At 35.6% G+C, this 288,358-nt stretch overlaps 1 protein-coding gene across 4 annotated transcripts; it reads left to right on the forward strand.

Annotated features, from left to right (window-relative positions):
• The first annotated feature begins 1,025 nt into the window (after nucleotides 1-1,025).
• On the forward strand, nucleotides 1,026-163,044 carry LOC122833988 (cadherin-22-like). Of its 4 annotated transcripts, XM_044122019.1 has the most exons (16): nucleotides 23,160-23,215; nucleotides 23,313-23,384; nucleotides 24,093-24,222; nucleotides 40,596-40,713; nucleotides 78,466-79,559; nucleotides 94,458-94,752; nucleotides 106,492-106,611; nucleotides 112,432-112,599; nucleotides 114,421-114,602; nucleotides 116,241-116,497; nucleotides 121,046-121,182; nucleotides 129,270-129,391; nucleotides 149,665-149,782; nucleotides 153,383-153,532; nucleotides 153,866-153,967; nucleotides 161,094-163,044. In XM_044122019.1, the coding sequence occupies exons 5-16, from the start codon at nucleotides 79,329-79,331 to the stop codon at nucleotides 161,621-161,623; spliced, it is 2,412 nt and encodes an 803-aa protein (XP_043977954.1). In that variant the 5' UTR covers nucleotides 23,160-23,215; nucleotides 23,313-23,384; nucleotides 24,093-24,222; nucleotides 40,596-40,713; nucleotides 78,466-79,328; the 3' UTR covers nucleotides 161,624-163,044. The 4 variants fall into 4 exon arrangements, with proteins under 4 accessions (XP_043977955.1, XP_043977957.1, XP_043977954.1 ...); XM_044122020.1 differs by lacking the exons at nucleotides 23,160-23,215; nucleotides 23,313-23,384; nucleotides 24,093-24,222 and adding an exon at nucleotides 1,026-1,270; XM_044122021.1 differs by lacking the exons at nucleotides 23,160-23,215; nucleotides 23,313-23,384; nucleotides 24,093-24,222 and adding an exon at nucleotides 25,691-25,781.
• Nucleotides 163,045-288,358: the final 125,314 nt, after the last annotated feature.

Raw genomic sequence — 288,358 nt, forward strand, 5'->3', positions numbered from 1 at the left:
ACATGGGATTAAGATAAAAACATTTTTTTACTCCTAAAAAAACCCTTTTTTTCCCTTTAAATCTCTGTTCTTCTATTTTCACCTCCCTGTGTTCAGCTTATGGTGACTAGCTTTTAAATCCTTGTTGGTACATCAGCTTCCTAACCTTCCTAACCTCACTGACTGAGCTTCAGAGACTCTGTGTCATGGTGTGTAATTTGTAGTTGGACTCCCCTTCCTCTGTCTTAGCTTTTCTCACTCTGGTTCTTTCCAGTCCGTTGTCACCGACAGCATTTTTCATGTACATAAACACACTCACCCATAGAAACACAATCACATTCCTTGATTAAATAGGTAAACCACCTCATCAAAGCATCCACACTTGTAAGAACACATCCCCCCCCTCCCCCCCCTCACTATAAATTTCAAGCAGAGCCATTTGTTGTACTTAAGTATTTGAGGTCATAGAAATGCTACAATGTTTTATTATTGTAACTGGAAAGCATGCTCCTTTTGTTGCTTTCAACAACATACTTGAAAGAGGTCAGACAGTCAAGATCTTTACTGTTCTTTGAACTTTTTACAGTGGATGTAAGTCATTCTGGGGATAGAAGAGATGTCTTTGAATAAGAAGTGGAAACTGCAACGTTTTTTTAAATGCAGCCAGTGTTTGGACTTTGTTTTTGCCATATGAATGGACAAGAATACCAATAATTCTGATCTCTCTGTGCCCTTATGAAAGACACACAATGCAAAACTTCATAACATTTTAGCAAATTATAGACATTGTCCAGAAATCTTGTTTTTTGTTGTTGTGGTTTTAGAAGAAAAAAAAACCCTTTTTAAAAAAATATAGATGAAAGAAGACGTGATTTATCAAACAGTTACATGATGGACTAAACAAAATGCACTTTCCTTGTTATTTACCTTATATTTTATGGTTCTGATGATTCCCCTCTTCACCCCACCTCTTTGCCTTTCTTCTCTCTCGTCCATCTCATTTGTTGCTTCCTTCCACCACCACCAGGGGCTTTCCACGCCGCGTCGTGCCGACAGCAGGTCTTTTTTCCCCAGTTCTTTCACCCTGCGCTTCTAGGAGCGGAGACTCCAGATGAGCTGCACGGTGGCAGACAGGGCGCACAGAACTGCCTGTCCCTCTTATTCCCATCTCCCGTGGAGTCGCATAGGTTGGATGCCTGAGAGGAGGGAGAAGTTAAATACCGATCACTTCTGTCCCGCTGCAGAGCGTCAAGTCAAAAAGCGTTTGTTTCTCCTCCACAACGCATCAAAGGTAAGAGTTTTAGGATGCTGAAATTAAATGATAAAGTTCGCAGCGTGTTGGCATGCTCTTATAACCCACATATGGACTTGCACCGTGCTTTTCGGTGCTGATTTGTTGCATTTCTGCAGCAAAAAATAAAAAAAAGAAAGAAAGAAAGAAAGAAAAAAGAAAAAAACGTAATATTTCGAAAATAGAAAAGGGTTGCATTAATTTTCTCGGTTTTTGTGTGCTGATAGTTGAACCTGTGCGGTAGGATGAAATCCTTGGCTTCATATCGAGTCCTTAACATATTTTCTTTTCATGGCTGAAGAGCTACACCCGCTAACTTGTTGCCACTTGTAACTCATTTAACGTTTGGTTAGTTCTGTAATGAGCGCTGCGCATAATTTAAGCGATAAATGACCTCTTGTACTAAAGCGGGAAATGCTTTCCGATGACTTATCCTTGTTATTCCATGACTGTTCATGTGTTCCTCCGTAAATACGAAAGGCATATTTTATGATAAAATTTTTGCAACTAGTTCCAGAAGCAAATCTCCGTGTTCATCGCAAATTTCAGGCTCAACTACTTTAGAATAGAAAGGAAGGAAGAAAGAAAAAAACTACCTCGTCAGTTGCATTTGGAATTCTCAGCTGTTTGTACCTGTGCAGGACGGAACTACACAAAAACAGTATTTTATTTATTTTATCTATTTATTTATTTTCCGAGGGAAATTGTAGTGAGATGAAGAGACGCGCCTTCTGCTCGGTAAAGCTGCTTTCTAAAGACTGCAGCCACTTGATGCGCCAACAGGATGCGTTTGGGGAAGTTGGATGTGTGCCACTGTGCTCTGAGGCCATGCAGTTAAATAGATCCTGACATAAAAGCAGACAGTGTAATCGTAAGATAGTGTGATGGACTTGGGTTAAAACATAATGAAAGTCTTGTAATGATTCGCTTTTATGGATATAAGCATTTTTGTTTATTTATCACAAAACAGGGACTACATGTTGTTGCCTGTTTTTTAAAATTCACATTACCATTACCATTTACTCAAATGGAACACACAGCTATTCATAAATCAAATTACTATGAGGAGCAGCTTCTTTCTTGTTTCTGAAATCACTAAAAATGTACATTTCTTTCAGGAATTTTTAAAAACATTTTACAATTATGGATTGCAGCTTTTTCTGTTTAAGTGATTGTGCATATGCATTCTTTAAATGTGTTGTAGACTGCTTTCTCTTGAAATTGGACAACGGAATAACTCCTTTTCATCTCAGGTTGATATTTGGTCTGAGGAAAAATAGAATATCTTTGTGCATTTCTGAAGAAATTGTAATCTGTATACCACCGTTGCATGTTTCTTTGGTTTCAATGAATTTGCCAATGTGGGATTACAATACACTTGGAGCTTGGATATTGCTCAGTAACATTAGCTGAGGGTATTATATTAGTTCTTAACTTTATTCTCCTTAAGAGTGTTCTCTTGTAACTGACTGTAACTCTGTGTATTCATAGACTGTCGGGGTTTGACTTGTCGGTGTTCACGAGATCTTGCGCATATTTGTTAACCACTTATCTTGAGCTAATTGGTGTGTGGAAGAAGTGATAAAAATGTGTGATACCGCAGCAGCCCATCAAAGGACTGCAGGAGCCCATCAATGCTGTATTCTCCAAATACACACATCTTTCCAGGAATTCATCAAGTAGAAAAAAAATCTAGGTGAGGACTGTGAACTTTATTGAATCTGGGTAACAAAATAAATATCCCGAGTGTACATTGTGAAATAAAATAAACTTATTTTTGAAATACTTTAAAGGAACACAAAATCTTAAGTGTTTTTCACATTCTCTGAAGCAATGGTTCTTAATTGAAATGTTATAATATTTATTTATATGTACAAACTATGGGTGTGCCAATTTACTTTTTTTCCACTTCTGATACCAATACTGATCACTGTATTGGTATCAGCTGATACAGAAAAAATAGTGCTGAATTGACGTAAAATATTTATTTTTTTCTAAAACAAACATAAATGTACTGAACAACAAATTTATTTGATAACTCTGCACCAGTACGGCACACTTAAATCCACTAATACCTTTATCAGCTTAGTCAAACATGTAAAAACAACACTTTGTTCAGTCAGTTCAATTTGGAGTATAACAATCAATGCAAAAAATAATTATAAAGAAGCAAAAACAATAGGGTAACTGCCTTGGTCAAATATACAAAAAAAAAAAAAACTGCAACAAATTCTGGACCATTTGCAATTTTATCAAATGGTCCAGAAAGTGCACTTAGGAATGTTAAATGTAAAATAAATATTAGGACAAAGGAAGGGAAATTAATATTACAAAATACAGAAACAAAACCATCACTTCTGCACCATGAAATCTAAAAATGATACACAATTTCTATCAATTGTATTTATCTGTTGTATTTATTCTTGATTGAATCATTTTAAATTATATAAAAATAAAAATTGCTGTTGACATGTGTGCAGAGTGTTATAAGCAAGCTAAGTCATATTAAAAAACACCTTACAAAAGGTGCTTTCTTTACCTCGTCTTTTAATGTCTTTAACATGTACATTACAAGGTCGATGTAGCAGTAATCCTGATGGAAGTCCGGGCTGATTGTGATCTCACTGAGACTCTAGTTCTACCATCCACGGCAGTATCGGTACTGATACATATATTAAAATCAGATTGGTGCATCTCTAGTACAAACTATTACTGTCTGTGTAAAATGAACTTATTTTCAAATTAGAATAATAAAATGCACTGCAACTAATTACGTTAAATGTTGTTGGAGCTCACATTATTGTTTTAGTCAAACTATATCAAATTTCAGTTTATTAACCCAATTTATAACATTAATCAAGACTGCTTTGTCTGTCATTCACAAAAAAGAAAAAGTGCAAAGATTTTACTGGGATGTTCATTTTTTAGATTAAATGCAGTGGCATTTGAAATATAACTGAGCATTAGTTACTTGTCAGCTTCATAAGCATATTCTTTTTTCAAAAAGACATATTACCTTTTTGTGCAAAAGAATTGCACCAAAATTGCTTATATTTCAACTTAGCAGAAGAGATGAGAAGTACAACATTTTGTTCTCATAAAATTATCCATCCATCCATCCATTTTCTGTTCATCCTTGTCTCTACTGGGGTTAGGAGAGTTGCTGGTGCCTATCTCCAGCTACGTTCCAGGCGAGAGGCGGGCTACACCCTGGACAGGTCGCCAGTCTGTTGCAGGGCTACACAGAGACATACAGGACACACAACCATTCACACACACCTAGGGAGAATTTAGAGAGACCAATTAACCTGACAGTCATGTTTTTGGACTGTGGGAGGAAGCCGGAGAACCCGGAGAGAACCCACGCATGCACAGGGAGAACATGCAAACTCCATGCAGAAAGACCCCGGGCCGGGAATTGAACCCAGGACCTTCTTGCTGCAAGGCAACAGCTCTAACAGCTGCGCCACTGTGCAGCCATGCTTTAAAATCATAACATTCAAAATTTGTTGTGATAATGAGGAGTCCGTTGATCAGGTTTCTTGTGGCCCACCTCACAGACACATTTTCCTGCTACACAATTTAGGGTGACTTCTCTGTTTCTATGTCTGTGAGAAAATGTTTAGTCTGCAAAAAAAAAAAAAAAAAAAAAAGTGAGTGGAGCATGTCAATGTAACATCCGCTTGATGACTCAAGGTTTTCAAGCGAACATTGCAATATTTTAGGATAATAACCGAATCAAATGACCTGTCAGTGGACTGCTTGTTAGATCAGCATAACCTTTAAGCCATTAGCTGATTCAGAAATTCACCAACCAAATTCCCTTACAAAAGGTGCTTTCTTGACCCCGTCTTTTAATGTATTTAATGTATGTATCTGCTTTGCATCCCGCCTTCCTCATTTATTCATGTGGTGGACTAACTAGCATGTACATTACAAGGGCCATGTAGCAGTAACCCAGATGGCAGTCCAGGCTGATTGTGATTTATGTACCTAAAGCAAACGCATTACTTTGGGATTTTGGAGTTGCTGCCAAATCCAGGCAAGCATTTTTTTTTCTTCACATGTTTTAATCTTCACATCTCATAAATGCAAAACATAAAAGTTTACATGCATAAAAAAGCTTGGGAGAGCACTGCAAAAAGCATATTTCTCCCTTTTTGTTGTTTTTATCCTGTCTGCCTATACGTCTTTGCTTGCCCTCTCTTCGTCATACACATATACACATTCACGCACAGCCTCCATGAGAAATCGTTTAGATGAAACAGTGCACCGTTGTGAGACATTGATTACCGTTTACCAAGCTGGCGCATAAATGTAGTGTTAAAGGAGAGATGACTTGGACGGATCCCGGAGCAGAGAAGAAAAGAGAGAAGAAATGACACAAGCTGGAAAGAGAAAGAGGGTTGATAGATTACAAAGATAGGGCAGTAAAGATGAAATGTGAGAAGGGCAGACCTGAGGATTTTTATGGCTAACCGCGAGGGGAGTGATTAGGCCAACTAATTGATCTGGATTTGTGGTGAGGCCACTAGTTCATTCTCATGCTTATCATACCCTTCCTATCTCTTCCTCTCTGTCTCAGAGACGCACATAAATACACATTTTCATTGTCACACACCTCACACTTGCTGTCATGTCGGCGGTCAGAAACGATCGGCCCCTATAGTCACATTATTACCACCTAAGGGGAGAAACTGCATCAACTGTATTAGTACTGGAGCTTTATGATAGAATCACCAGGTGGGAGGAGACAGAGATCAAGGTGGTGGACAGGCTCCATGGTTGATTTTTCAGCACTGTTTGTGCTTATTTCAAGGTGAAGGTTTCAGGCAATTCTTTGATGAAATAATTTGCCAGTATCTATGTTCAAAAACATGCATTCTTTTTAAATTAAACAACATTTTTAGACATTGTTATAACAGTTCCCTTTGAAGAAATGGGCTAGTCAGATATGAAGTAGCATAACATTGTAAAGTAAAAGGAAGATAAAGCACAGATGGACTTTTTTTACTGATAGAATTTTGGAATGTGTGGTGTATTTTTGTATTCATCCCTTGAAATCAATACTTTGTAGAATCACCTTTTGCTGCCGTTATTGATGCAGGCCTATTGTTGTATGTCTACCACACATTTAGATATTGAAAAGTCTACTTATTCTTTGTAAAGTAGCTGAAATTCTCCTAGAGTGGATGTAAAGTGTCTGTGAACATAATCTTCTAAGTCTTGCCATAGATTCTCCATTGGATTTATGTTTGGACTTTTACTTGGCAATTCTCAAACAAGACACAAACCCATGATTGTGGTTTGATCTAAGCTATTCTTTTGTAATTCTGGTGGTTTGTTTTGCAAGAAGGACATCAACTATACCACATATGTCAGAGTCAAGGCCCGCGGGCCACATCCGGCCCGCGAGAAGATCTTCTACGGCCCCTGGGATGATCTTGATTCATTATTAGAACCGGCCCGCAGACCGCAGCAAGCCGGCACCCCGTCTGAAAAAATGCGAGATGCACCCCGTTCGATCCTCAGCACTTGCCCCGTTCGATCCTCTAGCACCCCCCATTCAATCCTCACAACGCACCCCCCCGTTCGATCCTCACAACGCACCCCCCTTTGACACCCCTGAACTATACTGACTGAACCTCCAGCCCAATACCCAGTCTTTGCCTCTAATAAGTTTTTTTCCTTCATTGCCATGTATGTTCACTTATTTTCAGTGCACTTCAGCCAGTTTCTCTTTTCCTCCAAAACAAAAACAACATACATACATACATATATATACATATATACACAAACATACAAACATACATATGTATGTATGTATGTGGTCAGAGCACAAAAATGAGAGAGAGAATAAACCATAAATAAAAAATACACTGGTATTCCAAGTCTTCACTAAATATAGTCTACAGAATAGGTTGTTTTGTCAAATAAGTGTTTGCTCTGAAGGCTTTAAATATGCAATTATTTTAAATTTGATTTTTTGTTGTAGTAAACTTGCACTTCAAATATTTATTGTCCAATTCACATTTTTGGGAAACTGAGGGCCACTTTGCCACCAATAAACTCCCCTTTGTTGGTATAGATATGGCTTATCAATTCAATGCCTTCATTATTTTTTTATTTGGAAACAGTGTAAAAGTCTTGTTGTCAGAAAGGCCAAGCAGCTCTTAGAATTTTACACCCGACAAGTCCTGTAGTGTAGCAAAATCCCCAATCCAGAAAAAGTAGGAAGAAATAAGCAACAAGAGGAGAGAAGGAACACTAACAACATACAGACAGCTGCTGAGTCCATCTGTCCATTTGATGAAGTAAAATCTGTTGATATGGGAACATTCTCTAAAGCCATTTGAAGCCAATGGAGCACAATTGAGCTTAGAATTCAGACAAAAAAGAACAAAACAACATAAAACATCCTTTCAAGTATGCATGCATTCTAAATAAAATTGTTGTTTTTGGAGGGAAGATAAAATACTATGATGCAGGCATATAGATGTGTATTCTCATGGAAATTACTTCACTTTCTTATTATTGCATAATAGTAAAAGTAAATGACCTCTGTCTTGTATATTCCCATGGGAATTATGAAAGCAAAACCTTTTTGTCCTTCGAAACCAGAAGTCCTGTAAGTGGTAAAGCTTAAAAAAAATCAAAAATAAAAACATTCTACAACAAAATAACCTGTCAGCAAGTGGAATGAACACCTTACCCTTAATGTACAGAATATTTCCAATAATTGTTGAAAGATATTTAATAACTTGTTCTTTGAGGGTGGTTTTAAGATGCGTGTTCTCCTGTAGACATCAGTTTTATCTCTTATGATGGAATCCTTATGTACACAATCTACATTCATTCTTCCTCTGCCAGCCTATGTTTGTACCTCCTGCACTGGAGTGCGAAGAACAACTGCTTTGCAAACAGGCAGTTTTTCACCTGGATGTCACGGTTCACAAAGACTCTTCCTCTGAGTCTGGCATAACCCCACTGGCAGAGTTGATGCGGTGGTGTATTTCTGCATCAATGTCGGATTTAGAGGGATGAAGGCTGCCAAGGTAGGGAGTCATCCATGTTTTGAGGTTGATATATTTGATATGAATTAAGAGACACTAATGCAGTGACTCACTACACATATATGCTTTCATGCGCACATGCATGATCACACAGGCACATATATATATATAGCTGAGATTAAACTGAACAAAGGATTAGAAAAGATGTGGAATATAGTAAATTTTTGAAACGTTTTGTTTGCAGTTCTCAGATTTATTCATGCAACCAGTGTGAATGCAGGCAGCCAAGATCATTTTAATAAGTAAACAGTAAACTCTCACTACTAGTTCAGTTTCTTATTTGCTCAGCAAGTGGCTGTAATATCAGTACATATGAGTTTTATTCAGTTTGACAGGGAATGTCATATTTTTTTAAGCTTGTGCCTCATCTCCTATTATGTGCAAGCAGTTTAAAGCAACCTTTTTTTAGACTATAGATACTCATGGGTGAGTGTCTTTGAAATTAGATTTATGATGGGTTGTCAGTTTTAAAGACTTAGAGTGATTCAGTTACAGCCCTAATTGAAAGCATTCTATAGTTCAGATGGCCTGCTAACTAGACCATTAAAAGTTTAATCACAACTGCTTATTTGATAAGTTTATTTGGTTCAGTGACTTTAAAGAGGGATTCTTTTCAGAAAGAGACATACAACATTTTTGCAGTTGAAACTGTATCACGGTTGTATGAAGAAGGAAAAACGGGTATTTGCATGTAATTGGAATTCATGCAACACTAAAGGTGAGACATTGCTGCTTTGTTGTTAAAATTGTTGTTAATTTGCTTTTTGGACTGATTAGACAGAGCAGACTGTCCACTGATATGAATATTAATAGTAATGTCTGTCTGTGTCCATCAAACAGTGAACAGGCAACTCATCAAATACATTTTTTTCCTTCTGCTGCAGCAGCCTGCAGTCTGTGCTTAGATGAGCTCCGGCACACTCTGACCCTCAATAGAAGTAGTAATGCATCAGATGAATGAGAAAAATACCAATTTATGATTGTGTTGCTCTTCAATATTACCTCTAAAACAAGATCATTCAAGAGTTGATTAGCAGCAGTTGGTCATAGCCTTGCCATTTCCTTCCTACACAATTGTTCTAGATTCTAATCTCCCTTCAGGGATACGTTTTGGCTTTCTCCCATTGAACTGGATTTCTCCAGTTTAATTTCAATCAGGGTAATCTTAGAACAGAAGATGTTGTGAATGATAATATTTGTTGTTTTTTTGCGCTGTTATAGAAGTGCAAAGCGACCTGTAGTTTGGCATTGGCAGAAGAGGAAGTGAACAAAGCCACTTCTGTCAGCTTTATTGAATTATGCTGAGTCATCTCATTCATTGTCTCAAAAAAATTGCCTCCATCCCTCTTCTACCAATTTCCCTGCACTACAGACAGATTTGACTACTTAATCAGTAACAAGAAATATTGAAAGACAATGCTCCTTTTTGAGCTCTAGTTTGTTTGCTAGTCTCATCAACATGGTGCCAAGTGTCTTCTAGCATTTTAATTTTGCAAATGCAAGTTCAAAATGTTGTCAAAAGCTACCAAAATAAAAACTCATCCAGGCTACAAAGATGTCACTGTAGCTGAATTGAGACTGGTCTGTATGACTATGCACCTCAAATCTATTCTGCAACATCAGTCCTGCCATTGTTCTCTTACAGAAGGCATCCCACTGTGGGTGAGTCACATGTTTGTTGCTCATCCTGCCATTTAGAGCATGAATAGTGTAGCTGTTAAAGATGTTTTAGGATGTTTAGCACTGATGCACTGTCATATAAATATGTGCTTCCATGACAATTATTTGCGACCACTGGCCTAAAATAAAGTTAAATAGTTCACCTGAGATTCAAAGGTCATAAAAAAAAAGATTACACTAAATCTTGCTGTAATATAATCTATGATAGTTGTGTCATATCCAAATTGAAAGAGAGCAAGAGGTGTGTGGTAAGTGAGAGCTTTAAGAAATGTGTCTGCAGACTGCATGGATATGATTTCCTCCAGGCAAAGTAATAATACTTATTACAGTCCTTTTAGGGACTCCTTCAGAGTGGAACCAAGTTGTTTTCCAAGTATGACTCTTTGGGCACCTTGCAGCTGAGAAATGGAAACTGAATCTTTAAATAATTGTGTCTTACATGATATTCAACCAATGGAGCTGTAAACAATTTCTCTCAGCTTTCTGGGAAAATTATACCATTTTAAAATATATGTTGCAGAGATTACTGTTCGGTCTCTTTGAAGAGTGGTAGAAGATTGAACGTTTTAGGTATAAGTGCATGATTTGGTTTTAGAAAATATTTTCTGATGCTGTTTTCTTGTACCACCATTCACAGCCTTTCATAAACAGACTCCAAAAAAAGATACACTTCTTAAGTTTTTATGTGTTTGCTAAATTATGTATTAGGAACACAGTCTTGGGAGAATATCTACGCTTTTGCTAATAGTATTAGCATTTAAAGCATGTTTACACTTTTGATTTAACAAAATATGCACAAACATGCACCAGCAAGCACACAGATAAACATGTAGAATTCACAAGCACAGGATAGTATATTTACAGTATATTTCTTCTTCATGAAGCATTTTTGAATTTGAATTGGAGGGTAGGGAGTTCACTTTTTGAAATAAAACACTTATTGGTCTTAAAGGTATTTTCCTGCAGAAATCTGTGCAGGAAACGGATTAGTTCATATAGCTCCTTAAAGGATCCTTTGTGTCCCTCAGGGTCAGTGAGCATTGGAGATCTGGGATGATTATCATCAAGAATTCATCAGTTAAGTTGTCAGCAGAGAGCTTAAGTCCTCCAGCTACACATCAAAGACAGATAGCCAATAATACAAAGTTATGACTCATTTTCTTCATTTTGAATGGAAAAAGCCAAAGAACTGCAATAAGTCCTAATGTAATACAATTCAATAATAGCCTTGCACAGTGAAAAAAGCTATATTATTAAGAATTGAAAGGACTTTCACCTATGGGTTTCTTGGAATTGGACAATCTGCAGCTTATGTAGAATGTACATTTACTTTTGTACTCAGTAGCTTACTCTGTAATTTTGCTGTGCATATTGAAATTGTATTTTAAAATGAATAAAAATAATGACAAGTTTGCTGAAAAGTCACATTAAATTTAACTTAAAGGAGATTGACAGATTTTTTAGCAGATTTTTCATCCAGGTGACCGTTAACTTTGCAGAACTTTACTATCTTGAGATAATATTTTGTTTCTTACCATTGGAACTATTTTTCTGTGATTTTCTGTTATAAAATAACCGTGAGTGTTCTGTTCCCCGTTCTCTCCTCTGCCTCTCCCTTTATTTTTTGACGAGCTTGCTACCATTCTCCTGAGCTCTCAATCTTTCTCAATCTTATCTTTGACGTTTCTCATGATCATTTCCTAATTCTCCCTCTCTTCCTTGAATCTGTATCTGTAATTCACAGTGTCTGAGCTGAGATTTTGGAGATGAAGCTTTTCAACTAGATGAAATATAGTGTGTAGCTGTAGTTATTTTTTGTGTAGAATTTGTCTGTTCTTCATGTGAGTATGTTGTTTCCTGAAGGTATAGATTCATATTTTGCTGTAATCTTGCTGCCTAACTCGTGCTAACCTAAACTGGAAGTTTTTAAAAGTCTGATTGATTAAGGATTTTCTCCTAATCAATCAGTTTTGCTGTCTATCTTTTCCAAAATCCCAGTCTTGTGGACTTGAACCACCATTTGTTGGTGTAATGACCACTGAGCTGCTACTTTGAGTCATAACAATGAAGTACAGATTTAAGATGGATTTTGCTGTTCATTTTTGAGCTTTTTCAGCTAGACCAGAGTCAGAAAAAAAATTTACATTGACAAAACAATATTAGCATTTCTATTTCTTCCAAAATCCAAGAGATGCCAGAATCACAACCACCACTTGTAAAATAAATAAATAAACCATTTAAAATTATTTCAATGGTGTCAAGGACACTTCCACAGTAAGAAGGAAAAACAAAACAAGAAATATTGGCAGAAAAAAAAAGTTAAATGTGCAGTTTGAACGAAAAGCACAATCAAATCTCAACAAGCTGATTAAGTATCAAGCCAGAGATTACAGGACAGGAGTTACTGCCAAGAAGAAGTAAACTTGAGACAATGCAAGCAATTTATAATGATACACTGCCAATACTCTATTTTATTAAACTATATTCATACAACTCAAGGATATCAAAAAATGTCAACACTATCATTTAAGTAAAAGTATCTCCTTACTTTTTTTCTCACATTCAAGGATTCAAACATGCAATCATTCTAATGAATTAAAAGAGAAGTTCAGAGTCAGGATTCTACACATTAATCACTCTTTAAAGTTCAGAACCATAATTAATTTTCTGATTTTTTTCATTAACAACACAATGATACTGATATGTGAAGGACTCACATTTTTTGACAACCTTTCTGATAAACTATGAGTATTTCAAGGTTATAAAAAAAGTATATTTTGAAGATTCCATCTGCATTGATGCTTCTGAGGGAGTTGCCAGATGAGTTAAATGAGGTTAAAAGTCACCTCTGTGTGCTACACAACTCATGCAGATTATTTTGTGAATACAGAAATCAGGCCACCATGCTGACAGAATGTTGACCCATGTTTCTAAAACCACCAGTCATCATGGCTGTATCAGCTGAATGAGGTATATTTGATGGTAGAGTTTGGGGTTTCCACACATTGTTTGCACATTTGTGAATTTGCCATCCTTGCATTATCTCTCACAGACAAATTTATGGTATGAAGATGTCATAGCTGTTTTTAATGTTGCACAGCTGCATCCACACATATCAGTAAGCTGGAACACACACAGGGATTTGTACTGATAATACACATCTTTGCAAAGATTAAACTACTATGCGTGCATGCATCAGTGTGTGTTGTGTGTGCATGTAGCCGTGCATGCTAGACTAACTACACTTCTGGGCCTCTGTCTCCTTTTTCTTTTCGGCAGCATAATGGGCTTTGTAAGATAATACCCAAGAGACAACAATACTTCTGAGCTAGAGGATTGGGAAGCCGTCCCAGTTCACAGCATTCATTGGTTTGGCTAAAAGCTTGAGCTGTGATTGGAAAATCAGGGAAACCTGAATTTACCGACAATGATATTAAGTGTTGTCATGGTTCTTTTTACCTGATCATATCCTTGCTTTTCAGTCTCTTTGTTTGTAGTTTTATAAGCTATTTTTTGTATCATTGTTATTTGCTGCTAACAATGAGAAGGCTAACAATGCGAGTCATAACTAATTCTTGTAAAAGTTTTTTTTTTTTTATTACTACAGAAAAAGAGGGGCTTTGGCAGGTGTCAGTTGTGCTTTAGTTAAGCCTATAGTGTTTTCTCTGCCTTCCATTGGGTATTGTCTTAGTTTGTCATAGGTGTTTTATAAAATTGAGATTTAATAATTTTAACAAAGTGGAATCACTGAAGATTAATTTACATTACCAGATCAAGACAAAAAAATGTTTAACTGAGATGCAGACTGGCTACCGTAATATAAGACAAATATTTTCTGGATGCTTCTCAGGAGAATCCAGAATCTCAAATGGGAAGGAACTAGATAGAAGGACAAATCACTAAAATAAAAATTAATGAGAAAAAGATGTAACAAATATTTTTAACAAAATTATGCCATGTGGTATTTAAATTCAAGAATATAAGATGCACAATACGGACACACTACACACAGTAAAGTAAAGGGTACACAGGTACAATAATAATAAAAAAAGATATTTAATGTAAATACATATTCTAGAAAGTATGTTTAAATCTCTACAAACAGTTTTGGATATGGTTCAAAGAGTGAACAGCAACTCTGCTTTTTACAATATTGTTATATAAAGGATCTAAGTTTAAAGGTGTACATGTATTTTCTTAAAGATATTTTTTGTTTGAATAAAAGCCATGCAATTGTTTGTAGTCATTTGGTGAATATCTACCTGTAATCTGATAATATAAATTTTAAGACAAGCTCTTTGACCTTCTTTTTTTATACTGCTTCTGCATGATTGTATTATTTACTTTTTTGAGGTCTTTCGTTCTGGTTAAATTTATCATAATCTTACTAATATTGCTGTTTGATATTGATCAAATTTTAATTTATAACAAAATAGCTACAATTCTGTTTGATATTGATCAAATTTTAATTTATAACAAAATAGCTACATTAACAGCCAGATAAATTAATGAAATAACTAAAAAACTCACATTAAACACTTAAAGGTAGAGGTATTATAGGGGCATAAATTATGGCTTTGGCAGTGAAGTGTATCAGCTCTCTTGGTAATTGCTTTGGTGTGGGAGATGTGTTGTGGAAGAGATTGAAATAGATAGCATAATTCACTTTGTGAGGGATGCACTGTTTATTAGAGATCTATCAAGTGAGATGGGGGTATTGCACTGTAACTCCACAGTACCTGGGCTTATTTATTGCCATGGCTTGATGCCTCTAGAAGGTCTGTAATGGAACTGATAAACAGAACAATTATGCTTGAAGCTGTTTTAGCTTGTATTGATAGAACATTTGCCACTAAACCATAAAATGTCTTACCCCCATTTTAAATGATAGGTTGTAGTTCATGGTGTCCCACTTCCTTTGACAGTTGGCTTATGCAGCCAATTAGGATTGTACAGAAGAAAAACAAAGATAAGATCTCAAACCTTTAGCTGCCCAGTCAGCATTTTTTTCTTTTTCATTTATTGCATTTTAATTTTCAAATTTAATTAGTTAGCCTTTATTTTTTCTCCCATAGAAAGACCAGCTTTCTTTCCCATTGATGGCAGCAGTGACAAACACTGCCACATCACAGTTTGCTTTGGATTTCAGTAAATCCTGTCAAGTTTACAAAGTCTGTCAGTCAGAAAAGCCATCATTTTGCCTCAGAAGTCACAGGACTGATTTTTCCCTCCTTTGTAGCTGAAGCATATCATGGGTTTTATACTGTCATTCAATAGCAACTCAGGGATGGTAAACAAACAACAGAACTGGCAGCTGACATTTTCAATTTATCTGACCTAACTTTTAACTTCCAAAGTAGGTTTGAAACAAAAACTTTTACAGTAGCTCTAAAGTATTTAGAAGAAAGAAATCTGTTTCTTTATTGTTTCAGTATTTTCTGAGCTAATTAATGCATTTTTTAATTATGTCCATTATTTAACCAGGTAAAACTCATTTGTGATTCAGATCTCATTTTCAAGAAGAACCTGGGCAGAAATCTGCAAAATGTCAGAGCAATGTTTGATACTAATAAGATTCCTAAAAAAAAAAATAAACATTTTCACTCCTAATTCCCCCTCTGTTGCCCTTATATACTTGTAGTATGCAAAAGTAGTTTATCTGTTATCTGTCTGGAACTTCTTATCACGTTTGTGTACTGTACCGGCTTTAATATGGTAATACAAACAAAGCAAAAGTACAATGTTTTATTGTAGGCCTTTATAGTTACAACATGAAGCCTCCCTGTTAAATCAACCCAATTTTAAATTCTGTAGGCCACCTTCTCATACTTATAACAACTTAAAACTAGATATGGTACTTCATATGTGCTGAAGCTCAAGACTAATGTTGAGAAACATAATTTTTGCCTATTATCAAATCAAATTTTATTTGTATAGCATATTTCAGCAGCAAAGCACATCAAAGTGGGGGGTCCTTGCTTTTGCATCCATAAAAGGTTTACCGGTTACACTCCTACTGTGTTATATGGAACGAAATACCTATTGGTATTTTTATTCCCTCTCACGCTCACAATCACGCAGTTTAAAACGATGTAAACAGCCTTTCAACGGGCTGCCGGCACGAGGCTCCTACCTTCTCCTCCACTGCGACATCATTTTTAAAAATGTAATTTAACAGAGCCATATGAGCTTTTGTCCTCCTACCTGCAAACTCACGGGAATTATTTGACAAGGCTGGCTTTATATTTAGTCTCAGAAATGAATTCCTGACACTGTATCTGCATTTGTTTGTGTGTGCCACATCTAGACTATCTAGACTAAAAACATTTATCTTAATTTCTGAATACAGGTACAGTATTTTTTTCCACAGCAGAGTTAGAAATGGTTTGGGCACAGTTGTACTTGTTAAGTGAATCCTTCCATCCATCCTTACACCCTTGTCCCTAGTGGGGTCGGGAGGTGCTGGTGCCTATCTCCAACTAACGTTCTGGGCAAGAAACGGGGTACACCCTGGACAGGTCGCTAGCCTGTCGAAGGGCAACACAGAGACAGACAGGACAAGCAACCAAGCACACAGACACTTAAACCTAGGGAGAATTTAGAGAGACCAATTAACCTAACAGTCATGTTTTTAGAATGTGGGAGGAAGCCGGAGAACCCGGAGAGAACCCACACCCCGGGCAGAAAGACCCCGGGCAGGGAATCGAACCCAGGACCTTCGTGCTGCAAGGCAACAGCTCTACCAACTGCCTCACTGTGCAGCCTGCCTGTTAAGTGAATATGATGCTAAAACAAAACAAACAAAAAAATACTCGCCTTTAAAGAAAGAGATACAATTTATTTTTAAAATACAAATTGGTTCTTTTAAGATGCTTTTCCATCCATCCATCCATCCATCCATTTGGGTTTGGGCAGCAGCCCAAAGTAGGGAGAGCCAGAGATCCACCCCCAAATGGAGGTGCCTTGATGCCATGGGGGATTCAAGGATTCCTCAAACATGCATGAATGAGTCAAAGGGGATGAGCTCAAAAAAGCGGATTTTTCATAATGCCCCATTTTAATGTTTCTAAAGATGTATTTTTTTTTTTCAATCTGGAGCAGTCAAAGAAGAAAATGGAGCTTTGGAAGCTGAAATACCTAGGCCCAATGCAGCTTGACATGATATTGGCTGGTGTTTCCAAAGCAGCAAATACAGGAGTGTCATGTATTTTCCAAGTGCCGGTTGACCGTGTCCCCTACATACAAGATAAAGAAAATCTAGTGACATTAGCTTCTTCAGTGGTGCCAAGATAGCTTCTACTTCTAAGGTGCATATTATTTGGTGTTTGAACTAATAAAATAGGTAGTTATAAATAATAAGTTTTCAGAGGGAATCTCAGTATTTACAGATTTTAGCTGTTCAAAGCTAGCTGTGTTGCCAAGCCACCATGAATACTGGGAATCAACTGGTGACAGAGGGAAATTTATCCACTGGAAGTAACATATTGATTGGTCAGAACCTCTTAACAGCACTCCATTATTTCATTCAGATGCTTCTCATAACATTACTGTGGATAATACATGTACAGGCATTTGGCATCTATTCTAATGTGTTAGACTAACAGCATGAACGGTAAAGAAATAACCGTTCAGGCCGTTGAACAGCAACAGCATGTGTTGAAGAGATGTCTCCACTCCTATACCTTAAAGTCAGTGACGTGCGGTCAGGGGAGGCAGGTGAGGCAGATAATTTATATTGCTATTTTCACCCTGTGATTTGTACTACAAAGTATTTATTTTTTGTTTAACCAGCTTAACCAGTTTTGATTATTTTTTTCTTCAAAATCACTGAATTTTTGCATTTTCCCATTCAAATGCTCGGAAATGAAGCTAGTGAGGCAGCAGCAAGCTGAGCCTCAGGTGGGATTGCGCAACCTCTTGCTAACTGCGGTGGCTGCCATTCAATGAGAGCAATCCTCTGTGGCAACCATTCAACTGTGCAAATATATTGGTGGAACTCAGCACCACCCTCAAAGACAAAACTCCTCCTCTTAGCTTTGTGTTCTCCTGTTACTTCCCCACTACTGCCCCACTCAATACTTTCAAGTAGTAGTAATTGGCAAACACCTGGTGGAACATCTGCTGAGCTATTTCTCAGTGCAATGCTGGTAAAAACATTGCTAAAGGCTTAATAGAGGAGCAATGTTGTGATGATTTCATGATGATGGAGTGTCGGAAAGAGCAGGATTTTCTTTAAGGGACTCAGTCCCAATTTCAGACCATTTTCTAAGTGAAATGTATTTTAAATATGCAGCATTTTATAACAACTGAAAGTAACATTGTTACTCAATTGTGCTGTAAAATAGCACTACATTGTATTACGTTTCCCAAGAACAAACTACCCCTTTCAGAACATAGTCCAATTTCTATTTGTTTAATTGTAAATTTTTTACCTTTGACATTAGATTATTGATGTAAACATATTTGTTATCAAGATTCATAAAGAAGAGTCATTTATTGTCCCCCACCCGGAACATGTTTTTCTGCTCCTTGTGTCTTGTCGCTAGTACTTTTATGATTCATTGCTTGTTAATGGAATATTGACTATTCCAGTCACAGCTGCAGAGAGGGAAGGGGGCAGCTGGAAGTCCCAGGGAGACCCAGACCCGTGGTAGATCCATTATTCATGGTTCACCATGGGCTTGTAGTGAACACTGACATCCGACCCACCTAAATCAAACAGGGCCAGTGAGTTTAATGCCCCCTGGGAAATGTCAGGTTCAGGTAAAGGTGGGGGTGACTGACTTTTGTAAGGCGGGTAGAGTAGAGTAGTGTTGGCGATGGTTAGATCAAAAGGGGTGGGGATGGTTTTTGTTCTGTTCGACTGGCTTATTTTCTTCAATTATTTTTCTTCTGTTTTTGTTTTGATAAGAGATCAAGTCAAGCCCAAAATGCATGCTAGGTGCTTCTTACTAAATGGTGTCAAAGTCTAACAGCTTTCACTGTGGATGTTAAGTGTTCAGATAAAAACAGCAAAGCCATATTAGTGCCTTGTCTCTGTCAGGGCTATGTAGATGTGTAACAGTAACAAGGTTCCTTTCAGCCCATCAGACAGAAAGTGACAGTGAACTGAAACCCAGTGCTATACCAAACAAGAGCCTAATTGCCTTGACAACAATAGCAAACAAGTAAGTTAAAATCACAGTAACTATTTGGAAACCTTCGTTGCTGTCATGTTTCTAAAGTGTTTTGGATGAATAATTTACTATTCTCAAATGGCATAGGAAGTTATACATAAAGCAAGCAGTGTATTGTCAGGAGCATTTCTTTTTTTTTAAATGAATTACAGAGAGAAAAGTAAATATTAAACATCTTCCCAAAAATCTGTCTGTAATGGACTGATTGGCATGAAATTCATATCAAGTAATCAAAACAAGTAGGTCAGTTAAGTTTTATGTAATAAAGGCACACACAGTAAGCATGTAAAATATAAATGAAGGTGTTGAAAGACAACAAAATTCCTGACATTTGTTGATATTTAGTAAGCAGTTCTGTAACATTTTAGTCAAATAATATATGTTGATTTGATTGGCCTATGAAATAGTTTATCATTACCACAAGAAGCATTTCATGATTAGTGAAAGAAATGTATTGTCTAAAGACCTATGCAACCTTATCATTGGAAAACATATTGATGAAACTGGATAGACTTTATGTTCCAGTGAAAACCGTAGAGGCCATAATCTGGACGTGGATGAACATAATTTTATCATAAACAAGCCACAGGCAGAAGCTAAATTCAAAGACAAAGCTTACTATTTCAAAACCTCTGAAACTGATACTTCTATTACGTCTTGGTTTCTTCATAACTTCAGCCAGCATATTTAGCAAAAGTTGAAAATTAATATTTTTTTCAAAAATTGAGGATTTTATTCTTTTTCTTTATTTGTCCACTGGTGACATTTTCCTACTTTTGGAGTGGCATGTCACATATGTTTAGCTCACTTTGGCTGTTGCCAAGTGCTAGTATGAATTTCACCTGAAGAAAAATGACCACCTCATTGAGTATTTTCTCTACAGTATGTCTTATACTATTGAACTTAACAATTCTTACCTGTAAATACTTTCTCAATGTAATTTTTTCCCCATAATAAGCAGAACCTCAGTTCAACAGGCCGTTACTGCCTTATTTCTGCATGCCACCTCTTTCTTGACTTAATTGTAGGAGATCAGTGGAATTTGAAGTCGTTGGACAACAACATAAGTAGTGTAATAGTTATTCTTTGTTAAGATATGGAAACTATTCAAGAGGCTGTTTTATTTTGCATGTACATTATGTGTTCCTCATTTCCAATAGACAGAGGTCCTAAGGTCCTTTATAATTACCCAAAGAGATGTTGAGTTCTTGGGATGCATGTTTATCTACTTTGCTCGATGCATCCCATGGGCAGCTGCTTTCCTGTTCCTCAAAAAAATCCTTAGTAATGCGGCACATTTTCTTTGATCCTTCAAGCAGTTAAAATCTGGGTGAAATTTTCAAAACTATTTATTTAGATAACAATGAAGTCGTTTACATATAAACAAATCCTGCAGTCAGTGTAAGCATTTCAGGGCAAATACATCTACTGCAGAAATCCTGTGTATGCATTACTCTGCAGATCTATCAGTTTGCAATTATGCTTTATACTTACAAATGTACAGTTGTAATACATTGATACTGCTTCTTTCCTTTCTTTCCTTTCTTTACCTTTCCCTTCTCTTTTTCCTTTCTTCTCCCTTACCTTTTCTTTCTTTAGTTGCCTCTTTTTTATTTATTGCCATGCTTCAGATTGATGGATTTGACAAACCAATGAGCAAGAAAGGACATTAATAGCTACTCAAAGCAGAAAGCTATAATGGAAACCCTAGTTGTTAGAAAATTACGTATCTGTAAAACCCCAAGGTGCTATGCAGGGAAAACAGTATTCTTCAACGTAGTCTCTTGGCTAAGCCTAAAAAAAAAAAAAAGTGGCAGAGATTTGCTCTTCAACTGCCAAGACCAGGCAGGCTGTGGTTTGGTTGGTGGATGTTTCTGTTTACTGGATGCAAGGCTAAAGACCTTTGACTCTAAAATGGCTTGTCTATGAATGCTTAATCACCATTTGACACAATTATCCAGCTTACAGTGTAAGGTTGACAATGTAGCTGTACTGCCTTCCTGAACCAAACTATCAATCAAATATTTAACAAATTAATTTGGATTTACTTGGACCTCAGTGTGAAAGTGCCTTTGGTTACTTTTTCTACAATTTCTAGTCCTGTTAATATTCCTAGAATTTAAGAAACAAGTTTGCCAATTCTAATTTCCAGTAACTTTAATAGGTTTGATTACCTCACATATTCTCTTGACAAATAAACACAACATGCTGCAACATTTACCAGTCCACATGCATAGGATTTATTTGACAACTTTATAAACTTGAACATGTTTTTCTCTGGTGATTTAAAGAAGCATTGACACTGATGACCTTGCTCTGAATTTTCTTTTTTCCTGCTTTTATAGAGAAATCATTAGTAAAATGATTAAAAAAGTAAATATTTCAAATGCACGACCTATTCAGGAGAATTTGCTAATTAAATTTCAGTTTTCTGGAAATCAAAACAATGCTTAGATTCTCTGCTTTCTTTCACTTTCAGACAAGGTGTTGAAATGTCCTTTCTATTAAGACTAATCTTGTTCTGTCTAAAGACAATTATACATAAACCCTAAGAATATATTTTTAACACTGTGACATTATACTACACTGTAATTGAACACAAGTGCAGTTCTCCTGTTTGTTAAACATAATGTTGATAAATGAAGCATGTATTTAATATTTTTTTGTCATTTCTCTGGGACACAATGACAAAGAAATTCTCATGCAGTCATAGTTTCTTTTGATTTTTAGAGGTTAATATAATACTAAGGAAAGACAGAATGCCAACTCAGTCATGCAGACTTCACCAATACCTGGCACTCTTCTTTTAATGGTTGCTGATCCACTCTCTTGTTTCTCCTTCTTTTCTATCTCCTCCTAAACCTCTATGTCAATCTTTTCCTCCTTTTTTCATTCCTTCTATCTTTTACAACACCACAGCTGACACCGTCCTTGTTTGCTATTTAACAGCAACAATAATAAACTTTATAGCACTTTCACAAAGAATTCAGTGTTGTAACAGCAGTACTATATATATATATTGTGTATATTCTGATATTTTTTCTTTACTTTGAACACAGACCTTCTTCAAAAATGTTCCTTTGCAATAAGGACATGTGTACCTGGTCAGCCAGTATAGAGTGATTTTAATTAATTAAGCAGATTAATCATTAGTTTAGTGTAACTTTGCTCATAGGCTGCCGAGAATTTTCTGTGTGCCCTGAACATATCCAAAAACACAAACATGACACTATATAAAAACATTATATTAAAATGAGCTGTTTTCAAGAGGTATAGTTTATCTGGTAAACAAACTTCATTGAAGTGCTTTGTCTCATTTATTAAATATAACACTATCTAATAAACTACAAAGAAAACTTGCAGTCAATGCTCCTCCAAAGCGCAAAAAAGAGACGGTGATAAAGTGGCCTATGTGATGTTTGTACTTTAATCTGATTGAAATTATATTTCATGACGTTAAATGGCTGTTCATGCTTGAAAAGCTCTTTAGTTACCTTGGATAAAAAAACAAGTCCACAAAGAGGACTATCGGTGATGTAAAAATAACAATTGCCTCATTGGAAATGCTTGCTAGCAGTTTTTGATGCCAACGATGCGACCACTAGTTATTTGATTTAAGTTACAATATTTTCCTATATATGGACAGTTTGGTCTGAATAACTTTTTCCCTGAAAAAAGAAATAACTTAAAAACTGCCTGTGCTATTTGCTATTAACCCAGATTATCTTGTCTACCATGGCATTTAACATACTTTTCTAAGAATTTACTCTGCTTGTGTAGTGTTGAGGTACAGCTCAACAGGCAGAGCAACAATTATTAATTGTCATGAGTTGAGTTTTTCCTTCCTTCAGTGTTGCTTAATGCCCACCACCTGGGTGTAATTGCCATGGCTGTTTTTTTTGTTTTGTGATTGTGTTTTCTGTTTCTCCGGTGTATTTAAGTTCACCTGTTGTTCCCACTGGTCGTGGGATCATTGTTGTTTGCAGCTGGATTCGCAGTTAGTTGTCATTGGAAAGGTACCAGCATGGCAATAAAGTGATCATTTTCAAACTTTAAGCTGAACTCCTGGATTTACCTGTGTTCACCATGATGCGTCACAACATTTTCTTTCAGTCTCTCCATTAGTCCTCTTCCAATTAGAGGATTTTGGGTTTCACACTCTACCTGGCAGCCAGTCTTCAAACCGTATGTTTCTGTTATTTTTCAAATTTTTTTATGAGTAAGTGGCTTTTTGGAACATAGATAAAGCTATAAAAATGCAATGTCTACCTGTATATTATTTATTTAGTCCTTTATCTCACTGTCTTACTGGTGTGCTGACAGTCTGATTCTAATGGTGACAGACATTGCACCTACACGGTGCAAGCTCTTATCCACCACTAATCCAATGCAATTTTTCAGTCTACTTTCTATCTTGAAATCCATCAAATCTCAAGGTTCCTAATCCTCTCCTCTAAAATGAACTACACACATGGTTGCATTTAATAGTAAAAATTCTGTCTGTTCAGCTGGACAAAAAATAAAAAACATCCATGCAGGTAGCTAACTCTGTTATCATTTGGACAAAAAAGAAAAAAGAAACAAACAAAAAAAACATCCTCATCCTTAAACTCTATCTTGCAGACTACCATTGTAGATTCAGCCAGGCTGAAATCTTCATATGATAGAAAGTTACTGTAGGCAAATTTTATCCTCTGCATGTTTAGTCTGTGCAATGAAAACTATCACTGTTGCAAAATTATTTATGGGAATATTTCTTCCACAGTGAAAAGTTTTTGAATACATGTATGTAAATAATTCATGAAGAATAATTTAGTAAGCTTTGAACTTCTAGAGTCATTGCTAACTGCAGAAATATTTACTACCAAATCAAACATGTCTTATCTTTTGCAGATGTGGCTGTGAGATTTTTTTTTAGGAGGATAAGAAGATACACCACACTGGCAGGAGTACACAGACTGTGAAGGGAATGATTCTTATGTCATGTAAATTTAATTGGAATTCTGGGAGAAGGTGATATCAGGTAACTGCCAAGCGATGTTATTTTTAATTGACTGGAAGAAATCAAAGTTGACCTAAAATCTTTAGTGGGACGCAGTCAAGCACAACCCACTCATCCAAAACATATTGTGGCTTTATGTGTTGGACTTTACTCTATATTCTTCTTTTTCTTTTTTTAATAATATATGAATATTATTGAAGTAATTTATTTCAGTAACTCAATTTAATGAAAGAAGCATATTTCTTATTTTTTGATAATTAGACACAATGAAGTTTAGAAGCCTTTATTTCTGATAATTATGATGACTTTCTGCTCACAGCTAATAAAAACACATTAATATAAAACTTTTACATCAAACTAATCAATATAGAAATGTGAGCTTAATGAGAAGCATATTTATTACATACTTTAAGGTTATGCTTTTCAAAAGATAGTTTAAATCTGACATCATTAGAATGAATCTTCTAATTTATTGGATATCACTGTATAACTTTGGCAGTAAAAAAGTGGAACACTTAAATTCCAATGTTTTACAATTTTACTGTGGTGCCAACCAGAAGGCAAAACTCTTAACAGTTTGTGTGCTGGATGCTAAGGGTTTGCAGCAAGATTAGCTGTCCTTTCCCTGATTATAAACCTGTACAAGTATGATGTGATTGTTCATTTCACCCTGATCATGTCATGATTTGTGGTTGAATGAAGAGAACACAGTGATGGATGAGCACAGAACAGACTGAATGATGACAGAGTAGACAATAACCAGCAGCTCCAATTGCATGTTGTACTTGTTAAGTTGTAGGAGGAAATACAGTCCTTGCTGTTCTTTATTCTGAACAGTGTCTTTGTTTAAGATCCAGGTTGTAATAAAGTGTGGTTCTTCGAAACTGGGAGTGATCCACAGAAGGCTCTGTGTTGTTCAGGATGGTGACGGGAAGGAGTGTGGAATAGTTCCTTTGATCCGTCTTACGTATTTTAAATAAATAAGTAAGTTTACTTTTACTTGACCATATCAAAAAGCAGTCACATTAAGTGTTCTGTATAAGACCATTATTTAAACAAATCCTTTGCCTTTTTAGATTTGTGTACTTTGGGAGATGTGTTACAATGTCATTGAAACTATTTAGGATTGATGATGATGATAAATTGATATATTCATAATAATCTACAAATGTCTGATTTTACATCACGCTATTTATTTTCTCTAAATTCTTGTTTTTCTTGTACTTGTTAGTTTTGCGTTGGTGCTTGTATTGTATTGTTTTTTATTAGCTTGCAGTTAGTGTTGCTTTAGCGGGGGTCTCAAACTCCAGTCCTCGAGGGCCGCAGTCCTGCAACTTTTAGATGTGCCTCTGCTGCACCACACCTGAATAGAATAATTAAGGCTCTGGAGAACTGGTCTACACAAGGTGGAGGTAATTAAGCCATTTCATTCCAGTGTTTTGTACCTGTGGCACATCTAAAAACTGCAGGACTGCGGCCCTTGAGGACTGAATTTTGAGACCCCTGCAAGTTTAATGTATCAAATTTTGGTCACATTTGGTTTAGTATTTCTGTAGGAAATATTTTGATGACTTATTTTGGTGAGTAATATTTGTCACTTTTTTCATTTCATATTCATATAAATTTACTTTATGTTTTTCTGCATCAGTGTGTAAGCCGATGTAATATTTATGCATTGTATAAGCTTTATTTAAGTTTTAGTCTGATCTAATCTAAACTACACATTTTGCATATTATTGAATATTTAAAGGTTTGCTCTTTTAAATGATATGTGCAGACAAAATACATCAGTTATAAAACACTCATTGTCAAATATACAATGTACACTTTTGAATTAACATTTCATGCATTTTACTGTTTTATACATTAGTTATAAATATATTTATGTTCTCAAATATACTTGCACAGATGTTCAATTTATTTATGTGAATGGGTGTGTGTATCTGTGCAAAAATAAAACGTGAAAGAAAAGCATTCAAAGCTAAGAACTTAAATCTTGACTGGAATGGCTTTGGGCATTTAGCAGAGTTGAGAAAATTACTTTTCTGTTTGTATGAAAATAACAAATATCCCAACATGTGTACACAAATCCTATGACAAAGACTTACCAATATCTTTACCCACACACACTAACATATTAACCTGGGCAAACATACACACCCACGCCCACACACGCACACACACGCGTGCGTACACCCTTCCACATGTAAACACAAATCCTGGCACTGATTTGACAGGTGAGAATAGCTTACAGCTAGGTTAAAGGGGGAGCACACTACAAATGCAGGTCACCTCTCATGGGACAGAGACATTTCTTAGCAGTGTGCTAGAGAAACAAAAAACAGAAATACACAGAGTAATTTAATAATTGAGTTCCTCTCAATAATCCTTTGGTTGCCTGATTGTTTTCTTCTTCTTTTCATCTCCATTTACATTACAGATGCAGCTTCTTTATTTAATCCTGCCTGAATATATGTCAGCAAGTACCAGATAAGTTGCCCTTCTTTTTTGACAGGTTTTAACAATATTCTTTTTTTTTTGTATACATCTTGAACTATATAACCAAAGACTTCACTGTATTTTATTGGATTTGTATTTGATTGACCAACAGAAAATAGCTTGCAATTGTTTTGTGTAAGAACAATTGTTTGTGGATTAAAAAATATTTACTTCTAGAAATTAAAATTTGTGTCATGCAGTAGTATTTGACTCCACAGTGTCAACACTTTAAGTTTACTTCTACAGTTGAAATATTTTGGGGTATATTTTAACCACTTTTGCAAATCTAGAGACATGTTGTTGCCATCTTTCTTTACAACATGGCTGAAGCTGAGTTAGATTACAGTTTTCAAAACTTGAAATATAAATTAAGTTTTACAAAGTGGGGGAGCCATTCTAGCAATTGAATTTGTCTTAATCTACCTCATTCTTCTCCGTGTACTCTGCATGTATATTGACCATTGTCTTACTAAAAGTGAACATTAAATTGAGTTTCAAGTCTTTTGCCACCTCTTATACTGTAGATTTTCTTATTATTGCTGTGAGCAACTTCCCTCTCTATCCTGTCAAACAAAATCTCCACATCATGATGCTGTGGTACATCTGCAGTGTTAAGTTCTTGTTGCCACACATATTTGCTTTGTCCCTGAGGGTAAACTACAAAACAGGACTTGACTTTCTTTCCACAATGTGGAAGTCCGAATTCTGAGATTAAAGTCGGAATTCTGAGATTAAATCCAAATTCTGAGATTAAAGTCGGAATTCTGAGATTAAATCCAAATTTTGAGATTAAAGTCGGAATTCTGAGATTAAATCCAAATTCTGAGATTAAAGTCGGAATTCTGAGTTTAAAGTCAGAATTCTGAGATTAAAGTCGGAATTCTGAGATTAAATCCAAATTCTGAGATTAAAGTCGGAATTCTGAGTTTAAAGTCTGAATTCTGACTTTCTGACTTTAATCTCAGAATTTTGAGGTTAAAGTCAGAATTCAGACTTTAAAGTCAGATTTATGTATTTATTTACTTTTTCGGTGGCCCTAATCCTCTTCTGTACTCTTAAGAGAAAAAAATTGAAAAAATAAAATTAAAAAATAAGGTGCTATAGGTGCCTGAATGCTTCAGTTTAGGCCAGGGGTGGGCAATCCTGGTCCTCGAGGGCCGGTCTCCTGCAACTTTTAGATGTATCTCTACTTCAACACATCTGAATCAAATAATGAGGTCATTAGCAGGACTCTGGTGAACCTGACTGCATTTGGAAGGTGATTCAGCTATTGGATTCAGGTGTGTTGGACCAGGGAGACATCTAAGAGTTGCAGGACACCGGCCCTCGAGGACCAGGATTGCCCATCCCTGGTTTAGGCCTATGTCTTGTTATTTTGTCTTGGTATGTCTGCTTTTGTGCTCTTTTCTTTGTATTTACTCAATATATCTTGAATAAAAAGATTTATTCAAGGCTTAGAATATTGTTTTTCCATCTAATATTTTGTTAAACATCAAAAGACAAAGAAAAATATGTACACTTAGTATAAATAATATACAATATATACCGTTTTATTGCTTGGAAGACTACTGATGGCAATGGCTGATTTGGATCATTTTTAGGAGTTTTCAGACTATACGCTTTAGATCATTTTTTTTTGTACGATAAAATCCAAACTATGACATCAAATTTTATGAAATAGTCTGAATTTTTGGATCTGGCATGACAAAATAGAAAAAAAAAAGTTTTGTTTGGATTTTAGGGTGTTGTGTAGTTTGATTTGATTGTAGTTTCATTATTATTTTGTGTTCCTTAGTTTAGTTAGAATAATCTTCCTGTTTCTCTTCAGTTCGGTGCTTACTGATTCTAGCTCTGTATGTTTATTTCTTGTCTAGTTACTTTAGTTTTAATATGTTTTGTTTGGTTTGCTGCTAGATTCATTTTCTTGTTTTGCCCCCTGTGCCACATTTTCTCTTCGTTTCCCCTCTCCTCAGTTTGACTTCTGCTTTCTTCCCTCACACCTGCTATCAGTTAGCTAACCAGCCCAGGTTCATTGTTTTTGCATTAAACTTGAGCACCTCTTTCTCAGCCTCTCCTCACTGCGTACCTTCCCCTTCTTTGTCTGTTTTTCCTTGTTGGCTCTTTTTGCTGTGGATTACTTTTTGTTTCTACCCTGGCTCACTGTGATTCTTCTAAGTTTTGTTAATCATTTTATATATTAAACATTCATCATCAACTCTCTGCTTCTGCTGCTCTTGCATTTTGGTCCTACTTTAAAACCACACCTTATGACATTTTTAAGCAAAATCAAGTCCCAAACAATCTTAGCTCCATCCTTTTCATCCAAATTCATATTTATGCCAAGATTTATTTTTTTCCTTTAAGACTCCAGCTGTTTAAGATGAGACCTCTTGAGAGTCAAAATACTATGTGTTTGCTGTCAATTAAAGGTCACCATATCAAAATCAGTTCCCTTGTCTTTTTTTAAGACAAGCATACCTGATTTTGTGGTTGGAAAAAAAGATTTCTATATCTGTACTTATGACTCTGAGAAGTTAAAAGCCAAGTGGATGATGTGTGATGTATTTAAGGACATTCCTTCCTGTTACTCAAATTCAATGGAGGTGAAGTCTAACTAGAAAGACAGACTTTTAGAGTGTGTCCAAGTTAGAAATGTTCACAACGTGTTGTTAATGCTCCTGTTTATTTGCCAAATTGATGTTAGAAATTGTTCTGGTAATATAATAGAATTGTTAAAAAATATCATTATGTTGAAGGTCTAAAACATTATACAATCATCAAAGTGTAATTATTTATTTTAAGTCATCCATTTACAGTATTCCTACCACAGAAGCATTACAAAAACATTTACCACTGCTCCATTAAAAGAAAAATGCAAAATTTAAAAACAAATCTGTAGATTTGGGCATTTTTACTGTAAAAGGTTTCACTTTCAATCTCAAACTCTTTTCTCTGTGAACTTGCCATTAACAAGCTTAAGCTTCACTAAAACTAAAGATTAAAACTGAAATTATTTATGAGGATAGTAAGGTCATGCAGTTAAATAGGCTCCTGGTTTCCCAAAAACTTTATCATTAATGCACTTTCCACACACCCATTTGTGGATATGTCTAAGATTTTTGGTTATCTTTCAACTATAACTCAAGACTTGGCACCAAAGCAGATGAATTTGCTTCTGCCAGCATCTTGGCAAATCACAGGATTAGGAAGAAGAAAAAATAAAGCAGTAAAATGTTTTCTAAACATATGGTCCAGCTGCTTTTCATCTTTTCTAATCATTTTGAGGAATTAAAGCAACATTTCAAAGATAAAGTATGGCAAAACAGCCAATTAATTAAAGTTCCACATCTGGGATCACTATTATCCATGGAAACATGGTGATTGTATTTACATCCATATCAGACTGATGTCAGGCTGATTTACTACAGGGCTGAGGGAAAACCAGAAAACCCAGGAAAAAAAACAAAAAACAGAAGTGCTTAGACATGTAAAGCCCAGTGCTCTAATGTGAAAAGGAGAAACTGTTAACGACTGAATTATTTTGACATTCTCTTTAGCTGTTATAGTGTAAGACTTGTCATTTCACTCTTGTTCTCTTTTGTGACAGGATATTGTATCAAACCTTAGAAAAAACTATGTGATAAGTAAAGACATGAATGACATTTATCTGATTTAATAAATAGTTTCTCCTAAAATCCATTTCATCCTGACAAATACTCCTTCTCATAAATATATTTCCACTTTCTTTAGGCTTCAAGAACAAAAACAGCCTCATTTAAAATGATGTAAGTGGGTTCAGCTGAATTTGGGCGCTGGTTTAAGTGTGCTACTTTGTTTCACTACATTTGGTTTCGTTTTCTTTTTCAGTTGTCAGTATAGTACTATTTTGTACAGAGCTGGCATAATATGTCAGGTGGATTTAGGGACTGAAGGTAGGGCTAATGGCACAGGCTAACAAGTGACATTCTCTCATTAAGTGGGAAGAATTGCTTGAGTGGCCAGTCAGGTGGAGGACATTAAACAAGGTCAGAGCCTCAGGCTGCCATGAAAAAAATAAGTGAAAAAGGAAGACAGGCAAAAGGACAAGATATTTGCTGTGCTTAGAGAAAGCTCTTCTCTCCTTTGACTGGCAGAACATCATAGGAGAAGAGTTTGAAGTTTGGACTTTGGTCCCCACTGTGTTTGAACATGAAACTATTTCGGTCCTTGGCAGTGTGTGTGTGTGTGTGTGTGTACTTATAGAGGACCACTTTCACAGTATTTACTAACAAAGGGAGGAAATTTGAGGAAAGTGAGAACCTTTTTTTGCAGGTCTTTTGTTCTCTAATAGTTAGCTTTAGAAGTATGGTGTGAATTAGGTTTTGGTTAAAGTTAGGGTTAGGAATAAACTAGTAATAGTTAGGCTCAGTAACAATGTCTCTATTAGGCATAAATTCAGTTCCTAAAATGAATGGAAGTCATTACAAATTCCTCAGTCTGTATAGAAGTACAAGGATGTGTGTGTGTGGGCATGTGTGTTCAGTATGGTTTGTGTTGTATCTATTGAAACTGACTTTGCTGACCATCACCATGGGGCAAAGTGAATAGTCTCTTTTCTGGAGGGCTATGAGAGTTGCTAACAGAAAGGGAAATCAATAATGTCAATAGGATGAGCATTAGGAAGGCCAAGTGGCTTTAACAGCCCCATTGTCATTCTACTGTTTTTGAAAAGCCGTTTGTGGGCTGTTCTTTCTGCAGTCTTCAATTTTCAGACAGTTGAGGAAGACAGACAGTCATGTAGACAGGGAGACAAAGATGGAAGGGGAGAGACAAAGAAAGGAACCTTTGCAGATAAACAAACTGGAAGGCCATTCTGACATATCATCAGTTTGACCGCCTTTCACAGAGGGTTGAAAGATGTTGCTTTTTCCAGCCCATCAACCTCTTAACTGAACTCTAGTTGTTTACTTATCAGCTTTAAACACTGCACACATTTCTCTTCATCAAGGAGGCTGGTCTTTCTAAGCCTTCATGTGCTATTAACTTCAATTATTCCACATTCATTGCACCATTTAAAATGCTTTTTCATTTAAGCAAATTCAGATTAACCACATCTCACTGAGGTTCAAGTAGAACTCTAATGAGCATTGCTCCTGCAGTGGCAGAGGAGGTAATAGTGCACAGATTTCAAAAAGTTTATTGCCACATTTCTTGCAAGCTAAAGTTACAGTATTTTAAGTCTGATTGCTTGAACATGCCTAAATATCTAGATAATCTTCTGTCTATCTGGACTTTACATTGGTCTGCAATCATATATAAAATGGGGATGCCTTTACCTAATGGCTTTAGGTTACTATAGAGGATGCTGGGCAAATCTCAGTAAGCGGGAGCTAGATCTACAAGACATATTACAATAAAAACAGAAATGTAAAATCACTCAAACTTTTGAATATGGCTTACATAATCTAAGTCAGGTTTTTTTTAAATCTTTGGAAATAAATACAAAATTGATATTAGAATACACTATGTTTTTCACAAGTGTTTCTGTTCTCAAATAAACTTATCACACAAATGTGCCATTTTAATTGATTCCAAAACAGAGATAATCCTACTTGGCTGTTGCATCTGTACTGACCAGATGCTTCTCATTCAGTGATATAAGTCTGTCTTTCTGCACCGAAGCCCTGTTCTGCCCTGTTCTTTATAGCCCTGAGTGCGTAACTATTTAACTTCCTTGATTGAATTCAGAAATCCCAATTCCCTATAATACAAATATGCGTTCTTACCATTAGATAAATATAAGGGTATTTACTGGCTCTAGAAAAAATGGATTCATTGTCACTAGTAATATTTCTTAGCAAATGTACAGTAACTGTTTTAAAGGTCATCTTCACAATGGTGACTTTGTTCATCTCCTTATACACTATTTGTGTATTCATTGGAGGCAAGACAATTATGCTTGAATAGAACATTTTCTCATCACCAGGCCTTGTCAGAGAGTTTACATGAATACAGTAATGTGGCGAGGTGACCTTAGTTAATATGCAAGGATCTGTGAATATGCAAACGGGTTTTTGTTAAATTGTTGTTGCTTAGTTTTGATTTGGAATAAGTAGGTTTTATTTGTAGATGGAATTTTAGTCTTTGTGTTAAAGGTTTGCCTTTAATATAGATATTAAGTCATTGGTTTGCCCTCCATTACTCTAACTAGATCGCTGGGCTCAATGACATTTGCCAAGAGGCAACGTGGCTCACTTTTTTGGTTGTGAGAGATGTCGCTGCAAATAGCAATTATTAGGTCTTTGCATTGTTGATAAATATGGTTATCTTCTGGGTTAATTAGTGGGTTTAAAAACAGCCTGATGTATTTTTTTAGAAGGCTTATGATCTGTGACGGATGCTGAGCTTCCAGACATATTTTATGCTCTATGTTTTACACCATGGTGAATGTCAGGTTTCCTGTACCGAATGTAACAAAGAAATCCTCAAAATCAAACGGCCCCCTCCATGTTTCACCATTGGTAGAGTTTTCTTTTCTGTAAAAGTTTTATTTTTCTTCTGGTAAACAAAGACCTGATGAAACATTTAGGGCTTCTCAGCAGGCATTTTTGGCAAATTTCAGTTTAGCGTTTTTATAATTTTCTGTCTACAGTGGAGTCCTCTTGGGCAGTGTTTCCCAACCCTGGTCCTCAAGGCACACTGTCCTACATGTTTTAGAGGTTTCCCTGTTTTAATGTGCCTGATTCAACTGATTGAAGTTCAACAAACGCCTGTTAATCAGTCATCAATTGAAATCAGCTGCACTGAAGCAAGGAAATACCTAAAACATGCAGGGCAGTGTGCCTTGACGACCAGGGTTGGGAAACACTGCTCTTGGGTATTCAATCTGGCGTTGCATTTCCAGATAACTCCAATTGAGTAATTATGTCTTTCCACACAAATTTCAGTGCACACTGACATTAGCAGTTAAGAGTTAAAATCTCTGTTGTGGCCCTAAAATGTTGAGTTTGTCTGTTGAATTGTGTTCTGTTCAGTTGTAACCTAACCCAAATTCCATAGCTTAACTTGTTAGCATAGATTTTCCTTGCAAATAAACGGCTGTCCTTTAAGTCACCTGCTTAAGTCAGATTTCCTTTCTGAGTGTGAGCAAGTAGAGCAGAAAACAGAGGACAAGTTTTGAGACTTAGTCTATGGATATATTTGAATTTGGATGTATGGATACAAACATTACTCATTAGAAAACAGTTTGCACATGCTTTGTTTTACAACATTTGCACAAATACATGCGATCACACACAAATCCACACACATTGAGTCATAACTTGATGTGTTTATAGCCATGGGGAAGTCCTTTATGCACATAACTAGATTATCTCTCAGTGAGCTCTGATCAGCTTAATTTGGATTCAACCTACTTAGCCTTCCTTCATCTGCCTGACTGTCTGTCTTCAAGTTTATCTATCAATTTTTGAGCTAGGATTGCAAAACGATTACTTATATATATGTGCATGTCACAAATAAAATCGCTTGTTTTTGATAAGGATTACATTTAAAAATACCTAAATTTCACTGTGTTTTTTCTGTTTTCAGTAACCTAGACCATGTCAAGCACAGCAGTTATTCTATTTTGTAAAAAACAAATAAATCACATAAACTCTCATTGGTTTCTCAAAGAAATGCACTTTCTGCATAGATGGTGTAATTGTTGAAACTATATGTGATTAGCTCATTTTGTCCTTGTTTTGGTAGAATATCAATGTCAAAATAACTAATTCTCTCAATTATTTGCTTAATTGTACAATCATTTGGGACCCCTCAGAAATTCTCCCTATACAGTACCATCCAAAAGTATCCATATCCTTTGAACTTAAATGAATTTCATAGCAAATTTATGAATTGTGTCAACATAAAATAGTGCATATGAAGGGAAAACGATAGATTGGTTTTCTAAACATTTTACAAGTAAAATTCTGAAAAGTATAGCACACATTGACATTCAGCCCTGTTCATGTTAATACCCCTAAATAAAATCCAGCTTTATAAATTGCCTTCAAATGTCACCCAATTACTGAACTGAGTTCACTCAATTTGAGGATAATTGTTACAAAATACTAGTGAACAATCAATATAATCAAAATGAAGCACCAGCCATACCAGACAGCTCAAATTCATAATGATGTTTGAAGTAGGTATTAACAAATTGGTGCAAAGCATCTATTTCATTTAAAATAAATGTCACTTCACACTAAATAAATAAATAGTGTGCCAACATACCAACCTCACTGCCTAAACATTGATTTTATTGTCTTGTTTAAACAAGACAATTGCAGTAGCAAGAAACATCCAAACGAAAGAAAAATGTTTCAGAATAGAAGCTTGTTGGGCGTGCTGTGGTGGTGTAGGGGATAGCGCAACCCACATTTGGAGGCCTTGAGTCCTCGATGCAACCGTCGCGAGTTCAATTCCCGGACCCGACCGGCATTTGCCGCATGTCTTTCCCCCTCTCCTTCCCCCTTTCCTGTCAGCCTACTGTCATATAAGGGACACTAGAGCCCACAAAAGACCCCCTGGAGGGGAGAAAAAAAAAAGAATAGAAGCTTGAAGGTTAGACACAAAAGAAAAAGTATCTCATAATGTTCAAGTTGAGCACTAAACCCTTTCATGCACCTCACATTGAATCTGTGACCTGTCAAAGCGAATGACACAAACAGAAGCACATTTAAATTTGCAGTATACTCTTGTTTTCACTAGTGCAGGAATTAGTCATCCCTTGTGCTCATGAATTTGTGATCAGGCTCTATGTACTTATTGTCGTGACATGCAATGTGATTAAAATTGAATTCATTTTGCATTTTGCAATTTACTGTCATGTGTGTAGCTACATCAGGTACATGTTCTATATTTGCTCATTTACAGAAATTTGCTAATCACTAATCATTGGGACCAAAATAAATTTGTATAACCAAAAAAATTTAATCTAGCTTTGATTCATACAGAGTTTTAACCCTCATTTATTGAGGAACAATTGATTAGTGGACGGCAATATTGACATTTTCAATTTTACCCAATCGCTAACGTTCGGCTGTAACAGATGTAATGCTCCATCTTGACATTATGAAGCTTACCGGAAATTGTCTCTGCTGTATACAACCCACTGTGAAGAGAGAAATGCTGAGCTGAATGAGATGGCCATTAATATGCAATGGAAAGGCTAATTTTCATCTGTAGTAACTTTTTTACTTTATTTAGAGGGCAATGTATCTGGAATCTGAGTGGTGATTGAATGGTAAGCCCTCAGTCCTAGAATTTAGCCTTTGGTCCTGGATGTAAGGTTTTATAACATGTAATTTTTCCCCTTTTTGGTGATGAGCTTCAAGTCTAGTTCATTACTGAGGTTGAGTGAAATAAAAGATGAGGGCAAAGAATCAAGAATGGCAAAGACACAAAACCAAAGGGAAAAATGGATAAAGAGACACAAAAATAGCAAAGGAAAGGTAGGGACAAAGAGCCTATCAGAAAGCATGAAATCCTTAGCAAAAGAATTGGGATAGAAATAATGAGGAACTGAAGGAAAGTGGGGATAAGTGAGGAATGGAAGAGAAGGAGGGTACAGCAAAGACAGAAGTGAGTAGGGTTGAAGAGACACTGGGCCTGGGGGATTGCTGCGCGTTTATCCTCCTCTGCAGAAGGCTTCAGAAGCACTACCTCAAGAAAAGACTTAAAAGCAGGGTGGCGGCTGCTCAGTGCTGATCTGTTAATACCCACAGATACATGGGACTTCGCCATAACACTCTGGGGGTGGGGTGGAGTGGCACGGTGTGTAGGCGTGAGTATGTGTGTATTTTGCCTCATGTGTTCCAGGATTGTATCATATTTCTGCAGAAGATATTTCATCCTTACTCCTAGCTTGGCCCATCTCACCCGGAGACATGAACTAACTGAAGCGATTAAAAGATTAGATTGGACTATCATGTGGTTGTGTGTCAACGTTGCCACCTTAAGCTGCTGCTGCTATAAGGGTGGAGCTGGGATGTTGGACCAGTTAGACTACCCTGTTTTAAGATCCTGTATAAATAGACTTTTGCCTCTTGAGAATCAGTGTAAAACACCCTCAGAGTCTCAATGTGCAGCAAAAATATACACACTGGGAGGTGGAAAAGCTGCATGGGATTTGAGATGGATGTTGCAGAGAGGACCCTGTCATGTGATCTCAGAGGTTGTACATTATTAATTCAATAAATGTAATCTAGAGTATTTTTGTATTGTGGGACACAGAATTTAACCCTCCTGTTATATGTTGGGTCAAATTGACCAGTTTTAAAGTTAATTATTTTTTTTTTGAACACTTGGGAGTATTTTTTTTTGCATGAAACTTTTTTCTATTTGTCTTAATAGGTGCACTCACATCATTGCACAAATATTGATTGAAATTGTTAGTATTGGAGTTAATAGTCATATACACAAATGTTTTGGAGGAATTTTTTGGTTTCTGACACCATTGCAGGATTAAACACTCCCCGGGTCAAATTGACCCACGATCATTATTGCGGTACCTCAGAAACAAACGTAACCGAAAGGTTAAAAGATGTTCTATTGACAGCAAAATAAGAAAAGTTTGATTTCAGAAATTCCTGGAAGACAACCAGATTTTCTATAATCATGCAGCACCCCATACAATGTACTTTGTGGAATGTAGTCGCAGGCTTCCTCCAGGTCCACAAAGTACATGTAGACTGGAGAAGCGTACTCATGTGAGCCCTTTAGGAATTCTGTGAAAAAAGACAAACTGATCCCATTTTCCACGGCCAGGACAAAAACCATATTGCTCCTCCCGATTCCAAGATTTTATTGTCAGAGTCTCTCTTTCTGATTCTCAATAGATCGTCACACACATTCTCCTGTCCTGCTTCTTCTTGTTTTGTTTTTATTCTAAGTTGGGACTACCATTTTAGGCACAATGTCCAGATTCTTCAGCATTTCAGGCCACATATTATCCACACCTGGTGTCCTGTCTTTTCTCAGGCCTCTGCCACAGTGATTGAATCACCTTCTCCTGGGTCTTCAGTATGTACCTCCTCCAAGGAGTACATCGTGATTGAATTGACAATAGTACTAGGAAAGCTTGCCTTTCTTTGTCTACATAAGCTTTGTCAGAGTGGTTTCAGATGGTGACGCCTGTGGGTAGGAAAGATATCCTGTAGGGTTCTGTATTACAGTGACTCTGATGAAGCCTCAGTCTGAAGAAAGTCTGTTGTATTATAGTCACATAAAGCAGGTGGTCAGGGTTTTCTATTATGTTCTTCATTTTAGGACGCATTCTTTTGTGAACAATCAACCCTGAAGGGTTCCAGAGCATTGCATAGAACAAAGGTATTCTTTTTTACTTGCTTGTGTATTTTTTTTAAGTCACTGGCTGCTAAGATGATCACCAGCAAAGCCGATCTATAACAAATGTCATGAACATATCAACATCTATGCAGTATAAGTGTTCCAACTCTGAGATGCTACATATATCACACATGATGGCCCAATAGCACAACAATTCAAAAATAACATTGGATATTTTAGGAGATGCTATGAAAGCATTCTGTCTAAACTGATTAAGATATTCTCCCTCCAAATGCTATACTGTTGGACTGAGAGCATCTCAACTTACTTTCTAATTAATTAGGCTAAATATTACTTGATCAATCATAGTCTAATAAACCTAAGTGAACATCTGGCTTTAAAAAGGAAATAAAGAAAGACGTATGGGGATATATGGGAGTAAAAGCTATTTACCCGATCCTGACACAGTGTTGCACTGTATTTTGCACCTTCATCCTGATACACACAGACTTTACAGAATGGGAAAAGAACAAAAGTATTATACATACTTGAAAGTCAAAACAGGACTTAATTTTCCACAAAAATGCACTCAATTTCCTTGTGGCCAGGTGCACACATACCACATTTTGAAACACCAACATTCTAAAATAGCAAAAACCTTTGTTTTTTTGGTTGTTTTTACTTTGTATGTTTGTATTTTGGATGATTTCAGGGTTGGAATAACAAAGAAGTATTTTGTATGTCTTATTTTTTTTTAGGAATTAAATAATACAGAACCTACAAAACAACATAAAATAAAATAAGATGATGGTAAAAACGAACAATAATCAGTAAACAAAATGCCACACAAATAGACATAAACCAAGGAATTGAGTTAATAGATTGATTTATTGAGGTAACCACACAAAATAAATGCTCTCTAAATTTGCAGTATGTACCTTTTTTTTAAAGAATATGCTTTTTTTTTTTACATAAACTATGACTATGTCATGACAGTATAATATGAGACAGATAATCAATGAAGAGATCGCGCTCCTCCACACAGATTATCTGCCTCACACCCTAAAATGTCACAACAGTCACACTTCCAACAGATATGTAAAAAAAAGAAATCAAAGTTACATACTGTAACTTTCAGACCTTCTTCCTACTTTATATTGGATTAAATAGAGTAAACAACCCATGAAATGCAAAAATGTGTTTATAATATCACAACAGCTAAAAATAGGGGGGAAAAATTGAGCAAGATGACAAAACAGGTTTAAAAATTAAAGAATTTCAGACCCTGCAAAGAAGCTGCACTATTCCTCCAAAACCTTCTCAAAACATCAGAGCCCAGAGCTGCTCAGCAGAGATCTCCAAAATATTATATTTTTTTGTTTTTGCAGTAATTTTATTTACTCTTTTACTTAAGCTCTCATAATTCTAGACATTTGTTTACTGACAAATTTGTTTTACAACTAGAAACATTGGGGAGAGAACAGGGGTGTCAAGCAACCTTAGTGCTAAAATTGTCTTTACTGTTGATATTTGACCTGTTTTTTAGGCAACAAATGATCCTGCTCTATATAATAACACGTACACCCTTTTTTGGATACAATGCAATTTCCAGTGATTTTAAAAAGGGCCTTTTCTTCTCTTGTGACATGACAGTAGATAATACATAGCCTACTTTAAAAGAGGCAGAAAACTATTTCATTTGATCATGGACATTTACAAATGGTGATGAAAAATGGCATGCACTTATGAAATGTTTTAATAATCACTAATGTAATCAAGATGATCTTTTATGTCCAACAACTTGTTTAAAATTACATCTTGGGCACTTGTCCCTTATAAGGAATCTGCATCTGTCAGCTATACAAACATACCCTGTTAAAATGACCTCTATTCCATCTAGTCGGGAGATAAATCATGTTCGACTAAATTAAAAGACCCAAATCCCTGAGTTTCATCTTGCTTACAGAGTTTCTGGCCTATAATCTAGACTCACTTACAACGCAGCTGTGTAACCGTGGAGTCTTTTTAAATATCATCATTAGGACAAAATTTTTGTGATTAGACTTAAGTTAGATAGTAATTAACAGTCAAACAGCAACAATGCATTCTCAAGGGATCACTTGTGTAAGGGGCTGGGAGAATGGGGATGGCAGTGGTTGTATGTGTAGGGGGGGAGAATGAGTGGGAGGGGGGTAATTAAATGACTCCACCTCTACCTCATTCGTATCCATTCTGAAGCATCCCCCTCTCAACCCTGTATTGCAGATGAGGAAAGCAGTTAATGATTGTGTTTGTTTAAACCACTTTACAGCCAGCCCTATAACTCACTCTTATTTTCTCCAGATAGAGCTAAGGTGTCTTTTTTTCCCACCAATTTTATTATCCCTTTTCATCCCACCATTTTTCTACACATTCCATTAGCAGATTGCCTCACCCCTTCCCTCCTCCACCCGCTCACCTGCTCCTTAACTCTCCCATTAAAATCTAACTGGGGAATTTATTCACTTTAACTGAGAAAAAACAAAACAAAACAAAAAAAAAAACGACAAAGAAGTTCACCCCAGGGTATGTTTTATTTATCTTTTTAGAAGTTGAAGAAGAGTGTTGGAGCAGGAGTAATACTGAATGACAATGTACAGACAAGCTGAAGGACCTGAGAGTCATCATTCACGCAGAGTGGCAGCAAGGTCATCTGGCTGAGGAATGGTGAGTCTGTTATTTGCATACACCATGGTCCATGGAGTACTTAAGGGAAAAAGGGTGACATTACTAATTTGACCAGCAGACTATTTCATTTAAATTTAGCTATTTATTTTTATACATGCCTTAATCTCTCAAAAGCAGAGTAGCATCATTTTGTTGTTGCTTTGATCAGTTGGCATTACAGCTTTAAAACTTTTTTTTGCGTAGTATATAGAAACAGATGACAAGCCATTATTGCTCTTCTAGACTCATAGATCTAGGCCTGGTAGAAATAAACAAAAAAATCCTCTTCATAGAGATTAGCGTAATTTCCAGACTACAAGCTGTTTCTATTTTTACGTACTTTAACCACTGCTTTGCGGCTAATATTTGGCTTTTTACCAATGGATTTCAAAAGGGTTGAACGAACAAACTGTTACCGCACAAAATCAGCACAATGTACCTGACCCACACAAATGCAAGCCACTTGTGCATGATGCACATGACACGCAGAATCATCAACATTGCACTGTTCACCTGACAGTCAGTTCCTGACCAGACAAATATACAGTGTGAGAATAATTTGTTTGGTGCACATAAACAGCATTTCCTAACCCACACAAGGCTATGTGCACAATGTAAAGCATTCACACACACATACACACACGACTCCATAGCGTATTTATTACGAATTACATTAAATAGTAAAAAAGGAGAAACAAAGCCTACCTATTTGAAGAGAACTCTTCTCCTGCCAGCTCCTGGGTTCATGTCCTGTGACATCCAGAGGAGAAGGAGGTGAAGAAACATCTGCTTCATCTCTACCCTTTTTGGTTTCGATGGGATTGAACTGTTTAAAAGACCACAGTTTTTATTTTGGTTCACTGTGCAATTCTCGTTAATAGTAAAAAGAGAAAAAATGAGTCAAGTAAATATAACACATTTAAAAAATAAAATAAAATTCAAGGAAAACATTTCAGGGACCCATAATGTGGACACCTGCAACTTATAAGCAAGCTTGATAAACATATGTATGTTTTCTTCTTTTCCAAGTTAGTGGGTGCTGCTTAAATTCAGCTATGTCCAATAGTCCAGAAATTACAACAAAGTTTCACTCTATGCGTTCTAGGCAGGTCTTAAAAGCCTTTAATTTTTAAATCAAATTATGAAATGGTTACATTGCTTTCAGGTCTCATTTGTGTGACAGCTTTCTATCCTGGGTAATCTGTTCTTAATTGGCATGAGAAAATAAACAAGTTTGTTGGTGCGACACATGGGATGAACATTTTTGTTTGTGTGTGTGTGAGCAAGAGCAAAACAGAAATAGAGGAGGAGGAGAGAGAAAGAGTATGTGTAATTTTATTTGTCATGCATGTATCCATTCCCCTGGATTACCCCACTTTTGAAAACCCCTGAGTCAGTAAGCTCACTGGCTCCACAAACTCCTCTTAATATGTCTGGTCCTGTGTCAGGCCTTTAACTATCAGAGTTAATATCTAACTGAAGGATCCAATCTCAAGATTATGCATGTTTGATTTTGTTTACACCATCTGCTCTCGTATGTAATTGAATGTACTGCATGGCATAATCTGATAGATCCGGTGGGGGACGTGCTAATATTTTCCAGCTGCTTGTATTTTTGCATGTATGTATCTAGAAGAATCCGAAGGACTTGTCGATGTCCATCCATCAGAAATAAATCTCAGCCTTGTGGAGAATTCTACTCACTTAGCTAAAATTGAAAACACCAAATAATGTTTTACAATGGAAGACTTGGAAAAATATTACAGGAAAAAAAGGCCAGGGAGTCTGTAGCTAACAATTAAAAACCAAGCACAGGACCATGAATAAAAGTACCTCATTTAAAATTCATAGCTCTGGGTACAAGAGATGCATCAAAGAAATAGAAAAAGCACGTTTCATTGCAAATATGGCGCCCAGAGTAAAAATACCTGGCTCAAGATAAAGCCATTTTAGCATCCTAAACCATGCTTTATTATTTACCAGTACCATTAAAAATACTTAAAAATACCGGAGTAGTTGTTCAGGAATGGCAAACAACTTTCTTCTGAACTAAACATATAAAGTATATAACTTTATGTAAATATATATGACCTTTGTACAAGCATATCAAATTTAAGTCTAGAGTTGAGACATATTTTAAAAGTAACATAACACTGCAAACAAATCTACTGAACTCAACCATATTAATTTAGTTTTATAATGTATATTAGCCTACGTGTCTTTAAAGATGCTGCTTTGTTTACATGCGTTACTCATATTTATGTACTATTTATACAAAGACTGTTCAAGTACCTAGTTATTGTTTTTGTATTTTGGACAGAACAAAATAATTTTGATCTCAAAAATTCTAATACATCTTTTTTTTTTTTAGGAATTTTGTGTTTACACAATGTTCTGTTGTGAATTAGGAAGAAAAAAAAAGGTAAATAAGTAGACCTCAAAACTATAAGCCAACGGATACAAAGTTGTTTAAAAATAAATTATTGTGCTTTTCCTACACCCAGACAGGAGCGACAGTTCAAAGAGTTGGAGTTGGGTAAAAGTATGTCACTGGTACCAAGCCAGGATGAGGTATTACTTGCTTTTAATCCTTCAGCACTGATCAAAACCAGACTTACTGAGCACACTGAGAGTACCTCATGTACACACAAGCTTTGATCACTAGAACTTTCTACACTTACACTGACCTGATATAGTTTCCAGGCCACATGACAGACAACTGTACTTTACTACTGTCTAGTGAAGGGGAATAATTTGATGTCCCTCTGTTTTCATTCTTTGTATAACATATCTGTGTGGTCAAACTGCAGCACCAGCTTTAGCATTGTTTATAATGCATCAATAAATAAGCTTGAAATTGAGAAATACTGCTGTTTTATTGTAGTTGCAGGGTTTTTTGTATTAAACTACCTAGCAGAATATGGTGATGTATCTGTTTAATTTATTTCTATATCCATTATAAATGTGTATCAGTAAGTAAACATTAAAATTTAATCTTTAGGAATAGTTTGCTTTAGACTAGAAAATCTCTGAGGCATGACAAGTCGAGATCCGGATTAACTACTTAAAATTAAAATATTAATAATAAGCCAAAATGCATGTGCTGCAGGATTGGAGAATCTCTTATAGGCTTTTAGAAGTCTGTTTCCCAGTTTAGTTCAGGTAATGTATTTTGTGCCTCCTTTTAAAGTATACTATTATTTAGCATGTGAATATGGTCTTGCCTTTATTAGCTTTTTCCAATTCCACTCTGTGTGAGGCTTGTCTGTATAACTATGTTAGACTTCCGGAATTTATTTGCTCATGCTTGTGTGCTCACACGCCTCCATATGTCTCATAATCCAAAAGACTGGCACACACCATAGCATTGGGAGCTGGGGAATTCAAAGCCATTCTGCCACATTCATCAGTTTAAAGAAACAGACAGAGCAAACTTATGTGATGGTGTTTTGTATATTACTAAAAAATAAAGACAGATTTACATTGAATGAGGAATCCATTGTGGAGTTGTTTCAAAGGGGCATTTTTACACCAGCTTATGAGCAAGAAAGAAAATGGGGGGATGCCCATTGCTTAGAGAATGCCAGATGTTACTCAAGGGAATCCATCTGTAGCAAGACTGACCATGGATAGAAGGATTCTGAATTGGCTCTGGAAAATTTCGTTGGAATATTACAGGCAGCTCTCATAAAACACCTCATGTGTTTTTGAGATGTTTACCAATTTAATTCACCCTTTGTTTGTATTTAATTTTTGCCTCTGTTACAAAGAAAGATTCTAAAGCAAACAAAGTACACAGTCTAGTCTATGCAGAAATACATAGATAAGAAACATCACAAATAGAGATGTTTTAAATCCATTCATCCAATAAAACTGTTTAAGGAAAATTACATTTAATGTGTGCCCTTAATTAAGGCTACATGGTCAGTCTCTTTGCTTGGACAATCTTACAGCAGGGTTCAAAGTGAGTTAAAAAAAAAATAAAAAATGTTACATCAGTAAAACCTGAAACTACTGAGATGCATTTTAAAATGTCCACTGGTTTCTGGTTGCAGTAGTGCAAAATAAAGCTACCTAATGTCATACTGTCAATCTAAGATTGTGGTTGAGATGGCTGATAAAAACACAATAAAAACATTGCCAAGTGTGAGACTGCTGTGTGTTTAAACCCTGTTATCTATCTCCAGAGATGCTGTGATTTGGTGACAGATGGGAGAGGTGAGAGGCAATAGCATAGCATACACTGATCATTAAATTGGGAAAAAATATGTGTTTGGGTGTATATTTGTTCTGTGTATCCTCCAGATTGAAGCAATGTTTGGTCCAATCATTTGGTGTTTTAGCTCTGACAGGTGGCTGGCAGTAAGGTGGGCTTTAACAAAACCGACTTCTCTTGTTGCTTATTGATCTTTATTTTCTAAGAAATAACAGGTAGACATTTTGGTTTTTAGGGTACTGGTGGTTGTTATATAGAGGATTGTTTGGGGGAACTGTACATGATAAGTTTGTGAATATAATATGCCAATAGACCTGAAATTAATACCACCAATAGTTATCATCATTAAAAGCAGAAAGGTTTGACAATGGCCAGGCAGAAATGCCTATACAACAGGGTCAAAGTATCTTCACACCTACATTCCACGTGAAATGGTCATAGGCACCTACCTATGCTGACCATAGGTCAGACTTATAGCAAAATGTAATACAAGCCAGTGTCACATTTTGGCACAGGTTTGTAAGCTACTTTCCTATGCTGGAAATGATTGATTCAAGGAGAGATTTTGCTTGTTATTGAGCAGTTTAGATAGTGTGGTCACATTTGCACACTAGAAGGAACTCACTGGACTGTACAGGAGGAGGAATGACTCTGATTTGACTAAGGCAGTTGTCACCGATCTGGCGTTATATTTACTTTTTTACAAGCTTACAATGATAAGACGTCTGTGTAATACAGTTAAGGGAAATTTGAGTCATAGCAACTTCACACAAGCACTTTAGCCCTCCAGAAGTCATAGCATGACACTCAGAAGGAGCACAGCAGATGCTCCCAAAACCACAAAACAAAATAAATAAATACTTGCAATCATGCATGCGGGGTCAGTGCGACCCCACTGGACCCTGCACAGGGTATAAAGCTTATGGGGTTTGATTGACCCCGTCTCTTAAGACTGCAGGAGGGTTAAGTGATCTCCTGCTCACATCACAGTCATGACACTCCTTCAGGGATTTAGTGGAGTCTCAATGGATCAGGGCTGTTTTACCAACAAAAAGGAAAGCTAACAAAAAATTAACCAGGTGATCATAATTTTATGCATAGTAACTGTATTTTGCTACTTACATTAAAAACATCTTTAAAAAAAAATTCTACCTCAAAGAAAGGATATGTTGAATAAAATGTTTCATGAACTGAACAAAATGTCCCACTGGTACTATACAGTTAATAAATGATTGTATGGGATGAATAGGATGACAATGAGCTCAGCCATGATTATTCCATTTACAGTTCCCATTAGTACTTAGATTTTATTTCAAAGGATTTTCATGTATTTTGAGCTTTCATCACCTCTTTGACTTACTTTGCTACCATGTACAAGCCACAGACATAAAACCTGAATGTGAATTCTTTTAAGCACAGTCACCTCCTCAGATGTGACAGTGAACTGAGCTAAGGGATCTTTGAGAAGGCAAAGGGACTTTTAATGAACAGGCCCATTATTGATCTGTGGACAAAACAGTCGTTAATTATGTGCGGGTGGGCATTTAATTGAGGGAGTGAAAGGAGGTCTCAGCTTGCTAAGGTAATGCATGGGCAAGAATGAGGAGATTTTGATTGAGTCCTGTGCCAGAAGGGTAAAGTATGGGACACAAATAATCACTGAGCCAATGCCTCTGAATCTTTCTCCAGGCCTCTGGCTCTTGTCTTTTTTTTTTCTCTTTTTTTTACTACTTCTTTTTGTATTTGAATAAGTGGCACTTGTCTTATTTCACATTAGTTTGGTCCTAAAAAAGGATAAAGTCCCCTTATCAACTAATTTTCCTGTTCTTTTCTCAATTGCGCATCACAGTTTTTCAAATTCTTGAATTTTTTCCTCCTGTATGCAATTCTAAGGAGAACATTTGGGAAGAAATCAGAGTATAAAAGGCTTTCATATCAATTGTATGTGTGCTGTGACTGTATTTCTATATGTCATATTTACTTTATGTTTGCAACTTAAATCACCTAATTAAGCAGCAGTTTTCATTAACTGGCTAATTTTTATGCTTGGTATATTCAAGCACAGTTCTTCTACATCTCTGCTATCTTAGGAAGCCTCTAAAGTAGAAGCTTGTTTGATAAAAATTAATTATTCTGTCCTCTTATCAGAACCTAGACCACTGCCCAGGAGACTTAAAAAACATGAAAAGAAGAAATGTTTTGAACTCTTGTTTAACCCAGCCTGAAAGATTTAAACATATTTTATTGATCCTTAGTGGAACATTTGTTAGCAATAAGATAATATATGCAACTGATTAGGTTCGGTGGGACACATTGCACACTTGTAATGCTATGAATTTAGTTGTTCACACTACAGAAATTGAAATACATGAAAAGTGGAATTTAACTCAATGTCTACATGGTCTAATCCTTGCAGCGGATAAATTGTTTCATAAGCATGAGTATTTAAGCTCAGCACAAATTAGATTCTCATTAACGGAGGCTTATTTTATCTCTACCCCTCCCAAAAAATCATGCCAGGTGTCTGCAAGTCTTTGAGCTGGCAGCAATTACCATGCCCATGAAGTAGCTTGTATAACAACTGTTACGTGGTGTAAGAATGTGCAAAGCTGATGCTCACGTTCCAAAGATGCTGTTAAAAAATTCTTTCAAAAAGCATTTATGTAAGGGGGTAATTTTCTGCACAAGGGACATACATTAATGATGCAAGGTATTAATATTGCATTGCTATATTTCACTTTCAGCAGAAAAAAAATTGCATGTTGTCAACATAGGTTTAAAGCTTATCTATATCAGTTCGGCAGCAATAACGTAAATTTTTTTATGAGAAAGATTTTATATACATTGGTTATTTTCATCATAATGTCTGCTGACACAATCTTTTACATTATTATGAAATATTGGCTATACTCTTATGAGTGATTTTTTTTTTCTGTATTTTGAATTTTTGTGCTTAATCTTGTTTATAAAAACTCATTCAATAAATTAGAATGTTATTGAAAAGCATATTAATTGTATAGATTAATTACATACAAATTGATGTTTGAAAGCCTTTATTTTTGTTAAATATAATAATTTTTGACTTACAGTTGATGAAAACATGACATTTAAGATTAGAGTATTACATAAGCATGAATTAGCCTTATGCAAAAATGTGTGTGTGTATATATATATATATATATATATATATATATATATATGTGTATATATATATACACAGAAATGTAGACTTAGTGAAAGGTATGCTCACTACCATCTTAAAAGTTGTCAATTTCAACTTTTAATCTAAGAAGTCTCTTCTTATCACATATTCTAATTTAATGAATACCCTTAAGTCTTTACTGTTTCAAAATGTATTTCAGTTCCTAGGGGTAATTATGGAATGCTTGAAGAAATAGAGGCAGTGATCCTATATGATGAAATGCAAAGCAACTCGTTAAGTATGGGCTATCAAATAATGAGTTTAGCATATGAAAAGTTAAATCCATCTTTAAGCTTTTGCAAAATTGTATGACTTCATTAATGTCCCAATTCAAATATTTACCTTGCGACAGTGTGTGACCGAAGAAAATTTCTTTGCTATTGTTTCGGTGACAAGCCCCAGCACCCTACTGTTAGTTGGAGGGCTATTAAGGCAGCAGGTTATCATTATATGGCCAGCAGCTGTGACTATTTTTTTCCCTTAAACTCGCTCTGGCCCTTGGGTTGGAGTCTGTGAGTGAGCAAGAAAAAGAATAAAGTACACAGGCATTAGTTTGAGGCCTTACAGTGTATGTGTGTGGGTTTGTTTTTCATGTATCAGCTTTTGTGGCAAGTGTGTCCTTATGTAAACCTGCATGTGTTGGCGTGCGTGCACGTGTGTGTGTATTGTGTGTGATCCACATTGCTCTTTTCTCCCAGAGTCCATAACATCCCATTGCTATGTGATAAATGTTTGCTACTGCAGTGCACGTGTGGTCCTAAAATGAAACGACCAGCTGGCCCCCCGCGGGAGCTGTTCATTCTGTGGTTAGACACATCATTACGGGTATGGATCTATTGATGGTTTCCCTTTGTCCTTTATTCTGTTTTGACTACTTAATTAGCCTTATTTTTACAGAAATTTAACATTAAAATAATTGTATTTTATAAATTCACATAATTTACAAATTTGAATCAAAGATAATGTGCAATATTTTCTCCAACATTTTGTTTCTGTTACAAAATACAGTGAAAGCTCGATTCAGCATACAGTGAACCCTCGTTTTTCGGGGGGGGGGTTACATTTCAAAGAGAACCTGTGATAGGCAAAATCCATGAAGTAGTTACCTTTATTTTTTACAATTATTGTAAAGCATAATTAAATACTCTACATTGAAACCAAAGAACAAAACCTGTTTTCAGGATCAAACTTTTTTTTTAACAAATAGAACTCTTTCTTACAAATAACTACAGTAAAATAATAATAATCATCAATACAAAGTATACTAGGACAAATTGTGACTCGCATATTTCACTGTGACGCTCTGTAGTGTCTTTTTCTTCTGAAGCCTGTGGTGCAGGTGTGTTTTTTCAAGAGAAGAACATACTTATCGGTAGTTGTTGCTCTTTTTTCTTCTGGGCAGAAATATTTGCCAAAATTTGCCAAGCTGTATTACGTATATTTAAATACCATAACGTTATTGGCACGTTACGGTTTATAGAGAAGAAGCGCGAAGACCAACGCCCACATAATATTGCTCCCCATAACAACAAATGGCATAAATACTCAAAAATTACATTATCTGTTATCTGTTTTATTTTTATTCATGTGTAGTATTTAGAGGAATGAATCACCTGAGAATTACAGCAGTTGTTGTTCCTTTTAGTCTTACAGTGTTTGGAAGCCTTTTTATTTGCCCTTACAGCTATCAAATTTGTTGTGAAAATGTACTTATGGGTTGAGCAGTAAAGTTAAATATGTAGTTTGTGCCAATGCTGATCTTTTGGGTAAGACAGTGTCATGATGTTAGGTGACATCTCTGCAATCTCAAAGCAGAGAGAGATCAATGAAATTTTGCAACCAGTGGTGATTCCATTTCCCAACTCTGTCCTCCAAGATGACAGAATTACTCTTTGCCCCCAAAGAGTAACCACCTCCAGAACTTAATTGTGGAGAGAAATGATGTGCCTGTAGTCTCTATCCCAATCTCATTGACATGCTGTTTATGCAAAAATGTCAAAGACGACCACATTACCTAGTCTTGCATCAAATTCTGGTTAAAGAATAGTATGACATCCTGCAGCAATGTGTGATCAAGCTAATGACCAGCTTGAGGAGGGGATGCCGAGTTATGTTTATCTATGGTTCTCCCACACACTATTGAAGCCCGGGGATTGTTTAATGAATAAACTGATAAGTTGCCAATATGTTTTATTTCTTCAAACATCAATCATCCAATCCAAACAAGAGTCAAAAGCACTACAAGCTATTTAACTGTGGCAGAAAGGATTTGGCTCAACATTTATACTCAGGTTTGCTGCTCAACTGGCACAAGCATTTTTCTTACAAATGGGGAACCATTTAAAAGGAAGTAAACACTGTTAAAATAAATGAAAAATATTGTGAACAAGAACAAAAATGATTAACCAAACACAAATGACCTTATTCTTTATGTAAGGTTTAATCTAAATTAAGTACAAAAATAACAATTGTGACAGTGATAAAACAAGTAAAAATGACATGTTATGATAGTATTTTATTTTTCTGGCTATTTTATGTTATGAAAATTAAACCAAATATGTAAATACAGTAGTAGATGTATTTTTAGACATGAAATATCTATGTTGATTCTGTTAAATCTCTTATGTTGATCATTTGTATTATTTGTCTCCACAGTTTATTGTCAGTTGTGCTACCTGTTTAGATCCTTTGTAAATACAATTTGTTCAGTACATAATATTCAAAATGTATGCAAAGAAGCTCTGACAAAAAATGAAATGTATTCCTGGTTACCTAGTTAATGTTTTACAGTTTTCCATTGATAATCAAATTACCTTACCAAGTGTGGAGATCTAACCTCCAAGCTACAAATGAGGACAACTACTGGCCACATTAGTTGGGTATTAATTATCTTTCCTGATAATCAACAATAATTGATCAAATTAATTGCATGTCCCATTAAACTGTGCAACATGGAGATTCGGTCAGGTGTGTTGTAAGTGTTTTCAAAAGCAGCCAAGCACTCTCAGGTTTTGATAGGAAAGTCGACCTGTACACTCAACAAACACCTGAACACTTTCAGGGCCTGTCTTCATATTAAGATTGTTAATTTGAGCTGATTAGCCTGCCTATTATTCTCAAGATTGCAGATAGTAATTTAGGACTGAGACAAAATTTTTAGCAAGGCATGAACAGAAATTACAAGGTGTGTGTGAACAATGATTGCAAAGAATGAAAAGGTTGTTGCATCTGAAATAGAAAATGTGAGATTCAAAAGGCAAACTTGAATGAAATCCACCAGCAAATAATTGCAATATGAAACGTATAGGAGAAAGAAAATTCACTTTCGATAATAAAATAACTTTATACAAATAATTTTGAACTTGAAAAATAACTCGGTATATGGGCATATTTGTACAAAGTTAAATCTAACTGGATTTGGAAATACAGACAGAACAAAAATATCAATTTAATTACAAGACACAGCTTTTTTAGGTTTTACATCATGTTATTGTAGTTTGAGAGAGAGAGTGCAAACAAATAAATCTTGGCAGCCACCTTCATTTATCTGCATCATTATCTGATACATTTATCGACCATCAAAAAAATTTAAAGAAATGTATGATGAGGATATATGAGGCCATCATGATTTGTAGAAACAACAACAAATAAGGTAGAACAAAAGTTTCATGAGATGTAACTGCCAAAGTTTCTTCTTTGTGTCTAATACTGTCTCAGGAATGTGTTTTCTCTGAAGCAAAAACACCCAAATTGCAACATGTTATTTTGGCATGGCTGCATGATGAACTTAGTGTACACTGATTGATGGTGCCCTCGTCTCCAATGCCTTAGTTAATTCTCTAATAAAGTTGATTGCTACATTCAGATGTGCCGGTTAGGTTAGAGAGGAAAACCATCAGCAGTGCAGTGATGAGGTCCTGTGACAGTGAAAACTGTCACTTTAGCTGCTTGGTTGCTTCACCTCTTGTCTATCTCTATTCCTCTTTGCCTCTCAACCATTTTCTCTACCACCTTCCATCTCTCAGCCGCTTCACATTACACTTTAGGAATTAAATTAGAGCTTTCAAAATCTTCAGACATGCTTATTACCCGCCTGGCATTGTTGTAATGTTACTGACCTTGACCTGTTAAGGATTAATCCTAGCAGACAGGGCTGAGCGGGCTCCCCGGATGATTCTAATGCAGAGCACAGACGCAGGTTGTGTTTACCAATCTGAGATAGACAAAGAGAACAAACACGTACCACCTCCTCACTCTGTGAGAGCAGTACAGACTCGGCTTACTGTGTCACGTCAGACAGCAGGAGACAAAATCTGTGACACCATGTGTGAATGTGTGTTACGAAAGCAAAAGTTCTAACTCTGTGTTTAAATAGCTAGCAAATCATGCATTTTTTTCCCAAGGTAGACATGAAAGGGTAAAGAGTCACCTGCTCTACAAAGGCAGGATGTCTGTGTGGGCCACTTTAACAGAGAGATAGTGCTTTATTGCAGCTAAGCAGGTCATATTTGTCATGTTTAAAGATAACTTTCTAGTTCAATTATACTTAGAAATTCAATAGGGAAGGAAGTTCTGGAAAATACACAATCAAGGAAAAATTGCATTTTCTCAGCTGTCCATCAACTTTTTGATTTCTGCAAAGTCCTTCTTACACCTTTATCCCATTGGGGTCAGAAGGGGTCCTAGTGATTATCTCCACCTGAATCACATAATTCAAATTTAAAAACACTTTGAGCCCAAAGCAAAATTAAATAATTAATAATGATGGCCCCCGTTTGTGGAACAGTCTGCCAGAGAATCTGTTGGCCGCAGAAAATGTTGTCTTTAAACGCAGGCTCAAGTCCGTCTTTTTAATTGTATTTCCTAATTTGGGTCATGTCTGTGTAGTTTGTGCATTTTCTATACAGTTGTATGTTTTTCCATGTGAGGTGGGTTGTTTGTTTTATTGATCTATACAGCACTCCGAACTGCTTTTAGTATGAAGGGTGCTTTATAAATAAAATTAATTGCCTGAACTATTAAATATTAGGTCTTTATCAATAAAACCTCTGTGCATTAGGAGTCGTTGAACCAGATAAAAGTTGCTGGACAGATATACAAAGTAAAATTAATTATTGCAATCTAAAGCAGCTATGGTATTATTTTAATTAATCTTTCCAGTGTTTGTACAGTGTGTTCACTTATACCCAAATGAAAGAAAAAGGACAATAAAAAATCAACACCTGTCTTTTTTGTTGACAAACTGGAAGATGTTTCAGTTTTGATCTCTTGGCTCAAATGGCCTTGGGGTCCAATTACTTGTGCCTTCAGAGCAATAATAGAGTTGGAATCAGGGTGGTTTTTAGGTTCATTTAATACTGTTCATTCAGCATTGCTAATTAAAATTTTTGAAACTATTATCCACAGTTAGAAATGATGCACAGAAGTGCACATGGTGCCATTTGTCATGGAGACATCATGGTGTACTTTTTGCATCATGTAGCAAAAAATGCACCAAGGGAGAGTGTTTGGGAGAAAAGGTGAAGTCAACTCAATGTGGATTATGTCCTACATTTAAAATGTAGGACATAATCCATAATCACCTTTTTTATTGTCAAAAAAGGTGAAGTGTCAAGAAAATTATGGACAGTAGATGACCGCCATGGTGTCTTCAGTCAGAGTTTTCTTCAAATCCACTTTAAAACAGACTGATACAGAAGATTCTTCCTGCTCACAGTCATCACCACCTACAGCAACTCTTTGAAGGACCTTGAATAAATATGCCTTTAATTTCCCTTTGGGGTCAATAATGTATTTTTGAATTAAATTGAATGACACACAGTTTAAAGAAGGATTTGATCATTTAATATCTGATCAAGAACAAGAATAGTATGGCCAAACTGACCAGGGCATTCAGTTTGACTTACTGGCTGAGAAAGCCAGCCAAGAGACCCATAATATATCTGGAGGAGCTTTAAAGATTTACAACTCAGGTAGGAAAATTTGTAAATATGGCAACTATCAGTTATGTGTTTCAAAAATTATTATTGCAAGAATACCTCAAGAAATTCCCTTTAGTCGGATAACACCAACCTGACCCGACAGATCACCCTGAAGACATTGTTTTTATTGGTAAACATAATGGTGACAACATCATGATGTTCTTCAGACTAGGACAAGAGTTCACACTCGTACTGATTTAGAACAAAGCATATTCTACTGCGAATCTGTGGCAAACCTTGTAAACGTTTGTTTCCAGGTGTTTTCCACACATTCTAACAAAACCTCGTATTTTCTGAAAAGAAGAACATGCAAATATTTCACTCTATTGATCAGAAAATCTAATAGAGATTGTGTCAATGACCTGCAAGTGTAACTGCACCAGAAGGTGCTTCTACCATGTATTCATTTAAGGGCCTTAATACAAATAGCATTTTTTTAGTTTTTTTACACTTTTCACAAGTAAAAACACAAAAAGTGCCTCTAAAAGACAGAGCCTGCATTATTTTCTTGCATTTCACAATAATATATTGGTCTATCATGTAAAATACTTATGATATAGGGTAGGTGTGCTTAATTATGTGTTTGCATAACTCCAGATGGATTAGCTAAAGAGAACAGGCAAATGGAAGTTCTTCATTTCACATAACTTTCTGAAAGGCATTGGCAAATAAAGTCAAATCCTAAAAAAATAATTGATTTCTGGATCTAGATTTCACTGATGTCACTGGCATAAATAGTTGGATATTTAGGGAGTTGAGTGGCTTTGAGTAGGATTACTGCTAGAGAAACTGGCAAAAAATAGTTAAAATTTTTGTTGAAATTTTGTTGAAATTATGTTGAACATCTACCACAAAGCACAACCACTTCTCTTTTCCACAGGGAAACCCCTAACCCTGCTAGAATGTGTGGAAAAAAAGAGTATTTTGTTTTCTTCATAATCACACAATGAAATCAAGTTGCAGTCAAATCTTAGACACAATGTAAAGTGACTATGATATTAGAGACAAACATAATTATGTTTGAGAGTTAATTTTTTTATGAGAGACTTGCTGTAGATTGAAAAATGTAATGGTTTTTAAATTAAGCAGTAGTAGAATGATAAGGTGGTTACTTATCAATATCAGGCATTAACTAAACAGCTGAAATTATGTTTTGATTGCCAGCTGATTAAACACATTTGGTTAATGCATTTTATGGCATTTTAGCAGTTCCTATTATTTTGATTTTGTGTACATTTGCAACTAAATGATATGATTTTCTCAGCAGGGGCTTCATTACTGAGACTAAGATAATTCTGTAAGCATTTCACTAATACTACCATGGCTCAGCTCTGTATTGCCTCATGCTGATAAATGTTTATTTTCACATCCACTTGTACTACTTGTGTTATATTACAATATTTCTTAAAATGTTTTGCATGTTTAAGGTTTTATTCCGTTCAATGCCTTGGTTTATTCTGGCTCCAATTAGTGCAGCATGTTCTGTGTGTTTCCAGTATTCATTTTCTTATCTTTACCACAGACATATAGAAAAGAAAAAAAAAAAAGGAATTATCTCATTTTCCAGTCATTTCCCCAGAAGCAAGTAAAAACAGCCTTCAACCATATTTGGACAATGATTTAGCCTCTATTAGCCCTAAAAGCCTTTTAATCTTTGTATCTTTCATATGTTTTTTTTTTTTTTACTTTGTTCTTTTATTCTTTTTATAACTGCAGCAATTAATCCACCCTGACTTTCCCTTACTTTCTCTCTGGTATTTTTTGCCTAGGTTTCTGTGTTCTGGCGTCTTTATGCCCTTGTCCTTGTGCCGGCTCCTCTTTTCTCCCTCAGCAGTGTTTTGTGATTGGCAGCCGAAGCCTGACTGCGGTAGAGTTAATAGAGAATAGAGAGGAATACCTAGAGGATTTACAGCTGAGTGGAGACGCACAAATAAGATAATGACTTGGGAATAACAATTTTACTGCACAGTTTGGAAACGCAGTGCAGAGTGAGGAAGAAAGAGAGCAAGAAAGAGAGAGAGATGCTTAGTTGAAAAATCAAAAGGAGCATACAAAAAAGTCTCAGACAGACAAGAAGACTTGGAGACAATGAGGCAGACATAAGTGAACTGATTCCAAGCATGAATCAATCTAAATATGATAACTTTTTCAGAATGCATTTCCATTACAGATAATGGTTTTGTATTTTTAGACAAACAGCTGATTAATTAAAATAACCATTTTCATTTTATTGAATTTGTTTTGATGAGTTGATTACTGACATTTTTGTTCATTGTTGAGACATGACAAAGTTTTTCAATATCAACACTTTCTGTAGTCTGAGTGTTTTGGGTGGGCTGCCTTTGCATTTGTTTTGCATTTAGCCTTGTTGTGATGTTTATATTCCTCATCCAAACAAAGAATAAGTCTCAATATAAGACATTTTTATCCCACAGTGAAAGAGGCGCCTGGTAAGGGGAGATAACCCAGCAAAATTTATAATGCCCTAGTGTTCCTTTAACTTTGCCAAGCAGGAGTGGGTCACCCATCAAAACCATAATTTGTAGTCATTTTGTTGTTGGTTGAGTTATAGTGGCTGGCAGCATTTAGAAGGCCTTCTCAAGGGACGGTAATCTCAGAAAGAAGACAAGAGCTCTTGATGATATGATTTCCTTCTCTTGCTTCACTGCTCTGTCCCTCCATCATCTCTTTGACATCACTCAACGCTCAACAAAGTAGCTAATGAAGCAGAGGAAGAGAGAATATTTGCCTGATAATTAAGAAAAATGAAAAGAAGTGGGGTTTGAAAGCTGACACGGATGCACTCTGTAATTGTCTTCTCCTTGATGTGGTATTGAGGCATAGTCTATACTTTTTCTGTGTTCTCTTAATAAGTGTTTGCAAACATGAATTCTTAATCTAGCTTTTAGTTTCATTCCATCAATGCATTTGCCATTGCTTCATTGTGTGCTTCATTTTGGGGTTTTTCCAGCTTAAAACAGGGGTGTCAAACTCCAGTCCTCAAGGGCTGATGTCCTGCAGTTTTTAGATGCGCCACAGGTACTAAACACTGGAATGAAATGGCTTAATTATCTCCTCCTTGTGTAGATCAGTTCTCCAGAGCCTTGGTAATCATCTAATTATTCTGTTCAGATGTGGTGCAGCAGAGGCACATCTAGAAGTTTCAGGACAGTGGCCCTCCAGGACTGGAGTTTGACACCTGTGGTGTAAAATATAATGTACAGTTACTACAGCAGATAAAACATCCATCCATCCATTTTCTGTACACCCTTGTCCCTAATGGTGTTGGGAGGGCTGCTGGTGCCTATCTCCAGCGATTATTTCAGGCGAGATACACCTTGGACAGGTCGCCAGTCCGTCGCAGGGCAACACAGAGACAGACATGACAAACAACCATGCACACACTCAGGGAAAACCCAGAGTACCTACACATGCACAGGGATAACATGCAAAAAGACTCTGGGTTGGAAATTGAACACTGGACCTTCTTGCTGCAAGGCAACAGTTCTACCAAATGTGCCACTGTGTAGCTCGAGCAGATGAAATAGATGAAAGTATAATTAGTTTCCCTCCCTCTATTAAGTAAGAGTAAACTTTTCCTTTGCATAATGTCAAATTCATTGATATATAGACAATGAATTTGTTGTTACTAAGCCACATTTACTCAAATACTGTGAATTAATGAGAACTTTACAAAGCCATGACATTAACATCTGAATGTTCTCAATTTGTTTAAATGCAAAGTGATACTTGCGTACTTACTTATTTTGAACAAAAAAAGCAATTATTTTTTTTTTAAATAAATCTCTTTTTCTGGCATTTAGCAAATAGCAATAGCAATATTATAATTCCAACTAAAGTAAAACAGGCAACTGTAAACCTACCATTTAAGCTGTCTGCTGTAAACATTGACAATTTGCTGCATTCAAGTAATTTTCTAAATCAGTCTAAAGCCATCCCTAGGCCACTGAGTTCAAACAGTTCAGGTAAAATTATCATCTTCAAAATGTCAACAACATCCCCAGTAAAGGCTTATTTTTAGTCCTCTGGTTATTGTGGCTACATAATGTAGAGAATCCTCCACTCTATGCTAAGGGGTGTGCTCAATTGCCTTTACACAGTATTGGGAATTTCACTGTCATCTGTAACGCTGCTGGAGGTTTTGCAAAACTGTTTGGGAATTTGTTATTACTAAGTTGGCCCCAGGAACTACATTTTCACACAATTCTCTTACAATGCTGGGTGCCCATTAGCTACAGCTTCATTTCATGCCTCAGACACATAAACTCATATAAAAGTAAGTGTACTGTAAACAGGAAAAGCAGTGCAATAGGTCAACTGGGCCCTGGAGGTTTTTTAACTGTTGGCATTTATGTTGTGTCTACATATAGAAACTCAAATAAAATTCCACTAAAGGTAAGGGAATTTCAATACAGTTTTATTATGTTTTGTGGATTTACATTTCTAAAATATTAACGATTTTTATGAAAACAATGGCTTGTGTAATTTATACACATTAGCACATAAAAACAAGCACAGAGTAGTGGGGTTGGGAGTATATTGTTAGAGGATTCTGTGGATATTAAATTTCAACATACATAAACGCAAAGTCTCCTCACATTGTGTATTCTTCTGATAAATGTTTGTAAACAATGTTAATGCACCACCAACATTCATCTGGACATTCATCTTGCCCTTTTAGCTTGTGTTAATGTAGGTCTATTCACTTATTGTGATCAATACTAATCTTGTTCCAGTGTTGATTCTGTGTAGATTCCTCGCACTGTTTGATGTATTTTATAAAGGTCACCAATTTCCACCTAAGATAACGTTATTTTGTTTAATTAGCATATTGTTTTTAGAGTTGTGTGTTTACAACAATAACTGGATGGGATAGTCCAGAATAAACAATCTTGTTTGCAGTTGGTTAATCAAAGCAATGAACCATTTTGCAGCAGATTAATATAATCAGCAGGGAATTATTATTTGGCATTGTAATCCTCATTCTGACAAGGTCTTTGTTTGGATGACTAATTCTTCAGCAAGTGTCAAATTTGACCTTTAGTTTGCACATTAATTACCCAAACATTCACATCCCAATTTAGCCATTATTTTTGCTGATTTCTGAGGATTTTAGAGTGCAAATTCCATTGCACTCTAAGACCGCACTTTGTTATTTATAAATATCCTATTAATTTAAAGTGCAATAGTCCTTTGTTCTCTAACAATAAATCATTTTAGCTCTTAATGTTGTTGTAAAGTTGTCTATTTTTATTTTCCACATTTTTTGTTCAGTCTTAGACTTTTGATTTAAAAAAAATAAATTCTGAGACCAATCCATTTTTGATATGCTGTGACAAATAGTATTTGCATTCATGGCCATAATCTAAGAATCTAATTCTGTTGAATTTAAACCTCACACTTTCACTAAAGCCACAACTGTCCCCTTTGTATATCACCTCTGGTCCCATGCCGGGATTTTGATTTACTTCTGATGGACATTGTTCTTTTTATGACAGTAATAATAACATCAGTGCCATCTAAATGGTTGTGATCATAATGCTGAGAGCTCACAGAGAGTTGATGGTCGTGTGGCATCCTCATCAGGGAGTGTGTGAGCTGATTTCAAAGGTGTGATTTACCTCACAGTGGAGTGTGGGACAATGCAGCTTATGTGAGCAGCTGTCATTTTTCCACTCAACTCCACCTACTGGATTGTATATAGTTTAGTATTAATAGTGCTTCCTTTAGGAAGGAAAACAAAAACCATTTGTTGTTCAGAAATGTTTTTCCCTTCCCATTTTTTAAACAACCATGTTTTTTTTTTTATCTGTTGTCTATTCTGTGTTACCATTTGTGCCATTTGGGACATGTACTTTAATGCCAGTTTGAATTAGACAAAGAAGGAAAGTTGAACGCAACTGTTCTTGATAACATCTTGATTAATATTGATCAATTCGCCAGCAAATGCGATTACTTTACCCAGCTGCAAATTGAAACCTAACACTCATCCACTCTTCTCCTCTCTCCTTGGGATGCATCCTGCAGCATTGTGCCAATTTTAATGCAAAAGCTGGCCTTTTCTGCCACCAGATGAACACAATGAATAGATTGATTAGGCAATATTGTAATGGGGATAGGATAATGAGCCTGCCAATCATGTTATCTTCAGAAAGAAAAATATGTCCAGGCAATGAAATTGGTGTTTTGGGATGAGTCAAATAATATCACCATAGCACATATTCTAAATGGAAGGACATATCTTTTAAACAATACTTTTAAGATGTCTCTGTAGGTTTACAAAATACCAACAGTGAGTAACATTTAATAGGATGCATTTTTATCTAATGATTAGAAAAGACCTTAACAAAGGATTTTAAACTCAATCTGTATGGCTCTTGCTTATCATCTTAAGTTTACCCAACTAGTTAGAAAGGTGTGTGATGAAAACCAATAAATCTCTGTCATTGAACTAAATTGAAATAAATGAAATTGTTTGAAAATTAATTTGGAATAATTAAAAAGGAGGACAAATATTTTGACACAATTTCTGGACTGGAATTGCAACACATTATTCCATTTAGTTTGTTAATATTTGATCGGCAGATTTAAGAATAACATTTGTAAAGATCACAAAGCCATACTCCTACCCATTCTTGAAAAGTACTTAACATCTTATGTTCTATTGCTGTTTGTTACTATGGTTAAGATTATTTGAAAAATAGAAATAGGTATATTGAAAATATAAATATGTTCTACTATTTATACTATTTACAGTCATTGCTTACTATTGCTTACTATTGCTTACTATACTAAGCAATGACATTTAAGAAGATGCTTTTCCTTGTTCATTAACATTTTCAGAAATTTTTAACAGAGATTCTGAATATTTTAAGAGTTAATTAGCAAACAAATAATAAATAATCTACATATATTTCAAAAATCAGTTTTAGTGTGCAATTCCAACTTCAGGTTCTATGATTTAGATTAACTATATATAGAAACGAGCAATTAGCAATTGTGAGGTAGAAAAGTATGTTCAACATTAAATTATTTTAAATTAACCTTCCATGTTACTACATTACAGTAACATGAAAAATGTAGCAATTTTTTTTCCAAAGTCTCTAAACCTAAACCTAAAACACATACAAAATAAACTCTCCCTGGCATTCCATCTCTATTGCTGCTGGGCTTTGAGAGAAAATTCTCTTGTATCTGGCACTAGAGCAATTTGTTTTATTTGTGTTTCGGCCCAATAAAGTGTCAACTCTTGTTCTCACAAACTCATAAGACATTTTCAGCAGAAATAAAAGGAGGCAATGTAAAGATCTTTGCCAGAAGAGTATAGTTATGACTGTGATCTATGATTTTGTTCAATAACTTTTGCTCTTTTTGTCTTTTGGGACAACATGGAAGTCTCTACCTCTGTGTCACAAAACTTGTCCCTATATATTTCTTTTGAGGGCAGTTACAAACTGGTAGCATGCAGCCAAAAATATCTAGTGGACTTCAGAAAAGCTATTACAACATCTAGGACACTCTAAAAGCTGGCTTTCCCAGATAATGGTTCTAGCATCGGTTTGCCTGTGTGTGTCCACGTATGCTGCAGAGAGACATCGAAACACTATGGCTTTCAGTCTGTGTGTGTAACTTTGAAGAAATGAATGTTCAGCCAGCTATTGATTTTGGAAAAGGCTCTCACTGAGATGATGAGGAGGTGTGTCCTGTGAAGTGGCTATTATGTGAAATCAGTTGCTGTCGGCTGATTTCTGCACACTCTATATTCATTGCTTCCAGCTCTCTGAAATAGCCGAGGCTGCATCTTCTTAACATGGACTCAACTTAATTCAGGTTTAATGAACACCCAATTGACTGAGGATGGCTTGCAGGTGGAGCTTGAACTATGATTTTTCAAAAGATATTCTTTAATAGTATATTTTTTTCCCAGTAATTTTCAAGATTTCAAATACAATAAGTATAAGGTGGTTGAAGAAGTTTTTTTTTGTTTGTTTGTTTTTTATGGTCTATACTTGATGATAAACAGTAATGATGTTCTTGTTATTATTTATTATCTAGTTTCATAGATTCTTCTCTAATCTATTCTAGTCTATTCTATATAATTTAATAAATAGATAATTGAGATGAATGCTTGGGGCTATCTACAGCAGTTATCCTCTTACACCCTAAGCGAGCCGAGGTCACATGGCAGCTGGACCCACCGGTGGGTCCGTCGGGTTCTAGAGGTTAATAGATGTATGTCATCAGACTTTCTATGGTAATTATCATCTTTTCTTCTCATGATACTACCAAATGGAAGAATGCAAATATCAAGAAATTTGGGACTCAAAATTTACCCTTGTCGTTTTATTTTGCGTAAATCCTAAAAATTTATACATTATTACCAGTGTTTAAAAAGTTTTATTTATTTATTTTTTGGTCTTTGAGATATAACATTCCCAGAAATCCCAGACTGTCCAAGTCTATCCTGTAGCATGTTTTTGGTTAACAGTTGATTAAAAGTACTTAGTTGTATCAGATCATATTGTCTTGTGCACATCCTTTTTGTTTTAAATGTGTAAGTATGCTTGTGCAAATTATGAAAAGTGGTTTAGTTAAACTGTGATAAGTGGTGAACAAGGTTCATGAACTCCACTGAAAAGAAGTTCTCAGTGACATTGTCCTAGGTAAATGAAGGTTAAATTAGAAAATAATATTTAAATTTTTTTTTTTGTCTATTGCCTGATATTGTTTTAGAAAAATAGGAATGCCATGTTTGGTTAATTGGTACATTTTAACTGTCTACATAGTCCATCAATGCTTCCTTATTCATTTCTAACAGTTTATTTTTAACTGCTTGGTAACAGACACTGAAAAAAAAAATGGAGACACATTGACATATGATCACAACTATGAGTCATTTAGAATGCCTAAGTTAACTAAAATGTATATGTTTCAGAGTTAAAGCCAGAGTAAACAGAGATAACCATAACCATTTATGGGGAACATGCAAATGTCAACCATAGGGGCCTAACTAGGGTAGAATCCAGACTCTCGTGCCAACAACTGCTCTAATGTGTAGCTGTAAGGAACAAAGTTTAAGGAACTACTTTACCCATGTAACTTCGGTCAACATTGACCTTTGAAAGCCAACTGATGAGGATTCAAACAGCCTGTGTTCCGGCTGTTGACATTTGACATGAAATTCCTTCTAATTCTTGAGCAGCTACATAATAATTACTGCAGTTATACAACCTGTCCTCAGGCTTGGAGGTTTGACCTTTCTGCAAATAACATGTTCATCTCCCTTAATGCAAAAGCAGGCATGTCATTTCCTATTGTGCCTCCAAACACAGCAACTAAGATGTCATCTTGCATCAACTTGCATATACTTGCACTACTCTGAGGGCATGTGCTGTGTGACAGATTAGTTTTGTTGGTTTTTAATCTCTAAAGAGGTTATCTTAACTGGCAACATCAGAGAGAATAACAGGGCTAATCAATATAGCTTGCTAGCAGTTCTTAGATGTTTATGTTTGGTTCCAACTTTTGCTTTGTACCTCCCGGAGTTTTGAAAGAGATTGATTCAAAAAACTCTTTGCACAACAACTTTAATAACACAAACACATAAACACTCTTCCATTAGAGTTGTGAAGGGTAAGAAGAAACACAGATTCAGGTTCGATCCCCTCTGACCACAGTCTGGCCTAATGGGAATCGTATGGTTGAGTGCACCACACAGCACACAGAATGTATGGCCACCTAGTGAGAGTTTTCCACCCACAAAAATGAAACATGCTGGGAAGAAAACTGTGGCTATGTTGCTGTTCAACACACAGCGAAAGTATTCAGCTCTGGATTTTCTTCACTCTTCACAAAGCCCAACTGTTAAGAATTACTTTTAATAATCTTTTTTTCTGTAATATATAGTGACTATTTTAAATTAAAAACCTAAATTCTGGTGCAAATTATTGGATTTGTGTTTTGCTGGAGTTTAATATAAAAGGAAAAGAGGTTGTGCAACGTTAAATAGAGAAAGTCCCTGAAATTGTAGTTTGAGTGCATTATGTTCAGCAACAGTCCAAAAATTACAATTTAATGTTGTTTAGATTATTTCTAAAACATGTTGAAACATATGGTAGTATGCATATTATTATCACATCGCTTTCTAAAATCTAGTGCAACCAAGTACTTTGACAAACAACATAATATTCAGATTTTTAGTTCTACAATAATGTTGAAACATGGATAGTTTTCTTTCCCTCTACAGGTATGAGCTATACTTGATGGGTTTGGCACTTAAAATAAGAACACATGTTGAAGTTTATAACATTACCATGAAAGAAAATATGCAAGAACTCAAGAGATATGATAACTGGATATTATTTCTCTACTGTTCTGCAGTATCTTAGCTTTTTTGGATTGGTATTGTGATAAATATGCCATAATATGCTACCCCTTAATGACTATTCTTCTGAAGATGCTTTAGTATTTGAGGTTGCATGTAACATAATTGTAAACAAAGCTGCTGGGGCCTGATCAAATTGAGGTCCAAAGTAGATAAAATACCAACACATATTTAGAGAAATATACAGAATATGAAAAGAGTAAATGATAAGCAAAGCGTAACGCAAGATGATGATATTATGATATAACTCTAGGGAAATAGTAGTTTTTTATTAAAAGCAAACAAGCAAAATGCCAGGTAAAAACACAATAAAACAAAAGGGTTTTGTTTCTTCTTATTTGTCAAAACATAATTTCCATGGCACAGCATAATTAGGTGTCTTGTTTTTCTTTCCTCAATATTTTTTGTTCAGAAGCATAAATTAATGATTTATGTAATCTACATCAACCTCACTTCCAGCCTCTGGCCTTGGAGTGCAATCATGCACTGCTGCTGCATGATGCATCCAGCCTCCTTTCATTAAAAAAGGATGCAAACAGCCCCGACACATTTCTTCTGATGGACTCAAATCTAGTTGGTACTGTGGCAGTCCATCTGACCCGCTTGGCTTTGTATTAGCATTAGACGGAAGCCGCTCTGAAAGGCACGAGTGGTCTCTTGTTATCTTCAGAGGGTCCCACATATTCAGCCTGGAGCTAAGGGCAGAGGCAGAGCAGTGCCTTGACAGACAGCACCGCTCCTCCACCATTCTCTGCCCATGACCACTGACAGCTGTCAGCTACCTCGGCCGTCACCTGTTTTCAGCTGACATAGGCATGCACATCTGTGTAAGTAAAAAAAGAAAAGAAAAAAAAAACACACATAAAGTCACAGAGGAGCAAGTCAGTTCAGGCTCTTAGCCTAGTCAATCCCTGGTTTTATGTGGTTCACTCTTATGCTTCCTCTCTCACTAGTTTTTCTCCCTCTCCAAAGGCCGGGGATACTGAGTGTCAGCCACCCGTGAGATGAGCGATTTAGTAATTGTGCACTTGGCAGTCCAGGCATTTGGGTCTCTGCAGTACTAGTGGAGATCGTGTCATATATGGGCTGAGAAACAAGTCAGCAGGGAGAGAAGGGAGAATAAAACGATAGACAAGATAAGCCAAAGAAAGGGAAGTCTGAAAAATAAATCTATGGAAATGATTGGAGACAGAGATTACTTAAAAAAAGAGTGTGGGTGCAGCCCCATCTTGGTATGGAGGTGGAAGCTTTTCAGTTTTGAAGACTAACAGCAGTATTGGTTTTAGATGGTGGGGGATCAGGGGTGAAGAGAAGGAGAATAGAAAAAAAGAAATGAAGGAAGAGATGGGGGTGGAAAAGCAGCAATTAGTGTAATTAGAAAACAAGCTTTAGCAAGCCACTGACAATACGTCACCTCTCATTACAAACCCTAAGCAAACAGAGCACTCTAATTCAAGGCAGCACCCATTCTCCAGACAGTTCCTCGTGTCAATGCAGATTTTGTTCTCTAAAGTCATGCTTGGCTACATACCATCAACTTGCCAATACAACACACAGTTTAAGATTCAAAATAAAGATTCCAGTTGTGAATAGAGAGAAAAAAGAGAGATAGTGAGACCTGAACAGGAGCAAAATCTAGGTAGCACGCCACTGATGGAGAATATAATGTCTGGAGGACGAGAAGAGCCTAGTTCAAATCCTTGGTAAACTAAAAAGGGTCTGATTAATTCACAAGAGGTAAATGAGTTGGATGTTTGCATAGTGGAGGTTTGACTAGAGAAAATAATGTTTGGACAAGTATAACATGACTGCTGCGTTATTCTCTTCAGCGATGGGAGGATGACATTTGAAGACTATGAGTTTTGGCTTATATAAAATATGTATTTTCTGTATAAAACACTACATCAGTATAATGCATATTATGAGTTTAGGCTTAGAAAATACCTGTTTTCTTGATAAGTTACAGTATGTCACTACAAAACTGAAAGGTTTCTAACATCAATAATTAATATTCTAGTGAATCTTATTGAAGATGGCTGTGTGCAGTAAATAATTTTTAAATGCTTGCTTGACCTTCATGTCTCATTTACGTCGTTGAATGTTTACACTGTTTCTAGAGTTGTTTTCATGGCAACCTAACTGCTTTTGTGCTGAAGGTCTTTTTTTTTGGGACTTCATCACTGCAACATCAGCAATTTATAGAAACTGACATGTTTTCTCTTGCACAGCTTGTATGTTTATTAGTCTTTTCAGATGAGTGTTACATGACAGGGGTACAATGAGCAATATGATTATAACAAATCATACTGCAAATGACAAAAATCGGCCATTTAATAAGCATGGTTGAGGAGCTGGACTCTGGTGTTGGGTTCACATGACTAAGCAGACTCTTTGGACTCCTTGTGGGCCCAGCTTTGATGGCAGCTTTCATCCATCCGATGGCAGATTCTGGCAGGAAAGATAGAATCATGTATGGCTCGCGATCTACAGTCCAAGTGTGTTACAGTGTCTGTGTAATGCGTTTGTGTATGTATATGTATGTTGCAGAGGACGATTTTAAGCAAATGCAATATCACTCATTGTACAAATCAATCTGAGGCACAGATAGACTGCTACGAATGAGTGGGCTCAGGGGAGCCATGTGTTAACCACCAGTTATTAAATGCCAAATCTAAACTTCTCTTCTCACATAGCAAAATTTTTTATTAATATTTATTCAACTTTTCTTTATATTTGTCTCCATAGCATCTGAACAGATATTCTGTTGTTAGATAACAAAGCTGTTATGTTCCCTAATGACAGGTTCAGCCTGGGTTGTCACTTATTCTTTTGTGGGGGTGGAAAGAAATTTACTTGAATTTGAGCGTAGTATCAGCAGTACATGTTGTGAAGCTGAAAGTAATGACTGTGCTTTAAATACAGTGGCAATGAACTAAAGAAGGCAACAGTACATCCATGACATGCAAAAAATTAGTTTTCTATACAATTACAAACAAAAAGAAAGAATTGTGTAAAAGTTAAACAAACACACATGAGTATTGCAGAAAAAATTGGGAAATGTTTATTAAAAAAGAGCTGAGCACACAATGAGTAAAAATAAAGGGTAGTTAGTCAACAAAAAAGGTGACATTCAGATCTAATTTTGTAAACATGCGGAAGAAAAATGGGTCTGTAAATAAATTGACTTGCAAAAAGCTGACACATTTAGAAGAGGCACCAGATGAAATGAAAGGTGACATCATTGGTAGTGACATAGTTATTCTTATTTTTCATGATTATACAGCAATCACTCAGAAAAGTGAAGTGGTAGTCCTTGCAGTCACTCACTTCACACACTGTGACAGTCACAAAACTAGCTCCATATAGTATTAATCTCTTATATGTATACCACTAATATAAGAGCAGAAATTGCTGTGTTTTGAGTCTGACTGTAAATGGGCATCATGAAAAGGTATAAAGCTGTGTTATATCATGTCATATATGAGTTTGTGTTCTAGATCATTGCGGACAGTTATGCATATGCATATATGCTGAGAAGAGAGGCTCATTCTTGTTTATGTTGTGCCGAGCGACACTGGGTATAATGTTAGCAGCATGATGTGTGGAGTTGTAAGATATGTCTTCAGGTCATCTGAAACAGTTACCTTGAACATTTTTTTTTTTTTTTTTTTTTATAGAGTAAGTCGGCTTATGTTTGGAATGTCAGTTTCTAGTTTGAGTAGATAATTCTAAATACTAAGGTAAGCGAGATTGTCCATTACTTTACCCAGTTCAGGATATGTTGATTAATTCAGAAGGTGGAACACATTTTCTGTGCATTTGTAGGGATTTGGCCTTGTTAGAAAATGTATTTCCAAGAGTTTACATATGTCCATGCATTCATGTTTTGTATTCCTCTTAGAATTCTAGGAAGAAAAGAATGCCATTCATACAAGAAGCTCTTTAAGCTGCCTACAATCCAAACTAAGATCTGTGAAAAATTCAGACTATAAATTGTAGCAAGATTTCTGCATAAAAAAGAAAAAAATCATCAAGACCCTCCTTCTGGCTCTGATTGGTTGTTGACAGCATTAAGACCCTGCTCCTGGCTCTGATTGGTTGTTTCTAGCCCAACTGGGTATTTCTACAGATGACTGTAGGACCACAGGGAGGAGGCAGATGATTTGATTTTTTCACAGATTATTTGTCTTACACTATACTATCAGGACACAGTGACAGTTTTAGCAAATATGTAGAAAACATATTGTTTATAAAAGTTACATATGGCAACTTTAACAATTAGAACTGCACCCATGGTCTATAACAAATCATTCGCTGTGAAATGGATGCCATTAGTGGCACATAATTCAGACATGTTGAGTTTCTATGTTGTGTGAATGCTGCTGATGGTTTATGGTGAACATAGGTCACTAGGATGGACTGTTCTTTGTTCTAGAGACCAAATAATTTGTTCTAGATTTTATATCTGTAAAATGGTTCCTTCTAAATTGATGCCTTCATGTCATTCTTGAACAGCAAATGATTCTCCATTTCACATCCCTCATGAAAACTAAACTTGCAAGGGTCTACCTTGCCTCTTGCCCAAAGACTGCTAGAAATAGACACCAGTCCCTCGATGATCCCGCAAGCATAAGCAAGTATAGACGATGGATGAATGGCCAAATATGCTAGGAAAATATTCAAGCTGTCATAAGATATTTTCACATGACTGTACGAATATACAGCATATCTTCTTGCATTGCATGAAATTTGTGTTTACCATTTTGAAAAATTAAAAGCATAATAGATGTATCCGGGAAACATAAATTTAACAAAGCATGGCTAAATGTAAAGGAATCAAAACGTAATCACTTTTCTCACCCAGGTTATTTCTTTGGCCAAATTTAGAATTTTAATGCCAAAATCAATCCGCATTGTAAAAGTGTGAAGTTCCCTTAAGTAAGACTCACAAATTACACACAAAGTATGGCCATTATGTTCACCTGCTAATACTAGATATTAGCAGGTGAACATAATGGGACAAGAATATATAGATACATATCTTTAGCACTCAAGAGCCAACAAAATTGAAGTCAATTGTTTGATTCTAAACAGCTTCATTTAAATGGCTCAAAAGACATCCTTTTTAAAGTTACTACATTTTCTGGGACTCTAGCACTTAACATCATGTTATTTCTGATTTTTTTTCTTATAGGCATAAAGTCTTTGAAAGTACAGTTCAAACAGTAAATCCTGCACTTCTTTGCATCGGAAGAAAGACATGGTTTGTTACAGTCACATGGATTCTTTTGTCTAAAGAAAAACGCACGCTACAGAGATTTCTGGCCCTCTTCCTGATCTTTTCTTTCAGTACATTTAGCAATCTGATGAGCAGTATTTAGCTCCCTGCTTTGCAAGCTTCTGTCACAGCCACAAAGTCTCTGTTTTGCAGTTACTGGCACTGCCTAAAATGAAACAAGTTTGATCTGATGTCGTTACAAGTCACTGGGAAACAGTACATATCACTACTAAGACTTATTTTTTACACTGAGTTGAAAGGTGTATACTAAAAATACAAACAACATAGAAGTCAGCTGTTTTTTTGCTAAGTGATCCACAGAGCTCATACACGTACTTCACACAACTCTCTGAACTTGCATCTTATCTATGTGGTCGGAGAAAGCATGGCAAACAGGACAGAGGGTTAATGGCAGAGCAGTGAAGCAAAGATGCCAAGTTTATTCGAGTGAAGAAAAAATGAAAGAAGACTGGAGACAAAATCAAATAATTCACTGCTCAGTTAGTTGTTTTGTCAGTCGTGTTCTTAATCATCTCAGTAGGTGCACTTTCTTGTTAGCCACTGTTGTAGACGCATGTAACTAAAAGCAACAAGCTAGCAATGTTTTTTTTGTGTGTGTGTGGTGGTGCGCGTGTGTGTGTGTTAGTAAGATTTGGCCATATTTAGTTTGTTTCCTGTTGTTCATTAGAGTTTTATTATTAAGTTAATTGCTTCTGATTAATTTTCTTATTAATTACTGTTCATTTGTTAATTCTCTTAAGTTTGTTTTAGGATTTTTTCCTTTTTTGTTTGTAGATACTTTTGTGTCTTGTCCAGCTGCATGAGTATGATTTGTGTTTCTTGGTCACCAATCTCAGTTTCCCTGTTTATTCTCTTCTAAAATGTGCTAAGCAATCCCATGACTAGACTCACCAGGTTCCCATTTCATCAATCAAATCTCCTTTATATTAAAGTTCCTGGATTTCTACTGTTTCCTGCTAATTTCTTCGGTTATGTAGACCGTACCTCATGCTCTGGTCTTATCATGTTTTTGTAAGTTTTTTTTTGTTGTTGTTTTTTTTGGATTTAATTGCTTCACTGCAGTGCGGTTTCCGTTCTCCTGCTTACGCTTTGGCCTGGCCCCTTCACTCATCAAGGCAGGAATGTTTTTAGACAAAACTCACATAATCACATTACACTACACACAGACACACACACCCCCACACACACACGCACACACACACGCCCACACACAAAAACTTTTTCGTTTTTTCAGTCTGAAGCCATTTCCACATGGGCTGCACAGTGGCGCAGTTGGTAGAGCTGTTGCCTTGCAGCAAGAAGGTCCTGGGTTCGATTCCCGGCCGGGGATCTTTCTGCATGGAGTTTGCATGTTCTCCCTGTGCATGCGTGGGTTCTCTCCGGGTTCTCCGGCTTCCTCCCACAGTCCAAAAACATGACTGTCAGGTTAATTGGTTTCTCTAAATTCTCCCTAGGTGTGAGTGTGTGTTTGCATGGTTGTTTGTCTTGTATGTCTTTGTGTTGCCCTGCAACAGACTGGCGACCTGTCCAGGGTGTACCCCGCCTCTCGCCCGGGACGCAGCTGGAGATAGGCACCAGCAACCCTCCCGACCCCATTTAGGGAAGAAGGGTGTAAAGAAAATGGATGGATGAAGCCATTTCCACATGCATTCTTGCTTTGCAGAAAATTTCCAGTGTGCCGCTTGTACTCTTTTTTTTTCTGCAGCAGTTGTCAACAATACAACCTCACGACAGTGTTGCATCCACCCTTTTGGCCCTGGTTGCTACCTTTTTATCCTTTCCATGAATTGCAGCACATATTCATGTCTTGTGTAAAACAATAGATACAAAGTAGCTTGTTCAAGTTATGCCATCAGCAATATGGCCTGTTTATTGGTTCTTTTTGTAATTGCTGGCTATTTATACAAGCTTAAATTTGGGTGCAAAATTCAAGTTCTGCTTTGCTGAAAATCAAAATTAATTTATAATCCCCAAGGGAGAATTTTTTTTGCAGTCAGCAAAAAGAACAAATGCAAAGAAACAAATACCTGTTTATCTACCTTCACCTTCAATAAAAACGTTCAAGATACAAACACATTACACAACATGATTGCGTGTCTGTGACTGTGTGCATGTGTGAACGCATTTATGAGAGAGTGTGTCAGAGACAGAGAGGGCTGTCTGCTGGTCATTGGCTCTATGCCTATCAGTTTGCAGTGATCAGTCTTGCTTGGCTGTCGTCTGTCCGCTGCCAGCTGTCAAAGGGCTTGCTCAGGGCATGCCCACTGATGAGAGGCTGCAGCCATGCTCTAGGATCCATCCAGCACTCTAATAGGTCATGAATGGCTGCACAGGGCTTGCCAATAGCCTTGGACTGGAGAATGACTCGAAGAGGGGCAGGAAAGAGATAGAGGAAAGAGACAAATTTAGTAAAATAAATACATAATCTAGAATTTTTGTAAAAACAAAATAAACATTTACCTTGCATCTATCTAACTCGTATTTACATGTGAGAATGTATTTTTATACAACTTCCCAAAGTACTTTGAAGAACTGCATCTTTCACATTTTGGTTCTACAAGAGATTTGCAAACAGGTGAAGAGAGATAGTTTTTTGTAAATGGATCTTAGCAAAACTCAATAGTGAGGTCTCTGAACCAAAAATCAAGTCTTGCTTAAGATTCTTAGTTGGATTTAGGTATGGGTCCTAATTAGGCTATTGCAAGATATTGTAGCTCTGGCTGTCTGTTAGGTTTTATTTTCTTGCTAATGATGACTTCAACAGACATTCTTCCAGGACTTTCACAACATTTGTAGAAATGTAAAATCTATGGACACTTTTGCAAGGTACTTTACCCAAACCTATGGATGCTTAAGTTCATGGATCATTAAATAGGTAGGTAGTTAAAGGAGTGCAAGCTTTGTTTTTATCCACTAAATTTTTATAATTTATAATCTATAACTTTAGCTAAAAGGTAAGGTGATTAATTTCATAGAAATTAATAAATTCAAAGTGACACAATTATGTAATCTACTGTAAGGGAACAGCAGAGGTTTATATAAGTAATATTGAGGTAGTTATATTCTCCTAATGCTGTATGTTCCTGGAGGCACTGAGGAATAAACAGTATGCTTTTATTTCTTTGAAGTTATCACTCCATATTTCTACCAGAGTTAATTGGAAACTTAAAAAAAAGCACTTTGGATCAGTATGTCAAGCTTGGAAGTTTAGATGAGTTTTCTTTATTACTTTTTTCAGCGAGTGTCATTCATTATGCCAGGAGGGAGTCATTTCTTTTTATCTGACTAAATGCATATGGATTCTAAGCCTTTATTTGAACTTATGTACATCAGTTGACTCCAATGACGCATCTAGCTGAAATTGCATTTTTTTTAAAGCTGTCTATTCTGACTTGCCATTAATTGCTAAGACATGGGTGCAGAATTTTTCAAATTTTTGTTTAGTATTATTTTTCAACACTTCTCCAAAATAGAACCTTGCTAAAGATCCTCAATATACCACACAAGTTTAGACAGCAAAAAAAAAAAAAAAATGTTGTCATAAATTTTCATTTAAAGTTTATTATATTTGCACATGTTATTTCAGTATAATTTCCCAAATAATTAAACATTTCGCCAAATGACAATAGATTCTTCCTGATGTGCACTTTTCATTTTATTGGGTTTTACTTTGTTTCTGTACATTCAAACTGTATTCCACAATGTTGTTGCTGAGGGTTAGTGGTCAGGAAACATGCTCCTCGTTAACTACCCATTGTTTCTGAGAACATGATGGAGGAGCAGGACACTGGTGGAATAATTTTCTAACCCGAGGGTTTTTCACTTCTTTTGCTGGAGGCAATACAGCAGGTAGATGCCCTGTGATCGAATGTCCCCTGTTCAACAAACACCCACAGTGTTGACTGAAAGCATTTGTGAGTCATGAAACTTCCAAATGTGAGAGCTTACTTTTTTCTTACCATCACAGCCAATGTTGCTGAGCTCAATTCAGTGGAGAATGATAATAATTTATCTTGTCTACAAGAACACCACAAGGATTTGGGTTGATGATATGCCTGAAAAACTTAATATGATATAAGCACTTCATATCAGTCAATGTTGATCTTCGACAATACTGATTGTTAGTAATAAAATATCTGAAATGCTGCCAAGCTAATGGCATGTCTATTCCTGTTATAACCACAGTTTTCACTTTTTTATTATTTTAAGGAGTTATGAGGCACAGTGGCAAAACCTGAATCTCCTGCTGCACAAGTCAATCAGCAGTTTATTGCTAGGTAACCAAAGAGCAAGTTAGTTGATGCCACCAACCTTGCTTAGCTGGCCAAGCAGTTGAAGAGTTAAAGTCTTTCCTTATTCTACATCTCCAGAACAAGAATACTGTGCAGTTCTGGATTGGATTGCAGTAAATATTCTATATGTTAAATATTGAATAATAAACTTTCAAATTGGAAGAGAAGCTTGATGATGAGCATATCTTTAACAATAGCCAAATTCCTCCTCTTAATGGAAGTCACATATGATGGTGACAAGACCCTGTTATTTTCTCAGGGGTCTCTGACCATTGCACAGTTGTTGTGACACAGTTCAAAAAGAAGTATTTATTTTGTGTTTTCAGTTTTATTATTCAGATTTTTACATAATCTAAACACAACTGCAGGGTAATGAACTAAATGTAGATATGCCATTGAGACTTTAATATTTAAATAGTAAAAGTTATAAAAGTAATTTTAGTTCACAAGATTTTTTGTTGAACCTTACCGTAATTTCTACAAAACGAAAATTGGATCAAAATCCACCTACATGTTAGCATATTTTGAACAGCTGTTGGTGAATGACAAATGGAAGTGAGGTGAGTAATCTTTTAGCATAAGATTAAACTCAAAAAGCGTGTGTTGAATATTAAAGGAGAATCTAAGAGCTTTTCAAATCAATTTCTGTTCAATGTCCATTTCCCCTTTAAATCTTGCATTAGAAGCTTTTTTCCCCAAAGATCATGGGTGCATAAGCAAAGGAGGGAAAATCTTTGGGATTATGGTTGTCCTGCATCAGATTATCAGGAAATCCTCCATAGGGTGAAGCTTTCCACCCTGTTGTACTTTGTCTTAATCTCTAAGTTATAATCTTAAAATCCTTAACACAAAATTTTTAAACAAGGCCTGTTTACATGTGAAATATCCTGGGCTTGCGATGTATTAGATCATACAATCCAGTGTTTCTACAGGGCTGATAAATTCACAAAATTTATTTTATAAAAATACCTAAATGGCTATTGTGACAAGAGCCTGTTATTTTAAGGAGTTCAGTATAGAATTCAGAAAGATGGTTTACTTTCTATGGCCCTATCAGAATCTGTTGAAATATCAGTTGTAATCCACTTACTTTTATTTTACCTGCAAAATGCAGCAAAAAATCTTTGTCTAATCCTTTTGTTAATTTTAAAATTTTTACTGAAACAACAATTCTGTCACTGTAATTTAAATTCTTGTTGTAGGATGCAAGCATTACACACAACTCTAAGAGTAACAACTGTGCTGCAGTGAAGAGTTAAGACGTCTGAGCTGCTTAGGTTTCTTCTGAATTGTTTGCTCTGGAGACTGGACAGCCTTAGAGCAGTTAGTTTCCAATACCACGGACATTGCCTTGACCAACAGTCTGAGGAGGAATTATTTCCGGAAGCTCCAAGCTTACTAGCAGGGCAGAGGGAGAGTGAGATTAGAAGTGCCTACAGAAATACAATAGGTTAAACCACCTGCAGGCCCAAGGAGCCTTTCTTCAGTCTCTGTTGCAATATTCCTTTCTTTGGATTGTAAGACCTCAGACATTTTAAATGTTATTGTTTCTTCTCCTTTTTTGTCATTAGACTTTTGTCTTTGAACCTTTCAGAGACTATTAATCACAGTATCACACAACAGAACAGTCTGTTTCATTTTCTTGTTTCTCATGAAACTCTTCTTTTTTTGCTTCTTTTTGTTCTTGTTATTACTTTCTCCTTTAGATGCCTATCTTTTGAATCATATCTATAATGGGTCAACTTTACATTTATGTCTATAGTCTGTACATGTTTAACATCAACAAAGTATATCACACCCCTTTGTTCCCTGCTGTGTTTATCTGAACTATTAGGGAGATGTTGCCTCAATGGATGGAATTCATTGATTAATACTTTTATCCAATTAGTGTTCTCTCTTCCATTTAATCATCTGGCTGAGGTCAAAGCTGCAGTCAGATTAAAGACAGACAGACGCTTTTGGTTCTGTGTGTGATGAAAGCTGACCTCTTGGTTTGTCTTTGCAATTCTCCCAGCAGGGCTCTCCTGCTCAACCCTTAAATTTAGAATTACCATTGAATATATCATTCAACAAAACACTGCTTACCCTAGAAAATCATAAGCTCACCACGACTTGTTAGGTTTGGAGGTTTAGGAACATTGAAGTAAGAGAAAAACAGAAAAAATAAGTTATATGTTTTTATGATTCTGATTATACATAAAAAAAAGTTTAAGTGAACCAAAATTAAGGTGCATAGCAATAATTTAAAATATAACAGTGACCCAACTAAAAAAGTAAAACTCATAATTTATATAAATCTGTTACACATTAATTATGTATAGTAAATTGTTATTTTTATTAATTTGAATGATTATAACTTAAAGCTAAAACAAAGCAAAAACTTATTTTGTTTTGACTGTATTTTTTTTGTTGTTTGTTTTGAAATACAAATGTGCCCACACTAAAATTATGGGGAAGACATGACTGTTGTGTTGTTGACAATCGGGACTAACTACACAAGAAGGACTGGTCACGCAAGCTATGAAGGAAAGCTTAGTGGTGGGAAAACAATGGGGTAGAAATATCTACACAAGCAACAGGAATAAATTCAGCCTTGAAGGTTTTGTAAATCAATCCCATTCACGTGTTATGGGGAATGATTTACAAAAAGAAAAGTCATCATGTAACCTGCTGAGGTGAAATGTTGCGGCTTTGTCGGATTCGTCATCTGATCCATGACTTGGGATGCACAGGAGGAGGTTGTCAGAACACCATTAAGGCAGCAAAGGGAAATTTTTGGAAGTGGCTGAGGAGGAAGGATAGGAATTGGGGGGTAAATAAGACCTATGGCATCAGCAGGGGATGCCATTACACTGCCACCATAAAATGTACTGGGGTTAATCAATCAATCAGTCAATCAATCAAATTTTTTGTATTGCACATTTCGGCAACGCAGCAGTTCAAAGTGCTTTTCATCGTAAAAACAGAAGCCAAGAATTAAAGGTCCGTAACATTAAGGACTGTTCGTCCCCAGCTGATGACCCCTTTATGCCCTTAGAGCAGTTCAGGAGAGCACACATGCAATTGGCACTGGTGCAGTTACATCAGGCAGCAATGCTCAGCTGGTAGGCCACAAACCTTTATTTTATAAGTTTGGGAGATTTACAAATCACAAACTGCCACTGCACTCAGTGTGGCAAGACATCTAAGACATAATATACTACACTACATTATTTTTGTTAAGCCAGTTTGAACCAAAGAAAATATAAGTTATTGATATGGGTAAAGTAGAAATGAAAAGTATTCTCGTCAGATAATTTTTTTTTTAATTCAATTTGAAAATCAAGATCTCAGGGCCTGGAGGAAGAGTGTAGAGAAAGCTAAACCCAAATTAACAAGTTTACGTAAACTCTAATTTAATTTTCTAAAATGTCTTGGCACATGCACAAACTGCCAATAATTTCTGCAACTGGTTTTTAGACTATGATTTTACTGTACATGATTGATCAGCACACCTGCCTGACCTGAACACCACAGAAACCAAATAAGGCATTGCTAAGAGGAATATGAATGACACCAGCAACCTGGGTTTTCTTCACACATCAGCAGTGCCACAGGCTGCTAATATTCATGTTGGTTTTTCTGTAAAAAATTATGCCTAAATAGGCATAAAAATAAATGTCTAAATCGGGGACTGTCAACTCCAGGCCTCAAGTGCTGGTGTCCTGCATGTTTTAGATGTGTCTGTGCTTCAACACACCTGGGTCAAATAATCAGGTCACTAGCAGGACTCTGGAGAACTGAGGAGGTAATTTAACCATCTGATTGAGGTGTGTTGAACCAGGGACACATCTAAAACCTGCAGGGTTCTATCCCTCAATGCTTGGATTTGTGGAACCCTGGTCTAGATTGTCCAGAATCTTAGCAGTCAGAGTGCTGTATGAGCACTTCACACTTACAAGATGTGAAAGGCAGTTTTTACCAAGAAGTTAACTGTAGAATGCTTATTGTTTGTTTCATGATTGGTGACTGTATGATGTTTTTTATGATGTAAAGCCCTTTGAAGTGGCTTGTTGTGGAAATGTGCTATATAAAAAAACTTGACTTGATTTGCCAAGAAAAGGAGGCAGTGATACTTACTGGTCAGTGTCCATAATATGATTGAAGATTGATTGATGTAGTATTTTATTTTTAATACACAAATGTCAATAAATAAAATTTACGCAATATGTATACTCTTTAAACTGCATTTTGACAATATATTGAACAAGTTTCCTTCACATTTGTCAAATGTATAAATTTTTCCGTATGCCTAAATTCAATCTAGGTGGTAGCAAATGATCCAGTTCAACAGCTTTTTGTCTTTTCTGTCTTACAGATTCCTTACCTGGCTTTGGATTACTGATAGAGCTGTCATAATGGACAAAATAATTACACAGGACCTTTAAAGGATGAGCTCTTCAAACCAGTGGATTGCTCTGAAGGTCAAAGCCATCCAAGATCAAATGTAATCACCAACAGTAAAATCAGCTGGCCTTTTCATAGTTCAAGACTTCTGCTTCTGCCAGCAAAAAACAGTTAGACTGAACTGTAAAAAAGATTTCATTTTCAGAATAAATTTCATCTGGGAACTTTCCCAGGACTCTAAACTACCAGTGTGGTACTGAATCCACTCATGGTGCCGACTGGATGTGAAATGGCTACAAGTGCTGTCGGAGGCAGGAGAGTGAAGAATGGATGGAAAGCGTCAATGTTGTTCTTCAGCAACATGCTTTTCAATGCGCCTACAACCTTTTTCTCCCATAATTTTGCAACTGATTAGTGAACAAGTCTTGTCAAATCTGTTGTTTGTGTCACCATCAAATCCTTTAAAGGTATTCCTTAATCCATTTCTTTCACTGCTACAGATTCCACTTTAAAGAAATACAAGAATCTCAGTGAGAGGGCAGGGGAGGTAGTCTGAAGAATCAAATTGACTGGCCATGTGACGATACAAACATGCTCTCACCGGGTGGTACAAACCCAATATGCTCCACGACCTGCCTTGCATTCAGCAGATAACTTCAGATTGATTTGTGATCCCATGGATTAACTTTCAAGTTCTTTCAACGAGACCTTTTGATTTTGCCCTGGTGAACTGTTTTTTTGTATATAACTACGAGTGAAAAATCTTTTGTGTCTGCAACTTTGATTTTACATGTAGACACTGGCCAATTTCTTTTTTTTCTTTTTCGCAACAACATGGTTCCCCTTTGGACAGCAGGACCGTGGCCACTATTGGCAGCTCTGGGTCTTTTGAGCAGCTGTTGTTTTAAGTGGTCTGAGGCCTCAAGGACTAGTGGCACAAACTCAGGAGGGAGTGAACAACAAGAAGAACCCTCATCTCTTGAAAGAGTAAAGAGAGGATGGGTGTGGAACCAGTTTTTCGTGGTGGAGGAGTACACGGGCACAGAGCCACTATATGTAGGAAAGGTAAGACATTTATTTCCCTTGACATAAATGTCTCAGGAAATTAATATGCCAGGCTTAGGGTTAGTTATGCTGAATAAGTGTGTCTTAGGACCTACTTAACATTAATTTAAAAATAGGAATATTTCTGCATGTTCATGTTGTCTGGGTGAGTAAACTATTAGCAAGAGGTTTTCTCAAGTCACAAAATCATACATTTGTATGTATAAATTTGTTTATACAATTCAAAATACAAAGTATTATTATTTAATACAATTTGAAATACACCTCTGAAGAAGTTCAGCATTTTTATAAGACAAAACAAGATATTTTTGAATAAATCAGACTGGATACAAATATTTTTTGTTGTTTTTGTTTGTTTTTCCAAAGTAAGAGCAGTATATGAATTCCTGACCTTTTTGACAAATCCCAATAACGTTCCCTGTATTATTTATAAAAAACGATTAAATCTCTTTCAGGAACTGTAGTTTTTCATGATATTAAATCCAAAATTAATCATACTACTTTTTACATATAAAGACTCTGGCCAGAACCTTGTATTTGTGTGTGTCTGGTACATCCATTATTATAATGCACAAACCAGTTTTGCAGAGATGGATGACAAAGCTGTTTCTTTGTAATCAAGGGTTGATCTTTTGCTTCACAAAATGATGGGATGCTGGAAAAGACTATTGTTGTGTGAATGTTGTGCAAGAAATAGTTGGCCTATCTTCAAAACTATTTGGTGATATTGGTCAGTTATCACCAATAAAGTATATTCATTAATTCATATTCTTACCTAAAATGCCACCTTAATGCAAAACGTGTTACGGCAAGCACAGACATCACAGATACCAATATCAGTGTCCACGATCCACATTTCTAAACAAGTTACATGAATGATCAGGGGTTCATAAAACTCTTTAAAGCTGAATGGATATAATAGCACTTTTCACCAGTCTGATGGTTGACTACCTTAAATAACATAAAATAAATAATAAATATCTTAGGATGCTGTCCACCCATGCCCAACCCCGGCTACATGGAAGACGATGTAATGGAATATATATATATATGTTTTTTTTGGTAATAAACCAATCTTTTTAGAAGAAACAGTTACGATTGTAGGATAAGAGGCACAACTTCTAATGTCAAAGTCTGTGATATTACGGTTTCAAACCAGCTTATTGACAAAAAAGTAAACATTTCTCTGCACAGAACTGAACTACTGAACTGCTGTTTTACAAATAAACAGAGTTAAATCTCTTGTTTAAAAGTAAAAATTTGGACTTTCAAAGTATGTCTCCCTCTAGTATATAGTATAAGACAGTGCTGCCATGCTACCAACACTGAATTGCCTGCTTTTGCTGCTTACACTAGGGGAACATGATATATTTGGTTTTAAAATCAACTTCATTTCAGAGTTAATGTCTGAGAAAGATGCTGATTGTTGAATCTAAGATGCACTTGAATTCAACAGTACTAACAACATTTAATTAAACTTGAGAAAGGCAACTCTTGTGGACATAAAATCACAAATGTAGACTGTTCATTCTAAATAATTAATTCAGCTTCCAGCAGTGAACCTGAAAGCTAAACTTATACTCTCAGGATTATGCACTCTGTATGATGCAATTAATTCTGATGAGCCTGCAATCTAGATACAAGGAAATAAATTCACCAACTAGAAAGCTTTTGCAAATGTATCTTTCCACCAGTCTCTTGTAAAAGTTTGAAAACTGTTAGATCAAAACTGAGGCAATTGTTATCACTGGGCTTTAGCAAAAAGCTTTTACTAACCATGGTGTCAGTTTGATTCTCCAAGTTCTTGCTTATCTAACATCTAAAGTGCACCATTGCTCTATGGTGTGCAATCCCAGTAAATAGGAATAGTTATTTGACAACAACTTCCCCTTCAAGTGTTTTGATAAATCACATTGTTTTAGGTTCACTAATGGTGAAGAGGACATGCTTCCCCCTACACAGTTTGCTCATTCATCACAAAGCTCACCCTGTTCAAGAAGTTTAAATTCAACTAGAAAAAAATAACTGACCTACTTGTTGTGAAATTAAGGCATTGTTCAAATTTTGATCACATTTTTTTTTTTTTATCTACAAAATTTTTGTCCTCTGATAAAAAGTTTAGCTCTTGTTTAACTCTTCATACTTCACATGAAAAGCTTTGCAAAGATAACCTGCTTGAGCAGTCTGTTATGAAACTGCATCTTAATCTGTTTTTTTACATTCTTCAAAGAACATTTCGCAGAGTTTCAAGATTTGTAACTACTCCATAGCTATTTGAAGTCAGGCGTTCCCAAAGTAAATGGTAACAAGACATAACAGGGCTCTAGACTTGTTGCACTAGCACACCTATACTGTATTTTACTACTTAGGTGCATCAGCAAAAAATATTATTGTTTATAAAGACAACATTGATTTGTAAGTGATTAATTAACAGTCTGGTAAACATAATGTTCATTTGAAGTGGAATTTTACAAGATGTAAAATTCTGAAAAAAAAGGATTAACTCCTTCAGTGAGCTGAAGATGTAACCTAAAAACAAATTAATATAAATTTATTAAATGGATAAATTAACAAAAACTAAAACTTTTGAACTAAACTGTGGCATGATGAACAAATTAAACCACTTTTTCAAATGACTTGAAAATTAGGTTTTAAAAAAGTGTATAACTATTAGGGTTTCCTATATAAAATACAATAAGTACCTTTATCTTAAAAATAATTCTGGTGCTTCAAGAAGCTGAATTCCTATTACGTTTTAATAAGTAAAACAAGCTTTACATTTTTAAAACACATTTTTTATAATCTGCCACTTTTCAGTCAGCAGACGATAGCAATGTTTTTTGAAACTTCTACATGTGTTCTATTCCTCTAAGCTTGTATTTTTTATTTTTTTAATTCTTATAGTTTTATAAGTCCATTCACAATTGTGCTGAGAGCTCAAAAAAACAAAAAACAACAAAAAAAAAAAACGCTCTGGGTCTCCCTTTCCTGAAGGTACTTCTTAACAAATTAGTCTTAGACAGTTATGACAATTCCAGGAATATGATTTTCCTGAGCAAAATGTCAAATGTATTTGTGATCACTAAATGGTACATTTGGAATGCAAGTAAAATCATTGATTAAATTATTTTCAATCAGTTTAGTTTGATGTCTACTGTACATTTGGGAATATTTGCCTTCTTTTTGCCTTCTCCCCATTCACATCCAATTTATCTGCTGCTTCTCAAATGAATCTCATGAGCTGATGAGACTGGACAGTGTGTGCGATTCAATTGCTTTATACAGGACGTGATGTGAAAAGAAGAAACATTAGGGCAGACAGAATGAGACTCAGCGATGAGTCACACACACATCAATCATGTGATCCCCTTGTTCCTAATGATTTAGACATGGCAGTTGACCAGCTAATATTACATCTGCATATATTGATCTCTCCATTCTTACAAATGAATGGGGATGTTCGCTGCAGCATGCAGGGCACGGTGTTACAAAATAATTATCCTTTGGTCATTACTTGTCTGCTGTTGTGATCTCTGATGCGTTCCTGCTGGCTGGACCAACAACATGGCCAACAGGCAGCACTGACAGAACAGAAGTGAGTGATACATAAGCAGAAGAATGTAGGAAGAGGAAAGACTGTGGATGTGAGACAGAAAGGCTCGAGCCTCGTGCACATACTTGTGATTCACTACAGACTTGTGTGCCAAGGAAGGCAACGATGCAAAACTGCTAGGGGCATCTTACGGGACTGTCACAGCAGGAGAATAGAGCTGATTTTATTAGTAAGATTATTATCGCACTTCATGTTACTGGAGCAGTGGCCACTGCCTTCACTGTTAATGGTCTGTATGAGTGTTAAGGTGATGGTCTGTAAATCACGCTCATTCATAGACATACACACTCTCACTGGCTCTCAGATTTTTTAAACACTATTCTAAATATTTAATAATGTTAAGCAGTGTGTTTTTAAGCAGGATAACAGCCGTAAGTGTTCCTTTTTGCATTTTCTTTAACCACACAATGTTTCCTTATCAAATTGTGCAGCCAAAATCTATTTTAGCCAGTAGTTGATGCAGTAGAAAAGACAATAGATTTTACATGGTAATATTACCCTAGGAGGAAAAAAAGACACCCACAATGACTTGCACTTTTAAAGCCTTAAAGATGCAAAAATAACTTGTTGAACTATACCAAAATACTTCCATAAATAGTTTGTTTCAGTTTGTGAATTTTAGTCTTGTAACATTTGTCATTTAAGTTGTTTGCCATTTTGGGTAATTTTGTATCTATTCTTAGGTCTTTTTGGAATTTCTGTACACCATTAGACAAATATAATAAACATAATTCAGAGGACCACTTGTGTTCAGGGTAGGAATGCCCAAATCAGAATTTTCTGACCCCTCTACCAAGCCAAGTCACTTTGTGTGGGCATTTGCATATACTTAGCACTAGTCTGAATCTTAAATAAAGTTGATAATACTGAACAATTCTAATGGTAAGATACATCTTTCAGATTTCTATATGTTTCCCTTATCGCCATCGATAAATGTTTCAGATAAACAAGCAAATTTTATGAGGTTGAGATTACCCAAGTAAATACAAAATAAAATGTTTTTGTTAATTGATTGTTTTATTATAATAATGGAAAAAAGTAAAACTAACTTCATCTTAAAAAAAAGTGCCTCTCTTGTTTGATAGTAGCTGCAAATCATTCATCACATTACCAATACCATATCGACTTTAAACGAAATGCTATTTTTCTGGGATGCTGTTATTTTTACCCATGGTGTAGCAAGATGCACAACTTCCCCTTTTGTTGTCATTTCACAGGTTTTGTTGTTGTAGCATTACAATATTTACACAAATTTTGATAAGTCTTCTCATTGTTTAGTCATGATGATCGTTTAGCTAAAGCCATGGAAGCTTGCAAAACTTTAGATTATGTTCTTTGTTCTTTTTAGTTCCCCTGGATGAGTCATTTGTGTGCTCTTGGAGTAATTTTGGAAAGACCGGATGCCCCTAAGAAGACTCAGCCCTGTTATATGTTTTCTCCTTTCATGTATAATGGCACATTATACATCTAAGGCTTTGTAGAAGTTCCGAAGCCTTAGAAATGACTTTGGAATTTGCTGTTTCTTAGATCCTGGCATGATGTGTTGATTTTTCAGATTTTTGGGACTACTTCATGTTGCTCCTACATATTCCATTTAAACAATTGCTTGTTTATATAGGAAGGCTGTAATAAGGCATTGATCTATATTAATATACTGATCAAATAATTGATAATCCAATTTCATTGATGCAAAATTTAAATATCAATGCATATTGTGAAGTTTAACCTACATCTTTATGTAATTTTGACTTTTATTTTTTTTGAGTGCTCCATGCCTGTAAGAGCTTAAAAAGAAAATGGTCAAATAAGATTTTAGTAGTTTCTTGTGAGTTGATATAAATTCAAGTGATTGTGTTAGAGAGTTATATGTTGTTACATTTTGTTGTTTGTGAATTACATTGAAGTAAAATCATTAAGTATCATACTTTGTGATGTTGGCAAACATTGTATGATCATCCAAACAAATCAATGTTGTGATAAAGTAGGTGGTTTACACCTCTGCATAGGTCCAACCAAACCCAGATCTGGATGTTACTAGGGAAATGGTCCCAGTAGTTTACAATGCTAAGTTAAAAACGTTTCTCTATGGTTCTGACAACATGTCACCTAAAACAGATGCTATCTGACTGTTCAGATATAGACACAATGTTCAAAGAGCCAATGTTTTGCAGCTCCTCACTGCTTTTACACTGATTGGTTTTAGTCACCAGCATGTTTGCTCTCTGTTTTAATATAATCTGTTGAAGATGGGTTCATAGCATATTTTAACACAGTTCCAGTTCCTGTTTGAAATTTCCACTTATAGGATTTAAATTGTGTAGCTCTTTGGTAAACTTCGGTTGATTTTGCATTTGCTAAAAAAAAAATTATTTGACATTGTCAGTTAATCAAGTGTGGACAAAATAAATGGAAAAAGTTGTTTCTCTGCTTCATAAATTTAACTCTTATCAGTGAACTTCATAAAATTTTAAAACAGCTGGATTATTACTCTTCCCTCACAGAGGGTTGTCTGGGGAAACTGAACATAGTACAAAGAGCAGGTAATGTGACACAGACAGACCAGAGGATGCAGTAACAATTATCCGCTTGATGTGAAAATGTGGGTAAAAAATGTCTAGATTGTAAGAAGAAAATCCAAATTAATTTGGTCAACAAAATAATCTGCATAGTAAAAACATAGCTTTGCCTGCTATGCACAAAAAATATGTTGTGATTGCCAAAGTTTAGCCTTGCAAAATGCAAAATCAGCATGGCTCGAATGACTCTTGCTTGACAAGAGTCGAGCAAAAGTCCTGTAACCTGTATTCCTGTACAGGTTACAGGAGTTAGGTCACATCAAAGACCCAAATGACAATTCTTTAAAAAATTGTAATACAGTATTTTGGATCAGACTGAGGAATCCTAATGCAATTTATGAAAGAATCAATAGTGCAGTATGATTGAAACTATGATAAACAGTTGATCAGGTATGAGTTTTTAATAAAAAAATAACTAAGTGGTTGTTACAATACAATTTTCATGTATGTAAGAGGTTGAATAAAACTATTACATATATTTGTTTGCAGATAGAAGTGCTAAAGACCATAGATAGTCTTAAATAGTTGACCCATTCCACTTCTCTTGTGGCTTTTTCTTCTATTTAGATAAAAGCTGTGAAAGATTAAACTATTCTTTGCCTGTATCTGTGCAAGATGGGCAGTATAAGGTAGACCCCTATTTTCTTTTATGTTCCTGCAACAAAAAGCAGCATAGTTCAAGCTTTTTGTGCACAGTTTCAAAAGGCCTTTATATCCTTCCAGCACTCTGATGTTGATGCATGTATCTGGCATGGATTTCCTTATTTTGTCTAAGCAGGAACAGAGTAAGGCAGCCTCTGCAATCAATGTTCAAGTTTCCTTTGTGTTCCATTGTCAATATCTGAGCCAGCTGAAACAGGTGGAATCATATCTTATACGGACTGAAAATTCTACTTATTTCTGAATATAATAATAATAATAATAATAATAATAATAATAATAATAATATATGGGGTATCACTTTTATGGGTACAGTCCTATTTTTGTTGTATAAAATGAAAGAGTGTTTTAAATTTCTCACAGCCACATGTAATAAAAATAAAGAGTATGTGACAAGAAAAAAGACTCTTAAGTGTTCCACATTTAATTGGTATTGTACAATGTTTTATAATAATTATTATTTTAAAAAAAATCAATCAGAAGCTCATTTCTTAGCATTCAAGGTCATTTTCCAAAGAATTTTAAAACAACAAAAATGCCTAAGTCACCTAAGTAGACTCAGGTGTAAAGTAGACTCAGGTGTATCAGGATCGCTTTGGAAACTAATTATGTCATAAAAAGACAGAATTGAGTCCATTTTCAACTATTTATAACTGCTATTATGTCAGATCTTCTGTTTGAGCTTTTTACATCATGCTATAATTCAAGAATACCAAGTCTCTCTTCCGTCAAACTATATTTCTACAAATTCCACCATATAAAATACAATTATGTTTGTGTTTAGACACCTTTGTTAGAATAGATTTAAAAATATAGTGATACAATAAATAATTTAAATCATTCTCTCCTTACTGTCCTCTGAATTATTAACATACATCTTTTATTAGTTGATGAAGCACAGAGAGGAGTAATAATAAATTTAAAAAATCTATTTTCACCTGTTTAGCAGGTTAGCCCAGTGGAGTTAGATATGGTAGCCACATCGGTCAAGTCAGTTGGTGTACCTGGGGCTTTCTGAGGCTTGCTAGACGTTTGCTTGGATTTGAAGTGGAGTTTTTTGCTGGTGATACATTTTCTTCCCACGCAGACATACAGTGGACACTAATGTTTTTGTCACTGAGTCACACAAATTTCAGTACTTCCAAGCATTAAGCGCTGCGTAGTCCTGCTGCATTCTCCCACACTCCATGTTATCTGCTGTTGATCTACACTCCTGTCTGTTACCACTGAAGTTGCACGCCCATATTGAGTGATTGCTATGAGATGCTCACAAGGTAACAGCAATTTAATAATTTTTTTGCAATAATAAACCCTTTCTTCAAAATTAATTAGATTAAAGTAAGGCATTACTTCTTTGTGCACATCGCTGAAAATACATATGATCATCTAATGTCAGTTCAGGTGGGAGGCCCTCATATTGGGAAATTTTAATATAATATGACTCAAGTTTCTCATGTGAGGTTGGGCTGTGGTGGCGTAGGGGAGGGCGCAACTCACGTTTGGAGGCCTTGAGTCCTTGATGTGGCCATCACGGGTTCGATTCCCGGACCCGTCGACATTTACCGCATGTCTCCCCCCCTTTCCTGTCAGCCTACTTTCAAATAAGGGACACTAGAGCCCACAAAAGACCTGTTATTGCCAAACTATGTGTCACAACCTGAACTGGAAATACATCATCTTGAATATTTCATCACATTTACATTACTGCAATACAGTATCCACATGTTTTCTTCATAAGGCCTCTAACAAAATCCTCATTGTTTTCACAAGTGACTCCAATCTTGTTGTAACTCAGCTTTTGGTTTATTTCAAATGGCACTTCAAAATTTATTTTTTCATTTTTTTACTGATTTGGGGAGCTCTTCACTGTAGATGATAGTTTATTTCAGAGAATTTGTGCACCTATTTGTCCCTAGCAGATCCCTGAGGTCATGTGATCAGGGCTTGCCGATGATGCTCCATTACAAGTTGAAAACAGAAGAACAAAAAATCCTTTCTTGTGACCCCAGACTCTGAAACTCTCATTTTCTGTGAATGAGATCACAGTGAACTTTGGAGATTATTTTAAAGTAAGAAAAAACAAATTTTTATAACAGCTTCTTAATTTTTCTTGTTTTTATGCATTGCTGTCTTTTCGGCTTCAATTAATTTATTGTAAAGCACTTCTTTATCTTGAATGGTACTACGGAAGTAAAGCTTTGCTTGCTTATGTACCCACTTGACATTTATTTTTAAATCAGATTGTGGACTGAATCAACTTTGAGCTTAAGTCCATCAGAGTAACACAGAGACACAAGGAACACCCAAACACACTCATCCCTAAGGAAAATTTAGAGAGAGACTAATAAACCTAAATGCACCTGAAAACAACCTCAAAAAGGGATAACCTGAGAAACAACTGAGGAATATTTTATTGATTTGAAACAAAAAACATTACCTGTTTGCTTCACTCATTTCAAACACAGTGTTGCTTTGTCATGTTACTGGTTTCCATCTCTAACCTACTTTTTATATCCAATATGATTTTCAGTTACCCTGATCTTCCCAGCAATTCATTTATATTTTTTCAACTGTCTTCATTTTCTTTCCTTCCCACTGCTGTGTCAGTCATTTATTTTCTACTCTCATCTTGAGCTTAATCTCTGTCTCATGTTGTATGTACTTTTCCTTTTCATAGCTGTCTCCTACTAGGCCCATATCTGATACAGTCACCTTGTTACCACTTTAAAGCTGTTAAGATCAGAGAGCTTGACAAGCTGCGGTGAAATGTGGCAGGCCTGCTAGTGATTACACAGACTTAAATATAAGACAGCCAATTTGCTCCCAATTTGAAACCCTCAATAAACTAAAGATTCAGTGCATTCCCTTTGCAAATGTAAAACCCTGCTCCACAAATGCATTGCTAGTCTACTTTACTCGTTTTGGCAGTAGAATTTTATTGTAATCTAATGTTTTTGACCTAACAAATAAACATCAACTTCTGCAAAAAAAAAATAAAAAATGCTGAGACTGGAAATCCTCAGCATTTCCAGTCTCAGTTTTTATGACCCAAAAGCGATTGTGTTAGGCTATCAACAACCTTGGTCTCCCCTGAGGGGCTTAGAGCCTTTCACACGATTGCTTGGTTGGTTACACATGATTTAATTTATTTTAACACTGCCAATAAATTTAAATGGGGATCATAATTTTTTGACCCCCTCAAAAAATGTTTATTGTATGAGTATAAAGAATCGAATGATATTTATAAGTTGAAGTTACATGATTGTTTTAGAGAGCAAAAACTGACAGCAAAAAGGGCTTCCAGGACAACATTTGTTGGGGCAAAGCTGACACTGAACTTACACTACTCTTTGAATAGCAGGTTCAGTAGTGCATGTTAAATGTTGATCAGTGTGTTTAGATACTAGTGCAACTTTTTTCTTTGCATAATAAGGTCTGGAGTAATAAAAAGTGAACCCCAGCTGTGAGGCAGCCTTCTTATTCTGCTCAGTTTTTTTTGACACACTTATTTTCATACTGTTACTTCAGAGGATTTCCACTGGGAGGTTACATGTATTATCTATCAAAAAACCCAAAAAAAAAAACAACCTTCAAAACATTTTAGTGACAGGTCAAAAAAAAAAACTTTGTATAAAAGTCTGTATAGATTCCTCCTGATATCTGCAGCCCTTTATCTCTTTTTAAAAGTGTGTTGGTTATTTTTTATTCAGCTCTAATTAAAAAAGGTTGGAAAGGCACCTCATCAAACATTATGCCAGAAACAAGTTTATCATTTCCTACTGCTCAGAAGCTTATATGTCCCCAAATAACTCTACAGCTGGACTCCAAGATGTTTGTTGTTTATGTTGTAAATTGTGAGCTAAGGCCCACTGCAGTGATTTGGTGCAATGGACAATGCTCCTACATACACAATCCTTCAGTTATGCAAACTGATATTGTTGTTAGGTGGCTATGAAGAGGATACCTGTAATTTTCTGAAGTGTTTCAGATGACAGCAGGGGATGTAATGTTAAACATTTTGGAGAAACAAAATGACATAATCATTACAATGGTACCTATTGGCTTCAAATGACTGTGTTCACTGAATCCTAAAAGTTATTGCAAGTTTAACACCAATGACAATGGGTCTTATAAAGAGCTCACCATCTGCTCATTTATTTGTGGCAACTCCAGTATCTCCAAGCATATGCTTTAAATTCACTGAGGAAAGACAAATTAGGTGGATTACATTGGTATTGTAGCAAATTAGAGTAGCCTTCCCACCTTGGGAGTATTCTCTGCACTATGGTTGGTGCAATTTTGTAGAATTACACAAATCTATTCTGTGCAGGACACTCAAGCGCCGACTTAATCTGGACCTGTAGCCCTTTGTTTCAGATAAGTCCAGTGGCCCTACACACATTTGCTGAAGACAAGCAAGCTAGAGAGGAAGAAAGAGTGTCTCTTTTTAGTCTCAGTGTTTGAGTGGAAATGTGGGATCCTAATAAGATGGAAGAAACGGTTAGATCAAGTTAGGGTGGGAGGTCTGTGTTGCTGAAGTGAATGAAACAGAATACAACAACATCCTAAACCGACTCTGTTGGAAAACAAAGCTTAAATGCTTCTTTCAAGGATTCAAGCAGTATAATCACACTTCTCGCTGTGTTCTATTCAACCTGTACTACATGAATGTCGGTTAAAGCATTTTGTAAAATCAGTGAAGAGTTTACTTTGCACCCTTTTTACCTTCAAATGTTGAATATATTTGACATTTGAAGCAAAATTGCTTAAGAAGGAAATGGCCAGGCTAATCTGAAGCTAAAACACAAAGTATGTCATTTGTTTTATTGATGGTCAGTGAGGGAAAAACAATTTAACTTTATGTAAAATATTGGAACTAAACATATGTTTACACTCGTGCTTTGATAAGGAAAACTTGATATTTTAAAAATTTTTCTCTGTTTAACTATTTATGTCATTTTTGCACCCCAGGTTATGTTTTTGCAGTGCAAGGGACTTGCACTCTCATTCTGACCTTTGGTACTCAAAGTACACTTTAGCCAAGTTAACTTTTTTTCAGTTTCCCAGCTTGAATCACACCAAGGAGGATACACTGACAGAAAGATGGGTATAGAAAGCCTGAGGGTGGAAATTAATCCAGGAGAAAGGAAAACCCGCAATGTTTCTATCTGTGTGTAGGGGTTTGTGAATGAGCAAGCACAGTAGGTTATGTGTATGTGTGACTTGGAGCACATGTGTATGTGTAGGTAAAATGATGTTTCCATAGTTCTAGTACTTGTGCAAGTGGATCAACATTTAATGAGAACATATCCCAAATGCACACACATTTCTACATAATCTAATTTAGAAAAACAAAGGCTGAGTAAGAGTTAGTGTCCGGAAGGAAAAAAAAGCCCTGTGATGAAGGAGTAAGCTCACTTTTATTGGATATCTCTCAGAGTCTGGACCAATGAAACTGTTTTATTATCCTAACTGAAATATTGATACCTCAAAGTACCCAGCAGTATATTTTTCCCCAGCTGTTTCTGTATTTCTCTTCCAGATGATTCACAATGGTGAGAGAGGGCAAAAACAGACAAACAAAAGAATGTGGGAGAAAATGGATGAGGGAGGCAATATCAGGGAACAGGCATGCGTTATTTTGCAGTTTTACGACAAATACTAAATGAAAATCCCTGCAAGGGTATTAGAGGTCTGTATTTAATTAAGTCTTTGTAAAATATTAACCAGGAGGACAGGGCAATTTCCCTTCTCCCATGGTTTCCTCAGTGGATTGAACTATAGTTACATTGCGAAGACAGCTTTGAATTATGATTGCAGATGGAAGGTGAATGAGAGTGAGAAAAAAGCATGGGATGAGGGACTAATGCTCCTCTTACCACTACGTCTGGAATGTCTTCAAATCACAAGGAGGAACAACGCTTTGATTTATTAGAGGTCGGTTAGGTTCACTTTTCAGCCCTAGCACCTCTCTGTCTCTTCTTTTTGCAATCTTTGAGCAGACTTTGATTTCCTAATTTGAGAGTCACATCCTGTGAAGGGTGCATTGTATAAGAGAGGTGTAAATTTGAATTAATATAGAGTCTTCATCAAGTACAATGATAACAGTTTGTAAAAAGAAGGGGAAGCAGACCTAAATATACATTTTCATATTTAGGTAGGTCTTGATGAAAGACCAACTGCATTCTAATTTCCTTTAGCCTCATTTCATTACTAAATGTAATTTGTTTGGCAAACAATCTAACAGTCTGCCTGGAGTTTGCAACCAGACAGGCCACAAGCTAATCAAAAAAGCTACTTGCAAAAATATTTTAGGAGTTGTAATTGTAAACTTTACAGCAACTAATCCTCAAAGAAAAAAAACCAAAAAACTTTAATTTCCATTCTTGCGGATTTATCTGCACCAAAAATATGATGTTAATATATGGAAGAGTTTAACACATTTTAAAAACAGATCCAGGTGGAAATATAAAATTGACCAAACCTTTGCAGTAGCTGTACCAACATTTAAGTTTACCATTTTATATATTAACTACCAATACCACACAGATAATCAAATTAGAGCTTTGTATTCTTATTCAATTTTTCATATATTTATATTTTTTCTCACTTGTTTTACATGCATGGGTTTGTAGGTGCACAGTTGTTCTTAATGCTCTTTCTCCAGCCTTGGTCCACACTTTATGAAACTTATGCAGATTTTTGAACGGATCACCTTGACCATCTACTCCAGGCTGCAGCTAAACTATATGTCAATGCAGAGTTTTATGCTTTTCCCTAGACTTATTGTTTATATGATTTACTCAGATTATTGAAATTTTCTGAGATACTCAATATGCATTTTCATTATGTTGAAGTCATACTCATTAAAAATAAATGCTTGAAATATTTAACTGTATGTTTGATGAATCTATTGTATGAGCTTAGTTTTATGAAATGAGTGAACATTTATTATTTATTTTTTCATGATATATTTTTTTAACTATACTGAGATATAATTTTGCTTATATGACATGTTTTAGCACTACTTTTCACCACAAGAGCATAAGAGAGATTTATAGAGCACACACCATCTTATAATCAAACAGCATTTGACTGTTACATAGATGTCTTAAATCAAACAGTTGATAGGTTATGTTAGATACCTTCAGATTAAAATGTTCTCTTCAGTGAGTCTGCATAACTTAAATATGCCGCAGTTCAGCCAAATAAATTCACCTAGCTCTATATTCCAGAGATCTTCATTAATCCATGTACACTCTATGTTTTTACTGTCACTGCCTTAGTGATCTAATATGTGGGTGCTTGTCAGTTTGCTATTTCGTGTTTCCATTTTTCTTATCAGTGATACATCAATTCATAAGTACCATGTAGACATTTTGTACCAGCATTGACAACTAATAAATCAAAGTAATATCATCAACTTAGAGGTTACTGTTATTTGATTTCTATAAATAGTGTATCAACTGGAGGTTAGTCAGAGTACTAATTTTGTTGTTGTTCAGAGGTCACATTCTGGCCACAGGTTCCAACAGGAATCAGAATTACAATCGATTAAAATATGATGTAACAAATATTCAGGAAATAAGATTATAGTCAAGTTGTAAATGATACAGTACTCAACTACAGAAAAAAAAAACTCATCTGAAGTAGTAAATGATGGGTTCTTAGACAGAAGCAAGATGGTGTGAAATAACAATATGTGTACATGAAATAAAATTTTTAAAAAGGACAAATTAATTTATGGGTAGATGAATTATGATCAGATCATGAGTAAATGTGTTGGTTAGCAGCAAACACAATCCAACAAAAGAAAAAAAAAACATCAATACACTTTGTAACAGCAAACAGAACCACCATGATATCCTGAGTCTGCTCTATCTGATGTTGTGTTTTAGTTTTTATGCTGTCCTATCTCTGGTTATTTATTTAAAAAAGTAAATAACTAAACTACTTTGAAATTGTGGTGTTGCAGTGAAACAAACTCTGTAGGGTTTCTCCTGTTTTGAGCCTTAATTTGCATTGCATTACATCTGTATCCAATTTCAGATCCATACAGACTCAGATGAAGGTGAGGGCAATATCAAGTACACCATCTCAGGAGAGGGGGCAGGCTCTATCTTCATCATCGACGAGCTTACAGGGGACATACATGCTACAGAGAGACTGGACCGAGAGGAGAAGGCTTTTTACACGCTTCGAGCTCAGGCCAGAGACCGTCTCACCAATGCTCCTCTAGAACCGGAGTCTGAGTTTGTCATCAAGGTCCAGGACATCAATGACAGTGAGCCCCAATTCTTGGAAGGCCCATACATCGGCAGTGTGGCAGAACTGTCACCCATAGGTAAGCTACACGTCTTGCTGCGCACCCAGGCAAGTGTCCTCTGAATAAGATATTTGAGGCTTTGAACACGGAATGGCTTCAAGCTGTCTGTGGTATGTAGAGATTTTGGTTATATAACTTCTATTTAAACTCTGTATTAGAGGTGTGTATACTGCAATGCTACTTCCTTTGATCAAAGAAAGCCTGAAAGGTCTCCAGATGACACAGTTCCTCCTACAATATAATTGAACATCAAAGGAGAGGACATGTTAGAAAGTAGAATTGAATTTAAGTAAACTGTGCAAAGTGATATACAGCTTTAATCTGTTGGCAAGAATGAAACTGAAAATTAGTGTAACAGAGCTGGTAAGTAAAAGAGGCAAAGACAAAAATCCTGATGAGATTTGTGGTTTGTTCTGACAAAAGAATTGTTTTTTAGGAAATTGATGTTGAGCAAGAGGGTTCAGGGGAGGTACATAAAGTACAAGAGAGGTGCTGGAGAAAAGCAGATGATTGTGACAGTAAACCCCACTGCTAAAGCTTTTAACGGTGACACAATACTGCTAATCCTGACAAATGTGTTTTTATTGTTACCAACCTTATTAGCAGAACCCCATGGCTGCCTAAAATTCTCAGTGGGATGGAAAAGAAAGGTGAAAGTAGGGTGTATGAGGCTTCATTAGCATGGCATTAATGTCAAATGCAGCTGATGTTTAATAAACAAAATTCTATTTGGCTGCCAAGCGATATCACAAAACCATGTGTGATCAGCATGTTGTGCTCGACACTGCGTGTGTGTGTGTCTGTGTTTATTCACATGCAGTAAAGGTTCGGTAAACAGGGGGCACTTTTTTGTTTGAATGACTGCAGGAGTGCTGCAAAATGGAATGAGTCTTACCCCATTCAAGCCTGATTGGAATTAATTCCTGCTTCCTCAGCATGATACAAACCATGGGCATTTTCTGCCTATAGTGTGCTCTAAAACTGAATGGGGTGGAAGAGTGAGTATGTGTTACCATGAGTGAGAGAGAGAGGCAATAAGATAGGCCAAGTAAAAGGTAAGAAAAAAATGTGAAATAAAAATAAAAGTAAGAAAGAGAGTTCTGGAAACTATGCAGCCCACTTTAAGCCGACAAAAGCAGGGCTGAAAAAGAAACATGGACTAACAGAGGCTTTGCTTAGTTAATAGCAGTTAATGCACTTTTAATTGCCATGACCCTACCACCTTTTTTGACCCTGTCTCGCTTCAGTGAAATTACGCACTAAATAGGTGTGCAGTTCATGTTTTAAACATGATTGTGCTGTATTCACCTAATGAGACAACATTAAGTGCTTAGTCAAGCATTCTTCTGTCCTGCCCATCTTTGCTTCAGTTCTGCATTACTGCTTTTTTTTTTTGACATGTCTGGCTAGACAAGGTTTACTACCCCTTCTCTTAGTACTTGTGGAGAGGTAAATTATCATGGTGGACCAAATGCTTAAAAAGGGAGACCAGACAGTGTGCTTCCACTATTGAGGGATGACATTTTCCAGCTCTGTGGAAGTCTGGGGTATTGAAGAGGAGCCTCTGACTGACTACCAAATGTTGTATTTAGGAGGACCAGTATAGAATTTTGCCATACTGCTAGTTGTGAAATAGTGATACTTTTCCTCACAAAAGACAATTCAAAACCCATGAGCAGTGTCGCTGTGCCTGCAGTAAGGATTGGTAGTGTTGATGAATATGAGTGCAATCCTTCTGATTTCTATACTGATTCAGGTAACATTGTGGAAAAACGATGTAGTCTTTTAAAATAAAAGACCCCAAAACAGCAGTTTAGACCAGTTTGATAATATTCAGTCTGTAATGTTATTCTGTTTTCCAAAAACAAAGTGGGCTAATATTTCTTTTGAAAACAGTGAATGTCTTGTTGACGTAACAGTAAACTGTGAACATGGTTTTGCCTCCATAAAGGAAAATATGCATTCTTAAGGTGTAATGGTTTTATTGTGATTTATTAATAAGCTTACTTAAAGTTAGCGAATGTCTTAGCATCATCCACAATTTCTTTATAATTCATTCCGGTTGCCAATGTTTTTGTAGTTTGTTTTGTGCGTTTGCAGATAATTTTTGACTTTGTGAAATGAGGAGGGTGTAAAAGCTTAGTAAAATGTTGTGTATTCATAATTTTGTTCTTTTCTTGCATGAACCCAGGATATGCTTGAAACCTCGTTGGAATCAGCAGTTTTTTATAATGTAATTTTCAACACGGCTCCTGTGATGTGAAGCAGGGTTGCATTTTATGCTGTGATTTGAAGCTGGTTGCGAGCATTAGCCACACCAGGGATTTGCACACTATGCTGTTTTACTGCCAACTGTATAGGCAAATTGTCTTGAAACACACAAGGCTGTAATAGTAGGAAAGTAATCAGCAGTCAGCTGCCTAGGGCATATTCATCTTTACTTATCACTCCTGTCATGTCTTCCTATGCCATTCTTAGTCATGGCGTCAAAGCCCTCAATTCTGTCTGTCCCTTTTCACACAGGCTTTCTGTCTCTTTGACTATCTGCCTGTTCAGCATTTTTACATAAATAACAATTGTGTGCATTATGTTTTCACTCTGCGTTACAGGAATAGAGTAAGTAATGTACAGCAATGTTATCCACATGAGATGAGATTACCTGGTTAAAACTTAAATCTGCAATACAGACTTTGGCCAGTTTCCTTTCACCCTTAACCCCTCATTATTAGCCCAGCAAAGTCACATTAGGAGGTTAGCATTCTGGTTATTTGGGTGAGTTAGGAGTAGTGTCAAGGGGAATGCCTTCATTGACCTAAAAGAAAGTAGAATATTCTTGAAAAGAAAAAAAATCCGGGTTGCTAAGAATTTTTTATTTTTTTTTTTGCTTTGGTTCATTTTTATTTAATTTATTAACATATTTTTAAATGTTTAATGACCCTCACAATCACTGTAATGTGTAGATGGAGGTGTTTTGGTGATTTACAGTAAGATTTGTTATTTGGAAGAAGTGACATTTCTCAGTTTGATATGTTTTTATTTCTCAACAAGCAACTAAGATCCAGTTTGATTTACTCTGAAGTATAAAGTGTTGTATATTTTTGCTATTCATTAATTCAACAACCAGAAAAAAATTGTATGCTGATTACTGCTGCAGGATAAATGAGTGCTTACAATTAATTAGTGGAATCCAACAAAGTATGAGTTTAAAAGCACTGTTCAATTCTTCAGTGAATTATTGTAACCACTACCTGAATGAAGGACCAAAAAATGGGAGATCTTTCTTTAATTTAAGAAATCTACTGTTGTGTCAAATATGTGATCTAAATTTACTCCTAATGGTGCTTTTGACCTAACATGTTAGCACTTTGTTACATTTATATTTGTGTTATATATTTAAAGATCACAGTTGAATCATATTACAATATCAAAATATATCCATTGCTGACTATTTTAAATGATGGTTGCTTATTTACTACATAATGGTTTTATTTCTACCTCTGTTCAATTCTTATTTAATTTCAAATTATGGATCCATCTTTAATGCAAATCATCCACAATGTTAAAAGTTAATGTTGCCTCATTTTCATTTATGAGATAATGGTAAGAGTACAGGTCTGTCCATTTAAACACCCATTCTTCTATTATGAATAAGATCCAATCTATCTTTGGCAAAAAGCCCTGAGCCATCTCTTTGGACCTAACTGCATTATGAAGGCTACTTTATGCCAAATACTTGGAGAAGATGCAAAATTAAAAAGTTCCATAACTTTTAATGTTAGAATGATTTCTGTTTACTGTGAGCAATATACAGTTGATATAAGTATGACTTATTGTACAGTTACCCTTATGCAGAAAGATTCAAAACTACTGCACTTAACAACATCATGATATCTTAAAACATATATGCAAAATAGATTTTATGGAAAATTGCTACCAGTTACTTCAGTGAAACTACATTGAAACATCTGCTAAATGTCAATTTGATTCCAAAAATCTAAATGTTGGTTTCACAAAAAAAACAAGCATCTCCAAGGTTTTATGTACCATTTCTAAACACTACCTTTAAAGGAAAAAGAGAAAATAAAAAATAAAAATAATAAAAAAGACTTTTTCAATAGATTAAAATACTTATATTTGCAAGTTTTTTTGCTCTGACATTCTAAAAAAAAATACATAGAGTGGATACAGAAAGTCAAAACATTCCTTTTTAAAATGCCAGGTTTATCTAAGATAAACATTTTCAAAATTTTCCCATGTTTAATTTGTCATCTGTGAAAATCAACTGAAATACAAGTTTCAGTATTTCATACAGCTGTCACAAATTATAAGCATTTTGATTATTCTTTTAAAAAAAGTTCAGCAGTCTAAATGAATATTCTTGACAATTTTAGCTACAACAATAGCATGCATAGAGTTCAATCTTCCTGCAGTCTTAAGAGATGGGGTCATTTGAACCTCACAAGTTTTTTGTTTTTTTTTCTGTACATGTGCTTTTCTGCCTGACAGTGATAATTGCTGCGCACCTCATGAGCATCATGCTAAGACTATGGAGGGATCAAAGGCACTCATGACGATCAAAGTGTACACAGGTATCAATAAAGAAAAGGGTAATAAAAATTCACAGCCAATATCATGTCACAGTAAATGCAGCGATTCGTATTTTAAAAGAATATGAAAACAAACTTTACCAAAACTAAAGACTGTTAAAGACAAGATTCACACTGGACATGAAGACTACAAGGAACATGGAAGTAACGCAGGGATTCTTAGTTCGTACTGGTTGAGTTTTGCATGTAGTCATAGTTTCCTGTACTCTCTTTTTGTCTGGACTAAGGAGTATGGCTGAACAATATAATTTATTTATTCCAAAGAAAACTTGTAGCCCTGGCTTAAAGTTGGATTTAGCACAAGAACAACACAACATATTATGAAAGAAACAACATGGCAGCATTGATCTCTTGGGTTACTTTCTTAAGATAGATAAACTATACGCAATTATTTTTGGAAAGGTGGAGAAAAAAAAAAACATGAAACAGTCCCGTTTTTCAGTTTTGACCCAAAAACTTGAGACTTCTGCTTAAAAACGAAGAAAAGCAAAGATAAAGAGGTTTTTTTTTTTTTATCACCACAGTGAAGTAATTGATTGAGAGACTCCTGAACTAAATTTTATTTGTCCATTTTTTTTTTGTTTTAAATGATTTACATATTTTAAACATATATCAAGAAAATTTTTGTGCATTTATTTATCTTTTATATGATGCTTAGATGTGAATGCAGAGTAGTTCACACTTAATGAGATGTTGAACTAAGGTTTGTGCTTCTCAATGCTTTCTCATTAATATTGAATTTGATCTACCTTTTTTCTCCTTTGGTTTGCCATCTTTAGTAAGACTTAATTATTCATGCAACTTTGAGCTAGGCTTTAAAATAAAACGATAAAAAAAAAAAAAACAGTGGGTAAAGTAAACTGTATGCTGTGGGTCTGATCATCACAAAAGTTGCATTAGGCAGTGAAATAATTGAGTTTTTAGTTCTGGCACATATAGTAGTGCAGATACATTATTGGCAGTGGCACCCTAAAGCAAAAGCTTATATGCTCCTCACGGCCTGCTAATATTGAAGTAATAAAGACAGGCCTTTTCCAATTTAAAATCACTATTACGCTGTGTTACAACTTGCATACTAAGACATCCATCAATCAGTTTTTTCTTCTTTTTTATGTGAGCTGACTGATAAAGTACTATAGCACATTTTCTTGGGTATGAAACTATTTAGTCTCTGAGACATCGTTTTTTCTTTTTCTCTCTCCTCCATTGGAGTTGGATAAGAATGTATCTAAGTGAATAGCTGATGGTGTAAAAGAAAGTCCAAAGGATAATCCTGTGATTGATGCGGGTTCCATCATAAATGACTTCAGACCCATTGAGTGGCAGATCTATACATAACATCTGTGCATTGGCCTTAAACTTCAGGTCACACTGACTGACAAGTCAAATTGTCCAAAGAATGGCAAGATAAATTAACAGGTCTCCAGTTTTTGTGATAATTGCTATGAATTACTGAAAATTACAATTGTCTCAAATGTTACTCAATATTTTATATTCTTAAGCTCATTTATCAAACCATGTTAAATAGTTTCTGTGACTGCACACATCATGTCTAATCAAACATTCAAATCATAATTCCATATTTATTGGGGATGTTCAAAGGAACTGTGCTTGGATCCGTATATGCACACAAAATGTATTTGCTCATCATATATTTTGATATATGAATATTTCATGATGAATCAATAAACTGATGCAAGGCTATATACCTGTGATCCCTCATAATTTATAGACCACATTTACAACTGACAGTTATTCCTTTTAAATATAACTCCACACTCAAAAATTGTCTTTGTAAGCACTCAGCGTTTAAGACTCTTGCAAACCCAGATTACAAAATGCAAGACAGACCAAGGAAGTCTTTGGTTTACCTTGGATGCTCTTGATCTACACCACTGTTTAATTACCATAAGAGATGCCCCAAACCCTCTTCATGTAATGCAGAGTTTCCAAAGGGGAGTTTATGTAATAATCACTGTTCTTGCTTCTCTGGCTTTCATTGGTTCCACAGAACGAATGTTACAATATTAAAACTCTTGTCATACTAACAACAGAGGAGGTATTTCCAAACACTGGTACCACAAGAGAAAGGATTCTGGCAATGCAGGGAAGTTACAATCAATATATCCTCCCAGCTATCTTTATGTATATGACTAGCAACATGCACAAATATGCACTCAACCACATTGCCTGACAAAATTGATTTTGGCTGATCTCAGCAGGCAAGGTCATGCTTTTACATCTTTGGGGAAGAGGATAAGCAACAAAGTAGTAATATGGGATTCAGTATGTAAAATTGTCCAACCTTAAAGGAAAAACAGCAGTATAATAGATTTGCAATTGTGATACACAAGACTGAAACATTTTATAGACTGATATAGCACAGAAGCACTGGCAATCTTTTCCAAACAGTATACTGGACTGTTCAACAATACATTTAGTAGTGAGCAACATAAAAGACACATGCACAGTGGATTAAGAAGTTATAAATGGGAAAAGTTATATACTGGCTTTTGTGTCTTTGATTTGTGTTCATGGATAATGTTGTTTTTTTTTTTTTTATTATTATTTAATCCCACACAGAAACACCCAAAATAACAAAATGCAAAAAATTAAAGCTGGTGTGCCACATTGGCTCAGAACACTGTCTTGCAAGACAAACCATGATCTGATCTATTACAAGACATAGGTTCAGAAGCAAACAAAGATTAGATTTACAATATCATTCAGCAGAGATGAAAAATATCCCTAAATCCTTGTTGAGAACTGAAAGAGGATCAATGTAAGCAGGCCACTGGCTGTTATGACATCACAGATTTTTCTTCTCCTTAAACCTCATTCACTCTCACCCATCTTTCTCTGCCTTACTCCCTCTGCCATCCCTCTCCTGGGGCATTTATGTGGATGAGAGAGAAATGAATCAAATTTGAAGTAGTAAAGGAATAACTTTTCATGTGAAAACATCTCAGCTTTTATGGCTTTACTAAATGATCCATAATGCGGGCAGGGAGCACTCAGTCCTGCAGATTAAGGTGGGTCGAGGCAAGAGAGCGGCTCACTGTTGCAGTAGTTAGACCCCTCCATTGAAGCCTGTACCAGTATCGCACCAGCTGAGATAGGCACAAATCTCTTTTACGAGGCTGCCTCTTAAATAGCTGTCAGTCTAGTGTCTCACACGTGGCTCACTCCTCCTGCTCCCTTTGCAGTAATTGAACCATCTCTCCCAGAGTGCTGAAATGGTGTGGGAAGCCATTCCGACAGCCTGTGTTGATACCATTAAACCAAACTCATGCATAAATCTGACTATATAGCCATTGTCACTAATCCCCCAATGAATCCTCCACTCTCCAGAAGCAACCCTCCTCCTTGTGTATTGTCACCTCATATGATTAGCTTTTTTTACTTGAATATTATTTGCACTACTCATAAAATATAATATTAATATATATCTGAAAAATATCCATCCCACATTCATGCACACATTTGTTGCTTCCCTGCTGGAAATTCTAAGAAAGACAAGTCATAACTTTGTTGAAATAATTTTGAATTCAAGGACACAAGATAGATTAAAAAGGTTTCAAAACTGCAAAAAACAATAATTATGCAAACTGTTAGCTCCCTTACTGTGTTTAAATTTATGTTAATCCCACCCACCCTTGGGAAGTGTGAGCACTTTACAGAAATAAATGATACAATTATAGAAATATTAACAAAGAATGTGGATAGAGATTGAGATTAGTGATGAATTTCTCCCCCAATTACTTACCCACTATGCTAGGGCATTTAATGAATAACAAAGCTGTACCGTCATTAATGCTGCACAGCAAAGGGCCATTTCAACCCTGTTTAGTCTTTCCTGCTGAGGCAAGTAATGGTGTGATACATTTCTAAACCACTTTGGTTTAGTAAATGGTCCTTACCTGTTGCATATTTTGTTGTCTGTAACTCGACAGAGTTTTAATAATTTCTGATTATAAAAAGGGTCCCAAAGTTTAGCTATTCCTGTGTTGCAGATATTAGTTCTGTGATATGGGAGGGTTCCCTTGAGTCTTTCCTGTAGACCCTACTGTGCGCTCTGTGTGTTTTCCTCCTACTATCCAACTTTGACTAGCTTACATGTTAGGACAACTATTTTATTTCTTTTTTCAAATTGAATATTGTGTGTAATGGAGCATGGCGGTCTGTGAGTGTGTTGGCCTTGAGAAAGACTAGTGATATGTTCACAAATAATGAAAATATGTTCAGGCTGCACATTGAAGTTTCACTTCACAGTAACACTCGACTGAATGCATATGTTTTTTTAAGTGAAAAATAATTTCTCAGAATGTTCAAAAAATGAAGACATGCAATGTTTCACTTAGAAATGCCTTAAGTTTAGGTTAACACACATTTTACTGACCAAGCTTATTGTGATTGGACATGTATTGAGTGAGGCATATATACAATCTGTTGTTCTCCTCCAAAATCACTTTGGGAAAGTCAGTGAACACCAGTATTGTTCCCAAAATCTTTTTTTTTTTTTTTTTTTTTTTCTTTTTCTTTTTTGTAGCCAACTAAGGGGACCAATTTGTTTAGAAAAACATACAATGATACAATGATTTAGTAATAATTTTTGAAAGAAATCATACAAGTGGTATTTGGCCTGTCTCAACATTGGTGTTGAAAATCATAAATGGATTGCATGTATGTTTTCCTTCCATGTTCACATGTTCACTAATCAAAGACCTTAATATAAAAATTCATCCATCATCACATTTCCAATGATGTGCAGTCAGTTACTATTTTTACTTTGTTGTACCTGAATCAAAAGAAGAAAAAAAACATTAACCAAAACATGTGTGTATTCATCTCGAAAAATAAATCCCTGTTTTGTTTGTAGGTTTATTTTAATCATTATAGTTTAAATACACATTGCTTTATCTCAGAGAAATAATTTCTATTACTGCTGTGAGAAAAGCCTACATTTAAATAGTGAAACCCACAATAGATATGTTTCCCTTCTGTATGTATAGTCAGCATATGTAAAAAAAATATATATATATATATATATATATATATATATATATATATATATATATATATATATATATATATATATATATATATATTTTTTTTTTTTTTTTTTTTGAATTAGTTTATACAAGTTTATAAACACTTAAAATTCCATTAGTGCTGCCAACAGAATCTCTAAGTAATGACTTTTGCTGCATAAAATTTTCTTGAACGCCAAAAGTAAATAAGAATCCAAGAACCAAACTCATTTCTTTCTCCTGTTAATATAAACACATCAAAGAAACATTTACATTTCTATAGTTCTTTCATACCATCTGACGCTGCTGCCAGCAGTATCCAGAAACAGCTCGATGTCTAACTGAGTCTTACCTGGGAAAATTAAGATAAGCAAGTAATCCCATGAATAAAATGGCTTTGTTAGACCTATAGCAGCATGGGCAGAATAATCAGCAGACTAAAAAAGAGATACATTTATGGCTTTTGCCAGAATTGAAAATACCTTACCTTTTACAGTCTCAGATTTCCATTAAATTATGATACCTCCCTAATCTCTCAACTGGAATGCTACATTATTATTATTATTATTATTATTATTATTATTATTATTATTATTATTATTATTATTATTATTATTATTATTATTATTATTATTATTATTTTATAATTTACGGTTCAAATGCAAATTAAAACCTTTTTCCAGCATATTCATGAGTAATATTTTAAATTAATTCTGCAAGTGAATCTACATTTTATTGAAGATTTCACAATGCATTTGGCAATACAGGCCAAAAGGTTCATGCAAAGCAACATGCAAACTGGCAAGCTCCATTCTACATACAGTTGGGTACAAAAAGGTGGTTCAGATGGCACCTTGGAGTGGTAATCCAAGGCATGTGATTTAATGGCTTACTTGACCTTAATGGTAATCCAGTGCCCCTTCCCCCATTCCCCTTAGGAACTCCATTCAATGACAGGAAACAAACAGTGCTCTGACACTTCCTGCTAATTAGCATCATTAGCATATGGTCATTATGTAGCTGGACAGTAGCATGACAGGGCTCTAAGACGGGCTACAATGGTGACCTTTATTGGACAACACCAGCTGCCAGTAATTACCCATAGAATTGGCCAGATGATTGGAGACAGAGACGGACTCTGTGTCCTTTAAGACCTGTGACATCTCTAAACATTTTCCTTTTTTACTTCTTTTTACCTTGATTTTTCTTTTACAAATATATTTAGAGGCAACAAAAAAAGTGCTCAAATGGGAAACAAATATGCAGTCATTTCTTACCATTCTAATTAGGGACCTAAAGTTTACAAAGCTCTGGGCTGAGATTTAACTAAAATGTGTGACTAAATGGGACGATGTGCCTGCGTATCTGTTGCCAGAGGCTTGTGCATGCACATTGGAGACAAAAATATCGCACTCAGTGTAAAATAATGATGGGGAAAAAATAAAGATAAAAATTATGCCACACACCCTGATGTCATGTACAAAAAATTTTGCTTTTTTTGCCTAAGTGCTGGTAATCAGATGTTGTTTGATCCAGATCTGTGAAGCTTGTGAGAGTCTTTGAAGATGTTGACAGAAAACTCCATGTTTGCTGTCCTCTGTGAAGCCGTCTGTGCAGATGAAAAGAAAAAAAAAATATCTTATTAATGTTGTGTACCACGTGCATTGTGAAAAGGTAATTTGAAACTTCAAAATAATTGTAAGGGAAATTATGTGCTGAATTTATTTACTCCTACCATATTATACGTATGTATTGATATCGAAAGTATGAAATATGTATAAATGCAAATGCTGGTAGGTTTACAGAATTACATGACATTTTACTTATGTTAAGAGATCACCTTTTAGCTCTCAACTTTTGCTTAACCATAAATGTTCCACCAAACATTGACTTAAACCAAACTAAGCCTAAACCATAGCTGTCCAAGTGGAACAGCTCTACTTCACCAGTGTGTTCAAAAGTTCTCAAGCCTCCATTTGTCCTCACAAAGACAAATCTAAAACAAATTTGACTCTCGCCTGCACTGATTTATGATTCCAGGTCTAGTTCCTAGTAGGTTTCCGGCTCTGGAGCCTCCATTGACGTTTTTATTTTTACATTATGCTGTCTGTCTTCTACAGGAACATCTGTCATGAAGGTTACTGCTTCAGACGCTGACGACCCTACATACGGCAGCAGTGCAAGAGTGGTTTACAGTGTACTGGATGGAGAAAAGTTCTTCACTGTTGATAGACATACTGGTAAGAAGAAACTCCAAAAGCTGTTTTTTTATTATTCATCTTTTCTTTTCTGTGCTTAAGTGCTTAAGTATCAGCTTAATTTTCACAAACCAAAATGTTCAAGATCATAGCCTAAACCATAAAATCAGCTGGTTATGCATTGTTGTACAATTCTTGCCAAGAAGGTCCATTCCAGTGACTGGTGTGGCAATACTATGCTGTGTATATTCTGCAAAATGTAAGACCAAACATGTGTCAATTGTTAGATATGCAGTGGAAAATTATTTGCATATTCATCTGTTTTCGCCTTTTGTCTTTAATGTTTTAGGTCACCAAACTAATTTTAAGCTCAAACAATATTATTTATTATTTATTATTTATTGAAAATATCTGTTTTCAAATAAGAAGATGTATTAGAAGAAAAAAGCTACCCCCAAGAAATCCTGACTGTTAAGTCACAAATTAATTGTCGTTATTCAAATTTTTTTGGTTCAGCTTATCTACGCACACCAGGGCCTGCTTTACTGCTAGACTAGTGGGTTCAGAACAGTGCTTGAATTGAACCTGATAGACAATATCAAATTGGCGTAAATGTGATAAACAAAATAATCTTGACTTGAATAAAAGAAAACTTGTTTTAGAACAGGTCAGAAACAAAGTCATTGATATCTATCAGTTCGGAAAGGGTTTCAAAGCCATTTTAAGGCTTTGAGACTCCAACAAACAGTAAGAGCCTTAAAAGCTTCCCAGGAGTCATCAGCCTTCCAAAGTTACATCGAGGGCACTCCAATGACTTATTCAGGAGGTTAGAAAAGAACCACAAACATCTAAAGCAACTATGGCCTCACTTTCCATATTTGAGGTCAGTATTCATGCTTCAAAAATGAGAAAAAAAAAGTAAAAATGGCATATATGGGAGAGTTCTAAGGGTAAACTCACTGACAAAAAAATGACTAATCTCAAATTTGCACAATAAACACATTGACAACTAATCCCAAATTTGCACAATAAACACATTGACAATCCCCAAGAGTTTGTTGAAAAAAAAAAAACAGTCTAAGTGTGTGCCATATTTCAGCTGGCATAAAACTAACACATTATTTTTCTGTCTTCAGTAGCAGATGTTTTGAAAAACCTTCAACTCTGAAAGTTTGTCTCTGTCTCGGTTTTAGGCATCCTCGACTTGAAAGTTGCTGGAGTCCTTTACGCCCCAGTTTTTGACTTTATCTCCTACAAACTTTATCTTCAAATAATGGTCCATTAAATACACCTTGGACGTCCAAAGCTTTTTTTTTTTTTTTTTTTTTTTGTAAATCTAAATTTTATTTTAACTTTAGAAATGAATTATTTAAGCAGATTGTTTGAGATACTATGCTAAACTTGAACTGTATTGATCCCTCAGAGAGAAATTCACTTGTTATTGGAGCATACTCAGAATAATAAAATGCAAGTGAATGACAGACAATGGAATAACAGAAATAAGTGTACAAAAGCATAAAATAAACAGATTCAAAAAGTGAATTTACAAAACTCCAACAAAATACACAAGTATATGACCATTGCACAAACCCCTTATAGCTTGGAGATAAGGACATACGTAAAACCTTAAAAAATGCTTTAAGCTGATCAGTTTAAGTAAACATTAAGATTATATCAAAGTCAACTATTCTATATTGCTGACTACATTTCTGCATTTATTTTCAGTTGATGAAACATTTCATCATGTCTATATATGGAAGATTTCCCATTTCCCTTGAGACCTGGAACTTATAGATCATTATAACATGGCCTATACAAACTTGCAGTTGAAACTTTGCATGGTGCTGCTTTAGAATACCCTCCCCAGGGGGAAGCTCTGAAGTCTTAATGATTCCTTTTTTGGTGTCCACTACTTTTATTTGGTCCACCTGGGTGCCTGGATGATAAATGACTCTATCTTGGTGGGATAAGCTGGAAGACTGGATGGTTTGTTCCACTTCCCTGTTCACAACTACCATTCCACTTCGTCACATCATTTACACAGACATGACTAAAAAGTTGCTTGCTATTAAGAGACAGGATAATGGGCAAAATGAAGGTCAATATTCATACAAGGAAAGTATTGCTGAATGAATCCTCCATTTTTTTCAACACACTGAAAGACAAGAAATCGCATAAAATGGAAAAAAGATGCTCAGATTGTATTTGATTTTTTTTAGAGGTAAATGAGTTATCTCAGTTTTGTCTACGCCACATTTGTCTGCTGCAACATCAAAGCAAAATGGCACTGCCTATGAAAATGTGACTGCAGCAATACACTATGTATGGATCATCAGTTTCTATGCACAGAGGCCAAAGTAATGGTATTGTGACAGCCATAAAAAGGAAGCTGACATCTCAGTCTTAAAACTGCCTCTTTTCAATTTTTATATCGGCTGTAAAAGCCCAAACTGCAGAACAGCTGTAAGAACATGGAATTAGACTCTCGGTTTCCCTGATGAAAACAGACAAATGGAAAAAAAAAAAAAAAAAAAAAAAACATGATTTGTTTCTTCTAAGTTATACTACTGCATGTACTTTATCTTAAGTAGTAGTAGGAACATGACCCAACACTAAAGGTGGCTGGCATCAGCTAGTTGCATGGCAAAATGGATTCCCTCCCTCCCCAACAATAAAAAAAAAAATAAAATGTTCTGGCTTTGACTCCTATCTAAGACTCAGTTCACCCTCATTTTTTGCATGTAAATCTGTGCTGTCCTGTCAGTGGTGAAGGGTTGGAGTACAACAAGGAGATCGTGTTAGTTGACTACAGGACAGACACACATAGATGTCATCAACTGTACACACAAACTCACACTAAAGGTCATTTTAAAATCTTAAATTAACATGCACAGTTTTGGACTGTAGGAGGAAAAGTATCCTGAGAAAACCCACGCATGCACAAGGAAAACATTCAAACTCCTCATAGAAATCCTCCAGCAGAGACCCAAACTTTTAAGGAACCAGTTCTAACATCACACCACTGCACAGGCTGGTCTTAAATGCTTCTTCAGTATTAAGAAAGTACACTATATTCCTTACATGCTTTCTGGATATTAACTTCTTAGGCATAAGTGTTCTCTTACCACCAAGGAAGAGTTGTAATGCTGTTCAGGATGGAATTGCCATGCTTTATTCTATCCATATATATTATTCATTTTATTACAACTAAGCCATAAAATGGTTTATGGGCAGAGTGCCAAATGTGACAAGCCCTCTCCCATTCAGCTCATCTGAAGAATAACTGAGCTGCTTCAGCACTTGTGACTGACCATGACAAAACCAGGAATACGTTATTTACACATTATGAAAGGGAAATTCTAAGTTTTCTAAAGATGTCAAACATAAAGAACTAAATAAACTGAAGAAGATATTGCCATTTGAATGTTGGCATGAAAAGTTTGTTCCTATTACCTGATGAGATACCCAGGGATGTTAAGTAATGCTTTTCATTCACACTACTTTGGGTGTGTAGACACCTTTTATTTTGACTGGCGCATATGGTTTGGCTTATATGGTTATGGCTTGTAAGTTTTAAGCTTTTCTCCCTCGTTTCAATAAGACTATGAGCTTCTGTCATGTGAGCCTTTGTCATGAGGTCATTTGTGAAACCTGAAATTCAGTGTAATTAAATCAAGCTAAATCTGAATTACAGTTCCATGCCAAGTCCACAGGTGGTATAAATATATTGCATTTGGCCCAAATGTAGCAGAGATACATAACTCTTATTTCATTTTTTGTCCAAATTGACCCTGATCTGAACCGGATCACAGTCAAAAGACGTTTTTTTTTTCCAGTTGTCAAGGAGGGTCATGACCCCAGCATAGTGCAGAACTGGTGCATGTGCAGTAATCTCCTCTGAGTGTGATGTGGATCTGGTGACTGGTACAGGGATTTGGTCTACATCTGAATGCTGTCTGAGACAAAACCCGCCTGATCACCGTCATAGCATACTCAACCCAGCCGCAGTGACACAGTGCAGGGCTGCGTAGACCCTGATCTGTGTGCCGGTAGTGTCATGCAGAATTTCATACTTCATGTGACAAGTTAAATGTAGAGTGTAGTGGAACAGACTTAACCAAGCGATGGACAACAAAGCCTTTCAAATCCATCACATAAGTTTTAAGTACATTTCACAAACAAATATTTAGTGCTATGTATAATAATTGTGTTTAGAAAACAGAAAACAGGGCGTGCTGTGGTGGCGTAGGGGATGGCGTGACCCACATTTGGGTCCTCGACGAAGCCATTGCGGGTTCCATTCTCTGACCTGGCGACATTTGCCGCATGTCTTCCCCCTTTCATTCTCCCTTTCCTTTCAGCCTACTATCATATAAGGGACAATAGAGCCCACAAAAGACCCCCTGGAGGGGAGAAAAAAACCCCAAAAAACAGAAAACATTCTGAAAGTCAGTCCATGAAAAACTGAAAAGTTTTCTTGTAGACTTAAAGTGCTTCCGGTCATCTAAGTGGTCCTATTATCTACTACTCTCTTTCTATTACTAAAGAATCCTTTGTACATAAACTCTGGCCAAAGTTTGCAGCTGCACAACAGTATACCAACTGGAAAATTCTCTTTTCTTCTCTCTTAGCTTCCAATGTTGTATTTGATTGTTATCTCTTCCATTCAAATCAGCAGCTTATTAGCCAAGATCAATAGCAAAAGCGTGTGACCAGCCAATCAAAGATGGCATATGGGTTTCCCCAACCCTGCAAAACAGTAAAAAAAGTTAACATTTGAAAGACCCCTGAAACTAGAATGGTTTCTTCATGACTTTTTATTTTCCAATAATCAAAACTGATGATTTTCCGAATTTCTGCTCTGGGAACTTGTTCTTGATTTTTCTGTTGTATATCACATTTCTGTAGACAAAAGATTAATGTCAATATTTTTGACATTTAGCATAATATTTAGCATAATAAAATAAATTGCCTGAGAATTAGATGCTTTTTTCTGTATGAAGCAGGTCTCATGTGCTTCATAACTTTGACAGAGACACTGCATTGTTACGCATTGACAAGGAGCAGATGAGCAGAAGCAGCTTTTGCAGTTGGTGGCTCAGGATTATTCTGTTTTTAAAAATAATAATAAAAAAACATTCAGTAAAATAAATTTAGCAGGTTCCACATGAATATATTCTTCAGCAGGTCTTTGCATCGACTGAGTGCAAAAGCACAAAACCATTTTCACACTTCACTTAAGATCACACAGCCACAAGAAAACTCCCTGCCCTCAGGTTCAAACCAACAACAGACCTACATTACATGTCCTGCATTTCCAAACTTTATATTTATAAGCCAATTTATGAACAGTACACTACAAAAAAACAGGACATTTCCTCACTTTCTAAAAATATCCCGGGACGCCCGGGACAGGACGTGAAATATGGACATGTCCCGGGAAATACAGACGTTTGGTCACCCTAACTTTGTATCTGTAATCAGAGGCTTACAAACACTATAAAACAGAATCACAAATATGATTTTTGCTAGACAGGCACATGCTTTTCAACAAACGTACAAACCTCAATTACAAATCCAATTTGATTCTACAGATACAGAAACCTTTATTTTCTTGGGAACTTCATTTCATGCCCTTAGGAACTTAGTTTGAAGTGTTAAATACTTTTGGGCCTGATGTTTACATCTTTTAATACACAACTGAGTACAAATGGATACTTAAACTGACAAAAAAAACAAAATAAACAACACTATAACATGTTACTGCTCAGGCTAACAACTAATGGAACCTTTTCTGGCCTCATTGACTAACTATTCAACTTATCCCTCTGGCTTATGCTTTCAATCTCTCTCAATCATTAGGAATAATCATGACAGCAGTGGCAGATTTGGACCGCGAGACACAGGATCGTTATGAGTTGGTCGTCAAGGCAACAGACATGGCAGGACAAATGGGTGGTCTCTCTGGCTCCACCACGGTGACCATAGTGATCACAGACGTTAATGACAACCCACCACGCTTTCCACAGAGTAAGTGTTTCCCGCACATTCTCTTACTTTAGACTTTAAAAGAGATGGTCATGTAGGAGGAGAAAAGAAAGCAGTTGGAAATAGCTGACTGACTTTTCTCTGGAAAGAGAAATGAGAGCATGATAAAAAGACAAATAATGTGCAAACCTGCAGGCCATTGACACCAATAGGTAGTTTCATGAGGGGCCTGAGAAAATTGCTTAAATTAAATTTATGGGCCTTTTCAGCTCCACAAAAAGGTGTCATATTAACAGTGGAGAACTGATCGGCCCCACTGCTTGTTTATCTATATATTTTTAAAAACATGTCATGTACAAGACCTTGCAAAATACCCCTTGAACTATTTCCTATTTTGTGAAACCTCTCCCAAATTTTGTTGGTATTTGGTTGTGAGTGTTCAGGATGAAGAGCACTGTTAGTTTTTCTCAACACAGATTTTCTCCTCTTGGCCAAAAGTTTAATTTCAGTCTCATCTGACCAGACTGTGTTCCTTCACGTTTGCTGTGTCTACTACATGGCTTTTGGCAAACACCCCTAGTACTCCTACTCTTTTTTTTATTTTTACAGCTAAGTTATTTTTCACAGTTAAGTCCAAAATTATTCATAATTCTGGCAGAGATATGGATTTTTTTTTCTTGTTGGACAAGAAAGAACAAAGATAATCAAACACAGCATTAAAGTATTTACATTTATCATTTGTATATTTTTCAAAAAACAACAGTGAATAATTTAGGGCTTACTTGTATGAAGAGAAAATGTTGTCATTCCATATTTCTAATAAAAAATCTTTGAGTTTATTGGTAAATTATATTTTTATACTATTCATTATAAAAATACTATTTCATGCACATCATTATATGACATGATGTGTATAAAAACAGCACATCATATTTTTATAGACATGTACATTTGTAGAAGCAATGCAGTTTTCAAAAATCTGCATGTGCATATTCCTTAAAGGAAAGAAAATGCATTTACCAAAACATTGTACTTTTCTTTCTGGATATTATTTAATTTATTTTGCATCCAATTTTTTTAGATAAACTAGCACTTTAACCCCAGAAATAGTATTACACTTGATTAAGCCAGTGTGCAAGCAGCCTATTTGACATTGAGTGATATGTATTCACACACCTTTTCATATTTGTGTATGAATCACTTTTTCATCTCAGTAATTCATATTTACTCAGTCAGTAATAAGCCCTCCAGACTTATAGTGTTTCCACTGCTGGATGTTGGGAAACAGAATCTGGAATACAGTTCTATAAATCAGTTATGCAAAAGGATGACACATGATGTATGTAAGATCTCAGATGTCTTCTGTTCCTGTAACAATCATATTTCATCTTCCGGATTTTTATCTAGTTCATAATGATCAGTGCAAGAAATTATACACGTGTATTGCACACTCTTGACATTTTAGCAGAATTATTGGGTTTAGTCTGGCAAAATATATAAGCACATTCTGAAGCAATTATTTTATAATACCAAATGGAAAATATATAGGACTGGTAAAAAAAAAATGCCTTAGCTAATTAAAGCTTTAAGGTGGATGGCATTAACCAAAGTGTGTATGTCTTAACATGTCATTGGTATGATCCTATTTTTCTTATTTATTAAAGCTATTTACTCCGTCCACCAACTACTCTAATAGCTTGACCATGGCTGTCAAACTCTTCTAATTCTGGTGCTTCCCTCTTCATTTCCACGTAACATTTCCACCTTTATTCTCCTTTGTGGTGTTTTATATAATGCCATCAACACGAGCCGTGTTTGAGACGTTTATGCTTTCTCCCTCTGGCCACCTCCTCCATCTACTAGAGATGTACCAGTTTTCGGTGTCAGAAGGGGCAGCTGTGGGGACACCGGTTGGACGCGTCATTGCTACTGATGCAGACATGGGGGAGAACACAGATATGAGCTATCTGATCATTGACGAAGGAGATCTCTTCAAGGTCACTACAGATGTTGAAACACAGGAAGCTGTTGTCTCCATCAAAAAGGTACATCTGAGTTAAAGCAGTTCTGCTGCAGTGTTTCTGTTTACAACTGGTTTTATTTTAAATGAAATGAACATGATGTAGGTATTTTTCATGTGTGCTAGTAAAATTAATGAGAAAATTTCTATTAGTTGTAATATGTCTTATTTATAGACTACATTACATAGGAACATGATTTTATTCACATTCTAGTGATATTTATGTCTATTGTAGTTTCTGCTTACAATACAATATAGGATGATTTTTTGTAATGTCTTATTATTCATTATTTGCAAGAATGGTTTTGCACTGGGAGAAGACAAAGTAAGATTTGCAGTCAACCACCATGTTGCTTTTAAATCCCTTGTTTATACTAATGTTATTAATAATATACGCAAAGTACACATTATTTTCAGATGAATAAAAGAAAAGCAACTTACTGATATTATTGAATTAGTAGGAAAGTGATTACAGTATCTCTAGAAAGAATAATGGGAAACTGCATGTTTCAGTGAATCATGAAAAAAAATGCAGACTTTGTTCAATACATTATGGAGCAGTAGCAGTTATAAAGGGTATAATACGCTTACTTCAGGTTTTTTTTGCTATTATGCCATTAACTTTGAACTAGATTAGATATTTTGCCGTGAGCATTACCTAAAGGCAAAAAATGAGTGCAAGCAATGGTCAAATACCTTAACGGAGGTAAAACAGTCTTTTTTTTCCCCCCATATTACTTGCATAGTGCCACCAACAGTGTTTGAATCTATGCTAATTCCTGTTTAAAATTACAGTGCTGCCACATTGAATGCCATCCCTGGTGAAGATGTGTAAAGGCCTTCAAATAGATTATCATGTATGCAATAGCAAAAGTTTTCACATACTTTTTAAATTTAACATTTAAGAAATTGTAAAGATTTTTTTTTTTTTTAAACTTGGATAATTGTTCTGTCATGTGGGAAGACGTTTTGTAAAACATTGGTAACATGGGTCCAGGTAATGTTGGCGATTTTATGAAACATACCTGTGATGTCTTTGAAGAAGGCGTGTGCTCCCAATCAGCATATTGCATTTAATTTTAGAACAACATGGTTTAATTCACTTTTATTTTTCTGCATCAGGATCAGGTGTATCAACTTCATCACATTCATTTTCTTCCTCTGCATACATGGGTACTCTCAGAGTACTCCAGCTTCCTCTCAAAGTCCAAAAACATGATTGTTAGGTCAACAGATCTCTTTTGGCGTAGGAGTGTGGGCGTGTGCTTGTGTGTGCATGGTTGTTTTGTTCCTGGTTATCTTTGTTGACCTGTTCAGGATTTACTCTGCCTCTTACCCAGTGACTGCTGAAGATAGACTCCCCCCCAGTACCCTCTCATCCGGTACCATTCAAGAATAAGCAGGATTAGAAAATGGATAGACTGGATTAACTTCATTACCTTTTTATTAATATTAAAAGATCAACTGAAAGTCTGGGAATTAGATGGTCCAATGATTCTTTCAGCATTGTACCAATTTAAAACATATGGGCAAACTATCAAAGAAATGGTCCAATAGATGCAGTATCAATACCTGACTTTCTTAATTTAACAGGTCACAGACTTAAGTCCTATAGAAGATTTTTGATGTGCTAAGTGCTGTGTTTTGTTTTGTTTTTTGTCAGCCGCTGGACTTCGAGAGCAAGAGGATCCACAGTGTTATTGTGGAGGCAGTAAATAAACACGTTGATTCTCGCTTTGTTGACTTGGGCTCTTTCCGAGATCAGACAATCGTTAAAGTCACTGTGTTGGATATTGATGAGCCACCCATCTTTCTGCCAGCGGAAGGTGCTGTCATGGAAGTCCAGGAGGATGCTAAAGTTGGATCTCTAGTTGGCGTTGTCACAGCCAGGGATCCAGATGTGATGAACAAACCTGTGAGGTATGAAACAGATAATTCCCCCGATGCTTGATGAATTCTCCCTACATTTAATACATAAATGACTGAGTAATATACAGAAGTTTTTTAGACTTTTTTCACAGTTCACTTGTGTTTTATTGACTTAGTTCTGTACACTGGAGATTCCCTCTAATAAATCAAAGTACAAATTTTTCATGCACATATCTAAGCACATATTCATTCTTTGTGGCTGAGTTTGGTTATTTTTGTATTTCTTGTTTCTACAATTTAATTTCAAATGCTTGCGCTTGAGCATCAGAGACAGTTAAATCTGGTCATCCATTCTGTCCCAGAGACACACCTCAGGGAGGGAGAGGTGTCACGTTAAAGGGTTGAATAGAATTTTGTTAGTGGCGTGTGTTCTAGTTGCAAGTTGTAAAACTGATGGGAATTGCTGTTTGTTGTGGCTTTATCAATAATTATTGATACAGGCTGATTATAATGTATTTCTCCCAAATTTATTTTTTTCAAATACTAATGAAACAGGTTTGGAAATTTGAGTTATATAGTTCAGTGTGCTTAACTGGTTTACAGGGATGGTATTATGTAAAATTTACTTTTTGAGGTTCACATCGAGTCATATTGTTTTTGTTGTTCCTATTTCATGCATGTTTGATAAATCTTTTAATCTCCTGAAAACGAGTGGTGTAACCGAGCGCAGCCATTTTGACGAAACTCCTCCCTAGAGCTGCAGTTCCCAAGCAGAGCTTCTGCATTACACAGCAGGCCTCCCCCATGACTCTTCTACTCAGATCCTTCAGACTAGCGATAGCAGAAATTAGCAAACACCAGTTGGAACTTTGCCTTTGCAGAGCTCATGATAGGAACTACGACTCAGTGAAACATTGGTTAAAATGTTGTCAAATGCTTGACAGAGGAATGTTGTGATGACACCCTGAAGGCTGAGAGTCTGAAAGAGCAGGAGCTTCTCAAAGAGAGAGAGAAACCCACTTTCAAGGTGTTACATTGTGTTATGTTACGTTTGATATATACAGCATTTTTCACAACAGTTAACGATAATAGCAAGTTACTGATTAGTTACTTGATTATGTCATAAAATGACATTATTTGCCTGGAATACACATAATTCTGCTTCTTTAATATCTTAAGTGTCAGCAAATAGTTTATACCTACTACTTGCTGCAGTCATACTGTGTAGCAAACCTGAGGCTGCTGGAAAACCACTTACCCAGAATTCTAACTTAAGGGGTGTTCTTGTTGTATTTTCGACTCTGACCTTTCTTTTTGAAACCCCAACACCCAATTTCACATACTACATTTTCTAAACAGCCTTCTAAAATAATTTATTTTTCAGACCTATGTTGTTATAGAAATAAAAAATCAGCCGTCCTTACCTGGCACACATAAATAGGACCGAAGGTTTCTGCCTATTAAAAATTTTATAGGTTCCATTGAAAGAAATTTAATGTACTGGATGAAATTATTATGAATACAAATATGCTTGATTTCTGAAAAAAAATAAAAAAAATAAATAAAACCTCGTTTTTAATTTTTCATTATAATAAAGTGAAAACACAGGCAACGTTTTTATCTATTGAAAAGTACACCAGGTCTTTGGTTTCTGTCTTTGATCTGTTATTGCAATGTGAAGAGAGGTTGTAAATAAAGCTATAACAGTCTTATTAATACAACATAAACCAACACACAGGTCCCTAAGCATCACCTTGATTAAAAATGCATGACATCCAATGTTCCATGTATTATAGAGCACCACACGATGGTACTGTTAAAATAGCTCTAGCTGAAGGTATTTGGATAATATGAGTACACCTGTGAGCTCATGTATTGGGAAAAAAAAAAACTTTAAACTATGAATTAAATCACTAGAGGTTTGCAAGCTACATAACCTGCTCTTTGGGATTAGGCGGCCATCACGTTTATACTCAAAACAATAATCCATCCAGAGGGCAGTGTTTTATTGGATATCGTCTGAAATAGATATATAGAGCTTTCTTCAATAAAAACACCGTTATAGACTTTTGTAGTTGTAGAAAATAGCAAATAATTACTATTGTAGATAGAAACATATTATCTCACTATAGAGTTCTAAGCAGGGTAGCAATTCAGCCCAGCCTATTCTTCTGGTAAGAAATATCTCATCCCTCTTGCTTTGATATACAGACACATAACTAGACCTCAGTCTTTTTTCCAAGAAGGAACATTGTGAAAAACTAGTCACTTTAAAATATAGTAGCACTTTTACTGCCCAGTTGAAATAAATAGTTTGCACTTGCCTTACATTATGATATATCTATATACACACTGGTGTTCTCCAAATGTAGGTGCAACCCATTTTACTGAGTAAAAGTCACAATACACTTGATTGCTCTCTCCATGAAGCATGCAGCAGTTAAACTTATTGTGAGAAGGTGCATTTTTGTGACATAGGGCAGACAGGCATTTTCTTGCATGTAATATTGTTTATTGTAAATCTGGAAATAGTCCTATGTAAACATAACTACTGTATGTTTTAACAGAGTGTCCATGTAGATGAATTAAACTAACATTTGGCGTGCTAAGCTAAATATGCTATCACCAAGCAGTGTGGCGTCATACAAGTTGGTCTCAACTCAAAATAATAGTTACATAAACCATCTCAGAAAAAAATACTTACCAAGCATAACTGAGACATGTGGAAAGTAAATTTTACTGCAATGACTTGGCTTCTGTCGTGTCACTTTGCTTTGGTAGGAACCTGTGATTCTGGGGCGGAGTCAGTGAATTTACTCTTTTATTCGAGGTACGCTTCAGGCCTCAACTGTGGTCTAAGTGTAGAATTATATTGTAAAGACAACCATTATTAGAAGTGTTGAACTGAGAGTAGTTTTTATAATGAGCTTATACCTATCTCCAGTGAGGAAGGCACAGGGGGGGGGAGAAAATCAGCAGGAGACCGCAACTCCAAGGAGGAATTTTGTGGAAATATGCAACACATTGTGAGAGCAAGAGTTTATGCACTCCAAACGGGTGCCCCCAGAGAATCAAGGATTTCTCAAAAGAATTAAGTCAATTCTCCAGATATGTTTGTGTAGAGGGAATAGCATAACATGACATAGAGATCAAAAATTACATTTTTACATAACATCCCCTCCTTTAATGCCTATGACTGTTGTTACAATTTGTTGTCTTTTACATAAACTTTATCATGGAATTACCCACCATGATGTTTGTCTTTAGCATATTAGCTGGCAAATCTTGAATCCTGTAAATAAAATTCTTCTGTGTTGTTCTTTCGTGTGGTCGAAGAAAGAAGCTCAGATCTGCAACTTTTCTGCATGTCTCTGCTGCAGCTCCCAGATAGACAAACAAAACCATAGAAAAAGGGTTCACCTCTCAGTGTAACCTGATAGTTCTAAGGTTTGGAGCGTGTGCCTTTAGTTAACATCTTTATGTATGAAGCAAAGTTGAAGGGGGAATGATTTAGATGAAATATTTTACATTTTTACATATTTCAGTGCATATAGCCTTAAAAGTACATTGCAGTGTTTCCTTTGCTGTGTCAGAATGTGTCATCACATTATATTTTTTTAGCTACATTATGAGAGCAAAGCAAAACTTTTCAGTCTATTTTCATGAATTGACATTTATAAGTATGAGTACAATTTATATATACACAAACAGAAATTATTCTGTTAACACTTCTTGTTTTATGATCTATTTAAGTCCTGTGTTTTTATCTTGCACTGCCTTATAATTGCATTTTGTTTCATATCTGCATCACCTAGCTTCTGTTCTAATGAAATCATAAGAATTCTGGCTGACAGAAGCCATAATTGAGAGAGCTTGTAGTTCTTTATTTTTACTTTATGGGTGCCCAAGAAAGCCATCTACATGGGCACATCTTTGTCAGCCTGCATGTAGGTGTGCATTTGTGTATGTGGAGGAGGGGCTGCGCGCGGGCGTGTGTGTGCTGTTGGGGAGAAGAACTAAGAACAAAGCAACCTTTCAGCATTTTTCTGTTTACTCACCATTTTTCTGAGAGGAGCCAGTACCCCATAGAAGGAAACATCCATTTATGGTTTGGCCAGAGTGCACAATGAAACTTTTATATTGTGCGCCTCCCTCAGAAAGTGTGACTATATGTCCTCATGGATCTTATTACATTATCAATGCTGCATTAGCCAATTTTCTGCATTTGATCAACATTTTAGCTGGATTATTGACTTTTAAGGATAGCCTTCTATTTTTGATTAATATAGTTTTGTTGAAGCAAAATTATATGATATTAAGCATATTTAGAAGAAGATTTGTTTGTCTATGCATTATATTGTATCAACTTCCACTAACAGAGTAGAACAACCATAGAAACCAGGTCTAAGCATAATGAATTTGAGCAACCAATTGATTATTTATTTTAAGCACTGTATCACTTTTATTTCCAACCTTTTAGGAAATCCAAAAAATTACTAAATAACAGAAACTTAAAACATATGAGAAATGTGTTGCATAATTCTTTTAAATCTCTATATTTTATTTTATGTCTTTGCTTATTTTATTTTTACATATCAGGTTTTCCATTGATCCGACAACAGACCAGGATATGATCTTCCATATTGATGCTGAGTCTGGTGCCATTACGTTAGGGAAGATTTTGGACCGAGAGACGGCAGGCTGGCACAACATCACTGTGAAAGCTGTAGAAGCAGGTACATAATTTTCTGTTTTTTGCATCTTTTTAACACTGATTGTTAATCACCATTAATCACCAATGTCAAATCAGAAATTTGTAAAAGATAAAAAGAAAAAGTAACCCTGTGGAAATATTTTCATAAGCAGCAATATGATTGAAAATATATATAATATTTAAACATATATGCACTTATCCAATGAAATGACAAAAAAATCTGAAATTAAACCTTTACATTATTGGGACACAATTTAGTTTCTAATAATTTGAAACTTCATTGACATCATGACTAATAATGTACTAAACTACATTATTAGTAAAGTACATGAACTATCGTCAAATTGTTTATAGTATGCACTTTATTTGAGATGCAATGTAACATTTTGAACATATTGAGTTGTTTGGACTCCTTTTGATGAAATATTTACACTGTTAAACAGTATAAGCTGTTGTCTTTAATTTGTACTGGATAAAGTTTTAGTTTCTCAAAAATATGGTCATCATTGGTGATAATGACCATATTACCAATAACATGGTAATGTGGTCATCTACATGAGCACATGTAGGTGACCATGTCATGATTGTTCTTGCTTGTAATCAAATCAACACACCAGTGATGCATGTGGATGTATAAATAACATAGCACCTGTATGGTATGCTAATTGTCTTTTAAATCAAAGCTCTTGATGTTCTCATGAGGGACATCTTAATTGTTGGTGTAGTCATCCATGCGCTTGATTTTTTTTTAATTTATTCCAGTGGGAAAATAAAGTCATCATTTTACTCTTTCAGCTTACAAAACACAATACTAAAAATGATTAGAGAACATTTCTTTTTTCATCTCAATGGGTGTTTGTCATAGTGAAGATATATAGAATGTAATAACTTAAATAGCAAGAAAGTTATTACTATGCCATTAGAAGAAAACTTGAAAATGGATAAGCCCTGGAGTTTCTCTCTTTTTCAATCTTATTCAGATGAAGTGATTTTGGGATTGTAGTGATGGCTAAATAGATTGGATTCTGCATCTGACAGAGATCTTACATCACACTGAAAGGGACAAAGGAAACAATGCCATAAACAAGACAAAATATAAAAATTCTTTATATTTGTTTGTTCTGTGTCTCTCCCCAGAATTTCATTTCTTTAATAATCACTACAACCAAAACCGACTTGAATGCAGTGTTACCCTACTCAAATGTTAAGGCAAAACCTAAGCAGTTTGAATCCTCCTGGACTAATTGTTTTTTTGTTTTGTTTTGTTTTTTTTTATTTTATTTTTTTATGCATGACACTATGGCGTAGGCACATTTAAATGGTAATTGAACATTTAATGCTGCCCAGCACCTTTCAGTGTTGGACATAAACACATGCCTGTGCTTGAAAGATAAAGCTTCTTGCACTGACAACCACAGAAACATCTACATAGGCAAAGTCTGTGGTCAGTGGCATTAGAATGCCCACCCAGTATGTTTCTTTATCGCCTGTTAGCTCACAAAGTCTGGAGAGCTGAGACACACAGACAGGCAAGAGAAAGCAAGGGAAAAACATAGACACAAAGAAAAAATAAGGTCACAAGAGAGATGGAAATTGGAAGAGGTTTTGACTGTTTATTCTTTAAAAGAGGCTACTTGGAGCATTTAAACAACTAACTTCATTTTAACCAAAATTATTTTATTCTCTTTTAGGACTAAGAGAGCCACAAGGTCAGGTTGTTAGAAGACATTGTTAAAGTCTTATTTGTGGCATTACCCTCAATTATTCCAGTCCATTATAGGCCTTTGAGCTTCTTTATTGTGCGTATATCAGTACTGCACAAGAGAAAACAGCTTACTGACAGTTCATATTCAGTGAATCCTAAGGTTGAAGTGTACCCTAAAAGTGAACTAAATGTCTCGTTGTACATGTAGTCTTAGGAAAGTTACATTTGTTAAAATTCAAGCGTATATACTGCTAATTCTAAACATTTGCAAGCACAGCATGTTTTCAACTTTGCCCAATTAATAGTCTTCAGCTACGTCTACAGACATTGGTACAATGAAAGATGAAACAACCTCTCACCTGTATAATGCTTGTCTTCCATGTATGTAGTGCAGTACCTTCCGAGTACAAGAGAAGCGTTTAATACACTGTCACTAGCAGAGTACTCAGGTTTCTTGGCAGTCTCCTCTATAGAAATGTATCAGGTTAAGCTGGAGTGACATATAATTTTCGAGAACTGATAGCGAGTATGATACCACCTTGCAAAACTGCTTTTTCACCTAGACAGGTAGGTGGAAAAAAGAGCTTCACCCTGAGGGCAAAAACATACCGAAGATGCTGAAAGTCTTTATCTCTTGCTCTATTGCATGGAAAAGATGTTTACCATTGCATAATTTCCCTACATTTGCTGTCTGGCAAACACATGCAGACCTTTTGTCTCTTAGAATATTTGAACATTATCCCTTGTATGTCCAAACGAATCACACACTGTTGGGAACACTTTGAAGGAAGATAAAGAGGTTCAGGGATGTGAAATATGAAAGGAACATTAAACTGAAAAGCAAAACTGTTTTATATGCAAAATATATGCAAATGCATAGGTGAAATTAAACATGGAAGCAAAATTAGATTAAATTTAGTAATAAAGAGCAGATAAGGGGATGTTACTGTTTGCAGGTAGCCTAATGCAGAGCAGAGTTTAATTTGTCACATTTGAATGAGCATTGTATTGCATTGCAAAGCACCTGTCAACAAACATGTGAATACCTAATGATACAAAATCAGAGAAGTGTATTTTTGTTATTACTCAATCATATATTTGGGCACAGCCATACTATTCATATGCTAAAACTAGGTAATAGGAATAGAAATAGGAATCCTATGCAACATATTTTAAAAAAATACAGTTGTAGAATTACAAAGATTTTCTTTTTCAAGTCTTTTCAATTGCTTATATGTATTTATTTGTGCAATAAAGTTATTTATTTAAACTGTAGTTAAGCCATATTATAATGTATTTAATGGGGATTAATAGTAGACCTTTTGTGTTTAATAAAAACTGTCAGATCAAGATGTTATTACATGTTACTACTGCATCTCACAATACTGTGAAACAGTCTTCTGCTTGAGCTTTTTAAATATTCACCATGTTAGCATCATCAACAAAGGTCAGGTATAGGGTTATGACTAATTTAGAGCTCTCTAAATTAATTTCATTGCTATGTACCTATATTAAGCACAATCGGCTGCATAAGTCATTGTAACCACTATGTTGTTAAATGAAAATAATTAGTTTCTCTGTTATGAAATCATATTACTATCAAGCATAAAAGTACAGTCTTAATGTAACATTTTTATATAAGAACACAATTTTAAGCTTAATTAGCAAATGCGTCACTGGTTTCCTGTTGTGAGAGATATTGACTCCCACACTTTAGAAGAACAATAACTCTTGATTGTTCAAAAGAACTGAATAATTTTTCACAGATGAACAAAAATCACATTTTAATACTGTTTATTTACTGTGGGGTGATTTATTATATGCTGCATTTCGTAGCCTCTTATTTGTAACGGTTAGGTAAAAATTTGTTTCCTCTTTTAAAACAAACTTATGTGCAATAATATTTAATAGTGACATGTTTCCCAACACCAACAGTTAAAGCAAAGACAGATTGTTAAGGAAGGCTGAATATCAAATCAAATTTTGTTAGGTTTAGGCACCAAATAGTTGGCCAGAGGCAATAATTTTTATTTGGCTAGGCATTGGCAAAAAATATCTTAGAAATAAATTGTTGTTCTGGGCCCCTAAACCAAATCTCCAAAGATAAATAAAACTTCAATATTGTCAACTATTAAACTGAAATGTTGATTGTGATCACCGTAAGTACCACTTGTCAGACTAATAGTCCAGCATTCCAGTCTGACACTCAGCTGTTAGACAAATGTAGGAATGTTTGTGTAATTTCCTCAGTAAAGAAAAATCTTGACACTTTCACTGGCATGGTTTTTCACATGGAATGCGGTTAAATGTGTTCACGTGTTAGTCTGCAAATTTTAATGTTTCATTTGGATTCTGTTATGATGGAGCAACTCTGACCTCTCCAAATGTTCATTTTAGGGTGATTCATGGATTCAGAAATAAGAAATGACTACATAAAGTTTCTAGTCTGTAGATTTTGCTCCTTTGCTCCCTTTGGTGACTGGAACTTGCGTTGTCAGTCACCAAAGGGACTTTTGTTGTCTGTCACCAAAATATTGAAGTTTGTTATGCAGTATGATCAAATGTAAACACATTTAGTGGTAATAGTACTTTTATAAGGAATGTCATGCACTGTAAAATTTATTTTAGTCTTGTGTTTCTCTAAGACACACAGCCTGACCAATATACCAAGTATTTTAGTGTTGTCAGTGCCTCACAGGCTGTGGGCTCGCCTGTTTATTTAAGTGATTCAAACATCAAAGGTAGATATACAGAGAATTACTGTTGGCTCTCCAACCAAAAATGTTGCATCACTACATATGAGTACAGTACTTTATAAGGTGTTTTAAAACAACCTCAGTGGAGTTAATCTAAAGTGAGAATGTTGATGCATACATTTAGGATGTTATTTCATTAGAAATAGTAGTTTGTGCATAGGTTGATGTTTGTGTCTCTTTTATTTGCTTTGTTTTTATCCAAAGGGAAAGATGTGCACAAAATTTGGCAATTTTTGTATTTGTCTTGTGATTCATTATATGACCCTGACATAGGTTTCTCCTTCTTCCACATTTTCTGTGTTCACTCCACAAAGAAAATTAATAAATAAATTCCCACCGATATTTTGCACTCAGCTTGTCTGCCTTGGCACAATGGAAAGACCAAACTCAGGCACAGTCGTGTATGTTTGTATCTTCATTTTTTGCTCCTGACAAAAGTGACACTTTAAACCAAACAATTTCCTCCAGCAACGTTGAACCATTTGGTCACAAGCTCTATAACACCCCAGATGCAAAGACAGACACACCCGCTCACATCCTCTATCTGTCTTCTTGAAGTAATGTCAGCATAATGCAGTGCCTCAGAGACGTTCCCACCATATGATTCTCGACAACTGGTCTGTATGGCAAAGATACAGAGCATTCCAATAGGCTGTATTATAGTAAACCCTAAGATTATTATTTTTTTCCCCTATATCTGAAGACAGATTTGGAACAGTACCACTTTGTTCATATGAATGAACCTGTTTTATTATTATTCTTATTATTTTTTTTTTAAGTTTACGATAGTTTAAATGTTAGATGTTCCATTTTGTTTCAATTTGATAAATCTGTTTGGATCTCTTCAAGTTAAAATCTAGAGGGCATACATTTTGACATTTGCTGGGTTGTATACTAAGAACCTTAATAGAAGCAGAAACAGAAGAATAGAGCTGTTCGGCATTGGAACTCAAAGAGTATTTATGTTTTTGTCCAACATGGACTAGTTTGTAAAAACCTTGTAATTATGTGAAGTTTATGCAATTTGTCAGACCTTTTATTATACATAGTTAGATTTTTGAGGTGAGACAGTGGGTGAGAGCTTGAAAACCCCTCTCCAGCACGCTAAGTTTAATTACTTTGTTTTACTGTGTTTGGTGCGTCAAGCCATGCTTTATTCTCAATTAGTTTGTGGCATATTTATTTTTGTCTTATTTTTCTGTGAACAACCAATTTGTATTATTATTTGAGATTGTTGCACTTGACTCCCTACCAATGTTAAGCAAATTTTATACATCCAGTGTAATACTTCTAGCAGTAGAAGTTTGTGTGGATTATTTTTATCCATGGGTAAACTTTTGCTGCCTTTTTTGTAGGGTGCCGCTCAAATGTGTTAGTTGTACATGCTGATTTATTGCTGGGCTGTGTATTCTAATTAACCAGGATACCCACATAAGCACTGCAAGCAGCCAGATCATTCATTAAGCTCCCACATAATGTTCTCTGACTCTTTTTTTGTTTGGTATACAAACTTGTACTTTAATATATACACACACAATACACATAGATGCATTCTGTGGCCCTCCGGCTTCTGTCCTTATTGTACACAATGTTTTGTGAGCATGACTGAAACTATATAAAATATTATATCACTAAGGATAAAAATTAAGACTCAAACAAAAATGTTGCTAATTTGAAGTGAGTCCTAATTGTGGTAATTACGTATCTTCTTAATTTTTTCATTGACATTTTAGTCCATTAAGAAAATTGTTTTGGGAGTGCATATATATAGTAAGAACACTAAAATTCTGGGGTAAAGTGCATTATTTTGTCATTTTTAAGGTGCACTTACTTGCACCCAGGGCATTAAATAGGTATAGAAGTTGCGTCATCAATGGCAGAGATACAGAGATGAAAAAGTTACCTTTTTTTCCCATTTTTATATCAATCAACACTGCCAGAAATTTATATATATATATATATATATACATCTCTGTGTTGTCTCATTAATGCTTACTTTTGAAAAGTCACTGATAAATATCTCTATTATGCCTTATGCATAGTTCATTCTACTGCTAAACTGCTGCTAAATCAGCATGTTGGCAGTACTTTAAAGCTACTGTCTGTCAATTTTGGCTTGAGTGCAGCAAGCTAAGGTACAGCTGTGTGTTCAGAATTGGCAGAATTTTTAGTTACATAATTACCACTGCATCAGAGGATAATGGCCTCCAAGAGGTAAAAAAAATAAATAAATAAATAAAAAATACTATTAGGTTACATTTACACACGTTAAGCACTGGTAAAGAATGGTGTGCAGACTCTTTAATTAGTTATAAAAAAAATCCATGTTGTAATCAATACTATTTTATGTAAGTTTCCTGTTTTTCATCAAAAGTTACAGGTGCAAGTTAGGAAGTAACTTGCATTTGAACTTCCTTTATTTACTTCTTAGGATTTTAAGTGAGATTCTCAAAAACTTTGTAAAATGATAACTGAATACTTTGCACCAAAAGTGACACATACAATAGATTAGAGCACGGATCCTGATGTGGTTTTTTAGTCAGATTCAAAGTAGTTTTTGAAAATAACAACCATGCCGGTATTAAACATACTTTTCATTAAGCTCACATTTCAGTATTCCAAATGTTTAAGTCAAGTCAAGTTTATTTATATAGAACATTTCAGCAAGGCAGTTCAAAGTGCTTCACATCTTAAAAATATAGCACAGCAACCAATTATGAAACAGCAATAAACTTTGCATTTTGCCTAATGCCATCATCAAAATCATCAAGCAAATATACATCACATATATTGATCCATGTTACATTTGTTATTGATCAAAGACAACTTTAAACAGGTGAGGTTTTAGCTTTGTTTTAAAGGATGATTTTATTGGTCTGATTCTAATCTGTCATATTTTGAATGTAGGTGGAAAACAGAAATAAAAAACCCCATCAGTCTGTGAGTAGTAATTCAATTTGTTTTGCTTACTGAATTACTAAACTAAATTAACTATTTAGTAATATTCTAATTGGGCTGCATAGTGGCGCAGTTGGTTGCAGCAAGAAGGTCCTGGGTTGATTCCCGGCCCGAGGTCTTTCTGCATGGAGTTTGCATGTTCTCCATGTGCATCCGGGTTCTTCAGCTTCCTCCCACAGTCCAAAAACATGACTGTTAGGTAAATTGGTCCCTCTTAATTCTCCCTAGGTGTGAGTGTGTGTGTGCATGGTTGTTTGTTCTGTCTGTCTCTGTGTTGCCCTGCGACAGACTGGCGATCTGTTCAGGGTGTACTCCCCCTCTTGCCCGGAATGTTAGCTGGAGATAGACACCAGCACCTCCCGACCCCACTAGTGACAAGGGTGTAAGAAAATGGATGGATGGATGGATGGACAATATTCTAATTTACTGATTTGATCTCAGTACTCCAGGACATTTGTTTCTGTCTTTTTTTGAATATTTTCTTATGTATTTATCACCACGACACTAATACTGAGCCTTGTTCCATTGGAGATTTCTTCCTGTTAAAAACAATTTCTTCCCACTGTCTCCAAATTCTTGCTCAGGAGAAGGGATTGCTTTTAAAGTGAATGACTCATTGCAAGTGGCCTGTTCCTCACTGGCATTATTTTCTTTGTGCATCTAAATACTTTCTGTTTTGCTTTTCTACAGATAACCACACAATGGCGTCCTTTTCAGCCATTAGTATTCGGATCCTGGATGTAAATGACAATCCTCCTGAACTGGCTACACCATATGAAGCTGCCATATGTGAAGATGCCAAGCCAGGCCAGGTATGATTGTTACTTTTATTATATACAAAAAAGATCAGCTAATTATATATTAATTGCCCAATTTTAAACAAAGCACATAACACTGAATGACACATTCACTGGTGAAAAATATACTTTTTTTTTTCAATGACTTAAGATGGATTTCATGAGACTATAACATATAATCCAGCAAAGGTCTTTATAGGACTGAATTTGTTTGTCATCAACCTTACTTGTTAGTCCAGACATATGAAAAATACTAGAAATAGTTTCTAACATTTCTAGCATGTCAAGTCTCTGGAGTTTCACATCTTTCATTCTGTTCTCTGCCTTCCCTACTGAATGAAAGTGACACATTGTAAAAATATTTGAGTCTTAAAATAAAGAGCTGTAGATTTCAAGGGATTTGTCACATAAGCACAAGTAATATCCTGATCTTTTTAAGCATAAGTTTAACATAACTGAAGGCTTATGAGGATTTCTGATGGGATAAGACCATGAGTTAGTGTTGCATTTCTTTTCTTTGTTAGAAATTCTATTAAAAAAAATAAGTAATTCACTTGTGTTTGCCTATAAATTTGTACACATTTTAGCATTTGTAAAGCATTTCTGAAAACATTTGAAGTAAAAAAATCTTACACAGTACAAGAAAATTATTCTGAACATGAACCAGTTAAACAATCAACATGACGTTGCACGGATTTGCTTTTTAAAAACTATTCTTGGAAATAGTATTTGAATGAATATGAGATTATTCCACTATAAAAGATTACATTGTAATGTGTAAACTTCTGTTTTAATAAGAGTGTGTTCTTCAGGCTATAAAATTAAAACTCAACTCATTTGTTTATTTCCCACAACGTAAGCAAATAGAAAACCACCGGGGAATCTTAAAAGCCCAAAATTATTAATAAGTTTAGGGCAAAGGGTTGTTTTACCATGTACCAACCAAACAAGGATGATTGATTGGACAGGTCTGTCTGGATAGCCAAGACAAAAGACACCATTGCCTTCCAATCATATTGAGGTTCAAGTCCTTCAGTTGATAACGATTAAAAAATGGACAAAGTAGTTAGGAAGTTTTATTCACCTTACACCTCCAACAGGCCTTGGGCAGAGTTAGACCCAATTATCATGGGCAGAGCAAAGGAATAATTAAAACAGCGAGACTTTAAAGCAGGGCCCCCATGTTGGAAGCTGCATTTACATGTGTAATGAGGCTCAGGCCTCTCCTCTCATTGATCCATAGGCTCTTAACCACTTATAGCCCCCTTGTGCCTCTGCTATACTGGCAGTCTGAGCCTCAGCTGAGCACTGTCTGGTCTGATCTCTCCCACTCCCAGCTCCTTTCCCCATCTGCAAAAACCCACATTAACCTTCATCTCCTAATCACAACGAGATGATTAGTCTTCCTGCTAAAAAGAAAATTATATTTTCTTTTGCTCTCACTAGAGAGACAAAGGCAGGGACATATTTCATGTTGTTATTATGAACAAACAATACAAACATGAAACTATGGCATTAAAAAATTTATATGTACACTTTTGTTGATCCTTTGGTGCTGTTTTACTTGTACTATCTGAATATGTAGGCAGGCAAATGCATGTATTTTTATTGTTTTTTGATTTATATGTTACATGTATTTCCATGTATTGAAATGCCCAGTCAGCGGCTGGAGTTGCAAGTTAGTTGTAGCTATGTACAAGTCTGTGCACAAGTGACAGACTTGTTGTCTTCTACATGTTAACTGTGACACCTGTAGGACAATCCTTAGCTATTTCAAGCAAAAAAGGTTGCATCAATTCCCCTCAAAAGAAGAAAATGCCTTTTGGATCATTGTTATGGCAAATGGCCAATACCTTTATTCTGTTTCAGAGAACTACATTGTAATATAATTTGCAGTATTTCTAGTTAAACCATCAGATATGTACACACAGAGCCATTTTACAGAACATAAATACAGTATCCACTTGCAAGAATTTTGATTAGACTTTTACTTTACCTATAATTTAGATATCAAAATTCAAAGGTTGCATTGAACTAAAGGGTTGTTGTCTGAAATGCTGTAGTTCTTTGATGTCTACAGTTAGCAAAGATGCAATTGTTAGTTCAGTAACAAAAAATAAGCTGCCAAAAGAATAGCCTTGGGGTATGTACATCAACAGACAGATTTTGTTATCGTAAAATGAGATTCATTTTGTTCTAGTTCCCTTGTATGTTGATCAATTTGCAAGCTTGGAAAAACCATCAGCTTTCAGAAATGGCTATAATTAAGTCAAATTTACTTTTACCTGGAATTAGCAGATGTTGGTGTGCATCTCTCCTTTGCCTAATGCATTTCCCTCTGGACTCACAGAATGTGCATGCTGCTAGTCAGTTGCTGCATCTGAGTTAAGAACAGCTTAAACTGTTAGTTTAAGGTTAATTTAACAGATAGACCACCTAGAATCATATAAATGAACTGATATTTACAATTTTTTTATGCCCACTGAAAAACCTAAACACAAAATAACACTAATTATCTTTGAAAGTGATTTTTTGTAAATTTTTTGCATTACATTTTTAATTTTTTTCTAAGGGTGACTCGCCTCACGCAGCTGGAGATAGGCACCAGCAACCCTCCCGACCCCATTAGGGAAGAAGGGTGTAAGAAAATGGATGGATGGATGGATGGATTTCTAAGGGTGATCTTTATAATTGAACTTGAGACACATTTACTGTTCTTAGTTGGAGATGAAGACCACTGAATTTCATCTCAATACCTGTCTTTGTAGAGACATACAGTATAATAAAGCTTGCAAGAACACCGACCGCACTCACACATCCTTTGCTGTCACACTCTTGATATATCAGATCAAACCCTGGTTTACTAAGCTAAAAAGGGTTGTTCCATTGCGGCCTGTTTTGTGCTGTGTTATCTCCCAGTTTTGTTCACAAAGTGTTGGATTTCTGGCTCAGCTCTTGCTTTTAGTGGAACCACAGAGAAAATCAGATTTACCTAAACCTTTTAACTGCAGTTGTGTTTGATCCTATTTGAGGGCTGGGGACACAATCATTTTTGTGTTTAGAAGGAAAATATACAAGGGAGCAGAAAGAGGTTGGGTAGGAGCAAAATAATAACTAAATGACATAGGTTAAACATGTTTTCATTGTGAACTCTGCTCAACCTGGGACCATTGAGCATACAGAGTGTGCGTCTTATGCCTTGATTAAAATATTTACATGACAAAGACAAATAGAGCAGTATCAATATGTTTTCCTTTCTTGTGATGGGAAATGAAGCAAATATACCCAACAGACAGTGACAAAATATGCAAGAGGTTTTATTTTTGAATAAAATATAAAAAAGCATTTTTTATATTTTATATTTCCCTGCTCTTCATTTATTTTATTGTCAGCACCAATAAGGGTGGGGATTTGAATTTGCTGGCTTGCTATGGGACCATCTAAAGCTTTGGAACTTTTTTTGTCTTAGTTTTCTAATTACTTTGTTTTCTTTTAACAGCTGTTTAACAGCTCTAGCCAGGGCCTGGCTCTCATAAATTTTAGCAGTAGCAAAAAGAATGTCACTCATTCACTGGTACAATCATTTGGTATGTAGTCCAACTCAACCAGAAAGTTATAGATAAAGTGTGACCATCTTAAGAATTAAAATTGTTTTTCACTTATCTCATTGCTTTGTAAACATTTACAAAGTAAGCAGAATTAACAGTTTCTATAGTAGAAAATTCTGATTTGACTTAAACTCTCATGGATTCTGTAGTTTTGTCTTTCTTAAATGTGAACTACAATTTCCACGGTCAACCCATTCCTGATCCTGTGGTATTTTCTTGACAAAATACAAAGGGACAGATATCATATAAAATGCACAAAAAAGAACATGGCCGACCTGCAACTCACATCCTTTGCTGTCACACTCTTGATATATCAGATCAAACCCTGGTTTACTAAGCTAAAAAGGGTTGTTCCATATGCCTGTTTTGTGCTGTGTTATCTCCCAGTATTTGTTCACAAAGTGTTGGATTTCTGGCTCAGCTCTTGCTTTTAGTGGAACCACAGAGAAAATCAGATTTACCTAAACCTTTTAACTGCAGTTGTGTTTGATCCTATTTGAGGGCTGGGGACACAATCATTTTTGTGTTTAGAAGGAAAATATACAAGGGAGCAGAAAGAGGTTGGGTAGGAGCAAAATAATAACTAAATGACATATATATATATATATATATATATATATATATATATATATATATATATAGATATATAGATATATATAGATATATAGATATATATGTGGAAAGTATGACTATGCAGCAAAGGTCATCAGGTCGGGAATCAAACCTGTGACAGCCGCGTCAAGGACTATGGCCTCCTGACAGCACCCCAGTCAGTACAGGATCTCTCTGTCTCTGGTGAAGCTTACGTCATGACGTCAGACAAAGGATACAAACACAACATTGAACTGAATTATTCCAAGTGAAGTCAAAGTAAAAATTTCCTTTTAGGTAAAATGTTTTACTTTTACTTCAATTCAACACAAAAATGTAAGTTATCATCTCTAAGCCAAAAGAATTAAGTGAGATTAACGTAAATAAGTCCATAATATGAACTACAGCCCAAATACACGTTTTAGAGTTAATACCAAAGTATTTCTGTTTACCTATTGCCACTTTAAGCTACAACAGAATATCACAATAATAGCTTCTTAACACAACAGGACACTACTGAGCCATACCAAAGTTGTTCAAAAATGTTCTAAAGAAAAAAAAAAAGCAAAGATATATAAGGCATATTATTTGGTCACCATAACCTTGATTTTATGCTGAACCAACATGGTTGACTTTCTACTATAAGTATCACACACTCCAGGAAAACTGTGGGATAGTTCTTCATCAAACACTGGTCATATCCATTTTCATTTCATAATTAAGGTGCTCTTTAATGCTTAGGTGATTACAATATTGGATTTTTTTGTTGTTTATATAACTAATTGGGTAACTGTTACAAACCTTTTGCTATTTGTAAGTTAATCAATGCACTGCCTATGTATGCATGCTTTAATCTGAGATTCTAAATTAATAGATTTATAGCACTTTGGCTTTACTTCCAGGTTAGTGCCTGTATGCCCCTGCCCTGGAAAGAGTTTGCCCTCCCCACTTTTATTAAGAGGCTAAAAGCATACCCACATTGAACTGAATTCTAAGTGAAGTCAAAGTTGTTTCCTTTTAGGTAAAATGCTATTTTTTTAAACACCTATAGCAGCTCTCATACATGCAAAAGGTGTCATCATCTCTAAGCCAAAAGAATTAAGTGAGATTAACGTAATAAGTCCATAATATGAACTACAGCCCAAATACACTTTAGAGTTAATACCAAAGTATTTCTGTTTACCTATTGCCACTTTAAGCTACAACAGAATATCACAAACAAGCAAACAAGAGTCTACACCATTGTAGATTCCAATATGTCTTTTGTGAATAGGCGGTTAAAAAGCAGAACTTTCCTATTTTACTTTCTAAATATTTGAAGGAAAATATTTAGAACATTGTTTTTATGGAGAGACTGAGGGACTGTAGAAATTATTTCCCATGGCATCTTAACTGCAAAAGGTAGAATTATTTTGTTTAGGGAATTGAGTTGAACTTCTGTAAGGTGAGTTAAGTTATCTACATTTCAGAAAATGGATGACAGATGGACAGCGTAACTTGCAGATGCATCACTGTATCCTCACAGCTTCTTGAAGTATGGTTTTGCACTCATAGACAACATGGCTTGAATGATAACATTTTGGGACATGTGCCTCAGGTGTTGTATGATGTTGTATGATACCATTTAGTTGATGTTTTAATATTCCTACTCTGTAAAAACAAAATTAGCTGGCAGTTATTGTGATGTCTTCTATTCAGCAATCAAGCTCTTTCCGCCCACCAATGTTGTGCAACACCTTTATGCCATGTTGCCAAACTCATGGCTTAAAAGTTCAGACATGCCTTTTTTTCAGTAAATGTATATTTGTCCTTTATGTACTGTAAAGCCAACAATTATATATTTAGCTCTGGCAGTTTTATATTTAAAGTTGTTCTCATTCGATGAAGTCTGTATTTAACTAGAAATGAAACAGGTATGTCTGAGAAAAAAAAAGGAAAATGCTAAATGATAAAAATAGTTTAATAATGGCATGTAGAAATTATCTATTCTCATGTCAAATATATATATATATATATATATATATATATATATATATATATATAGTATATTGTACAATATATATTTTATATATATTGTATATATATTGTAATGGCAATAAAAAAATAATTTATTGCCATTACAGCAATTAACACTTTTTTGCTATTGCAGGTATTTAGATTGTTTATCATCTTTATGTAATTTTTGGGCAATTTTTGTGGGCATTACTGTCCCACTAATATTTTAATGGGACCCTCCTTGTGAAATTTTTACACAAGGAGAAATTTTAAGCCATTTGTTGAGTAGGACAACCAATATTCAAAAGGATTTTTAATGATTCTGTAAGTTTATATTTTAAAGTTGCTTTTTGACAGAGTTGAGAGCTCTTTAGCCCTTTGTTTTTACTACCAGTCCCCAATTATAATAAAGCCTTTTCATTCTAAAAGCCTGCAACAAGCTGATTCAGTACACAAATTATTTTAATCTCCTCTTCACTTGCAAATTTAGAATAAAGTGTTTGCTAAATCATTTTCCACAATGGTGCTACAGCACTGTGGATGCTTCTCATGGTGAGCTGAGACGACACAATATACAAGAAGCAATGTGTACGAGATTTATTCAAGTCAGAACACAATCATAACTTACCATGAAATGGGACAAACAACAACTGATGCAATAGTTTGAGACTTTAATACTCTTCAAATAAAAATAACTCAGTCATACAGACTGACTGGAAGAAGTTGCTTTTAACCACCTACATCCCTCTGTATGAGATGTTCTTAACTAGTATTCAAAGACCTTAGTAAAACATACAGTATTTACAATGCAACTCGTTTTATGGTTTTCTAAATCATATTGTCTGTATGAATAATGTTAAGAAAATGTTAATCTCTTATCCTCAGGTAAAACAAGACTTGGACACATTTGAACTTTGGCAACAACCACATTTATTGTTATTGCTGTGAATCTCCTGTGTGCCCCAGAGCAATAAAAAAAAAGAAGAAAAAAAAACAAAACAGTTTAATTATCCGAAGGGCACAATAATAAGAATGTTCACCCTTCAAAGTAATGGGAGAATTCAGCTTTCAGTGATGAGCCTCCCAGCAATTTTTACGTTGTTTCATGTTTATTTTTATTTATTCAGGTATTCATTACCTTTTCTGGTTTGCTGATTTTGACTGTGAATAAGAAAGATGTCTCCTTCTCACAACCTTCACCTTTTAGACACATCCAGTGCAAATGGGCTCCACTTTTGGGAAAGTCTCCCCCTCTAGCTTTCCAAAGATGCAAGAGATTTAAGGGGGTCAAGAAAGGGTACAGCGAGATAGAAATCTAATTAGGTGATTTTTGCTAGAGGGAGCTTCAGTTGGCACTCGATAAACTCCCACACAGTCACTTTCCTTCATGCTCGTTTTTCTCTGTCTCAGCGCTCAGTTTTCACTCACCCTACGACGCTTCCTGAGAGTTCCCCGCTGAGGGCACGTAACAGAGAGCAGATCATGGTTCTCTTGCAACAACTCAATTGGTGTTCATGTTTTTCTTTAAAAAACGTAGATTTCCTTTTAGTCGCTAACTTTTTAGCTTGCACATTTTTTTTTTTTATCCTTGCTCATTATTCTTTTACTTTTACTCTAAAAAAACAATACATGCCAATGACAGGGCTTCAAAGACCGCTGTGAAAAAAAGATCAATTCTGGTTTTGCATTTTTCACAGCCCACTCAACTGTATTTTTCAGACATCTTTGTGGGTGAGTAGACATGTAGTATATTCTATCCATCCATCCATCCATTTTCTGAACACCCTTCATCCCTAACGGGGTCGGGAGGGTTGCTGGTGTCTATCTCCAGCTGCGTCCCGGGCGAGAGGCGGGGTACACCCTGGACAGGACGCCAGTCTGTCGCAGGGCATCACAGAGACATACAGGACAAACAACCATGCACACACACACTCACACCTAGGGAGAATTTAGAGAGTCCAATTAACCTGACAGTCATGTTTTTGGACTGTGGGAGGAAGCTGGAGAACCCGGAGAGAACCCACGCATGCACAGGGAGAACATGAAAACTCCATGCAGAAAGACCCCGGGCCGGGAATCGAACCCAGGACCTTCTTGCTGCAAGGCAACAGCTCTACCAACTGTGCCATTGTGCAGCCCTAGTATATTCTACTTTAGGCTTTTTTGTTTGTCTCTTTTGCATGAGTGCACATATGCAAACATGTCTTGGATGAATATTCAAACACCTGATGTGTTAAAGATTAATTTCTTTCACACAACAAACCTGCTGTCCTTTTAAATAATTACTTTTTCATTTTCTGTTTCTCTTTTTTCCCTAAGATTTCCATGTTTTGTTTTGTTGATCTTTCTTTTGTTGCTCTAATGTTTTTTGGACTATTTGGTTTACAGTTTAACTGTGAAAGCAGTACAACTACAGACCATTGATGTTATTTAGCTAAGTGACAAAAGGGGTATTGCAAACTTCTAATAAACTTTTTCTTCTTTATGGTCTTGGTTTTATAACCATCATTTGGACCACCGAGATAGACTACATTTTTAAAAAAAGAGAAAAGCAGTTAGCAATTACTCCAGGGCTCTTGTTCAAAAAGCGGGATCAGTGAAGACCCTTATTATGTTTTGGAGTAACTATGTGCATGTCTTGGGTTTTCAGTTTCAGAATGCCAGACAGTCGTTATGCTCAGTCAACATACCTTCACAACTTACTCTGTGAGCCAACCTTGCTCGGTAGCAGGATTGTTTAAGCAAATCCTGAGATTTCCCGTTTTGCTGAGACCTGGTCTAAGGAAAGTGTCAGAACTGACATGTCCTTTTCTGGGAGAGGTGATGGAGAGCAAATACTCTGCAGAAATCTCACTCAGAAGTGGGTGATCACACCATGATTAGATGTTTTATCATTCCTGGATTAATATATCTTTGAACATTACTGTGTTTTGGCACAGTCAGAATATCTCTGAAATTTCAGCCTGCACATTGCTCATATGACTTAACAAGTTCGTTCTTTGAGTTGCTCTTTATTATAAAGCGAAAGGTATTCTGTCAGGAATGCTACTATAGCACCTGACCTGTTAATGTATAGCAGAGATCACCTCTGAGAGGTGCCTAATTTAATTTCCCTCTTAGCAAAGTGCGTATCTTCACCTCTCAGGTGAGACACTGGGGTTCAATTCTGCTCAAGAAAAGGTATTCTTTTTCTCTTTTACGCTATTGGTATCAATGAATGTAAGAATGTTAATCAAGGCATTTTTCTCTGAATATTTGTACCTAGGGTTTTTTTTTTCTTTACATAACTCTTCAATAATCATTCATAGTGACTGTGGTACATTTTCTCTTCCCTCTCCAGGAACGCTTCTAAATCATAAAAAAAACATAACATTTTTATTCATCTTGCCTTTGCATTCATGTCTCTCCCAATTTTGTTTTCTGCTGTTCACACAATCAAGGACTGTCAGCTGGAGAAGAATCAAAATTATCTAGGTTTTCTCCAGTTAAAGGGCAGGAATCTGTGACAAAACAGCACCTGCTGAAGCAACATTCCACACATGCACAACTCATTTTGTGCAGAGACTCATTTTACATAATGATTCAATTTATTTCTCGTATTTCTTGTCCAACAAAGTATGGCACAATTAGCAGTGACAGTGAATGGGTTATCGCCCAAAAGTTTAAAGTATTTGTAAATGGACGGTGATATTTGATTCAGTAAGGAATGACTAATCTCAGTAATGACGGTGAAGGTGAATATAAATGGATGTCAACACTTAACCTGAGCTGTGTGTCTTTTATGTTTGTTTGAAATGGTTTGCAAACCCTGTAACTATATTTTGTGGTGCATAAATTTACTGAACCCAATAAAAGGAATGGATAGAAACATGGTTGCAAGATGTATGAAGTCAATGAAATAAGATAACAGATAACATCAAGTAAGACAGGAAAACCTTGGTGACTACAGGCAGTAAGATGAATGTTGTAAAATACAACATCAATAAACAAAAAAGCAGTAAGCCTTCATGGGGGTTTGTGCAAATATACAATTTACTGATAATTCCTGCCAATGCCCTGTGTTTGACCTGCATTCAGGTCAGAAAAACATGGGAAAAGCAACTTTAATCAAGAGCAATTTGATGTGTGACTTACCAACATGCCCCAGTGGTTTTAAAATAACAAATAAGAACGCAATTCCTCCTTTTTCATGTTAGCAATATGAGTATGGTTGATATATGAGTAATTATAAAATCATAACAGCAGTAGAAGTCAATCAAGTTAAAACCTCTCTATTTTGACACCCATTGCAACATTTAGAATAAGCATTGTTGTACTTAACAATGTTGGAGGTGCTTTCAGGATGTTAAAGTTAAAGTAAAAAAAAAAATAGTAAAATGGTCAATTCTGTGGTGCACTATCTGGTGGTAAACAAGGTACTATCTCCTTTATGTTCATAGACCAGAATATCTGTTAACAGGTGGAAAATATTAAATGTGTTTTGATTTCCCTGTTACATTGAAACTCTATAGTACAAATGGAAGCTATCACACTCTATAAATTACAGTCAGTTGGAATAGCTCCCAGATTTGAAATGTTCTGATTACCAGGGATAGACTGGTAATGTGTCCATTCTGAAAACGTCCAGAATGGTTGTCCAGTCCATCATCAAAAAGTCACAGTGAGTGCCTCTATCATCTAATAACAGCAGGGGACACAGCTTTTTTAATTGTAGCTGAGGATGCAGGTGTCTGTGCATTTCTTGAATGCATCACATGCTTCTTCGCAGTGCACCATTAAGACGCCATATCATTTACCATGAAGTCATGCCGCAGAATTTGTAATTACAAACTAAGCCACATTATCCCAAATAGCCTCCTTGAGCCATGGGTATGACTAAGCCTGTTGTGTGTCTGTGATGCAGTGTTAGCGCTCAGTAGCCATTTATTGCAAAGGTACAACTGTGTCCCGGAAGTGTGACTGTAATCAGCTCAGACCCAGTAATACCTAGGCTACATTCATTCTCATAATTTAGTGGTGTGCAAGCCACAAACGCTGCTTTCACATCAACATAAACAGGACCGTAAACATACCACTAAAAGACATGTTGGGCTTCAAAATGGCCATAGTGAAGAATTAGATTGTTTAGGAGTCAGTCCACATATATAGAAGGAATAAAGGATTTAGGTCAGAACTATAATTAAAGGAAAATGCACTGAGGTTCAGTTGAAGAAAATTCTATGAGTTTGATGACCAGGATGAAGGTCATAAATTTTAAAATAAAAAAAAAAAGTTAAATGTGTTGTCAGTACTTAGTAGTAGTTTTCCAAATTTCTTATTTGGAAAAAGTCAGTAATAGAAATCTGTTTCCAGAATCTGTTAGATTTTACTTTTTAATTTAATAACTTATTTGTTTGTGATTTGACAAGAGGTTTCATAATGAGAATATCATATTGTTCCCTCCTCTCAGTTCTGCTTTAATAAAATAAAAGTAAAAGAAAACAAAGTACATCTCTTCTCAAATCAATCAAACTTTAAATTGGCGTAGCAATATAAAATCCCCCATGCTCCATATGGGTTTATCACACCTATCTGCATGCACTTCATCACTGCTTGCCTGGCCATGGAGTTTGGATAACAGCATATTACAGTCTGCCCATCACTGTGACTGTTTGGTAACATCACAAAAGTTCATAATGGAAATGACAAAATCCCACATGCTTCTGGCAGTTCTAAGCATCACCAAGAAACCAATGCTTCACCGCTGGAAGAATTAACAGAGTTTAAAGTCATTTTAAACAACTGTGATGAAACTGAGTTCATATAGAGAATATACGCTCGTAAGAAAGACTAACAGAATTCATTTGAAATGATCCGATTTCCAGTAATTAAATATGTTGTGTGATGAGAGTGAACGTTGAAGTTGGGGGTGATGGGGGAGTGTTTAGGTGTTGGCACTAGGAATGCTGCCATCTTTGTGTGGAGTGGTGTTACATGCCTGCAGGCTGTTTGTTTCTCTTTCCCCTCCCCCTTTGTCTCTTCACAGGTATTAGGGAAAGCTGGTGTCAATCTCCCTTGATTGATCCTCATCAACCATGGGCCAATCAGCATCCAGGGAGGCCTTATTTAAGCAGCCCAGCTGGGGAGAGCGGGGGCTGACTTTGTTACCTGACGCATGTCTTGTTGCTCTTTGTATGAAGGTTTGTGGTGGGAGTTAGAGGGTGAGGTAAGTTTGGGGTACCCTGTACATTTCATCACGTAGGTGTTTGTGCTGTTAGATACACTAGGTAAGTAGGTGGGTGCCGCCCATGTAAAGTTTTGGTGGAAACTTTTGTTAGATTAGATAGGCAGGGTTTTTGTTTTCTTTTGTTTCTCTAGCACAGACGGAAGTTAGGCCCTGTTTTGTTTTATTATTTTCTTTGATTTGGCACCACCTAACCACCCCTTTCTCCCCCACAGTTTGTGTGAGCCTTCTGGGATTTTCAATATCAATAAATCCCTCCTTTTTTACAACATTCACTTGGACTCTGTCAATTTGTTGTGGCTGTCGTGTTACTGCCCTCCTCACAAAAAAGGGGGGGCCGTAACACAAGTGGGGGCTCGTCCGGGATCTTCATTTTCCCTGAGCTGTAGACATCCATAATAAGTTGAGAGATCCTTGTGTCTGTTTAGAAATGAGTTTCAGCTTAGAGGATTTTGTACAGGCTCCTAGCCATGAACAGCTGGAATTGTGTCGTAAGGACGACTTGTTATGTCTGGCTGAGCATTTTGACATTTCAGTGAAAAAACACTTTTCAAAAGCTGAAATTGAAAACATTGTTGTTCAGAAGCTGGTTGAGATTAAAGTCCTGGTGGACCCAAGTAAAATGGATGTAGATGTTTGTGATGTTCCTTCTGTTGATTTAGGACGCCCTCCTTCAAAAGATGAAGGAGTTGCTGTACTGGCAACGCCACCAAGGGGGTTGGCAGAGCCACAGGCGCTCCCTGCGACTTTACCACGGTTCGATCCAGTGTCGCCAGAGCTCAGTGGCTCCGGTGGTAATGTCAGACTCAAGGTTCGGCTGGCTCGCCTACAGCTGGAGGCACAGGAGAGGGAGTTGGTAAGAAAAGCTGAGTTTGATTTCAAACTTGAAATGCGCAAGTTGGAAATTGAAGCTGAAAAAGAGATTAAGCTGAAACAGCTAGAGGTGGAAGCGATGAGACTTTCACATGGCACCTCGCCTCCTCGTTCATCTGTGTACTCTGATTCTCCACAGGTGGTGTCGGACAAACACAAGTTTGATGTCAGCAAGAATATTGCTTTGGTGCCTGTGTTTAGGGAGTCAGAAGTGGACTCTTACTTCAGTGCATTTGAGAGGATTGCTGTGGCACTGGAGTGGCCAAAGGAGATGTGGGCTGTTCTAATGCAGTGCAAGCTCATAGGTAAAGCACAGGAAGTTGTGTCATCGCTGTCAACAGAGGAGGGCATGAAGTATGAGGTACTGAAAAAGTCAATCTTATGCTTATGAACTTGTACCTGAAGCTTACAGGCAAAAATTCAGGAACCAAAAGAGGTCTAGTGGCCAGACCTATGTGGAGTTTGCACGTGAGAAGGGACTACTTTTTGATAAATGGTGTGCTGCAAGTGAGGTTAAAGGTGACTTTGAATCCCTTCGCCAACTAATTCTGTTGGAGGACTTTAAGAACACATTGCCTGAGAGACTGGTGGTTTTCCTGAATGAGCAAAAGGTGGCCTCTTTATCTAAAGCAGCCATTGTTGCTGATGAGTTTATGTTGACCCACAAGAATGTATTTGTGTCTGTACCTCGTGCAGATAAAGTTTTGAACATTCGTCAACAAAAACCTGACCCCACTCAGTCAGAAGCTAAGGCTAAGCAGCAATCTCTTTCTCCACGTGAGGTAAGGGAGTGTTTTTACTGTCATAAAAAAGGCCATGTCATTGCTGACTGCCTTTCATTAAAGAGCAAGGCTTTGACAACACAGACAAAAGGTGTTGGGTTGCTTAAAAATGTGTTAAACTCCAGCAACCAAACTACTAAAAATGAGAATGAACTAGATCCCTGTTTCATACCTTTTGTTACCCAGGGTCTTGTTTCTTTAACAGGGGATCCTAAGGATGGCCGACAAGTCAAAATCCTGAGGGACACCGGTGGTTCCCAGACGATCATTCGGGAGGGTATTTTGTCTTTGCCTGTCATGTCATCTTGTCAGTCCAGAGTAGTTGTTCAAGGTATTGGAATGACCTTTGTATCTGCACCACTGCATAATATCCACCTTGACTCATCTCTTGTGAGTGGTTTTTGCAGGGTTGCTGTTCTTCCCACCTTGCCCATAAAGGGGATTGATCTCATTCTAGGGAATGACTTGGCAGGTGGAAAGGTATTGCCTGTGCCTGAGGTGTTGGACACACCTGACACAAGTGTGGTCTTTGAACCAATGCCTAACATTTTCCCTGCTTGTGTGGTTACGCGGGCCCAGTCAAAGAAATACAATCTTGATTTGTCTGACTCTTTTCTTGCTACAGAGCAGACTCAATCAGCCGGATCGGAGACTGAACTCAACAAATCTAAAAATGTATTTCCTCTTCCAGGACCAGAGATGATGAAATTACCAGCCTCCAGGGAGGAATTCATTGCTGCTCAAAAACAGGACAAGACTCTGTTGAAATGTCATTCTTCTGTTCTTACCCAGGAGGAAGCCCAGGGGAAGAAGGTGGCATATATGGTTGATGATGGTCTCTTGTTGCGACGCTGGGCTGGTGACAACTTGGAAGACTGGAGTACCGTTTATCAGGTGGTTGTGCCAACAAGGTATCGCATGCAGGTGCTAGCTTTAGCACACGATCACCCACTGTCGGGGCATCTGGGTATAAATAAAATGTATAACAAAGTTCTCAAACACTTCTTTTGGCCAGGTCTCAAATCTGATGTTTCACTTTATTGTCGTACTTGCCATGTCTGCCAAGTTGCAGGCAAGCCAAACCAGGTTATACCTCCTGCTCCTTTGTCCCCAATTCCAGTTGTGGGTGAACCATTTGGAAGGGTGATTGTAGATTGTGTGGGGCCTTTGCCAAAGTCTAGAAGTGGAAACCAGTTCATTTTGACTATAATGTGTGCTTCCACCAGGTTTCCTGAAGCCGTGCGGAGGATCACAGCTCCCATGATTACCAAGGCTCTGGTAAAGTTTTTCTCAGTGTTTGGTCTTCCCAAAGTTGTCCAAACAGACCAGGGCACAAACTTTATGTCTAGAACCTTTGCCCAGGCACTAAAACAGTTGGGTGTAGAGCATGTCACCTCAAGCTCTTACCACCCTGAAAGCCAAGGTGCACTTGAAAGGTTTCACCAGACATTAAAAGCGATGCTGAGAAAATACTGTATGGGTACAGAGAAGGACTGGGATGAAGGTATCCCATTTCTATTGTTTGTCGTGGAACAGTGCAGGACACTTTAGGTTGTAGTCCTGCTGGACTTGTGTTTGGACATGAGGTTAGGGACCTTTAAATGTCCTTAAAGACCAACTAATCTATTCCTCTCACTCTGTAATATGTATTCCAGAGTTTGTTTCAATGATGAGAGCGCCTTCAGACAGCTTGTGCACTTGCGCAGAAAGCCTTGGCTTCAAAGCAGGTCAAAATGAAACGACATTATGACCAGAAAGCAGTCACTCGTGAGTTTAAACCTGGTGATAAGGTTTTGATTTTGCTGCCCATCCCTGGCTCTTCTTTGGAAACGAAGTTCTCTGGGCCATATGTGGTAGAAAAGAAACTTAGTGAAACAAACTACATTGTTCAAACTCCTGATCGCCGCCGCAAGACCAGGCTTTGTCATGTCAATATGATAAAACGGTATCATTCAAGAGAGACCGACCAACCAACCCAGAATCGGGTTAAACCCATTTCCCCTGTAACCTGTGTGTCAAAGTCAGCTGAGGAGGATATGGTAACACGCAAAGATCCTCCACAAGTTGCAAGGCTTAGTAATAGTGAAATACTGGCTAACCTGCCTGACTATTTGTCACATTTATCAGGTGACCAAGTGGAGGACATCACAAAACTCATATCAGACTTCCAATGTCTGTTTGGGGATGTTCCTACCAAGACTAATGTGGTGTCTCATGACATGGTTCTCTCCAATCCTGCACCTATAAAGCAGAGAGCATACCGTGTCAATGCCACAAAGAGGGAGCTCATGAAAAAGGAAGTGGAGTACCTTGTTAAATATGGACTTGCCATTCAGAGTTGCAGCCCATGGAGTTCTCCATGTCTATTAGACATGAAGGCTGATGGAAGTCCAAGGTTCTGCACAGACTTTCGTAAGGTGAATGCTGTCACAGTCCTTGATGCACACCCGTTACCCCTCATTGAAGACTGTATTGATGAAATCGGACCAGCAAAATTTGTCACTAAACTTGACATGCTGAAAGGGTATTGGCAAGTACCTCTAACCAAACAGGCCTCTGATATCTCAGCTTTTGTTACACCAGACTGTTTTCTTCAGTACACAGTGATGCCTTTTGGGCTCTGTAATGCACCAGCTACATTTCAAAGGCTTGTAAATAGAGTACTGGGAGATGTGTCAAACTGCCGGGTATATCTAGATGACATTGTGGTATATTCAAGTGACTGGTCTACCCATCTTTCTGTTTTGCTTGAGGTCTTCAAACGTCTTTCAGCTGCATCACTGACGCTCAATCTTTCTAAGTGCGAGTTTGGAAAAGGTACCATTGTCTATCTGGGTCAACAGGTTGGTGGAGGAAAAGTGTGTCCTGTGGATGCAAAAGTCAAAGTAATTTCTGACTTTCCTGTTCCTTCAAGCAGGAGGGAGCTCCGTCGATTCCTGGGGATGGCAGGATTTTACCGTCGCTTTTGTAAAAACTTTTCTACGGTAGCTGCTCCTTTAACAACTTTGACCAGTCCTTCTACACCTTTTATTTGGTCTGATGAATGTCAGCATGCTTTTGAACATCTAAAAGGATTGCTCTCATGTTCTCCTGTTCTTTCCGCCCCAAATTTTAGTCTGCCATTTAAACTGGACATAGATGCCAGTGCTGTTGGGGTAGGAGCTGTCCTTCTGCAGGATGATAAAGACGGAATAGAGCATCCCGTAAGCTACTTCTCAAGGAAGTTTAATCTTCATCAAGGTAGATATTCTACCATTGAGAAGGAAGCGCTTGCACTACTCTTGGCCTTACAGCATTTTGAAGCTTACCTTGGCTTGAGTGTGGAACCAATCACTGTCTTCACAGACCATAACCCACTTGTCTTTCTTTCCAGGATGTACAATCAAAATCAAAGACTTATGCGGTGGGCTTTGATCATTCAGGAGTACAACCTGAAGATCTGCCATAAAAAGGGGTCTGAGAATGTATTGGCAGATGCTTTGTCACGTGCTTTTTGAGCTTGTTTTCTTTTACCTGGAGTATTCCAAACATTTATGTTTGGACTTATAAGGGTGGGGGTGTTACATGCCTGCAGGCTGTTTGTTTCTCTTTCCCCTCCCCCTTTGTCTCTTCACAGGTATTAGGGAAAGCTGGTGTCAATCTCCCTTGATTGATCCTCATCAACCATGGGCCAATCAGCATCCAGGGAGGCCTTATTTAAGCAGCCCAGCTGGGGAGAGCGGGGGCTGACTTTGTTACCTGACACATGTCTTGTTGCTCTTTGTATGAAGGTTTGTGGTGGGAGTTAGAGGGTGAGGTAAGTTTGGGGTACCCTGTACATTTCATCACGTAGGTGTTTGTTCTGTTAGATACACTAGGTAAGTAGGTGGGTGCCGCCCATGTAAAGTTTTGGTGGAAACTTTTGTTAGATTAGATAGGCAGGGTTTTTGTTTTCTTTTGTTTCTCTAGCACAGACGGAAGTTAGGCCCTGTTTTGTTTTATTATTTTCTTTGATTTGGCACCACCTAACCATTTTCTCCCCACAGTTTGTGTGAGCCTTCTGGGATTTTCAATATCAATAAATCCCTCCTTTTTTACAACATTCACTTGGACTCTGTCAATTTGTTGTGGCTGTCGTGTTACTGCCCTCCTCACAAAAAAGGGGGGGCCGTAACAAGTGGGCATGTGGATGAGGCTGGGGGTGGTGGAGCAGCATCTGTGGCAAATGGGGTGAAGGTGGGTCATTGGGTCCCTCTTGCCCAACCTGATGCTGCTCTTGACTGGTGCCTGAGGTCTTGGGGCCCAGGAGGCTGGAAGTAAAAACAAAAAAAACACAAAACCTTTTTTTGTTTTAGTGTCTCACAGTGACTGTTAGTTTATAAGTCAGTGAATGACTTAGCACCACAATATATAAATGATCTGCTGTTTTTGTATCAACCTTCTAGACCAGCAGCATTCAGCTTCTATGCACCAGAATTCTGGAATAAATTTCTGTCCCTTTAAATGAAGATTTAACACCCACCTATTTAGAGATGCTTTTGAACAATAATGAATGGAACATTGACCAACATATTTAATGTGTATTGATGATTGTGATGATGGCACTCATCAAAATGTTATGTTACTGGTTTTCTCAATTATTGAATGACATTTTTTTATGGCTTTATATTTTTGTTTTATAATGTAAAGCACTTTGAACAGCCTTGTTAGTGAAATGTGTAATAAACTTGATTAACTGATTGATTTCTTATATCAGTAAACTTTGCATTTTTATTCCAAATAACACTTCAATGTGATTTCACAAATAGAGTAAGAATCTCATAAATTTCAAAATAATAATAATAATAATAATAATAATAATAATAATAATAAAAACTATTTCCAGTGTAAGATTATCTGGTTCAGTCTTTTATTTTTACCTGCTGTAGAGATAATAAAATACAGTCCAGACCTGTTTAAATTATTGTGAAATATCCTTTTAATTTAGAGCAGGGAGGAAGGATCATATCAGATGTCAACATTAGTGTTAGTGGCTAATGGTTTGTTGGAGGAATGAGGTCAATTGTTAATTAGATGCTTCAACGTCTCTGTTGCGTTGTCAAGCACATGACTACTATTTAGAAGGATGCATTTACGGTTAAATTTAGTTGGTTTTGTTTTCTTGTATGGACCTGCTTTTATTCACTGTCCATATAATTGCTTTATTAGACTTAGTCACCCCACCACAACGACTCTGAACAGAACAAAGCTGGTATAAAATATAAATGGGTAAAGATTAGATGGAAGAACATTGGCATTATTTGTAAGTATTAGCCAACCACAGGGAAATGTTTAACTAGTGCAATTAATAAACTAAGCAAAAATATACATTTGTTTTTCTCTCACTTTACATAGAAATATCCTTTAGAAAATAGATCATTTGGGTAATTATTAGGTAAATGTCAGTAATGTATATTATTCAGATAATCTGGATTGCAATAAGTATGCATTAAATAAAAGAAATCAAAATATTAAAACTAAGGATTTATACTGTATATTAAGTGGTGGGTAAAAAAAACAAAAATAAAGCAGACCAATGTGATGTGAAAATAAAATTTATCAGCTTGAGTTTTGATTCTGGCTGCAGAGTATTAGTTTGAGAGGAAGACAAATTGTCCCTTAATGCTGTGCGCTAAGGGGTAAACATCTCCAGGGGATGTTTGATGTCTATTCAGCTTACTTTAAATCCTACCTCATCTCATTGTTTCCTCATGAAGCTCTCAAAATTGCATCAGTTTTTTTCTTTCTTTTTTTTTTTTTTTATGTGAATCAGTAATATTGCATTATACCCACTAATAGCCTTGGTGCATTTTTTCCTGTTCTGCTTATCTTGATCAGGACTTCTATTTTTCATAGAGCAATTGTGCCAACCCCACAGAGGATGTGTCCTTTTTGTTCACAACTGCATTGTATGATTTCCAACACTAGGGCATTTTTCATAATGCTGTGCCAATTCTCAGGCAAAATAAGTTTTAATCTCTTTGTGACTATGACCCTTTTGAACTACTATTTCACAGCAAGCCTTTTCAGTCTGTTGCATCTCACTCCATTTTGTTCTCTCCCTGGTGAAAAAGGCATTTGAAACGCAAAGTGATTTTAAATGCTTTTCTTTGTTCCCATTGAGGAGATCTGAGTAGAAAATCTAACCTTTCTTTCTTGTCCTCTTATTTTTTTTTCTTGCTGCTTCTCTGCCCTTAGTTAATTCACACCATCAGCGTAGTGGATAGAGATGAACCACAAGCTGGACATCGTTTTTTCTTCACACTACCGTCAGAGGCTGCCAGCAGTCGTCACTTCACCTTGTGGGATGTCAAAGGTAAGATGGACAATATTGTCCCATTTATTTTTAAAAAACTACAATTGTCATCATAATGATATGTCAAACCTCTAATAGTAAAAAAGGAAATATTCTTGGTGAGGTTAATTTTTTAAGCTACAGAAGGGCAATTATCAAGGATGTGCTGATAAGAAAATTTGGACTGATAGCAACATCCAATATCACTCCTATTGTTATGGCAATATCTACCAATTTTTTCCAATGTCATATGTATAGTTTACACTATATATTTTCCAATGCGTTCCACACTGTGCATTCCACATCACATCCATTGCTTTTTTGCTCCAATTAAACACACTGAGCTATATTTCTGTCACTGTCACATGACCAAACAGATACTACATGGTCGACCTGTTCTTCTCCTGAAACACATACACAACAAGATGAAAATAAACAGTGGTTGTTTATAACGACCCAGTTTCACCCATCAGACTTATACAGATGTGTTAAAAATTATTAGAAATGTCCTCTTTATTTTTTTGGAAATCAGAATATGCTCATCCTAGCCAATCGGATACTATTAGGCGGATTCCACCATCATTAGAAGCTAACAGCTCATCAGTCGCAGTAGTTCCATAGAGCTTATAAATCATTCCTATTGTCTATCAGTTTATGACTTTATTTTCTTTGCCAGCTACCCAAATTGCTGCCAGACTAATCTTTAAAGTCTGGCAGTGCTTATGTCACTATATACTTATTGGCTGACTCTATCATACAACCAGATAACTACTTCCTGTCTTACTTTAAAATAAAGGTCTTGAACATAAATACAAGATCAAGGTGAAAGCACTGACTTTATAGCTGTAGATCATAATAATAGCTGGGATTAACACTGAAACTATTTAGTGCTTTGGGAGATGGATGTTACTTTGATGAAAAATATCATTGATAATTACTATTTATTTTATTCTTTTTTTTTGCTTTTCATGAAGTGATAATACTGGATAAATTAAACTTGAGTATGCGTGGACAACAAAATAAAATAATGGTCTTATGACATAAACCTGAGCACCAACTGGTTGAGTACACTTTTCTTTTTAAATACAAGAGACTTATTTTAGAAAAAAAATTTTAAGCAAAGTATGTTTTTTCAGTTGTCATGGCAATTGTATTACAGTTAGCATTGACGTGTTGCTAGAAAAAGGGATAAAAAATTCAGTGTGCACCCTGGCAATAAGTTTGCTTTGTCAGGAAAATTACTTTTTTCATACTTGTCAGTGTTTTTGCATGCATGCTTGCAGATCCTTCATTTAGGGATGTGTATCTAAGTAAATGTGACATCTGGGTAAATCAAGATTGATCTGACACCAAGAAAATGTCAGGGGAGCATTCTATGCCAGGGAAATGTCACTGTGTCAAGGCAGAAGGATCTCCTGCTGAACCATGCATGTGCATTTGAATGGAAAGGTGCATAACTCATGCCTCTATTCAGGATACGTGCACATATTCGACTGGTTATGCATATACTATTTGGATGAGCAATAAATAAGAAAAAAAAAAGTATTTTTCTTTTTGACTCCCTAAACTCTCATTTTTTTAAACAAGTACATGAAACACAATAAAGCAACCACTACAATACAAAACGTAAATGTAATGTCAGTTTAATGCCTGTTTTAATTTGTTTTTAGGGTAGAGTGCATGTAAATGACTAGGTAGTCTGGAGAGTAATCATAACATATAAACTATTCCATTTGTACATACTACCAAATACATTTATATACAAAAACAAACATTCATATACATACTATTTGTGATAAAACCAGCCAGCAGTACTGTTTAAATATATAAAGTGGTTAAGGCAAACAAAGCACCATACATACTTTAAATCCGCCTACCTCTCTTTTTTTCCACTCTAGTGTCTTTTTTCATGGACACATTTGTCAAACTGTCACTTTCAATCTGTCACTTCGTCTCTTGCTCTTCATGCCCTCACATTGCGTTCTGTCTCTAGGCCTTGACAGACAATGATGACAAGGCATTTTTCCCATGTTGCTAAACTCTTTGAAGTCTTGCTGCCGGTCCGCAGAGGAAACCCCTAATCTCACCGTATAAAGTTTTCTGCAAAATGATACACTGCCAGCCATTTCTTTCTAGATATGTGTGAAGATCATGTGTTGTGCTTGGTTTAAAATATGAAATCTTATGATACAAGGTTAAAAACATTTTAGTGATAAACCTCTGGTAAAGTGATTTGGTAGTTTTGTGAATTAGTTCTTTTTGTTCAGTTGAAATTTGTCATTAATTTCAACTGATAAAGAAACTTTATATTTTAAAAGTGGTTATAGAAAAGGTCACTTTCAATGTGTTCACTTGTCTTATTTTTAAGGTAGAGATTCATAAAACATAAGTCCTTTTGACGTTTACAAAAGTCAAAAGGACAAACCCCTGGACATAAACGATATAAGATTTGCTCTGCATGTGCCAGAGGAGTTCTCGGGTGACAAGAAACACAAATAAATGTTCTGGGAGACGGATCACTTTATATCCTCTAAACGAATCTTTCCATGACTCACCATGACTGTTTTTTGTTTTTTTCCAAGCCTCATTTTTTATATTCTGTTGGATTTATCTAAGCTTCATGCAGAGTCCTCATTTACACACCTGTAAAGTTTAATTTCAAACAGTAGTGGTCACTTTCAATTTCTATTCTGCTTTTTATTTACATGTATGCTTGATCCGGTACCCTACTCAGTTTTTGGCAGCCTTGATGAAGCCTTGAAATTCTTTTTAAAAAATTGGTATTAGCTTTGTCTTACAAAAGCAAACAATCAAACAAAAAAAAAATTATGAAATAAATTTTTAAGTTGATAAAATTATGCAGGAAATAAGGAATCTTTTATTTACTTTTTCCCTACATATATGATTTGATACAATTTTGAAAGCCAATCTTCTAAATGGAAAAGGAAAAAAGAACATACCCTTTAATTAAGGCAGGTATATGGTAGTTGTCAAATATCAGATTACTTTTGTGAAATTGCCTTGCTAAATTTATCTAAATTTATATTCAGTGAAATCATTTAAAAAATGAAATAAAAGAGAAATGGTGCAAAGTCTGGAAGTTTTTGCAACCATGCACATAAATGACGAGAAAGGCTTGGGAAATTTAAAAAACAAAAAATTCCCCAAATGTCACTTAGACAGTCTAAATTCTCTAAAAGTGAATTTAGACTGTGGATAGGTGTAGTCATCTTACACCTGTCAGAGGTGTAAGATTACACCTAGTTATCTTACACCTATCTACATGCCAACCAGTAGATTGGTGTGGGTTAGGATTTTTTATTTATTTTAGAATGGTAAAAGTGATAGAAATGTGCTGTAAGATGATTTAGAAATTATTCAAAAAGTTTTTCTTATTACAATCACTGCTGCACATATGAAAGTACTGTGTGTCTATTTGCTAAACACTATTAAGCTATCATCTATATTCAAAAGTTTTAAGTCTACAACAAAAAAGAAAATGACTCACTGGGATGAGCATGAGATGTTCTTCTAACATACAGTGACTCATGTGTAATTCTCTGCTTTATCTTATCTGTCTGAACCCGACACACCCCTGACTAAATCGCATCCCACATCAAGACAACACAGCTGGCATCCGTACCCAGAAGTCAAGCTTTAACCGCCATGAACAGAATGTGTACTTCCTGCCCATTCTTGTTGTTGACAGTGGACCTCCCTCCCTCAGCTCAACGGGCACCCTGACCATCCATGTTTGTGGCTGCGACACAGGTGAGAGCCACTGCGGGGGTAGCACCATTACTAACATTAACATCACTGTCACCCTTGGCAGCAGCAGTGGTGCAATGAAAAGGTCAACATGTCATTGTTTTGCTTAGCAAACATTTCTTCTGAGTCTATGTTTATGGAAAGCAAAACAACACATCACAATAAAATCTGCCAACAAACGGCCTCTTACACAGGTTTCAAATCTGTAAATGTAGACATGGTGAATGGAATGTTTTTGCTTTTGAGTAGTTAGTGGCTGTCTATTTAATTGACTTAACACCAGTGCCAAATATGTTACAGCAAATGCTTATTTTTTCTCTTTCTCTCTAAATGCAGAGGGAGCCATCCAGACCTGCAATGCAACAGCCTATGTAATGAGTGCAGCTCTTAGCCCTGGGGCGCTTATAGCACTACTGGTCTGCATGCTCATACTAATAGGTAAGCAGATAAATGTCCTCATGGATGATTACTAAATCTAAATTAGTCTGGGAGATACATAAATAAAGAGATCCTTATAAAAGATCTTCTAGAGAAAAGTCTGAGGTTTAAAATCTTTTTCTCAAAAATTATGTGGCCAACTGCATTTTAATGAGTTGATTATTTTTAAAAGTTATCCATATTTTACCAGTATATTTGCACAGGCACTGGCAGAAATACTGAGATTCATGACATCAAAATACAATACACTTTTGATCTTACCTTCATGTTCGGACATTTTGTATCTGCTTTTTATGACGAAGAGGCTTTTGTTTAACGGGGGAGTGCAAATTCTACCTGGTTTTATGATTGATATGAAGTCACTTTGATCCATGGAACACAGGCAGAAATAGAATGAATGAGAGTGAAGAGCAGGAAGGTTAGAGAGCAAAAACAGGCAAAGTGCTGCCTCAGCACTTGTGTCCCTCTGCAAGGGAAGCTTTAAATAGTCAAATCTCCCCAGACAACTTTAGATTTTTATATATATAGACCAGTATGGTAATGTACATGCTTACACTTTCAAATACCAAAGCTGGCTGATATTGAAATGCTTCAAAAATTTATGAGTTAGCCTCTTACTGGCCCCCACCACTACTGTAAGTCTTTGCATTGCACTCTTTACTGACAGCAAGAAGCGACAATAATGTTAGAGTGTTCTGTCTCTGCTTAGTGACTCTACAAAGTTTATACAGTGAGGGAGTGAATGATGGATGATGTGACATAATGTTGCTTTAACTATGACTTACATTGTTCTCTTTTCATTTAAGAGCTTTTCTAATGAATACTATTAAAAGTGTGTCTCCATTAATGAAACAGTGAACTTGAAAAGCAGAGCGTCACTTATTCATTACAGTTATAAAGCCTCAACAAATCTGTTATCTGCAAATCTGAAGCAACCCTATGGACATAAAAGACCTCTCTGCAATGTGTCATGGTTTTAGTGTTGTGCAAAACATGGGCCCATCATCAGCACAAGGTTAAAACTAATACTTTGTGAGCAAGACTTTGTGAAAGAACAGATGATTTTTATGCTGTCCTTGGTAACAAAACATGTACACTATGGGGAGAAGCAGCATTCAGCATCTATGCACCACAAATTTGGAACAAACTTGCAGTAAACTGTAAAACAGCTGAAACACTGACTTCTTTTAAATCTTGACTAAAAACCCACATGTTTAGAATTGTATTTGAAACTTAATCAATTACAAATTTAATGATGGTACTTGACTTAATGTTGTGTTTTGATTGTTGATTCTATGTTGCATTGTGTTTCTGTGTTTGTTATGATGTAAAGCCCTTTGAAATCCCTTGCTTCTGAAATGTGCTATACATAAAATATACATAAATATACATAAAATTTGATTGATTGATTGATTAAGTTATACACGATCTACAAAGATTTCATGTGCAAATGATTGCATGTTGAAAAGTGTTGCAGTTTGCACATAATGATGTATTAAAACATGAATCTGCCTTAGCTAAAGCTGTAAAAAAAGTTTCAGAGGTGAAGGAGGGGGGATGGGATTCTTGGGCATGGGTCATTTTATTTTTATGTATTTCATCTTCAGTATTTCTTTGGCTCTGTGATGGTTTTCCGGTCTCAGGTGGCATTTAATTTGCTAAATCTAATTGTGGTATTTGTTTTGTTTAGGCTTAACTGCATAAACATGGTCAGCAGTCCGGCTGTATTCATTTATCACACACAAACATCTTTTATCTGTGGAATTTGTGGAATATGCAGCAGACTATATACACACTATTCTGCAGAGTATCAAGACATAGCCGTGTGCTGCCATAAAGTGATGGTATACTGGAATTATTTGGTAATCTGGTATTTCATAATTGGCATTGCTGAAGGGTATTTTTAATATTTTTTTTTAGGATTTATGTTTTACATTCTTTAAATATTCTAAATATTTGACAAGCATTGTTTGTTGTTATTGCATTTATGCCTTCTGATTGGCAAATGACCATGGACATTTGTTTGTGGCAGTTTATACCTGGTTTTCAAATGTGCTAGATATAAATGCATAAACAGCATCAAGCAATCTGGTTCAAGTTCAATAAATCACACCACAAGTGGTAATATTTGCTAATCTTCAGAGTATTTTGCGATTTCAGATGTTGTTTTACATTCATAAAGGCAAACATGCTTGATCAGGGGTGTCAAACTCCAGTCCTCAAGGGCTGATGTCCTGCAGTTTTTAGATGTGCCACAGGTACAAAACACTGGAATGAAATGGCTTAATTACCTCCTCCTTGTGTAGATCAGTTCTCCAGAGCCTTGGTAATCATCTAATTACCGTATTCTGATCAGATGTGGTGCAGCAGAGGCACATCTAGAAGTTGCAGGACAGTGGCCCTCCAGGACTGGAGTTTGACACCTGTGTGCTAGATTATTATACCTGCATCATTTTGCTATTGCAAATCTACATGCAAACCATTAGAAAATCAGGCCGTATGTGTTTTGTTTTTATACTGAAATGTATTCATTTTCATTCCTGTTACAAGAGTTCATACATTTCTGTCAACTTCTAGCCACAATGATAGCAGAAAATAGTAGAAATACCTAACATAATACTTTTTATTTTTCTTATCAAAGCATTGGACAACTTGTTTAGCTCACTAAATTGCAGCTCCTATATTCTGCTATATTCTTGCAAGACAATGAAATCTCTGGGTTTGTCAGGTCAGGATCAATGGACAAGCAGTGCTCTCACAACTATTGTGCTATGAATTACAACATTAGCACAAAGCATCTGACAGTAGCCTAATCTTATTATCTCAACAATAGCCTCCAACACTTTTCTAGTTACTTAGTTACTGTGCCACATGCATTAAACTGCAAACTGTTTGAGCATGCAGCCCTCATCAAAACCCACTTAACAGCAATACAATCTATTTATTTTATGGTCTATTATTGTTCTCGCATTGTTTTTTTTTTCTTTCTTGCGCACATGCATGCATGGTCTCTTGCTGTTCACACAATCACTAATCAACTGGCCAACACTCTCTTTCTCTGGAGGCTGGACCACCTCTATTGCATCAATTGCAGGATGATGAGAAAAATGAAAACAAATTTCTGCCTAATTACAGTACAAACAAACAGTCCCTCCATCAGCTCTTATATAGGCCTGATGTGATGAATCCATTTCATTGCGTCGCAGCATCTGCTTGCATCCATTCCAATTACCTCCCATCTGCTTGTGATGAACTCCCGCGTGAGGGCATCCAGTGCAGCCCAAGGGGAAATTAACTGTCTTGTCAGGAACACTTATCACAACATCTGTACACATGGGTATCAGCTTTGTATGTATAGGAGACAGCTAAACACAGGTACATGAGCTTCCAGCAAGAGTAAATTCTGTACATGGTGTTTATTGACATTTTCAAAGGTGTGCTAATTGTCAAGGTAAATAGGCTTACAGAGTTTCACCATCCAGGCATCTGCACACCTAAAAGTGAATGATACTGCACAGTCTGACAGGTTTTTGCCTTTTTATTAGTCTGTCCCTTATCACCACAGATTCTTTAACGACATTTATAAATCTGGTACAACAAAAAGCTCAGAATGGGACATTTTTCTCTCTCTTTCACTTCTCTCATTAGGGTGGATTTAGAGTAACTGTCTTAGTGCTTGTTTTGTATGCATAGAAGTATGCACCGCAAAATCCAAAAAAAAAGAAAACTGGTTTTTTGGGGGTTTTTTAGTCCTCATGGCAATTAATTTACTCCATTCATTGAAGAGAAGAATAAGACAATGATAACAAATGCTGCTTCCCCAATGATGCCCAGCAAAACAATGTGAGAGGAGAACAACGTTATCAGTCATAGATTCCATATAAAATCCATTGTAGATCATAAAGAGCTTCTTAGTCTGGCAAGAGATTTACATTTGCAAAGGGATATATTTTAGTCTTACTTTCAGGACACATGCAACAAATTCAGACAGTTACAGATAATAGAAAAAGGACACAATGGAAATTATTTTAAAGCTTTTATTTGTATTATTTGCCCTTTGTTAAGAGAATAGTTCAATCAAGGACCATTTTAAAAGAAACCATTTGCCCACAGGGTGCTTTCTATGCATACAAAATGTAGTTATCTAGGTCCATGTGTGATTTGCATGTACACACTTCATGAAGGACCAATAATAATACCTAGTTTGGCAATAAAAGAATGTAGCCATATCTTATTTTATAGCAAACAGATGGCTGTCGTGATGGGCAAACCAACAACCCGCAGTATAACAGAAAGTCCTCTTTTTTTATTTCTGATAGGTTGTTGATTTTGGCACGTTGTTAACTGTTCTTAAAAATTCATGGGGTCTACTTTTAACTAAAGTTAAATAACTCTTTGCTTGTGTTTATTTATTTTTTTTTTTTAAAGCAGCTTCCTTCTGTGCCGATTTAATGAAGGAAAAATAAATATTGCATTGGTGGTTTTGTGGTGTCACAGCCAATAGCTGACTCTTAGCTATAAAACAAGCTGACAGACTAAGATGTCTTATTTTCTAAATTATATTTTAGAACTAGAAAACACTCTTAAGTAACAATGAATATTTGTTTAGATCTATATAAACTGCCAGAGATTATTGTGATATGTCTGCACAAATTATAAATTCCTAAACAATATCAAAAACTGATATGGATTGCAAGTTAATTTACTTATATTTTTCCTACTTGAATTGAACTCTGACTTGTATCAAGTCTAACATTCTGCAATAGTTTTGCAGTAGCTCTCAATTTTCTTTCAGTTTGACAATTATTTGTGAAACCCCAACATAGCAGTGATCTATTTGTAAACAGTTTATGTTATTGACTCATTGCCTATGATAAATTTTGTTTTAAATTACAGTGAAATATCCAAAATAATGAAAAATATATGTTACTCAAAATGACCACTGCATCATAATTTAAATAATTTACTTGACAGCATGTCAATGGTGCTCGTTTTCTTCTGTATCTTTCTGCTTAATGTTGCTTTTGAAGGAACCATGGCAGATTACTTACATTTGTAAGTGTGCTCCTGAAATGTTTGTCTGGTTTACATGGATTTGTTGGACATCTCTGAGCTGAAACCAGAGTTGACATTTAAAGTGGTGGGGTGCTTTTTCGACACCAGTAGATGTGAGAGACACTTACATGTTTGTATATTTTTACTACTGTTTAATAGTCTGAAAGTACTGGGCTGTAAAATATTACGGCATATTTCAAACTGTACAATGCAGAGGAGAATAAAAGTCACAACTTTCTGACTGTGTTTCTGACTGTGCTAGTAATACTGATGTTGTCTGCCCACAATACTATTTTATAGGGTAGGAATAAGCTTTTTTCAACTGAAAACTAAAAATCAGATATAAAAAAAACTATATTTCAAAATGTATTTTTTTAAATTTGTGTTTGTTTTATTTGTATTTGCTTATAATTACTTTTTGGTCAAATAACATCTTGGGAGAGGACATTTAAGGTGACAGAATCGGTCAGTATTGTTTTGTTGTAAGAAAATAAAGATGATCTGAATTTGAAGTCAATTAGCAATAAAAAAAAAAGAAAAGGCAAAACCATAACTATAGAGGTCTATAGTGAAAACCACTGCAATCCAAGATAAACACAAATGCCCGTGTAATGTTTCCTAAAAACTATCATGATGAGCCCAACATTTCTGAAATATTCTTTGGACTGACAAGACCAAATAGAATACCAGAAACTGATGAATATGTTGGTGGGATTGTGCTGCTCTAGTCTTCCTTCATTTCTTCATAACCTGGAGGATTTCCTGTGATTTATGGAACCATAAATTCTGTTTTCTGTCCAGACTTTGGTTTTGCACCTTACCTTTGCAGGATTAAAGATCCAAAGCAAAAATCCTCTATTGTGGCTGAATTAAAGTAGGTTTTCTATGTGCACCACATGCCTCGGTGGTAGAACAGTTGCATCATACTCAGAGGCTACAGTCCTCGACACAACTGTCTCAATTCCTGGCCCTGGCCCATTTGCTGCATGTCTTCCTCTTCTCACTCTGCTCTTCTTCTTGTGTAATAAATACCACTATTGCCACAAATTTTCCTTATAAAAACAACTCTTCTTCAAAAGGGCTTGGGTCAAATATATCAGTTCATTGAAAAATATCACAAGAACTTGATAGAAGTTGTTACCACCAAGCGATGTTCAATCAGTGTATAGTGTTAGGGGCAATTAAATTATAAATTAATTATGTAATTATAAATTAAATGGTCACCAAAACCACCTTTTGTATTTATCTTTGTCAGATATTAAGTTATATTTGATGATTATTAGGGTTTATCTGACTAAAAAGCCAAGAAAGAAGGATTTTGTGTGAGGACAAATACTATACCTAATCAAAAAATAGCTTTTTGTTTATGCATCAATCAAAACAATTAGAAAATAAAGTTCTTTATCTTCAGCAACAGACATTAAGCCTTAGCTCTCTTTTGAAGCCTTTTTTTTGTCCTAATCCATCTTTTTTTGGTTTGAACTGTCTCTTTTGCTGAATGCTTACATTTCCAAGTTTAAAACTCAAGCATCTCGATTTTATTAGACTTAAATGAGTATTGATGTGGTATCGGGCATCATTAGGGCTTTTTGTAGCAGATATTTTGTAAGGCTTTCAAAGATGTGAAAAATCAATGCTCATATATTTGAAATGGAAAACTTGATCATACATTACCTTCAGGTAGGATAAATCAAAGTTATAGAGAGAATAGATACAAACTTTAGATAGTTTCAAAGCTATCATCCAAGAAGAAAATTTGATGAACACATTTTGTCATATTTTTTTTTTATCACAAGTTGTTGTCATTGGAGTTTACATTTTGGAGAAAATGATGAGGACTTATATTCTAATGTTTTAGCTCTTTAAACTAACTCTGATTCATATTTTACAGAGCATGCCACTGTCAATATTTTGCACATCGAGCTTTTAAAATGATTTCAGCATAACCCTGCATCATCTTTTTTTTATGTTTTTCTACTATTGGAAGTATTTTTAAAATGTTATATCTGTAAACATATCATTTCAAAGGTTTAATAAAGCGGTATCTTCTTTTGCTTTCTACCATTTTCAGTTCTTGTCTTGCTGATCCTCACCCTTAAACGCCACAGGAAAGGCCAAAGGATGGCAGAGGACGAGGAGGACATGAGAGATAACGTCATCAAATACAATGACGAAGGTGGAGGGGAGCAGGACACTCAGGCATATGACATGAGCGCACTGAGGAACCTCTATGACTTCCCAGAGGCCAAAAGCTGTGACTCTGGACCGGACATCCGCTCGATGCCTCAGTGGATACAGGCAAACAGAGTGGGAGGTGGTGTGGACGGAGCTATGACAGCAGCAACAGACTTCTCCCTTTTCAAAGGCTACATACGAAAAAAGGTGGAGCAGGCTGACGCTGACCTGTCAGTGCCGCCATATGATTCATTCCAGACATACGCCTTTGAGGGCACCAGTTCACCTGCGCTTTCACTCAGTTCAATCCACACACTGTCCACCACTTCTGAGCTGGATTTCTCCTACCTCAGCGACTGGGGGCCACGCTTTAGGCAACTGGCAGGCTACTACGCTCCAGGAAAGACTGAGGAGGAAGCATCCTAGCACAGTTTCTTATCTACAGAGACACAGTTAAACACTCCTTTTTCCTCGTTTTTTCTGTCTCCTCACCCTCTGGCACTCTACTAAAATCATCAGAGCTAACCTTGTGTGCTCATTTCAGTAAGAGTGCAACCTCTTCATCTCATTTTGGAAATTCTCCAATGTAGACTTTGAGCTCTGAGACGACATTGATTTTAAACTTGTTTAGATTTTTCTTGAAATATTTTTAGGCTAAAAAAATGGGGGCATAAAAAGTGCTATTTAGTTTTTTTGTTTGTTTGTTTGTTAAGGGATTATTTTCTGCAGCCAACATGCAACTCTTTAGTTAAAGCTACTATATGACATTGAGAGTGACGAGAATCATTATTACTTGGGTAAAACGTAGTAATATGGAAGTGCACTGTTTGAATGACATATTTTAAAAAAGGAATATTCATATATTTATTTATTTGTATTTATTTATTTATTCATAAAATGGTAACTCTTAGTGTTTAATACAAATTAATGGAGAATGACTTCACTAAAGGAGAAGAAAGAACAGCAGTGCCACATTACACAAAACACAAGTACAGAAGTGATATGTGGGCCATTTAAGAATTACACACTGGAAAAATGTTGTATTTTCTTTGATAAGTTTTGTACAATAACGCACTGAAGAGAAATACAAAACAGAAAGAACACAGTCTGGATCTTTCAGCCTGAAAAAAAACAAAAAAACAAAAAAAAACATATTTTTTTGTGGTTTATTAAGAGAGGAATTTTGAAGGTGAGAAATTGAGGACAATTGCGTGTTAACAATGTCTTTTCCTACTTTCTCTGCAGCCATTTGTGGGGCAACAAGACACAAACTGCTGCAGGGTTTCACAAAAACATAAAAACAAATGACTGTTTGATCAAACTGGTTGTTGGTCAACTTTGTGACAAAAACAGCCAGAAGTTATTTCATATTTTTTGTGTGTGTGTAAAATATGTTGATTCCATTTTATAATCAAATTGTTTTATTTAATTTAATTTTATTAATTGTTGGGTTGTTTTCTTTTGGCTTGGGGAGGTTGCGGTAACACATGATCAGATCAGGTCACATCAACCTTTTACCCCAAGTTATTCCATGTTTACCTTAAATTGCAAATGTATGGAAAAATTATAAAAAAGAAAAAGACCAATAAATATTTAACTTTTTTGTAAATCAAAATGTGTGCAGTGGTGTATTGACTGTAAATTGCTCATTAAATGAGACGCCAGTGATAAAGTGAATAGAGCCCCCTTGTTAACAGTTGTTGTGAGTGAATTGTTTTCTGAAGACATTTCCTGAATTATGAATATTTGCAGAGCTTGTTTTTATTTACACCAGGGATAGATAGAAAGAGTAGTTTTAGGTTGAAATAAACACACCATATGAGAGGATCCAGCCAAACAAAGAATTTCTACTCAGCACATCTCCTTCATGACTGTCTTCTGCCAAACCACTGTAATTGTCAAAGTCACCAGAGAATGCCAAAGCATACAAAGTTAATTTCATCTGATTTTAAAATTGCCTGTAAAACAGTAAATGGGATTCATGTTCACCTGATAATACTCTTCTTCAAGTAAACTGTTTTGTCGAAAAATTATGTTTGTCGGAGAAAATAATTTCAGCCTAACAGCTGAATCTTGGCATCTAAGAGAAACATCTTCATTGAACATTGTTGCAGTGGGATTGTCATGATTCTAAAATTTTGCTGTGAATATACCATTTCATTATAACTTTGATTATATGTCTAATACTATTCTTATGGAAAGGCTCCAGAAATATGTCTTTTGCACGTTTTCTTTCAGAATAACCCCATTAATCCTTCCTGTAGTCCTAAGAGATGGGGTCCATTGAATCCTGCAAACATTTTACCCAATGCACAGTCCCAGTGGGTGGCACTGATCCCACGTGTGTTTTTTCAATGCCTTTTTTGTTTTTTGTGTGTGGTTATGTTATGGGAAGTGACACTTTGACTGGACACCTTGTCAAACCGTCAGTTTGAAGCACTTAGAATTCTAAATTCTTCTATTGATATTAGAAAGGACTAAACAGATGCAGATGTCATGTTGGCCGATCATAACATCTGATGTGCTCCTTCTGATCACTAAGACTGCAGGAGGGATAAAGCTTCATTCATCTCTTATCCCATCAATTGTTACCATCTTCCTTGTGCTAGGAAGATGGTAACAGTAAGAAAAGTAAGCCGACAACATGATGGTACCAGTAGTGTTTTACAATTTAGGGTGAAAAATTACTTAATTGCCACAAAATTGCCTTTTGCATCTTGAACATCCAATTTTGTCACACCTGACAAAAGTTTGTATATTTGTACCATATTTGTTATATCTATTTGAGGTATTTAAGGTTGATGTGAATAATGTTGAAATTATTTTAACAATATTAACTTGCTTTAAAGTTCTCAGCAATTTTCCATCTGACATATTTGCTGGCTTCTTAAATATTAATGTTTCTGTTTGTTCACTGATGTTCAGTGACACGAGGGCTTCACAGAACAGTTGAATTTATATGAAATTTAAAACAAATTAGAAGACAAAATCACAAAAATCCATTTCAAATCCAAGGCATTTGCAATGGATTTTATTTAGGGACATCAGACTAGCAAAGTGTAATTGGAAATACACTTATTTATAAAACAGCTGTTTCCAGCTGTTCTTTTCGCATAATCAAATTTTCTTTTCACGGCCGTACATTACATTTAATCTGTCATGTAAAATCCTAATAACATACTTGAATTAATTTGCTGAAATGTGAAAGATTTTAAAAAACATAGCGTCTTTTGCAAGCTATGTTACTGATTTAGTGAATTGTGATAAATCTTTTTTTTTTTTTCCCTCCAGGGGGTCTTTTGTGGGCTATAGTGTCCCTTATATGAAAGTAGGCTGACAGGAAAAGGGGAAGGAGAGGGGGGAAGACATGCAGCCTTGTGTTGAGGACTCAATGGACACTTTGGATCACCCTTTGCATTTCTTCAACAAAGTGCTTCAGACTATATTTTGTTGTACTGTATAAGTCCCCTAATGATATTTGTATCTTTTGGAAGAAATGGTTTGGCATGCATTTATTCACTCCTATCCCTGTCCCTTCAGCATTTTCTGACTAAGGCTACAGGCTTGTAGCCATAGGCTTTGTAGATCATCATGAGCTTCAAAGTCAGTAAGACTGGATATAAATACAAGAATCCTGCTGAGTGAACCTCATGTCATGTGTCTAATTCTATAAAATATCAGTTTTCTTCAAAAGAAGCAGAAATTTCCCAGCTGTGCTCCTATTCTTCAGTTGTAAAACAGCCTCACCTTTATCACTGCCAAGGAACATATCACTCCTTAGTGACGACCTACACATGTGAACATGAAGTGTGTTGCCATCAGTCAGAACATCCTCCCCCAAATTCCAAGGGCAGTAAGAAGATGGCCATTAGTTATGCAGATAGAGCTTTGGTGATTGACAGTTCTCGAGGGGATAGTGGAGAGCACATTAAATCTTCGCTTCTCTTCTCTTTGTACTTGACTTGGTAATGACAATTGATTAAACATTGGTGGTGGGAGGGGGACGTAAATGTGAACTGCAGGAAATATCAATCATATGTTGCCTAATAGCTGCATAACATTAGTTATTTAGTTTCAAGGGATAATAAAAAAATACTGGCTTTTAGCAGGTCAAAATAAAAACCGCTTTAATTAAGAGAGGCCGGTTAAACAAACTTGGCCTACATCACAAAACAAATACTGTTCACTGAAAAACCAATATATTAAAATGAGATGACTGTTATACTGAAATGCCCATTGAGTCTGTTGGAGGGTGAAAGGTGCTAAAACGCTTAATTATATTTTGAAGATAAGAAATAACACTCAGAGACGTGTCCTTTTAATACCGGCCACAGCGGCTGGAGATTTATTACACTATTCCACAGATCATCTCACAGCTTCATCAGTTCCACATCAAAAGTCCCCAAAATCACTAAAATTCTCCCAGATATCTCACAGTATTCTTAGGATCAACCTGTTTTATACAATCTCATTTTCACTGGTGTGAGTTGGTAAGTTTTGACCAATAGCATTACTGCTCATGTTTTACATGTATTTTATGTAGGAACCTGGCAGCCTTTGAATTGAGTGTGTCTCGGTTTTTCCTGGGAATATTCCAACCTCTTGACCTCACATTTGCTCTGTTTCAGAATTGCGGAATAAGCCAAATCATCACTGATTGTTGTTCTTATCTGTCCAAACAGCTTGCTCCCCAATTATATTTTGGTCCAACTTTGTGCTTCGCACACAAGGAAAGGAAAGGGAGTTTTAGCTTAGATTGACCTTAACGGCTCCAGATTTCCTCAGTAAAAAACAACTCCATAAAAAGTATTTCTGCTCTTACATAATCCGTTGTGTCATGACTACATGTGATTATAATCCTCAAATATAAACCTTTCTAAATGTATATCTAAGTCACTTAAAAGCGGATAGGAAATAAGTCGGAGGATAAACATTGTTTTCATTAGCAAATTAACTAATATAATAATTCCTATACATTGATTAAACATAATTATCCATTGCTTCCATGATTGTTCTTCCATTTGTATAAGATCGAAAAACCCTGTTAGCTTTTTGTTGATTGTATTGCTACAGGGAAAAAACTACTTTATGGTCCCTGTCCACCTCGCGCAACCCCCAGTAACAGATTGTTTTGGCACAAATGTAATACAATCATGGAATCACAGTGGACCAAATCATAGATATTCATGATAATGGTTAATACATCACTATTGATACATAATCTTGATGACAGTTTATGAAGGAATGTCCATAACGCACATATAATTCAGAGTGATTGAATAACTGAAGTAGTGAATCATGATAACCAGTTTTTGTAGAAATAACATTGTGCTTAATGCTTGTGCTCATCCACATACTCTCTTACAATCACATACTCATCCATACTCACATTCTTGTCCACACCGACTTGCATATTCATACATGCTCACTCACATTCACAGTGTATTAACTATGTGTAGGCCACCCGTGTTGTATTGTATATAACTGTATATAAATTGTGTAACAAATATGTTCGTATACAAATATGTATACGAATAGCGTCTTTCCCATGAGTCTATTTTATTCTATCCCAGGTTCTGTTTCAGTTCTTTGAACTCCTTAGACCTTTGAACAAAACCATAAGCGCTTTTAGTTCAGGCATCGAAATGTCCTTGAGCTTAGAAATCCTTTGAATTGGTCATGGGTTCATCGGTCCAGGCAGTCTTGTGTATTAGTCCGTGTGATGTCCGCTGTCCTTGGTCATCCATCTGTACACAGTCCCCAAGATCCATTTCCTCATAATAGGGAGCACACAACACACAAAAGCAGAAAAATAACAATTGGTACTACTACTATAGTTATTCCTGTTTTGGCTGCTAAGGCTCCCCATTCACCTAAAATTTCCTCCAGACTTTTCCATGACCATTTGCTCTTTCCAGCATTTTCTTTAAGTTCCACTTTCCACCCTTACAAGTCTTTTTAAAAACTGCACTCTGACAGAGATTTTCAGTTTGTCCTGTCATAAAATTACTTGTTCTAACACATTGACAAGTATTTTACTGAAAGCTGGGTGAAAGTATTTAACTTCTTTGTTGTTATTTTACTAATTTAGGAAATGTTTGCTAAAATGTTTAATTTGTTTTAGGAAAATGAAAAAAAAAAATACATAGAAAAAACATGTTTGTGTTAATTTACATTTACAACAAAAACTTTAAAACGAAGACAGATACGTAAGATTATCACAATGAAGAGAGAATAAAGGCATCAAATTATAACATGCATCTAAATTGTAAATCACTTCCCCAGTATAAGGAGACAGGGAGGCTTTTCAAGGGCCTGAGGCAGCTACATGACAGACATGGGCCTGGTTTGCATTACAAATGCATGGGAAGTTGAAGAGATTGTGTTTTAAATTTTATACTTCTAGCCTTCCATGATCTTTTATGTACCTATTATGTGGAAGAAACCTGCTGATTCTTTGACAGAGAAGTACTAAATAGGCAAGATGACTGATGAGTAACCTCCTTAGGAAAGCCTTTAAAAGAGAGGACTTCTGTTGCACATACCTACCAGTACCTCCTAACCCCCCTCCAAAAAACAAAGAGGAATAAGCATAGGCTCTGTAGTAAATCTGCTATTGGCTTTGAGCAGAAAACTTCTGCTAGCATTCAAAGAAGCCCTGTTTGCATGAACACAAATTATGAATTAGAAAAACAGAAAGTAATTTAGCACTTGTGCAGTAAAGCATCACTGGCACCAAAACATGCAAGCATCTAAGAAATGAATATAGTGTTATTGATTTTGGGTTTGCTGTTTCTTTTGTGCATCTTGTGTAGATTGTTTTAGCTACACAAGATGCATATGCGCATCTGCATATGTTTTAGCTGCATATGTGTTAAAAGCAAAAGGTTTTGTTAATCCTTCTATTTTTTGAAGGTTTAGCCTGCCAGGAAAAGACACACTGGAGGATGAGAGATTTTGCACTAACACAGTTTCTTTACAGTCATGGAACAAACCAGGTGTCCTTTATAGGTGGCAAAATCTAAATTAAAGTTTGCAATTTATTAATTATTTATTTATTGATTATTTATTGATTCACACACAGCATATACTAACCATGTATTGATCCATAGCCCAGTAACCCTGGTAAAGATATCTTTAATCTTAATAGTAAGTTGTTGTCATAGAGCTTTTGCAACTTTCATGTAGTTTTTTGTAATATTTAGTACTGCATTTCTACTGATTTTCAATCCGGCTTACTATGCATCGTCCCCATCCAGCCTTGTTTGACAGAGTTCTTGTAGTTTCCTTACTTTTGAACATCAATACATGTCTTATATAAAAGAAAATAGATTTTACAATTGATTTTTTGTCTACTTTAATAAATGCATTGAAATTAATGCCTGGCTGGGAAGCCACATGGTTCAGTGGTAAAGCAGGCACACTATTCATGGAAAGCTGTAGTAGTTTTCAACACAGCTGTTCAAGGTTTGATTCTTGACCTCTAGCCATTTACGACAGGCCTTCAACCTAAGACTCGACCTTTCTACTCAAGCTCTAAAAGAATGGATTCCACTACAATCTAAAACCAGATGGTTGATTTCTTCAAAATTGCTAAGTCTGAGACAATGCTTTTGCAATAAAAGATAAATTTAGTTTAAAGACTTTTATTTATTTTTTTACAAATACACCAAGGGTACTGATAATTGTGGAAACTGTAGTATGTTATCCAACACAGATTCCTCCTTTATAATCAGAGCATGGTAAAAAACAACTTAAAGACTTCAACCATGCAACATCACTTGATGCTGCCACATGTGTACTGCTGATTCTACAAGGAATCAGTTGTTTTATGCCAGCCTCTTTATACTATTATTTGTTTTTTGTGGCTTGATGTTTCTCACTTTTAGTCCCTATAGACATCACAACTCTCCCACATAAAATTGTGCTATCACAGTTGAACTTAAATGCTTGTCAAAACGAGACTTATCTCTTTTTGTTCTAAGTTTTCCATGTCCTTATCCTTCTGGAAAGTTTGATACTTTGTGAACAATGTTTTTCTTCATTCTGACAGGTTTTTCTATCTGTCTTAAGGTGTGTGTGTGACAAAGTGTAAAAGGTTTCATAGTGGATCGGGGTGAAATACAAAACAAACAGAATCAACAATTGAATACAAACACAAAAAGAAGAAGAAGAAGAAACAGATCCCCATCCTTCCATCCATTATCTAACATGCTTATAACGAGGGTGCTGGTGCCTATCTCCATTTGTCAATGGGTGAGAGGTGAGATACCTAGACAGGTCCCTGGCCCTGAGAGGAACAAAAAACAGAAAGATTAAAAGTAAATCACCATCACAAAGGTTTTAATTAGATTTCAAATGTTCAAGTTTCTTAATAGCTTCTAATCATTTTATGTTTTAATTCATTTTATATTTTTTCATGATATTACTTAGTTTGAGGTCTTCTGCCAAACTATTCAAAAGCTTAAAGCCGGCAACAGAGAGACACATACTTTTTAATAGCACTTATACATGGTTGTTTTAAGTTAAATATCCTTGTTATCTCACATCTCCCATTCCATTCCTTAAACATTTTCTGAATATTTTTTAGTAGCATATCATTTTTTTGTTTTGTATATTATGTGTGCTGTCTTAAACTTTTACTAACTCAGCAAATTCTAATACTCTAATATGTGGCTGTGTGTTGATGGGGGATACAGTTAAGGGCTTTGCCTGAAGCACAAAGCACTAAGTAAACCTTCTTGATGGCTCTTTAGTGTTGTTGTCTCCAGATGTGTTGGCACTAATAGCCTCCTCTAAGCATTTTAAAATTTAAACCTACATTTTACCTGAATAAATTATGATTTATAAATATTTTAGACACTTAAGGGTTTGGCAATAGAACTCTTTGTCATGATGTAAGAGGATGATGGCTGGAGAGAGGATCCAACCACAGGACACATAAGGAATGAGACGAAGGAAACAAAACAAAAGCCTTGAATGCACTTACTGAGCTGTGTCATGTTAAGTAGAACAACAGTTTAAGTAGCTTTAAAACTTTAAGACATTTAAAACATTAATAAATCCAAACTTTAATAAATCCAATTTTCTTTCTGTAAATAGGTCTTTTATAACATAATAGGTATTTTATAACACATTTACAATAAACATGCTCGGTACATGTTTATATAAATTGTTTAAGGCTGGAGAAAATATAGAAACAAAATTAAATGTGCAAAAATGTCTCATTAAAGTACTCTTTCTATAGAAAAATATGTTGGCACAGGTGGACCAGAGCAGCAGGTATATCTCAGGTAAGTCCCTTTTCTATTTTCATGAATGAGCTATTTATCTTGTGAGCTATGTTTCTATGGTTTGCCTTCTTACTTATCCAATTAAGAGTTACCTTTACACTTCAATACAATTTTGAATGAAACAGGATTTTGTGTTTCGTAACATTTTCTGAAACTGGTTAAAAATAGCTGTTAATTAGTGAAAAAATAATTATGAAATCCTTTCAGTTTTGCCAAGCTGTTATATGAAGCAAAGAAAAGATATTTACTTGCTTCTGTGTCTAGGATACGTTTGATAGGCAGGTGATTCTTGAAGATGATTTCACAAGGAATAAAGTATCTTTATTTTTCTTTTTTTTTTTTCTCCAATAAAAAAAAAAAAATCAATATAAGAAAAAATTATTTCTCAAAGCAAAGTTTAAGGCAGATCTACTTTAGTTAGTTTGGATACATTAATAGAAGGCTCATTTATGTCTCATTTTCCCTTTCTTTTTGGGATTTATATTAACATTTGGTAGATATCAACATTTCAAAAATATCAGAATACAAAGGTGCTGGAAATAAAATAATTTCACCACCTCAGAATGGCACCCTGTCCTGATATATACAACACAGAAAAATTAGATGAGTTTCTTTGTTGGAGATTCCTGAGCATTACCATCATGGCAGAAATGTAATTAGTAAGAACACCTAGAAAATGAAGACAGTCACAAGGGTTAGCAACATACTAATTCACTTCAAAAGAAAAAAATAAAATGATTAGACCATTTATGGTTTTGTGAGGCATGTGCAGCTTTGAATGAGCCTTTACAGCTTTGTCAAATGAAATAATATGAACCGCCTATCTGGGTATTTTTGTACGTGCTGGAATTATGGGTTTATTGAAGCTGTATAATTGCATTTTATTGTTTCTTTCTTTCAACTCTCCCTTTCTCATGTGGCTCCTACCCCATTCGCCCTCAGAGGAAAGTCCTTTTTTATTTCTATTTTACTTCTGCATGGCAAATTTGATCGTCTTTCATTATGCAAATCAATTTAATTCCAACAAAACCTAGAGAGAACAAGTGGGGGAGACTTGAAGATGAATTAGCAGAGATCAAATGGAAAGACAAAAAATACATTTTGAATCAAGCTTTGGATTTGCCTTGATCTAATTTTAACAGATGAAACCTTACTTTCTTTTTTTTCCAGTTGGGCCTTTTTATGTATTAAGAATTCCAAGTTGATTGAGGTTGGCACCTGTTTGCCCTTAAAGAATTGCACTCCTTTTCTAATACTGGAGGGTGAGAGATAGATTGTGCTTTGGGACAAACTGTGTCAGTGATTACCTTCTGTGTCTTGTACAGTAAGTCAACATTATAAATCTTAGCAAGGATGGTAGAGCACTATCAGCCAACTCTAAAAGCCAATTACTCTCTCAATGACCTGACTCATGTAATATTTACAACCATATAGTGGATCCTACTTATTTCAAATCTGCGAAACTATGTTGCTGAATAAATTAAATCATTACTTTAACTTTCCTGTACTATTACATTTTGCAGGAGGTCCTCTGAGGCAAGCCATTCAAAGATGAAACGTTTCAAATTAATTTGTTCCATTTTATCTGTTCAGTTTTGTCTCATAGTTCTCTTTCTTGAATTAGCTTTGATAATTTTTTTTATGAAAATCATCCAAACACAGAGTTTGACATGTTTACCAAAAGCTGTTGATGGATTTACTGCTGTTTTTCAACCTTCACTAACATAATTACTACAACCAAAGAGTTTACCATCTCTTTGGTGAAAGCCTAGACTGTCTTTCAACAAGGTTGCTTCTCCTCTCCTCATGGATGGATACTGAGTAAATATGAGCTTGCTTTGAAGAATAAATGTGTGTTTGCAAGTAGGTGTGTGTTTAAGTGTGTCTACATGGGACCAACCAGATGCTAGGGTGTGTACAAGCTGTCTCAGCTGGCCTAGTATATGTCTTCTCCAAGCAAACTGATGCTCCACACACACATACCTATACACACTCATGACACACACTCATACAATGAATGCCATTGGCAAGGTTATTGCTCATTCTCATGAGTCCTTACAATCCCTTCTGTTCTCCACTTTTTGATCTGTACTCGTTTTGTGTGAAAAATAATGAGGACCACATTGCAAATACTTCAAACAAGTCCAACGTCATTGCCATGAATGTGGGAGGATGTGTTTTCAATCTCAATAAAACAAACAGTTTAAGTGCCCTGTTACATGTAGCATTAGTCATTTATAATCAATTCATTCAGGTGTGCTTGCAAAAGAATGTAATCCTGGAAAAATGCAATACATGCACTCTTGTATATCATGGTACAGAAAGAAAAACAATTCCCCCCAATAAAAAGAAAAAAAGTTGTGTTCTCACTTGACCGTGTGTTTGAGGAGCAGAAATGTTAATTGATGGGAAGCAATTAGAAGCATTTTGTGCATATAAGGTGAGCAGGTCTACTGGCAGCAGATCAAGTCCAGGTATCCACCAGGTATCTTTCTTAACACGTAGACTAAGGTTTTCATGCTGATCGGTGCGAGATTTGTTTTCAACGTTGTTAATGATTGCCAAACAACATTCTTTTGGTCTTGCCCTAATTAAAACTTAATTAAATGCATCCCCTTACACGACTTTTAGAGCTACTTCAATCATGTGTTAAAACATTGCTTTTTAATACAAAGTTATGTGTATATAGCCATACACCAACTCCATGTTTTTCTTTCTTTGTTTTTTTGTGGGATGGGCAAAGGTGTCAGAGGGCTGACCTTGGTTTGTCATTACGTCTTCTGGAAATTGGCCAGTAACTTCAATGTTTTCATATTTTTGAAAAAAGTGTCCTCTCACATTTAATGCAAGACTGTTTTTTTTTTTGTTTTGTTTTTTTTTCTTTACAGTTGATGAAGTGTAAAAAACTATATGCTCCAATATAATTGCTGTTGCCTTTCCTACCTGAAATTGAGTTAACTCAATTAAATGCAGTTAAATGCACCCAAGCAGCACACTAGCAAAACTTCTGGTTTTATGGACATGCTGATGTCTTTATGGAGCTACTTGTCTTTTTAAGTTCTGAGGATGTATTCCATTTTTCTTCACTTTCTAATTTACATTTATTTTTTTACAGTAAAAAGAGAGATGTAATGACGACTTGTAGAGAATCATATATTTTATGTAACTTAGTATGTAAAGGTTTCACACTGACTATGGTGTAAACGTCAAAGTTTCACAATAAAGGCTTAAATTTTAAAACAAAAGCTGTTCTTCAAACAATGGTCATTTGCACAAGTGAGTTTATGTAAAATGTCAAGTGGTTTGTTACTGAGACATATTTGTACATGAACTGTGTTTATTGTATTAGTAGCCTTATCCTCAGCCAAGAAGAAATGCTGCCAAATCCCGATGCTTGGCTTCTGCTTAACAAGCCTCTTTGCCCAGGGCTTTTAAGCAAGCCGATGTGGTGCTCCCGGATAAAGGTGAGACTTTTTGTGGATCACATATGCACTGTAAAACCTATTTTATTAAATTGTTATCCCATTTGACTTATGGTTTGACAAAAACTGTTAGGAGGTAATATGTTGTTAGAGGGCAGTTGAATATGTGGCCTACAAGAAAGAGTCTTAAGAATATCAGATGACGTGTACATAAGAAGATCATTTAACATTTTTACATAAATCACAATCATGACTTGATGTAATTTATTATATAGCTGACAATATGCATTTTAGTAAAGCCTTTATATCTACAAAACCCTTTACAATTAGTTAATTTTACATTAAAATTGTGCCATTGTGCAAAACTGACAGGTGAATTATGCTGTACCAGGAAAGTACCAGAAAAATGAAGCAAACTCTGGTTCCATTTTCATTATCAGAACTGTTTGTGTCTGCCTAAGAGGAAGACCTAAGTGTATAATTTTTGTTAAATTTTAGCTTTAACTCTCCACTATTACACAGGAGTGATAACCTCTAATTATTATGCTACATATATTCCACTTACAGTTTGACGAAACTTTAATCAAATAGGATTCTGATTGTAGGAACAATGACACATAGCTATTATGACAAAAAAAATTCTTAGGTTATTGTTTAGATACAATCTGAAGGTTGTCATGTACTATTCAGTTCACTATTATTTTTTCTTGGCTGGTTTTTCATCATTCTGACAGGGCAAAGCTGCCCAAATCTAAAGCTGATGCACAGACTACAGAGTATCACGTCCAAATTTTTACATAAACTTTACTTATATGCCATTTGACAAGACTAACAACTTATACACTGTGATGAATAAAATAATATTCAATTTATGAGAATTGCATAAAAGGATGTAAGTACATCTGCAAATCGATAGGTATCGATATACGTTCTGCTTTTAGCACTGTCAGAGAACAAATTACTAGAAATATCTGTTCCTTTATTTTTGGACCTAAACTGTCTCAGACAAAGTTTTGTTAGGCCTATTGTGTTTCATATTTATTATGTTAAAAAATAAACTAAAATAAATTGACAATCAAACCTTCAAACCTATCCTGAACATTGTCCCTGCCACTACCATTTCCAACATGTATTATTTAACTTTTGAAAGCAAAGAAGCTACATTTACAATTGTTTGTGATTACACTTGGTTTTATTTTGGTGGTTGTAGTTGAGTTTTAGAAATAGTAGTGGTTAATGTTTCATAGTCTTGTTGTTGCTTCTAGTTGTCTTCACATTGTAAATCTAATTATGCAGTGTACACACATTTGCAGTTTTTGCCCATTTCCCAGTAAGCTGGTAGTGTGAGAAAATGCATGTGGGCTGCACAATTAATTACCAGGGTTTGTACATCATTAATTTATATTAAAGCCACTGGGGAGTGTGAATGTAGTGCTTTTCTTCATGCTCCAGTAACAGAGATAAACAGACCATTAACTATTTTCATGTCCAGAAAGAGAAAGGTTTTCTTCTAAAAGTTAGAAGTAAATTGATCAAATCCAAGCAATTTTATTTAAACAATATTTTCTAAGTAACTTTGACAGCTAATAAAGTTAGGAAACTTTTGCAACTGGCCTCAGACAACCAGTAATAAGACTGAGGTAAATAAGTGATATTTACTTGCTTAAACCGCATGCTGATCTCATTATACTGCAATAATCGTGACTTTCATATAACAGAAACAATTCTCCTAATGCATGATTATTGATATGTCTTCTGTTTTTTTTTTCTTCTGTTAGTAACTGCTAATTAAATCTACGATTTTCAACATAAAGCACTTAGAGCCCCACAAATACTACTAGTAATTATGTTCTCTGAAGGCAACTGACCACTTACAGAGTGGCAATGTATCATTAGTTTACTGCTGTTCTTGAGGTGTTGGAGAAGCTGTTCCTTTATAATGCAAATTGATTTTTTATGGCGTATTGATGGATCATCTGCTGCAGAGCAGAAATTCATTGCAGTATGACATCCAAGGTATAACCAAGATTAAATTATTTGAATTATTGCATTACAACCCCCAGCATGTGAAATGGTGCCAACTCCATCTTTTACCGCAACGTCACCCGAGACACTTACCTGCAACATTCTCTAACCCTACTGCTGTATTTATATTCACAGTAATTGCTATGATCAGTGCAAATAAGTGCAATTAGCAAAGCACAAAAATGCACCTCACCTTTACCCTCTTTCTTGTTGCTATTCTTTCATTTTGTCAGTATTTTTTCTAAATTGTACTTTAATTTAGCTCGACCAGTTTGTTGTAGATTAGATTCAAGGGAACTCTGCAACAGCAAAAATAAACAATGGTCATTAGAGCGTCTTTACCTGACAGAGTACAGAGAGACAGCTTCCATGTTCCTTGCAATGCAGAGCCTACAGTCCCTGGTCATTTAGGTTTTTTCTCACTAAGATTTATAGATGAGTAAAAATAGGGTTATGAATTTGATGTATCACAACAAAGCTCTGGCTGAGATATTTTTGCCCAGTGCCCATGGTCCTCTCAGGAGAGCTTAATCTGGCATCTGGCCACCAGCTACTCCTTCTCCACCCCACCTTCTTTTGCCCCACTGTGATTTTATGGTTCTGGAGAACTGGGCTAATTTCACTAAACTTCTGAAAAGCTGCATGTTGGGAAATGGCTCTCCAAAAATGTTGCATGAGAGGAAGTTTAGAGATGAGATGTTTACCTGTGCCACAGTATTCTATGATCCTCTGATAATGTTCTCTTTTGCTTTGAGTAAGATTTCATTTGTTTTTTGTCTTTTATTATATATATATATATATATATATATATATATATATATATATATATATATTTGTCTTTTTTGTCAATTATTTAAACTGTCTTAGTTCTCGCCCTTGTCAAGTCAAATTTTATGATAAATATGATATATAAATTAAATTTAACTGGAATAATATTACTGTCCATCCTTTGTGGAGATTGCATATATTTTGGGGTTCAGAGTGCAGACTGTACTCATGTGTTTCTGCCGGGTAGCCCTGCAATTGACAGGCAAACATCCAAGATCTCTAGACTAGGCTTACATTAAAAGAAAATATAATAAGTTAATAGAAACGATATACAATGATATAATTTCTTTCTAAATTCAACACTCAGAAATGTGTACTGAAAGGCTGTAAACACTGCAACGATAACATTTTTGTTACTCATGGTAACTACAAAGGTAACAATATGGATTTCAAGTTTTACCATTATATTTTGCGGCACTATTGTGATGACTATAAAAGTCACAATAAAAACTATTATTATTTTTTGATAACTTTGACTGAATGGCTCCACAAACATAAATACAGCTCTTGAAAAAAATATGTAATATGCTTCTTTTGAACAACAGTCACATAACAAATTGTGAGTTGTATCACTTGACTGCTACATTTAATCACATTTTTAAGTTTATTGATATTTATTGGTACTTTCAGTGAAAAACTGGTGCAACAGGAATACAGTTGTATGAGCATGTTTCAAGGCTCAAGGGTAATAAAAACTTGCATCATTCTTAAAAGAAACTCTTAAGGAAAATTATGTTTCATGATGACTACGTCTTTGACATTTCTGTGTTCTAAGCTAAATATTGACAGCAAGAAAGCCCAGTCCTTGAGATGCTATTTGTGTTGAGCCTTTGCATTACTTGGAGTGGAAAGTTATTCAAACATTGATGGCAAACACACTATTTTTGCATATTACAACAACTTAAGGCTTACTTTGCAAGCACACTTCTAAGATCAAACTCAGTAGTTCAGTGTTTTAGCTCCAAAATGTACAAGGAGCTTAATAATGCCTTAATGATTTTTAGGTTTCTTGTCCTGCATTATCTTTGCTTAAAAGCAATCTTGCTCTTGTAACTCTATCCATATTTTATGATTTTATTTTCTTTGAACAACTATCTGACATGAATTTCATTTTTTTTTAAATGCAGAAGAGGACAAAAAGGCTTAAATGTCAGCAGTGAGCCATATTATTATAGTTTTTCAATCACTGTGAAGAGTGACATCTTGGTGGAAAAGTTGTTTCTCTTTCTGCTTCTCCGTCTTGGTTCTACTCTTCAGGTTTGTCTGACTCTTTAGACTCATGAAGAGGCTGGGTGGCCTCTCATTAAGCACATTCTGGATTACAGCTCCTGGCTAGAGCTATTTCCAACAACATGCTAGTGCATTGTAATGAGCCTCTCTGTGTGCTCCGCAAACACACTCAATCTCCCACTTTAATCACTGAGGAGGAGATAGGCTACTCCTCAAGCCCTCAATCGGAGCGGTAGAAGGAAAGGGGGATTTTCAAGTTTCTCCATCCTCTGATGACAGATAATCTCCTTGGGAGATGAGTGTTCTGTCGCATAGCTCTGATTGACATGTCTAGCATTATGATAGAGTGAGTTAGATGTGAAAGCTAGAAGAAATGCCACATCCAGGAGAAACGAAGCAGAAGAAGCATTTTCAGTCGGCAATGATCCTCTAGATGTCTTGTCCTTCTATTTCAGATCATAAGACGACAGCAAGGATATTATGTTGTTATCTTTTCAAAACAATGATTGAGTGTATTCAAAGAGTGGTACTAATATAAAAATATAGACTTTGAGTAAAAATAACAAAAAACTTAACACGTCATCAATTGAGAAAAGCAAACATAATTCAGAGTTTCAAAGATTCGATGAGGAAACTTCATAAACAGAGATAATGCATGCAATTCAGCTGATAAAAAAGCATATGTGCATCAAACTCCTGGACTAAAAGATTCACAAGTGTAGATATATTTTAAACAGCCTGTAGGCACACTGTCTGCAGGCCAACATGATGCAATGATGCAATGGCTTTGAAGTACACGAGTCAGTCATTTAATAACAGCATCTCAGCATTCATTGCCAGCACCCAACATGAAGCAAAACTCATTGTATGCCCCAAAGCAGCAACATTTAATGACATTGCTGAAAAACAAAGGCAGACCCATTGCATGTATAGAATGTTGAGAAATTGAATATATATGCATGTGAACTGGACAGGTCCTAAAAAGCCAAGTAGGAGAATTCTGACATATATTTTAAGAAAATATTACAACAAAATTGTACCCGTAAATAGGATTTAGATATATTGTGGTGAAACAGCTGATGTTGCAAATTCACAGCCATGCAGCTTAAACCACGCAGCTTACTAGTGAACAAAGTTTTATAAAGGGAGATTTCATTACTTTGTTAACAAAGAAAAAAACATTTTGCACTAGAGACTGGAAGACTACAATCCTAGTTTTTAGCTATTTCCGTACGGAAAAAGCCATTGTGCATGCACTTGAGTGCATATGTGCGTGGGTGGGCGTCTGTGTGTGTGTGTATGAGATTCCCTTTGTAGGGAAAATGATTTCTAACCAGATTCCAAAAGCTGAGTAAGTATTTTTGACAATAATGCATTCATTCATTTAAAGACAGAACACTTTGAGTATCAGTGTGACACAAACACCAAATATGATGTGCTATATGCTCACATAGCTAAAACTTTTCTCCATATAGAATGTACAGCTAAAACTTTGCATGCTATATAGTATGCAAGAGTTTTTCAAGTGAGAGTGAGCAGTGCTCTAAGTCCTGCTGTCCACTTCACGAAAGACACATGGCAGAGAGGCTTGCAGGTCAAAATTAGAAAAAGCGTGGGGTGACATGGGGCAAATCCAGAAATGCTACCTTGGGCTGCACACTCTACACTGTAAAAATAAAACAAAATAAAAAAACGATTTTAGAAGGGCAGTTCTTTGTCCACTGGGAAAAAGGGAGACACTCTGGCCCCACCTCTGTCTATCTGTACATGTCCCTAACTATTAACACACTCAATACTGGACATTGAATTACAGAGGCAGTTTCATGGACTTCGGGTATATAAAGGTTTGTCACTGACAGAACAAACAAAAGAAACTTTGGCCACCGCTGAGAGAAGACTTCTTGATTTTGCTTCTTTCTAAAGACATGCTTCGGGGGAGAATTTCTAAAAAGTTTTGCATTTGGAAAATAGCCCTATTTGATTATTAACCTGTTGCTGATCATTGTAGATTAAACAGGTAAGCAGTCAAGATTGAATTCACACTAATACTTTTTATGCAGTGGTATAAAAGTGATTATTAAAGCGACAGTTTAATGTAACATAGAGCAGCCACTAAGCAAACCGCTAAACAGCTGCAATGGCGCAGAGTTGGTGAAATAATCCCATAGTTCCATAAAAATACATCCATGCATAGCAACTTGACCATTTTTTAAAGAACTAAAGATTAGAAGAAACAAATAATGAGAAATGGATCATGCTCATGTCAAATCCAGTATGCTTTTCTGTTGTTGGCAGCATTTGAGTTCATTTACAGCTTGTTATGATACCGCCCAGAGTTGTGGTTTTTTTGTGTTGAGAGGAGGCCAATACAATCTGTCTTTCAAACAGGGAATGACACATAGAGAAAAGCAACCACAAACAGGTATGCAGGATGGCTAACCAGCAGTTGTATTACATGGTGCACAGGCAGCACCGATGATAGATTGATTCCAGCTGCAGAGAGGCAGTCCTGAATCAATTACAGTGAGTTTATGAAATAGAACAAAGGTAAATCCTGGGTGGGGTGGTGGGTAGATGGGGTCTTCCATTTTACAAGTGCTTGGGTCATTTTTTTTTATGGGTGATAATAGACTGAAAATTAAATTAGTTTTGGAAACAAGAAATATAAAGTTGCCATCTCAGTTGATAATAAACTTCAGTGTTGTTTCTTAAAGTTACTGAAGAAATGATGATATACAACCTAGATTCATGGCAATGTCATTAAAGTCGGGACTATACTAAAAGTTAGTTAAAAAGTACAACTCTAGATTCCACTTTCCTCATTTACACAGCTCCACTCCCTCCATGCCCTCTTTGCCCTCTGATAAAACATAACATTTGATTGGCATTTGTTAAGGTCAGCGGCTAACTATCAGTAACTCTTCACCTTTCATTACGCGTCAGTGGTATTATGTACATCCCTATTTGCACAGGACCCCAATTGGTTTGACAACATTTCTTATGCAAATTGGGGAGCAATTATCTTCACGATCATTGATGCAGGGCTTGTTTGTTCCTAACAATGTTTGCGATATGGAGCATGTCATTAAGTCCTTCCCTGAAAGAGTCCTGCAAGGTGACCAGCCTCTCATTGCCTCTCTGTCCTCCTGCTCTGTGCACAACCATCAAAAGAGCAAAGCCCCCACAGAGTCAGTGTTTCAATAAAACAAAGGAAGACTACAAATTGTGTATGTGGCTCTGCTGGACATGGTCACATATGGCAAACTTGCCAATTTTATGAGCACATTACAATCACGAGAACAGGGTCTCAATAAAACTCTTCATTGTGAAGGATACAAATTTGAAGCTCTTCCAATATAATGAGTTACACCATCAATGAGATTAATTATTAAACAATGCAAAATGCTTATCAAGCAATATAAAATGAGATAAAATAATACTGACACATGCTTGCTTGTATACATAACTTCTATCTATCTATCTATCTATCTATCTATCTATCTATCTATCTATCTATCTATCTATCTATCTATCTATCTATCTATCTATCTATCTATCTATCTATCTATCTATCTATCTATCTATCTATCTATCTATCTATCTATCTATCTATCTATCTATCTATCTATCTATCTATCTATCTATCTATCTATCTATCTATCTATCTATCTATCTATCTATCTATCTATCTATCTATCTATCTATCTATCTATCTATCTATCTATCTATCTATCTATCTATCTATCTATCTATCTATCTATCTATTTAGAAAATACAGTAGAAAATACTGCTGGGTCAGTATTCACTTGTAATGTACATTTGTATCACATATTTAACTTCCTGGGAGATTGTTGTAAGATTTCTAGGGTGCTCTTGATTTGATGTGTCCTATTTTGTGCAGTAAAACAATCCCTTAATATGATGCTTCCACCCCAGACATCAGTTGGGATTCTTTTCTCAGGCCTGGAAGCTTCCTCCATTCTCCCTCCAAATCTATCAATAGTCAGTATGTCCATAAAAATGCTTCATCAATCCACAAGACAAGTGACAATTACAGATTTTGTCCACAGGTATATTTGTGTATTGTAAACTGACTTGCCATGCTGTGCTTAGAATAATAGGTTCTTCCACTCTGCATACCATTTAATGTCTTTAATGTCTGTTCAGGGATTGTTCACTATGGAAAATGGCACTCTTTCCAACTTAAATCAGTGTCTTCACAAGGTATTTCCTCTCATTCTGTAGTTGATAAGAATGTTTTTTTTTTTTGTTGTTGTTGTTGTACAAAACAAGGAAAATAACTTTTAAAAAATGTTTAGAATGTACAAAAAGGTGTTCTTTTCTTGCGGGGACTATATCAGGACAATATGAGAAAGATATTACTCAGCATTTTGAAGAAAATGTATCATGTTTAAAACCCAGACATTTAGTTTGGTACTCTGCTGAAGATGAAGTGAGAGTGAACACTGCAGTAAGATTTAAATAGCTGTCTGGGGCCTGCAAATAGAAGGCAGCAACAGATTTTGAGTCTAGTAAGGGATTTAATGTGGTCCCAAAAGAAATTGAAATAACTGTTCCACTATATGGAATATAGTCTGCAAGTGGAGGACATTCAAAACAACTGCCAATGTGCTGAGGTCTGGTGTCCAGAAAAAAAAATCACACTGAAAATGGACCACAAGGTGAAAAAAGAAGTTAACAAAAACCTTGGAATGTCATCATGGGACCTGCAACAACCCTCTGCTACTGTTGATGTGAAAGTGTATGTCTGTACAATCAGAAATAAACTGCACAAGTTCAGCTTTCATTGGGGGCATTCAAGTAGGACACCTAGGCTCTGTAAGAAAAGCATAACGGCCAGACTAAAGGTTGTCAGAGAGAGACAGAAATTGTGACTTGAGTTTGAGTCTCTGTCTTGACTTAAGTTGCAAAAATAAAACACCTCAGACTTGACCTAGACTTGTGCCCTATAGACTTGACTTGGATTCTTGGTCTGAGATTTTATTTATTTTAGTAGTTTTTAAATTTTATCTCTATCAAAGAATGAAAAGAAGACAATTTGTGAGACACAGGCTGCAGCACTGGCAGGTGATGACCTGCTGTGCTTGTATTTGTGTGGAAGAATGTGCTTGATTGTTATCCTGTGGCAATGGTGGATAATAACCAGGCTCATAATACGTCCATAATAGCTGCAGCTTCTCAGTGATTCCCACATAAATGTCTCCCCAAATGAGCACTGTGCTAAATGTCTTTGAGTCATTTAGGAAAGAAAATAAAACTAACTTACTTTTGACATTTTGCCACTGTTAAGCTAGTTGCAACATTACAAAGATACTTTTGGTGAAAATCATGAAAGTAAACATCCTGTTCTGTTCATTGAGAGACGCTTAACACACATTCATCCATGTACATTTTGTCTCATTGATTATGTTGGACTGAGAAGTAGTTTGTATGATGAGCTTAGTAAATATGCACTTCACCAGGCATTTGCTAATTGCTGCTGCTGCTAGTCTGGTGGATCTGTGTGGGTAAGATGTGGGGTAGGGATGTTTTATGAGCCAGAAATAGGGTAAGTAATAATAATAATAATAATAATAATAATAATAATAATAATAATAATAATAATAATAATAATAATAATAATAATAATAATAATAATAATAATAAAATAAGTTGTTTATCAAAAATGACAGATATTTTTGAACAAGTTCACGAAATAATTAGATAGCTCCTGATTTACATTACTTTTTGTAGGCTTTTAAATCACTTTTTTTTTTACAAAGGAAGAATATATTTGTACCATATTTTTAGCAATGGAGAATATTAATTTTATTGTTTTATTTATTTATTTTTTTTATATGATAATAATATAATAACATATTGTCTATCTCCCAAAGGCAATGGGGATGTGACTGGCTAATTATAAATGCCAAAGCAGAATCCTACAGAGCTTGCCAACTTTATGAGAGATCACTAAGCCCTCAGCAGAGCCAGGGCAACACACATACAGCTCTGAATATAAAATGTTAATTCACGCTGCAGGGAATGCTGAATTGGGTGAGAGAGCAGTAGTATAGCCATCATCTCCCACCCCTTTCTCTACGTTTCATTTTCTGCTTGTTTCTTTTCAACTCTATAAGTGACTACATACAGTTCTGTTTTGCCAGTTTGTGCTAATTCAAGCAGGCTGATGCATTTCCTATTTATTTAAACATAGTCTGCCACCCAGTCCACTGCTCCCTTGTCAGACTGCTGGGCAGGCCAATGAACCCTTTAAAACCTGACAGCAGACATCTGCAAAAAGCTACAATATTTCCTAAATATATGCATGTACTACACCACCAAAAGGCCAAACCTCTTGGTGAAGTAAAGAGGCCCAAAGATTCAGGCAGCGATTGTCAAAAGTGATCATCATCCCAACAGGAATCTCATCCTAATTGGGAATATGCAGGGAGACAAAAAGCAATACTAGTTTAGACTTACATGAGGCCTGCTTTCACTACAATAAAATAAAATTCCACAGCCAAAAAGCACCCATGTGCTTTGAGATGTAACTTTTAACATTACTAGGCTTCCAAACTTCACATTTGAAACATATTATCCCCATATGATTATTTATGATTATGTCCCATAATCATAAATTTAAAAAAAAGGTCTCCTGTTTATCTCATGTGAATAAATAATTAAAGCACCCCATTTTATATTTTACTCACTCTGAAGAAATAGTCACATTCTTTAAATCTACCTCCAAAAACATTTTTTTTCTTATTACCAATGGATACAAAAACATAACCCTGTTTTACAGATTAAATAAAATATCCTTCCTTGTCATAGCCCTTTAAAAGTCTGACTTTGGTCAGGGGAAATTTCCATCCAGTCCTTACTTTCAGTTAAGTAGTTTGAGGTGTTCTTTTGGATGAAAAGTCAGATTCAAGTCACCATACACTATTTCAGCGAGAAATAGTGTACAGAAGTTAGTTAACACATGTAACCTGGGATTATCATTGCAAACTATGTGCCCTCTAAACCTACCATACACTAATGTATAAGTTTGTGACATGTGAGTGCGAAGGATTCAACTCAATCCCTCTGGAAAATTGCAACCTGCTAGACGTCAGTGGAAGTGAATTTCATGGTTAACTGTCTGCCAATCTCACACTTCTTTCTCCTTTATGCAGCTTTCAAGAGTGATTGAGCCAAGTCATCCATTTCTATACTACATCTCTGTTGGAAGGCTGCATTAACCTCTGTTGCAGTTGTTTTGTCCATCACAAGGTCGTGTAAATTTAATCAGAAATGCATCTTTAATGACTGTACAAATGTATGGTTCTAAATTTTGTTTGTTAAATTATCTATATAATTTTTCTTATTTTGTATAAAAGACACATTTTCCTTTAACAACTGCAGCAACATGTTTGTTTGGAATAGGATTGGTTGTTGGTTTAATGTTTGGCCTGGCCAATTTCCCTCGAAAAAATTCTCACTTTCAGTACACTCTGGGCATTCTCCCTTGACTCAGACTGTCTTGTCAATTTTTGACCGGGCCAATCAATGTAAAAAAGGAGAAGTTGTGAACGATGACGTCAATTTTCTGCACTGATTTAGAACAGTAGTCTGCATGTAGTTTTAGCAATGGCAGTGGAGGAAGTCAATGAAGTCGTTCAGTCCGTGTTAGCCACTCTAACAACATTGAACCAACATTAAAAGCCTTCTCGTTTGGAACGAGACTTCTATTTTTGCAGTGGATGATAGTTGTTTACAGTACAGGCAACTTCTTGTAAGCTTCATAGCACATTCATACCATATTGCCCAAAAGACATACACTAACTTGAAAGTGAGTGTTGACACTGGATTTTTCTGACAGTGGTAATTAGCAATTTGCCTCTCTGCAAGGCCCATAAATTGTATGTGTAGAGAAAACATATTTGTGTCTGTGAAGAAAAGAATCCTGTAAAATTGGATGAATGCACCTGAATTCATACATCTAGTTTTATTTGTCTTAATAGGCTTGTGTAGAGAAGAATGAAATAGCACTGAAGTGTGCTCAGTCAAATAGCCCTCTAGTATTTCAACTACAGTTTGTTTTTTATCACTAATCAGTTTATTCTTCAGTTCATCAGCAATGATTGATTAAAATCAAACTATTTTGAGGATGAAACAAAAATTGTATAATCTACAAAAAATGTTAAAGCCAAAATTCCACAAACGTACTTCAGCACTAAGAAGACAGAATTATTATGTTAGTTCCTTGTGTTACAAGTAAATGTGTACTTTTAAACCAATGGTTAGAATTTTATAACTATGGTCATTCTCACATTCCTGATTTAGATTAATTACTTCATATAGGTATTTTTTTTGTTTGTTTGTTTGTTTTTTTATTTATACTGTCATCACATAGTTGCTCAGGAGAAGCTGTAAAGCTAAAGGCTGGATGAAATGAGTTGGATGTTCTTAGACAAAACATTTACTTGTTGACATTTTATCTACTGATTTTGACTGTATTCTAATATAATTAAGAGCAGTGATGCCAGTAAAGTGCTACTTAGTAAACCATTAGTCTCTTTTAACCCCTGAGTAAAGAGTAATCTAAGTTATTATTTTCAAACCAGTAATTTGATTAAAGTTACTTATCCAATTCACTGTTCGTTACTTTTTTTTTGATATCTCCACTACTTTGCTTAAAGTGGTAGATGATTACAAAGGTTGTGTTTAGGTAACACAACCTAACTTCATCTGACAAGAAATACAGCAATAGCTTGATAAGAGCAATTATTAGGGATGATAATTGTCGCATACTGAAACAAAACCACAGGTGTTCGGACAAAAGTCTTATCTGAATTCATGTTTCGCCCATGTCGAGGCAGGGGACCTGGTTTTCATTAGTATTATTTCCATGGTGCCTGCACATAATTTCAATACTGTGTGCTTGCACCACATCATGCAGTGTTAAAGATATGATGGTCATCTCGAGGTAATATGGATTCTTGTAGAACAGTGCAATTTTAATTTATGTTATAAACCTTATACTGATTTTGTTGCTTACACGTTTCTGGTTATTATATTAGTTCTCATAAAATGCTGGCATGAAATATGCTCAGTAGAAAAACAATAAAGTACACCAAATAATGAGCCACCCTCATCCTCGCAGTTTATTCTCCCTATATACATCTGCCTTTTTGCTTCGCTCATCTTTAATATTTTTATCTTGTTATTGAAATTTTCTTCATCTTTCTGCTTTCTTGCTCCTTTGCTTTCCTCAATATTTTCTCTGCTTTTCCAAACTTCCATTTGTCCTCCATTGCCAACCTTCCCCTGAGACATTGTTGTCACTTCTTTTTAGGCTCGCTACTCATAGAGGTTGTGCAGCTGTAATAGTTTTAGATTCCAGCCAAACCTTTGGCGAACAGTGATCAGTGAAGTAGGGCTGAGAGCAGGGGGAACAGACAGAGAGAGAGAGAGGTATGTGTTTGAAGGCTGGGGAGTTTCAAAGAGGCAATTAATGACTTTTGTCCCTGACCCTGAGTTAAGCATTCTCCTCCTTGTCAACCCTTCGCCAGCACATTTTATTGTTATTGCTTTATATTTTATGCAGTTACTAAAGGGACATGAATGCATTTGTTGTGTTTTTTTTTTTGTTGTTCTTATCTTATCAAATGAAATGAATTAAGGGCACAGTAGTATTTCTGCCTTCTCTCTCTTGTCTTCTTTCACACAGTATTTTCAGTGACAGCGTAGGACTCCTTACAGTTTTGCTTTTGGACATGATGACTTATGAAAGAGCAAAGTCTGAATCATTGACTTTGGCCTCCAGGCTTTGGGAGGTCGTCTTTAGAAAGTTACCACAATTGAAATAAAATACAAAAAAGGCTTCTTTTTAACATGACTTTCCGTTTTACATGTGACCTTCTCAAATAAAGCTCCACCGTCCTAAAAACCTTTCTGAATTCAAAAACTGATATGTATTAAGAAGAATATATTACAAAGTTATTTATTTTCTTTTGCTTTCAAGAATATATAATAGTTATTTCTTTTGTTTTGCTATCATGACAATGTTTTCTGTTATCATCTTTATAGTATCCTAACCCTAATTGAAATCATGATACTTTCAAAATATCTTTCAAAAGAGAAACAGGAAAATCCTTTTGGTACCTTGCTTTTTCTTGGCTTGTTTCTGCATTGCCTTACAGAAAGTCAAATTGCTTCCTAACTGACTTTGTTTTTGGATCAAATATTAATTGATTATTGTGAAAATTAGATGGATTAAAATCAGCCAAGTTTTCTGTACTAAAAAAAAGTTTATTATTATTTTCAGAGAAGACAGAATGATGCCCTGCTTCATAAATCCTGCGCTCCTGGAAAGGTTTGAGACCTTGCTTAGCCTGTAGCCTCCCACAACTTCACAAAAGTCGATATGAAAGACTGATTTGTATAAATACACCACATTTCCTGTCCATTAAATACTGATATTGGCCAAAAAAAAAAAAAAAAAACATGATAAATATAAGTGAATGCTAACAACAGCTTTCAAAATTTTAGAGAAACAGTAAATTATGCCTATTGTAGAAGTCATCCATTAGATTTTATTCACTGTTTTACTACTCATGATAAATATTCATGTGGAATAGTTTTTGGGAAGTTGAGACAGCAGTTTAATAATTAAAAAATCTAGGATCTATAAAAATCGCATTACATTGTTTTCTTACTTGATTTTTTTTTATTATTTCTCTGTAGACACCCCAGAGCTGTCTGTTTAATTAGGAAATGTTAGCCTCACAACCCGCTTGGGGCCTTTCACTTCACTATTTCTAAGATACGATTTATGTATCACCTAATACTAGAGTGCCTTCACTATTACTGTTAAAGTAGCTGGTTGCTGCTCCAAGCATTGTGTGCAGAGGAGGTGGGAGGGCCCCAGAGGTAAAATCATTTCAATACTTTCGGGCAAGCAGAGCTAACAAGGCCTACCTAGTGTTGCACTTTGCTTCTAAATAATGTCAACGGACAATGCACAGGTTCTCACAGGTGGCTTTTGTAATGAAGTAGTATATTTGTGTGGTTTTGTATCAATCGTAAACTCCCTCGGATAAAAAGCTAATTATTGTTGTTTTGTCATCATAGTGAATATAAAACAGATGGAAATGACCATTAAATAGATGGAAAATGTTAATTTTACTCTCACCCATTTCAGGGAAGACACCTTTTAAATAAACCAAAAATGACTTTGAAATGATTTCAATAAGGATTATTATGAGCAAAAATACCCAGGGTAATCACAGAGTATGATTCTAATTATTATATGTCTACATTTTACATTGAGCATAAAACATTTAAATGAATTTTTCTTTGTACTAAGTGCATAACCTTTCCCGTTCCTCAATGAAACAATTTTGAAATGAATGAAATATGAATTAACTGTACAGAACAAGAACTAAGAATATGTATTTGATTAAATCTGTAAAAACAAACAAAAAAGAAAAGGTGTTACATGTTAATTAACACTTGACTTATGGGCCAGGTGCTTTTACCTAATGATAATATACATTAGGTAAAAAGAAAAGATTAGAAATTGTCTTTAAAATAAATTTTGAGGATTTCATCCTGCTATTCAAAGCTTACGAAAAAAAAAAAAAAAAAAAAAAAAAAAACATCAGAAATTGAGTTTCTGTCTGATGAACTGGCAACGAAAATGGGATCTGGAATTGCCAAATGCAGTAAACGGTATTTGTCATTTCACCTTTTGGTCCCTATCAGCTCAGCAATCTGTCTCATACAGTTCTGTTTTAGAGGGGTAATCTTGCAAAGTAATTAAGTCTATGATTTTCTCCTGAATGCATTCAAATCCAAATTACAAAACACTTCCACTTCTCCATTAATGTTGGAAATGATGGATGCAGCTCTGGGTTCATCAGATTATCTCCTGCAAGCCTATATTTTAATACACAGGGTACACTTTAGATGTTTGTTGTCAGTACTAAACCTTTAATATTAAGATCTATATCTGCAGAATAACATTTTTAAAAGAACTTCAACATCTGCATTTGAAAAAAACAAGAACCTTCCTGCTACATTTTTTTTTTCTGTTTTGCCTTATCAGCATATTTTCTATTGCTTTGTTTAATTTGAACAATATAACCCAAAATAACCTTTCTGAAAACATGGTTTCACAAATTAACATAAGACTAATCATTTGGTAAAAATCTACTTATTTAATTTACCAGTTATTCATCCTGCAACAGTTCTGTCATCTGCACAAGGTAAACAAATATGGCTACATATGCAATATATTGATGTCTATTTGTATGTTATCTTCATAAAAAGGCAATCAGGCAGTATTAAAAGATGCAAAGCTTACTCTTCATAGACCAGTGTGTCTTTATGCAGGTTATTTGCTCTGTGGAATTGGTAAAAGAGTTTTCTGAAAGAAAAAAAAAAAGATTTTTAAGGGAACTGCTTCTGCAATGAAACACAGGAAGACTGCTAACATATGCACAAATCTAATGTTTTAGTACTGCTTATTGATGTGAGCTAGAAATTTTGGATACTTTTTACTGCTGGTGGCACTTTTGTATTTTCATAATTTCTCGTTTGACTCTGTTTAACTTGTTAATTTGATTAGAGCAATGACACAGTGGCTTTTGGTCAGATGTGACAGATGATGCTCATAATTTTGATGCTTCTAATAAATGCAAATGTAATCATAGATTTTGTATTTAGTAATTGATACAGAGAACAGTGTTTGCACATACATACCGAAAAATTAGGGATGACTTGAGCTTCTGCAGCACACTTCATGTCCATACCTGTGGTCATATCACTGTTGTTACAGAGTTTAAACCTGGTGGTATTTTCCATTCTGTTAGCATAAATGTTTAAACATGATTTGTGGGTGGAAGCTTCATCTGCAGACAATAGAGAAGAATAAGTTTTCTGCTTGGCTGATTAGGCCACAGCCTGCTAACCCGGGTCTCTTGTCAGCTTCTGAGTGCTGCATGTCTTGTTTATAAAGAATGATTTTTGAGAAAATTATCTCATTGAAACTTTTGACAATGCCACTGACAAAGTCACTCCTATTGACAAGCTTGTGGCAAGAATAGGAAAAAAAATGTTTTTATTGAGATAGAGTGCCAGAAGCGTGACTGTGCATTCTGAGAATCTGTACCAAGGTGCTCATAATGACCTATGCAAAGTGCTCACTTATCAAACAGGATAATCTGTGTCATAACTTGGAGTCCTAATTCTAAATCAGCTTTGGTCTTTGATGTAATTAATGAAACTGTCTTAATTGCGTAATTGTCATTTTCCGCTTTACACAGGAGGTTGGAAGTGTTGTGACAGACAATAATATAATCTTATAAAGCGCCTGGAAGTCTGGGTGAGAACATTAGATATAAATTCAATAATGGAAGATTTGTGCATGGACAATTGGATTTTGATTGGCATAATTGACAATTACCATTCACCAGCATGAAACACAGTCCATTGTTTATAGTATGAGATTTATTTGTTGCGAGTACAGACAAGAGATTGTGGAACAGAGCAGTGACAAACATCAGAATTGTCCTTGATTACGAAGGATGTCTAGTCCAGAATGCATTCATCATCATTAGCATTATGACAGGTCTATAAAGGATGCTGAATATATTTGAAACAACAATGTCCTTAGATACAGCATGCCTGTCACTTTATTATATATATATATATATATATATATATATATATATGACCACCTTCCTTCATTCAAAGACTAAATGTAATGAAAATACAACATTATATTAATATTTGTTTAATGCAGACTCAAGCCAAAACTAAAATTAAGTTACTATGATGTGTAGCGTTGGACAATGAATAAATGAATGAAGAACCCAGAGCTTGAGCCCACCAGCACCAACAAAAAAGGAGAGGACAATTCCATGCCTCAAAACTGAGAAATGGTATATTATATAATTCTGTAGGATTTCACAACCAAAACTTGTTTCCTTACACAGTAGAGCCACCAAATGTGAAAAGCAACATGTCCTAGATGAATCATTTGGTAGGAATGCATTTAACCACTCAAAATACTTCAATGGTACAGATTTAGTTTTCTCCAAAGCTGCTGTCACACTGTTTACAATCTTGACATTTATACTGATATGTTGATAAATACATCTTGTGAGTCTACAAATGAAGAAATCAAAAGAGTTTTGTGGAATATCAAGTCCTGTCATGTCTGTATGTATGTGTGCCACTTTTTATGCACTGCAGTTTTGAATAGTAAAAGTGTATTGTGATGAGGGATTTCAGTTCCACAGCATTCTGTCACAGCAACAGCAACTATCTGTCTGTCTGTCTGTCTGTGCATACCTGAACATCAACTAACTGAGAATGAAGACTCATAGTTCTGTCTCAATGCTCCTAAGTGAATGAACAGTTTTTAGGCTAATAAACAATATGATAGAATAAGCTGCCAATTTAACTGTAATTTAACTGCAATAGGCACATCAAGTAAATGCATCTTCATCAGTGTACCAAGAATAGTGAAGCATAACATGAAATTAAGGGATGTTATTATTGGAAACTACATCCTACACAATTGCAACAATTGTGAGAGATGGCACATGTTCTCCACACTAAAGTGCTCCTAGTATAAGCCTCTATGAGACTGACTGGAGGACCATGGACACATGTTCTGTCATTATGAGCCACTGTTATGTATGCAGGAAAATGTCAGACCCCATTTTGTGGAAGACTGTGACTTCAAAGATGCAGAGCGGGTTTGCTTGACATAGCTGCCCTGCAACCTTTTCTCTTTTTAAAATGTATAATGAATCATGTAGCAGAGAATCACACAAGGTCAACCACACGCTGCTGGGAAGCTGAAATATTAGGCAAAATATACCATTTGAAAGTGCTACACAAGGTCTGGTTTCTTCAAAGTAAACTATAATAAATGAGAGAACACTTTAGGCAATAGTGTATGCACTCTTTTAGAAAACACTAATATCTCTTTCTCTCCCAGTTATTTCCATTACTTTTGCTTTTATCTGTCAGCATGCATTAAGAAACCAGAAACCAAAAGACAGCTCTCAGTATATCTAAATGCATTGTGTTCATCCTATACCTGATACTATTTTCTAAAGCTTTAAGAAAGAGGAAAGCAAAGCTATAATTAATTACACACCCTGGTAAACGTTAAGTGCCTTTAATGTATATAATATATATTTAGATATTGAAAAGACATTACACCTACATTCTGCCTTAATACAAATACATGTAAAGCACTTTGCATTGCCTTGTTGCTGAAAATGTGCTATATAAATAAAATTACCTTTCCTAAAATATTTAACATGAGCTTTTTTTTTTATTTCATCTGTTTATTAATGGTAACTAACTGTGATACAAAATGTAATAGAACATTTATAACCAGACATTTATTGTTTATTCTTTGATCAAAAAATATGGTAACTGAGAAAACTGTTACAATTTTCAGTGTAAAATGACAGCATATGAATAAACTGAACTGAAAACATTTTAATAAAAATAAATAAAATTAGCTGTCAACTTAATGTTTACCACAACCCAGAATGATATTGTTTATAGTTTTGGCAACATAAATGGGATTTGTTCATAAAGGCTGAATGTTGGGTTTTGAGTGTTTAGAATGTGTTTCATGATTATTTATACATTAGAAAGAAATGCATCATGCTGTTCACATGATCAATGTGAAGAGCATCATATGTGAATATGATCCTGCTTTCCTGGTGAAAAGCAGGATCATATTAATAAATAATTGACTTATTCACTTCTCTACCACTATTAACTTATTAAAGGGGTTGTTCTAGCCCTAACCTCGGGGCACTTGGCTTCAGGTTGGATTTTACCTCAATCTTTGTTCCTTTTATCCACATGGGCATGCTACAAAGAAAGATGCTATCTCCAGAGGAAATGAAAGTCATCATCACCTTATGCTTGCATTTTGAATATCAAGAGTGAGACTTCATCAGTCATAATGACACTGATCATCTATAACAGTTTGAGATATGATAAAAACCTATGCTTATGTAGAAATAAGCTATTTTTCAATTCTAAGTTCTATAGATCTCCTGGCTTTAACCTTGAACAGAAACAGATAATAGGGTTGTCAGTGCAGAGCTTCCTCCTTCTCACATAAAGAACCTCTAAAAGAGATATATCTCTGGCCACATGCTGATGAAGTCTGCAGTGTTAGAGGATTATATCTCAATTCATTCTCATTTACCTTCCTCCAGGTCTCTAATTTGAATGACCCTGACAAGATCATTAAAGCAGAAGTTATCATCTCTGCCTGTAGAAAGGAGGTGTCCTTAGAATTGGCCAAGTTCTTTGAATTTCACAGTTACAAAATGCCTTTTTTTTTTACAAACTATCAGATATGAGCGTCCTCGCAAATAGAAAGTTGTGTTTTAAATTACTATATTGCAATTTATCTCTCCCTCCCCACAACGGAAACTGGTAAATCACAATTAAGAAATGAGTCAGGCCACTTTTAATCAGGCCTGGCTCTTAAAAGAGGACTCTTAAGAGGACTTCTATGGATGATGGAGGGGATGTCTGGTTGCATTATTTGCAGATTAATAAAATAAAAAACAGAATAACTTAAATACTACCGTGAAGTGGCCCTTTCAAAAATCCATTTGTTTGTTTGTTTCTAATTGGGTTTGCGCTTTTCTGTTCAAGTTAAAAATAAGCTTAAATTATTTTAATCAATTTTGTAACTTTCCTTGAATTCAAAAGTTATGATTAGTATCAGGAATAACTATCTTTTAAAATGTATGACTTGCGTCAAACCTGTTGGGCTTGCTTCCAGAAACTTGGAGTTACACGTGTGGATGACTGCACAGGTCTTAAGCACACTACTTTCTTGTTTGATGAAATGGGAAAGTCAAAGGAAATCAGCCAAGATGCCAGGAAGAGACTTGTCGGGTTGGGATGCTATCACCATTTTAAGTGTCTAGTGTGAGGTGAAAGCATCATGTTGTGGAGCTGTTTTGCTGTAGAAAGAACTTGTATTCTTCGTAAATTACATGATATCAAGAGGAAAGAACATTATTTGTAAATACTGAAGCAATATTTAAAGACATCAGTCAGGAAGTAAAAGCTTAGGCACAAATTGGTCTCCTAATAGGACAATAACCATAATCATAGAGCTAAAATGTTTCAGGAAAACAAAGTCAGTGTTTTACTGTGACTGTCTCTAAGCCCCAATCTCAGTCCTATGGTGAAGTTGTGGGAAGCTCTGAGATAGTGCGTGGGAGTGAGGCAGCCTACAAAATAAACTCACCAGTTTTGTTTCTGTCAGCAAAGTTGTTCACTGTTTCTTAATGATGAGAGGCCTTGATATGGAAGTCTTCTACAAAGTAACAGTAGAGACCTTTCTAGCTTAACTCCATTACAGTGACAATACTGACAGGACATTTTAGATTGAAGAGTGATGATGTAATGTTTAATCTTCTTTTAATTACTCAATCATCTTTCTTTAAGGAGTTGTTTGAGATTTATTTTTTTTTGTTGTCTGAACTGAAGGTGGGTGTAACTGGATCTCTGAAAAGAAAATGAAACTGAACATCTTATGTTAACTTTTCTAATAAACACAATGTAGAAAAAACACAATTTTCATAAAAATCCCTTGAGGTCAAAGCTAAAAGAACATACTCAAATATTAAACTAGCTCAATAATTATAGTGAGAAAACTGGTAGATTTTTTGCACCACAATAAAGTGCTGTGTTTAAAGTAAACTGAAAACTCTGTCTATTGACTTACCCATGTCAAAGCAGACAGTTCCTGGCTATTTGTTTAACATTACATTATTAAAAAATATGGTGATGCATTAACAGAGCTATTTTTTTCCTAATTTAATTTTAAAGGGTGTAATGTTTTCTTGCAAGATCTAGAGGAGTAGGAATCAGATTTTTTATTCCCTTAGATGTCTTTATAATTTGTATGCAATCCTCCCAATTAAATACATGTTTATGTGCTGGAGGTTTTGCCAATTACCACAGAGACAAAGCACAGACATTAACAGGAGATCAAGTGCAACCAGACACCAGTGACTGGAGCTGCAGGTCCAAATAAAAACCTTTGAGGAAAGGTCATAAAAGGTAAAACTGATTAATTACACTATATGAGTGGAAATAACAACACTGAACAAGACTTATTACACTATTTGTGCATTCTAATGAATGTTACTGCAATCAGCCCGTAATGTCTCTTCCCAAATCATCTTCTAATTAAAGATAAAATTAAAGATTAAATATTTGTCAAACCAACTCAGCTCAGAAACCTGCGCTACCAGATACTGTTTGAAAGACTGTGGTCTCACTTCATTAATTATGATGATATCTTGAAAGCATAACCCTCAGCTATGCTAACATTTGCTAATGTAGTGTATACCCTGCAGATGAAAGCAGTTGTTAACATAAAACCTACAAAGTTTGGCATGTAGCTAATTGGTAAGTGATTTCACACTTTCAGTTGTTCTTCTTGTGATTATAGTTAGAAAAAAAAAACATTTTCACAACTGCAGGTGTATAGAAAAATGCTGTAAAAACCATGAAGCTGTCATTGTTTTGTGTCAGCATTTTGCTAATTTTTAAAGTGTATTGTTAAATTTAATTAATTGTATATATTTAGATTAAATTCAGCTGCTTCTACTTTTTAGATAATGGCTTCATAATAGGCAAAATTAAAGGTAACAAATGATTCATTAGGGTGATGACAAGTGTATGTCTTAATATCTGTATTGTTACAAATGGATACCTGCATTTTGATGAAAAATATTACTGTGGTTTGTAGATTCATATCTTAGCTGGTTGGAAATAGTCCATTTGAAATGCAGCTACGTGTCCTTTACCTTCAACCATCTTTTTATAACTGATTCTACTTCAAGTGAAAGTTAACAGTACGTCTTCACATTCATTCAAATTTAAATCCAGGTTTAAATGATCCAGTTTATTCCAGTCCCTCCAAAATCAACACATTAGAGTCATGTCTTAATATAATTGCTAAATGCTTGTACATTCACAGAAAAATATAAAATGAAATGCCAGTTAGTAAAATGCTTCTTGTCTAAGAAGTCCAATATAATGCATAATATTTTCACTTTTACCTAAAGTCTAACAACTGGTATACTTTTTCAGTACAAGTGTTAGTTTAATTATTTTCAACTAGAATTTGTACTGATAATTCTTAAGTAGTGTGTTAACATTTTTGGAGCTCAGCAGGTTGTAGTATGCCATTGTATGCAATTTTCTAAGAATTTTCATAGCGGACTTGTTATTTTCTTTTCAATTAATGTATCTTACCCTTCATTTCATTAAAGCAAGTAACGTCATCAGCAGGTTTTCGAATGTGTGTCACTAGGCTGATAACAGAGTCGAAGACACAGTGTATATTCGAAACACAGTTTGATTGTAAATAAACAAAGCAACAAATTTTAAAAGATAAATTATTCAAGAACTGTCTAAGAGATAGGAAAAAGACTTACAGTGTCTCATTTTCTTCATCCTTGCATTTGAATGGATCTATACGGGTCATTGGTTTTGTTTCCTCATTGCTCGCCTGTCGAGTTAGATATATGTAAACTGGCCTTGCCTGCGGCAGCCTTTAAAGTATATCAGTTTGTTGGAGAGTGAGAGCAGGATGGGTGGAGGCCCAAGTGAGTGAGTAGTAATGGATGGGGGATGAGAGACAAGAAAAGTGTGGCGGGGTATTATGTCCCCCAGATTTAGCAGAGTACCTCAGGGTCAAATTTGCCTTTTGAATCATATGGAGTTTTTCCATTTGCTTTTTCACTTTAGATTACATATATATATATATATATATATATATATATATATATATATATATATATATATATATATACTCCTGATCAAAGTTTTAAAAAGAGTTGAAAAATTGCAAGAATTTACACTTTGTATTGTTGGATCTTAATCCTCCTGCAGTCCTAGCTCAAAGTTCAGGAAGAGCGAGGCAGATGTCAAGGTTAGAAAATAGGGAATCAATGGGGGCGTGAGCTCTCAGTTCCCAAAATTATATATATAAAAAAAAAAACAGAAAAAAAAAAAAAAAAAACTTGTACAAATTCATGTGGGGTCAGTGCAACCCCACAGGAAGCACACACAGAGTAAAAGCCTAAGTGGCAACCATGCCACACCTCTTAGGACTGCAGGAGAGTTAAAAATGTTCTAAGCAAAACTTCAAAGTGCAAAAAGAAGTTTTTGTACTGAGACAATAAAAGTCTGTGTAAAAAAAATATTAAATTGAACGTGTTTTCGTCAGCTGATCATAAGTTTAAGACTGCAGCATTTAAAATCCCAAATCTTCACAAAAATGTGGATTCAGTTTTATTTTCTGTCAAGTATCCACATTGTCATGATCTCCTAATGGCAAAGGTTAAAAAAAAGGTTTCTCTCTCTGTATGTGGTTGGATTGTTGAGCTGCATAAGCATACACTGAATGAGGATTCACCACTAATGTACTAAATGCCATTAGACAGTCTACATGAGGGATCATGACAGAGTTGTTAGAGTTAGTACTAGAATAATTTTACAACAAATTATGATAATAAAACCTATTGAAATGATTATTTCACAAGATATAAAAAATTCCAGACATTATGTACCTGGAAGCATGCAATATCTGTTGATGTTGTAGAGAAAGTTACAAAAGTAGCTCTTACTCAGTGCTAAAACTGCAGGATGAATTGCGCTCTCAAATGGCCTATGAGCTTAGACTGCAAAACAACTGTTACTGGAAGGTCATGAACTCTTTATGACCTTGGAACATTCAACAGAGCCTTAAAAAGTTATCTCACATTGTGCTTGAACTGAGTGCTGCGTGTATAGTTTGGGCTGTAATATATTGCATGCTGGTGAATGTCTTATTGAACCTTTGACCCTTCTGGCTTAAGTGGTTGTGCTCTCTAAGCTTGGCTGCTCTAGCTCTCTAATTAGAGTTACCAGTCCTGACAGAAATCTTGTCACAATCCGCCTGCTCACAAATGGCTCTTGCCTGTTTGTCAACCCTATTTCAAAAAGTGTGAAAAACTGGATAGGTGACAAATTCTCACCATCTCAGTTCGTCCTCTTCCCCTCGCTCCCTTCCTGTGACTGTGAAGAAAAGTGGATCTTAAAGTGAACTTCACTGATTTTGTAGCTCAACCAGTATTGCTATGAAAAGCATCTGTACCTTGACATCCTTTGGACTTACAAATTTATGATAGATTAGGTTGTGAATGTGAACTGATATGGTTTATAAAGTCACTTATTTTGTAGTCTCCCCCCAGCTGAGTGATATCTTTCTAAATTGAAAATACAAACAATGCCATCTTGAAATAACCCTGCAGTTATGAAAGAAAAAAGCAATTTTTAAATGTTTTCATCCTGTATAATATAAAGAAAGTGCCCCAAGGAACAAGCAAAAGGAAAAATTCTGCAAATAGCATAAACAGCAACAAATATGAAATGCTGCTCATTGCATAAAACATAAGTGGTGCAGACCACTAGGGGGAATTGACCACCAAACCATATGGGACCAAATCCTAAGAAAAGACAGGATGTAATCATTTAACTGCAAATTCAGAGAAAAATTTATGGAAGAAAGAATAGGTGCACTATTCTTTCTTCCATAAAGAAGAAAGAATAGCGCACCTATTCTTTCTTTTCCGAAGATGCAGTGTTTTACAATATTATAGAACAGTATATTTACATATGTAATAATACCTACTTCAAACTCCCCTAGTGGGCTAAATCACTTCCGTTTTGTGGAACAAATTACTTGCTATTGTTTTTACTATTTAAAAAAAAACTTTCCCTTTTGTTTCTTTTTTTGTTGTTGTAGCAAGTGTTTTTGTTTGCATTTGTTTTGTTGATTGTAGGTTTTTGCCCCTATTTTCTATGATTGAAACATTTTTGTTTGCAACATTTTTTATGTTGCATTTGTTTTGTTGTGTGTGTGCTTTGGAGTTTCCATCAATTGTTTGTCTGCGGCCCATTTTGCTGGTTGCTGCGCATTTGCATCTGTTTGCAGCGCGTTTCACTGTTTGCTGCGTCTTTGTACCTGTCAGCCACAGTACATAGTTACATAAAAAACAATAGTTTTATTTAGCTATTGCTGATTTGTGTGCTGCATAGATAGCTATGTATCAGAGCTTACATAAACATACTGTTTTGAGATGCTTGAATGAAAAAAAAAATATTCCCACAAAACACTGATAATCAAATGTAAAATTATTATTGTGTTTGTTTCCATTTGCTTTAAGTTGATTTTCTTGTGCAGCTGAAGCTCTACATCACACAGATATTTGTTTCCAACTCAATCTCTTTTTGTGAGAAGCAACCTGCCTGACCTTTACTTATACCCTCCTGCCAGAACAGTAAAAGCACACAGCTTTGCTGATGTAAAGCAGAGGCTTTCAAAGTTTGTTCAGGAACAGCAAGTCTCTTGAGGAGATGTATGCTTTTGCCAAGTGAGAACAGTATCCAAGAGTAACCAAACCATCCAGACAACTCACATTTGTATAAACAAAACAGCCCTTTTGGGCGATTTTGTGTATACAAAGGAGCTTTGCAAACTGCCAAGGCCTCTGGCTTAGCTGATGACTCCTCGTTTTATTTTTCTGCATAACGTTGCGCTGATGCATAGAAATTCACATTTAAAAGTCAGGGTTTCTCCTGCTACACTGTTAAATGTATGTTGTAGCTTTTTTTGGTTGTTTGTTAATTTGTTTAGTTTAGCAGTTTTGGTCAAATTTCTCAGCCTCTTTAAAAATAGAGTGAATTTCTCATTAACCATGAAAGAAATATGTCACATCCAGAGTTAATAAAATCTGCATTCAAACTGATTCTGGAAGGAGGTCAATTTAGATGTCTGTATATTTCTGTTTCTTCTACATAGTACCAAAGTTGATATGTTATGTAAATCTAATTCACTGAAATAGTTGAACATTTGTGCATGCAAATGATGTGGTGTCATTTTAAAAAAAATTTGTATTGAGCTTTATCTAACATATTGATTTTAAATCTTGTGTGAGTTCATTTGGGGGGATGTTGGATAATATATAAAATCAACTTAATATATATATGTAATGTTATTATCTTATCAAAATATACCTGGAGTATCGATTTACAGAATAGCTAAAATTGCATTGTGAAAATATTAGCTAATCTATAATTTCATCTCAGCTACTCTGAGACAGAAAAATAAATGTGATTTAATATAAAATTAAAACCAGTAGTCAAAGATGCTGACTAAAATGTTACAAATAGCATAATAGTTGAGAGAGCTGTTAGAAGACTTTAAACAGTTTACTATTAAAAGATAATCAGGGTGACAAGGCTCTTTCTACCTTCTATCCTTTACTCTGTAGCTTTTTTATATTGCAAACTGAGAAATCAAAATGATAATTATTTCTACAGCCATTTTCAGGGGGAAAAAATCCATCAGCATGTGCACAGAAATATTAGTATGCTGTAGAATTGTTAACTTCCCAAAACTAATATTTAAGTGTATCAAAAATTATCTTTTGACTCAAATGTTACTTAATTACTTGCACAAAATCAAATTCATTTAATTAATTAGCAATTGCTTAGAGAATATCTAATAAAAGGTTTTCTACATGTACATGAGCCAAAGCAGTCTGAGAAAATGTTGAACAAATTGAACTATGTAAATAAAATCCAAATGGAAAACTAGGAAAGCTAAAGAAAAATCTTGCTGCAATGACCACATTATTATTTTTGTCTTACTTGACAACTGGTTATTCTTGCCCCTAGCCAAGTGGATGGTACCTGTGGTATTGCCTGGAATACTTGTGCTGCTATGACCACACAAATTTAGAAGTAATCAATCAACCTTTGTGTTGCAACACAAAGCCTGTCTTGAGGTTTATGGAAATCTAACAGTGATACTGTCCTTGAAGAGAGTGTTTTTGTTTGTTTTTTTTTTTTTTTTTTTACTTTCCCCACAAGATATGTTAATAATTGTTTATTTCTGCCAAAACCAACTTAATTTTAAACAACTGTCATGTAACTGAGGCATTTCTGACTACTGATTTTCTCTATTGCACAGTTCACATGTGCAAAATAGATGAATCTTTGATTTTACAGTCAAATACATTTTTCACAAATATCTCTTATTGTAATACCTAATAATAATTGCATGAGCTCATGATAATTTTGGTTGAATAAACAAACTCTATGTCACACCATACCAATGCACTTCATTGTATAACTCCTAGAGGTCTGAAATGTAATACAGCATTTCAAAAATAATGAGTTAATAAATGCAGTTTTTGACTTTGTCTATGCATGCGCAGTCCAGCATGTTTAAGAGTTTTAAAATATGTTCTGTTATATATCCCTTGCTTTTTACTGGATAAAAATATTTGCTCACACATGGATGCTTATTCTACTGTGGATAAACTGGAATACTCAAGTCAAGTGTGGTTTGTACAAACAGCCCTAAATTACAGTCCTCTTGTAGACAGCTTTGCAATCTACTAACACGCTACTCTATTCTTTGACCCTGAGATGCTTTACACATGAAAAATAACAGTAGAAAGTGTAGCATACACACAAAATAAAATGTTATGAACAAAACCAGGCAAAACCACTTTAATTTGCAAATATACAGAGCACATGTAAAGTTATTTTATAGTCAAATGAATTGATTTTTAAAACAAATTAATAAATGTATCTGCAGATTTTAGGTAGATTGGAGGAACATTTGCATTTATTTATTGAATAAATAATTGATTGCAATCAGCGGATTTATTGATTGACTGAATCTTGCAATTTTATTATTGAGTGTTTGGTTCATTGATGATTAACAAAATTAATTATATTTAATAAATACCTGAATATTGTGAAAGTTAATTACCTAAACTGTTTTTTTTTTTTTTGGGGTGGGGTTTCAAATTCAAGAGGTATGCATACATTTCCTTACTAGTGAGTGTAATTGACTAGGGTCAAATATCTTCAACTTTCTGCTTGATGTTTTGAGATGCTTCTTCAATATTTCCATGCAGTATTCTATTTTCATCAAATTTGTTTTGACAAATAGATATTTAGTGTATCTAAATATCTGTTTTCAGCTGAATGTTTGTAAAAACATGATTTAGTGGAAAATTTATCTTCCCAAGAGTTTTTTGTCCTTTTTGTGAATTATGTCACTCATAACATTCATGCTGGATATTAGTATTCATAACAATTCTAACTTCTAATTTATATATCATGTGAACACTGAAAGTATTACCTTCACAGGAATAATTCCATATCTGTTAGTCTCCTTAAAATAAGATCATCCAATCAATAGTAAGCAACTGGCATGGATACAGAAGAAAAAAAATGATGAAAACAAACAGACTGCTTTCATTCAAGTGTCAAGAATATAAAGGTAGATTACTGTAATCTAACTTGAAATTAACATAGTAATAAAGTATATATTTGTAAATGTGAGTCATCTAAATGTAACTCAAAGGTATTTGATTTAATTTTAATAAACTATTTTAAATAGTGGCAGTGCTTCTTTTGTATTCCTGTTAAGAAGTCATTCCTTTCCGAAAACATTTCTGCAATAAATAGGGTATGTACAAAGTCTTTTATGAATTTGAGACCTAATTTAATACATTGATTTCCATTACAATTATACTTTATACTTGGCAGTCAATAACTCATTACAAATGATACTAACAAACATAATGCACATTTATTATTGTCTTATACAGACTGTAAATTCAATCAATGTTGTTTATAAAAAACAACATTTCAAATGATTTATTGCATGAAATGTGTGGATCTTCTCAAAACACAATGATAGCTCTGAAACAAGAGATTTACCATATTTATCTTATTTTTACTGAGCAATATTGCCAGAACATTTTGTTATCATGTGTACATCTTTGACTAGATATATTTAATAGTATTATTTGCACAAGAGATCTCTGTGAAGGCAACGCCCAGAACTATGTTGTGAGATGTTTAAAATTCAAAATGTTTTGTTCCCACAAATGTATTCAAGTTATTATTCAAAACTACAACAATTAACTCAGACATTAATTTGTAATCATCTGCATATAAAATGTTACCTGTTTATAAAATAAACACATTCATGTGCTTCTCTTTGAATGCAGGAGTATTTTCTCATTTGTCTCAGTTGTCATCTGACTAATGCTGAAAGTTGCATTGTTTACTTGTCATAGTTGGCAACTTGGCAACAGAGGCACACCTAATCAGACAAAGGCAGCAGTTGGCCTGAGGAAACAAAATGTTAGGAGCCCCCAAAAATACATAACAAACTCAAAGCAAACTTAATGAAGGAGATATATATTTTATCTTAAATTGTTTGTCAAATGTGCTGATTGTGTATATTTGAGGGGTGTACCTGAAATTGCCTAAATTATGAATACATGAAGATTGCACCCCCTTCACTTCAAAAGTTTGACTACATGCATGGATTTAAAAAAAAGATGTTTGTTCAGACAGGAGGAACATGCTCCCATTAAATGGCAGCCAGTGCAGTTAGCGAGAGGTTGCGCAATCCAAGGTGAGGCTCAGCTCGCTGCTGCCTCACCAGCTTCGCCTCCAAGCATATGAATGAAAAATTCAGCAATTTTGAGGGAAAAATAAGCAAAGTTGGTTAAGCTAAATGAAAAATAAATACTTTATAGTACAAACCACAGGGGGAATACAGCAATATAAATGATCTTATCATTATTTATCCATGATGACAGGTGAGGCTCTGCCTCACTTGCCTCCCCTGACCGCATGTCACTGGTAAAAGGCTACTTACGTTCTGAGTAACTGATCATAACACTTGATTTGCTAATGTAAAAATTATGTAGTCAGACAGAAAAAAAAAAACAATATTATGTATGAGCTCTGGATAGCATGCTGCTCTTCAATAAAGGGAAAAAAAGATGAAAATAATATATCTGAGCTCACCTGTAGTAACTACACCTACACCCTAAAAGAACTTGATTCTTATGCATCTGTTACCATTGTGTGTCTAGTCCAATAAGTTCATATCCAGATAATGGTACTTCAAAAACTTCAAATTCAAAAATGGTTCAAACCGGCACTAGTCCAAAAGAATCAAGAAAAACCAGTTGCTCTTATTGATTTTATGTTATGTCTTTCAGTTAGTGAGAATGCCATTTTTATAAACCGAGTCTAAAATATGAGTGTGGTTTAATTTTATTACAGTGAGCAGTGGACTTAGTGACATTGAATTGTTAAAACTTTTTAGGACTATTATGTCCACAATAATCTGCAAATATGTCATTGTGATCTTTGAATCAAACTGTATCTAGATTCTATTCCATGAAGCGTAAACATCCAAAGCTGTAACTCAAGTAAACAAAAATAAAAACCAGCAAAGAACATGCAACTGTGAAACTATGTGAAATTATTTATTCACTTGGCACACTTCTTTTTATCAAAAATTAATAAAAAGTCAAATAAATGTGAGTTGAAACATTAGTACAAACAAGATTTGTGAGCAGCCTCATGCCTGTGTTTTGCCCTTGGGCTCAATTACTACTAACTCTACTTCAAAACAAGACAAATAAATATTTTCAGTTTCCGTAGGTTAAAAGGCAGTATTATGTATTTTCCACACACACACGGCCACTTTGTAGCACAATCAAGTGTCGTGACTTTCAGTTTGTTATAAAAATGCTGTACATATCAAGCATAATTTAAAAGAAATATGACTCCACAAATTAAGGCCTTGAAACTGGATGCCTGTCTCTTTTAGATGCTCCTACTCTCTATGACACTCCACCCTCAGCACATCATCAAATAACTGTTTCTCTATTAAGCCTTTAACAACATTCTTACCAGCGTTGCACTGAGAAATAGTTCCTATGATGAGCTAATCAGATATGCAATTTGACAAACTAGCTAATTGTTCCTGCTGCTAGTCTGGAGGGGCCTAAGTGTGGGCCCCAGTGACTTCTTCCCTAAGTCACTGGGGAGAGGTGCTGTGTGAAGAGGAATCTTGGCTTGGAGACTGCAGCTCTGAGGAGGAGCTCTACGGAAAAGGCGGCCCTGAGTGAAAGCAAGCGTTTTTACACCCTGAATGTTTGCCATAGAAGTTTAAAGAATGTCTCAAACATGTATTTGAATCAAAGCCAGGTATTCTTTCTTGATGGGGGAATAATTTTATTAAATGATTTTACATAATTTGCCCTTACCCTCTTTAAGATTTAGGAAGTATTATTTAGTGTGATCAGGTTTTACATTACTATGTTCATACTTGTGCCATTGTAACTTTAGGGGGCATTCAGACCAACCCAGGATTAGAGTCCTGAATCAGACTCTAATCCATTTGTGTAGAAAGTCTGAGTTTTTGAGGAGGTCTGAATGCAAATTTGAATTCCAAAACGGACTTAAAAACCAAACTCCGATCCGCCTAAAAACCTAGGTCTCGGTCCAGTTGAAGTGGACTCTAAAACAATAGAAAACTTGTATGAATGCAATCTTACTAGAGACCATTTCAAAAGCAGAAAGTTAGCTACAGTGCATGACATTCTGGTCAATATACTGCTCTCTGCTCTGCGGGTTAACGAAGATGTTGTGTCGGTTGTTATATCAATGGGTTTGCATGCCAACACTAAGCAAGGAAAAGCAGAATATAAATGGTTTGAAGTTGTTGTACAACTTTTTATCAGCTTATTGTCCCATTGCTGTGGCACACTGCAGCTGCTATAATTTTTAAACCTTTAATAAATGACAAAAACTGAACTAATTGCCTCATTTGTTTAAATATAATCATCAAATAGAATGGAGGAATTTGCTTAGGCCTCTCTTGAATTTTGATAGAAACCAAACCTTTTATAGATTTATATCAAGGGAAAATACTTGCAAACATCAGCAATTTTCTCAGCTTTAATTTAAGCCATGTATATAGAAATCGGGTAAGAAATAATGGCACTGCAATCATTTTGTGATTCCTGTTCATTCCGCATTGGAACAGCCTGGTTAAGTGGACAGAGTCACTGCGTAGTAATGGCGCCTGCAGGAACGTCGCTAGTGTTAGCGGGTAAGAGGCGACGTCCAAACCAATAATGTATATCAATGAAGAAATTCTAAAGTCGTTAAAATCTGACACTGCTCCATTTTTGTTTGCTTTGTGTGAGGAAGAAAGTTAGTTTTAGTTAGTTTTAGTCGTTTGACACAGTGCAGTGTGAATGCTAGTTTGGAAAATGTAACAAATGTAGCAATTTTAGTCCCCCAATCGAACCAAGTTTACCAGACTATCCGGCCTGAATACATCCTTAAAAAGTAAATCCTGAAAGACAGATTTTTATCATCACAACCTAAGACAACAACTTTTGAACCAAAAAGCTATTAGAAATGGATATTACTTAGGAAAGTTCAATTGTAGAATGAGTATCTTTTTATTGCCTTGAATCAAAATGGAAATGAGGATGGTGACCTTCAATAGCCTGCCCAAATCAAGTGAAACAAACCAAATCGTGGCTATTGTAATGATGGATTCTTTTGTGCAACAGTCTCTGTTTGTTATGATGCATAGTTCCATCTAAGATGGACAGGAGCTGTTTATGTTTTGTATTTGAAAATCATGCAACTTCCCCTTTGTATTTCCATAACACAACTTCTTACAATAATGAGGAGATGACTACAGAATCCATTAAGAATTTTTGATCATCTGATTTATAAGCTAACCGGCTGATAAATGAGATCATAATGCCAAGGCCTGTAGAGTTTTGATCATTTTGATTCTGGAGCATATTGCATGCTTTATGGTTTGATGATCCCAAAAGCATTCTAAACTTACACATTCATATTTTAAGGCTTAAAAATATTTCAAATAGAATTTAACATAAAGCAGAATCACATTTTGAAATAAATCTGTTTAAAAATCCTGTTTTATAAAAATGCCAAGTTTAGATAAATACCCCAAAAGCAAACAAGCAAAAAAAAAAACCTTTTGTAAATACAGAAAATGAACATGTGCTTCCATAGAGTTCACATTTCTTCTTTAAACTTTTCTACCAATGAGTACATTCATGTTGAAGCATATATGGTTATGTTGTGTCACTCATCAGCATAGTTCTTAAATTAATTTATTAATGTAATGTAATGCAATATAGTAATTCTTGTTTTCTCATAGATGCTGACATCTTTTGCATCACATATAGAACTTGGTTAGCTAGCAAGCAAACAACTAGCTGCATAGAAAATAGTAGAGATGTTGACATCTTACAAAGTCAAGTTTTTACACATTTAAATAAAATCTTACTTTTGGATTTAGAGCAGACATTAAGTTGAATTACTTGCATGTCAAAAATAGAAAATTCACAAAGATTGTTGCAGCTTTTCAAATGCTATAAGAGTGACACAATAATAAGCATCACTTCAGAATTAATTTTAATTGTGACCCAGGGGAGTAAGAGACAAATGAAGAGTGGTCACCTGCTGCAACTCTGCCTTTGTAACAGAAAAACAGGCATGTCAGTAAGGACACAACTGAACTGTTCTTTCCAGTCATGTATGTCCGACATTGTTATTAGATTTTTCAGCATTCTGCAAGTTGTCATAATTAAGTTTTCCTTTTTGTTTTCCATTCAGAAAACAATACTTCAAATGGAATTTTTTGCCATAAAGCATCTTCCATCCAAAGGTAGAGGACGTGACTAAAAGATAATTAGCTATGTAAATAATATCTGTCCTTGACTCATTTCTCAGAACATGATTAGGATTCAGGACCATGATCAGTTCCACTCAAAATAATTTATTTAGTGCTAAGGTCAGGATGAAATAATAGTCAAGTAAAGAATATTTTTCTTTTTCAGAGTAAATTAATGAGTTTAAAGACACCCCACTAAATATAAAAAAATAAATAAAAATACATCCTCAATGTAACACCCTTCTGATGCAAAAAATGTCTCCCTGAAATTTTTTAGTTTACCACTCTACCCTATCTCTTAGAACATCAACATTACTAAATTTTGGATGCTGAGATAGAGTAGGGGCAATTCAATTATATTTGTTTTTAAAAAATCACTGCTGAGATACATTGATTTCTATTATACATTTCACTTTGCACCGCCTGAAAAGCTTTGTGAAACATTCTTTTATTATTATTATTATTATTATTATTATTATTATTATTATTATTATTATTATTATTATTATTATTATTATTATTATTATTATTATTATTACAGGATCAGAAAAATGACAATGAATCTTTGATGGTTGAGAACTTATGAGAAATATTTGGGCTATGCAGTAAGACAACATGCATTGAACCTGATTAAGATACAATTCTAAAACAGGAATTGATTAAATAACCTAATATGAGGTTCTGTGTGAAAATGCCTATTTTAAATGGGTAACACCAAACCTTTGGGATAAATATTTATTAGTTATCTGTGCCTTTGTATTTATATTATCTGCCATCATTTCAATTTTTATTTTATTTTTTTTTTTCCCATTTATTTGCCCTGCTTCAGGACATAACCTTTGACATAGCTGAAGGAGCTCAGGATGTAACTCGACCCTTAGGAAACTCTTAAGACTTGGAGTACTTTTTCAGTCCTTGCTGAAAGTCAATAACTATGTATAGAGTCGGCTGATGTTTATTGATACAGAAATATAGCCTCCCATGTGTGCAAGGTTGTCTTAAAAGGCAGCTGAACCCACAACAACTTGTTGGACTTTACTGTTAATGCTGTTACTGTGCCTGGTTTACTTCATGTCTGAAACATTTACCAATGCATAAATAGCCCACATTGATGAGTACCTATAGCATAGTACATTAGATAATGCTAAAATGTTTAAATATCTCACTGCATGACAGCATTTATGATGATGAGATTATATCTGGGTAGATAGCATTAGTTGCATTAAGGAAACCAGTTTATTTTCAGACTGTCTGACTCCCTGCCAGCATTCCATGATATTTATACTGTATCAATTAGTGGGTATATTTATGGGCCATTTAAACTTGGCTTAAGCCTATGAAATCATTAGTGTTGAAGTGAGCAGTACTGAAAAGAAAAAACAAGTATCCATGTCAGTATCAGAATGCTTTCCTTTCCCCAGACAAAGCTGATCAAATTTCTATAGCAGAGGGACATTTGATTGATGAGAGAGTGATCAGGGTCTTCACAAGTAGGTCAAGATGGCCTCCTGTTTAAAGAATGGCATTTTGTTTATTGTGGAAGACAAAAAAAGCAAATGGCATTTGTATGTTGAGAAGGGTAGGGTGAGGGGTGTAATCATGAAAATCAGAGACTAAGAAGCAGAGATGAGGGCCATTATGTTCCTGTAGTGCTGACACTTCAGACAAAATGATAACCAGAGCATTGATTGACAGGGTAATGTTGCATAATATAGCTTCATTGCTCTACAAGGTTTCTTTGCTTGTGAAAACATGAGCTGAAGGAATATCCATGCATACATTTTTTATGCAGTCACAACCAGTACAAAATGTTGTAATACCATTAATGGCATGTTTTTATAATTTGAAGAATTGTATTTTGTTAATTTGGGAGCTCACATAAGCAGATGAGCTAACCCAAACCTAAAACTATATATATTTTTTAATATTCCATTGTGAATCCTATAGGTACCTTATGTACCTTTTAACCCTTTTACCTGTTTCACACCTATACTTTGATTACTTTGGTCCCAGTTAGTTGTTGAGTGAACTTGTATCTTTTTCTGCTGGTTGAGTTTTTCAAAATTTAACATTGACATGAACTTCTCATTACAAACTTCTCATTATCAGAAAGACGTCCTTCTGTTTATTGGTCGGATGTGTCAAGGGTGGGATGATGTGTAACATAAAGTATGCAATCCTCTTACCTTCTTTTTCCTGGAAGTATTTCAAGTAAATATATGTAAGTATAATCAATGGAATACATCTTGAAAGTTGCATTAAGCTTTAAAAATTGATGTGAAGCTTTTGTTTAGTTTGTTTTCTCTGGTGCGTCCCACAATGCAACACAAGCCTGCCTATGGGAGTGTGTCTGGCTCTAGCTTGCAGCGTAGCCTTCTGTTGTATCACATTCACACCATAAACAAACCACTGGAACTGGAACTATGCGGAGACCACTTTCTCTAACCAGTCTCAGCAATGACTGTGATTACATGTACACAACTGCAACAAGGTTGTGAACTGATTAAAGACCTTAGGTGTGAAAGCATACAAAGACATGTAGACCCAGCTTAAACCAGAAGAGTTACAACTAAAAATTCATGCCATCGATCAGGAATAGTGTCCCTTGACTACACTACTAGGAACTGTTGATGACGGTGAGAGCTGCTGAATATCCTTTGTCTTGCTCCCCAGTGATATTAACAGAGCCTAATTAATCAAAGCTTTTCTTTTTGCCATTTAACCCAACTTCTGACTTGTCAGAAATGAGAATGAGTCTGATTTTGGGTTGAAATGATTCTACATTATGCCAAAGACAATTATGTGCATGTCAAAAGTGTTGTATCACCATTCCTACTAATAGTGTGTCCTCTTTCAGAGCCACGGCAGTCATCTTCCATTTCATAAATACTCTGTAGACACAAGAAATGTGGACTAGAGAGATAACATGCAGGTCACTCTAAAGAATGTAAAGGATGTCCCACAGCTTTCAAAACGAAGCTCAATTATACGGTCAAAATCAGTATAAATGTAATGGTACGTTCCCAGACTCATCTGTTTAAATTGTGTTGTTGCATCAAAGAATATATTTTAAGCCCTTTTAGCAAAAAATAATCAGATGGTATTAGAAAGGCATATCCACATTCTTGGAGCACATATTGTATTATTGTATTCCAGCAGTCTTTGCTCTTTTTTTTTTTTTTTTTTTTTGCAAGGAATTACAATTAAATCAACTGAAATTGCAAATGCCATTGTTTCAGAAATTGTGCAAATAATACAGGAGTAAAATGGAGAAATGGGAACTACTTCAAGAATGGTTTCATGTATCATTAAAAATCAATAGCAATATATGTTAGCAGCTTTTGCTCTCAGCAAGGGTAATTTTTACATTCTTAAGATCTGTTGTCACATTATGGATATAGAATCTGAATTGGGTTCTATTTGATATTCCTTCTTAGATCTTGAACTCAGTTAGGGTTAACATATGTACTATTTCTGCAATTTATGTGATTATTCATTTTTTCTGTTATCTTTGAGCTGGCCTTGTATAACTTTACAAAGCACAATGAGTCAGCATGGTAACTTATTTTAATCAAAATTGCAGTTAAATATTGAAAAAAGATTCAATTTTAATTATGATATTTTTCCAGTCTGCTAGAATGTTCCACTATTTCCTTTACACAATGCAGTTTGTTTGTTTATTTATTTAGTTGTTTATTCACAAGGTCTCTTTGAGAAAATTGTACTCAGTCAACAGCTGTAAGTCTCTGAAGTGAAAAACATCAACCCGCTCAACCAATCTTTTCATCTTAGGCTTGCTGCCATCAACTATTTGAGATGTTAAGCTACTCAATATCCCCTTACAAAATAATAGCAGCTTTGGAGTTTGAAGATTGCATTGGCTGAACTTGAGAAACATTTTTAGACAAACTGTATGATTGTGCTAAGAACCTCATTGAATTACGGTAAGTTTTTATTTTTATTTTTTATTTTTTGTAACTGATCTTTTTTGCAGCTTAGTTTACATAGTTCCTCAAAATGTAAAAAAATCTTAATTGAACTCACATAACTATAAAGCTCTATAGCTGTCAATCATGTAAATAATGTTTTTATAATACAGTTTTTCTTGTACCAGTTAATATTTGGCACAATTGCTGAAATATAGTCATATAGGTATCTGATATGTTTTCTTGATGCATCTTCTCATTTGATTTTTGATTTGTGGGTCAAAATAAAATTCCAACAGAAATTAACACAATTTCTCTAAGTTAAATAAATTACATTAAATGATGTTCCATTGATAGGAGATGTCTACAACAAATTATGCACATGACTTATAAAACTTATATTCAGTGGTGGGAAGTAATGAAGTACAAGTACTTTGTTACTGTACTTAAGTTCAATTTCCATGTGTCTGTACTTTACACTGTGTTCCAAATTATTATGCAAGTGATATTTTCTCGGATTTTCTTAAATGGTCAATGCAAATGATGGTCAGTATAATTTTCAAGTCATGAACTATTACAGTATTGATGAAATTTTACTGAGCAAAGCTCCCCATGAGAACAGTATAAAAAAACAACAACCTCAAAGTACACTGTTCCAAATTGTTATGCACAGCAGATTTTCTAAACATTTTATGTATTATAAAGAGCTGCAAACGGTCATTCTTTGAATATGCTACCTGGATGATGGATGGAGGTAATTACATAAACACAGAATTAAGTTTTACAAGTACTCAGTACTCAGATATTGCAAAGAAAATTTAAAGCTGTTGCTCACTGATAGTGTAGTTGAAGTTGTCAGCTGTCATTTACAGTAAGTTTATCTAAAATGTCCTTTAAGATTTTAAGTTTTAAAGGACGTAACGTTTAAGGCTGTTAGACCTGCAGTACTACCAAGTACGTGTGAAAAACCTAAATATAATTTACTTGAAATTTTGTTTTAGACATTTATATATCTTCACAAGGAGGAGATCTAACTTCCTCATCCCAACCTATAGGTAACTTTTGTAGTGTAATATAGATGTCTAGTAAATAAATACTAAGATCTTAGGTCTTTCTAAGAGCATTTTTGAAAAGTTTACTCTTTACTGACTGTATACTACATATGAAAGCAAAAAACAACAAAAAAAAAGAGATAAATAGGTTACTGTTATTGGCTGCTGGTTTATTTTCATTGATCCAAAGTCAGATACACAGTTACAATGCCACTATATCCACTAGGAGAGTGCCCTCAAGGTTTTGTGTGAACTGGGAAAAAACATGCATGTTTTATGACAGACAAAACAACAGAGATCATAATCAATATTTCCGCTGAATCAGTCAATTCAGTTTTTAACAGATGGTTGTTTGTGTGTAAGTTAAGGGTTCCATAACAGAGACAACTCCTAAAATATAAATTGTTTCAAGCTGCTGCCTTGCTTTATTTGTAAACATGAACATTATATACAACAAATTCTTTTGCAACTTATAGTCAGTATAAAGAAACATCTTTCCTAGTGCCACTTTGCAAACCTCAGATTTTCATACACTTTCAACAACAAACTACATAAAACACCAATGTACAGAGAGAGGTAAAGGTGTACATGTGACGATGACTTTATTTATTACACCTTCAAACATTCTGTATTATATACAAACAATGGGAAGCATCCAGGCCAACAAAAGAAATTGTGCTGTTATTGCTACATGACCTGTGCCACTCTGTCAAGATGAACTCATCCAATACACATTGGATGTTTTCAGCTCAGTACTCCCAAAGCATGGACAAGAATGATCAATAAGGCTCCCTTTTGCTGCTTCACTTCACAAATGACTCTCCTGCAGCTCTGGAATAGTTTGACATCCATAGACATTGAGGTAAACAAACCTAGAATGGGAGAGGTGAGTTTAAGAAGCCCGTCGGGGGACCTTAAAAATATTTATCTGTAAGTTCAGTTTTCTTCATTCCGTTGTAAACTGTGTTTTTTGTTTTTATGATATCATGACAAAGCGAATTTTTCCTTGGACATTTTGTTTCTTTGTATATGTACAAATTTGTATACAATTGGGTCTAATCTATTTAGGATGATGTCATTGTTCATTTATGGCATTTTTAAAGATTTACTTTCTATCTGTATCAATATCTTTGACTGAAACATTAGTCATTCTAGTTTTTGATTCTTAGCTAAAACAGTGTTTTTGGTACAGCTTTATGAAATACTGCAAAATGGACTTTTGCATTTGGTGAATACCATTGTTTAGCATAAATAGGAGATTAATAAGTCAGCTTTTGAGAAGTTAGCATCCCTCTTGGGTACAGCATTGGAAACTCTTCTTTTCAAGACTTGAAGTTGCTGCATGAAGGAAGGACTGAATTGTGGTAAAAACAGATAAGGGCAAAAACACCTTTCAGAATTTATTTGACTGAGCTGTGAAAAAAGAAAGGTTGTGCTTTACAATAGTGCAGATTTCCTTCTGCAATACAAGGAGCAGAGAGAGGCAGAGGAACAGACAACTTACATTGCAGAAAATTTTGTTTCAAATTTATTTTCTAGTTAAACATGTCTCAATAAAATTATTATGTTTTTTTAAGAGAACTTTGGGTACAAAGACAATGATGCATACAATGAACACAAGCAGTGGAACACTGGTCTGTGGATTCAACATTTCTGTATAATTTTCTTTCCTCATGACACTATCTACATATTTTGTGAGATGCACCAGCTCTCCTAGAGCAAGACACTCACCAGTATGTATTACTTGTATTGATTGTGTTTTTATTGTTGTTGTTTGGACCTATGACTTCTGTTTATCTGCTTCAGTTGTTTTTTTAATGTCCCTATACATTTCTAATGTGCACTCCACATTTAGCTGATTAATCAAAGGACTTCTTTAAATGGTCAAATTTCAGGACCTGATCAAATGAATAGATTGTCCTTAAATTTTAAATTCAATTTTCAAACTGTAGGCACTAAAAGAAAAGTCTCTGACATATCTTCCTGTAATAAAAGTTATGCTTTTATTTTGGTGATTTCAAAATGTATTTGTTTTGATGATTATTTCTATTCCTCCAGCATATCTTTTGTATCCAGAACTATACTTAATAAATATTATGGTCAATGTCACAATACCTAGTTACCTTTCATCAGTGAAAAAACAACACAAGTCATGTACAAAAATATTTTATGCATTCTTGAGTTGTCATAATTCATAAGATGTCGATTTTTATGACAACAAATTGCATGTTTTGTTTAATCTAATGAGAAATATGTATTTTACATAAATATACTTTTGAGTACAACTGCATAGTCTTCTTTCACATATTCACTCAGAACAAACCTAGCAGAGTGTCCATATTTTCTAAATTATATATAATGTATTTTCTCTAAGCACTGTTGCCTTGTAGCAAGAAGGTCCTGGGTTCGATTCCCAGCCTGGGTTCTTTCTGCACAGATTTTGCATGTTTTCCCTGTTCATGCGTGAGTTCTCTGCAGGTACTCTGGCTTCCACCCACAGTCCAAAAACATGACTGTCAGGTTAATTGATCTTTCTAAATTCTCCCTTGCACAACTGTGTGTGCATGGTTGTTTGTCCTGTCTGTCTCTGTGTTGCCCTGTGACAAACTGGCAACCTGTCCTGCGTGTACACCGCCTCTCGCCCGGAACATTAGCTGGAGATAGACACCAACACCTCGCAACCCCACTAGGGACAAGGATATAAGAAAATGGATGGATGGATGGATGGATGGATGGATGGATGGATGGATGGATGGATGGATGGATGGATGGATGGATGGATGGATGGATGGATGGATGGATGGATGGATGGATGGATGGATGGATGGATGGACAGATATTTTCTCTAAATTTGAAGAGTGAGGCAAGAGCAAATTCACGGCAGTTAGCTCATCTGAACAATTTGCAAGTCTGTTTTTGTAACTCAGTCTTTAATGCATGCTAAAGCAGGCTTCTAGATTATCATAATAATCCAATATTGTTCACAATCCCATGTGGAGTTGTGCAACAGAAAGAACAACAATTCCATATTGTGAATTGGCAGAGTACAATGCGAGCTTACTGTGGTCTGTAGAGGACTATAAAGTAATTTGTTTAGGAACAGCCTAGGCAGCTCCAGGGTATGGAACAAATATGTGTTTGAAGCTTTTCCATTGCAGTGCTTGAGAATGAAATCTGGCATTGTGGGTTTTGAAAATACACCAAATCAGAAATATTCAAAGATAAAGGAATAGGCTTTTTCTCACTTGAAACTGCAAAAAATATTTTCGTTATCAAAATATGGTAGTATTGGATTGATAGTTGTTTTTTTTCTGTCTGTTTTTATGGTTAAAAGGACATGGATTATTTTTTTCTATTATTTTGAGTTCCACAGGGTATCTACCATGATCCAAACAAACAATTCTTCTTTTTGAAGCAATTTTCTATCTACCATTTTTTGTTTTTTGATTGAAGGGCACACAAAAGAAGAAGTAAATAAATAAAATATTTCCAACTGACAGATGTTGCTGGCATAACTCAGTGGGAAAAAGGGGAAAGTGGTACTTCCACCATAGAAGGGGGGAGGCTTTCTGGAAGGCTGAGTGTGCATATTTGTCAGTGTGGAAATTGAGAGTCAGACAGCTGGGAAGTTTTTGTTGCCAGCTTTGGATTTGTGTATGTGCATGCACACTGTATGCTTCCAAGCAATGTTTTGCAATGTAGTTGATCATGCATTTCATAATCATTAGGTGAGGCTCTGGTAGCGGCACTGGCCTCTCACAGAAGAGTTGCAGTTGTTTATCTGCTTGCGCTCCTGCAGACAGCTGTAAATAAATGAAGAAATAGTAGCTCCTGAGGCTGTGTGGGGACACTTGTGCTGGGATTTGCTGACTAGTTTTGTCATGGTAGACTTGGTTTAGTGTTTTTTTCTCTCCCCTATCTTTTGCCCTCTTTGTGTCCGTGTTTCATTTATTCATTCATCATGCCACGACCACTTCCTACATTAATTCCTGTCAGGGTAATAGAGTTTTTCCTGATTAATCTTTCACCCATTTTAATCTACAGCCACTACTGCAGCGGCACCCCACTTATTTAATTGAGAAACGATCCCAAAGAAAAACTCAGCATAGCAAATGTCTTTCTCTGGGACACTTACAATACAGGTAGCATCCATCTTTGCAGAAGTACAAGTTGTACTAAGCGATCTGGTAACAAATGAAGTGCAAACATGTTTCATACAACACTAGACATGGTCTTACTGCATGGAAGGGAATTTAACTAAGATGTTACATTTGTACAATTCATTGCTCCAAACAGAGTTAAATAATGTCCAATTAAAACTATAAAGGGAAGTACCAAGAGAGTTGTGAGATCAAACTTGACATTTACACTAAATAGTGTTTAAGAATGCCATGAACACATTTTTTACTGAGCACAAAGACATACCAACTACATCTGCACCCGAACAAAATGCAATTCTTCCTCTGACTCACTGAAAGGAGGTGGAGTTGATGAGGATGTCTCTGGTATGGAAAAACAGAAAACCCTCATTCAGTTTTAGCTCCCACATTTCAGTTAAGCTTTGCATATTCCTAATCCTTATTGTCTACAATTAATGAGTTTCTCTCATATTGAGAAACATTTAAATGGAGATTTCTGGTATGGAGACTGCAATTATGGAGGAAGCTAAGGGATATGAGTCCCTAATTATATGCTATCATTATTGCCTTGGCTACTTCTACAGTAGACTTAATATGCTAGGGTGGAAAGAGGGGCATGAAATATTATGCAATACACTGGCTGTATGGGGACAAATAATAGAAGTATTCGAGACAAAAACAGCACAAAGTCTTGAAACAAGTCTTTTGTTTCGATTTACATTGTTGCATAATTGTTTGCCACTGGATTTTAACTTTCAATATATCATATTAATATTCCAATGATTTCAAGTTATTCAGCGATAAGCAACAGTCAAATGTGCATAAACCAGCTTGTTACTTGCAATCAACAATTTCATTTGAGCGTTTATTTTCTTAGCAAGATATTATCAGAAGAAGAGAATATGATGTAAAGGGTAAAGCTGTTGTTACGTACTATTTAACTAAATCTATCGGATAATCTCTCAGTAAATTACATAATAAAATAAGTGTGCTATTTCTGCTATTCCCAACCATTTTTAAGCACCCCCATGCCTGTGAATTTCCTATGCTTACTTGCCTGTGAATATTGCAGCCCTCCATTGCAGTCAATTTAGTAATCTATTATTCATATCACAGAAATATATATATAAAAAAATAAATAAAAACAAGACAGATCGGTGAAAAGAATGAAAGTTATATGAAATGAAACATAAAGATTTTGCCTTGAGGTTATTTTGTAATTGAGTCATTGAACAATTGTTTCAGCCCTGGTGTAATGTAAAAATCAGACAGAAAAACGCTGAATCAAGGAAAATGTGGTATGGTAAAAGTGATTTGGGGCCACAACAGTGCTGCACAAAACACAATATTTAATTGTATAGATATTTGATATTGTTGCATCACCTTCTCAAACATGAAAGCAATCTATGTGCTGTGGTGACAATCGCCAAATGAAAACATACAAACTTATTCAGAGGCAGTCTACATTGTCAGCTTGTTCATTGATATTAATCTGTTTTGATTCTCAGACAGACCATCTCTTATTTCAGTAGAGCTTAGTAGGCAGAAATTATATTTTACTGATGAAACAGAATCACAAGCAGAACCTGGATATCCAAGCTCTTATGGACATTGTGGATGTAATGTTTAGTTGGTATATTGTTTATTGTGTTCAAATAAAAACAGCATGTCTGATACATACAGTTTTGCCAGATTTATTCAAACAGACCAGCATAGTTTTAATACTTTTTGATAGATCAAAATAACAAAAGTCAAAATTCAGAAGCTGAAGTGTTTTTTTCCCCCTCTGGTAAAACAAGAACTTGTGCTAAGCAAATTAAATTAAAACAAATTCATGCAGAGGACTCATGTATCATTAAGTAATTGCTGGTAACATAACTTTGTCTGACTACATTTAGTTCCCACTAATTTAAAATTATTTAACAGATGACCATGTTAGGTACCTAGTTAAAATAATGAACAATGAGAAAATCAAAAATAATTTCTTGACAAAGATGCTAAAGTTTGAACATTGAAAGCATGTACTCTGACTACTAATTTTAATGTGTTCGTTTACATGGAAGTTGCATGTGCTCATCAGCCTCAAAAAACAGTTTGTTTTTAAATGATTTATGAGACATTTAATTGCATGCAATCATATCTAAGATAAATCCAAATAAATTAGACTAATCCAGACATAATAACACATGCTCACTTCAATGAGATTTATTCTCTGGTTAATGACATCTTCACTTGATATGTCATGTTAGATAGATGGCCATATTGGGCTAAGTTTGGAGTTTTGCCATATTTTGTTTATTATTTATTTAGTTTTTCTGTTTGAATAATGGGTTAATCAGTGATGGATTTAGTGAAATGTTCTAAGTTTGCTTTAGTATTTTATTATATGACCCTGCTTTAAAATGTCCTACGTCTTATCTGTGCTCTTTGGTTACTATAGTTCTCTTACCAACCTTAAGGTCTCAGTGGAACAGTTGAATTTGTACTGAAACTGAATTAAACTGTATTGAAATTTAGTTATCAATTAGACTAAATTCTGAAGACACTTGACAGCACGGGATTTGTCAACTAGAGCATGGGGCTATAAATTATAAATATGTCAAACTTCTTAATTGCTTTTGTAAAAATGAAAGATAAACATTTATATATTTTTGTCTTTCATCCTAAAATGATTTTCTGAAATAATTAAATGAAGTACATTGAAGCTTGTGGAAATGTGACCAAATCTAAAAATGTGCAAGTGTTAGTAACATGTTTGGGAGGTACTGTAGGTGAAAATACAATTAGGTTTTGTTTTTTTTTTCTTAAAAAATATGTAAATGTAGTGTCTGACTCTTTAGAACTTCATATTATTTATCATCTTGCCTACAAAGTTGAATGTCCCCTTTTTTTTTGCTAATTATTCAAATGCTATGGTCACAGCCATATTCTTTGTATGTTTTTCTTTACTCACGGTGTTTAGCTATCACTTAGACTTTACTAGCAAATGTGCAATTTCCTGTTTGTGTAATCTCTTGTTCTAAACATCTGTACATGGTCCTCTATAGTTCCTCTCATTGTTCTCAAAGTTTTGAAATTAAATATAAATTATTTCAAGTGTTTGTCTGTTCTGCACTAATTTATTCTTAGCTGTGGCCAGGGTTCTAGTAATTGTTAATTTGCTAATTTGAAGAAATAAGGAGCTGACAAAATCTGAAAGCAATTTTTTGGTAATAATAGGTGAGCCTACAAGGGGGTTGACAAGAGTCCCTATGTGCCATATAAATGAGAGAAATAGAAGCTGTTGGTTGCCCTTTAATAGACCAATAACATTCAAATCAGGTGTTTACTGCCAGTCATATTCATGCACAAAGAAAGACTGCTGAAATGTAGGCTATGATTTGCAGAGAAATTAAGCCTCTCCATGGACACTTTTAACTTCAATGTCATCCACGAACAGATTTCCCTCAAGGCTTAACTGATTTTGTAAATGGTGCAGTTTGGCTCCTTTGTACTCCATACAATGTGTCTTTGAAAAAAAAAAGAGAAAAAAATAATAAATTCTACTCCCTTTTATTCTGTATTCCACCACTTTGTTCACCTGGGGAAATGTATTACTTGCATGATAAGAGGAATATTGAAAGAGAATCCGGATGGATTCAGTTTTTAAGCACATTTCTCTTCTCTCTTTTCAGCGCAATAGACAAGCACAGAATGAAATGTATTAAAACTGAAGAGATTACATTTGTATTACATAAAAATCACTTTTTGGTAGTATACCCAAATACAATTCTAAATCAAATGTTCACCTTTATTCATCTTGATATCATGACATGATTAAGCTGGTAGGTCCAATCTCTAAATTCCATAACATATAATCACAGATGTAGAACAGGAGTCCAAGTTGTAATACTATCAACAGATGGTAGAGCATAAGATGGGAAAAAATGTTCATCCATTGTCTACATCCTCTTGTCTTGGAGATAGGGGGGGCTCATTCCTATATCCAGTGGTCCAGGTGGGCCTCACCCTGGGCAAGTAGCCAGTCCATCTACAGGGCGACACAGGGAGAACTTGCAAACATGCAGACACACTCTCATACTTTGAGACAAATTTGAGAAAACAGTTAACCTAACAGTCATGTTTTTGGACTATGGAAGGAAGCCAGAGTACCAGGAGAGAATCCTTGCATGCCTGAGGAGAACAAGGAAGATCCATTCAGAAAGACCAGAGTTTGAACCCTTTTGTTTGCAACAGTGCCACTAATTTTGCCTCCACGCTATCCAAAATATGTCCATGTCATTAAAAAAAGAAATAAATAAAAAATTAGATCCAAGATAAATTCCCAAAGGTGTGATTTCCATTATCATGTAGCTGTACAATGCAGTTATACCACAATTCTCACAATCGGATCTGATATTAGAAATACTCTGTATGTCGGACTCTGCATAATCGGCACATTCCATCTACACATCTACACAAACTCTCACTCATAGTTGCCAGGTGTGGTGTCCTAGATGAATGGTAGACCTCTCTCCTGACAGGTGTGTGGTGATCTATCCAGGGTCACACAGCCAGAGCCAAAGGATTATTGGTAGTTGAAAGTTGCTCTTCCATCACTGCTACTTTCAAAGTCTGGGGAGTCATCCAGAACACAAGGACGCAGGATCAAAAGAGTAGAGGGTCCTTGCTAATTAGTTGGTGGTAATCCAGTTAATGCACCACAAACTATTGACCCACTCTGTCACATTAGTGATAGGCTGACCAAAAGCAAAAATAAAAGGATGTTGCAGTCTTAGAGATGAAAACAAGAGAGGGAAGTATGACAAGACTTGCAAGGACAAGACGAAAGAGAGGATATAAAGACCTATCATGAACAGTGAATGTTCTGTGTGTGCTGTTTCTTTTTCTCCTACTGAATGGCATGTGTAGGTGTGCACTAATATAAACTGTGAATGCAAAGTCACAGCAACCCTTTCTCCTCACTAACAATCTTCTAGCAGACTGTTGCAACCTCCATTTCAGTGCCTCCTCTTGCAGTCTACTTGTGTTCAGATAAGAGAGTAAGCACTATCAAATCTATCTTAAGTGAAAAGCAAACAGAGATCTTAATTGGATTGTTCTATTGTTATGCTAGTTTAACAATACAAGCATAGATCAGAAGTGAAAACACTTATGTGCATTTGTTCACTTATTTTCAAAATCTACTTTATCCTGTTAAGGCTTGTAGGGGTAGTGCAAGGGTGACTGGACTATTCTTACTCTTGTTAATGATATAATCAAACCGGGGATACACATTGGAAAGATTGCCAAGATATTTATTATGACAAGACTGTATCCTCACACTGAGAGAGTTGAAATAACAATTGAATGGTACATTGTTTTTAGTTGGTGAAGGGGGTACAATATTAAAGGAATTTAGAAGAAGTGCATCCAAAGTTCACTCAAAATTTTGTTTAAACTGGGCACGGCCATGGCGCAGAAACAAAGTGTGGGACACAACTTATTTGGTGGTCACAGGTCTGAATCCTGGCCTACTGGCAATTGTCAAATATATTCCCCTGTCTAAGTTAAGTTGAAATTGCACTATTTTAAAGACCAAAATGACAATATATAAGTAACATATGTATGTCTTTGTCTGGTGAACTTTTGATTACGGTAAAATATATGTGTTTTTTGTCCAGTCAGTAGAGAATCCAGAAATTTTACTGAAGTAAGAGTAGCAATATGTCATACTAAAAATAATCATGTAAAAGTAAAAAGTACAGCACAATAAAAATACTCCTAAAAGTGAATTTTTTCATAAAAGTTACTCCAATAAATGTAATTGAGTAAATGTAACTAGTTACTTCCCAGCTGTCGCTGTAGTAGCTAACACACTTGATTAATCAGTGTTGGTACTAACACTCTGTTAAGTAGTAACACTATTTTCATGATTGTCTCAAAGGAAGGATCAGCAGTTTTTTTGTTCTCTTTTCTTCTTGAATGGTTTAGGTTTTTCACATTGAACCACAGTTGTTATTCCCTATGTAGCAGAGGTGGGGACTCGAGTCACATGACTTGGACTCGAGTCAGACTTGAATCATAAAAATTAAGACTTGAGACTTGACTTGAAAAAAATGCTCAAAGACTCAGACTTGACTTTGACTTTCACACCATTGACTTGGGACTTGACTTGACTTGAAGCTGTTTACTTGAAAAGACTTGATATTTTACTCAAAGTCTTAAAATTGAAAACACATTATTTATCAAGTGGCATCGTTTATTCATTTCACTCATTCCGTATTAACAGGCACAGTCAGTCGCTCTGTTTTTCCACACTCCGTATGTATGTGTGCGTAAACTGCAGCACAACCAATCAAATGAACAGGATTTAAAAATAACAAAGGGGGGAAAAAACAAGAGACGTAAAAATGCTTGAAGCAGATATGTTTCTGAGTAATTTCTTTTGGGTACATTAATCATGAAATATCCAACTAAAAACAGAGTGAAACATGCAAAACCTGACAGAGGGGGATCTCAGATGGAGATACAACAACTTCTAATTGATAGATAGATAGTGAGCAGGGCTCCAGATCAGAAAGCAGGTTCTGTACCTGAACTCAGGGAAAAGAGTTTCTCTCTGTCCCATCATAATGATGAACTGGGTCCAGTTCCATCACAGGATGGATGGTGTATTCATAAGAGAAACTACAGTTTCTTACACCCCTTTCCCACCCTGCTCCCATATTAGTATTTTCCCATAAATATCCCTTCCTCCCCCCACAGCTCTTACATTAGTTTTACTCCCCTCCTCCTCTGACAGTAGCACCAGATAGAAACATTTCCCATATTCTCAAATCCAAAATTTGACAAGTATGGGTGTATTTGAAGACATCTATGTTGGGAAATTATATTGACAATAAATAGATTGTTTACTGCAGTCAGTGCATTAAGTCTACCATTTTTTTCAGTTATAACTCTTCAAATGGCAGCATGATGGTCATTGCACAGAACCCATTTCCAAGTGGTATAATTTTGCTAGAAAACAAATCAAAACCCAGTAATTTTGCTATCCTTCAGAAATTGCTGTAAAAGTAAACAATTGTACAATTGTAAGAATCCTGAACGTAACGCTGTGGGGTAGTTGTGAGTGTTTCCGAATGGTAATGCAGCATGTTATTATGTTTTCTTATGTCATGTTATTTTGTTAGTGATTATGGCAAGCTTGATTCATGCAACATGTTTTTATCAATACTGAGATATGAAATTGGCTGTAGATTTAACCCCACTTGGACTGATAGATGTTTATTTTACCATCACATTCAAATTCAAAACCACTGTGCTTTATTTGCCATTAGTGCATTTTGAGTTTGATTTTAAAAAAAGAAGACATGGTCTATTATTTACATTTAGCATAATTAGAACATTGTTTTAAAAAAATAAAAACAAAACAAAAAAACTACTCGAAAGGACTTGAAATTCCAAGCTCCCGGCTTAAGACTTGACTCAAATTTTGCCTGTCTTGACTTGAGACTTGACTTGACCGTCTCGACTTGAATTTGAGGACAAAGACTTGCGACTTACTTGAGACTTGCAAATCAACGACTGGGTCCCACCTCTGCTATGTAGCTATGTCTATTGAGTAAGAATAGGTTATCATACAGAGGTTTTCATGAGATAAGACAAGATAAGTTTTAAATACCTCTAGTTAAAAGTGCTTTTGTTATATTGATTTGAGTGGCCTCGATGGGCCTGTTTTTGTACTACCCCCATAATCTGCACCTGAGCTTGGTTGTTACAAAACATACCTAAGATTTATTTTATTTGAGGTTCAACAGATAACCTAAGATTGGCACCTAAGATTTATTTTATCTGAGGTTCAACGTGTTTGGCACCTCAGATTTATTTTATCTGAGGTTCAACATGTTTGGTTTGAACTTAATCCAAGGAATCACAGTAAATAGTCCTGAGAGTGAACCAAAGAATGGTGAGAGCAAGAAAGGTTTGGAAGAGGTCACACTTGGATATGACAAGACACTGGCTGACAAAATGATTCTTCTCTTCCAGAGGTCAAAGTCACACAAATTTCTCAATAAGATAAAAAGAAAGTGATGACCTGGTCACATACAGTATTTCTCAAATTTAATAAAACACCTCTGGGGTATCTGAGAGATGAATGATACAACCCCTCTAACACAGAGTAGCTGAAAATAAAACTTTAAGTAGAAAAAAAGGGTCTCCTTGCTCTATAGATTTATAAATTTGGAGTCATATAGAGAATAATCTGAAAATACACCAGATTTCCATTTCAGTGGTAAAAACATGAGTTTACTGTAAGGCATATAAAACTCACTCAGTGTGGTGCTAATACAAGGTTGTACATAAACAGGCAATTAATATTTGATTTATACTGTACTTGTTTTTAAAATTCCTCAAATGGAGCTACTCTTCTTCTTTAAAAACTAGCAATGTACTTTGCTGCTGAGTTAGGTTGAGGGGTTGTTGCGAATAGTTCCTGCAGACAATCCCACCATTCTGGTGATTTTTGAGCAAGAAGCAGGATACACTCTAACCGCATTGTCCATCACATAGCAACATATGGACACCCATGACAGGCAACCATTCAGAATGAAAATATGCTCTTTCCAAATAGAAACGTTATGGACAAGATTTGAACTCAGTACCTTATTGCTAAGAGGCAATAGTGCAAACAACTGTTCATTCATGCAGTGCTTCTTTAGTTCCAAATATACATTTAAATATTTGAACTCAATTCCCAAGAAGGCACTAAACACATATAATTTATTTAGAACTTTTGAAAGGGACAGAACTTCTACATCAAAATAATGATAATAAAATAATCTACTGCCAATAATAATAATAATAATAATAATAATAATAATAATAATAATAATAATAATAATAATAATAATAATAATAATAATAATAATAATAATAATAATAATAACAATAATAATACTCATTTTTACCACCTATTTTGGACCTCCCCAAGTTTGAATATATTGCATTAACTAAAATATTCAATTTTTCAGGGGAGAATTACATCATACACCCAGAGTGATTCCGCCTTCTTAGCATCCTGTCTCTGGAATTTCAGCTATAAAGTTGAGACACATTCACATGTGGTGTTAGCTGCTTTGTTTCAGTGGAGCTTTTGCAATTAAACTTCATAATTAAGTTTATAAATACTCATAACACAAAAATGTGAGCCAGGTCAATCTCAGCTTCTGAGTATCTTGCTAATTGCAATGATATTTCAAGTAAGTAATACATACTATTTATGTCTGGTTCATTTCTCACCTTTAACCCTATCAGCCATTTCCCTCTTCTAAAACAACCTCTACTCCCCGTGTCTAGCACCAGGCGGCAGGCCACATCTATGGCTTAAGAAATACAAAAATATTTAAAAACCAAGACACAACTGAAATTACAATGGTGACAAAAATACTATGGTGTGGTGGTGTGTAAAAGCGTAATGTCACTGGTACTAAAAGGCCAAATGTTAGTCAAGAAAACTGTGGTTGCATGAAATACAGGATTAATAATAGTTTTATTTAATGAATAAAAACAGAGCTGTAATTTTACTTGGGCACATACCTACTCTTTGCTGCCCTTGAAAGTGTGCAAAAAACTGGAGAGATTTAATTTATTTTAATCTTGTTTAGCATACCATCAGGAGTGGCAGGTTTGAAAACTTTGTGTCTCATATGGACATTTCCCTCACACTTTCTTTAGATCATTAACATGTCTGCTAAAGTCATCCTTTGGTTTCACAAAACTGGACAAGTCAGTCTTCTAATTCATATTTATTTACTAGTAAAATTGACAAACAACATCCTTTACTCTAAAAAGGCCACAAAAACTAAATACAACCAGAGTTAAATGACTATGTGATTTTTAATGGTATTACACCTTATTTTAAAAAAGAAAAAATTTTAAATTATCTCATGACTATTCTACTATTATAATACTTTTATTGGTATTTTTCTTTTAAACGAATGTATGCTAACCTGGACTTGGGGTACTATTTTGATTTACCATGACATAATGGGTTATTTAGTGGAAGCTTAGTGTGCATCAATCATTCAAACTGGAAATAACGATGTCATTTTTACCCTGTTTCACTCTGTTGCATCCATATTCAAAAGGAATGTGTGGGTGTGTATAAAATTTTGGTTGGTAATGACAAGTTTAAGCAATACCCCTTGTGCAGTATATGCACTATTCCACTCTGTTCACTGCATCCATGATTTCTGAAAAACACCACACATGTAAAGAAAAAGAATACAGGATAAGACAAAATAAAACAAGACAGAAGTATCAACTTAAATGTTTTCTTTAGTTCATCAACGTCTCATTGCTCTGGTAGGTCTTCATCAGTTGCGTTGATAATTTGTTTTAATTTGGTCTGACAGAATGGTGGTTTCCTCTCTTGTCCATCTCTCATGCCTGGGGTATGACCAGACTGGCAGAGCAGCAGTGAGCATTTGTCAGCACAGATTGACTTTGTTGCCCCATGAGGTGCAGATATGCTGCACCTGACAGGCCGCTGGCTGTGGGCAGTTTGCTTGCCTTGTTAAGTCTGACACTGACAAGGAGTGACTGGGTGAAAACTGACACAGAGCAAAATCCACAGCCACAGCAAATATTTGATAATGTGATTTTTTCCCGGATTAAACACAGAAGCCGATCTTGACTTTTGTGTAACACCTAATCATCAAAGTTTACTTCTCTTTATGTCTCTTCTGTGTGTGTCAATCTTTCCAACAATGTTTATACAATTATCATACAAAGTGAAATACTAATAGTATTGCTCACAAAATAGAAAAAAAGGCCTGTAGTTTTCTTAAAGAAGTAAACTTCCATAGGCCCAGTCTGATTAAAACCTTTTAACCCCAACAATATAAATGTGCTAAAATAGAATACAAACTACTAGTTCACACACAGAATATGAAATAAAATATATTCTATTGATTCATTGACTCTAGTATCTCAGACAACCCTAAACTGAACAACCTCATTATTTTTATAACAATCATATCGTCAAAGTAAGTCTTCCTGATTTTCAGATACACTATGGAGTATGCCCCTACTGCAACTCCTTTGAAAACGGTGTACACACCATGCCTACATAGTGAACCGATATCTTCACTGTGAGGTGAATGATACACACACTAACTAACACAGAATAAATACAAATCAAACATTGGGATTAGGGAAACCAACTAAACACAGTAAACACAGGGAACATGGTCAAACACCAAGATAATCAAAATACATAAATCTAAGAATGAACAACAACACCTAAGCATCCCACCAAAAAGAGGTTAATATGTTTGGCTGACCTCCAAAATCCCATACAACTGATTTGATGACAACTAATGCCAGTCAACATAGATATCATATCTTTACTTGGATGTAAGATAACAAAGGTAACTGTGGACGTAAGATTTGTTTTAAAAAGATTGAAAAGAGAAAAGACAACACAGTATCTTGATTGAAAAATGATCAAACTGTATGGAAACAAATGTCTGCTGTATCACGAGTAGTCACGAACAGAAGAAATGACAGAGAAACTATATAAGTCAAGTAATATATGTTTTCTCTCTGAATTTGGGTGGTTTCAGTGGGGGTGTGAGACTGTAATAAAAAGAACTTGTTCCTAATTGAGATTAGATTTCTGTTTTATCTAGCTGCCACATCAAGGATCCTTTAGTTCCAGTCTGAATGGTGTCTCATTGAGGTCCATTATGTGGTTGATCGACCATGTTAATTTAAACTGCATGCCATCAGTTAGCTGGTGTAATTCTAACAGACTACAATAAAAATGGAGATAATCTTTGATTTTTTTTCTCTAAAGATTAAAAGAAAGCAACCGTGCTTTAAATTTGTAATTTGGCAATAGCTTTACATTAAAGTGTTGCAGTGACACAATTACATTTTAGAGGGTGTTTACATTTACATGATGACCTTATGTTAGACAGTTTGTTTCCATGCCCTCCAGCCACCCTCACCTCACCTACCCATTCTCTCCACCTTTTTGCCCCCTTTTCCTGCATGGCAGGCTTGCTGAAAGTGGCTTTTAGTGCAATTACATGGGTTTCTACACATCAATTAGCAATCCAATTAAATCTTGATGTGATGAATGGCATTGAATAGAAGTGGATGAACTACTGATCTTGCTAATAATGATCTTGCCGATTACGTTGATCATTCACTGGCTAAGCAGACAGATGTGGCAAGGTCATCAATTAACACACAGTTAGAGCAGTATAGGAAAGATGCAAAAGCTGACATACAATTTCAACATTCTCCATTGTTTTATAAACAACCTGTTTTATTTTTGTCTATGATGTAATGTTAATGTGTATTTTTATATAAGGACCAGCACACTTCCATAGCTCTGATAAGTCCTGATAAGTTAACACCTCCATGACAGGTAAATGAATAAGCTTCCAGCAAGTCTCTGAGTTGATTAAATGAAAATTAATGTGCTTTAGTGCTGTTTTACCATCTTAGTCCAAATATGTTCTGCAGCTCATTTGTCATTTTGTACTTGGTGAGGTTCTGTTCTTGTGTTTGTGCATTTAAAATGTGCAGTATGTTATTTGCTCATCACTCACGTGTTATTCATTGTGCACACAATTCAACGTTAGCATGCTACTGCTCCTACTTACCATATTTACTAGCAAACTAACCAATAATAAGTCAGAAAAATAATGCTCAAAACTTTTCCACCTTGACCAGCTATCATTTACAACATAGAACAATAAATAATTTAACATATATTTTCTGGAAGTGGGGAAGCCAAACAAAAAAGATAAAGCATTATTATTCTTGTTCATGAGCAAAAAAGCTAGAGTTGCCTCAACCTTTTCCCCTTGTAGCACCTTTAGAGCGGTGAGCATCCTGCTAATATTTGATGGTTTATGCATACTTGGTTATTCCGGGCCACTGGTTAATTCTACTTGGGTCAGTGACTTTAATGAATTAGGTTTAATTCCTTTTCACAATTTCGCTTTCCACTCCATCAAGATCTGATTAGATATTTTAGGATGACACTCCATACAAAGCATGGTCCTGAGAATTAAATACTTTCAACGCAGGGCGACACTGTATGTTGTCAGATGCCACATTCAAACAATAGAGTATTTTAAATATAAACTCTAGCAAAAATATAAAATTTCTTGTATTTTGTTTGAAAACTTTAATTGCATCACCACTATGCTAAAACGAAAAGTGAAATAACTCACTTGAGATATCATCAACATTGTACCATTTCCAACAACATACCATTTTTGGGCCAGTAGCACCACTTTGGTTTTGTAAGACACCTACATATTTTCCTGAAGCCTTAAATTATTTTTCATCTGACTGCTCAGAAGAAAGAGGAAGAGCAAAGAAATGCAAAAAATCCAGTCATTTGTCACAAAGATCAAACTGCTGTATTTGTGTCCTTCTTGTCTTTGACACATTTATTATCCAAACAGGAAAAAAAGAGAAATACACTGTACAATATTTCTTGCATTTATCTGCTGCTCACATTCTGAGCCATGTTTTTTTTCTTATCAGTTGTGTTTGTGTTTGGTATGTTTCTTTGAACAGCAATCTTTTGTTGCTGTCAGCATGCACAACCTGTCACACACATAAGCTGCATGTGGGCATTGGTGGAGAATTCTTTAGCACTCTAATGAGCAGGTGCAGATGACCATGAAAGAGTAACCTGGGATATCAGATCAGTGTAACTTTACATCATTTTTTTAAACTCTGAGACACTGAAAACAGTCAACAAGATTTAGAAATATTAATACTGGCTGATTAAAGTACAATGATGACCTATGCCAGATTGCTCTTTAAGACGACAGTTACTGTCAATCATGTCCAATGACAATTGCAAAACAACCTGCTTCCCAAAAAGGCCACCATTTTTGAAAGGTTGTCATATTTTATGTTTATAGTGCACATTTGTAAAAGAAACATTTCACATCAGTAAAAAAAAAAAAAAAAAGTTTGTCATTGCAGCACCAGTGCCCCTGAAAGCTAAAATACATTTAAAGTTTCAGTCTAGTCGCATTGAAACAAGCGATAGCCACCCTTTTAAATATGCGATGAAGAATATCAAAATACTTTAAGCCTATTTGATGAGTGATGGTATTTGAATGTCATGGCTGTGGGTGGGGTGGGAGTGTGGGGGCATGAGCTCTCATATCTTATCAGTTGTTTTTTTTGTATATTCAGTGCTGGTTAACAGTGTGTACACCCCTGCTAATGTGGCATGAGACAATAAATTAGCATTTCTAAAGCTTTTCCTTTCCAATATAATCTGACTTTTATTTTGTATTATCCAAATACCAAATTAGAGTTTTAAAGAAGGAAATGTTAAAAGCCAAAAAAATCTATTCAGGTTACAAAGCATATGCAACATTTTAACATTTACTTACTTTAGCAAACACAACCACTTGAGGTTATAAATTAGCATCTCATTACACAAAGAAAACATGGTCAGGAGGAAGCCAAAAATATTCTGAAGCATTACTTATAAATCATGTCACAAATAAATAAGATGGGACACTTGACGTAAAAAAAGAAAAAAACTTTTCATTATGGTCTGGTCTGATAAAAAGTAACTCAAGGTTTTGGGCATCAGTTGCTGAACACTGAGCATTACCTAAAGAACATCATGTCCACAGTAAAAAAAGGTTCACAGTAACTTGCAGCGTTTTTAACAGGAGTAAGTAGATCTTTTGAAAGTCTCTGCAAGTACTTGAAGGACAGACTGTTAGCTAGTTTAAAGTTGTTTAAATTTAAGATTTTGTTTGCTACATAAATATTGATTTCTGCCATCGCATTGTACTTCAATAAAAGTCCTGAGATTTTTCATGTAATTCCTGAGAATAACTTTCTCATAGAGGCAAATTTCATGTTTGATGTTTTTTTTAATGTGTTTCATGTTTGAATGTTTGAATTAAAAAAATAAATAAATAAAAAAGAGACTACCAGCTTCCAATAATCACCAGCTAGTATTTGACATCCTATTGAAATATTTTGAAAAGACACTCTGGTTTAATGTGATCCAAAGTAAGAATTAGGCTTTAATTAAGATCACATAAATTAGGTGATTGTTGTATTACATTTTCTGCTTGTGGCTCATTCTATAAAAGTCCATTCTGGATATTTTTTAAGAGTAAAAAAATAACTTCATACAAAGAGAGGCAGGAATCATCTTGGCTTGTTTTCAAGGGCAAACACACGGAGCAGAATTCAAAAGCAGTGGGTGGATGTATGACTGCTTTTGCAGAGTGCTAGAACATTTTCAAAGGAATAAAAGACAGATGCCAAGTGTTTGTATTGTCTACAACGATGCATCTAAATCAAACCCTGATAAAAAAAAAAAAAAAAAATCTTTAAGAGCTGAAGGGCATGCAGAATAGTAGTTTTAACATGCTAAAAGTTATTGGATTTCCATTCTTATAGAGTTCCTTTTATTCCTTTGACCTATGATCCTAAATTCATTCAGCTTGGTATAATAATAAATGTTGAATTACATTTTATCTTGTTTTACTTTTGTAACACCACCTGGTAACAAATCTTAAAGTTCTTTTTTTATAATAATTTTATCGTTGGGCAGTTGGAGAAGTGTCTTATGTAGACTTTTAGAATTATTGCAGAAGAACATCTCGTCGGTTCTTGTAGGGCATAACTATGATACATGTACAAGTTTGTAGCTGTTATTATATGAAACATTTTTTTTCCCCTAATTTTTATTGTTATATATTCTCTTTTGTTACTGGTAGGTAGTTTTTTTATTTTTTTATTATTTTATTACAGAAAAATATGCACATATAAGCAACAATTTTATTACCTTTTGTACCTCTGGAGAAGCTGAGATATACCGTGCCTGTACTGCTGCTCTAGATTTTAAATCTGTGGTTTTGTCCTCGGTGTAAAGTTTAGATTTTTCTTTGTGCAGAAAGATCGGGTTAGAAAGATCTGTGTTGGTGCTGTTACACTGAAGTATGCATGTTATGGTGTGTAGACCATCCACTAGGGACACTGCAGCTCCCTTCAGCATTATGTTTGAAAATGTTACTTGGCCCCAGTTGCATGCTAATACCCTTCATTTATTCTGGATGTGAATATGCATGCAGACATATAGTATTCACAATGAGAATCATTCAAAATGAAGTCAAAATTTACAGGTAAATGCAAATAATAGTAAAAAAAGACTCCGTCCATCAATCCTAGCTCCGTAAACAATCCTGTAATTTACCCATAGTTTTTGATTTGTAGTACATCTCTGTCTATCTCGAATAAAGTCAACACAATCTCTTGCTGAAAGCTAGAGGCATCCGTCTTCTACGAAAAAGACATGCACATCAGGATTCTCTCCAAGTCCTTTTGGGATTAACCTTCTGTGTAAACATTAAACACATAACCAATTTTGATCAATAAGTTGTATATGGCATGTTTGAATAACTTACTTTATGAACATTTTTCTTTGATTGTGACAGTGCCATATTGGTGTTTGTATATACTTATGCAACTCCAAGATTACAGGAAGGTGGCTCCAAGGGATGAAGTGCTCAATGAATGTTTCAGACAATGTAAACTGTAATAGAAGGATTTGAAGGAACCATCATGGGAGGGAAACTCTTGCTTGTCATTCATCACAGACAAATAGCAGAAGTGGTATTGCACTGGTATGCCAGTGATATGCCACTCCTATAGCCATAATGGCTGAAGTACTGCAATGCAGAACAGCACAGAAACACTGACCATGGCAAGGACCGGCCTTGAGCACCAGTGCAATCGAGACCCAGGTCTATCACAGCACTCTGCAACTTCCCGGTCTAAACTATACAAAGCAAGAATCTAGGATCAAACAAGTGTAAGATTTTAGCAGGGACGGAATGGCATTTCATGTCATGCATTCCACATCTTATGGAATACAAGCTGGAAACCCCAAGCTCAAACTTGGAATTGCCTTCCATGGTGATGTAGAATGACCAAGCTAAGATCCTATGGGACTTCCTGATACAAACGGACAAAATGGTAATGGCCAATCAACAGGGGATTATGATAATTGAAAAGCAGTTCAGGACAACTTATGTGTTCAATGTGACCATCCCAAATGAAGGAAACCTCAGGAAAAGGAAACATGAGAAATTGAAGAAATACCTAGCATTTCAGGAAGAACTAGAAAGAGCTTGGCAGCTGAAGGCAGTTATTTCATCAGAACACTCAAGCCAGTGTCCCCCAGACTGTAGAAGTGGCTTATTATTTCAGTTCTATAAACTAGTACTTCTAGTTTGGAGTCCCAAGGGGGAGTCTGCTTTTTTACAGCTGTATTTAGTCTTTCTTATATTTGTCAATTCCTTAGAAATATGCCCATCATAATGTGAGCTTGTGTTCCCTTGAAACCACATTTAAATTGGGCTCATTTCATGCTGCTTACATGTGCAGTGAACCAATTCAACCAACCATGAGACATTTTAATAATCTTACTAAGTGAATCTTCCTTTGTGTAGGAGATTTGCATTTTATATTCAAAAGTCTATTCTTCTAAATCATGTTTTAACAAAGGGCCTCTGAAAATTGAGATGCTAATTTAATATTAGTCACTAAGGTTTACATGATGGTCGTCTAGCTTAAGACAACACATTATTCTGTCATGCAAAATACACTACTGATTGTGAAAGTAAAACCAATTTGAAAGTAACATTATATATATTATGATCAAGATTTCTATGTTAACTGCATGAAAACACTGTTGCCATAAAAGTGAAACATAGTTGTACATGTTTATATATATATATATATATATATAAGTAATTGAGTAAGTTGTCATCATTCATTAAATAAGAAAAAACATAATTAGACAAATATTGATTTAAATGGTTAGTATTGGAGTAAATAATCAGATACAAAAATATTTCGGGGGAATTTTTTGGTTTCTGACACTATTGTATTATTAAACAATCCACGGGTCAAATTGACCAAGGAACATTATTGCTGTACCTCAGAAACAAACATAACAGGAGGGTTAAACAATTATAAAGTTTCTTGTCTTTTTTGGTTCTGTAAACACCAGAGATTAGATTTTGTGTAAAACACACCTAGACCTTTACTTCCCATGCACTTTGTGTTTGATGATGGGATTTATTTATATACATAAATGATTTACCATCCATCCATCCATTTTCTATTGACCCTTTGTCCCTAATGGGGTCGGGAGGGTTGCTGGTGCCTATTCCCAGCTAACGTTCCGGGCGAGAGGCGGGGTTCACCCTGGACAGGTCGCCAGTCTGTCGCAGGGCAACACAGAAAACAGACAGGACAAATTTAGAGGGAGAATTTAGAGAGACCAATTAACCTGACAGTCATGTTTTTGGACTGTGGGAGGAAGCCGGAGAACCCGGAGAGAACCCACGCATGCACAGGGAGAACATGCAAACTCCATGCAGAAAGACCCTGGGCTGGGAATTGAACCCACAACCTTCTTGCTGCAAGGCAACAGCTCTACCAACTGCACCACTGTGCAGCCCCATAAATGATTTTGAAAATTTAATTTGCTTAATAGGTTTTATAATTACTAAACAGTCATTTGTTCCTTTGGTTGTTGTTTTCTTTCTTCTAAAAGACAGCTTTGTTGTTGTTACTGCTAAATTCTGAAGGACAATTGTCAAAGTACACAGACTCCTTGATTTTGCTAATACATGAAACATGCTGAATGACTTCAAATTTACAATAGCATAGTGCAGTGTTTGTACTTCCCCCGCATTATCACTATTGTGCCAACTATGTCAAGGTTGCACAGTGTATGCTTACATGATGCAATAGAAAACTGACATTGAATTATAGAAATGTTTCCTCTTTCAGCTTGGAATTAGATTTATTTTTCCTTTTGTTCTGACATAACTGTCCTACTTCCTTAAGAGTAGTAAAACTTTACAAATCCTTAAGTTTAGCATCCTAAATGTGAATGGAAAGGGTGAAAAGAATAATGATAAACGATCCCTGGCTTAATAGAGGAGGAAAACAGACTTTATTTCCCATCTTCTGATCAGAGGGTGTAAACAAAGTGAAATTTAAGATTATTTGAAAAGAGAATAAAAACTATTATTTATTATGCAAAGAAGAAGTCCACAAATGCATCTTAAATAAAGGCTTATAGCCTTTTGGTGGTGGCTTCAGTTCATCTCACAAGCTTCACAGTCTTCTTTATGAGCAGAGTGGAAACAGCTGTGTCCAGTCAACTGTTTCATGTAGGGGAAGGTTCAGCACCTGAGCCACAGGTGAGGCAGAACATACAGACTTGCACTTGCATAAACAGAATACAGGTTCCAACATCATATACAATTTGAAATCTTACCCATTTGCAAATGAAATAGAGCCAAATGCATTTTTTTCACAAAGTTTTGTAATGATTTAGGAAAGAGAATTATGCATGTAGATATTAATTGTTTTTTAATAAAATAAAAATAAAAAAAACATGTTCTTAAAAATAAGAATAAAAGAAGAGAACCATGCACATATGCCAGTTTAATAGCATTTTTAGAACTTGGTTAAAAATGTTTAACTCGCTTTCTGATATTTGAAAGTCATAGTCTATTGTATGTGTATGCTTTAGAAAAGTATTGCCTTTTTATGTACATGGAAAGAGAACATATTTAAATGCATTATAGAATTTTTGACGCATCATTTCTCAAGGGCTTCTGCTCTCCTTCACTTCCCCATCCTGTGTATTTCTGAACTACAAGTAAGTTCAAACTTTACAACTTAGCAAGAAATCTCAGTGGTCCATCATCTGAGTGGCAAGCTACCAGCTCCCATCTGCTTTGGAGAATTGAGCAACTTCGCCAGAATAAGATGCCTTAAAAGACATTTCAGACTCTAGCTCAAGAAGCTGTCACAATGGGCCTCTGCTGGGGACTCTTTTTCTCACTAACATGCATTTCCCCTGTCGAATTGCTATTGTAAAGACACCCAAAGAAGGAACTTGTCACATCACAAAGGGGTAGAAATGAGATAGCACAGCTCCAGCTTCTCAGTTTAGCAGAGATTTTAAATAACAATCCCCATAAGGGCTTGGCAAAATGAGTTAACTTTTCCATTTACTGAGCAATGGCACCAAGTCAGTTCACCCAAGGATACTTAGTAGTATCAAGAGACACTGTACAATGGAATTCTCCTAAGGGATCTCTCACTTCATAAGATTTTCAATATTATAATCCCCTGCTATCTATATTTTCAAATGGGATTCAGCAGCCATGTAGGGGCCGAGGCTCCCTGGTTACAGAGAGATAATTGATTTTATTGAGATTTAAGAGGAGATGTAGTGACAGAGCAGAGAAAGAGCCCCCTTCAGTGATGCAGCTTTAAGGCTGTGAGGCTACATTATACCTGAGTCTAAGAGAATCTGATCTGTTATTCTTGTAAAGCTCTCTGAAGTGTTAGAGAGCATGAATAAGCAATGGGTTACAAGAGTTCTCTGGTCGCCAGCAGACACCGAGACAGACATTCAGCTAAAGAAGCACAATATATGCAGTTTTGTCTTCCTCACTTTGATGGTTTAGTTCTGGGGGCTGAGACGACCTGTCTCTATGGAAATATCAATTAAAGAGACACAGTGTGTCAGTTAAATTGAAAACTAAAATAACAAGCCATTAGGAATACTGTATCAGCGTCGAATGTCAGAACAACAAGAAAGTAATCACAAACACAAAGAATAGCCTTATCAGAAACACAAAACATATCCTCTGGGTGATAGGCTTTTAGACTGAACCATCAGAGAAACTGGGTCTCCAGCCAAATGGAGTTCATTCCCCCCTGAGTGAAAGAAAGGAAAATGCCATCCAAGATAGATGAATGACTGATGAGTCATTTCCATTTATGAGGTAGAAAATGCTCACACTGATCCGATGTCATGTCTGTCCATGATTAAAAAGTGCTTGTGTGTGAGACTGTGTGAGAGCAACAAAAGAATGAAAAGAAAGAAAAGCAAGAAGTGAGAGACAAATGATATTATTAATTTAATTTTAATGCTTGCCTTTTGTTTGTTTTCACATTTGTATCATATTCAGTTTTATATATTTAAATATATTGTTCCTTTTCACAAATGTAAACAAAGAAAATAAATATGTGTGTTTATCTGTGAGAATTCATGAGTGATTTAAACCTGTCCAGCAAACCAGACCTTCTTGCTCCTCAATCTTCTAATACAAGTGTGACTATGCAGATAACAAGCATTCATTTAATGTAGACACCAAATGAGAAACATTTCATTATACTGTAGGCTCATACATCTTGAAAATCTGTGAAGTTAAGTTAAAAGCTCCTATTTATATGCGCTGTCTGACATTGAGACGGACTGAATTTCTCCTGTTTAAGGTCATTTGGAATGACCTATCTGTCTCTCTGCTAAGTGGTCAAAATAATGAGAGAGAGAATCTTTTGATAATTTTCTTTGAAATCAGGTGTTTACATGCATTTTCTTAGCATTTGGTAGAATCACCACTTAAACTGTATGGCATTGCAAAGATATTCAATGGGACTTCGATCAGGGCTTTGAGATGGGAACTCCAAAACATTGGCTTTCTCATATTTAAAGCACTTTTTAAAACAAATTTGATGCTGACTATTTCTTCTGTTGTGTGAGGTTGCACTTTGCTCTTTCTGATATCTTAGCCAATTTCTTTAAAATTTCTTCTCAATGTTACTCAAGAAAGTTGTGTGTATGACAGGTTCTTTAAAATGGCTTCAATTATTTAATTAATTTACAGATAATACAATCTCTCTGTAAAAATCCCTTGCATATTTGGGATAGTTGAATTAATAGTTGATAATCCCATAGTTGTTAAAAGTGTAAAGTTAAGTCCCTCAAAAATTTGTTGGCGTAAAATCCACCCAGTTATCTAACTACATGCCATAATTGTAACTCTTCTCAAACTTCACCAAATGTTTCCACATCTGCAGTGATCCACAAGTGCCAGCTAATTAAATAGCTCTTTTTTTTTTTTGTGCCCCCACACTGTTTTTGTAAAGTCAGTCCTCCCACTCCAGAGGGCTACCTGTTTGTGTAGGTAGGCGACTTCTCTTTGGTGTCACAGTATCGTGCAGTACTTAAAGCTGGTTAATTATACACTAATCTAAAAGTTTCTCAAAGCTCAGTGTTTCTATAGCTACAGCGAAATGTCAGTGATGAACCCCCCATTTTGCATTTTGTAAATAAAATGCATTCTACAGGGAATATAAAGATTTAATTACCAGGCAACCAGTTGCAATCTTCCCAGTTACCTGTCATGACACACTGACTTCTGTGGAAAGAGGAGTAATTAAACCTTTCAAAACAAGATCACAGTACAGCTAAAAAATGAATAAACAAATACAACCCCTCAGTTCTCCCACCAAGCAAGCACAGTGACTGGTAGCTTGCCATCAATCTTCGAGCTCAAGCTGCTAAATGTGTATCGCAGTGTCCCATTTTTTTCAGTCCAGCCAGAGAGACATGTAACAAAACATGTGTTGTCTCCCAGATGGAGTGTGCAACCACTGCAGGGAGAGAGTGAGGACTTTGCAGAGAGAAAAATGTCTGAGGTGTTTGGTAACTGGTGAGAACATTTAGCATACTCCTTCGCAAACATATGACAATCCCACCTGTTCATTTGCCAGTCTTTCTGGCTTGTGTAACAACTTGGAGCTGACAGTGCCATCTGAGTTTAGCTGCTGCCTGACAGGAGATAACTTGAAACAGTTGCCTTGTCAAAACCTGCATCACATTCTTAAATTTTTCTTAAAAAGGAACAAATCAGCAATATTTTCTTATCACAAGTTTGCAGCTATGAAAAAGGCAACATATTCCACAATGAAGAGGGACTGATTTCAAGAACATGTTGAATGGGATTGAGATTGAAGGTGTGGATGATGCTGTTCAGTATTTTACCACTGAATAGATACTGTTCAGTATCTGAGATCAATGGGATCAATCAAAATGGGCAAAACATAGGATATAAACACACTCACTATTCTTGATTTTCGATACAACACAAGCAAAAAGCAAAAACATTTTTTTTCTAAAAAAAAAATATTTCAGAAAATGTTTCAAGAGAAAAGTTACAGAAAGATTAAACTATTTTCCTGGAAAACACATCATTTCAGGTTCCAAAGAGAAAAGCACACGATTTTAATCAAGTAATTGGAACAAAGATGCTCTCAGAAAAATGTGAATAGAATTTGTACTTATTTTGTTAATAAAAGATTTGTGTGCTTACCAGTCTTTATTTAGCATATTTTATTCATATTTATCATATTTTTTTAAAAACTCTTTGATTATAGTTAACCATTAAGAAAGACAATAAAAATTTTAGAACCTTCAAACATTTTCCAAATGACTTGATGCAACAGCAGAATTTTAATTTTCAAAACTTTACTCCTGCATTTATTAATACCTAATTTATCACTCCTCATACTAATTTATATAGCTAAAAGCTGTTTTCCCAATCCAGCACAGCTTGAACACCATGTGGAAACACACAGTTTGCACATCAGTGGGTTTTGCACCAGAAATTTCAATTGATGAAAAATGGGCATTTGGTCGCTTCAGATAGATGCTAGAAGACTTAGAGGATGAAACAAAACAAAACAAAGGTAAGAAAGTCTAAATGTAAATTGACATACATGCAACTTCTTTTGCTACTTTGTGCTTCTATGGACTGGCAAAAGGAGAAATGGGGTGATGAGGTTTTGGTGTCCCAAAAATGAATGTGTTTTAATGTGAAATGTGCTTATCAACACCAGAACAAAAAAACAAAAAAACTTGTGAAGATGCTCAGTAAAGCTTTCAGAGTGTTATTAGCCGCAGTGAAATGATATGGGCTAAAAGGCCATTCCGCTAAAAAAGAAGTTATTACTCAAAAAGCAACATAAAATACTAGATCATAGTTTTCAAATGCACTCAGGGAAGACATCCAGTCTGAAAAAGCTAAAGCTGAAGTGTTTGGTTGTAAAGAATGTCATCACATTTGCTGACAAAGAAAGTTCACAAAGTAGATGTTACAATAAGGAAAGACATTATATTGGCATACTAAAGCAACATTTCAAAACATTGCTAGAAAGTTGAAGCGTGAGCATAGATGGGTTTTCCAAATGGACAATGATCAGAAGAATACAACTAAGTTAGTTGAAAAAGTAGTTCAATAACTATAAAGTAAGAAAAAAAATAGCATGTGTCATGTCATATTATACCCCAGAGAAACAGGAATAGTATCTAAAGTTCCCAAAGGCACTGCCATAAACTTAAAATGTATAGTATATATTAATAAATGCTTCATATATGTTTGTTTAATACAATATGTGGGATTTGTAACTTGATGAAATAATTATCTTAATAAAATAAATTAAAGCTTGAAATGTCTGTAAATTTCTGTAAATTTATAAAAATGTCAGAAAAAAAAAAAACAGGATTTCCAAAATGACTTCAACAAAATCAGTTTCTTCAACTGGACAGAGTGAAAGGTTCAAAACAAATATGATGATGCAAACCTAATAACCTTGTGTGGTCCATCCCATGAGCAAACCAACAGCTGTGGTAAACAGATCATGACATATGGTCCACGACATATAAAAACTGCATACTTTAAACTACTTGCAGACATTACCAAATACAGGTGGAAGAACATGGGCTATTTATATGTTGCCTTAAACCCAAGAGGCTCTTAAAATCCCACAATATATCCTTTATATTCCACAAATGCACAGAATCTGCAGCCTAGTAAGCTTCCCAAGCAATATACATTACCCTTGTTGTTAACATTTGGTAGTGAAAGGGCTACGCTGTGACAGCAGTCTTCAGAGAATTTAACAGCCTTGCCATCTGGATGCAGAGAAGTAGTGTAGTTGCTGATATCGATCATCTTTTTGGGCTTAAATCTCACAGATGGTTAAAAAAAGAACACCATCTGTGTGCAGGTGTTGGTGTTGAGATGCAGCCTCGATAGGGGGGAAAAGCAATAAAAGCATTCTCTCACCATGCTTAAAAAGTTTGTTTTGTTTTAAAAAAAATTTTGAAAATAAGTTAAAGAATATCTGCTGCGGTTTGGGTGTTTTTGCATGTCCGAATATTTATGTGGTCTGACATTTCCACTAGATAAGCCTATTAGAAGTTTTACTCACAAGTTAGTTATTTTGTTGGTATTATTAATTTGGATTGCAATCATATAAAAACTGAAAAACATAAGTTCCAGAGTATACATGAATACAATTGTTCTTGTTTATGAAATTAGTTATTTTGACTTAAATTTCACATGTTGCAGCCAAAGATGGAGTTTTTAAGATTCTTCTGAAAACAGCAGACTGTCTGCTCTCTTTGAAAGGACTGAAGCAAACGTTTGGATTTTGCTGCAGTTGTAGAATTAAAGAATTAAAGATGGTATAGTCCTGTGCTTTATAAGTTTCTTAGGTATTTGAGAATTATCTAATCAGACTCATGAGCCGCTGATTTGCCAAATCAGCTGTGGAAGTGGATTGAAACAGGATATCTGACTTTCTTGTTTGTGTCCACCATCATTGAGAAAGCTATTTCTGATAAAGAGTGCCCCGTTAAAAAATAAACAAATAAAAAATACTCCCTTTAACTGCCTTAGTCATTGATAGACACATAAAATTATTCAAAACAATTTAGAAATGTAATATTTTTTCTATACATCCAGCACAACATTGCACTTTGCTCATTATGTTTTAATTGATAGTGTACCAGGCATGTTTATGCCATTTTCTAAAGATACATTTAGAACATGATATATTGATAATATAAAAATCCTAATTTCCAAGTAAAGTGGAGAATGCGTGCCACATAATGTATGTAGTGAAATAGTGGACAATGTGAGCATAAGCATTTACCAAGAATAAAGACAATTCAAAAGGTGCTTTGTTTAATACATAATTAAATCAATCTTTAAATAGTGATCATCTTGCTGTCTTTTAAAATAATTGTATATTTCGAATGGAGTAAGATGTGCTTCACCAATTTCAAAATGAAGCAGCTGATAGCAGTTTTTTTTCTCCATGTTTTAATACATGTTAAAAGATTAGAAGATACTTGTCATACATTGAGGATGAGCAGCACAAGATCCTAAGTAATGCAATGCATCCTAGATGGCAAAGATTTGATGACGAAATATTTATCTTTATTTTTGAGACTTAATTCATACATCTAAAATAGATTAAAATTAATTTGGGAAAAGTGACTTATAAACATCTCTCGTAGCAATAAAGGTTTTTTTTTCCCTCTGGAAAGAATAAAAGATATTTAGAGCTAATTTATGTTTCTATACATCATAATGCTGCTGCCATCATGTGGCTGTTCATTGCTATTACGATAAGGTATATTCTGGTAAGCTGTAAATGATATATTTATTTATTATTAAATTACAATATTTTTACTACATTGTACAAATATCTTCTTGTTTTTATGCTTTTTTGAGTACATGTACACTTTAAAAAAAAATATTGTGAGTGATTTAAATATTTATTGTCAATTATTTCAGAAAGTGAATTATCTATATTATTGATATCGATATATCGACAGGATTCATTTCACAGTGATATTTTTGAACAATTTATTGCTCACAAATTTCATAATTATGGTTTAGACTAAATTAAAATCCAAAATTCAGTGTGTCAGAAAGTTAAAATTTTGTATTTGTATCATTGTAAGTTCCAGCTGTCACTCTCTAATAAGCTAAATAAGTCTAAACGTGCAAATGTATTCTAATGATACGTCAGGCTGGATCATTAGGCTGCTGGAAAAACATTTGATATGACAAATGTCCTGAAGGAAGTCCTTGACAAGCCTCAGAGCGGTAACTATTAAAATATAATTGTCAAAGACGATTGTTAACAGAAACTATATATTCATAGAAAGTTGAGTTGGACAAAAAAGTGTTGGAAAGGTTCACCAGCAATGGGGTTTAATCTCAGCCTTAGGGAGATTGTCAAGAAAAATCCATTGAGGAGCTTCACAAGACGTAGACTGAAGTTGGATTCATTGCAATGCAAAGATAAACCCTTCATATGGGGACTACAAGATTCTTTCCTGGACTAAGAAGAAAATGAACTTTCATTACACCTCAGCAGTGCTACATGATGATCGTTTCCATTCCATGCAACATTGATGCTGTAAGTCATTAAAAAAGATGCCCAACCAAGTACTTTAAGATAGAATATATTCCAAAAGCCTTACATTTTTACTTGAAATGTATTTTTAATGATGGAATGACGGATAAATGTTGGGTTTTCTTTTTTATTTAAACCAAATTTATAAGAAAAAAAAAAGAGTTTCACTTTCTGTCATGAGTAAAGAAAAATTGCACCTTTCACAAAATTCTAATTTTTAGATTTAGGTCGCCTGTGTAGCCACTAGATGTCACTGTTTACTGTTAAATGAAAAGACAAACAGCAGGCATTCCAACAACTTAAAAAGCATCTGAGTAATAAATAAATCCGCAAAATGAGATTTTAAATTTAAAAAACATTTTCAAGACACTGAAAAAAATTATTTCAGTGTGCTATTTCAAATTATTCTACATGGTCCATCAAAGCTATTGAGAACTTGCTAATTCCTTTTTAGAGAATTCAGTGGAAAAATTAGGTCCTACTTGAAAATATTTATTTTATAAATTTTTATTAATTATTTCTGAAAATGGCACAAAAGTATTATTTACAGGAGTGTAACTTAATTAAAACCAAATCTCTAATATGCATTGACACATTTATCCCAATCATTCATCATTGCCATCCTAAAATGATGGCCTAGGCTCCATTTCTTTTAAGGCATGTATCTGAAACAAGAATTTGCGGTTTGGTGATAAAGACTTTTTTAAATGTTTTTATTTTTTTAATTTACTTTTATTATTTTAGTTTTTTATTTATTTCAGTCATCATAAAGAATATAGAATCAGGCAATTCCAAATAATTGGACTGAGAGTTTTTGAAACGCACTCTAATAAGAGTTGCTGTCCAGCTTAAGATAAATGCATTGCTCATTAAATATTTTTTGGTTTGGTCAAAATTGTTTTAAGGCATTTCTGCTCTACATTTCAATTTTCCAGTAAGCCCTGAAGCTGAAGTTTTTTTGTCTAAGATGATGCCCCTAGTCAAACCATTTAATACATTCACACACTTTATGCAAGCAAAAAGTATCTGCATTCTAGTGAGATCAGCGTTGTGTAGAGGTTATGTTATTTTATTTTTTTGTGTTCACCTGCTAGGATATATACAGATGTATATCAAAATTATTTTAATGTGTTTTTTGCTTCATGACCATTTCAACATTATTATTTTCTACTAATCAATATTGATTCTCCACACCAGTCATTTATATTTTAAACATTTAAAATATGCATGACCATGAAAGTGTTTAGCAAAACATCATATGACATAGTTACTATGTTTACATAAGGCAACCCTTAAGAAGAACTGCAACGTTTTTCTTAAGTCTTAGCTCAGTGGAAAGATGTAGTATTTGGCTTATTAACTTGCCTGGGCTTCAGTTAACTACTCTCTTAGGTTTGCTGTAATCCATAAAATGCAACATTGGAATGTTTTTGATAATTATATATACATTATTTTACAGTTTCTTTGTCAATATAGATAACCAGCCACTATAAAAATGTATGTCTCCCTATGTAGATATAAGCTGTTCAATTTAAAATACAGTTGAAACAGGATTGTACATTAACTATCAAATGTATTACTAGAAAAGTACAAAAAAATGTTTTTACTTGCTTTAAATTTAGAAGTAAAAACAAAATGTCTTGCTTTACATTTTCAAAATGTTTGGTAGACTTGACTTTTGTCAGCAGTTTGTCTAATTTCACAACAACACAAAAAACAAACTCTTCTGTTTATGATTTGCTGGAATTGGCCTAATGTTTCAGGCATATCTGGTATAACTTGTTTTTGGAGAGTGCCTTTTAAAAACATTGCTTCTCAGCAAAGCATAATTTTTCTAGGGGACTGATATTGCGGCCTAGTGTCATTATACATTTGGAAAATATATTTAGGCCAAAGATTTGACTTCCTGCCTGATGGCTCAGAATGTTCCTTCAATAATTTATTTATTTATTTTGTAAAGTGCTTCAGACCTTGTAGCAGGAAAACACCCACAAAACGTGACGCTTCCATTACTTCTACTTCATAGTTGGGATGTTATTCTTGGCTTGCAAGCTTCCCATATTGTCTTCCAAAAGTAACTAGCTATGTCCACAAAAAGTTATTTTAATTTGATCAGATCACAGGTCATGGTCCAACAAATAAGAATTTGTGACTGTGTGCATTTGCAAATATTACTCTGGCTTCTTCCTAGGGGAGTGGCCTTTCAACTCATTTCACTTTAAACATGAGATTGTGATTTTAGGTTGTGCCATATTTTCATGAACATGAGAGTTCAACTCAGGTACCAGGATGAACACTGATGAAGGGTATAATGGCTGGACCAATGCTCATTGTGTCCATACTTGACGTGGAGAAGTGAAGTATTTTTCCAAGTATGTTGAAGGATTATTCTTAATCTTCCTATCATCTCATATAAGTAAGCCATGTGTTTGAGGCTGGCCTTAAAATACATTCACAGGTTTCTTCAAAGAGTCCATCAGAAACTTAACGTTTGGGCTTTCTCAAAGAAGATTTAGTAGCCAAAGAATAGGTAAAGTTGTAAATTTGAAGAAAAAATATTTTATAAATGTCTCATTACATTGGCATTAACAAAATAGAAATAATATTTGTAACTCTTACTGACAGGAATAGTTTTGCAATATTAGGCCGTAAGCAAAAATGTTAGGAATATTTTTATATTGTGTATGTAGCAGGTTTCACAAGTGGTTACAATAAATCTTTACTTCAATGCTAAATTGCTATGTTTTGTTATTACAATCTTAATAACAAGATGCTGCTGCTTATCATCTCATTATTCCAACCTGACATTGCTCAGAATTTAGTTTAAGACAAAATGGAAAATGTTTCAGGGTGGCCTACATGGCACAACAGCAACAATTGAATAAAGTTCCAGTCTTGCTCTCATTGCTAGACAAAGATGAACCGCAACTGTGCGTGATGTTCGTTCCTTTGATGCCAGTGTTGTTTACATAACATAATGATGCCCATGCTTTTGGTTTAAAACATTTCCATTGTCTCCATTCCTTCACAGGAAGACACATCACGGATTCATTGAAGGTATGTCTGCTGTTGGAAATGTATTTTGTTATCATGGATTTAATTACAGAACATGAATTGCAAAGTTAGACATTGTGTGTTTAATTCTGAAAACATCATAGAGACAACTATTGTGGTTGAAATTCTGGCATGGATGTTTCTGTATCTATTTCTATGTAATTTTTTACATTTATTTATGTTTTTACACTTATGCATGGCATGTAAGCATACTGACTGTAAAAGGGAAATAAACAAACTCTCTGGTCTTAAAAGCACTATTTTGAAGACTTATGCCTATTTTTTCCTTTCTTTTTTTTGTAGTAATGACTGGACCCATAATGCAGAACTGGCATGGCAGAGTAAAGATGACTGATATTTTAATGAAAAAAATAGTCAGACAAGAAGTTACCAAAACAGAAAACCTATTGGGAGTGGAAGAAAGTACAAAGCCTGATTATATGAAGGTAATAGAAGAATCCAGCAAGGAGTGAATGTAGAAGAGGCAGTTAAATACTGGGAGCTTGATTACAAGGTAATGGATCATACTAATTTGGAAACAGGGTGCAGCTGTCAGGGGAGAGCAAAAGGTGGGCTGAGGGAAAGAGAGAGATGCCACGAAGAAGCAAGGTGTAATAAATAACTCGGGAGGCAAATTTTAAATCTAAGACAAACAAACGTGATCAAATCTAAATAAACAACAAAGAATATCTAAAGTAAGACATAAAAAAAAAAAAATGGGCCTAAAAAAACAGGAATAACTAAGGCCAAGTAGAAACAACAAATGATCAAAAATACAAACCCAGGAAAACCCATACAGAAAAAACACAGAAAAAACAAAACAACCAAATACCCCCAAATCTTAAACTTGGGATTTAAAACAGCGGAAAAAAATAAAACATAAAAAAATAAAACAGTAAAGTTTCTGCTGGAAAAAAGCTGGTGTTAGCATGGCTGGAACCAAGTCAATGCTTAAGTGTGATTTGACAGAAAACTAAAGTTTTATTCTCAATACAAACTTTGTTTAATAGCCAAGAAAAAGGATAATTACGGTACTTTATTTGATTGAACAAACTATCCATAACTACTATATTCTCACTTATAGACAATTAATGTGGCAGCTTAAAAATGATTTCAGATTTGCAGCAACTTATAAATATCCAAGTCACAATGTTGAAAGGGCAGAGGTCTAAAAAGTTCAGTTTTAAAATAAAATTTAAGCTAAACTAATTGATTTATGATTGATGACAATAACATAAAAAAGAAATAAAACAGTTTTACCTGCCAGGGATTAAACCCCAGTGTCCAATATGACACTGCTAATGAGGACCTCATCATGTTCATGTAAGTCTCGGACTGACATCCACCTCATAGGCACCACTGATATAAAGCAACAGCTCAAGTCTTACATTAAAATTTCTGAGAGCATTATGTTTGCAATAAAATAAATTGCAGCACAAAGAATTTGTCATCGTTGTGTTGTATGAATGATATGCAGGTTAAAATTTTATAGAAATTATTGATTATGGCAAAAACGTATTAACCCGAAATCAATTCCCTTTTCCAAGCATACACAGGTCATAGTTTATCAGACAGCAGCAAAGAAGAATAACTTCCTTTTAACAAGAAACAATCCCAAACTGATCCAGACATCTGGCACCGTGCAATTCCTCTGCAGGTTTCTTTAAGCCTTTACTTCCCCACACAAAAGAAGAAAAAGTTGCAAAGAAATTTCAAAAGAACAGCTTGTATTTCTTCAAATGCTAGCTGCGTGTGGCAGGCAAGAAGGCCTCATATGTCACCACTGCAAATCCCTTTTCAAATGTGTTACCTCATTTATTCCACTAGCAAAGCTCAGCTGGTTAAGTGCTGAACAAGATTCCTGACTTTTGGCAGTTCTAGGGTAATTGTGGTTCCTCAAAAATTCAAGACTAAAGATCAAATTAGGAGTTCTGTGTTTTTTTAAAAAGTATGCACATTCAGTGTTTTGCTGTTATAATTTGTGGAAAATGCTTTTTCATAATATGAATAAATTAGTTTGAGTAACTTTAAGAACAAAAGAAGCCAGGTAGAATCAATTAACATTTTAAAAGGAATAGCTGTTGCCAGTTTAATTTCACTTGGTTTTTTTTTTCTTTTGAGTAAACTTCTCTATATACTGTATAAAATGTATACAGTATGCAGTTTATACTGTATACTTGACTAAATATGTCAAATACACTTACTGAATGCATTTTTCCTCTGATTCATATCAGTGTATCAAACTAATAGACCTAACTGCTTCTAGACTTGTGAAACATAAGCTCATTCAGTGCTGGTTAATATTTCCATTAAATCCATAAAGAACAGAACTGTTTTAGACAGCAGTGACACTCATAATGCTGTAACGTCTCTTCATTTGGTCTGTTATAATGGTTTGTAAATGGTGAGTGCAAATCTAATTGTGATTATTACATCAGTTCATTACATATTAATGAGACTTTTGTCAGCAGATAATGAAATTCAAAATAAGAATACAACTAGCAGATGCTAGGAAGCAAATATTTGGGCTTAGTGAGTTTATATGTAGCAAAGACAAAGACCTGTATTCTTTTAGATTAAAAAATCTGCTTAGTTTGCTGCTCTTCTGTAAATTCTGATATATTTGTATAATCATTTTCAAGGTATTATACTTATGGTTACAAATGTCTTTCTATCAGAATTCAATGCCTTATTTTAATGTAAAAAAAACATATATATCTATATATATATATATATATATATATATATATATATATATATATATATATATATATATATATATGCAAACATTTTCTTGACTTATTATAAGATAAATACTTCCATCCATCCATCCATCCATTGTCTATACACCCTTGTCCCTAATGGGGTCAGGAGGGTTGCTGGTGCATATCCCCAGCTGCGTTCCGGGCGAGAGGCGGGGTACACCTGAACAGGTCGCCAGTCTGTCGCAGAGATAAATACTTGCTTTGTTAAAAAATAAAAAAATAAAAATAAAAATACACTCCTGACGGTGACTCAGGAAGTAAGAGTTCATCTTGTTAGCGGAAGGCTGCTGGTTGGAACCCAGGCCTGTCTCAGTCATGTCTTGAGCAAGACATTGATTATCACTGTCAGCATGTGAATGTGTGGATGATTGAATGTAGAGTGATTTAGGGTTCTCTGTTCTTTATAAATCACTGTAAAAGTACAGGCCATTCACCATTTACTGGTTTTGTACCAACGTCCAGCTTTTGTTATTTGGGAGATAAGGAACCTCGTGTATTAGTTGTAGCTCTGCTTCACACCACCTGGTAAGATTTTCTCTAGGTTTTGACTGTGCTTTGCTAAAACTCAAATAGTTCTTTTTTTTGTCAAATTAGATTTTTTGAAGCTAGATACAACTTATCACTAGCAGAGTGTACAGGAACATTAACATTGTCAAAGTTAGCTGAATTGCTCTCAAAATAGTGATAGTTGTTCCATCTAGAAAACATGCATCTCTCTCCTTCCTTAATTCTTGTTTATGTTTTTGTTCCTAGCTGCCTGGTCTATATTTTGCAAGAAGGGAGTTCGACATACTTTGAAATTGGATTATCCCCAATTTACACTGGGAGTTACCTCCAATTTACACTTCTTGTGTCTACAGAGGACTCTGCAGTAATTCTGTACCCATTACAGTGAGAGAGTGTTTGCACTACCTTTGCTGGATGGCATCTCCGCATCGCCATCCAAAAAAATTAACTCCACTGAACATGAGTTGTCCTCTTGCTGTAATCATGTCTTGTTGAATGTGTAATGCAAATAAGTCTTTTAAATTAAAAATACAAAAATTGCAACACACAGTGACAGTAACAAGTGACTTGTAGCTCAAGTGGTGACATTGGAGTAATGGGTTACCAAGTAACACATTCCTGATTAGTATGTTTCTTAACATACATTCTTAACAAACAGTTGTGTTTATTAATCCCAGTCCTTTGGGACCGCTACCCTGCATATTTAAAATATGCATATAAAACCCTGCATTTTTTATATGCAGGGTAGAGAATGTGTGTCTCTATTCCAGAACTCATGGTTCAAATGATTATGTGACCTCCTCTACATGATATGAAATGCTGCTGAAATTACCAGGCATTCAAGCCAGGCATGTGACAGAAGGGAAACACCTAAAACATGCTGGCCTACAGGGAAAGCACTTTTTCCCAGGAAACACTGGGAAATACTGCAAAAAAATTAACTTTAATTGAAGTCAAGTAAAACTGAAAATAACTAATGTGGGTTTTGGTGTGTGAAACTGTCCTGAAGAATACTGTAGCTTGCACTATCATTTTATGCTAGAGGGAAATTGACAGTTTGTATACTGGCTCCATCAAGTATATCAAGTCAGGCCAAGATCTCCTTTTCAATAAAACCAGATTGGTGATGAATGTCTTAATGAAGGCAGAATAAAAGCAAACAGGGTTGGATCTGGAAATTATGAGTAAATAAACCGTTTTCCCACTACGTTAATTATCACTTGCCTTGATTCAATTTTAGGCAAGTTCACATTGTGCAAGAGCAAGTTCAGAAATACAATTAGGTGGATTATGCACCTTTTCACCCTTTTATGAGCTTCTGTGATCTGGCAAAAAGTGGCTATTGATTTACATACAGAATTTCTCACAAGATATTATAGCTTAAACCTGAAGCTGTAAAATGAACAGGAATGTTGACTTTTATAGCAATGCAGTATATTATAGGCAGGTTTTAGGGCAGCACTCCAGAGGAAGCCACCCCACAATTAACATCCAAAGTCAGTTTTGGTTCTGAGCTTAGCTCCCCCGTAGGCTATGTCATGCACTGGTGCAAAAACTGCCTTAGCTTGCACTATCAGGATGCAGGTTAGGGCGTTTTGTAGAGCAGGGGTTTGCAACTCTAGTTCTCGAGGCCTGCAGCATTTAGATGAGTCCCAGGTCTAAACTGCCTGAATCCAATGGCTGAATTTTCTCCTCAGTATGCAATCACGTTCTCCAGAGGTCTGCTAATTATCTGATTATTTAAGTCAGGTGTGTTGAAGCAGAGACACATCTAAGAGTTGTACAAAAACTGCCTTGAAGGGCTGGAGTTGTAGACCCCTGCTGTAGAGTGTGCTTTCAATGGTTCCTCCTCATCACAATTCATGATGGGTGGGGAATTCATGTTGATTGATGGCAACATGAATACATTTTGAAACAGAGCTGAAAAACCTGGAAACTTTCTTCAGACTTCAGGATTCATCTAACATGCTAATTTAAGGGTACATTTTTTTTGTTGTATATTTTTTGTTTGGTTTTTGTTTTTTGCCAGCTATGTGCATATTTCACAGGATGTGCAGCAGACAATGATCTTTATGTTCAAGAAATTTAGAAGTATTTTCTTTTTTCTATTTCTCCTTTAAATTGTTTTGAGCTGCTTGGTTACATGCTTTTTGATGCAACCAGAATCGTGTCTGAAAGCCATTCTTGTATCTACAGTGTCACAATAAACTTCCGAAATCAGTGCCTACCCGGTATGAGCATGGTTAGGCTAACATATTTCCAGTATGCTTGCTCTTTTATGATGACCATGCCACACAGATGTGCACAGGCCACACATGGATAAACTACAGGTATGCTGCCACCACGATACTAAACCACTATGATTGCACCTCTAACATTTGGTGTTCAAAACTGTGCTCTTGATGCACTCGATGCAACCCATCCATGCTCTGTCTGATTTTTAATCTTGTGATGTGTATCTAGCCCAGTGCAAAGTTTGCAAAATTGGCATAGTGCACATAGGTGGTAACACAGGGCTCCGACTGGTGGACTGGGTCCCAAAAAATTTTATAGGGTTAGGAAAAAGTTGTATTTGAGGGTTGCAATGCCATGCCTGTTCTCACATAGTTCAGCAACAATGTATAGTAGTCACATTCTCTAGTTGTTCAGGCTGACACATTGATACCTTCAGCTTTATAGTTATGCGTCACGTCGGATTTATCCTCATCTGTGATTAAGGAAATTTATTACATAAATTATATGAAAAATTTGCTGAAATGATCTTTTCTCAGGAATTTGATCTGAACTATTGTGATTTGGTTTAGGTCTTGTCATCATGCAACTGCAAATCCCATGCAGACATTTACCCACCTACATTTTCAGCCAATCCAAACTTTTGAAATCCACACACATCATCATGCACACAGTTTATCTGTGCCTCTACCCTGCAGCACGTCAGATATCATACTGGCTGTATATCTGACATGCTGTAGGGTGATAGGGTTAAACCTGAAGTTTCTGCTCCGGCTCCGCCCCCCTCTTCTCATTCCTGCATGCCTGCAGGCAAATCGGGTGGCTCAGGGCCGATTCATGTCGTTCCAGAGATTAACACCAGCAATTTGACCTGTCAGCGTGTTCATGAATCACCTGGATAAGGCATCATAACTCCTGCAGATTTATTAGAAATACATAGGCCTAATTTTCCTGCTAAAGTAAACGGAGGAACGCCTGAGGTTTTAAGGATGTAGGTAGAGAATGTGTGGAGAAAAAAGGGAGATTAGCAAACGGGATACTAAGATCATAATGGAGCTGATTTAAATCCAAAATTGTGTTAAGTTTATACCTGTATCCAAGCAAACCTAAAATCTCTGATTTTCGGTTTTACTATTGAAGGTAATTATGTACTTGCATATCTCAATAGATGCCATCATGATGTCATTCTCATACATAATTAAAACCTAAATCTGCTGAATAAATGTTTGAGTTTAAGGAATTCTTCATCATCTAGGCAATATGTATCAATCCATTTAATTATTTGTACTCATTGATACCTCTTTTAAAACTACACTCTTCAAAGTTTATCAGATAATTTCTAAAGATTTTTGTTCCATTTGAATTACTTATCAGCAAATTTTAATTCCAACTTTACTTCCTAAGCAACATTGACATTGGCTCATAATTATTTTTTGTCCTAATTGTAATAAATTGTGGTTTTGACAAACAAGATACATAATTTTAGAAGTGAAAATAAGTTACATGTGATATTTTCAGCTGCACATTTGTGCAGCTGAAAAAAGAGACAATGAACATCAAACAGCAGCTGAAAAAAAACATCACATATATGGGCATAAAGTGGCTGTCTTGTGTAGATGTTGGAGTGACAGAATTTAACCATCAGAACCAGTCTGAGCAGTTCCTGGTTCCAGAAGAATCTTTTGCAAAGAGTGAGGTGTTAATTATTCAGATTCTTTACTGTATCTCAACAAAGTGATAGCCAAAGCTTTGAAAGTCCATGCCCAGTGGATTTCAAAATTAAAACTTTGACATATTAGGCCAGTTACTGCCAGTAATATTGATTCATATAAAATGCTAATGCTGTTGATGTGAGCTCAGATATGTTTAGACATTAAGCTTTGTGGATGGGGTTCTTGTTATTTAGACCAGTGGTCCCCAACCTTTTTATTAACACGGACCGGTCAAGACTTGGTAATTTTGCTGCAGCCCAGGGCAGGGGGGAAGTTCAAACATCAGATAATGCTTCTGCATGTTGGTGTTCCCGCTAAAGCCTTTTTTTTTCTTTTTTTTTTTCTTACCTGATTTTCCCTTTACGACAATCTTACAACGTCCTGCAGTGTGTAGTGTGTCACGTGGTGGTGTGTTGAATACGCCTGATCTAAAATCGGGCATATTCAACATTGTCTTGGCCCGATTTTAGCAGCCTGTGGGTTTTTCCCTCACTGGGCGCGTGAAAGCAGCCTGTTGAATGTGACAGGTAGCCAATCAGAAAGCGCGGTGACGTAGCTAAGAACGGAAAGGAATCCAAAACAGTTGACATGACGAAACTGAGAGTCAGGTGGACATTGGAGGTGATATGTGGAAATGTTTATTACTAAATGTAAAGGTTATTTTTATGCTATATGAGGTTATGTTTATTCAGTTAAAAATGTTAACTACGAAAAACATAACTCACCTCCAAATCATAGCGCAGCAAATAGAGCGGCTGCTCCCGCCGTCTTTTATCAAACGCCGTTTCTTTTTGTTACGTCTTTTATCGCTTAAAGTGAGTCCACAAACTATCACTACTGCTTCTACATCGTCATCCGTGTTTGATTATTCTAAATTCACGTGTGGTATGTTGGGGGTTTTACTGGATTTTCTTCTGGAATCGGGATGTTCGTGAGTGGAATCGGTTCGTGTGTGGTGTGTTGCTCCTGCCGTGTGGCTGGACACACGAACCGATCGAACCTGTTGGACTTTTATCAGTTCTGTGGTCACAGAGGTTTGGAAAATCGGCCGACAATCCTTAAAACGTGCTGTGTGAACCAGACCTAAAACTCACAAGATCTACTTCTCTCATCTCGTCTCGACCTCTGCCCTAATGCTCTCTCACTCTGGTCGCTATGGTAACGTTTACATATCCCTTCAAAATAAGATACAGATGCGCCACAAAAAACGAACATTTTACTTTCGTGGAAATTGTAACTCACGATAACGACTAATGGGAGTCCTGAGCTTGTATCTTTGCAACGAGACGGTCCCATCTGGGAGTGACGAGAGACAATGACACCCGAAGTGTTGCTTGTGCACAGGGTGCATGGTCTCTAGTGGCGAAGCAGTTTGAAGACTTCAATTCCCTCATTAACGAGCCGGTCACCATATCATGCAGCGCGGGCTTCGAATGAGAGAATCACCTACCAGGATAAATCAATTTTCCTGTCTCTTCTCTGGGCCTTTTCCCCTTCGCAAAGAAACTTTCCAAAGACATCTGATCTGTGTCTTACTCATTTTGCTGCTTGTGAGCTCAATGTTGGCGCGCAAGACGTTACCGAGAGAATCCGGTTAAAGGATTTTCAAAATAAAAAAGCCTTCAAACTCAAGTAATAGATAAAACGGAAATATTTAAATATTACTTGCACAGCCGGTACCAATTGGTCCACATACCGGTCCGTGGCCGGGGGTTGGGGACCACTGATTTAGACTATAAAGTATGAATATTTTGTGGTAACATCCTATATTAAACAAGATTTAAAATATCCTTTGTTTATAGAATTATGATTTAATTTTATTTTCTAATATAAAACAATAAAAATAGATATCGTCTTGCACTTTTTAGTCCTGCTTTTTACATTATTCTGCCTAACTCCTGTTTGTGCACAGGTCCACTCCAAAACATGTTTTTAAAAAGGTGTTTTTGGTTCCAGTGGCCTTTATGTGAAAGTGCTATGACAGGAAGGTAGGGCAATGGCAGAGAGGGAAGATATGTGACAAAGATTACCAGGCCGAGAATAGAACCTGCAACGGCTGCGTCGAGGACCAAGGCCTGCCTTTGTGGGCCGTGCTCAACCCCTGTGTCACAGCACCTCCAAAACTAAATTTCACAAATACATGATTACTTTGAAGTTCCAAAGGTAAAAAGTAATTGAGCCTACCTAAGCTGTATCTCACCCTGAAGCCTTTTGTTTTCCAGTTTTCTGCAGAAAGTCCTTCAGTTGTTTGAGCAAGATTTCTTGCAGTCAGAAAATTGGAGCATTGAAGTGTGAAATAATACACTAGACTAGGCTCGGAATAGTTCCTGTCAAGGAACATACTGTTCAAATGAAGAACCGAATGGGTATTTAGACTAACTCCGCAAAGTTACATGTCTGTCTACTTTATTTGAGCAATATGTGTGTTGTTAACTTTGGCACAAAAGGTTTTCCCACAATTTCCTCTTAGTTGTGGACCTATAAATTGCTCTGCCACACACCAAATAACAGAGTGCAAAAAGAGGGAGTAGAAGTAAGTAAAGTATCGTAAATAAAACGGTGTTACAAAGAACCCAATAAGCTTGAGGCAGGTACTTCATAATGCTGCAAAATCACACGTTTTTTTTTATGAATGTTGCGACTTTTAATGGGCTGGCAATGAGGCCCTTGGCTGTAGTTTCAGGAGTGACATAAGTTCAACACAGAAAGCAAAGAAGAGGGCTTTAGAATCAGAGCTGACACTGCCTCTACAATGAAGAAAATAAGTATGAAATAATCAGGTCTATGTTCATGAGTAGCAAATTAACAGTCTAGATTTTTGGCCAGAGCAGTTGAAGAAGTTTATGGCTACACTTATAAATGTGTGGAATAAATATAATGTTTACGTTTTATTCTTGTTATTATTATTATTATTGTTGTTGTTGTTACTTCAAAACAAAACCCAAGTAGAATACATTTTTAGATAACATAAATTAATTTTTCTAAGATTTTCTCTTTTTTTATTCATACATCAAACATCAGAAAAAAAAAGAAGGATAATGCATATGATTACTGAAATGTCACTCTGTCAACCCAGAGTGACATTTCAAAGATGGCCTGCAGTGACCTTTCAGTCAATTCATCAGTGTCAAAGTCGTGAAGCGCTCTTCCAAGAATATGAAAAGAAAATGGAGGCTTACTAATCCTGCTAACATGTTACTGCAACATCATATATTTGAAAAAAAAAATGCTTTCCCATTAGCTATGAGAATGAATCTTTTAAATGGAATTCATGTTTTTATTTTTTAAGCTCCAAGTTAAATGTTTTCAATCTAACTTCTTGCAACATTGTCTGTTCTGCAGTTGCAGTGATTGTATTTGAGTAACTAAAGAAGAAGAGTAGAGTAATTGATATGTGAATGTAGACTGGTGACCAGATTATAATTTATTGTTCCCTGGTCAGATATTAAATATCTCATTGTATTAGTAATAATCAACAGCACATGCAGTTATTTCATTGAAAAGCAATATTAAAAATAAAAGAGGTAAGCAACAGAATATCAAGTAATGTATGGAAAGACAATTATCAAAACGATGTTTAGCAATACCTTAAACAAGTTATAATTTGACAACAAATCACTTGACTGGCCAAGTGATTAGTACAGTAATCACTTGACTAGTACAGTCAAAGAGTATAAATAACTTAAAATCTTAAGAAATAACTAAATAGGGACTAAGATAAAAAAGTGTATCTAAACTTTAGATAACATGTTCTGTACAAATGGATATCAAACTGTCATAAACAAATGCATTATAATGTTTGTAGTTTGGCAATAATATCATTAGCCCATCATGATGGTTGTGATTTGTAAGTGAAAACGTAACTCAAATAGTCACCATTTCCCACCTGCTCTGTTGGTCCTCTGTGAAAGCAGTGCAGCAGTATAATAGCTAGTCTACCTGCAGGGCTGCCGCACCTTTTCAAAAAGAAAAAAATATATATCTGAAGAGTGAGTTAATTAGTTCAGCTCTTTCGGAAATTTTTGAGTAACTTTATTGTTTCACATAAAACTGCCTAGTAGTAAAAGATTTAAGATATTTTTTTGTAGTATTGATACTGGGTGTGTTTTTACATCTTATCTATGCTGAGTAGCACACCTCTTAAGACATTTAAGTTGTACAGTAGTCATGATTTCTCATCATTTTGGAATTAATTAGTGCTATGGGAGGAAATGTGAAACTGTTGAGTAAGAGGCTTTCAACTGTCACTTTCAAAACAGCTGTATTTAATCCCCTGAGGGAGATTTTGAGCTTCTAATAAAAGGCAGGTGTTTTTGCTAGGTCAAACTTAATTATTGTCATGAAAAAGACAGTAAAGGTTGCAGTGAATGCTTGCTGAATACTTGGTTAACTAAGATGCTGTGTGGACTGTTTACAGACTGACATGAACAGGTTTGTCACCTTGTTAAATGCATCTGCCCACTCATAAGGTAATGTGTACAATGTTGCTGCGGTGTCCACAAGTAATAAGAGACCTTTTGCTGACAAGCCCTTTTAACCCCAGATTGTGACAATATGTGTCTTTGAGTATTTATGCTTTTGAATTTGCTTTCAATAGAATTACTTTTTTGTGCACAAAAAATAAAAACTACGAAGAAAATAAGCCATTTTATATTATTTGAGAATCCCCATCAAGATAACTTAAGAATCCCTTTTGCAAGAATGTTAGCACTATGCTCTTTAGCAGTTGAATCACTATCACCCTTTAGATTTGAATCTTTATTCTCTACTCCACCCGTTTGGTCATAATTTTACACCTGAAAGAAATAGATGACATAATGTACAAATCAAAAGTTTTTTGCAACAGTAAATAATGCAGCTTTATATATATATATATATATATATATATATATATATATATATATAATAAAATAATGGCTTATTTTATATATATGACATGTAAATAAAATGTTTTTGGTTTTGTGAGATGAAACATGAAAAATGACCCAGAGTTATTTCGTCCTGGAGCTCCAAACGTACTTCATAAAGTTTATTTGGGAGACCGTGAACATGAAACTATTTGCTGTGACCTAGTCAAAGGGTTTTGACTGAATGTCAAACAACATGTTAAATGTGAACTGGCATAGAGAGTTTCTGCCATGTCTTAATATAAAAAAAATATTAAAAAGTAACCTATTAAAGAGAAGCTTAATAACCAAGTATTTATTTAGTCAAATAAATGTCCACTGCCCTCTGTTTTAACATGTTGGTGATTTTAAAGTTGTTGTTATCTCTCTTTCTCTGTACAAAAGAATGTTAGTCACTCTGCTCAGTCCTGTGTAAGTTAATTACCGAGTCAGTCATAGATAGCAGCAGTCGGCCTTTGGGGTGTAAATCATTTTCTTTGTTCCTCCTGACTCTTTGTCCTTCTCAGGTTTTTGCTTTTCACCAGTTGAGCTTTTTTTCAGAGGAACACAAGTGGGTTAGCATACCGTTGTACTCTATTAAAAGCTTTTAGAGTTATCTGCTGACTGTAATTAAAGCAGGTACGTTCAAATCACAATTCTTTCAACTACAAGCAGAGACCAATTCAGTTAAGGGAGAACAGATTGGTTGTTCAAACGAAGAAACAGACACATAAAAAATGAAATACCTAAAAACAATATAGATTTTTTTTAACAGTCTGTGGTAAGCCTAGGAACTTAATTAAAATATATTGGAAAAAAAAAATAAAAAATCTTTCATTAGACATACAGTGATTTGAAAGTGATTTGTTGCCTACTGTGACTAGCAAATAGAATAGATAACCTTAGTTGAGTATGATAAGCTTCACAAATCTTAAAAAGCAAATCTTAACTTGTCATTTCAAGTATAAATATCTAAAATCAGAATTTCAAAACAGAATAAGCAAAACTGTAAGTCTGTCGGTTCACAAAGTGTTTAGAGAAAACCAAGGTTGTAGCAAAAGAAGGTTGTACAAGGTATTAACTATTATGAAGCCTAGGGGCAAATTCAACTTGAAGACTCTCTAGCCCCACCTGCATCATCCAATCAGCGCATCCCGCTCATCGCCGCCGACCTATCAATGCTGGACCAAGCCACGTCATGTCCATCACCGACCAAGGCCCAGTTGATAAGGACCTCTATCCATGGCATCTTCCGCTTTCCAGCTGCACTCAACCATACTCCACCTCCACTCTCCTGGCTCTCCAGGCACACATCCTCCACCGACCTCCACCACCAGTGTTAGGCCCCGGGGGATGACATTCCTAACCCACATCAGGAATGCTCATCCAAGCTTATTGCAATTCACAGCTCAATGTCCTCAGCCAACGCCCGAGCGCCAAAGAACTTTAAATTGATGTGTGTCAATAAGCCTTTTTAATCACTGTTTTTCTACGTCTGAGTCTCTCCAGATTGAACTGAAAAAACAAACAAACAAAAAACATGGTTGCTTTCCTTCCTCTTGACAATTATGTTGGTTTACCACACAGAATCAAATTAAAGTTGACGTTTGTGGCAGTAATATGACAAAGTATGAAAAAGTTCACAGTCATAAAGCACAGTTTTGTAAGATGCCATGCTGCGTAACATTTCAACACATACAGGTAATATCATAAAATGTACTGCTGACAGAGGTAGGAAACTGGTAACAATAGTTCTTACTAGTCACACATAGCTTTACAAATATGTGAGCAATACCACCATTTTAATTTGTAAACCCTTTAATGTCTTGGCCTTCTCAGTAATTTCTTACCCAGTTCCACACTTTTTTATTTTTTAATTTTTTGCCCATGGCACATGCTTTCAATTACTAGAGGGATAAAAAGGCTCAAGTTGATGGGATTTGGGATTCATACAGAGATCAAACTTGTGGTAACGTATCTCATGACTATACTGAATGTAGTAAATCTGTCAGTCAGAAGCACCTATAGATTGTCACCCAATGATTTACAGCCTAGCTGAACTTATAATTTATTCATGTTTAGTTGCTTTTCCACATTTTATGTTTTATTCATTTTTTTCCTTTATTTTATTGTGATGTAACTTAATTATTATGCAATTATGAAATCCAACGACAGAATCCAACAAATCTATTTTCCTTTTTCAAAAGAATTCTTAATATAGTTCTGCTCGTCATTTAGTGGTAATTTAAGCTCTGTTTGGAGGAGTTTTGGTCTTTGTTAACCCTGACTTCGGGGCTTTTTCTCTTTTGTGATCACTGTCATGTTGTTTATGATAAACATAGCTGAGAGGTCTATCTTGATGAACGCATACGTTTGACAGAGCAGATTTTGATGTCTTTCAAGAAGAGAGAAGAAAGAAGCGGAAAACAAAAAAAGTTTGTTTTCCTCTTTGTGGTTTATATTTGTATCCTGCTCTGTTTTTCTTTCTCTTTCTTATTGAAACACAATGTGAAACCCCACCTCCTTCCTGCTTCATGACCAGTTTTGGACACATACTCTGGAACTGCCTCAGGAGAAAACCTTTAAATAAATCATCCCAATCCCTGCATAGGACACTATTGTTTTCTTGCACAAGTGCAGTCTTTCTTGCATTGTGCTTTCTTTAATTTTCAAATTACATATCTAAATTTCAAAGCAATTCTTACCAGATGAGCACTCTGCACGAAGACAAAGAAAGTGGCTGATTTCAATTGCAGTCTGTCATTTCTTGTTTAGCTTGGCTTGCTTGATGGAAAAGGTGGGGGGTATATGCAAAATAAAAGTTTGCATAACATAAGACAGCTTTTTTTGCAACACAAACACCAACCCAAGATTCTAAAAGTTTGCATACAACAATGGCTATTCATGTTTTGCTCAAAATGAATTTCATGTCCACTCAGGTAGATATGAGGTCGCTGTTCCTTTTCGATCCTTACAGATGGCCTGAGTTCTCTTTATGTGGCTGACTGACAGTCGATCCTCGAAATGAGAAGACAAAGAAAACAAAAGTGAGAATATAAAATAAAACAGCAATTGCTAATTTGTTACATGATAAAATTTCAAAAAGATTCCTAAATCAAGAACTATTTTTTAAAAAACAAGTGGCTGGTAAATTATAGTTAAAGCGACAATCAAACGTGTGAAGCAGGATTCTATTTGTTATTTTGACTGATAATTACATAAAGCACAATATTTTCCTAAATAGGTGAACAACATTTTAGCATTCAACACCTGTGCTTTTTTTTTTATTTCCGACCTACACGTTAGAGTTGGAGGGAATATTGATTGCGCAACTTGCGGTAAAACATTTGACCAAAATAGTTGTCATTCCTCCAGTGTTACAGAGAGCTTAGTGTAGGTTTGCATTTTTGTTTTCTTTTAGCATTGCACAAGTCTTTACCCTGCCTATTGTATTACAGACCTCCCCCACCAACCATCTACTATACACTTGCTTTTGTAGGTGCGTCAAAATATTGGAGGCCTGAAAGGTAATTAAAGGAGATGGTGATCTTTCTGACCTTACCACACCCAACACTTAGCCAGACATGTTTTCTGCATATAGTAGCCCTTCCCAACCTTGTACACATGACAATGATAAGGGTCACAAAGCAGGCAGGGAGGGCCAGAAAGAAAGAAAGAAGGAAGAGAAAAAAGAAAGAAACACAGTTTCTTGTAAATAATGGATGTTCACAAATCTATGAATATATTCAAATTCATGACAACTACCACCACTGGAGGGCTCTAGTTCTCCCAGTTTCTTAGCTTTAGGGCACCACAGCAGAACTTCTTTGATATATATATATATATATATATATATATATATATATATGTGTGTGTGTGTGTGTGTCTAATAGGAATAAATAAATACATGTATATTGTTAGTGTTACAGTATTTTACAGTAGTGTTATGTTTTTTTAAGTGTACTACAGCTAAATGCATTAGTTACATATACGTACTTTCAGAATTTACAGAACCTACTTTTCTTTACTAAAAGTTTGATTAAAAATACATTATGTGCATGATGGATGTTTTCTTTATTTCTTTAAAGTAATCTAAATAGTGTGTGATAATAAAAACTGAAGTGTTAAGTATGGCTTTGACAATTGCTCTGAGCCACTTCCAAGCATTCTTGCAGAGTGTTAATTGATGAAATCGTCTAAAGAATGGGCCAAAAGCGTGCCATTGGGTCTGCCACAGGAATAAACTGAAGCATTCTTGGATTTGTTTATGGGTTATCCAAGGGATCTGATGTGACTGACACAGATCCAGTTATCTTTGAGAAATGCAATCCGTGTCTCAAGTATCGGGTTTCATGTGATAGGCAGTTCATTTAAATCTGAATGGTGCAGGGAAGGAAACCCCTAGGAAAAGATATTAATTGAAATTACAACTGGTTATTTTCTGCTTTCATTTTCTAGGTTTTCTTTAGCAAATAGTCACACAGTTATAGTAAGTTACTATATTATTTTTAAACTGTTTGGTGTGCCTTTGCACAGTTGTGCTAAAATATATTCAGGCATTTTCAATAATATTTACTGGTGTAAATCTTCAACTACATTTAGCACAAGATAAACAGTACATTTCCCCAGCTTTAGAAGATCAAAACACACTAAAATTAACTAACCTCTACAACATATTAATAATGCATTCAAAAGCATATCCAATAACGACACTTACACCAAAATGAGATTCTGGCATACTGCCAGGCAGTTCATATTGTTTCTTTACTCCCTCAGGCTTTCTTCAGCCTGAAAGCATGTTGAAAACAAGCCCTCTTTGAAATTCATGTTTTTGGGAAGTGGGACCAGAACTCAAATTTATTTAATCAGTTCTCATTAAAAACCAAGATCAGGTTGTATTTCGGGTTTTCTGTCTATTCCTGTATGATTTTTTCTCAGTCTTTCTGCTGCCATTTTAATTAATCAATATATGCAAGATATGTGTGTTTTGTTATGTTTCCTGGAAAAGAATTTAAACATTGTCACTAAATCAGTCTTTATCAGTGGTGGAGAAAGTACTTAAAACATGTACTTAAGTAAAAGTAAAAGTACCACATTAACATTTTTACTTGAAGTATTGGCTTTTAAAAATACTTAAGTATTAAAAGTAAAAGAACTTGTTGAATGCATTACCTAATCACTAATACAATATCATTAAGTGAACCTATCGTATATAATTTTTATACATCAGAAATGTACCATTTTAACAAACAATGCCACAGATAAAGCATGTTTTTATTGTGTCTACTCTCTGTAACATAGTTTAGACTTGGATATGTGCTTCTATACATCATAAATTCAGGGATGGAAACATCTTGTTTCCTATCCTCACATAGCATGAACTTCACTTTTTAGACAACAATGGCATTTATTTTGAAAGAAATCCAACAGAAAGGGGATGGAAAGAAGGTGGGTGGGGGAGGACATGCAACCAGGGAGCCACGTAGCCGATATTTAGAAATTAACTTTGTGATCCTCACATCAAAGTGATATTTTACACTGCACTGCTGTGAAAAATTTAAATGCTAAAATTAAATCAAAGAATATTTGTCTTCTCAGTTGTCTACTTGTCAGGGTTCATAGATGTATTTCTCTTCTACTATGTAGGTCCATATAACATAGTTGACCCCCCGCAAACCTCCGGCTAAGTATCTGCTCGCCTTTGCATGAGAACACAGCAGCTTTTCCACCCTTATTAAAGACACTGCCAGAGTGACTCAGAGCTAAGAGTCCTCTATGTGACTACACCCAGCCTCTTTCCCCTGAAAACTCATCTTCTTTCTATCAAGAAACATCTAAAAGAGGTTAAAATGTACTATCAGCTGGTCTGCCCAGTCAGGTTCACTTAGCAGGGACATGGGGATCTGTCCTCTTAGTGTTCCACATAGATTCCAGGAACACCTGAGGCAGTGGGGAGGAATTCTTAATGTCACAAATGAATATGTAAATACCACTGCGTGTCATAACACATGCATTAGTCATACTCTGATCTAAGAACAGCCAGGATGCCAAACTGCTATCGCTGCACAAGTAATGCCTGAAGTATCCAAGCTTCACTGTGAAAGGGTGAGATTTGGAAACTTTCAGCCAGAACCATATCATTGTACATTTTACAGACATTACCATAGGTTCTATCACAGAATGAGAGGTAAGAAAATATGAATGTAATGGAAAAGACAGAACACCTTTTAAATACTTCCTCCTTTGTCAGTACTATCAGCCTAATTAAAACTGTATTTCCATTGGAAACTTTGATCCAATTTTTAATCAACATCAAAGCAGTTCTTCCTTTGGTACTTTCCCTCAGGTTTAACTTTCAAGTGGAATATGAGCAGTTGTAACACATCTTGTGTAATTTCCTGGAAATTTTAAATGTCCAAAATTACACAGAATTTTCAGTTCTGAGCTTTATGTTCTTTGGACACTTTAGAACGTAGGTGAACATACTAACTCCTATAGATGGAATGCTTATTGGGTAGAACAACTAATGTGCATTGATGTGATTGACTTTTATCACAAATTAAACTACCTAAAAATGTTAATTATTTTCCTGGAGCGCTACCAATTATCATTACTGGCAGGAAGTCATTTGTACTTAAGACTTTTTTCCATTTTACATGTTAATAAAATATCAAAAGTTATAAAATTCCTTGACAACCAGTGGCAGTAAATGTACACAATCGTGGCCAATGACGTCATTATGATTCGGATCATAATGCCCGTTTTACTATTCTCCTAAAAGAATAGATAGATGTTTTATTTTTTCATGCAGTAAATTATGACCTACAAATACATTTGGTCATGTATATAAATGTGTGTGTGTATTTCTAATGAAACATGCTGCATTGCATACCTTCATAACTCCCTTCTGACAGAGACCCTTCATTAAATCACTTCTCTAAATTTCTGATGTAATGCTGTAGGGACAACGGCTGCACTCAGTCCAGAGTTTCATCCCCAAACCAACGGCCAGAAATTGTAAAGTATGTTTCAAAGGAAAATTAAATGAAGAGGTTCTACAACAGAGGAATCAGACATAGTGTTTGAAGTGTCAGAGCCTTATGCACCAGTATTGTACAAATAGATGGAGCTGTACAAAACTAAGGAGACACACATGAACTCAGAAACATACACATTCTCACTAGTGGATGGAAATAATTAGTGGAGAACAAAGCTGAAAAAATGTGAGTGGGTAAAAAATGTTGAAAACACAAGCATGTTAAATGACCTCATAAACACCCAGACCCATCTCTCTTCTTTTCTTTCCATCTCCCTCAGTCACTGTTTTACAATGATTTCAGTTTGTTTTTTCCTCTGGTTTTGTTGTAAGATGTAAATGAAGAACATCAAAAGACTCTTTCTCTCCCTCTCGTAAAACCCACCCCTCTCTCTTTCACCCACTGTCAGTCCTCCTTGGCTGCTTACTTTCTTCATCTGGTCCTCATATGGGCTTCATTCCCCCCTACTGCAATCCAGCCCAAAACTATTTCCTCTTTCAATTTCCAGGGGAAGTTGTTAAATGGTTTCTGAACCAAACAAGATTTTTTTCTCTCTCTCCTCACTTTTCTCAATTCTCAGCTATTTTTCAAACTTTTGCGCTGTTTAGACAGCACTTATAAGCTGTCAACCAAAAAGCTCTTAAAAATTATAAACACTTCCTTAAGTGAAATAATAGCTAATATAATTAAACTTTCTATTAAGAAACAGATCTATCCAGAGGAGAAAATTTGAAAGGGATGTTAATATGTAAATAGAATCATTAATGGAGTGAAAACATAGCTGTTAAGTAGCTTGACTGTCCTGTGGTAAACTGGTAGACTGTCTCACATTCACATGTATCCACACAGGCATTTTGTCCTGAGAATGCAGCCAGGCGGGAAGGAGAGCTATAGCTACAGGGCTAGAAAAGCATGCTCATCTGAAGGACAAACGCTAACCAGGCAGACTTTCCTCATCCCCCCGTCTCTTTCCCTCCTACCCCTCTCTGAGCCTACTCCATGCCCTCTAACCTCGCTACCAGTACAGAGAACAGAGAAAGAAGAAGATCTATAAATCCGACCCCCCCCTCCCCCAACACCACCTCCCCTCTTCTCTCCACTCCCTCTATTTGTCGTTAGCAGCGGTGAGGCAAGACTGGAGGTGGTTGGTAGCAGGTCTTCAGAGTAAGCTGTGATGACAGGTGTCACTGAGTTTCATGGGCGGACCTGTGACGAGTGTCCTGCTCACTTACAATCCTCAGTTTGGCGCTTTTCACAAGTCACAAACTGATGATTGCCAAAAGAGGGTAGCAGTATGCATCTGCCCAGCTTGTGCTCTCTTAAAGCTGGTATATGGTTTTTGCTAAAGCATAAGAATGCAAAAAAAAAACTGTGATTTAAAGCATCTGAAGAGCTACATCTCTCCACAGGAAAACTTAGTCAAGGGTATTCATGTGCACAGATGGACAGAAACACACACACGCATACACCCACACACACGCCTACACATGCACGTACTCTCCCTCAAGCCTGGCACCACACACACGCCGACTGCCAAGCCAGTTTAGTGTAGTCTGGGAGAGCTGCTCTGTCTCAGGGCAGGGACAATGCAAACAGTGCCTTTAGCTCCTTCATGAAGTGGGTAAAGTAGATTTGCCACAGGACTAGAAAGAAGAAACTCACAGACATGTCTGTCTTGTTTAACATGATCTACAAAAAAGCCTTTGTCGGGTGGAAAGAGGTTGTTCACACTCCATAAAGTCTGCTCCAATGACAAATGATGACCAAACAGCATTAATTAGGGTTGCTTGGTTTCTACATGCACATGGTCTGGTGTTGGATTCTCATAATGGCATACAGTCAGTTCTGTGAACCAAATTAATTGTAAGAAAACATCACTGGCTTGTTTCTGCCACTTTTTAAGTGTCAGACACTGCTTGTTATGTCAGTTTGTGTTGTTGTCATGTGAGATCACAGGGTTTTCATGCTTTTTTCACACTTAGCATGTGATGAGGACAGGGAAGTGCTGGAGGAAGGCTGACAAATTCAGGAACAACAATCAGTTTCTTACCAAATTAATCATAAATTTACAACTAAGAATGGTGTTGTTTTGACAAAAATAAACATTATAATAGTGATGCGTATCATGAGCCTCAAAAGTATGCAAGCAGTTTTCCAGTTCTGATTTTCAGCAAAAAAATAAAGCAATACAAAAAAATAAAATGCAGGCTCAGCTGCTAGGGACAATCCTCTTTTCCCACTCAGCTCTCCTAGTTATGTGATCATAGAATGAAAAATCAGACAACATAGCACGGGAGGAGATGATCATTCATCAGATCATGACAGGTGCTTCAATTCCATCACACCAGGACACACACTGTGCATGTACACACTGACGAAGACTCTCCTTTGTGTTTGGAGAAGGGGTTACCCTACCTTCTTTTATCCCAGAGCCTCTGTTTCAAAAAGGTTAATGAGCACAAACTTGAAACAGCTATTTTCTGACAGGATGGCTGCCACTCAACCTCTGATTAACCCTGCTAAAGCTCGCATATCCACTGGAGGCCCGTCCTGCAGTCAGTCAGCATACACACTACTCCTTACTAAGTAACTCTTTTCCCTCTGAGCTGCCTGTCCCTGCTGTGGCAAACAAACGGTCAAACCAACTTCCACCTTTTCACACTGTGCTGTGCTCAAAGGGAAGCTGGCAGGGGATGCAAAAAAACACTGTGTTTGTTTAAACATGCCTTTAAAAACTAAAGGGGGGCTGTTAAATGGGAGGCATCTGCTACAGATGATGGAATATGTGGCAATGGAGCTGCTAAGTTGGGGCTGCTTCAAGTCTTATTGTAACTGCTTAAAGCAATTAGAAATTACACCAAAGATTTTTAACAGCCCTAATGCCTTTCATTAGGCATCATCATGATGAAACAGAATGAAATACCAATAATTCGTAAATATTTCTACTTTAATGACATTCTTTTTTCAATCAATCAATCAATCAATCAATCAATCAATCAATCAATCAATCAATCAATCAATCAATCAATCAATCAATCAATCAATCAATCAATCATTCACACTTATATTCACACTTATATGTATAGCACATTTCAGCAGCAAGGCATTTCAAAGTGCTTTACATCATAACAAACACAAAAACACAATGCAACATAGGTTCAACAATCAAAACACAACATTAAGTCAGGTTCCGTCAATAAATTTGTAATTGATTACGGTACGTTTCAAATACAACTCTAAACAAGTGGGTTTTTAGTTGAGAGTTAAAGGAAGTCAGTGTTTCAGCTGACTTCCTTTTTGTTGTTGTTTATGTGATCTTGATATGTTGTGGCCAATATTTTTAAATATCAAAGTAATTTGTGGTTTCAGTGACACATTCTAGGATCATTTATGCATTTATTTATTTATAATCAATAAATGTGCAGTTTTGTCAGTACCCTTGTTGACTTCAGAATTATGCCATGTCTGTAATGGCCTTTTAAATCTTAATTTGTGTCATTTCCTTGTATAACTGACTGTGAGTTAATACAGCCAGTGACATTTTCACAATTCACTGAATACAGTTAATTCACATCTGTCTAAAATGGCAAGCAAGTACAACTTATTTACTATATTATTTAGTTAATTTTGCAATTTTTTTCTCTTCAGACTCTTTTCATTTTACATCTATAATACATCTTCTCTGTACTGTTAAAAAAAAGTCAGAATCTCATTATTCATTTGAACAGATTCACTGGAGATATTCATTAAGACTATCTCCATTGTTTTTACTGTATTGGTGGAGCGTATGAGAGCAAGCATGTGTTAAGTTATTTTGCATGTCTAATAAGACAGTTTTTTCATGGTTGATTTTGTGCAGAACTGCAGAAACACACAGCCCTGATCTGTTTGTCACGCCTGGATTCTGTCACAGACTTGTCATCGTATCTATCTGGCTGTTTCAGTGCTGGATAGAACCCAACCAAATTAGGTTAATTTGCAAGAATAATGAGTGTGTTTATAATGTACTAATTAGACTCTAAACAAGAACCTCCAGAATCTTTTGTCCTAAATGATTTAATCTTTACTTGGACGTAAAGGCATATGTGACATTTAAATATAATTTAGAAAGTATTTAGTTTTTCCTATCAGAAACTTAGTTATGACTTTAATAACAAAAACAAAAGTTTAGGTAATTATTACCTAATTTATTTAGCACACATTTGTCATCTGTGTTAACCATCTCCCTACAATGAGACACTCAAGTAGGCTATTTGCATTTATGCAGATTAAACTAATCTGTTGATCTCCCTGTCTGTCTAATGAAGAAGGCGTCATGGTGGGTAGACACGAATGTCTGTGTGCATGAAGAGGATGGGTTAATTAGGGAAACTGCGCTTGGGCTTCCCTAAAAGGTCACACGTTGCCAAGGGCTTGAATACATTCGCCATTCTTGACATGCCACGAAGTGACAAGTGCAATAACAGGATTCGCCCCCCCCACCCCATTTATTTATTTATTTTTTTCTGCAAAAAGACGACATGATGGAAGGAGGTTTATTGCTTCAATGGCTTAATGTTCTATACTTTCTTTGTTCTAATTGTCCTCATTATTACATAGCCCATGGAGAGTTACTGCATTACTTCAATTCATTTAGGCCATTTGCTTTTGGAAACATCCCCCTTATTGAGTCAGTGGAGCAATAACCTGCTTAGGACTTCAGGTACCTTAAAAAACAACAGGACTGCCTGCATGTCCTGTGTGAATACTTAAAAATTGTCCCGGTTATGACAAGTGTTGGAAACAAGACATACTTTATGCAAAGAACACTGGTTTCATCAGGAGAGAATATGCAAACTACAAACAGAAAAGTCCAATCTAAGGGAAGTTTTTCAAGAAGCCATCACTTACAATTGTTCAGCTAAAAACCTCAATCTATCACTTTCCCCTTGAAAAACAATTTTAACAATTACACAACAAAAAAATATGAATGGTTATAAGGCTAGCCACAAAACCAGATTTTTTTAGGAACAAATTATTCCCATGTGCCCTGGATGAAAAGTTGTCCATAACAAAGATCTTATAGCAATGTTAACTTGCATCAGCATTTTTAATTCACATTAATGTTGCAAAAGTTATAATGCTGATTGATACATTTGAATAGTAGAGAAATAAATGTTGTCATAAACATTTACAACCTCCACCTTTGTTTCTGCTATGCTGCAGGTGGCTCATCACGACGGAGTCTAGCGTCAATGCTCAGGCTTGTTAGCATGACATCTGTTGTGGAAAGAATTACTTTACCAGGCACTGTCAGGTGAAGTCACTCAATCAGGTTTATTCATATATTGGGCACAATACAGAGAGCTTGGAGGGCAATCAATAATGAAGCAGATCTGGATGAAAAGCTCTGCCAGGAAGAGACAACACATGAATTTTATACCAAGGATAAGGAATTTAAAACAAAGGCCGAGACAGACTGGTTCTGATGCAGCTGCAGAAAACAACTCTCAGCTGAACATGTAACCCAAATACTTCTTTTGGTGAGAGTTCAGAAGCATTTCATTAACATGATCAGCAGATGTTAACTTGTCATAATTTTCCACCACACATCCAGTGACGGCAGATAAATGTATTTCCGTAAGTTGTTTCTCTTAGCACATTTAGTTTTGTGTACACAGGGTTAATTCACAATGCAAAGATACTCCCCCTGGCTCTGACTGACTGGGAGCTGTGCATTTCTTCAAATGGCATTAGTAGCACTGGGAGGCAGTGGTGGAGCTTTATCGTTACACAGATTATTTGTCTGATATTACTGTCCCAACATGTGAATTTTTTAATGAACATTTAATAAACATAGTTGTGCAAAAAGTTACATTCTGCAGCTTTAAATGTCATAAATAAGCTACAGCAAGAATCTCTGAAGGGGCATCTATTATTTCACAGCACTGTAAATGAACTTAGTGTTGATGTGAACTCACATTTCTATCAATCAGCTCCTGTACAAATAAGTCAGAATTTTTAGGGAAGCTTCTGAGTGTGTTTGAAGAGTTGTTGGTTTATCTCTGGTTCTATCTCAAACATTCAAGGGTTTAGATACTAACAACTGGGCTGGTACTAACAGATTTCATACCACCTATTGTGGTGGACCAAGAACTGGAATGGGCCAAATCCCAGTCTGGGACAACTTAACCAAACCACGGTATCTCACTTTGTTTGAATAATATAAAAAGAGAAGTTTTTTGCTGACATTGGAAATGACACAAAACAAACAAGCACAGTGTAAGTTAGACAACTGCTCCAAAAGACAAACATGCAGAACTGAATAAATGGATTACATGTTCCACTTGACAAAGTAGCTTTCTGCACCTCTGGGATTTTGCAGTTTGCCAAGTGTTGACTGCCACGCCCGGTTACGTGAATAGATTTGAAGGAGATGTAGGAGGAGGGTGCTGACTGATATTCAAAGTTTTCAAATAGCAACAATATTTTTTTTCAGATTTGCAATATATTTTGTTATGTTGATTTTTGTTATATAGAAGGATATAATATGTTAAATAATGTATTTTTTTTCTATTATTTTATGGCAAAAGGGTCACAGGCATAAAGACTAAGAGTTTTTGAACTTTTCAGAATTCAGTTACCTTTTCTGCTATGATTGAAGTGAAAGAGGAATGGAACATTTGGACTGCACACTAATGCTCAAATCCTGGATCTCTTTTTCAGATTATTGTAAATAAATGCTTCCTAAAAGCAGCACTAGGACTTGCTGGGGTGGTAACTATCAGTTACGTGCTGGCAGCCCCTTTCTGTATGATACAAGCAGGGCGCGCTGCAGCATGCTTCTGTTACACATTTAATATTCTGAAAACTGTGGGAATTAGACACAGTATCTGCAGTTATGCAGCCTATTGCTTTTCACTCATTCTGTAGTTTGAGAGAGTTAAACTTCAACATTGAGTGTCAAATTTTTATCTATATAAAACTGTAAAAGGAAAAAGCCAGGGAATAAAGTGTTATTCTTGTCAGAAACAATGGACAAACTAAAATGCATAATTCTTTTACAAAAACTAATTAATTGAAGTTAATCAGCATTTTTTTCCGAAAAGAAAAAAAAAAAAAATCACACATGCCCAGACATACTCTAAGTCTACTGGGTGATACCCCCCTCTTCAGAGTCTCTTTGAAGTTTTGGACCTTGCAGTAAATTCTCCAGCTCTTTTATGCTTGTTCCCATTTTGATTAGTGGGGTTAACAAGCTGCTCCAGTTCAGACTAATGAGACTGTACCATGGAAAGGGGTCATCAGAGAAGGGGTGTGGATAAGAAAGGATGAGTCAGTCTCCTTCCTGTTGCATTAAATTGGATGGAAGGGAAATGTTGTTTGTATCTAAATGAACAAATAAACATGGTGCGACAAAAAAATCCAACATGCTAAACTAAAAATGGACAAGTCTTCTCTGTACTGAGTGTAATGTTGAAATAAGATTGTTTTGTGTCAAGACAAACTCAAGGTGCGTTCATTTCGACACAGAGGGCCTTCTGCAGCCAATCCTGCTGTGGACAGATGGGAAAAGAGAGAAGTGGGGTCTCATTAAGACAGGATGTACCAGGATGCAGTAAAACTGCTTCTTTCCTTCACTCTCCTTCACTTTTTTTTTCTTCCCCGTATTTACACACTCACTAGGAGATCACAACCAGATGGACAGGAGATATTGTTAAAGGAACTGAAAAATGTATCTTTAAATATTTTCATTTGTTAATTACTTATGCTATTGTCTGTGTTTATTGCCCTGATCTGTTACATTTTGTTTAATTTTCTTATTCTAAAAAAAGTAATTGAAGGATTTTTTAAATGGCCTGTGGAATAGGACACTACTCATACAAAACCAGACATTTACAGATATTTGTACATTCAGGCAGTTATTTTTGTATTCAAAAATAATTAAAAAAGAAGATAAATGAATGTTCAATACGTTAAAATTTATGTCATTAAATATTCAAAATTAACACATTAAAATCCTGGCCCTAACCCATAATAGTCTTTTAATTATTGATAGCGTTACATGTTGATGGTCTGTAGTTCATGGATACAGTATGTTGCCATCACTGTCACCATGCTCCACCCGTAGCTCCAATACAATGATGGTATCACAAAAGAGTACTGCAATTTATCAGTGCCATTCTTGATGAGCTGAACAAGATCCTATGCTTAAAAACCATTGAGTATTCTCTGAGCAGAATGTGGAAGGGTAGGTGATGTCAACGCATAGTTTCACAGAAATCAAAAATGATTTATAAGCCATTTACAAAAGTGTGAATGTGTGTGTGAATGAGTGAATGTCTGAATATAGTGCAAAGGGGTTCAGGGTCCTCTGGACTTGATAAAGTCAGACTATTTACCATTTACAAAAGCAACTTCATATTTTATAACAACATGGAATTTCAAGTACACCCAAGAAAATCTAAAAATAAGTGTTCCAGTAAGTACTTTATATTCTTTTATATTCCAAAATTTGCTGAATGATTTGTAAACCTATTGTTTTTGTATTTCAGGTTTCAGTTATTACTTACTTATTTTCAGTTGTGTATTTATGCTGAGAGAAATATCTGTAGCTTTAACTGACCTATTTTTTATGGCTGGCCAGTGAATCCAGCATATAGTGTTTAGACAGCACTTTTTCCAGTTAATTTAGATTTGGTCTAGACAGCTCTTGAATTGACTTTTTTACCACAGCCACTGCTGCTCACAGCAAAAGCTCATTGAATAAAAGTAGGCTACAATGAAACTCCTCTTATACCATGTTTGCTATTTAAAAAAAAATCATTTGAAAGAAAAATACCCATACATTGAAAATTTTGAGATTAATTACACAGATTGTAACTATTACTTGGTATGTTGTATCAACATGTAACAGTTACTTTTTGTTCCATTATTTATCCTTATTTAATATGTGTATATATAGAAAGCCAGAGAAACAGTTGAAAAATGCAGAAAAGGACCCACGCCATGCATGCTAAGACTGAAACATGGGCCTATGTACTGAAGCCATCAGTCTTTGTAAAAAAAACATATCCTACTCAGCAGATGCAACGTTGACAACTTCAAATTGCTTCAAGGTGTAAAACAACATATAACAGAATAAGTATATTTAGGATAAGACATAAACAAACCAGCTTTAAAAGTGCTGATAGTACCACAAGATGTGCATTGGCCTGGGCATAATCTTTGAAAACTGTGTAATAGAGCTTCATAACTTAGCCCTGGGGCTCCTGTTAAGTACATAAGTGTTTTGTGGGGGGTGATACATGCCAGAGACTTTGTCTCTCATAAAGGTCCTACAAAGGTTAAATGTCTTGACCAAGAGGTCAGACAATCATTTAATGAACATATCCCATACTATACTTTGTGTGTTAGCATAGCGATCTGCTTTGATGGCTGGCCAAGTGAGCAGACCAATGAGGAAATGATAAGAAGGGGGAAGTGGGATGGGAAGGCTGTCTTGTCTTGTCTTCAGCATCATCTTCCCTCCCCTGCTGTGTCTGTGGTCATCTGCTGTGTTGTCCTAATCAGGCCACTCAGCACTGACACACAGCATACTGCACTGCAGTACTGCATGGCTCTCAGTCTCAAAGTATTGCTGCTTCTGTCAGTCTTTTGCAAAAAGGTTTGGGGAAAAGAAAAAAAAAGGGGGGGGGGGGGGAAATGTCAACCTTTAAAACCTGAAAGAAATGTGTCACAGTGTGGCTGTATCTTTTACTTTGCAATTTAAATTCTTGTTTTGTTATTTTTTTATTCTTTATCCTATAATCTACCCATATATATTTTTCCAAATCACAGACAGTTAAAAGTTATAATTACTTGTTAAAGGGATGTTTATTTTAAGTATTACCTTCAGATATAATGTCAGGCTTGTTTCATGGAGTGATGTAATAAACATTGATCTCTGTAAGGAAAATAATTATATGCTTCAGTGTGGAGGGTGAGTCTTTTAATTTGTATTATAGAGCTCCATCTGTAATTTAATTAGGCAGCACCTAAAGGAAAATGAAGAAAGTGAGGGGAGGGGTTAGCAGCACAGAAACAGTGGACATCAGGATCATAATGATAATTCAATTAAAAGGTTACTCACCTACTGATTCACTTGAGGGTAGTGGATGAATGCTGCTGCTAGTGATGTATCTTCCAGCTAGTCTAAGCTTTCACAACACTGCCCAACTGCAGCTAGCATTTCTCTCAATGTGTGTATGTGAGTGTAATGACAACAAAGGGACCCCCAAACGTCTCCCAAGGCTCCACTACTAATTGGTTAATTAATCCTCACAGAGCTCGTCTGTGTAGCCAAGGGCTTTTAGTGTGGAAGAGGAGGGAGAGAGGTAAGGACAGAAAGCTGGAGGGATATGTGAGTGTGGGGGGACAGAGCGTGTTTGACAATGATATCAAGAGAATAGAAATGATCCCTCAAAGTACCACATGTCTCCCATTATGTTGTAACCACTTTGTTCTTAAGAAGACGTTCCAGGTTTTTTTTTCATTTTTTGAAACAATTTATGATCATTATTTTAGATTTGAATGGTGGGGTATTGAGTAGTATTTTTTTGCTTGGAAAGTTTTTTTTTTCCCCCTTCTTCAGTTTCTGCTTAGGCCTTCTTCTGTCTCAATTCTGTCCTTCTCTGTCTCTTTTGTCTGCTTTGCTGAGATGGGTTACAGTGGGCCAGAGGGAAGGGCAGTCAAGTATAGTGTTTGTCTTAGTGATACTCACTAAAAGAGACAAGAATGTAATTTGCCCTTAGCTGCACCACAACACATACATCATTCTTGCATAATTTGTTGATTACACAGGATTAAATTAAGAGTTTGAAATGTTTCAGTGTTTCCACATGATATGATTCGGTTATTTTACTTTAAGACGGTTTCTTCAAAAAAGTGGGATTATTTGAGTTTTAGAAAAGTTAGTGAAGAATGAAACAGAATTTAAGAGTGTTTTATATCAGTTTGCTTGCTTACTTTTAGTTCCTCCATATAAGCAATAGTAGGAAGAAAAGCAAACCTTTCCAGACAATGTGAAAGCAAGGGCATCCTGCTGGATTTTTTTTCCAGTGAAACCAGACCTCGTGGGATCAGGAAACCCCTCGTTCAGAGTCTTACTGATATCAAATCACTTCAATTGAAAAAGTGTTCCCTGATTTCAAAACATTGACTGAATGGTTCTTGTAACTCCAGGCTCCAGTGTGGCAACAGAGCATGGATTCAGCCTCCAGATCAACATCAAAACTCTTGTGAGAGTCATCTGTCTGCGGCTAAAGTCTGAAACCTCTGTAGCACTTGACAAATTTTATTGAACACAACAGGTGAACAATTTAGTTCCATGTGGATCAAGAGGAAGTTGTGAGATTGTGAAGCAGGTGAATCGTTCATAATTTCAGTTCTATTTTTTTTATTGTATTGTTTATGGGGCCATAGTCAGTGATTTCTGTCTGCGGAGAAAAGGTTACATTTATTCATCTGCTTGATGTGTGATGGCACAATGTTGATTATCCAGCTACTTGTTTAGACTGAATACTATTTAAACTGAATGAAATTAGATGCAGTTGATTATTTTAAAATTGGATGAGTCAAAATATATTGTGACTGGATTTTTTTTTCAGACCAAATGGCAGACAAAGAAAAAGTCTACTGCTACCTCTGTACCTCTGCTACCTAACTTCTGTATGGATTAATTTGACATTTTCCATAATGTTTAATATCAATTTTAATCAATAGAAAAGGCCAACATTTTTTATTGCTTATTATTGAAGATTATAAGCAATAATAATCTTGCTTATAAGATTATTATAAGCAAGATTATTATAATTATTATAATCTTGCTTATAATAGTCATCAAAAGTCTTATTTTTTGGAACAACAGCAATATCATATTTCAAATGGATTCCACAAATGTAAATTCACATGAGTTGACAATCATCTTCACTTTCTCTGCCCTTGCTATTCCAGAGATTTAAATGTGTATGTATCCTAACAGTTCTGAGATTTTATGACTCAGGAAAGTGTTCATGGATTCTCATTTTTCATTTTGGTCAGGGACTGGCTTTCAGAACAAGGAACATAGTCATGTTTTGGAAAGCATTAACTTCTGAGCCCTTACTAGAGAGCGATGCTCCTGCCAACCATATGTCCAAGGATTGCAAGAAGTATTACTGATGCTTTGTGAGTAAGTGTGCGAAAGTCTATTGCTCTTGAACAACATGCTGCTGTTTACTATGCAAAATATCAAAAATGACTTCATATTCACAGACACAATAGGACCAAAACACATGGCCCACACACAGCTACTGAACCAGTCTATGTTTAAATTTAGCAGGGAGTTACTGACATCAGCAAAGTTTGTCTTTCACACATGAACAGACTTCATAAAGACAGTGAAATCTTCTGCTTGGGAAGAGGTTCATTGATTATACTTAAAAGATTTTGATGACTGAAAGAGAATACAGACATGTCTAATCCCCTTCACTCTGCCGGTAAAACAACCAACAGGTATGGATTCAGCTGCTTAATAAACACAGGCTTTCTAAGGGTCTGCATAAAAGTACAGAAGTGTTCTAGTAAAGACCTAATGTGCATTTTCTCCACAAAGGTTTGTAACTGCTGTTTAAGCAGGCAGGATTACATCATATAAAGCTTGACTATATTTAGCTTCAAAGCCTGTTGCACAATAAGTTTGTATAAAAGTGAGTGAGAAACTTGAGACTGAACTTAGTCCAAAACCACCAAATTGCCCATCAAAAAAGCAAAACTATTCTTCGCCCTTCTAGGTTGTGAATGTGACACAATAATCAGCTTGCCGACCTTACAGTTCTCATCATTGACACGCTGCCACACCATGAATCAAACATCAACCACCAGCCGCAACACTGTTTTTAATTCCATGCTGTGTGTACGGGTATTCAGTTACATGGAAAAACTTTTTGTAATTTCAAGTTTTGTTTATTTATCCATCTTTAAATCAGGGGGGAAAAAATACAAACAAAACCTCCTTAAAAATGTTTACTTTATTCTGGTTTTTACTTTTAAAAGTAAGATTTACTTGCAGCAATGATGTATAACTCATACCATCAGCTGAATATGACTAATGAGAGGCTAATGACTAATGAGAGGCTACAATAAGTACGGTATTAGTAATGAATTTATTAATCTCTAAACATCTGACAGTGGTTAAACAAAATTCCCAGACCAGGTGTCTTCACTTTTTAAACCACACACGCAAAAAAAAAAGGTTTAAATCTTGTTTGTGCACCATTGGTTTTCTGAAGCCACAACTCAACCTTATTAAACTAAGAAGAATTTCTGACAGAAAATGGTTTCTATAACTTGAATTTCTGCCCTTTAAACTCTGTTATTGCTTCTATGTCATAAAATGTATCAGCAGCAGCAAATTATCTTGTTGACTGTCTGAGGTGGTACACAGCAGCCTTTTTCTTCTGCGAATTATGTCAGGTGAATTTACTGACCAGTCAAGTGATGCTATCATCATTAAAGCAAGTAGTTGTGCTTTGTGGGTATGTTCCAGGTCCTGAGGGGAAATGAAATCACAATCTCCATAAAGCTTGTGGGAAGTTTGAGGAGTTTGAAGGTTTTCTGGTAGATGGCTGCACTGATTTTGGACTTGAAAAAACATTGCCTTGTTCTATCTCAAGTAATGACAAGTGCAACTTTAAGCAGCCTTGTGACACCCAGAATGATTTCACACTGACAACCAGACAAATAGTTTGTGCATGTGTAATTTACCAATTAGACGATGGATACACAGTGAGGCCCACAATTCATGTAGTCCTGACATGTTTGTTTTACAGAAGTGTTTTCCCATGATTATCTCTTTCTCAAAACGCTAACTAGCTAAGATTAGGATGCAACTAGACCATTTCTAATTCTCCTGCTTTGTGAGACACCAGAGCATCCTATTTTTTTCAATTTACCACCAGTACACACTATAGTTGCTGTCATCTTGTCAAATTGTCTAGTTCATGTTAGGTTTTAAACAGCGTTTCCATGTGTGTTGTTATTGACAAAATTAATGTTGGTGTCCCACGTATGGCATTATGTGTCTTTGTCGCCTTGTTTCTTCAGACATCAAAGAACAAGGCGAGGAGTGTCAGAAGTTATTTGGCTGCGATGGAGCCACACGGCACGCTGCCATTCACTTCGAATCAGCCCGCACACTGAGAGATCCAGCTCAGCCTGCAGGGCACTGCCACTGCTCCACACTTACATCCAGAAACAGGGAGCGCACACACCTACACCACCCCTACTCATTTCACCCGGCAGATTCACAAAACACACGGCCCTTTAATAAGTCTCTTCTCTTAGCCAATGGACATCCCTTTTTGACCTGCTTGTATGTGTGTATCTCAAAAGACCTGTGCAGAAACACCTGTAAATCCCACATTGGCATGACAGACATTGAAACAGACGAGAAGTGTCTCTCCCATTAATTGTTCTTCCATCCTCCAAGATTTCTGAGAATTTTATCCTTCCCCACAGGCTTTACTATCTTTCCTCTTCCTTTCTCCTATCATCCCTTTTCCCCCTCCCATTCAGAGATTTCAGAGAAAATAACTAAGGGCCAGATTAGAGGTTGGCTGCCTCTTTGCATTACCAGCAAAGATAAATATTCCCAGGATGACTCCCAATGCCTGGGGGATGTAAATGCGTGTGCATGGAGCTCTTCAGCCCAAAATACTCACGCACACACCCTAGCCCACATACGCATTAACACACAGACACGTATATGTAAATATGTGTGTTGTAAAGCACACTGCTTCATTTCGGCTTTGAGTAGAGTGAGAGAGCAGATTGAGCAGAGGGAAATTACCAGCTGTTTGCTTGTTGCTAGCTGTACTCACCTTTACCTGTGTATCTGGAATTGTGAGTGTGTGTATGCAGCAGGTGATGAATGGCAACAGCTGCTTTTCAGTTTCAACTGTCACAGGAAGACAGAGACAAGGAAGTGTTGGTGCAAAGCACCAGGGAAAGTTGCAAATTCCGCATTACTTTATCCTTTTCATGCATGAATTATGATCCTTTATGTCGTTGTGTCCTTTATGTTAATTTTCTTGAGGCATAAAAGAAAAGGTGTGAAAAATGTTCTAGGGTTGTATTTTTTTTTTTTTTTTTTTCCGAATGATTGGTTTAATTTTCTCCAAAGAAAACAGGCAATAAAAAAATTCCTTTCTTATATGTATATGAATAAAGTTTCTGGATTGTGTATTATAAGTTGCTATTTGATACACCTGCATTCAAATACATAAAGCATAAAAATCATGCCATCATTCATCATTAATTTACATTCAAACATCAAACTCTGTTTTTATTTGCATGCTTTGTAATAAAATAGAGTAAAAATTACCTTTATTGTTCCTCAGTGAGGAAATTACAGCAATAAGTGACAGGCAATTGTGCAGGGCATAATCTTATTCACAAGCACTTTTATTGGTAAAATTATCAATTAGTTAGAAATTTTTTTTTAGCTCCCAGTTTTACAAAAAAAACTTGATCATGTTACATACAGTATAAAAGTAAACCAAATAAAAGTTATTATGTCTTCAAAAGTTTGTATGTGGTTGTGAAAATACAATAAACTCAAAGACGTAAACTTTATTAATGAGAAAGAATAAAATAGTAGCGTTTTTGTAAAACTGTATAATACATGTTTAGGAACCATATATTTTAATAAATACATGTGCTTCTTGAATCTTAAGTTTCCATTCAGGATAAAAGAGATTAGTGACATTCCTAACCTTTCTTTTTTTAAATAAATAAAAGCAGAAAAATAAACAGAAAAAAAATAATGAGCGTGACAGAAGAGCCTTGTTTAGTAGCAGTTATTTTATGTTGTGGATCTTTACACAAACGGATCTTGACATCATGAGGAATAGCGCTGCAGTACCATTGCTTTTTCAAATGTATAACACAACACAGTTTTAAACCGTATATCTTTTTGAAGAGTACATGTGTAATTATTAACAACACATAGCGGAAATGCTTTAGTCAATTACGTAACTATTAGCTACATAACTTGACATAAATTTTATTTTTAGGTGGTTTATTGATGTGCAAGAACGATTGCTATGTTACTGTATTGAGCCTTGCTTGTGCCCTGTGACAATCTTTAGAAAAAAAAGGGGATAAACACAACCTTCTGAATTGACAGAACACACTCTCCACAGTCACTTCACCAGCTTTTTTGTTGCAAGATAAACAATGGAGATAGATTCCTCAAATGTCTCACATTCTTAGAGAAATATTTCATAAGTTCTCAAGAGTTTCTGTTAAAGCTTCACTCTGAAAGAGTGTTACAAATTGGTAAACAAATCAAATCTTAAGGTGAGAAATGGTTAACTATAAGTGTGGCTGTCTTTAAACTAAATCTAGTCCGGAATGAAACACAATATTTTTTCTTTAACTAATTACAATTTTAATTGTTTATTTAGAGAAAGGTCTGTCCACATGTTCTTTTCGTTGTTCTGTATGTGTCATTTAGGAGCGTAATCATACACCCCCCAAAAAGTCCCTGTAACATTTTCACTTGACGGAATATGATTTGTTGTTGTGCTCTTTGCAACTGCACCTTAAATCAGAAAAATCTAAACTTTTCATTTTAGTACTGCATGTACCCAAAGTAGAACATGATTATTTCTCCATTCAGTGGATTTTTTTTTTACACTGGTCGCCAGTAGCTCAGGAAGATAGAAAAAAAGACTGGCTTCTGAAAGGATTTATAATGCTTCTGTCAGTTATAACTTTATTTTCTGTAAACCTTTTACTCTTTCAAGCCTTTTCAGCTTCTGTTCACACTTAAAAATCTAGTTTCTTCCAAAGAGACACAGAACCATTTAACTCAGTCACATTTCTTTAATAATCTTTTCTTTTCTTATTAGATGGATACCACCAGCAGTGCAGGATGAGCAACTGCTATAAATAGGCAACTTGAGTAGGCTGCTAACCTACAAACAGATTAGATATATTAAACATCACAAACAACAATGCGTTCTTTTTTAACTTTGGGTATCTAAGCAGTTTTTGAAATCTCGCTGTTAATGTTTTACTTTTAACTTTACATTGCACAAAACAAAAAAGCTAAATTAGCAGTACTGTAAACTGTGCATACTATTCTGTATCCAAAGCCTTGACAAATATATTCCAAAAAAGATTCAAGCTTTAGCTTCAATCATGTAAACTTTTTTTCCGTTTCTTACCAGTGGCGTCTCGATGGAAGCTTTCAGCTGAAGCTTTGTATCTGAAGAAAGTTTATCACCTGAACAGGGTTTATTTGTAGATTTGTTGGATCAGATTGAGCAAAGAAATGAATGGGCGTGTTTGATTCTGTGTAAAGTGCACACATGTTGGGTGGAGATAGTGGAAACTGTCAGAGTCATCAGATTTGCTGGTTTAACTCAACAGTTCCAGAAGTAACATGAGTTGTTTTTTTCTTTTTTTTGTTATGACTAATGATTACTAATCACTGAATAACATGCTCTGCTAGAGGCCCGTTGAGTACATATAGCAATGTTGGTCCAGACCTTGTGAACACAATTCCTGCAAAATAGCAGGTTATAGGAATAAGATAAATGCACCAAAATCGTAGAATATAGTGAGAGAGAATAACTGATCTAGGAGCTTTTAATTTGATCCAAGATTTAATGAGTCTCAAGTCAAGACAGGCATCTGTTGAGTCAAAACCCAAGTGTTAAACTTGGAATTTCAAGTTCTTTCTAGTCTTTTTTTTTTTTTTTTTTTTTTTTTTTAGCAATGTTGCAATTATATTTTAAAGGCAATAAAGGACCATGTTTTTTTTTTTTATCTGTATGGCTGAAATATATGCAACTTAACTTACAAAGTACCAAAAAAATTATTCCAAAATAACTTGCTGCACTGCAACTCACACATGCATACAAACAGAGTGTACAGAGTGTGGAGAAAGGCGGTTGGTATTCATTAAAATAAGTCAAATTAATGAATGGTGTGCAGTTTTCAAATAATATCTTTCTTAAGCTTTAGATTTTGTGCAAAATCTAAAGTACTTTCAGGAAAATAGATTTAAGTCAAATTCAAGACCAGACCAAAGGTGTAAAAGTCCAAGTCAAATCACAAGTCTCTGAAGATTTGGGTCCAACTCCTCAACTCTGGAAAGTGCCATATAAGTACAGTCTATGTACCATTACCATACTGAAATGTTACCTCTGAATGCAGTGCATTCTAGTTACATACTTTCACAGTCTGATTCAGCATTAAACTTTAAATTAAATCCTACACTGGTCTTTATAGTGTCACTACCACAGCATTTTGTGGAACTGTAATTCATTCTCTGGCATAATTTATCCATCTGTGGGGAAGCCCTGAGGTAATCTAACCTCATGATTTGAGCTGCCTTTGCTCCTCTGCCCAGAGAGAATCCACATCTCTATCATGGCATCTCTTCAGAACACTAATTGCATGGAAGAGAAAGAGTTGGCAAGATTCAGTCATGAGCCAGTGGAAACAAAAAAGAGAATATTTCAACCGTTTTTGACTTTTCAAAGCGCTGGTGGGATTGGATCTGATCACAAGTCAGCAAAGACATCTGGCTCCACAGGCAGCAGGCTGTGGAAAAGTGTCACTGAGTAGCCGCCAAAATGAGGTGGAATATAACAGTTTACAGATTCAAAGATTTCTTTAAATCTACCGTATGTTAAAACAGCCCAAATATTTAAGAACTGCTCACAATTTATTGGTCAGATGAACTATATATAATTATAACTATAAATGTATATGTACAGTAAGGGTTTTAGGGTTAGATCATTCTCTCTTTCAAGTACTGTGTAAAGAAAAATAACAGTTGGACATGTAACGTTGTAACGCTTGCTTTAATTTATTGAAAGGAGTTGTACATGGTGTATTGTGGTAAAGGGGAGCAATGTATATACATATACATATGCAGGGGTCTATATGTAAACATGTATACAGTATATATCATCAGTCTGTCTTTAATGCATCCGTCAACTCATAAGTAATTTCAATGTGTTTCCTTTGGAAAGTTGAATTACTTAATTAAACTTTTCAATGAACTTCCAATGTATTGAATGGGTCAGTACATTACTTTTCTTGACCTTTTCACATAGCTATGTAACATACATAAATGTTATATACATGAATAAAATAAAACAACTTTATGATTTTAATTTTATCACAAAAGTTCAATATACATGAATAATTTAAACTCCATGAAAAAGTAAATTACTCTCCAAGGTGAAATACGCTAATGCTAGCATGAGATAGTATCATGTGAGTAAATTATTCCAGCTAAAAATATCCAGAAAATCACAAAATGGCATAAATGGTGGCATCATGGTTGATATGATGGAGCATCAATCAAAACAATGAGTGACAACATAAAGGATGGGTCCAAAAAATATATTATACATCACTACAACATCATGATGGAATTTGATGGTGGTTGTATTTTGTCTGCATGAGGCTAGGAGCAGGAGCCTTTTCATTACACTCATTTTGGGAAGGTTTGTACATCAATCAATCAATTAAATTTTATTTGTATAGCACATTTCAGCAGCAAGGCATTTCAAAGTGCTTTACACAGAAACACAATGCAACATAGAATCAACAATCAAAACACAACATTAAGTAAAGTTCCATCAATAAATTTGGAATAGATTATGTTTCAAATACAATCCTAAACAAGTGGGTTTTTAGTCGATATTTAAAGGAATTTGGTGTTTAAAGGAAGTCAGTGTAAAACAGGAATTTAAGTTTTTCCCAAATTTGTGGCACATATAATCTTATTTTTGGTCTTGATTTTCTCTAATTTATGTTGAAAAAATAATTTGGGGTTTTTACCAACTAATTAATGATTTCTGAGTTGAACTCCTGGGTTATTTAAGCACTGCACAAAGTTAATTTTTTGCTTAGATAGCAACAGCATGAATTTGATCATTTGGTGGCATAAGTGCTGCTACTGTCAGGCTGAGAGTGCAGCTATGTTTGTGTGCAGGAGAAAAATGAAGAGACGTGTCAGAACAAGACTGATACTCCCAAGCTGCACTTTTTTGTCTTCTGCTAGATACAGACGTTTGTCTGTTTGGACAAAGACCTAAATGAGAACTAAGCTCACACACACACAAGCAAACACATCGACATGAGCTCATGCATGCATACATAGTGACTTATACACCAACACAAAATTTTGTAATCAAACACTCATGGTCCTATTCACATGCATTGGTGCATGTGAAGATAAAAAAACACATATGCAGAAGGATTTGCTGCTAAGGGTTTTTGACAATTTCTGTTCCTTGTTTGGTTCAGAAAAGATATGTTGTCTTAATTTTAAAATAAATCTGTGTTTGAACTATACAGTTTTCTTTAGACAGTAATCTTTGAAAACATTCTGATGAATTCTCTCTTTTAGCATCTGCACATTGTTACAGTTAGTAGAACTGTTGTTACTAACTGCAACAAACGGCCCTTGAATTGAATCCTGGTCTGGGGTCTTTCTGCATGGACTGTGCATGTTTCCTCTGTGCATGTCTGGGTTCTCTCCTTGTACTCCTATGTATGTATATGTGTTTTATTTTTCCAACATGGTCGTTTTGAGTGGATCTAATATTAACATTCTGTGTCAGTCTGCAACCCAAGTTGAATCTGAAAGAGTGTCTGTGGAGGGACATAAAACTTTTGGTTGAGACAAAGAGGGCTTCCATCTTCAGCTCAGGTAATGATGTCCAAATGTTTAAGAAAATATTCTCAGCAAAATAATGTGAACTTCCCAATATGGACAAAGTAAAAACAAAAGTCTAAAAAAAAAAAAGATTTTTCTTAGTATTCTGCCATTTAATAAATGGTAATTCTAACTGATCTAAAATAGGAAAACATTGTTTTTGATTTGATGTAAGAAAGAAAAATGATATCTTAATAAAACAATCATACCTACATTAGAATTATTATTTTAATTATTCAAACACATATTATTATGAATAATGTTCTAACGGTTACAAGTGTAGAAATTTAATTCTAAATTTGTCTTAGACTGTACTATACTTCAAGTAGCAATGTCGATTGATATGACACAGTGTCCAAAAATGTGTTCAAAATAAGTTGAGGCTTGGCTTAGCTTGAGATCACATTGCATGTGCTGCAGTATCAGATGCTTAGAAAGCTGATGCTGAAATGCAAGATACCTAAAGCTGCAAGGCAGATATGTG

The sequence above is a fragment of the Gambusia affinis genome, linkage group LG07 (genome assembly GCF_019740435.1).
Source record: "Gambusia affinis linkage group LG07, SWU_Gaff_1.0, whole genome shotgun sequence".
NCBI classification, from domain to species: Eukaryota; Metazoa; Chordata; class Actinopteri; order Cyprinodontiformes; family Poeciliidae; genus Gambusia; species Gambusia affinis.

Excerpts from the sequence above, each read along its gene's own strand:
- LOC122833988 (XM_044122020.1), top strand. The coding sequence starts at position 79,329 with ATGGTTCCCCTTTGGACAGCAGGACCGTGGCCACTATTGGCAGCTCTG. Across the intron at positions 106,612-112,431 it reads CACTGTTGATAGACATACTG|GAATAATCATGACAGCAGTG; the intron begins GTAAGAAGAAAC and ends CTCAATCATTAG. Across the intron at positions 153,533-153,865 it reads TGTTTGTGGCTGCGACACAG|AGGGAGCCATCCAGACCTGC; the intron begins GTGAGAGCCACT and ends CTCTAAATGCAG.